The 288358-nt window shown below is 43.3% G+C and overlaps 1 protein-coding gene across 1 annotated transcript; it reads right to left on the reverse strand.

The window, feature by feature from the left end:
• Nucleotides 1-25491: 25491 nt before the first annotated feature.
• On the reverse strand, nt 25492-216064 carry cubn (cubilin (intrinsic factor-cobalamin receptor); the record flags this gene model as incomplete). The annotated part of the gene is made up of 65 exons (XM_084033641.1): nt 25492-25863; nt 27675-27910; nt 28341-28506; nt 41159-41340; nt 41891-42035; nt 43326-43534; nt 45075-45237; nt 52344-52543; nt 62990-63207; nt 63353-63482; nt 64354-64539; nt 64637-64786; nt 66276-66432; nt 70949-71136; nt 79823-80048; nt 82370-82491; nt 82578-82727; nt 84363-84566; nt 86019-86190; nt 93266-93450; nt 97250-97390; nt 101777-101986; nt 103157-103335; nt 107968-108142; nt 108973-109141; nt 113571-113761; nt 115682-115828; nt 115932-116129; nt 119197-119389; nt 120198-120379; nt 127090-127295; nt 128123-128255; nt 128633-128761; nt 128969-129082; nt 129181-129297; nt 130191-130347; nt 130982-131163; nt 134675-134843; nt 136201-136382; nt 136577-136736; nt 146616-146806; nt 149135-149291; nt 162142-162323; nt 162595-162755; nt 163800-163989; nt 172373-172503; nt 174217-174442; nt 174748-174913; nt 176272-176447; nt 178514-178670; nt 180511-180701; nt 182639-182801; nt 185856-186037; nt 186733-186967; nt 188363-188481; nt 189581-189773; nt 197750-197874; nt 198342-198437; nt 199822-199953; nt 202912-203080; nt 204744-204870; nt 214362-214465; nt 215688-215789; nt 215882-215920; nt 216059-216064. 65 exons carry the CDS (start codon nt 216062-216064, stop codon nt 25756-25758), a joined length of 10551 nt encoding a protein of 3516 aa, XP_083889767.1. The 3' UTR covers nt 25492-25755.
• Between the last annotated feature and the right edge of the window lie 72294 nt (nt 216065-288358).

Below are 288358 nucleotides of genomic sequence, written 5' to 3' on the forward strand. Positions count from 1 at the left end.
CATGAAAACACCATCACATACACGAGCTACTACACAAAAACCAAAAAGGGAATCCCTGGGCATGACATCACCATCCCGGGGAAACCACTCCAACTACGCCACCGTCCCGTGTTAATGTCTAGGAAAGGCATGCACTTATAACAAATCGCTTTAGTTTTACATTTAACACTGTTTTTAAAGCAAACAAAAATGTCAGTTAACACTACTCACAACTTACTTTACAGTTTTGGCGAGCCCCCACTTGTTATGGCTGGCTTGCGGAACATAACAAAGGTAGAAGCACAAACGTAGGTTCAAAAGAAGAAAAACTATTTACAATAATAAACTAAAATAGTAACACACGTAGTAAAATGCAAATAACAATCCAAATAATCTACTGTAACTAAACAAAAGACATGATGCCAGGAGGAGAGGGAGCCACCCAACTGGCAGGGTGGAGTGGGTTAAACAGGAAGTCGATGACAAGGACTGACTCTTGCAGGAAGTCTGAAACCAAAAGCACGACCAGGAAAGTTTTAAAAGTAAAAGATTTTTTTTAATGTAATAACAAAAATCAATGACAGAGGAAGTCTTAGAAAAACACAGGCAAATGACTAGACTAGAAATAACGAGAATAGTCTGGCTAATAAGCAATACAAGAAGAAATCTATGAAGCAGCATTAACTATCTACAAAACAAAGAACAGAAAAACTCTGGCACTAGTGATTTACAAAATAACAAAGGAATCTAAATATAAGCAAAACTCTATCTACAAAACAGTGAACAGAAAATCTCAGGCCTAAGGCAGAACGCTAATAAGAAAGTACAAAGGAAAATAACTCTGATAAAAGACAGAGGAGAGCTAAGGTATACAAAGTATCAACAGAAATCAAACAATTACTAGAAGCAAAGTGAACAACCAAAAAACAAACCTTCAGCTCTTGATCAAGACAAGGGGTTTCAAGGACGCGAGTTAGCAAGACAAGATTCATGACAAACTGGCACAGGACTTCTTCTTCTTCTTCTTCTTCTTTTTGTTTATTGGCGGGTTGCAACCGTTTTCTTGGTGCATACCGCCACCAACTGTATCGGAGTATTGTAACATGACAGTATTTATGTCTTTCTATGATCTTTTAAAAAGGAAAAATAAATAAATAAATAAATAAACAGATAATATATGAGTGGATGACTAAAAGGGGGGGGGGGGGGGGGTTAAGCTATATAAATACTAAATTCTTTTAAATAATCCTGTCTTCTTTAAATATTCGGTCACTGCCTTTTGTGCGAGAGGTACCCCCTCTCCTGCGGTTCCCAGTATGCCACCCAGACTCCACACTCTTCCTGCTCTCTGCAGTTGATCAGCCAACCTCGTTCTCTCCTCCGTGTATCTCTCACACTCCATCAATACATGTTCCACACTTTCTGTTTTTCCACATTCACACCCATCCGTTCCACTTTTCCCTATTAAAAATAAGGTTTTATTTAGTCCCGTATGTCCTATTCTCATTCTTGTAAGCACTGTTTCCTCCCTTCTGTTTTTCCTTTTAACACCATGCGCACTTACATTTTTTTGAATATTATAATAATTTCTTCCAGTGATTTCTCTGTCCCATCTATCTTGCCACTTTTTCATTACTTCTTTCTTTAATATTGCTTTAACTTCTGCTTTCCCAAAAGGTATATCTATTATATTATCCATTTTTGTTGCTATTTTGGCATTTTTGTCTGCTCCCTCGTTCCCTTTGATTCCTACATGGGCAGGAACCCAGCAAAATCTAACATATATCCCTGTTCTGTTTAATCTGTATAAGCTGTATTGTGCTTCTAAAAGAAGATCCTGTCGGTTTGAGTTCCAACTCTGGATACTTTGAAGGGCTGCTAGTGAATCCACACACAGTACCACTCTATCTGGTCTAACTTCCTCCACCCACTGTAATCCAATAATGATTGCCATCATCTCTGCTGAATACACTGAAATTTGATCTGGCAACCTTTTCCCAATATTAATGTGCATTGATGGAATATATACACCTGTTCCTACCTTATCATTCTCGTCCTTAGAACCATCCGTGTATATATCTAAATAGCCATAGTGTTTATCTTTTATATATTTACTTGCCTTGTATGCTATCTCACCCTCTTCCCATTCTCTCCTCATCTCTATTAAATTAAAATCTACCTCTATTTCAGGATATAACCAGATTGGAATGTTACTTATGGGGTTAGAAATGACTGTTATATTACTGACCCTATACTCTTCTGCTTTAGCTTTTGCTATCCATCCAAATCCTCCACCCTGATAAGTTGCATATTCCCAACAGTCCTGGATCACAGCTTTGGCAGGGTTATCTTGTCCACCTCCCTGTAGTCGGCTCCAGTATTGAACCAATATCCCGTCTCTTCTTAGCTCTATTGGTACTTCTCCTATTTCTATGTGTATTGTATTAATGGGTGATGACCTCATTACACCTGCACAAATCCTCAATGCTTTATTAATTGCTCTGTCTATTTTATTGAGGTATGTTTTAGCTGCTGCTCCATACACCATACATCCATAATCTATTGCTGACCTCATTAAAGCCCTGTATATATATATTAATGACTGTTTGTCTGCTCCCCAGTCTTTCCCAGCTATTGCCCTCATTAGATTAATAACTTTCTTGCATTTGCTTTCTACATTTTCCACCTGTGTTCTCCATGTGCCCTTTTGATCTATCCAGATCCCAAGATATTTGAATTTTTCTACTTTTTCCATGCTTTCCCCATATAGTTGAATATTAGGTGCATCTATTTTTTTCTTATTAGTTAGTGTCATATAACATGATTTACTTACAGAGAGTTTAAAGCCCCAGTTGTATGACCACTCTTCTACATTTCTAACTGCTTCCTTGATTATATTCGTCACTGTTTTAGTATCTCTTCCTCTTGCCCATATTGCCCCATCATCTGCGTACAGTGCCGACCCAATTCTTCTATCCATATTAGTAAACATATCATTAATCATAATGTTAAATAAAACCGGACTAATAGCGCTCCCTTGTGGAATTCCATTTACAATTTCCAGTTCATCAGATACTTCTGATCCCACTTTAACTTTAAATCTTCGCTCAGATATGAAATCTAGGACCCAATTATAAAATCTTCCTCTAATCCCCATCTTGTTCATTTTTATTAATAACCCCTCCTTCCACATGGAATCGTAAGCCTTTTCAATATCAAAAAAGACTATATTCATCAGCTCCTTCATTTTAAAAGTTTTCTCCATCTCATTACTAACTTTAACTATTGCATCCATGGTTGACCGCCCCTTCCTAAAACCATTTTGATACGGAGCAACCAGTCCTCTATATTCAAGAAAATAATTAATTCTCCTAACTAGAACTTTCTCCATCCATTTACATAGATGGGATGTTAGGGCAATAGGTCTATAATTTCCTGCATTCTTTGTATCCTTCCCCGGTTTATTAAATGGTAATATTAGTGCGCTTTTCCAACTTTTTGGTATTTGCCCTTCTTCCCATATTTGATTATACAGATGTAAAATTAATTTGAGTACTCTTTTTGGCAGTTCTTTGAACATCACATAACTTAATTGGTCCTCTCCAGTAGCAGTATTCCCAGCTCCATCTAACACTAAAGTCAGTTCGCTCATGGTAATCTCAGCATCCATTGTACTTCCCTCACTATCTTTCTTTCTATACACATCCCTATTTTCTTTTAAGATTTCCTTTTTCCTTTGTTTATGTTTTCCGTCTAAGTGATCACCACTATGTACACTAGCAAATGCCTTTCCTAGCAAGTCTGCTTTTTCTTTGTCTGTTATTGCCAGTACTTCACCATCCTCTAATACAGATATTTTAGAAAATACTTTTTTACCACTCATTTTTTTCAGCATTTTCCAAACATCTCCTATTTTAATTTCTCTCCCTATAGTAGAGCAATAATCTCTCCATGCCTGGCACAGGACAAAGGGAGACGCTGACAATATGAGGTAAGGGGAAACAGGTGGAAACAATCAGGGCAGGGCTGGACAATCACAGACGTGGGAACATGAGGGCAGGAAGCAAAAACACCTGAAACGAGAGGGAGACAATGTTACTACAAAATAAAACAGGACATGATGAGACAACATGAAAGACGAGACAAAAAAGTAACTCGACGGGAATTGAAACATTACAGTCGAGGACACTTGCCAGCTGCTTCAAATCACCAATCAACACCTGAGGCCTGTACTAGGAAGCAGGTTTGTGGTTAGCGAGGTAAGGGTTAACTCTGGGTTTTCAGTTCTACAATGGTGGATCACTTCTTACCGGGGTACAATGCCATGGTAACTTACGCTGCAGACCTAACCTGCTCCAGAGCAGGTTAGCCATCGCACTAAAACGCACTAACACCACCATGTTTGGTCCAGGTCCTGAAGCAGCAAAGCAGCCCCAGACCATCACACTAAAACCACCATGTTTGGTCCAGGTCCTGGAAGCAGCAAAGCAGCCCAATACCATCACACTAAAACCATTGGTAGACTATTGGTATGATGTTCTTATTGTGGAATGCTGCGTTATATTAGTACCAGATGTAACAAGATTCAAATTGTTTTATGATCTGAACATTTAAGTGTGACAAATATGCAAAACATGAAGAAATCAGGAATGTTGGCAAATACCAGACAAACATCAACCTTATTGTATCTGGCTTAAAAGCTAGCTTCAAAGCTCAAGGTCAACGTTACAGCTACTGTAAGTTTTAAAGTAATCTTAGGAGCTAATTGTATTGGTAGTATATTAGCGACAGTAGCGATGCAGTCGTGACCAGTCAATCAAGGTAGCCCTGCCCCTAAAGCATACCCTGCTAGTCTGGGCCCGGTTTCCCGAAGCCTTCTTAAAGCCTTCTTAACACTACGTCATTCGTAACCCCTACTTAGAGTTCCTACTTAACATTTTGCATGTTTTGCGTGAAGAAAATAATTGCTGGAAACACACAAGCACAAAATAAAATGCGCATGCATTTCATCACAAGGCTAAGCTTTACCTCAACCTCAGAAGTAGCCTAGGTATATTACAGTGTCATTTAATTAACCCATTAGGCCTAGTCAATGTCAAGGCATGAACAATCCTGCAAGCAATTTGGGAAATTGGCACATCGTCAAACAATTAGGGTCTGAGTGGCTAAAATGTCATAATGGTGACGATTGTGAACGGTGACAAAACTATGGCAGCGATACAACGCATCCTCGTGCTGAACCAAAGACGTCGCCGTCCTCGGAGCCGTTTAGTTGGAATACATAATTTCTTAAGGATCAACTTCAATCCCATGGATATATTGACCGGCGTTATTGCATAAGTTTCGACTACAACGGCAACAGATACGCATGTAATTAAGGATGTAATTGGCTCAATCTCCTCTGCTGCTATATTTTCTATATCTTTTTTTTAAATCAGTATAGGCTATGGTAGTATGTTCGACCATGGTTAAATAAATGTTTAGGCCTAGAAGGATTTCTAGCAATGTTTTATTCGCAAACACTGCAATAGCCTACATTTTATAATATAGTGCTGTCATGCACCTGTGCAAGAAATGGAAAATCGAACTCTGAGCAATCAATTTCAGCACTTTCTTTCTAGACAGCACTGTGTACGAACGACGTAAGGAGTGTCTCTTAAGAAGACTTCTAAGAGACCGTTCGGGAACCGCGACTATAGGGGTAAACAACTTTGGTAAGTCATAACGTAGGAGACTGTAGCACGAACAGTGGATGTTATCGGGAAACCGGGTCCTGGGCTCTGTACCAATATGAACTACTATCGTAGAGCTCTGGGTGACCACAGACATGTCCCAGTATGAATACGAGGAAGATGTACTGGGAGAAGTTGACTATTTGAAGAAATTGATTTGGAAACAAACAATAAGGTACAAACAATAAGGTCACTACTGTATTTATGTCTCCATACACATATTTGCATCTTGATGCATTAGCTCAGGAGGTGGAGCGGGTTGGCTTGCAACCGCAAGATTGCTGGTTCAATCCCCGGCTCCTCCTAGCTGAGTGCCTGGTGTCCCTGAGCCCTGAGCAAGACACCTCACCCTAATTGCTCCCAACGAGCTGGCTGTCGCCCTGCGCGGTTGACTCCACCGCCGGTGTGTAAATGTGTGTATGAATGGGTGAATGTCAGTCATTACTGTAAATAACATATATTTATAATATAAATGAGGACCATTTACCATTTGTAGATTGAGCAGCTACAATGTTAGCATAGCCTAGCACCAATCAATCCAGACTCAGACCAGCTGACGTGTGTCTTGCTAGATCCAGTGAATCCAGCTTAGTGAAATCCACCGAGCACCTCTGGATGATGTCATGAACCCAGACAGGATGGGGTCTGGGTTCCTGGTGGATCTGGGACTTCAACATGTACAAAGCAGCAATAGTGGTGATTTCAACCATGATGGAGGAAACCTGGATGGTGACTACACAGAAGTTGTTGGAAGAGGTGATTTGGATGTTGTATGAATGTTGCAATTTATGATGGCCTATGGCGCATCTTTACATTTTAAAATGAACAATTCTGATAAAGAAAAAAAAATCTTAAAGCTATGGTCTACATTCTAAAAATCTAAAAAGTTAAAGATGGAGTCTACGATTTTTCACTTGAGCCAAACTTCAGTAGCCACCCTCTTATTTATGTAAGAAGCCGTGTAATGCCGGCACGCAACGGCGAGTTTCGAGACGCCGCCCGCAAGCTCTCGAAAATCTTTCAAACCGAGCGTTGTCAATCTAAAATAAAGACAGATTCAGCAACTGCATTGCTTATTTCTCGCCTAAAATGTTTTCAGAAACACATTTCGCTGAACTACTTTCGTAAAATATGAGGGAGGTGGGAGGCTGCGAGGGGAGAATGATAGACCTCGGAGGAGCACAGAGGGGAGGGGCGTGTGTGTGTGTTGGGGGGGGGGGGGTTCAAACCTTTCAAATCGTAGAATACAGCTTTAAGTCTATGAGACAGATTTGAAAAAAGCATCCTGCCCTCCCCAACCAAACCCCTCCTCTCAGTGTTCCATGATTTGACGAGGCGGGATGACGAGGAGCAGGGGAGACTAGGGGATTGGATGGAGGGTACGAGCCAATGGCAGCCTTCCGGAGCAATGGCTCCCATTGGTCAATTTCTATACAGGCCTACGGCTGATAGACTGAATGGATTTTTTTTTTATTTCATATCGTAGACCATAGCTTTAAAGGAGGATTTTACCCATAATCCTTTTTATGGTATTAACTCTTATGATAAGATAACAAGTTTTATCTTTAACCATATGTAATCACATATTTACTCATATATTAGTGTAAAAACGTTACACTGTTATGTTTTTACCTCTGCATTTATTCAAGGGGACATTTACTCATCTACGAGCCCTAAACATGTTTTGTGTTCTTCGAATGAACATGTTTACGTATGATGTAAAATGTAATACTGTCCTGTAGTACAATCATATGCTCATGAAATGTTCTGTTCTCTCTGTATAAGCATACAGCTCACACATACATCTTCATGTAGGTGTGTGTGTACCTGACAAGACGTGCACAGGGGACTCTCCACCACTTGTGTTTGGGGTTCAGCTTAAAGGCGCCCTATTATGCTATTTTTCAACAAGTTAATATAAGTTATTGATGTCTCCAAACCTGGTCGGAACATGTACTTCGGAGTGGATCATACTCTTATTTTCACCCACTTTTTCAAACGGGTAATTCTGATGGGGTGTAGCCGTATGCTAATGAGATGACCCTCGAGCCCACTCCTACTGAGGAAGTGGTTATGTCTCTCCACCCTGTGCTTGTTACCATGGTTATGGTTCTGTGCTACAACGAAAACAGCGGTGCAGCCGTCCCGCTTCGAACCGGACTCCGACCCAGAACCAGGAGCAGCTCCTGCAAAAGTTCCGACACCGTGGATGCCGCAGGACGTTTCTGAATGGTTAGTTTGTAACAATCAGCCCCTTAACTGTCTTTTAAAGTGGTTGTGCTACTAAAACGCACAAGGGGTTCTTTTGAATGAAACCAGTTAAGCTTTAAATAATATAATAAACGTCCAATGTCTTCTCCGCTAACCAGTCATAAATGCATATGTAAGGCAATTGATAATGCACACAGCAACCAAACAGGTCTTCAGACGGCACTGACCACATACAGGAAAAAGAAACACAGCATGCAGTTCAGTTAAATGGCGCGCTTTGCGCAGTATATTATAAACACACCAAAACCCGTGAATTCCCCCCCCCCCCCCCCCCCCTCTTTACTCAGTCCACAGAATTAAACTACAAGTCCGACCCTAAATGCACTTTGTAATTCCATCCCAGGATCGTGCGATAGTCTTCGGAAATCCGAAACCAGGAAACAGGTAGACCGCGCGAATATTCCGCCTGGCGACCCGCAAACAAAAAGGTATAATCCAACAACAACAAAAATGGAAAAAAGGCGATCGCCTGGTCAGTGGTATAGCACGCCAAAGCGCAACGAAAAAATAGATCTCACCCGATCTCGTGCGTCGGAAGGTTTATGTCCCAGTGCGTCTTCTTGTTGGAGACGCGCACGAAATAAACACAGTCGAGGCGGTTTTGCCCCGAAGCCGTGTTTCACTCTCCTCCGTAGCAGACGCTTAATTCATACAAGCATTATCGGACCTGCTAATTAAAGGAAAACACCACCGCATATCCATACTGAACTATGTTCTGCCCTGATCTTAGACGAGGTGATACATACCTCCCTCTCCTCTGTGCATGCACTCAATGGCTCTTGCGCGCACTCCAAACAGCGCTTATTTGCTAGCATGTAGCTTGGCCCAGTATATTCCTTAGGATCCAAAGGGGGGTGAAGTTAGAAGCGACCAAGCACTTCCACGTTGTCCCTATTTAAATACGGTTACGTGAGTAGTTACACGACCCAAGTTTGGTTACACAAAATGAAACATGCCAATTTTTCTAAGCGGATAACAAGGATAACTATATAGTATGGCGGAATAACAACTGGAAGCACTCCGACGTCGGCGCAGTAATATCATCACTCAAAACATGACGGGACTATATACCTTCTGCTTGTTTTCACAACCCTGTACGATGCACGTTATAACCATGATGTTTGATTGTTCACAAACTATCTTACTACAACCTGATGCTTCCTCAACTGTGCACAAACTACTACAGGTAGTGCAGGCGACGGCGTGCAGGTCACGTAGGTTCTATTGACGGAAGTAAGAGGGGGAGGGGAGTGATGATATTACTGCGCCGACGTCGAAGTGCTTCCAGTTGTTATTCCGCCATACACTATATAGTTATCCTTGTTATCCGCTTAGAAAAATTGGCATGTTTCATTTTGTGTAACCAAACTTGGGTCGTGTAACTACTCACGTAACCGTATTTAAAAAGGGACAACGTGGAAGTGCTTGGTCGCTTCTAACTTCACCCCCCTTTGGATCCTAAGGAATATACTGGGCCAAGCTACATGCTAGCAAATTAGCGCTGTGTGGAGTGCGCGCAAGAGCCATTGAGTGCACGCACAGAGGAGAGGGAGGTATGTATCACCTCGTCTAAGATCAGGGCAGAACATAGTTCAGTATGGAAATGCGGTGGTGTTTTCCTTTAAAGGATTTCCAACTTAACGTAGCAGCAGTACTCCACTTGCGCCACACCTTCCAACACGCCGCCACACTTCCTTCTCCCCACGGCCCTCCTGCCGACACCTAAGGCGTCCCCCTTAGTAAGTTTGGGTGCGCGGCCCAGGGCACTACGGGCGGCCCACGTCTTAAAGAGACACCCATTCATACCATATTACACAGCAAACAGAACATAGCACAGATAAATACACATGAACACCCTATGTCATACATAAACATTATATGTAATGAGTGAAATACATGTGTCTGTGTAGTACAAAGGTAACATATTAAAGGAACACTAAAATGAATGTGACAGTGTCACAAGTTAACATGTTTGTGTAACGTTTTGGACGGTAACTCCATGTGTGTGTAAGCGTAGCTAGCGCTAGCCACAATTACGCTAATGCTGCTTTCTTCGCTCTAAGTAACGTATCTGTGAGCTATTTTGGCAACAATTAATATCGTAAGTAGTACCGTGTTGTTGACAGTTCACAGTTGCATGTTTTCCAAATGGGGACGTAACAGAATATTTAAACGGATGAAAACCCGATGAAAACAGCGTCCTGTATGCGGGCTGTTTGTTTACATCACATTCACAGGATTAAAAACACGATCCTCTACAATACAAGGAACAGGATTTGGTCAGTATCATGTCGTCCTCCAGAATTATGTGCTGAATTTTGAATTATAGGCTGTGTGCTGTGTTTTATGAACGTGATTGTGCTCCATCTCAACATTACGTGCTAAACTTACTGTTACAAAATTCAAACGTGAGGTTTACTGCTCATCCACCTCAGCTTGTCAGCAGTGTCAGTCAGGTTACCATATTAACAATTCTGTTTTATAAAAATAAATTCCCCTATGCAAGATATTATGCAGTCTTCCTGACCGTTACTTCAGTAATATCAACCATGACACATTTTACAATTACTGTAAAGACTTTATTGTCAAATTAATCAGCAGTTGAAGTTCACAGTTATCTCAGGACACTTCACACATTGAGCAGGACTAGAAGACGCTCATGATTTTAAGAGGCAATACATTTTCAAAATCCCAACATCACCCAGGAGGTAGCATTGCAGTGTGATAGCGGGGAGAAAAAATGGCCTTTAAGGCAGAAATCTTAGTTAGTTCTGTCTTTGTTTGTAGGTTGAAAAAAACCAACCTCCAGGTTGATCATACACTACAAAACTTCATTAAAAACAGGTGGTATGGCAATAAATATATATTTTCGTAACTGAAGTCAAGGAAGAACTGCCCTCCAAAGGATCCTCCTCCTCTACCTGGTCCAGGCGAGTTCTCTTTGATGGTCTCCTTATTGGAGTGGACGTCAAACAGGTCTGCTGGAACCATGGCTGTGCCAACACCAAAGTCCTTGCAGGACACAGTAGCCTGGGTAGCTGTTACAGAGTTGTATGGAGGAATGAAACCCATGATATCACATAATAGAAATACACATCTGCACGACTACTAGTAGTTGCTGTTAAACCTGATCTAAAGTAGGCTACATATCAGGCTACACACCTTTACTTAAGTAAGGAGCCTGAAGAGTCCTCCTAGACAGGTGAGTGCCAACAGTAGCTGCTGTGGTGGCTCGCTGTGGGACGCTGATGTGAGCTGCTGCTCTGTACAGGTTTGAGGTGTTTCACATTGGAAAAGCCCCCCGCAGTACTACGTAATGTTAACGGTCCTCAATATCAATACAATGGAAGCTTTTAGCGCAACACGCGAATGCTTAGAAAGGTTAACTGTAACACGGCATATTACATAATATTTAGAAACGTACCGCTTCAGTGTCGGTGGTTGGCTCTCGGACTGTCGGTATTGATCCAACCTTTAGCCTCAGGTTAAAGGCATATCCTGAGCTGTAGCGACCCATGTTGTCAAAGCTCCTGTCGGTGAAGTGCGTAGCACAAACAAACATTTACGGACGTGTGTGCGCACATTTCCATCGTAGATGCTCCGACGATGCGAGTAAATATCAGCAATTGTGTGGCTTGCTGCAGCCAAGGACTGCCAACTTGCTTTCATTGATTTTGGCATTTTGGTTTACTGGTTAGTATGTACATCACTCTGACAGACAACAGGTATATGGGGATTATGTGGGCGGGGCCACACAGGTGGAGCGGTTCTAATGAGCCAAGATAACCCATATAAGGCACAGCAAAATTTGCTGCTGACGTCATTTAGTGGACATTCTGCAAACTGCACACTCAAGGGCCTAGTAGGCCTACCCTGTTGTCCCGGCCCTCCCCTGCATCTGGTTTTTGATTTTTGATTTATAGTCCTCTGGAACTTTTCTACTTAGAAAAATCGAGAATTTATTTTTGAAAAACTGCTGAAATGGTGAAAGTTCGTCACAACCCGGCACGCTGGTCACTGTTTTTTAGGGGGGCAGTGAAATGTGTCTAGTGATAGATGTCAACCAGTTATTTACAAACAAATCTTACTTGTTAAAAAACCTATGAGCTCCAAAGGCATAAGAGGCTTGAGATTGAAAAGCCATCCCTACATTAAATACAATAGCATAGCATACCTGGAAAAGAGGTTCAGTTCACCTAGGAAGCCAGAAAAGGTTGGCGTCCCGACCCTGGTAAAAGCCTTTGAGGGCTTCTGCCTTGGCGAGAGGAAAGAGGCTTGAGCTGACACCCGAAAGTAAAGGCATGAGAAATCTAGCAAAATCAACCCAAGTGTTAAGAAACCCTTTCATTTTATTTCTCTATTTTTAATATAATCACTTTAACTTTTTATTGTTTTTATTTTGACCACATCCCATAACACATAAGTCATGCAGTTTGAGACAGCTTTAAATCTTTGAAGAATAGTAACTTGATAAACGTTGAATTATTACCTTTGTTAGTGTTGTTGCATAAAATACAAAGTCTTGTGTTACAATGAATAGCTTTTAATTTAGCCAATCATTAAACGTAATAAATAAATAATTTGATTCATGTTAACATAAGTTAAAATAGACATAGACATGTTGGTGTTGGGACCTCACCATGAAGGAGAACAAAGTGCGGCCAACACGGAGGCCAGAAGCCTTCACATGCGGTCAGAACAAAGGAATCAAAGAAGACAAAGTAGCTACACCCCAAAACCTCCATCTTGCTTCACACCTCTCACCTAGGTGTGAAGTCTGATGTAATACAAACTATTGGCTGACAACCCCAAGGGCCCCTGGGATACGGCTGTGGTATAAAGGTCAGCGACCACCTGCCCTGTCTCCACTGTAGCATACCGCTACAACCATGGGCGTTGGTTTAGGGGGGGACACATTGGACTAGTCCCAATAAATATTTTAGGATGACAAAATTGTCCCCACCAATATTTCAGCGAACTCATTTTTGCGTTCCGACGGCCAGCACCATGGCCAGGACGACAGTAAAAGACACGCCATCATTTGATTGGCTGAAAAACCGAGGGGGAGGGGGAAGGGTTATGTGACACGCTACCTATGCACGCTACACGCAGGGGAAGCAAGAGTGTCAAATCACGCAGATTAGCAGAGGCTGGCAGACAAATGAGCGGGTGTCGACGATAACGGTAAGTTACCGGGGTTGTCTACCAATACATACCCCATAAAAGGCCAGAGTAAAACATTCCCTTTGCTCTTCAGCATGTACATGTTTGCCCCTTTTTGTACTTTGTAGATCAGCTATGCCACCCAAGAAGAAGAAGAAAGGGGACATACGAAGCTTTTTCACAAAGCAGAGTGTAAGTAGTGCTAGGCAAAATAACTAGCCACACAAACTAGCAGTGGTAACGCTAGTGACCAGGCTTTCAAATTTAGATTGTACCGTGGAAAATAGTATTAACTGGGTATATGTTACCCAGGATATTGTTACAGCTAAACCTAGCTTCTGTAATCTTTCAACCAAGGTTAGGAGCATTGATTAGGGGTGTGCTGCACGGATAGTGGCATAGAAGTTGCTCTGTAATGATAGAATGCTAACGTTACCTTACCAAGTCACTGAATGTTAATTAGCCTACCTTAAGTTAGAATCTTACAGTCACAATAAACAGTGGATCTGAGACATTTTCGTTTCTATATTCTGTAATGTATTTGAGTGTAGCCTATACAATGCAGAGAAATAAAAGGGAGACCACCGAATTCACAGTTTAATGAAGAACTGTCATTGCATAGCTAGACACAAAAAACATGTTTGGTAAATGTAAATAAGTTAACACTGTTGGTCATTCAAATATAATGATTTTTTGTTTTTTATCCAAAAAACTATCGTGTAAAATTTGCTAGCCATAGGATAGGCTACAAAATGAATGAACCATTTTGTATGCAGGAAACACAGCATCAAACCACTAGCGATGTAGAGCAGGCTGAGGAAACACCATCGGGGCTTCAGGTGAGGTTATAATAAGGCTATGTCAAATTGTCAATTCATTTGGAGTCATCAGCATTGCTGTTTTGTTTTAGGATGCTCAACCGATCATAATATTTATTCCAGCATTGGTTATTTTATTTACAATTAACTTATTTGGTCATTAATGGGCGGGGGTATGCATTCAACGCATCATGTAATATGCATTCAATGCATCATGTAATATAAACATGATGTGTTGAATGCATACTATGATACATGTGCATTTGATTCATTAGTCCATTATTCCATTACATATAGGAAACTCAGACATCTGGTGAAGATGTCATAGGGGAGGTTGAAGAAGACGTAGCTGGACCTTCAGGGCTTCAGGTGAGGTCTTGAAGTGATTCTGTGATGAGATGTACTACTATTGATTAGTAGCAAATTATTAAATATAAATATAGTCTACCGGTTTTATTATGTGAAAGTGAAGAAGTGAATTGGTACTTAGTATAAAATGATATCAGTGTGGATAAAGACCAGTGTAAGTTTTGTTTGCTCTTCAGGAGACAGTCAGTGAGAGCAACAGTGATCCTGAAGCAAGTCGGTGTAGCAGTGTGCTGGACATGGGAAGTAAGCCAAACCAGCCTGATCCAAATTTCATAAAAGTACAGAAACTTCGAAACAAGAAGTTACGGTTTCAGGCAAGGTGGTTTAGTAACTATCCCTGGCTGCATTATAGTCCTACATTGCAGAAAGTTCTTTGTTTTGAGTGTGTCAAAGCGTACACGATCAAAAAGACCACTCTAGAGAAAAGAAATGACCCTGCCTTTTGCTCTAATGGGTTTAACAATTAACGTTGCCAAGATTATATCAGTCCACAGTGACAAAATGAGTACTTAGCTTTATTTGCCAACACAATTGTGAGGGAAATTGCGTCAACAATCAGGTCATTGTCTGTGCTTCAGTTTTCAATCATAATGGATGGTACTCAGGATATCCAGAGGAAAGAGCAGGTTTCCATATGTCTCCGATATGTAGATCAAGACCTTGTGCTGCAGGAATTTTTTGTGGGATTGTATGAGGTGCTAGGGACAACTGGTGAGCAGATGGCTAAGCTAGCTACTGATGTGCGCCTGAGACTGAACATTCCAATCTCTGGCTTGCGAGGCCAGACATACGATGGAGCAGCCAATATGTCAGGGAAATTCTCAGGGGCACAGGCTGTGTTGAAGAAAGAACAGCCATTGGCTTTGTGGTGTGGTATGTGCATTGTGGTGCACATTGTGTGAACCTTATAACACAGGGTGCTTGCAGTGCTTCTACCTTACTACGTGACACATTGCAGTGGGTCCATGACCTTGGAACTCTGAGCAACCAATCAGGGAAATTCAAAGGGTTATTTGCTAGCCATCTAACATCTGAGGGACCTACCAAAACAGTTAAACCTCTGTGTCCAACTAGGTGGACAGTGCGGGGTCAAGCTGTTGATACAGTTCTTAGCCAGTATGAGGCTGTGTTGAGTAGTTTGGAGGAAATGGCCTCAGTTGGTTCTGAAACTGGCACTAGAGCCAATGGTCTCCTTGATCGCTTCTAGAAGGGTAAGACTGTTCTTTGACTGCTGGTAGCATCAGAGGTGTTGAGAGAGCTTGAGTGCTTAAACAAATCATTGCAAAAGCAGTCCCAAACAATTAAAGGCAATCAAGCTGCTGTTGACTATGTTAGTTCAACTATGCAAGAAAAAAGGAGTGAGGAAAAGTTTGCAGAAGTGTTTTAGAAGGCAGTGGTAATGGTAGACTCCCTGGGAATTTAACCTATTCAACTCCCTTATCAAAGAAATCCCCCAAAAGATTCACTGGCGGGGCTAGTCAGCATAAGCCAAAAACACCAGAGGAATTCTATAGGATAGAATTTTTCAAGGTGTTGGACAGTTTGGACATTCAATTCAAGGAACGGTTTAACCAACCAGACTTACAGAAACTGAAACAGTTTGAGAATGTTCTCCTCACTGGGCAGATGGAGGATGTGATTGTACAGTATCCAGAAATAAACAGGGATATTTTGAAGGTTCAGCTACCAATGTTTCTTTCAAAGCACACAATCACGTCAAATGATGAAGCTGCATGCGTTCTGAAAGCAATGCCAAGTGAGGTGAGAGGCTTATTTGATGAGGTTGAGAAGCTTGTTAGGTTGTTGTTGGTCATCCCCCTGTGGCTGAAGCTGAACGAAGCTTCAGTGCATTGAAGAGACTGAAAACTTGGTTACGATCTACTATGTCTCAGCGGCGCCTTAATAATGTAATTGTATGCCATGTGCATCAAGAGGCCCTTGACAAAGTGGACCTTAACGATGTAGGCCAACAGTTTGTATCTGTAAATGACAGGCGTAGGCATCTGTTTGGAAAGTTTAGATAAAAGGAAGGAATCAAGAAAATGCAGTAAAATGTAGAAAGTAGCCATAATGGAGTTATAATTTTTTTTTCGCTTTGTTTTTTGGTTTATTATTTTGCTCCACAAGTTCTCAAAGTCTACCTCCTTGCAACAGTGTTTTTGTAAGTAAATAGGCTACTAACGTACATAGTAAATGATGTTTGTTAATAAACCATATGGTTGCTCAGCATTTCACATTCCCTGGTATTAACATGAGTGTGAGTATATGTTCGAGGTACTGGAGGGCAAATCGTGTTTATAACAGAAAAGGTTTATTTTATTTATATATATTTTTTCATTATTTTGCTCCACAAGTTCTGAAAGTACTTCCCTGTGACATTACTTTTTGTTAGTGTAATGTCCATAATAATTTATGTTAATAAAATGTTGTTTGTTCAGCATTACACAGTCTCAGGTATTTATTTATTTGAGAGTGCATTTTTGAGATTATACAGTTGTACTAGCTCTTTAGGGACAGTATACAGAATGGTGTATCAGTCAGGATACAATATAACGAGATGAAATAGATTCACTTCTGTATTGTGATATTCTGTATTGCCAACACAGTCTGAAATAACAAAGGAAATCGCCATTGGTATCTACAACAAAAGAATTCCAATTACAGCTAAGCATTAATAAAGAAATACAAATATAATTTAGTGTCTCATAAATTCATAGACATATTAATTCCTAAACTATGGTGTATTTCCATTCTCAGTAACTAACAGTAAATAACAAGCTATATAATCTGGGCAAATTTAAGATATGTTTAGCTTCTGTTATCTGAGAAACAACATTGCCATCTAGTGGTCAAACAGTGGGTACTACAAAATGATTGTCTTCTGCACACATTTCTCTCCACGCGGGTAGAGTACTATAAACGCAAGCGGCTATTGTTTAAACTAAACGAAAACTAAAACGAATTACAGTCTTCTCAGTAAAAGTTCACTTCTGGGTGTCCCCCCCAAAGCTGAGACCAAACCTACCCCTTGGCTACAACAGGAGGTGAACTTTCAACGTCTGCAGCGTTTCCTTTGTCCTAGGCCACAGTCTTTCCCCATACTCCCTGGACGAGATACACACTGTTTTTCCCTCCATTTTCTCTCCTCACCTTTTCTTTTTTTTATTTTGGATCCTGAGAAGATCGCCGCACCGCGTAATCTTATTTGTTTGCCTGCAGAAGGAAGAAACGCAAACTGTTTCTTCATCCAAGTTGAACCAGTGAGAAGGATAACTTCTAAGCTAATAAAGGCATAGATGCCTTTATTAGCAGTGGATAGATAGGAAATAGGATAGAGAGGGGGGTGTTATAAGAATTTTGTATAACCTCATGTCTTAAAGTTTTCTTTGTTCAGGTTACAGCTTTATGTGTTGAACTGTTTATTACTTTAGTATCCCCATGGCTGACCTAAATGTTATCAGAGGCCTGGTAGTCATGATGTCTTGTTCTACATGAAGGTTAACTGTCAATGACGCATCATCTCCTGTGCCTTTAAAAGACTCAAGTCACAACAGTGATTTGAGCACTTCCTCTGTAGCATCCTCACACGTTGTTGCATTGTAACTGCTCCTCTTGTACAAGATTAAAGTCAGACGTCGACTTTACTTATGTCTCCGATCTCCTCCTTGGGTGAATTTATTAGTTTACGGGAAAATTCTTTTAACATTTGGCGCCCAACGTGGGGCCCAATATCTGTTTCTCTTCTCCAACTACCGGACCTGAACACCTTGCAAGGCGGGCCCGGCTGGAGAGGAGAGCAGTGACGGGGTCCGAACGAAGGAGGAATCTGAGGCATCAAAAAGAAATTAGGTAGAGTATTAACCAATCAGATAAAAAAAAAGGTTTACTCAATATATATAAAAAATTAAAAAATTAAAATAAAACTTGAGTGAGGGTGGTTTCCACCATTCGGTAAAATATGGTTTGAACCCAGTAGTGCAGCTAGGTTTAAAGTCCGTGGGTTTGACGCCCGAAAAGCAACGTGAAGCTGCCAAGGAATGCTAGGTTTAAAGTCTGTGGGTTTGAGGCCCAAAAAGCACCGTGTAGCTGAATCCAGGGTTCTAACCAGTAGTGCAGCTAGGTTTAAAGTCCGTGGGTTTGATGCCCGAAAAGCGCTGTGGAGCTGCCAAGGATTGCTAGGTTTAAAGTCCGTGGGTTTGAGGCCCAAAAAGCACCGTGTAGCTGAATCCAGGATTCTCAACTTGCCGAGAATGGTTTTACCAAATAGGAAGGAAACGTTTTCTACTCATTTAGCAAGACACAGAGAACTGTGTTGACGACAGTCGACCAGTTACAAAGAAAAAAAAGAAAGGAGGGATTCTCCTATCGGGGTAGTTTTGATTAGGAGGGAGTCTTGCTAAGTCAGTATAAAAGCCGAGGTCAAGCACCTCAGGATACTGGGTCTTGAGGACAGTATAAGGTACGTCTTTGGAACGACGATACCTACTTTGATCCCTTCCTCAAAGTACTGGGTCTTGAGGCCAGTATAAACGTCTTTGGAACGACGTGAAATACTTTGATCCCCCAGGCCGCCTGAGTTATCAAAAAAAAGGAAAAGCGCTATCACTCAGGTAAGACAAACTTAAGTTTTTTTTTGTGTGTAATTTTTTTTATTATTGTTAAAGTTGTTTGTGAGTATATATACAACCTATATAGAATAAAATAGAATAGAGTGAACTAGATATAAATCAAATATGATGGGTAACAGCCATTCGTGTTGTGGCCGGAACACGGAAGCTGAGCAGAAAGAAATAAGAAAGTCGAACAGGAAAAGAAAGAGGAGGTAGATAGAAAGAAAAAATTAGAACAGGAGAGGCAGGAGGAGGAAGATAGGATTAAGAAAGTCGAACAGGAAAAGCAAGAGGAAGAAGATAGAAAGAAAAAATTAGAACAGGAAAAGCAGGAAAAGGAAGACAGGAATAAAAAACTAGAGCAGGAGAGAAAAGAAAAAGAAGCACACAAACAGACAAATTCTAATCTTTATCCTGTTCTTTATTCTCGCCGAGAACAACGGAGAGATGATGACGAAGTCCCTCTGGGTCCGACGCCTGTCCCTCCCCCTACCCGGATCGGCCTCATCTGCGGCCACCTCCAATCCACCCCAGGCCGGCACATGTTCCGGCCTCCTCCGAACCGCCAGAAGCCTCCGCTCCGCAAATACCAGGGCACCCATGGGACGCAGAACAAGGGGGTAAAACCCGTAGTGGTAAGAAATTCAATCCTCTTATTTCATCACATACACGGAAACAAGGGGAAGGAGAAGATAAGTGACTACTTTGTTTTGATGATGATGATGATGATGATTGGAGGAGTGATTGCAATGTGTTTTACCGAGAGGGTGCACCGAGAAAGCGGGGTGGATGGCGGAGAGGAGGAGAAGGAGGGAGGGGGCGCGGAGAGGAGCAGGTCGAGAGACAGGAACGATGTTTGCTAAAACTGGACATTGGGTGAGAGGCTGCAGGTCTGGAGGAGGATGAGGAGGAGGGGCAAGAGGCAGAGGACTCAGACGGCATCGATACTCATCTCTCCGGTGCCGAGAATCACCACCTGCATGACTATCTCAGCAGACAGGTCGTACTGGCACGCACACACACACACACACACACACACACACACACACACACACAGGATCTCCGCACACACACACACACACACACACAGGGAGCAGACACAGAGGCAGATAAGTTCCTTTCAGTGGTAACAATAGACACCTTGTTAAGCCTAGAACAGAAACCGTTTGTTACATTAAAAGTAAACAATCGCAAAATAAAATTCCTGTGCGATATCGGAGCATGCAAATCAGTTGTGCGGGAGGAAGATGCTGGGGGTCTAATTAAATCAAGGTCAGACGGACTCAGAGTTAAATCAGCCACAGGGCATGTGATGATCGAACCAATGTGCGACCCAGTGTGGATCGAGGATCCTAACACCAAAAGAAAAGTACAAACATCGATGGCCATCTCAAAACTATGCCCAGTTAACTTATTGGGGAGTTAGCATTTTACCCAAATTGGAGATTTATATCATGCAGCTAAATTGGGTAACAAAACGGTACAAAGGCTGTTCATCTAAAAGGGGGGAACAAACCAAACGTGGCGGAATGATACCAGTTAACTGAATAAGAAGAACATCAGTTAACAGGTGTTCCACTAATATTATGGTCAACTGGGTCTGCAGATGTGGGTAAAATAAACGATATAGAACCGATAAAAATTACACCAAAAGGATCATTCAGACCATATCAACGTCAGTATCCACTAAAACAGGAGGCCGAAGCAGGCATAGAACCAATCATAAAAGATCTGGCTAAAGCAGGGATCATCATAGAATGTCCTGATTCACCCTGTAACACACCTCTGTTTCCAGTCAAAAAGGCAGCACCATCTACAGGATGGCGCATGGTTCAAGACTTGCAGGCTGTCAACAGAGCTGAGATACCAAGGGCGCCCCTAGTGCCAGATCCACATACGCTGCTGAGTTAAGTCCACAGGCCGGTCGGTAGCTTACTACTCTTCTAAACTTGACCCCATAGCAAGAGCTATGCCTCCATGCTTACAGGCAGTGCAGGCAGCAGCTATTGCTGTACAGAGTTCAGCTTCACTCGTGTTGTTTCATCCATTGACATTGAAGGTTTCACATGCGGTTTCTGTACTTCTGATGCAAAACAAAGTAGCTTTCATGTCGCCAGCACGGCATCTCAATTGCATGACAATACTAATGGCGCAGCCACATTTGACAATCGAACGCTGAACACATTGAATCCATCCACACTTTTGCCACACGAACAGGACGGTGATAAACATGACTGCTTAGCTAAAACTGAGGAGACTGTTTTGCTGATGGCAGACCTGACTGATACACCACTCACACATTCAGACATAACAATGTTTGTTGATGGTTCCTGCAGGAAAAATCCAGATGGCACGAATGCCAGTGGTATGCAGTGGTGACACAGGGGAGGGTGCTGAAATCCTCACCTTTGCCATCACATTTCTCAGCACAGGCAGCAGAGATAGTAGCTTTGACGGAGGCATGTAGATTGGGGGAGGGGAAAGCTATCACAGTCTACACAGATAGCAAGTATGCATTCGCCACACTGCATGTTTTCGCACAACAGTGGAAAAACAGAGGCATGGTAACATCTACAGGCAAAGCTATTCAACACAAAGATTTGATACTAAATTTATTGGATGCTATTCTCCTACCAAAAGCAGTTGCAGTCTGTAAATGCGCAGCACACATTACTGGGACTGATCCAGTTTCACGAGGAAATTGCAAAGCAGACGAAGAAGCTAAACGTGCAGCGACAGAGGGACAGGGTTCAGATTACATTTTAGTAGCTGATAGCCCATCCTTGCTAAAACCCTCTAAAGATTTGCAGCTATTTTGAGCCATGGAATTATACATGTCTCAACAGGAGGGATGGTGGCAATGATAAGTAAATGTTTTACAGCATATGGATTCCAAAATTACTCTAAAAATGTTTGTGCATCCTGTTTGATTTGCTCCAAGCACAACTCACAAGGAAGAATGAGACCTAAAAGAGGAGCGTTCCCGAAAGCTGAATATCCTTTCCAAACAATATGTATGGACTTCATCAAACTAAACAAATCAGAGGGGAAGAAATACTGCCTGGTAATAGTAGATATGTTTTCAAAATGGGTTGAAATCACACCAACAGCAACAAACGAAGCTATAGTGGTAGCAAAATCCTTGCTACTATTATTGCACTAAGATTCGGATTCCCAGAAACAATTTACTGTGATAACGGTCCACATTTCAGAAACCATGTCATGGCTAAATTATCAGAAATGTTTAACATCCAACTAAAAGTTTCATTGCAGTTATCATTGGTATCACTGGTCATCTCCTCGCTGGGAAGGTCCATATCAGGTTCTGCTATCTACACCGACAGCAGTCCGCATCGCTGAGAGAGGAACGTGGGTTCATCTGACACACTGTAAGAGAGCATACAGCACTCCAGAGGAGACAGATAAGTAAAAACACCACACCATGGCAGATAGACTGTGGAATCCATACCGAAGGACGGGATGCGGTATGAGAGGAACATTGTGTCTAATCAGTCTGGTAGCAGTGATAGTGGTAATTCCGATACTATAATAGATATAGATGTACTGTTCCCGTGGCCGTGCTGATACACTACATATTGTCGAATGCATGTTACTAAACGTTTATCATAAAACAAACACAAGCATATTTAACTACTTTTAATGAAATGAAGTGCCAAACAACAAGCACAAAAAACAATACAAATCCACCACAGAGAACATCTGTGGATTTACAAGAGTGTAACTGAGAATTGTAGCACAGTGTATAGTTGTATACAGTATACTCTTACAACTGTCTCTCAACTCACTAAATATGTTTTCTCTCTCCTTCTGTTCTCCTCTCCTTCACTCTCCACTCCTGTCTTCCTCCTCTTCCTCTCCTCTAAACTCCTCCTCCTCACTCTCCACTCCTGTCTTCCTCCTCTTCCTCTCCTCTAAACTCCTCCTCCTCACTCTCCACTCCTGTCTTCCTCTCCTCTAAACTCCTCCTCCTCACTCTCCACTCCTGTCTTTCTCTCCTCTAAACTCCTCCTCCTCACTCTCCACTCCTGTCTTCCTCCTCTTCCTCTCCTCTAAACTCTTCCTCCTCACTCTCCACTCCTGTCTTCCTCTCCTCTAAACTCCTCCTCCTCACTCTCCACTCCTGTCTTTCTCTCCTCTAAACTCCTCCTCCTCACTCTCCACTCCTGTCTTCCTCTCCTCTAAACTCCTCCTCATTCACTCTCCACTCCTGTCTTCCTCTCCTTTTCCTCCCTTCTTCTCCTCCTCACTCACTCTCCACTCCTGTCTTCCTCTCCTCTTCCTACCTTCTCCTCCTCCTCACTCACTCTCCACTCCTGTCTTCCTCTCCTCTTCCTCCCTTCTTGTCCTCTAAACTCTGCTTCACTCGCTCTCCAATGCTGTCTTTCTCTCTTCTCCTCTCCCCTCCTCCTCCTCTCTCTGTTCTCCTCACCTACTACCGCCCCTTCGTCATCCTCGCTTTCATCCTCATCCTCCAAGTCCGTCATCACTCTGTCCTGCGTCCGTAAATCACCACCACCATCGTCCACTCTTATTCGCTTTTTGGCTATCACAAATCGGTCCATTTCGCTCTCTTGACACAATCGCTAACTAGCCGCTATGCATCAACCACCGCTAATGTGAACGTCAAATTCAGCCTGCCGTCTGCGTGCAAACCAGCCAATCAAATCACACGACACAGGAAAAAAAACAAAACAATTACCATAGGAACGTTATAAACAATATTTCTTCAGATGATTGATTGTTAATGTCTCAGTGTCTTAATTTTTTCTATATTTGTTATAGTTTTTAATCCATAAATATTTCGAGGCGAGGGGGGCAAAAGGGGGGGCGCAGCTTTTGACAGGAGGGTCTGCTTGCCGAATCTGCTCCTGCAAGTACCCCAACATTGGTGAGGTGAAAAGTTCATAAGGAACAGTTAATTAAAAGTGTATTGGTCCTATAACATATTACACGTTTCTGTGGTGGAACCAATGTTTGGTATCTTGTTTACCTGCGGCACATTTTGCCATTAACAATGTAAAGCGAGATGATGTTTCACAAGGCTCAAGGATTTCAAGAAGTTTAATCTCTTTCATGACAAGCAGTATTTTACTTTCATTTGTAATAAGCAGAAAGGTAAATTTATGTCCATTTATATTTTATTTATATTATTTATATTTCGCACAGTTTCTAATGTATTTTGTGTATATGTGTTTAACATAGTTCTCACGGCATATGTGGAAGGTGTGTGGAAAGAATATGCAAAGTATGAAGCACAATTGTGGAAAAAGCCTAAGAATAAACGCCAGAGTCTTGACGTGTCGTTCTGTCATGCGAGAGCTATAACTGTTGAGTTATCATATGATTAATGTGGTGATTTAATAGTTGATGATTTCATTTTTTCAATCCTTAAACATAATGTTAATTAGATTATTTGATTTTTCTTAGAAACTGACTTGGGGATTTTTAGGTGTGATTCAGAGTTGTTGAACTGCGTTGTCCCCGTATGTGAATACGAGAGCCAGTGTAGGGACCCCGGACACATCACCCCGGCAGGAACCTCATAGCTGATCGCACATGAATAGGATTAATCAAGTGGGTGTAATCGGGTTGATTATTGTTTTTGTTGACTTTTGACTTTAAATTAATTACGTTTTATGATTGAATTTAGTGATCAATGGTGATTTATTAACAATTGAATTTGAACCGTATTAAATTAAATTATTGAAAAAATGTAATTAGAATTACAATTGAACTAGCTTTGAAATTAGTTTACCTTTAATTTTTTTTTCTCAGATTCAATTTAGTTCCAACCTCAATGCTCATTTGAATCATCTATTAACCTATCCCCATCCTGCATGTCTTTGGACTGTGAGAGGAAGCCAGAGAACCCACACTCACACAGGGAGAACACAAACTGGGAATGAAATCCGTGACACTCTCGCTGGGATGACAGTGCTACCCACTACACCACCATGCAGCCCTGTGCCTGACCACTACATTTTTATTTGGGAGTTGCAAAGGTGAGGTGAGGCCGTCTTCGTCCCGGGCAAAACTCTCAACCATTTATCATTTGATTAGTGTGACAATGTCCAATTTGTTTGGATTAAATTAAAATATTCTCCCTGTTTATGTTTGCCTGCTTTTCCTGAATGTACCGACGGGACAAAAATGAAAACCTCTCTTCAGAGTGATTCACAGCAATGAGCGCAGTGGGGAAGGGCATTGTCCTCTCAGCCCCACTAATTCCAATGCCCTGGAAGACTCGGAAAGACATGGCTGCCCTGAGAGGAGTGTGATGTGGTGGGACTTTTACTTAATAATGCCACTTTAATTCACGGCACCTTATTTCGTAATGCCACATTTATTACATAGCTCTTTTTATTTTCTTTATCTTTATACGTTCATATGAATATGGTTACCTCACAGATTCAGACAAAAATAATAGCAACAGAACAGCACTAAATCACAATGTGTATTTTTAATATTGCTTTAATGGTATTCCATAGTTACGACTTAAAATGTGCTATGTGTAATATTCTGTAGAATGCCTTGGTAATAAAAATGTTTTGTTCATGCCAATAAATCAAATTAAACAATTGTAATAGTGGTGATGAGGAATTTGGGACAGTTGACAGCTGAATGCTCCAGAGTTGTGAATATATAAATATAAAAAGTGTGGCTCTCAATCTTCACACTAGGGTTCACTTGGAATGTATTTCAAATGTTATTTGTAATTATATTCAAACATAATGTTATTCTTTTTTTAAAAGAATGTGCTGTGTTGTGTTGTGTGTCTTGAAGGGCATCCTTTCAGCTGCTCCAGGTGAGTCTGAACCCTGAAGGCAGGGTGGCGTACTGGGCCTGGAAAGCGATGTAGACTTCATTGGAGGTGGCTGTAAACGGAGCGATGTTGGTTTCCTGAAGAAACAACACAGAACAGACAAACAAATAATAAATAATCCTTGTATATTCAAACTATCGTGCATCACGTCTTTATTGACTGAGATATACACAGACTAGTCTATATGTGAATCAATGGTTTTCTAAAATCTGCAGTCTGCAGATGGTGGATCTCTTATTCTGAAAAGATGACTTGTCTGTGTTAATATATACACTGATCAGTCGTAAGATTATGATCACCTGCCTAATATTGTGTAGGTCCCACTTTTGCAGCTAAAACAGCCCTGACCTGTCGAGGCATGTCTCCACTAGACCTCTGGAGTTCTGCTGTGGTATCTGGCCCCAAGCTGTTAGCAGCAGATCCTTTAAGTCCTAAGTTGTGAGTTGGGGCCTCCATGGATCAGATTTGTTTGTCCACAGATGCTGGATTGGATTGAGATCTGGAGAATTTGGAGGCCAAGTCAACACCTTGAACTTGTTGTTGTGGTCCTCAAACCATTCCTGAACATTGTTGCCAGTGCCATCAGAGAACACCATCTCCATGAAAGGGTCTACATGGTCTGCAACAATGCTTATGTAGTCGATACGTGTCAAAGTAACATCCACATAAATGGCAGGACCCAAGTTTTCCCAGCAGAACATTGCCCAAAGCATCACACCTCCTCCGCCGGCTTGCCTTCTTCCCATAATGCATCCTGGTGCCACGTGTTCCTCAGGTAATCAATGTGCACGTCCCCGGCCATCCACATGATGTAGAATAAAACATTATTCATCAGACCAGGCCACCTTCTTCCATTGCCCCCTGGTCCAGTTCTGATGCTCATATGCCCATTGTTGCCGCTTTTGACTGTGGACAGGGGTCAGCATGGGCATCCTGACTAGTCTGTGGACAGGGGTCAGCATGGGCACCCTGACTGGTCTGTGGACGGGGGTCAGCATGGGCACCCTGGCTGGTCGGTGGACAGGGGTCAGCATGGGCACCCTGACTGGTCGGTGGACAGGGGTCAGCATGGGACCCTGACCAGTCTGCGGCTATACAGCCCCACACACTACAAACTGTTTTCTGACACCTTTCAATCAAAACCAGCATGAACTTTTTCAGCAGTTTGAGCTCCAGTAGCTCGTACGTTGGATCGGACAACAAGGGCCAGCCTTCGCTCCCCGTGTGCATCAATGAGCCTTTGCCGTTTCACTAGTTTTCCTTCCTTGGACCACTTTCTTTTGATAGGTACTGACCACTGCAGACTGCAGTTTTGGAGATGTTCTGACCCAGTCGTCTAGCATCGCAGTCTGGTCCTTGTCAAAGTCACTCAAATCCTCACCCATTTTTCATGCTTCTAACACTCTAACATTGAGGGCAAAATGTTCACTTGCTGCCTAATAAATGGCGCCCACTAACGCAATGTCAGTGGTCATAATGTTATGGCTGGTGTATATACTCCTGTCATTTATCTTTCTGTTCCCACAACAATATACAGAGAAAATTGTTCGGGCAGAAAAACAAAACCTTACAAAAAAGGAATCCATGAAATTTGCACAGGACTCATATGGCCTCTATGTTCAGCGAAATATGATCACTAATTTAAGACATAATTCTTTACTTGACACACTACGGCCATGGCCCTGCGATAGACTGGCGACCTGTCCAGGGTGTACCCTGCCTTTGCCCAATGTCAGCTGGGATCGGCTCCAGCCCCCCCCGCAACCCTGAATACAGGATAAAGCGGTAGACAATGGATGGATGGAAACTATGTACACACTATGTTGTGTGATTAGGGCTCAGATTTGCATTATAGTTGAAATAGTTATCGTGTTCTTGGGTTACATACCGCTCCACAGTAAGGTCCAACAGGCAGTGAGGAGGCATCTGGGCCATCAAACAACTTCAGGAAGTTGTTTAGACAATCTCCAGGGTCATCAATACTGATCTGGGCAAAGGTGACGGTCACCACACGACCTCTGGGTGCCATGATGCCCCACTCACAGTGGCTACCATTAGGATAGGTGCCAGGGTAGTTGGGACTTGAGAATGAGCCATGGTCTCCATACAGCGTACCACCACAACCTAGTACAGATAGTAAACAAAGAGATAGTTCAGCGAAAAAATATGGGAAATGGACCTGCATTTATACTATGCTTTTCTAGCCTTTTCGGCTACTCAAAGTGTTCAGTATCTTGTAATATCATCATATCATGTAATAATACACGTTATTCTGTTTAAAGCTAGAGTGCAGAACCTTTGTGTCCTCCTACTGGCAGTGAGAATAATTAAATCATGGCTTTACTACCGCTTCCTTCCTGTCCTAAAATAAGTCCTGCAAACGTATTTAAAAAAAGTTAATTTCTGTAATTTTTGTATGTATGAGAGCTTTAAAAATATACCATGCTTTCTTCGTTCTAAGATGTATTCATTGCCAACTGCTTTAGTCTTTAGTTGGAATGCAAACGTTTTAGCTCTTGATTTGAATCATTGGTAGAAACATTTTCACTCTGACCGTGAGGAGACGATGTCCATGTGGCTTCAAAGCCATTATGGGCCATGGAGGAGTCACTCTTGAAGCGCAAGTAGAGCAGGTTGGATTGTGGAAAGACGGGGCTGGGCAAGGTGCTGCCGCAGAACCGACCAATCAGCGGTGAGGCCACTGTGCTGCCATTCCGGATCTGAGAGACAACAGAGCATGTACTTGTATCAATCCTAAAACAACCAGTTGAAGTGCTGAGCAAGCATAATATGCAGATAAAAACAAAGCTTTCAACGCTGCAAAAAGTGAGGCACATAGTTGGAGCATATCAGGATTAAAATGTTTCTCAGTGACACATGCAATTAAATGGATTTCTGTTACTATAGCAACAACAGCTCTGCCTCTTGTTTCCTTGAAGGACTATCATGACAGAATGAAGAAAGAAAAAATCTGCAGAGAGATAGAGGCACATCAGTAACCCAATGAATAGCGATGACATAGCACACATGGTGAAAGCCATGATTGGTCAGGGACATGTCTCTCTCTTTATGACTCTATGATCACCTATCATAGTGACCATTGTGCCACTGACAGGCTGAGATTTGTACGATTAGTGTCTGTCAACAGATAAGGAGGAGAGGAGAAGTCTTGTTCTGAAATCTTGTCTTCTTCAAACAAAAGCCTATCAAAATGTATACAATAATAACCCAATCGGACAGATCAATATCTCTACCTTCAGCAAATTGGGAACAGGATTAATCCATCACTCCTAATGATGACTTCTATAAGCAAATTTACATGAACATTTTCTATGAGTTCTGAGCAAAGGATGTTCCAAGTGGATTGGTACACTCTGAAATGTGTTCACACTGTACACACAACACTCCTGACACTAACTACCCTCCTGTCCCATCAATCTCCCCACTCACAGATACATCAACAATCTATTTAAACAGGAAAACCAGTAGGTCACTCCTCATGGTACAAACCCCCCCCCCCCCCAAAAAAAAAACAAATTAGAGCTGGATATAAAGGAACAAATCATTATCTCAATGCTGAAAATCTCTTGCTCTTTGACATCAGTCACCTCCCTCCAGGCCTTTGATTGACCTGTCCCTGTCACACCACTACTAACGGAAGAAAAGAGAATCTTTGTCCTCAGCTCCACTTTGTAATGTATTGCTATAACACTGAGCTATTGTAAAGTGAGTTCATCTTGTGAGTTCCTCCTCAGTCAACGTACCTGTCACATTTGCTGTTGTTGATCTAAGAACAAACTAAACAGGATAGTGTCAATGGCTAGTAAAATAGTAGAAAAACCCCAAAGACATCTGACCCAAATACCCACTGACAAATGAGGAAGAAAGCTAGGAACATCACTGCAGATAGTACACACCCTCTTTCTAGCCAGTTTGAGCTCCTGAAGTCTGGGAGGTGCTACAGAGTGCCTCTGGCAAAAAGTGTATTTAAAAAATCCATTATTCCAAATGCCATCAGTATCCTAAACCAAACCAAGTGACAATATCAAACCGAGATGCCATTTTTACTCTTATTCTTATGTATTTAAGCATATTTATTATCTTTTTCTTTTTTTATCATGATATTTTCATTCATATGTCTGAGATGATATTGTGGCTGTATGTGTATCTGTCTTTTATGTTTGGTGAGCCAAAGAAAATGTCCACTTTGGTGGACATTCACTTCCGGCTTTCTTACAGTGCAGACGCTTTTCCTCTTTGCTCTCACCTCTGCTTGCGATTTTCTGCTGATATTTTTGCTTTTCTTTTGTGATAAATTACGAGCAGCGGCTCCTGGACACCTAAACATCACTGGAACTACACATTTTTTGTAGATAGCAGGCTATAGCCAAAATTTAACACTGAGACGTGGGGAGACGTGACACGGAGCTGAAGCTAATTAGTAGCAAGATGAGCTGAAAGAAACTCAGAGAGTAAAAGGCTACAGGGAAAGCTAACGACTGGGCCTGAGACTCTGATTGTGGGTGACTCTGCTGTTAAAGATGTGAGATGCTGTTAAATCATGGATATCGTGACTGAGCACCCAACGGTGAAAAACATCATGTTGCACATTGGGTCGAATGATATTGTGAAACAGCAGTCTGAAGTACTGAAGCAAGACTTTATTGATCTGCTAAACACAGTCAGCTGTCTGAATATGGAAGTGTCCATCAGTGGGCCTCTGCCACTATTCGGAAAAGGAGTCGAGAAATTCTCGAGACTTTTGAGTCTCAACACATGGCTTTCAACTGCATGTGCCATCAGTTCAGTTCATTTTATGGACAACTTCAACTTTTTCTGGGATCGCCGACATCTTTTTAAAGCAGATAGACTGTGTCTAAATAGGCTGGGAATAAAACTTTTCATCTCCAACCTATTTTATCACCTGCGTCACCCATCTGTTCCCTCTGCCAAGGACACAAGACAGGAAGAAGCCAAAACAAAACATGACACAAGCCCTGAAAGAGAGCCTGTTCGGCCTGTTCATCAGTGCCGAGAGGAAGTGTCCACACCTCTCACCTCACCAAAAAAAATCCACCTTCCTCCCCTCCCCAAACCCCATCCAGGTCACCTTTCTCTACAGCCACCATTTCCCCCGCCTCCCGTCTCATGGAGTTCACTGACCAAATGAAAGAGCTGGTCACTGCTGGGACCAGATTCACACCCCGCACTACTCCCAGGTTCTATCCCTCAAATGCCCTACTGCATCCTCTCCCACCTCCTCTTCCACCACTGGCTCTAAGTCCTCATCCAGTTCTGGCAAAATCACACCTCTACAAGGACAGCAGAATTATCTTCTGACTCCACAGCCTGACAACAGTTCAGCATGTTCAGTTACTTGTGTGCAAAATACAGCAAGCTCTAACTGATATGTGCTGGGCTCAGGCTACAGGACGGATCACACTCATGACTTTTTCCAGGATAAGTCGGGGCCCTATACACAGGTAGCTTCCTCAGTTCCGGTCTTGATAAGAAATCGAAAAAGGCTAAGCAAGAAGCACCCAACCTATTCTGCAAATGTATCAAATCTAGCATCCATTCCTCATCAACCACAGCCAGTCCCAAAACATTGGGAAGATAATGGTTTTAACACACTAAAGCTAGCTTTATTAAATGGCAGGTCTCTGTCAGGAAAAACATTTTTAATCAATGATTTTATTACCAGGCACAATCTTGATTGTTTGTTCTTAACTGAAACCTGGTTAGATCAAAATAACAGTGCTGCTGTTCTTATTGAATCAGCTCCTCCCAACTTCAGTTTTATGAGTGAAGCGAGAGTGCATAAGAAAGGAGGGGGAGTGGCTGTTTTGTTTAACGATTCCCTCCAATGCAAGCAGATCCATCCATCCATCCATTTTCTTCCGCTTATCCGGGACCGGGTCGCGGGGGTAGCTGCCTGAGCAGGGACGCCCAGACTTCCATGCAAGCAGATATCTTATGGAAACTATCCTTTGGATACGTGGCTCTTCAGTTGAATTCTTCTTCCCGAGTTATGTTCCTAAATATCTACAGGCCACCTAAATACTGTGCAACCTTTTTTGATGATTTTTCTGAACTACTGTCTATAATCTGTATTGACTTTGACTGTGTGGTTATTGTTGGTGATTTTAACATTCATGTTGACAAACTCCATGACAGGGGACTAAAGAACTGTGATGTGTCATTGATAACTATGGACTGATTCAGCATGTGACAGAGCCCACTCATAACAAAGGTGTTAAATCATCGAAAAAACAGTTTTTAAGCAGCTGAACGACTTCATGGTAATGGACAACTGTTTTGATGTCTTCCAGTCAGGATTTAGACCACAGAACAGCAGTCGAGACAGCTCTTGTTAAGGTCTTCCACTTAAACACGGACAATGGTAGAATTTCAGTCTTGTAGTACACTCAGTGCTGCATTAGACACACTCGATCACAACATACTCCTAGACCGTCTGGAAAACTGAGTGGGACTCTTTGGCACAGTATTAAAATGGTTTGAATCCTACTTGAAGGACAGGGACTACTTTGTGTCTATAGATAATTACACATCTGAGCGGGCAAAAATTACATGTGGAGTTCCCCAAGGCTCCATTCTGGGCCCTCTTCTGTTCAATATCTACATGCTTCCACTGGCTCAGATCATGAAAAACAACAAAATATGTTACCATAACTACGCAGACGATACACAAGTTTACATAACAATATCACCAGGGGACTATAGTCCAATTCCAGTACTGATTAGATGCATTGAGCAAATCAATAATTGGATGGAGCAGAATTTTCTCAAATTAAACAAAGACAAAACTGAAATCATTGTTATTGGAGCCAAGGAAGAACGATCAAAAGTTAGCACCCAGCTTCAAGCACTAATGCTAAAAACCACAAACAAAGCCAGAAACTTAGGTGTAGTCATGGACTCGGAACTGAACTTCAACAGCCACATTAAATCAGTTACAAAGTCAGCCTACTATCACCTTAAGAATATATCAAGGATTAAAGGACTTATGACTCGGCAGGATTTGGAAAAACTTGTCCATGCATTTATCTTAAGCAGGCTCGACTACTATAACAGTGTCTTTACAGGTCTCCCTAAAAAGTCCATCAGACAGCTGCAGTTAATTCAGAACACTGCTGCTCGAGTTCTCACTAAGAACAAAAAAGTGGATCATTTTACAACACGCCCCCTCCATGTTAGACAACAAACAAGTCCCACCCCCTTCATGTTGAACAACATGTCCCACCCCCTTCATGTTGGACAACACGTCCCACCCACTTCATGTTAGACAACACGTCCCCCCCTTCATGTTGGATAACACGTCCCACCCCCTTCATGTTAGACAACAAGTCCCACCCCCTTCATGTTGGACAACACGTCCCCCCCCTTCATGTTGGACAACACGTCCTACCCCCTTCATGTTAGACAACACATCCCACCCCCTTCATGTTGTCCAACAAACAGTTGTCCGTTCGTCTCATTTCGATATGATAACCTACAACATCACACTGGCGACGAGGATAAATATGGAACAATAAAGTCCGGAAAAGAAGAGGAATATAAAGCGTTTCCTAACTGCGGGAGTTTAGCTAGCTTCACAGTTAGCATAGCCAGCATTCCGAGGACTGAGTGGCCAACGCTGCACTCGTCATGTCGCTCGCGCACACTCCTGCACTCCATGCATTTGACTCAGAAAAGGATCCAAGCTCGGTGGGACCGCGTTGGACCAAATGGGTGCAGAGGTTTGAAAACTACACTACTGCGGTCAACATCACCGGCGATGCTAGGCTAAAGGCACTGCTGCTGCACCTAGCAGGAGAGCGCGTGCATGATATCTACGACACGCTCGCAGATGAGGGAGACAAATATGCTGACGTAAAAGCAAGGCTCGAAACGTACTTCACCCCCAAGAAGAACACTCAGTATCAAGTTTATATGTTCAGAAAGGCAGTGCAACTGCCAGGCGAAAATCTAGACACATAATGCACTAGACTACGCATGCTTGCAAAGAACTGTGAGTTTGCAGACACTGACAAAGAGATCAAAGCACAGCTGATTCAAAGCTGCACTTCAACCAGGCTGCGTCGACGCGCGCTGAGAGAGCCTGACAAGGGCTTAGATGACCTTCTCGACCATGGCAGGTCACTAGAACTGTCCGAGCAGCAAGCAGCGGGCATGGAACAGACAGATACTGCATCAGTGAATGTGATCCAGCAGAATTGGCGGCCCAGCCAATACACTGGGAGAGGCAAGCCCAGCAATAACTGCAGGAACTGTGGAGGACAATATCCACATGAAGGAGACTGCCCAGCACGGGGCAAGGACTGCAAAGCATGCGGTAGGATGAATCACTTTGCTCGACAATGCAGATCTAGGCAACAACAACCAACCAGAGGGCGTGAGCCAAAAGACGAAGAGAGAGAGAAAGGTAAACAACACAGACGCAAAGTGTACAATGTGACCAGCACCGAGCAAAATGGTGGCTACAACTCGTCTAGCAGCGATGAGAAATATGTGTTTATAATAAACAGCAACAGTGGCAATATGCAGCCACAGACATGCAACAAGCTCAACGGTACCAAGATATCAGCACTCATAGACTCTGGAGCTGCAGTGAATATTATCAGTGAGTCCGTCTTCAACACAAGACTCCACGCCCGCAGCTCACCACAGTCAGATATATCCTTATGGCTGCACCAACCCACTGCCCATAGCTGGAGCATTCAACTGTGATATAGAGGCAGGGAACAAAAAGACTAAGGGTGTGTTCTACGTGCTGGAGGGTGATGGCTGCTCCCTGTTAAGCTACAAAACGGCCGATGAGCTTGGCCTGATCAAAATAGTCAAGAGCGTCTCATCCACAAGCGGCCGAACAGTGGCAGACGAGCTGGTGGACAGTTATCCAGAGCTCTTCCAGGGAATAGGCAAACTAAAAGATTTTCAAGTCAAGCTACACATCAACAAAGACGTGCAGCCTACCTGTCAGCCACACAGGCGGGTGCCGTTTCACATCCGAAAAAAAGTCGAAGACGAACTGCTGAAACTCGAGAATGATGACATCATAGAGACAGTCACAGGCCCTACGCCATGGGTCTCCCCAATTGTGACGCCTCCCAAACCAAAAGACCCGGATAAAGTGAGGATCTGCGTCGACATGAGACAAGCCAACACCGCCATACAGCGCGAACGCCACATCACACCCACCATGGACGATGTCATCCATGAGCTCAACGGAGCAACGGTCTTCTCCAAGCTGGACCTGACTGCCGGGTATCATCAGTTAGAGCTCCATCCGGCCAGCAGATACATCACGACCTTCACCACACACCAAGGTCTGAGGCGATACAAACGCCTAAACTTTGGAATATCGTCTGCCGCGGAGGTGTTCCAGAATGCAATATGCCAGACATTGCAAGGGATCAGCGGTGTCAAGAACCTGAGTGACGACATCATCATCCACGGCATGACACAGGCTGAGCAAGACAACACCCTCAGAGCGGTGTTCCAGAGACTGAAAGAGAGAGGTCTCACACTCAATCGCAAAAAGTGTGAGTTTGATAAATCCAGCCTCGAATTCTTCGGGTTCATCTTTTCAGCAGACGGAATCTCAGCTGACCCCAAAAAGGTCGCCGCCATCAAGCAAGCCAGCGACCCACAGGACCCGACAGAGGTCAGAAGCCTACTCGGCATGGCAAACTACTGTGCACGGTTCATACCAGACTTTGCCACCATCTCCGCTCCATTACGCAAGCTCACCAAAAAAGACACACAATGGAGCTGGGGCCCGGAGCACGCTGCTGCGCTACAGACAATCAAAGACAGCCTCACCATTGACACAGTCATGGCGTACTTCGATCCAGCTAAGGACACAGAGCTGATCGTGGACGCCAGCCCAGTCGGCCTAGGCGCCATTCTTTATCAATCTGACAGAAAAGGGGAGAGGCACACCATAGTATGCCAGCCGTGCTCTGAGTGACGTGGAAAGACGCTACTCACAGACCGAACGGGAAGCACTGGCCATCGTGTGGAGTTGTGAACATTTCCACTTATATATCTACGGAAACCCCTTCACCTTGGTCACAGACCACAAAGCCCTTGAAGTGATCTGGAATAACCCCAAATCAAAACCACCGGCGAGAATCGAGAGATGGGGACTGTGACTCCAGCCCTACAACTTTCGCGTGGAGTACCGGAAAGGCGCAGAGAACCCCGCCGACTACATGTCACGTCACTCCATCAAGACACCAACAGGAGAATCTACAAGAGCAGGGAAGGTAGCAGAAGAATATGTCAACTTCATCGCCCACCATGCTACACCCAAAGCAATGACCCTCGCCGAGATCAGAGAAGAAACACCCAAAGACCCGATATTACAGGAGGTCACTTCCTACATCAGACACAACACGTGGCACAGGATCACCGACAACACACAGCATGCTGCTACTCTGAAGAAATTCATCCGAGTCAGCGAAGAGCTGAGCATGCTGCCCAGCAACGACATCGTCCTCAGAGGCACGAGGATCATCATCCCAGCATCCCTTGAACACAGAGTGCTACAGTTAGCCCATGAAGGACATCAGGGCATTGTTAAAACAAAGACACTTCTCAGGTCAAAGGTATGGTTCCCCGACATCGATCAGAAAGCAGAACAAACTGTAAAGAACTGTTTAGCATGTCAAGCAAACACACCCATAGCCCAGTCAGAGCCCCTGAGAATGTCAGATCTACCAGAAGCCCCTTGGCTTAATATCAGTGCGGATTTCTATGGCCCCCTCCCTACGGGAGAGTATCTCTTAGTTATTATAGACGAGTACTCACGCTACCCTATAGTTGAGATAATAAGGTCTACTTCAGCTAACACAGTTATCCCAGTGTTTGACAAAGTGTTTTCCATGTTTGGTATACCCCGAGTGGTCAAAACAGATAATGGTCCACCATTTAACAGTGAACAGTTTTCCAAGTTTGCTGACTGCCTAGGTTTCCATCATCGGAAGATAACACCCCTCTGGCCTCAGGCCAACGCGACAGCAGAGCGTTTCATGCGCACACTCGGGAAAGCCATCCGAGTGTCAGAGACTGTGAACATTCCGTGGAAGCAGACACTCAACACATTCCTCCGTGAGTATCGCTCTACACCTCACAGCACCACTGGAGCATCCCCAGCCGACCTAATGCTGCGGTACAAGATGCACACAAAAGTCCCCACACTCACCTCAACCATCGAAAAGAACGTTGACCACACAATCAGAGACAAAGACAACACAGCTAAGGCCAAGATGAAGCGCAACTCAGACGCACGCCGTCACGCCAAACCACGCCCCCTCATTCCTGGTGACGCAGTGCTTCACAAACAACCAAAACACAACAAGCTTACAACACCATACAACAGTAAGCCACATACTGTTTCAAAAGTGAAAGGCTCAATGGTCACTGCGACCAGAGATGGACATTCCTCGCAATTCATCCTTTTTCAAGAGAGTGAATCCAGAGATACAGGACATTACATCAGATCCCGACGAAGATGATGACGGTGACGCTGTCACTGGTGCCTCACCAAGGCCACAAAGGTACCTACAGGACATTCCATCAGATCCCGACGAAGATGATGACGGTGACGCTGTCACTGGTGCCTCACCAAGGCCACAAAGGTACCCCTCCAGAACCAGACGACAGCGCCCTCCGTACCTAAGGGACTATGTGTGAGATGTTGGTCAAAGGCAATATGACAACATAGCTCATATTACTGTCAGTGAACATGACAGCTCGTTCTAATGACTGTTCGTACCGAGTACACTTGCACTTGTAATGCAGAGAATGTTATGCAAATTACTGTGAATGTTATAGCACAGGGTTGATATATTTATTTGATATTTGAAACATGTTGAATACCAGGGTATATGAGACATTTGAAACCAGAAGAATGTTTACTGTTTGGTACTGTGTGAAATGTTATTTTGTTTACTAGAAGCCACAAGTAAATGGTATCTGGCCTCGTCTGTTTACAATGCATAAGTTCATGTATGCCTATTCAGAAATGTTGTGATGTTAGGCGTCTAAAAAAAGAAGAGAGTGATGTAGTGTTTGCGACACTGCCGTATATTGGTTGGTCATGACGTAGTACGGAAACGAGTCAGACGTGCATCGGAGATCCCGTGGATAAACCTGAGTTCATGCAAACAGTTGTCCGTTCGTCTCATTTCAATATGATAACCTACAACATCACACTCGCCTAATAACGAAGCTGTGACCTCTTACTTGCTCGGAGCTTTGTCCGCAAGTCCGGATTTCTATGACGCTGATAGTGACGCCATTGTGTGTAAGTAACTTTTACTGTTTTCTTCTTCCTTGTTTTAATTTTACTGTGACTTAAGTTTTCTTATTCATACCACTCATTTAATTGTTTTCCAGCTGCCTGTAAGACGTACTATGAAACGGTACGTAGGAGCTTCAGACACACACAGCCTGATCTCACATCGCAGGCGGAAGCTGTGAAGAGGTCAGCTCGGAGTCGTTCCAGGAGAAAGAGGGTAAGACTTATTAGATTTATTAGATCCGTTTTTGGTCAATGTGACCAAACCTACCTAAACCTATTTTTCAGGTGCATTAATAGATGTGTTGTGTCCATGCGCAGTGCATCGTGCAGTACTGGTTGTCTTTATTGATTGTTTTACAGCTGCTGGAAGCGAGACGGAGTGTGCTTGCTGGCGATGAGGTGGACCGTTGGAAGTGCGCCACCACAGACATGATGTCTGATGAGGAGGACGGCGTCGTTGGCGGGGTGTCTGGATGGATTGTGTGACCTCCATCCTCTCGTAGCCAGGAGCTCACCAAGCTCTGTGCGACTCTACAGTCGCGATTAGAGAAGACTCCCAAGTACAGGGCCACGCACCGCAGGCGGCTGTAAAATTGACCAAATTCGGACAGAATGTCGCCAGTTCATTTGTTTGTTGTGTGGGCAAATTTGTACAGTTGTGTGTTGTGTTGTCAATAAAGCTCTTTCTTTGAATACTTCCTCCTGGCAATTTTTCCTTTCCTCAATAAATTAATTCATATTTATATTTATAAATATATAAATAAATAAAAATAAATATATGTGTGTATATATATATGTATAAATATACATATATATATATATATGTGTATATATATATATATATATATATATGTATATATATATAGTGATAGATCTGCTAACCAATCACTAGTGATTATTCTTGTTTAAAAGACCCAGTGTGACCAATAGTAACACATCTGCCAACGGGGGTGGGGTTTACATTTATAATGACTCATCAGGTTGACCAATAGTGACAGATCTGCCAACGTGGGTTGGCTTTACATTTATAATAACCAGATCTGCCAACCAATCACGAGCGATTATACTTGTTTAAAACTAGTGGTTTCATCCATCATGAGTGAGGATATTCAAGCCATCTCTGGCCAGGCGCGGTTTCGCTGCTATTCATATGCTAATTAGAGCCTTCGCTGTGGTTCGTTTTCGACAATTTTCGGCACAGACGAACGCGGCGTTCGCAGCCTGTAAATTGTCGTTAACTCCCGAAAATTAGGGAGATTTCCGGGCGTTTACAGGGACGAAAATCCGACTTTTCATGCAGTGTAGGTGCGAAGTGCAACATCACACAACTGGTGCCCTATTGGCTGACAACCACAGGTTCCCCGTGAGGTATAAAATCCGGCGCCGCCTTAAGAACTTGCTCTTCCATCGCAACACGACGTTGCAACAGGAGGTAGACTCCTCCACCGCAGCACACCGCTGCAACAGGAGATTAACTTTTAACGTCTGCAGCGTTTTCCTTTGTCTTAGGCCGCAGTCTTTTCCCAAACTCGCTGGACGAGCGACAGACTGTTTTCCCCCGTTTTCCGCGACTCGCCTTTTTCTTTTTTTTTATGATTACGGATCCTGAGAAGATCGCTGCACGCGCGATTCTTTGTTTACCTGCAGAAGAGAAACACAAGCGGTTTCTTTATTTCAGCGACCAGCCGGAAGCATAACTTCTACGCCCCGCTCCTGTCTGAAGTCAGCTGACTAAATCGCCAAGCTGTGCGATACTATTTGCCCGCGGAAGGAAGAAACACAAACTGTTTACCTTATTCGAGTTTGATCAACGAGAGGGATAACGCCCCACTCTCGTCTGGACTCAGCCGACTCACGTCCCCCGCTGCCGCCGGGGACTCACAAACTACCGTTGCCGCCGCCGCCATCGCCAGGAATGGACTCACAGGCTACATCAACACCATAAGAGGCTATCTATCTGGGCAGATATATAAGTTTGATAGTGTAGGATATGTTTGTAATTCTTGTTAACGTGTTTTAAGTTTTGATCATGGACCACCGAGTCCGTTGCTTTCTGTGTTGTTGTATTTGAATGCTGATTGTGCACCCACGCCGCTGGGTTTCATTTCGGTAACAGTGTGTGTCTAACCTTGGACACACTCACGAGCTCAGTAAGTGATCTTCCATCAGTTAAAGGACCGGGGTCCCGCCGAACAAACGCCAGTTCATTCACGAGCTCCCGTGTGATGGTAATAGCTTACTGATTCTTTGTGCATTACGCTCGCATTCTCTCTCTCTTTGTTCTGGCTAAGACACATGTGCACACACATGCACCGCCCCTGAACGCTGTGGGAAATAGCTCCATCTGGTGGCTGTACCCGGCCATCTCTCTCTCTCTCGCTATTCTATCGGACGTCAGCGGCTCCCCCCCTGAACGCTGTGAGGAATAGCTCCATCTGGTGGTCGCGCCCGGCCATCTCTCTCTCTCTCTCTCTCTCTCTCTCTCTCTCTCTCTCTCTCTCTCTCTCTCTCTCTCTCTCTCTCCACACACGCACGCACACACACACGCAAACACACACTCCACGTGTGTCTCTTCCTTTGTTTAGCTTAGCTTTGTGTGTTAGGTAATTAGGTAATAAGGCTTTGTTAATTGCAGTGTTATTGATTGTGATCATTATTACTGATCTTATTATATTATAACTAGCGGTCTCTTGTGCTTGTTGTGTATATGTCACTGGATAACAGCAGGTTGTGAAGGCTAGTGCTTGAATTTCACGCCTTTTTAATTGTTCGATTGTTTTTATACTTCTATGCCAATGATCACGATGATTGGCATGTGAGTGTAAAACCTTTATATTGAGACTGAATACAGTTTTAGGTTATCTTTTCAGGTTATATTCATGATTATATCATAATAATATATTAAATATAATTATTAACATCGATAATCATATTGACATTAATAATAAGCTGTTGATAACCAAATCTGCTCCTGCTACTACCCCAACATATATATATATATTTATATAAATATGCATTTGCATGTGTTTTGGTTGGTTTACCTCCAGATAGTCAAATTCACATTGGCTGTGAGTCTCCACGTCAAAGCTGTTAAAGAAGAAGGAGATGTAGCTGTTCTGTGGTGACTTCAGGATGATGGTACAGTCCACACTGTGGGGGTAGACATTAGGCCAGCCCGGACTCTTCAGGTAGCCAAATTCCTGTTCATAGTTCCGGTTGCAGCCTGAAAGTAAGCAACAGTCAGAGCAAGTTCACTACCCATCCTACACTTTTCATCAAGACATTTCCTCTATGAAAACTGTCACACTGTGTTGTGTGGATTATCCAGAGACACTGACAACTGAAATGTTGACCTTTGTCAAATTAACTTTCATTCACCTCCACTGTATTGAAATGGAGGCAAAAAGGGAGATTTCTCATAATCTGTAAAAATGTCGGAAAAAGGTTTTTGTCTTTCTACAAAATAGATAGCAATGATATAACAATATTTAGCTGCATAGTAATGCAATTCGTACATTAACATTTATTATTGTGTTATCATTTTCATAAATTAATAAAGTCTCAGTTAGTGAAGCAGCTGACTGGCGGGTGTCAGCCTTTTACTGTTACATATGGGCAACGTTTTCCATAGATTAAAGTAAAGTTATGTCTTTTTTAAGTGATGTACACACATTTGAAGCCATACATTGCTTAAAGAAGTAGTAATGCTTCTACTTGTGCAGGATATTTGGTTTTGTTTCTTGTCTCACCACAGGTTTACTACAGGTACATACTGGCTATCTGATAGGTGAACCTCAGGCCATTTCCTGTCATCAAGGCGTCAGATTTGAAGTGCAAGAAGACTGTTCTGCCGTAGCTGTAGAAGTCTGGTGGATGGTCATCTGATGCACAGAATTTATGTGACTGTCCATAGTCTCCCTGGAAATACAAGAATCACCTCATTCAGAGTAAATACTACAATAATATACCTGTGCAGGAGGTTTTTATTGATAAAGATTGAGAGTGCTTCCAAACCAAACTTGTTCAAAAGAACTCTGGCCTGTTTTTTTTGTCAGATCCTGTAGATCAGGCTAACCAGATGGTGCTATTTATTTGTGGTGTGAAAGCTAAGCAGTCCAACTACAGGGTTTTGTGATAGTATTTTGTGATTTATTTCAACACATTTCAAAAGCTGATTTACTATTAAATCTACTGTATGTGCTCATGGGGAACTGTAAAGGAATACACAATCGTTTTGCACATAAATATTTATATGCACAAAGATCATCCGGTAACCGTGGCATGTCAGCAAATGAGTGTTGGGACTTCCATCAGAGAGCGAAGAGGACTTTAAACTGAGATGTGTTTACTGCATCTATCCAGTGACTAAAATGTAGCAACACATATCTATAGCTATAATATTATAGTACAAGGGACTTATTTTTCTTGCCCCATTCTGACCGTTCATCATTATGTATAACATAAACTACGTTTATGGGCACACTTATATTGCACTATTATTCCAAATGGTATGCACCAGATTTACAGCTGAGGCCTGTAGAGCAGGTTTCCACCTGACCCTGAACAGCGGCTGCAGTACATCCGCCGATCCCAAACTGCTTGGCGATCGCTGCCTCAATCTGTCTCTGCATCTTTATAGTCTTCAGACTGTTTGTCATACAGCGTCTTGCTTTGAGCGACAAGGTGGATAAGCTTCTCTGTAGATATTTTGGATGTTTGGAGCTCTACGGTGGCTCCAAGTGGTTAAACAACTCTCAAAACGTTTTGACAGATGCGAAAAACTTGTAGTCGGTGTGCAAACGTGATTGACATAACCTGAGGTTGTAATTATTTTTGCGACAATTTCTGATGAAAAAAAAAAAACGACTCAGTGTGCGGTTTCAATAAGTTTATATGCGACAGTGGGGCATTGATGTGTGTGCAGCGTTGTGCTAGACAGAGAATGAATGGAGAGGCGGTTTTAACTTTACAGCAGTCAAAACATGGGAGCATTTGGTATCTGAATGTGCCTAAGCAACCATACTGTATCAAATGTTTCTCTGCAGATATTTGTATTAAACTATATTCTCACGTAAGGACAACTGAGGCTCTACATGTTTTTCTTACACTCATCATCACTGTCAAGGAAATACGGTAGCTACTTTTTTACATGAGGTATTTAGGGATGGTCCTCAGTCATCCATATTTTAAAGACATTTTATCACTCACCATAGGCCAGTCCTTTATCTCGAGATAGTTTGTGGAGCAGCTCTGGCTGGGCTGGAGGACAAAGGTCTGGACTGACACCTGGATGGATTCCTGGGCCGGAGCATCCAACACCCAGCGGCAGGAGATGTAATGAGGATAGGCATTGGGGAAGGAAGGTGAGGCCTGGGTCTGGATGGTAGTGGTTGCATTCAGAATCCCACCGCAGACCACTGAGGGAAGGCAGACACATTGAAAGGTTTGGAAAATGCACGAATGCACACTTTTCCAGTTTGAAAACTCATGAAACTTTGTACAACATGGTACATTCAGATGTCTGATATGGGAATTGAGCTTGTGTGACAAATTGGCTCTATAGTGCCCTCTAATAGTTTCCTGTCACAAATTCCACCTAGACCTAGGTTGTTTGTTATCTGGGTTTGTTTACAGTATCGATGTCACTAACTCTCCTGTAATTTCAGATCCAGCCACTCCCTCTTGCCATGCAATCAGCTCGTTCCCCTGACCTGGTTTCCCCGCCAGACATTTCTGTGTTTGTGCTTTGTCTTTACTGTGTACTGTCAGAGTAACCTACATGTGAAGCATGACTGGATTACCGGCCAATGAGCCAGGTGCAAATGAATGTTTGAACACAGTCATTTCTGGGGTTAAGTAAGCAAGATGGTGTTTATAGCTATGGTCTACGATATGAAAGGTTTGAAAAAAGCATTCCCCACACACACCCCTCCTCTCTGTGCTCCTTAATCCCTCCCCTCCAAGCTCGTATCGTCCTCCCCTCGGAGCCTCCCACGAAGCACACACCCCCTCCAGGCTAACGTCTCCGTTGAACAAATAAACAATACTGCAGAGACAGAAATAGTCTCGACACCAGGGCTCTCAAACACACGCATTTCAACCTGTTCACACGCTCACACACCACATCTAGTATTTCTCATGCAGACAAATTACCGGGATAATTTAAAAAAATGTTTAACTTATTTTATGAAAATAGTTCACCAAAATGTGTTGCTGAAGACATTTTATGCAAAAAATAAGCTATGCAGTTGCTGAATCTGTCTTTATTTTAGATCGACAACGGTCAGTTTAAAAGATTTTCGAGAGCTTGCGTGAGGGGGCGCCCCATCTCTCGAAACTCACCACGACGCGAAGGCATTGGACGGCTTCTTACATAGACAATGAATGGGAACATCCCCCTCCGGGTAAAAACTCAGACAGGACGCCGTTTAGTTTCCCAGTGTGTTTGGGACTTCCACAACATGTACAAAGCAGTAATAGTGTTTATTACGGCCATGAATGATGACACATTATCAGTGTAAATGCAGTAGGTGGCGGTCGGATTTCTCTCTCACCCCGACTGCAGTAGGTCCCCAATCCCAAACTGGGATCCCACCCCCCAGCCCTGCCCCGCTGATGCCGCAGCCTCAGCCAAAATCTCACTCTGAACTCAGTTAAAAACTAGAGAGCCCTGCTCCATACCTGAACCGCTCAGGGCAACAAGCGTCTTGTCCGCTCGTAGTTTCAAATGCGGAAGTGGGTCAGGACGAGGCGTGAGCAGGAGCAGGAGAGTGAGCGAGGATTGGATCGGAAAATTGATCCAATAGTAGCCATGCGGACCGGATGGATCAATCAATCTATTGGATCAATTATGGCTTAATTGACAAATCTTTCAAATCGTAGACCAGAGCTTTAAACCTTTAAACCTTGTTTTTGTCGCAAGTCTAGTATAGTGGAGTAAAGTAGAAAGTGTCTTACATGGCACCACTCTGTAGGTAGCATTGAAGCCTCTTTTCTGTACTGAGCCATCAGTGACAAAGTGAACAGTCAGGAAGTTTCCACTTGATACAAAAGAAGCAGGGATGAAGTTTCCACAAAACGTCCCAACCAGAGGGTAGTTAATGTTGTCACCATCATACACCTGATAGAGATACACATACATTAAAGACATTAACACAAAATGATGATCAGTTAGTTATTATTAGGTCACCTAGCAACACATGTGAAAGCATAAAGCCCCGATCACACTGAGACATGTTGCAACAGATGCAGCCGCTTAACTTGGGTGCGTCGGTCAATCCTGATGATCCTGTGTGGCGAGGGTGTGTGATCAACTAGGCATTCAAATGTGGATTCAAGCAAATGGGGAGCTCTTCATGTTGCTCTGCTGTTGGATGAGGAGAGTTAAGCCCGCCCCTTGTTTCATTTTATTGGTTGCCTAGGCCAAGTATGACATTGGCGCGACTCCAAACCTGGTGCTGAAAAAATTGGAATTTTTTTTTTTCCACAATATGTTTATTGTCATTTTTCTTAGAACAACCCAACAGTAAACATAACATACAATTTAGGACTACACATAATCACATTACCCAGACACACATACTCTCGCACATACACACACACCCTCATCCCCTTGCACCTATTTAAAGTAAAATATAAATAAAATAAATTAAGTATTTCCATCATCATTTACAATTTTCTTTCAGGTAGAGCAAACAAACATTTTAAAACATCCTTCCAAAAACCCTGGATCTTTAGACATTCCCATTGACAGTGAAAAAGAGTACCTTTCTCAGTAAAGCATTTAGTACACACATCAGGAATATTAGCAGACAAATGATGAAGCCTGAGGGGGGTTATATACTGTACATCCTCATAAGCCACTTATATTGGAGTAATTTAAACCTTGTATTTATTGTCTGTGTTTGTGCTTTTAATCAAGCGTCATTCCAATTCGTCTCATCCATATCCTCCTTAATATCCAGCTTCCAAGCGTTTAGTTTATCGTGTGCTGATTCAGGATTATTTGCAACCAATATGTTGTAATATCTAGATACATGTCCTTTCCCTCCTAAATTTAAAGTGTAACTTCCTCAAGTTTTGATAAAGGTGGTATACACATTATCTGTTTGGATTTTTTTGACATATAACTTGTTATAAAGTGTTTTTTTTTTATTTGATATCTCAAACACAGCTGATCAAAGGAAAGCAAAACATCACTTTGTAAAGATCCATCATTTTCTGAATGCCTTTCATATACCATGACCTAAATTCCCCATCTCTCTTACCGGGTGTGAACTGTGCATTACCCCAAATAGGTGTGAATTGAGACAGTGCTGGCATGTCACCCACATGCTTATGTGCAGCATACCATATTGGAATTGTATTTCTGAGAAAATGATTTTTTGTGTGCTTTTTGAATGTTTTTATGTCAGAGGAATATAGATACAACTTAATGGTAGATCCTGAACAGACTATGACAAGGACAATGGCAATGGAAGTGTTTGAAAATAGTATAAACATTTAGGTAAAATTTACATTGTTATAAGATTTATTCAATCCATCATGGAGAGAGGCAAATTAGACCATCGATTCAGTACTTCAGTTAAACCATCCACCAGACAGTCATAGTTTGTTGGGATTATTTCACTGAGTTCCAGAGTGATTTTAACACCCGAGTACCTGAAACCTTCAGTAGTTGTCATAAATAGGGTATCTATTATGGGACTATGTCTTTCTTCCTTATTGAGAAACATTAACACTGATTTAGAATTATTAATTTTGTATCTGGATATCCCTCCAAAAGTTTCAATAAATCTCATTAGACTAGGAATACTATTTTTTAAATTTGTCAGGAAAAATATATCATCCGCATATAAAGAGATGCGATCCATGATCTATGGCCGCCATGATCCACCTCCCCAATTGTTATGCCTGATAAACTCTTATGTACTCTTACAGCCATAGCTTGAGGTTCTATTGCTAAGGTAAATAATAGTGGAGATGATGGACAACCCTGGCGAGTGGATCTCTGTAGACTAATGGGTTTTGAGATGGTATTATTGGTTAGAATCTCAACGGTTGGGTTTGTATATAGCAGTTGGAGCCATTTTAGAAACGTTTTCCCTAACCCAAATCTTGCTAACCTTAAAGAATCTGGGAATGTTCCTTTCATAAACGACTCTTCATACATGTCCAGAAGCAGCCTTAATAGCTGTCTTTTAAATTTTTTGTAAAACTCTATTGCTAACCCATCTGGTCCGGGTGCCTTACCGCTACTTATGTCTCCTATAGCTTCATCAAGTTATTTTTTTGTTAATGGACCATCTAGTGTTATTTTCTCGTCCTCTGATATAGTCGGAAATTGCAACTGGTCAAGAAATGTCTTCTGAGCTTCTCTATTTTCTGTACATTCAGATTTGTATAACAATTTATAAAATTCTCTAATTGTTATTTATCTCTATGGGATTCATAGTTAAGTTGCCAGAGTTTGATTTTATACTATTTATGGTTCTTTCAGCTTGCATTTTCTTTATCCTCCATGCCAATAATTTACCTGCCTTTTCCCCTTGGTCGTAATATGTTTGTTTAATCCACATTAGACTTTCAGCAACTTTATCAGTCGTTAACTTATCATAACTAGCTCTCATAACAGATATGTTATGTAATTTTACAGGGTCATTATCATTATAAAATTCAGTTTCAGCTTTTTTGATTTGGTTTTCAAGTGAAATGTAATTCTTGGTTGTAGCGCTTGGTCTTAGACCTCTTGTAGCTGATCATTTCTCCCCTAATGTAGGCTTTAAATGCTTCCCACCTAATGCTGGTCGTAGTTTCATTTGTATTTGTTTCAAAACATTTATCAATGCAACTTTCCACAAATTTAACGAAGGATGGGTCCTGTAGCAGATAAACCTGTAGCCTCCATCTTGAGCAGTGCTAGAACTTACCTAAATTAAATCTCCATAGACACAGATACGTGATCACTAATTACTATACTATTGTATCAGCTATTCTTGACATTGGACATCAATTCCTTAGAGATTAGGAAGTAATCAATGCGCGAGTGTGTTTTATATAAGCTTGAATAGGAAGAATATTCCCTCTTATTTAAGTTCTGTGATCTCCAAATTTCAACTAATCTTAGATCTTCCATATAGTTAATTAGTGTTTTTCTAGTCTGTGTATGAGTCATATCAATTTGTGTGGATCTTTCTAACACTGGGTCGAGGGCACAGTTGAAATCTCACCCAAAAATATAAAGTCCCTGTAAGGCAGACACAGTGAGAAATAGCTTTTCAAAAAATGATGGATTGTCTTCATTAGGACCGTATACATTTATAAGATTTATTTTTTGTGACATAATATTACCTTGTACTATAATATACCTTCCAGATGGATCTTGGGTAGTGTTTATGATTTGAAATGGAATTGATTTGTGTATAAGAATAACTACGCCTCTTGCATACCGTAAATCCTCTAATATAGGCCCGGGCCTTTATTTACTCAAGCACATCGCGGCCTAGGCCTTTATTGGAAGGAGGCCAGAATTAGAGACAGGCCCCTATTTCTATTTGAGCAAAACAGACTACCAGTAGAATGAATAAAACGAGATTTTGTGTCTTTTTGAACCTATAAAATACTAGGTTCATTTATAAAAAAAAAATTATTATTATTTATTAAAGTCTCCTCTTTGGCTCCGCAGCTGCCATATAACGGTAAACAACGTTTACCGCTTGCCAATATTGCACGCTTGGTGGGCTGCCACTAGGAGGATGATTGACAGGCGCTCTCCTTCATACAATCACGCGCATACTGTCTGTTATTTTACGACAATAGTGCACCGAAATGTGTTTCTGAAAACATTTTATGCGAGAAATAAGCTATGCAGTTCCTGAATCTGTCTTTATTTTAGATCGACAACGGTCAGTTTAAAGTCCCCCTACACTCAAAAATGTGTTTTTCTTATTTTTCTGTCCTCTAAAATGTCTGACGCTGACTATAGTGACTTGTATCTGAGCAGATTTTGTCACTAGAGAGGTGTTTCCACATTCCTCTCCTGAAGGAGGAGATTTCTGTGCACCTCTGTGAAATTTGAAATTCAAATGAATCCTGGCAAGCGAGATTATGTACGTCTCTAGTACACCCAACCAATCATTGTCGTTCCCCGAGGCATGCTCGTGTGCGCCCGCTGTGGCCAGGGGTGCTCCGTTCCCCGCCAGCCGCACCGCGGGCGTAACGCGTTTTGCACCTTCTAGTCCGGGCCTCGTCGGTTCATAGTACCCCGGCTGAATCTCGCTGATGTTTCCGCTAGCCATCTTGTTGTCGTTCGTCCACCGGTCAAATAGAAGCGCGAGCATGAGCGCAAGCAGCTGTGGTGGTCAGGGTGCGCGGCCTGTGGTATTTGCATATCATGAATATTCAGTGTCTCAGAATTCCTCCATGAGGAGAGAGCAGTGGATGTCCTTAGAGCCCAATTTCAGAGGTTTTTTTTACTTTTTATTTGGGGAAACAATGTGAAACAAAATATTAGGCATTGCAGATTTTTTTATACTTAAAAACATGCCTGGAGGGGGTCTTTAAAAGATTTTCGAGAGCTTGCAGGAGGCGGTGACGCCCTGTCTCTCGACACTCGCCGTGAGTCAAATGCATTGCAGGGCTTCTTCCTCTAATATAGCTTCAGCCAAAATCTCCGAGACGCGAAGGCATTGCACGGCTGACAATGTACGGGAAGCGTGGAAATAACGCTGCCTGTGGACACTTTCCCCGGCCTCCATTAGAGACCGGACGTTATTTACCTGCGCCGACAGCGAGACCGGCCATTGTTAGAGACCGGTCAGTAATAGGATACAGGCCAGTATTAGAGGATTTACAGTAAGTACTGTGGAAAGCCTGAAATACCTGACCTGGCCATCTTTTACTCAAGGAGTGTATGTCTGAAGTAATCATATGTGTCTCTTGTAGAAAGACTATTTTTGAGTTGAGATTTTTTATCCTGTTTAGTACTTTTTTCAGTTTGGCCAATTTTCTCATTCCCCTTACATTCCAGCTTGTAATTTGAATGTCTAAAATATTCTTCTGTTTTGATTTATCCAAAAATACTATCTCAGCCTAATATAAATTTTAGAAGCTGTAAAAACAAATAAATAGAAGTGGTGTAAGTACAACCTCTCCCTTCCACATATATCCATCCATCCACCCACCCACACACACACACACACATACACACACAGAGACAAACTCCTACACATACGACTACAACATTTCGAACAGACCCACCCTCGAACCAAGTATTTCTACTACTGAATAGCATACCCTCACTTTTAGTTCGGTAATTGGAAACGTTGATCCACAGTATTTGGGGAGCAACTAGTCAGCGTGACCAAAAACTAACCCTAACAAAACAATCAGTGCCATCTACCACGCACTTTACATTGCAATGTATGTACATCCCTTTCAGAGTATAAAACTATACAACTTGGCCATATTAAAGTAATGTCCTCACATTTGATAATCATCAGTTGCAAGATATGTAAATAAAATCTACCCAATCCTAATAGATTTGGTTCTGAAGAAACAGTATTAAGTAATAATGCAAAAATAAAAAATAAAATAAAAGACCTATATCTTCATAACTTGAGTCACAGTGACAAAAGCTTACTTCAAAATGGCTGGACCTTTACAGCTATTGCCCACGACTAATCAGCTGTTTCTTCTGTTGGAGTTCAGTTCACTGTGGTGGCTTGGCTGTGGGATACTTTTGTAGAATTTTCAGCTTCCTGTGGCGTTGAGAAAAGATTAATCTTGCCGTTGTACAGCACTTGGAGTTTGCAGGGGTTGTGTTGAAATCCCAGGAAGGCGTTGATATCAACAAACAGCTTTGTTATCGGGTTGAACCCCCGTCGGATCTGCACTGTTTCTGCAGAGAGATCCTGCACGAACGTTATCTTCACCCCATCGTGTGTGATGTCTCCCTGCCTATATTTGCAGTAAACAAACTCCTTCTCCTGAAACTTCAAAAAACGGATGAGGATGGCTCTGTTCTGGTTGGGCTTCCCCGACGCTAACGTACGATGAACACGCTCCAATGTGAATGATCTGTCAAGGTCCGTCACCAGCCATTGTGTCAACTTGATGTTAATGAAGTTCAAGAGTGTCTGATGACCCTCGGCCCCTTCTCGTATACCAAACAGACGTAAATTCTTCCTCCTGCCACGGTTCTCTAAATCGTCTGTCTTAGACTCAAGATAGGCGATTCGCTTGGTGGCTGACTCAAGTGCCGTTTCGGCTTTTCCAAGTGCACTTTCTGCATCATGTACCGGTATGCGGCGTTCAGCTTATTTGATGTGTGTTGTATTAGAGGAAACATCTTGCTTTACCTCAGACACATTGCACTCCAACACCGCCATTGATTTTGCCATGCCAGTCAAGCGGGTGTCAATATTGTCCAACTTTGTTCCGATGTCTGCCCGGAGCGACTTCAGCTCACTTAACACTTCAGCTATGTTAGCCATATTAGCATTAGCTTCCAGGTTGCTCTGGGCTTGGCGGAGTTGCTTTGCCAGTTGCCGTACTAGTCTTGCGTGTTCGGGTAAAAATATCACACTGTTTGGCTGCAGTTGCTTTGGATATATCAGCGCTGAGTTTTTAGCGAAAATAGTAGCCAGTTAATTAAGGGTTTTTAGGGAAATGGTGCATGGTTGCACGGAGCCTCCTCACTATGCTGCCATCTTGGTCTTCACGTGTCCTCGCCAGTTCAGAATATTTTAACTTTTATGAGCGTCTACAAAACCGTGAAAAAAACACATTTTTGACACATTTTTAGTGACATCTCTCAGTGTGATCGTCCCCTCGGGCAGTATCTGCAATCAGTCACGCCAATGACTCATCTCTTATTCAGAATTGTTCAGTTGGTGTAATGGCTTGTGAACTGCTGCAACAACATGACACATCACACAGTGATTATGTTCTAATGCAGGGGTGTCCAACCCTGGTCCTGGAGAGCCCCTGTCCTGCATGTTTTAGGTTTCTCCCTGCTCTTACACACCTGATTCTAATGATGCGCTCGTTATCAAGCAACTGAAGCTTGTCACAGGTTTTAACATCATTCGAATCAGGTGTGTTAGAGTAGGGAGAAACCTAAAACATGCAGGACAGGGGATCTCCAGGACCAGGGTTGGATACCCCTGTTCTAATGAAAGAAAAGTAATATCTGCTGTAAATATTTAATGGCTGAGGGTTGTTTACTTTGACAAAGTCATAGCGGCAAGTCGAGGAGGTCTCAAGGTCAAAGGTGTTGAAGGTCAGGTTGATAGCCCTGTTGACTGGCATCTCAATGGTCCACAGACAGTCCATTCTTGGTTCATAGCGCCCATCCAGGTTTGGATCTGGAGAACCAAACATGCCCATGGGCATAGACAGGAAGCCACCACATCCCTGTGCAGGACCTGCAGGCATGTCACAAACAAACACTCCTTCAAATCTAGAATGTGTTATAACATAGAAATTGCAGACTATGTGAACAAAAAAAAAGAAGCATTAATGCGCAATATATCTGTGGAATAATAGTCAACATGTACATGTACTCAACATCCTCCAGAGAGTGGATATCTGGAGCACAATAATCAACAGTTGAGAACTAACCTTAAGCATTTTATTTTGAAAATATTTACTCCAATATTTGCAGTGATGAGACTTCCCATTATGTATGATAATTTTGACTGGGTTTCTGGGGTATCCACACATAATGACAAAATTATGCAATTTTGGAAAAACAACATATATTTTCATATCAACATTCGCTGCAGAACCTCAAGTATACTCCAAGAACTTCGGGGCTCCTCTCAACTCAGAAGATCCTCAATGTTCTTAGAGGTGCCTGCAAAAACTTGAACTGCCAGAGAAAGTTTGCAAATCCATAACTATATTTTCATTATTAATAATTGGATAACTAGACTACACTAGATGTCTGGCTGGCAGTGCTGTAGCTAATTTCATCTGCATTTAATTCAATGCCAATATAAGGCAGAGGTCTCCTTCACTAGAATGAATTGGTCGAATTGGTCAGCTTGGATATAGTGCTACAGGCTCTCTGCAAATGACACTTGACAAAGAAAACAGCTCCGTGGTACAACCCTCAAACCTGCAAATTAAAGCCAACAAAAAATATTAAGGTAATTTTTAAAAAAATTTCTGAATGCCTAAACTTGCAGTGATTCATGAAACACTATCTCTGAAACCATCAACACTTGTAGCGGATGCATTTACCAAGTGTGTCAAACTGAATGCAAATTCTCTGCTTTACACCTGTACCTGTTTGTAATTTTATAACACACTTGTTGCAAAACTGTCAACACAACTCACTGCTTTACACTCAGTTTGCAATTGAATAACACGTCTAGCAAAACTGTAAACATTGGTCTCTACATTGGTACACTATTTTGTCAATTGCCTTTCCACATTGACACATGTGAAAACAATTTGAGATAATGAGTTCACTTACAAATCAGAACTTGAGCACTATAAATAGGCCACAGTTAAACATTTGGTTTGGACAACAATGGAGGACAATATTGGACAGAGTAAGAGGGGTGAGAATTAGAGGAGGACGAGGAGGTGAAGAAGTAAGTGGAGGGGGAGGCGGACGAGAAGGTGAAGAAGTAAGAGGAGCACGAGGAGGAAGAGGAGGACAAGGACAAGGAGGTGAAGAAGTAAGAGCAGGAGGAGAAGGAAGAGGTGAAGTAGGACGGGGGAAGGAGAGGACAGGGAAGAGGAAGGGGAGTCAGGAACACAATAACTGATGAAATCAGAGCAACTGTGGTTAACCATGTTGTCAACCATGGGATGAGCATGAGGGAGGCTGGGCAATGGGTTCAATCAAATCTGAGCTGCTATACTGTTGCAGGTATCATCCGGATATTTCGAAATGAGAACTGGTAAGTAACTGTAAGTGGTGTAGTCTTACTGGCACAGCAATATGTACTGTACTTTCATAATTAGAAGGATCTATCACTAAAACCATACAAATGTTTTTTACAGAACTGCAAGAAAACCAGTATCTGGTGGAAGGGGTTGACTGTTCACCCCAGAGCAGGAGACCCACATTGTAAATATGGCCATTGCAAATAATTGCATCAGACTCAGAGAACAGCAGGACTACATAATGGCAGATAACACCATGTTCCAAAACGTCAATAGAGTAAGTGTCTCTGCACTATCTCATCTACTGAAACACAATGGAATTAGGATGAAGCAGCTGTACAGCTGTGAAGTCCCTTTTAAAAGAATGTCTGACAGTATAAAACAACTGAGATATGAATATGTTCAGGTGAGCTATACAATCCTATCATTTGTAATGGACCTGGAAGTGTGTGGTGCTACATCATATTGGCTGATCCCTGTCTTTTCGTACTGTGCTAAATTGTTTTGTCTTGTCTCTTTCAGAGAGTCGTGGAGCTAGAAGTAGAAGCAGATGCAGTGCGTCATAAGCCAATGAGTTAACCTTGCATAAACAAGGGGCCGTGGCAGAAATATCATCGGACACCGTGCCATCATCAAGTCACAACGGTGTCCTTCACCATTATGCAATCCCAGGCCTATACAACACTGCACACATAATCACATTTCTGGCGACCCTCCACAACAGAATAATTCCTCATGAGCCAGAGCAGCCCAGGTACTTTATCATCTGGGACAATGTTAGTTTCAACCAGGCTGCTTTGGTCCAATTGTTTCACAGGTCACCCTCTTTTCATCGCACTCAATCTCCCCCCATACTCTCTGTTCTTGAATCCTATTGAAGAATTCTTCTCTGCATGGCGTTGGAAGGTGTATGATCGCCAGCCACACCAACACATAGCCCTTCGACAGGCAATGGAGGAGGCTTGTGGAGACATCGATCAGGGGTCTTAATAAATAATCTTCATAATAATTTCTGACCATGCTTGTGTAGGTTTAGATCTGGTGTCACGCCGGTGAGGTATTGTCTCGTCTTGGTTTTTGTCTTGTCATTTCCTGTTTTATTTTTGAAAATAACTCCCCTCTCGTTTCAGGTCACTTGCCCTTCCTCATGTGTTTCCTGGTCTGATGTCATCCCTGATCCCTGATTGTTTTCACCTGTTGCTCGTAATCTCTCTGTGTATTTAAGTCTGCGTCTCCCCTTGTCTTGTGCCAGTTCGTCTTACGTCACGTCAAGATCCTTCGTCCATTCACAGCCATCAAAAAGATTCACAGTTAAGTTGGTATTTTTGTAGTGTTATGTTAGTAGTCTCGTTTTTTCCTCATTTGGAGTGATCTTTTGTTTGAAGTTTAAGTTTTGCGTTAGCCTGGTTTTTCCTTGATCTTTTGTTTTGTACTTTTTACATCTTATGTTTTTTTGAATAAAGACCCGTTCATTCTGCCTCTGCATTTGAGTCCTCCCTCCTTGCCCGAATCCTGACAGTACGAACTGGCCAGTAAGGACCCAGCAGAGGCAGAGCAGCAGCCAAACATGGACCCAGACATTTTTCTGAAAGAACTCGATGAGGTTATGGACAACCTCCAGTACCTCCAAGCCTGCTTTGAGTACGCAGACACCAAGGAGGAGAGGAAGTCTTCCCGGAAGGAGGCTGGGGAGCTGGTTTCCTCCAGGCCGTGGCTCAGGGGTTCTCTGCCTGCCTGGGTGAAGGACTTTATCTCAACCCCTGAGCCCCGGCCATCCTCCACAACCAAGCTACCAGCCCATGCCGCAGTCACAGCTAAGCTATCAGACCATGCCTCAGCCACAGCCCTGCTATCGGCCCATGCCTCAGCCACAGCCAAGCTACCAGCCCATGCTGCAGTCCCAGCTAAACTATCAGCCCATGCCCATGCAGGGTTTAAGATATTTAGGCATCCTCTTCCCACCTCCTCAGTTAAAAGACCTGATTAAAGTCAATTTTGACCCACTACTTCATAAAATTGCCTGTGATTTTAATAGGTGGTCAACACTGAATTTGTCAATGATTGGAAAGGTGAACGTTGTGAAAATGAACTGTGTCCCCATAGTCAATTATTTGAATTCTATAGGTACCTACAACTACGTCACATGCATATGGGAAATTTTAGACCCAACACTTCAGCTCCTAAACTGGCTGAGTTCCTAGAAAATATATTAAAGGTCTATAGGCTAGGATTCAAGGATTATATTATTATTTTATGATCATTCAGACAGTAGGGGATGGGGCCATAATGGCTCCCAAGAGCATATGGGAGAGGGATTTAAGTCTGACACTGGGGAAGCTGAAGATATGTGCAAACATGAGAACAATGTCAAGAGATGCAAGAGTACATTTAATACACTTTAAAATCCTGCAGCGCTTTTAATGGACTGCATCTAGACTGTTTAGATTATGTTTGATTGCAAATCCAAACTGCAGGTGAAATTGATTCCCAAATCAGTGCTGCTTCCTAATTGGACAGGCTGATATGTCAGAAATATGATTGACTTGCAGTTACATTGTTGTTTTAGTGTTCCCTTTACTTTTTTGAGCAGTGTATCCTCATATGTAACGTGTTTATGTTTTTTATAAAGAAGTGTATAGATTTTAGGAGAGTGTTGCCAATAAAAGAATTGGACCTGAAAGAGTTTTTCTTCCACAATGGCCAGTCAATGGCATCAATGCCTTTGTCATCCAGAAATGGTCTTCAAACTCTGGCCAGATGAGGCCGGGAATTGTCCTGCACCAGGAGGAACCAGGGCCCACTGCACCAGCACACCAGGAAGGGGAAGGGGAATTAACTCAGGCTGTGTGGGGCCTGGGGGGAGACCTGCTGACCTGTACTGAGAACATCGGCAGGCGGCAAAAGGAACACTTTGAGGATATCTTGAACCCAATAAACACGTCTTCTGTGGAGGAGGCAAAGCCTGAAGACTTGGGGGGGTCTCCCATTTCCCTGGCAGAGTAAACAAGTGGCCTCCATGATAAGAGCCGTTCAAATTCTCTAAATGCAAAGGAAAGGAGCTCCAATGCTTCCTTACAGAGCTCCTTTAGCATAGGATGCAACGGACCTTCCTATATGAAAGGAAAGGAGATTACGCCGACCCACAATTCCTTGCGAGGGCAACATTTAAAGTGCTGCACACCTCGGCCATTCATGAAAACAAACGATATGCGTATTTGCAATTTAACAATTACTTTCATGAAGACATATAGTAATTGGAATTGTTTTCATGAATGTGTGTGGACAGTGATAATAATTGAATGGTATTTTTTGATTGATTTAAATCATCTTACAAATGTTTGACGGAAACAAAACTAAAACTACAAATGAAATGTAAATACAGCGGTCAAACAGGAAGGAGGAGCTGCTGGACCTGAAGCTGGTCAGTGAACGAGCTGCTTATACAACCAACAACATGGGGAGAAGTGGACGATGTGTTTTTTGTAGTACATTATTGTAGTTTCTCCAGCGCAGATGCACGTCAATCACCGGTGCCAATCATCAGCTGTCAATCATCAGCACGTGCATTATAATGACGTAGCTTAGTGAAAGTCCGATCGGATTCTCATGCATTCCCTAAATCCTTTTGAGTTCTCCTATCGCCTTTCCTTAACCCTGTGACGTTTTCCCCAGAGGTCAAGGAATAGGAATTTTTTGACTATTCGACTACAACCCTGGTTTACTGATTGTAGAAAAGAGGAAACCAACGTGTTGCCTGTGAGCATTTGATTGCCCGCAGGCAGTCAATGAGTCCAAAAATAACACATGATACTGATATAGTTTTCCGGTCAAAGCATATTATTGACATTTTCTACAATGGGAGTACCAGCAGTGTGAGGAGGTGCTGAGCATCTATTCTGCAATAATCGTGCATGTTATCAGCTCTTGAACCAAATGAGCGTACTTGCCAACTCCATAACCCACATAGACCGACAGGTCTGTCCTCTCTCTCTACATCCTCCAGCCTCCCCTTTGTCCAGAGCAAGTAAGTTGGTTCCACAGATATTTGATATTATAGCAACCAGATGTCAAACAATGCTCTTAACTGAAAAAAAGCGGCTGGATGTTTTCAGAAGAGCACCTGCTGCTTTCTTTTGGGGGGAAAAGCACTTCGGACAACTTTGCACACAAATGCGACAAATGTGAAATTGTATTGACTTTCAAATGTTGACACAGATAAGATGTTGTACATTAACAGAGAAATCATGAAACTAAATAATTTACAATATCCTAATAAATGTAGCCTATTCATATTTAAATGTAGAATAGCAAAATGTTATTATTTGGTAAGATTATGGAAAAAAGTAGCCCTACATGTTAGTCTCTACCTTTCAAGTAGCTCTCAGTCTCATAAAGGTTGGTTACCACTAGGGCTGGGCGATTTTTTTCAATTTAATTTTAACTCCTTAAACCGACACCTTATCGTGGTGGAGGGATTTGAGCACCTGAATGATCCTAGGAGCTATGTTGTCCGGGGCTTAATGCCCCTGGTAGGGTCTCCCAAGGCAAACAGGTACTAGGTGACAGGTCAGACTAAGAGCGGTTCCAAAGCCCCCTATGACTGGAAAAAAATCAAGGATGTTTACGTCGTCCAGAATGGCGTCACCAGGGCCCCACCCTGGAGCCTGGGGTTGGGGTTCGCAGGCGAACGCCTGGTGGCCGGGTCTCTGCCCATGGGACTTGGCCGGGCACAACCCGAAGGAGCGACATGGGCCCTCCAGTAGGCTTACCACCCACAGGAGGATTCAGAAGGGGCGGGTGCGGTGTGATTTGGATGGCTGTTCTGGGCGGATGCCCCGGCGACCCAGTCCCGGGGCGGTGACACTAGCCTTGGGGACATGGAATGTCACCTCGCTGGGGGGGAAAGAGCCTGAGCTAGTGTGGGAGGTTGAGCGCTACTGGCTAGAGATAGTCGGGCTCACCTCCACGCACAGTCTGGGCTCTGGAACCCAACTCTTTGAGAGAGGCTGGACTCTCTTGTACTCTGGAGTTGCCCGCGGTGAGAGGCGTCGAGCTGGTGTGGGCTTACTCATAGCTCCCCAGCTCGGCCGCCATGTGGTGGAGTTTTCCCCAGTGAACAAGAGGGTCGTTTCCCAGCGCCTTCGGTTCGGGGATAGGTCTCTCACTGTTGTTTCGGTCTACGGGCCAAACAGCAGGGCAGAGTACCCGGCCTTCTTGGAATCCTTGGGAGGGGTACTGGAGAGTGCTCCAACCAGGGACTCCATTGTTCTACTGGGGGACTTCAACACTCACGTCCGAGATGACAGTGTTACCTGGAGGGGCGTGATTGGGAGGAACAGCCTCCTCAATCTGAACCCGAGTGGTGTTGTTATTGGACTTCTGTGCTATTCATGGTTTGTCCATAACGAACACCATGTTCAAGCATAAGGGTGTCCATCAGTGCACGTGGCACCAGGACACCCTAGGCCGGAGGTCAATGATCGACTTCGTGGTCATGTCATCTGACCTCCGGCCGTATGTCTTGAATACTCGGGTGAAGAGAAGGGCTGAGCTGTCAACTGATCATCACCTGGTGGTGAGTTGGATCCGCTGCCAGGGGAGGAAGCTGGACAGACTTGGCAGAACCAAACGTGTAGTGAGGGTCTGCTGAGAACGTCTGGTGGAACCCTCTGTCAGGGAGGTCTTTAACTCCCACCTCCAGGAGAGCTTTGACCAGATCCCGAGGGAGGCTGGGGACATTGAGTCCGAATGGACTTTGTTCTTCCGCTTGAAGCTGTGGCCATAAGGTCTCCAGTGCCTGTCGTGGCAGCAATCCCCAAACCCAGTGGTGGATACTGGAAGTAAGGGATGCTGTCAAGTGCAAAAACGACTTCTACCGAACCTGGTTGGCCCGGGGGACTCCATAGGCAGCTGACGGGTACCAGCAGGCCAAGCGTGCTGCAGCATGCTGCAGCGCAGGCAGTCGCTGAAGCAAAGACTCTGGTCTGGGAAAAGTTTGGGGAGGCCATGGAGGAGGACTACCGGTCGGCCTCGAGGAAATTCTGGCAAACCATCCGGCGCCTCAGGAAAAGCAAGCAGCCCTCGACCAACACTGTTTACGGTGGAGGTGGGGAGCTGTTGACTTTGACTGGGGATATCGTTGGGCGGTGGAAGGAATACTTTGAGGATCTCCTCAATCCCACTGACACGCCATCCATAGAGGAAGCAGAGGCTGGGGACTCGGAGGTTGATCCATCCATCACCCGAGCCTAAGTCACTGAGGTAGTTCCTCGGTGGCAAGGCACCGGGGGTGGATAATATCCGCCCTGAGTACCTCAAGTCTCTAGATGTCGTGGGGCTGTCTTGGCTGACACATCTCTGCAACATTGCGTGGCAGTTGGGGACAGTGCCTCTAGACTGGCAGTCTGGGGTGGTGGTCCCTCTATTCAAAAAGGGGGACCGGAGGGTGTGTTCCAACTATCGGGGATCACACCCCTCAGCCTACCTGGTAAAGTCTATTCCAGGGTACTGGAGAGGAGAATTCAGCCGATAGTTGAACTTCGGATTCGGGAGGAACAATGCGGTTTTCGTCCTGGCCGTGGAACACTGGACCAGCTCTATACCCATGTGTTTTGTGGACCTGGAGAAGGCATTCAACCGTATCCCTCGTGGCATTCTGTGGGAGGTACTTTGGGAGTATGGGGTCGGGGGCCCTCTGCTAAGGGCTGTACGGTCCCTGTACGACCGGAGCAGTAGCTTGGTTCGTATTGCCGGCAGTAAGTCAGACCTGTTCCCGGTGCATGTTGGACTCCGGCAGGTCTGCCCTTTGTCACCGGTTCTGTTCATTATTTTTATGGACATAATTTCTAGGCGCAGCCATGGGCCGGGGGGGATCTGGTTCGGGAGCCACTGGATTTCATCCCTGCTTTTTTCGCGGACAATGTGATGCTCCTTCGAGCCAGGACCTCCGGTTTTCAGCTGAGTGTGAAGCAGCTGGGATGAGGTTCAGCACCTCCAAGTCTGAGGCCATGGTGTGACGACCCTCCCTGTTCTCTCTCTCTCTCTCTCTCTCTTTTGACATCAGCAGGGTCGTCAGTAGCATTGGCACCACCTGGGCTCTGAGAGTCTGGGTGCTTGTAACACTCTCCTAGTGCTCAGTATCGGGGCGCTCTCCTCCCAGAGACACCTTGCTTGGCTTTTGTTTGGCATTTGGGTTTCTTTACTCCTTCTTACAACATTACACTCACACTTCTCCATTCATGCATTCATCTACACAACTGATTCCACTGACTACACATGCCATGATTAGTTTAGGTTACTTTTTCAGGTTAATTTTCATCAATAAATACTTAAGTTAATTATCTCCTGTGTGCATCTCCTTCCTTTGTCATGGCCGTGCGGCCCGGTTTGTGACAAGTGGGGGCTTATCCTGCTCATTTTGCTTTGTTGGAGGCTGGTGTGTGGTGGCCCTCTGAGGTAGGGTTTTGTTTGTTTTTTGCGTTTGGAAGATGCATTTTTGAGATAGCTGATTTGGTTGTTTGGTTTGGTTTGATTGTTATTTCAGTTTAGGGGGAGTCTTTTTGTCCTGTAGCCTCATGGTTGGCTTGAGTGGGCAGGTGAGAACTGTCAGGTGTGATTGCATGGTCTTCCAGTCTGGTAATTCTTGGCTTTTGTGGAGTTTCTCTTGGTAAGTCTAGCAATGTGGTCCATTTGGGCTCATTGGTTTTCTTGTTTTAGTTTGTTATTTTTTAGTAGTGTGCGGTTGGAGTAGTGGTCTCGGGGACACGTCCACAGCTGGTAGGTGAGTAACTCGCTTGCTGGGGGCTTAGCTGGGCTGCTGGTTTGAGTGTTTAAATAACCCACCACTAATCTGCATGAATATTAGGTATAGTGAGTTAGATTAGTTTTTGGATAGGCAGGTTAGTTAGAAGGGGATGTCACATTAGTTTGGGGGGACATTTGTAATGTTGTCTTGTTACATTGGATGACCTTGGGTCACTGGCGGCCCGGTTTGTGACAATGGTTCTCGACCATAAAAAGGTGGCTTTCTCCCTCCGGGTTGAGGGAGAGTTCCTGCCTCAAGTGGAGGAGTTCAAGTGTCTTGGGGTCTTGTTCACGAGTGAGGGAAGGATGGAATGTGAGATTGGCAGGTGGATCGGTGCGGCGGCCGCAGTCGTTGTATCAGTCGTTGTATCGGTCTGTTGTGGTGAAAAGAGAGCTGAGCCGAAAGGTGAAGCTCTTGATTTACCAGTCAATCTACATTCCTACCCTCACCTATGGTCATGAACTCTGGGTTGTGAACAAAAGAATAAGATCCCGGATACAAGCGGCTGAAATGAGCTTCCTCCGGGGGCGGGGCCCTCCCATAGAGATAGGGTGAGGAGCTCCGTCACGCGGGAGGAGCTCGGAGTAGAGCCGCTGCTCCTCCACATCGAGAGGAGCCAGCTGAGGTGGCTCGGGCATCTGTATCGGATGTCCCCTGGATGCCTCCCTCGGGAGGTTTTCCAGGCATGCCCCAATGGGAGGAGACCCAGGACATGCTGGAGTGACTACGTCGCCCGGCTGGCTCGGGAACGCTTTGGGATCCTCCCGGAGGAGCTGGAGGAAGGGAGAGAGAAGTCTGGGTGTCCCTGCTCAGGCAGCTGCCCCTGTGACCCGGCCCCGGATAAGCGTAGGACAATGGATGGTTGGATGGATGGATGGACTTTCCTTTGTAAAATGGCTGAACTGCAAAATCACGATTTAAAAACAGTTCTAGACTCCGCAGATTGTTTTGCTTTAAGGGACTCAGTAGTAGCTGACTCTCACTTTCCAGAATGCGCGCAAAAGTCAGCCACATACAATCACATTCACTGTGCCCCGACAGACACTGTGCCCCGACAGAGTGTCTAAGATGGGATTTTGATCCATCTTAGACACTTCTTGGATGCTTTTACACTCAGCTTCTTCTTTTTTTTTTAGATAAAATCACAAACTGAGAAACATTGACCTACCGAGTGTCTCACTGTAAACAGCCCTCCAGCCAATCCCATTCACTGAGGCGTCTGTCCTGAAGACGATGAACAGCTGGTTGGTGGAGGAGCGCAGATCGGGTGGGAGCACTGCACCACAGAATTTCCCTAACAAGGGTGCCAAGGTGTCCTGTCCATCATACAATGCCACGTAGTCATAGCGACAGGAAGAAGATGCCTCCAGGTGGAAGGTGTTAAATCTATCGAGAGAGAAAAGTAGAACTTCCTGTTAGAGCTAGTTTTCTTAAAGCACCAACATCCTGATTCCAGTCAGAATACTTGAAGTACTGTGTTGTACTGTGGCCATGCTCTCTCAAATACTATCAGTTTTTGTTCAGTCCTTACTTGAGATCCACCACTTTGCCAGCTCGGACCATGATGTGGTAGGTACAATTGATGTTGTGGTGGTAGTTGGTCATGGAGAGTGCTGGACTGCTCACTGATCCCATAGTACTGTTGAAGAAACCACCACATGCTGTAGACACACAAATACACACACACACACACACACACACACACACACACACACACACACACACACACACACACTGGTGCTATGACTCGTGTTGTATATGGTTTTCCCTTGACTTCATGTATTGCAACACAGTAGAATGGCAGTTTGGGAATAATCATGCAATTGAAATCTAATGATTATTGTACATAGGCCAATAATGCAGTTAAACCTTCAAACTAAGATATTTCAAATTGAAATATAGTTTGTACTTGCAAAACTTTCTTTTTTTTATGAGTCGGGACGACATTACGCTACAAAACCAACGTTTGATTTAGGCAACCGATCCAGCACAGGTTTGACAGATGCATTTGTCCAAAATCCTTAGATTCCCACCTTGTTTTCGTTTGCTTTATCATTCAATCTGATAATTATAATACAATACCATCCATCCATCCATCCATCCATTGTCTACCGCTTATCCTGTATACAGGGTCGCGGGGGGGCTGGAGCCGATCCCAGCTATCATTGGGCGAAGGCAGGGTACACCCTGGACAGGTCGCCAGTCTATTGCAGGGCCAACAGGTAGAGACAAACAACCATTCACACACACATTCACACCTATGGGCAATTTAGAGTCATCAATTAACCTATCCCCATCCTGCATGTCTTTGGACTGTGGGAGGAAGCCGGAGAACCCGGAGAGAACCCACGCTTACACGGGGAGAACATGCAAACTCCACACAGAAGGAACCCGGGGCCGACCCGGGAATCCAACCCAGGATCCTCTCGCTGTGAGGCGAGAGTGCTACCTACTACACCACTGTGCAGCCCTTATAATACAATACAATTAATATAATTAATATAATATAATTATTGCCTCTTCATTACTTACGAATGGCTCTGTATTGTGCCATGAATCCATTGTCTGAGGTCACAGAGTCAGAGTAGAAATGGAGTAACATTGGGCCGAAGCTGGAGAAGGATCCTGGGATGCTGCTTCCACACAGAGTGGCTATAGCAGGGCCACCAGTAGCCAGGCCGTAGATCTTCAGGCCATCATACAGACAGGTCGAGTGTGCTAGACAACAGACAAACAGGCCACATACATTAACAAGAATACAAAATATTTATTTCCATCTGCAGGTTGTTCTTTGTCTGTGTGTTGTTAAAATTACCTTCCACTTGGAAGACTTGGAAGGTGAGGACGACCACGGTCTGGTCTCCAGCGTCTATGGTGTAGTTGCAGTCGGAGTTGTCAGGGTAGTTGGCTGGGTAATTTGGGGAAACCACACGACCATCCAGAGCTGTGAAGTTTGCGCCACATCCTGATAAACAGAAGACACCAGAAAGTCTGCAATACTTTCTTTAAATCTTATATGAACTGGCCACCTCATACCTCACTCCAATAATGAAGTGCCTGCCATCTTAGTTAAAACTTAAGTTAAAGCTATTTCTTAATGCAATTTCATAATGAAATAGCAAATAATCACACATGGAAAATCCAGTTTTTAACATGTCTTTCACAATTTAACTTAAAGCAAATGTTCGTCTTGCGTTACTAACGTGAGTTTGACCGCAGGGCTATTTGTGATGCACAAGAGAGGAGGTAGGGCTTATCTCCATGTCGACAACAAGGTTTCATTCAATTATGGCTGAAAGAAGCATATTGTGAAGTCCTCGATACACTGTGAAAGCAACCAAACCATCATTCAGAGGTGCTCAGTGAATTTCAATAAGCTGTATTCACTGGCTCTAGCAAGACACATCAGCTGGTTTACCAGAGCTGGATGAACCCAAATTAAACTATTTAGCTGTGATTTAATCGCAACAAACAGATAAAAAAGGATGCTGAACTAACTCCATAATGATAATGATCAGTTAAAAAATCTGAAGTCATCTTTGTTCTGTCCATCTGCATGACGACAAGTGAACTACTTTAAAGTGCTTTTTTTCTGAATGGAGTCTGGATCATAGTCGGTTTGTGTATTGGGGAGACACACTACCAAAGGGGAAAAGACAGGAATTTCAGAGGCAGGGGCCTTTGTCTCTGATTGGCTCTGACCCCGGTCTCTTATTCGCTGAATTGTGGGAATTTTTGTGGGAAAAATAAATCAGGCAGAGTGCATAAGGCTTAATATACTACATGTGAAACTGTAGTTATCCTGCTCCTCCTTGAGCAGCTAAAATGAAGAGAACTGTAGACGTGTTTCCCCGTCAACACCTGTCTCAGCAAAGACATGACATCATCGGTGGCTACTGACCCAGTGAAACACTGCTTATAATATACTGTATATCATATCATATATAAGATAAGATATTACCTAACAAGAGCATTTTAAGTTTATTTTTAAATAAATGAGGTTATTGTGATGTATTGTTTGTGTTGAGATTTAAATTAAGAAAACACCCTGAGATATTTTCAGGAGCCGCCACTTGTCTTGATTGAAGGATGCTAGACTATGCTAACATTGTAGCTGCTCCATCAACACTCACAATAACATTATCTAGACATAAATACAGCAGTGACCTTGTTGTTTGTACCAAAGACATTTCTACACATAGTTTGGCTTGGTCTCTGGACTATCGTGGAGCTCTGGGTGATCACAGAAACAGGATTCAGCAACACAAGGGACACCAGGAGGAGAATCTCAATGCTGTTAGGCTTTTAGACACAGTGTCATGTATTATTCACGTCTTCGCATCGACTTGTGTGCAATCGTGATGCGCAAAAAATAAATTAAAACAGCATTACAGCCACAGTCAGTCAGTATTGCCATATTATCCATGAAGCTGTCTTGGTTGCCTTGTTCTTACTGGTGCTGAAGGAAGCTGAGAAACCTCTGCCAGGACCATCAGTGCCTTGGAATCTGCTTGTGATGATGTTATATGGAGCAATGACGGGGCCCGGGGCGACCGATCCACAGCCTGTTGACAGCAGAGCCTCAGTGATTTGGGTCTGACCTGACCACACCTGCAGGAAAATGCAAACTGATTAAGAAACATACTGAACATATCTGAGATGTATATTTGGCAACTTTGCACATTGTCATTTCAAACTACAATTACAGGCAACTGTCTTTTTACAATTTACACATCACATTTAAATGCTTGAGGAAACTAGTTGGACTGTGAAAGCTTTATACCATATGATTACATACGTTACATATGAAGGACTAACTTACTCATAACTAACAAACCAACAATCAATAGCTTATTGATTCACACACTAAGGCTGCTACCAGACCTCTGCATTGTTGCCCACAACTCTGAACAAAATGTTTTTTACAACCTTCATATCTGTCATCTTTTGGACATTCAATAAAATATACTAGAAGCTGTCATGACTGGGATTTGTTTTGATTTCCAAGTTTATTTTAAAGGCATCCCTGTCTTGTCTACCGTCATGTCTGTGGGTTTTTGTAGTGTTGGTTTCCTGTTTTATTTTGTAGTCCTTCTGTCTTGTGTTGTCATGTGCTTTACTTCCTGCCTTGGTTTCCCTCCTTTTTCTGTCTCCCAGCTGTGTCTCATTGTCTCGTCAGCCTTGCCTCTTGTTCTCCCCAATCACCATAGCCTGCCCTTGTGTCTCCACATCTGTCTGTCATTTAACCTAATCAGCCCTTTGTATTTAGTCTGTGTGTTTCTGTTCTGTCTTTGCTTGGTTCTCCTGTGTTATGTATTTTTCTACGCTTTGGATTCTTGTTCTGTTTCAATAGTTTTCTGCTTGTTTGGCCTCCCTAAGTGTTTGGATGTTTTTGTATAGTTTTTTCCCCCTGTGGTCTCCCTGAGTTTTTGGACTTTATTTTTTGTTAATTTATTATTTAAATCTTTTTTTTTTTGCTGCATTTGGGTCCTTACCTCCTTCATTTCGAGTACGACCATGACCGAAGCATAGATAGATGTGTCTTCTTTGAATGTATTTGCTATTGTGGATACCTGCAAACTAATCAACTTAATGCAAAGTTTGCCATTTTGAACCAAAAATAGGTCAGATGTACCACTAGCCCCTTTTACGCAGACAATTCTGCCGTAATAGCGAAAAGGTCAAAATATGCCGCGAAGCAGACCGTTCAGATAAAACTTTGTTTGCAGCGCAATGGTGTCTGCGTTTGGATAGCACCTCGGCTTTTGGCTTTTCCAGGCCAAAATGTTGAAAAAATATATTTTGCTCAACAGCCACAGCTCCCCACTAGAGCAGTTTGAAGTTAATTTTAAGTTTGATACACTCCAGGCACACTAAAACCATTTGAAATCTGGTGATAATAAATGTGTCCTTTTTTTTACCTGAAGAAAATGTTGTCTTTTTACCTTTCTTTCTTTCTTTCTTGGAGTACAACAGAATGCTTAATTTACATGTTAAAATCACAAATTTGGCTGGGGGGGAATAGTCCCTCCCAGATCGATTCTCTTACCGATAAATCTGGAAGCTTACTGAGAACTACTCTCAACTCTGTTACTTCTCTATAAAAAATTTAAAAAAAACTTGAAAACAAAGGAAGTTAGCTCCACGGTAAAACTCTCAAAGTCATGAATTAAAACAAAAATCAACCCTCCATAAAGCATCTGGATTCCCTCCTACTTGTTGCCAGATCGTTTCGTCAGTTCAACATAATAGAGCGTATATTGTTTATATTGCTCCTTAGTGTTTGCTCTTTTCTCTCCTTGTTTAGCTTGTGTAGCTAATGCTTCTCCTGTTTTCCTTCAACCTCGTCTCAGATCGTCGTGTTTGCCCTGTGATCTTGTGCTGCTTCATTCCTGCCTGCCTGCCTGTCTGTGGAGCTACCAGCCTGTTTCCTGCTCTCCTGTGTCTCCACGCTGTGTGAGTACGCCCAAGATGGACATTACGGTGCCGTGCTGCAACGCCGCCATTACCACGTCACAGACACCACACAAGAGACACTCGCACTGATGACTTCACTAGTTCCCGGGACATCGACCACCCCTCCCCATTGCAGTTGTGTTGCACATTTCAACATTAAACTTGTTATTTAATTGTTTCCCTGTCTTCTGATTCATGCATTCGGGTCCAGTCTACATTCAAACCTTAATGAAGACAGTCTTACAACATATAAGAAGGCTCTCTGTACTGCCAGAGCAGCCTACTACTCATCTTTTAATAGAGTAAAAATAAAAACAACCCTAGATTTCTTTTCAGTACTGTAGCCAGGCTGACAAAGAGTCACAGCTCTACTGAGCCATGTATTCATATAGACCTTAGTAGTAATGACTTTTTGTAATAACATTTTTAGCTATCTGAGACAAAATTACTCACTTCTTGCCTTCAATCGGAAGCACGTTGACCTCAAATTCAGGAATCTTAGAAATAGCATTGAGACCTGATATACTGTATATATAGACTGCTTTTCTCCAACCAACCTTAACGAACTAACAAAGTTCTCTTCATCTAAACCTTCAACTTGTCTCCTAGACCTGATACCAACTAGACTACTCAAAGAAGTCTTACCCTTAATTCTCATCCTTATTAGATATGTTCAATGTGTCTTTATGAACAGGCTATGCGCCGCAGCCCTTTTGAAGTAGCTGTAATTAATCGATTATCCAGTGATTTTTAGATTTAAGATCCTTGAGAAAATTGTCGCCAATCAGCTGTGTGACTTTCTAAATAACAATAGTCTACTTGAGGACTTCCAGTCAGGATTTAGAGTATATCATAGTACAGAGACAGCTCTGGTGAAAATAACAAATTACCTCTAATTGCTTCTGACAAAGGACCGGTTTCTGTACTTGTCCTGCTAGATCGTAGTGCTGCGTTCAACACCATTAACCATGAGATTCTTAAATGACTGGAAAAATGAATTGGCATCAAAGGAACCAGATTAAGCTGGTTTAAGTCCTATTCTTCCAATAGCTCTGTTTGTGCATGCACTGAAGTTAGATATGGTGTTCCCCAAGTTTCTGTGCTAGGACCAATTCTTTTCAACTTATATGCTTCCTTTAGGTGATATTAAATCACTCTATAAACTTCCGTCCTATCTTCAATTTACCCTTCATCTCCAAAATCCTCGAAAAAACAGTGGCCTCCAACTCCATTCTCACCTATCCCACAATAACCTGTATGAACAGTTCCAGTCCGGTTTCTGTCCACTCCATAGCACTGAAACAGCACTCATCAAAATCACCAATGACCTCCTTATGGCATCTGACTCTGGACTCCTCACCATCCTCATCCTCCTCGGTCTGAGTGCAGCATTCGATACCATCTGTCACACCACCCTCCTTAACAGGCTATCTTCCATTGGCATCACCCACACTCCTTTAGACTGGTTCACATCTTACTTCTCTGGCCGCACCCAATTCATTCAACTTAAGTCCCTTAAATCCATCCCCTCCCCCGTCACTTCAGGTGTGCCCCAGGGCTATGTCCTGGGGCCCCTCCTTTTTATCATCTACCTCCTTCCCCTCTGCAATATCCTCCGTAAATTTAACATTCACTTCCACTGCTATGCTAATGACACCCAGCTCTACCTCACATTACATTTACATTTAGGTCATTTAGCAGACGCTTTTGTCCAAAGCGACTTACAATAAGTACATTTGTCAAAAGAAGGAAACAAAGAAACCACAACATATCATTGCCGATAAAGTAAGATCTAAAAATAGAAGTGTTAGATCCTCGTCTGAGTAAAGTAGTAGCTGTTCAGCAAAACATACCTTAAGAGCAACAGGGCTATGATAAGAGTGCTATGGGTAAGGTTTTTTTTGGGGGGGGGGGGGGGGTTTGTTAGTGGGTCATGCTATGTAGAGTCGAGGTGAAGTCTGAACAGGTGAGTCTTGAGCCTTTTTCGGAAGATGGCAAATGACTCTGCTGTCTTGACATTGGTCGGGAGTTTGTTCCACCACTGAGGCGCCAGAACAGAGAAGAGGCTGGATTTTGCTGAGCGACATTTGTTTGATTTCAGCGATGGTGGTGCTAACCGGCCAGCTGAAGGAGAGGTGCTCGCTTCGGGGCGTGTGGTTTGACCAGTGTTTGAAGGTCCTCCTTCCCGCCCACCTCCCTCACCGATTGCATCTCTGAAATTAAAACCTGGTTCACTCTTAACTTCCTTAAACTAAATAGTAACAAAACTGAGGTTCTCCTCATTGGCACCAAATCCACCTTATCCAAAACCAACAGCTTTTCCCTCACCATTGACAACTCCTCCGTTTCGCCCTCCCCCCAGATTAAGAGTCTGGGTGTCATCCTTGACTTGACTTCATTTTCTGCTCAAGATGACATCCCTCTACTATTCCTTTACATAGCTAAAAGTTGTTATAAAAAGCTCATATGTTGTTGATATATTATTCTCTGATTATCATGTCGAGAAACTTTCAGCTAATGTTGGCCTAAATGCAGCCACGGTTTAAGCAATAATAATAATAATAACAATAATTTCTCCATAAAGCAGCTGATGTTAACCATCAGTCCATGTTTCTTTTCATTTGTATTTCTTATCATTTGAAGATGTTCTGCTGTAGTTCAGTGATGGTACCTTGATGTAGCTGCTCTGGCAGGTCCCAGAGCTGTCTGCAATCTGGAAGTCATTGTTGAATCTCATCTCCAGGTGGTTCCCTTCATGAGCAATGATCTTCCACGAACACTCCACATTGGCTGGGTAGTTCTGGGGATAGTTTGGAGACTTGATTGTTCCTGTATCAGCATGGATTACCCCTCCACAGCCTGGCCAGAAAAACATATTAGGTAAGGACCCATATAGACTTTATATTAACACGTATAAGTGATCATACAAATTATTTGAACAAAAGACACAAGCGGAGTGAATGAGCTTTTTTTCATGTGGTTGCTGGTCTCATCCTTCACCATCAGAACAAGGGAATGAACTATCTCCTCCAGCACCAGCTCTATATTTCCTGTTGACTCTGTGTCCTTCCTTGGCTTCAGGGTCACCCAAGGGAGAGTGGCGATGGATCAGGAGAAGGTGAGGGCGGTGGCTGAATGGCCGATTCCCACTTCAAGGAAGGAGGTGCAGCTATTTTTGGGCTTCGCTAATTTCTATAGGAAGTTCATCAGAAATGTTCACACTGTTGCTGCACCTTTTACATGCTCTAACCTCTCCGCAGCCTCTATGAAAAGAGCCTGCGGAGAGGTTTGGCCGTGCCAATGCCACCTTCACTTCTCTCAAGAAGAGTTTCTCATCTGCCCCCATACTCACCTTGCCAAATCCTGAACAGCAGTTTATTGTGGAGGTGGATGCCTTGGATGTGGGTTTCTTCGACCCTGCCTCTGCCTCAGCCCTTTTGGATTTGTTTGCCTGTCTTGGACTGTTTACCTGTGTACCGAACCCATTTTTGGATTAAAAACCTTGTCTTCTCTGAGAAGCCGTGTCCTGGGTGCACCCTCTGCTTGTTCCCTGACAGTTGTGTCATTAGCATGGGTGTGATAAGAGATGTTGAAATACTCCAAAACTCTACGCTAATATTCTGAGCGAGGGGCGGCATGTAGATATTGGGGTCATTCCGTGTCATTTCATCAAATGCCTCCCACCTGACCATCTCAGAATGTCTTGAAAAAATTCAAGAACAAAGACACACTTGTTAATAGGACAAATCCAAAATATTAGGTCTCTACTGTCAACAGTTTTCTCATGAAACATCATTGAATGAAGGGTAGTTTCGACGGTTTTTGGCATCATGCTCTGAAAAGCCATTTTTAAACAGCAATATCTGGAAAACTATCTCACCTGTGGCCTTCAAAATGTCTACAGTGTATGTCTACGGTTACTAATAGCCTCCAGACATGAAATATCAGGGGTGTAGCTCAATGATAACCTAGTATGGTAGGTACTTAAAATGTGGCTTGTTGAAATAAAGTAGTACATTTGAAGAGTGGCTGAGCTCCCATTTTTGCAGATAAAAGACTTCTATCACTTCTGCCTCTATCTCTGGTGTTAGCTTAAACATTCTACAAAATATGGTCTCTCTCAGATGATTAGTTTCACAGATATTAAGGCTCAAAAATGGAAGTAAACACATCTTTGCCTAACTTCAGAGTCATATTCCAAAAAACTGACAACAAGTATCAGGTTCAAACTTACTTTTTTTGAAAGATCATATTCTTGTTAAAATCATATTAAAAAATCAGGAGGGTCTTTTGCCTCATTTTGTCGCAGTGATTTTTTAAAATCCTGATATTGGTGGGGTTTTTGTGGCCGGTTTTGGTACTACATGTCATAACAGCCTACCAGTAAACATCACAGGAGGGCAATTCAATTGTGTTTTTTATCATTTAACAAAGACTTATATGTGACTTAATGCTACTGATAAATTTAGCCTTACGAAAACATTAAAATGTAGCACAGTTGTAGTTTCAGAGGCAATAAGTCCTTGAATGTGAGTCAAACATGCTGAAAGCAGCTTTTAATGTTTTAAAGTCTAAAACACAACTCCGCCCGCACCGGTTCATCTTCCCCAGAATGAGGGAATAAATTACTTCCATAAAATGCTTCTTTATAAAAGAAAAATAGATATTTTTATAACTGTACACCTAATCTATACAGCATAAAGACAGTAAGAAAATAATAACATCAAAAGTAATTTTCAAGACACTTAAGGAGAAAACTGAGCTTTGATTCCATGTCTGGAGGGTATTAGTAACAGACACTGTAGAAATTTTGAAGGCCACAGGTGAGATAGTTTTCCAGATATTGCCGTTTAAAAATGGCTTTTCAGAGTATGATGCCAAAACCCGTCTAAACTACCCTTCATTCAATGATGTTTCATAAGAAAACTGTTGACAGTAGAGACCTAATATTTTGGATTTGTCCTATTAACAAGTGTGTCTTTGTACTTGAATTTTTTCAGGACATTCTGAGATGGTCAGGTGGGAAGATTTTCCGAAATTTGATGAAATGACACGGAATGACCCATTGAACCAAAGTGGCCCAAGAATGGAGGCTTGAGGAACCCCACATTTTCAATTATCTTACAAAAACATGTTTGGTATGGGCCTGTACTTAGTTAGTTCAAGATAAGACTATTTAAAAATAGGTTGCATTACTGAAGTTTTCAAGGCCTCAGGAAAATTTGTCCTTTGTCCTTCTGTCTTGTGTTGTCACATGCTTTACTTCCTGTCTTGTTTCCCTCCTTTTTTCTGTCTCCCAGCTGTGTCTAATTGTCTCATCCGCCTTGCCACTCGTTCTCCCCAATCACCTTAGCCTGCCCTTGTGTTTCCACACCTGTCTGTCGTTGACCTAAGCAGCCCTGTGTATTTAGTCTGTGTGTTTCCTTTCTGTCTTTGCTCGGTCGCCTGTTGTATCCCAGATGAATGTCCACCACCGGATCTGTCCTGCCTGTGTCTCCTGGTGTTTTTTCTGGATTAATGTTTGTGAGTTTTGTGCACCTTGTGGATTATCTTATTCTTTTTTTGAATAGTGTTTTTACCCTCGTGGCCTCCCTGAGTTTGGATTTTGTTTTATTGTTAGCTTATTATTGAAATAAACCTATCCTATATTCTTAGTATACACCTGACAGCAGGTAGTGGACTGGTGAGTTGATCAAGTGCTGAACATTTTCTGTCAAACCTGCACAATCTGGGAGTTGAAAATGTTCTAGAAACATGAAAGAAACTGGAGATACAGGTGACATAACTAGTTGCCTGAGGTGGAGCTATATACCGTGTGTCTTATCCCCAGAATTTTACCAGTGAAAAAACTACAAAGTCATTGCATGACTTGTTGGTCAGCAATTCAGAAAGGACTGATATTAAGGGGTTTGTCAGTCTGTCGACAATGGTGAATATAGCCAGGTGTTGTTGTTTTTGATAATCTCAGAGACATAAGATATAATATATATTAAAGACTAAATGACCCTTATTAGGTGAGAATAGGGTTTTTTTTTTTATCGACAATGAGTAGTTGAATGTTGATGGCCAGTATAGAGAATGCAATTTGAAGGCATTGTTTTCACGTTTTAGAACCGTAGGTTGCATGGGACCACATTTCAGAAGACATATGTGACCAGCCACGGCAAAACCAGGGACAAGTCGACCAAAGGGCATTTTGAGTTATTCACAGATTCTGAAAGTGTAGTTTCTGAGCTTTCCAATGATGTCTAACACATGGAAACCATTCACTGAGAAAACTGGCATGAAAGATTTGCAAATCTCACCTCCCCTCACCTCACCTGGTGAGAAAGGAAACACAATGGTGCTCATTTGCATCTCATTCAGATAAGCCCTCCCCCCTACAGATGTCATTCAGTGATATCTGGTATCTGTTAGCCTGCAGGGCAGAAAGTATTGTAGTGGTTTTAACAATGGTTATCAAAAGCAGTTATCATGTAGTTAATGTTGATGTGTGTTGATGTGTTGGTGTTATTTTCGTTAAGCACATTACTGGACTGATCAGAATTAGAAGGTACTTTATTGAAATGTAAACATTGGAGGAAAAAAATCCTACAGTACAGTCAGTACTAGAATTAAGTGAATTTAGTCCAGGCCCAATCTCCTCAAAGTGTTTGATTATATCAGTCAGGGTGTCTGCCAATTCTGAAAAAGAAAAAAAAGAAGTTTCACATCATGTGTCATGCTAACAGGCACCGTCTAAGTAGCTAATGCTAATGATTTAGCAACTAGCCTATTGTCCTCAGGTAGGCTAGTTGCTAAACCATTAGCATCACAGTCTATTCAAGCAATGCCAACAGGCCCCTTGGCACCTTACTGTTAAATCAGATGTGCATATAATTTTAAAATGACAGTACTGAGCTAGCTGAGCTAGCTAAGCAAAGTAGATAACTTGGATGTTAACGGAAACTCACCCCATAAGAAACTGAAAAGTATTCCTGCAGACTTCGTTGCCTCTGATGAAATAAGAGATCCGGGCGCACTTTTCGTCTGCGGCTTTTTGGTTGATGCAGTCATCTCCGAAGTAACTACTGCACATCCGTTTGCTCGGCAACTATAGAATCCATCCGTATGCTGTACATAAGCTTGTGAGCAAGTTTGTCGCTACATGAATGTCTTCCAAGGAGAGAGTTCTCCTTTCTTCTTCCGTAGCATATGGATTTTCTCCATTTCGCTGTCTTTATCCCGTTGAAATGTTACCGTAGATATAGCGCCTAATATCTTCCGCTCCAGCTCCTCTGCTGCGGAGGGACAGGGGCGCTGAATAAGTAGCCATGTGTTTCACTTCTAACGTGCAGCTGATTGAAAAATAACAACAGCGGGTGAATGGCCAATGGTAGGGTTGTACAGTATACCGGTACTAATTTGGTACCGGGGTACTGAGGCATTTAAAACTGTACTATATTGCATTTGGACGGGACCGGTACTTGCAGCGCCGCCGGCAGCGCCCGCAACAGCGCGGCGAACTCGCCACATGACGTCACCACATTGTAACTACAGCTGAGAGGACGAGGAGCGAGCCAGAGCTTGGGGAGATAAAAAGAAAAAGCAAGCAAGGCGGAGAAAACAGCTAGTAAGTGAGCGAGGAGCGTGGACTGGAGCAACAAACGGAGCAGGAGGAAAGCTTGGAGAGAGCAGAGACGTTGGAGGGGGAGGGAGAGAGGTAGAGAGAGAGGGGGGGGAGAGGGAGAGAGGAGCATGGAGAGGAGAATGGCTGCTGCAACCGTCACCACGCTGCAACAAACCAGGGGCCCGAAGTGCGATATGGCAGTACTTTAGCTTAAAAACAAATGAGCAAGGCGAGGCAATTAACGCAGTGCACCACTGTGTAAACGGTGTTTTAAAACATGTATGGCTAAGGGCGGAAACGTCTCCGACTTAGCCAAACACCTAAAGGACAAGAACCCAGACCGGCACACTGAGCTCAGGGAACGACAGAAAGTTTGAATGAACGAATAAAGTTGAAAATATCGAACTTTTCAGGCGGCATCGCGCCACGACATCCAATCAGCGACGAATTCAAGCCGACAAACAGATGAGCTGAGATGGACGGGCTGCATTCCCAAACAACTCCGAGAAGACCGGACCTCGGCGCGACGGGGGCCGTTACCGGCCTCACACCGTCCACGGGCTGAGCCTCAATCAGAAGGACTCAGGCCCCCGAGCGACACCGGGCAAGCGGTCTTCCGTACGCCACATTTCCCACGTCCGCCCGTCAGACGGGGATTTGGCGCTGGGCTCTTCCCTCTTCACTCGCCGCTACTGAGGGAATCCTGGATAGTTTATTTTCCTCTGCTTAGTAATATGCTTAAATTCAGCGGGTTGTCTTTTCTGATCTGAGGTCGTAGTCGAATGTGGCCCCGACTCTCCCTGGGGAGAGGTGCGAGGGACGTGGCCCCCGGAGGAGGCTCACGGACTCTGGCATCGGGTACCCCGATGCGGAGGAGGAGGGTCCGCCGACGTGACCCGCCGGCCCCCCGCCAGCGCTGTCCTCGTTTCCCCCGCTAGAGCGGCACCGGTTCAAAAATGAGCGTCATGCGCAAATTAAGCGAATGACACAAATAGCCCAAAATGATCAAGCGGCGCGATACAAGCATCTCACGCGATTGTATTCGCGTCTATCGCGTCCGGTGTGAACGCCGCATTAAAGGCGCTATATGTAAGAATGTGGCCAAAAACATACTACACTCAAATTCAAAACACTGCGGCGAGTTGTATCTGTCTCCCCCTCCACCCCAGACTCGAGGTTGCCAGAGCTGTTGGCGTATCCAAACACGCTGAAGGCGGCCGGACAGCGGAGTAACAACGTTACTCATTTCGATCGTAGAAACAAACATTAGCAGCACAGCTCGTAACAGAACAGTGCTAATGCTGCTAGCATCCAGCCGATGTCCGGCCGGCCGCCGTCCAGCGGCTGGACAGCCGGATGCCCGTGACAGGACAGTGCTAATGCTAAGCTGTGCTGCTAACGTTTGTTTCTATGATCGAAATGAATAACGTTGTTACTCGACAGTTCAAAGTATTCTAAATGTCCATCCCCGTCAAGCTATGATGCTAACTTAGTTAGCCAAGCTCAACTTACCTGTCTAGGAGAAGAGTAGCCAATCCTGCATCCGATTTCAAATTCCTCTCAGCTTTCACTTGTCTCCACCGTTCAAATAAATCCCCTATATAGACCCTCGCTTTGCCTCGGTTTTTATCTTGGAGTTTTTGTGAATTATAACGAGCTCTTTTGGGTTTTGTTGCCTCCGCCATTGTAGCTCAGTCGAAACTGGCAACCCGTGGTTGCTCAGCAGCTGAGACTCTACTGACTGCAATGATTTGTAGACGCCGGTGGGTGGCGCCACGTGCCAAAACATGTTTTCAAAACATAAATGATTTGCGGTCCGCAAAAGATTTTTTTAAATGCCAATATTTTGGCTGTACTGTTGTTGTTGGTGAGTTCAGTATGTTATATGATCATTATTCCTGAGTGGCTATGACATATGAGGATGATTTTACAGCCAGTTGCTTTAGATTTCTTACATATTGTACCTTTAACAAAAGTAGCTCTGGAAGAAAAATATTATTACATATATATAATAATATAATTAAATATAATAATATTATAATATTTTATATTATATTATTGTATTTATATTTTCACAGTTATTTTTAAACTTTTTGCCAAAAAATAAGGGACCATTTATTGTAAATCAGCATGGGCTGATTTACAATAAATGGTCCCTTATTTTTTTCCAGAGCTGTAAAATGCATGCATTATTTTAAAATTGTGTGCATTAGAAAAGCTTGTCAGGAGGTAGAGCGTTTGGCTGGCAACCGCAAGATTGCGATCCCCGGCTCCTCCTAGCTGAGTGCCTGGTGTCCCTGAGCAAGACACCTCACCCCAATTGCTCCTGACGAGCTGGCTGTCGCCCTGCGTGGTTGACTCTGCCGTCGGTGTGTGAATGTGTGAGTGAATGTCAGTCATTCCTGTAAAGCGCTTTGGAGAAAAGCGCTATATAAATGAGGCCATTTACCATTTATTTTTATCATTGTCTTTGTGGTATTTTATTTTATTTACTGATTAATATGTTATTGTTCTAAGATTTTCTATTAAAATAAAGTCAGTAATTTTTTGCGTTCTCTTTTTATTTGAAAAAGTATCGAAAAGTATCAAAAATGATCGAAATACATTGGTCTTTGTACCAAAATGTTGGTATCGTGACAACACTAGCCAACGGTAATCAGTATGGAAATTTACTGCATCGCCATACACGCCCCAGCAAAGACACAGACAACGGCAGATTTTTTCCGAAACTACAAATACAAAATGTATACTTTTAAGGCAACCAATACTGTTATCTGAAACATGGAGTGGCTTCTTCATGATCTCAACTTGCATATTCTGCAAAAAAACAAAAATCACTCATTTTGGAAAAAAAAAAACCTGCTTACTTCGTTGTTTACGCAAATTCGTCCCAGTCGACTTATTGCTGGTTTGCCGTGGTGGGTCACATATGTATGGTCGTCAATGGTGAGAAACAAATATTGTTTTGATGCTTGTTAAATTGTGTAATGGACTACACATGTTATTCAATTTCAAATATATATTTTTTAGTCCAGAAAGTCTAATTTTGAGGTAGTATAATGTAGTTTTATGTTACATTGTTTACTTGTTCTTTATGTATACTGGCATTTTCATCATTAGAGTAAAGTTCTTGTGACTATTTGTCACAATTTTCCAGGTATGTTGTCCATGTTATACATAGTTAACATGGCTGTACTAATCTTTTAACATCGTCAATAGTTTTGTGACATAATGACGGTGAATTCGAGTTTAAGGTTTTGTTGAATCTAGTAAAGTGTGTATGAGTGAGGTCCCCGCTTGGTAACAAAGAGCAAACATGGTCGAGCTAAGGGCTGCCGCTATATTGTGTCAGCTCTGAATTCACGTGTGTGTGTCTGTGTGTGTGTAGTTAGGTATAGTCCTCAGGTAAATACTGTGGTACCCAAAAATCTATGTTCTTTCTGCAAAAGAAGTGCTTCCTTTTGTAATTTTGTAGAACGTTTTATTAGGATGAAGTTCCCGCAGAGGAAAAATCACTATCACACTTGTGATTATTTATTTTTAGGGTCATAACACTCACAACGACCTTATGTTCTGGGACTGTTTCAAATATCACATGTACTGGGACATAATACATGAAGGAGAAGAGCTGCTCTATGTTCACTCCTTGACCTCGTCACAAGAGACACTCTTGTGATGCAGTTACTAAAAGCTGATGAAATAAGGTATGATTAAATGACTCCTGAAATGACTTAAACATGGTAAGCCAATGATTTGATGCATATGTGGACCCCTCATGATATATAGTTAAATTCCAAATAAGCAGTTCAGTCGCCAGTCCCTCCAGGGTATGGAGAGGTTCCGGGGTAAAAAGCCACCTCAGACTGGAGACATCACCTAACAGATGACTGGAGGGTCTGAGTAGAGCATGTGTTGCATGTAAATTTGTAAACCAACCTGAGGAATCAGCAGACCAGGATGCCATAAAGCCTCCTCTGGACACACTGTGGTCAGCCAGAAAGACTATGGCGAGCTTGTTGGATCCTGACTGGATGGTTCCTGGGGAAGTGGTCCCACAATATTGGCCAATCACAGGGGAGCCAGGGGAACCTCCATTGAAGATGGTGACAGAGTCCCAGCCACATTGAGAGTGAGGCTCCAGGTTAAAATAACTGAAGGTTAGCTAGAAGACACAGAAGTGGAAACATATCAGTAGATCCTGGATTTCAACAACCTCAGCTGTTCAATGTGTCCAGTTGAAGGTAAGACCAAGATGTCAACAGTGACAGCAAATGGAAGCTCCCACTACTCACTGTACAAGACAACTCACAATGGAACTACCTCTGCAGTGTAAATCTCCCACACCTTGAAAGCATCTTAGACTACAATAACAGTGGCTGGCTCACAATGGCAAGGAGTGTCCATTATCAACTCAATACATAATGATATTAAAAACAGCAGTCTTCAATTGGTATATCTGTGCTATATATCCAAATTGTCTTGTTTGGTATATCATACATTATTCAACATACACTGCTCAAAAGAATTAATGGAACAAATAAATCACAAATCAGATCTTGTTGAATAAATTATTCAAGTTGAAAATCTTTACTGATGTACATTGTAGACAAGAAGTTACACTGCTGAAAAAGAGGGAACACATCTCCATCTCACACATCAAATCCTGATGAGCTTGTGTGGATATCATTACAGTAACTCATAATGTGACTCAGTAGTTTGGCCACCGCACTCCTGACAATGTCTGGGCTGCTCCTGATGAGTCAGCGGATAATGTACTGGTGGGTCTCCTCCAAGACCTGGATTAGGGCATCATTGAGCTCCTGGACAGTCTGTGGTGGTACTTGGCAGTGTTGGATGCACCAATACATAGAGTCCCTTAGGTGCCGGATTGGATTTAGGTCAAAGGAACGTGAGAACTAGTCAATGGCATCAATGCCTTTGTCATCCAGGAACTACCTACACACCCTGGCAATGTCCTGCACCAGGAGGAACCCAGGACCCACTGCACTAGCATAAGGTCTGACAATGTCTCTGAGGATTTAATCCTGGTACCTATCAGCAGTCACTGTACTGTTGGATATGACATGGAGGTCTGTGCGGCCCTACAAGGATGTGCCTCTCAAGACCATCACTGACCCACCACCAAACTGGTCATGCTGGGTGACATTACAGCAGCATAACGTTCACCACACAGTCTCCAGACCCTTTCATGCCTGTCAGTGTGAACCTGCTCTTGTCTGTGAAGAGAATGGGGCACCAATGACGAAGCTGCCAATTCTGGTAACTCGCCAATGGTGCTGAACGGTGCTGGGCTGTGAGACCAGGTCCCACTAGAGGACGTCCAGCCCTCATGCCACCCTAATGGAGTTTGTTTCTGACAGTCTGGTCAGAAACATGAACACCACTAGCCTGCTGGCGGTAATTTTGTAGGGCTCTAGCAGTGCTCCTCCTGGTTCTCCTCGCACAAAGGAGCAGATACCGGTCCTGCTGCTAGGTTAATGCCCTCCTCCATGCTCTTGAGACTGTGTTGGGAGACAGCGAAACAGAGTAATTCTTCTCCCGACCACACATATTGATGTGCATACCTGAAGGAGCTGAACTACTTGTGCAACCTGATTGGGATGCAGGTACCGCCTTACGTCCGAGTAGTGACAAGGACACTAGCAGAACACAAGCTAGAGAAGAATCAATCAGGAAGGAGAAGGAGAGATCAGCTGTCTGTGGCCACCACATGCTAAACACTTCCTTCGTTGGGGCTTGTCTTGCTTTTGCCTATTTTGCTCATGTTGTATGTCATTGAAAACACGTCAAACATGCTCATGCATATTATACAGTATCACACAGATATGCTCATCACCGGCGCGAGGCAAAATAAATCAGGTGTCCAACAACTTATCCCCACCATTTTTAAGAAGCCTCTAGATGTGAAGCAGACAGAGCCAAGGCATTACTGAATCTAGTGGAATATAAAATATGTGCCCTTATGCTGCTGTCGAGGACCACGGCTTCAAGTAATTATTAAAAGTCCTTGATGTATGTTTAACTGCATCATACAGTACAATATTGAAATTCCACTTGCTATCAGGCTGTACCTGCCATCTCAGTTCATTCCTAGTACTGTAGCAAGGGTGTTTTCTTTTCCTCCTCTCCAAAGTATCGTTGGTAATTTTAAATGACAATACAAAATGAAAACAAACCTAGAATCATGACTTCAGACATTTTACTGATCACCATCATTATGGAGTTATTTCACTGAAATGTTGCTGTTTTCGTGACAAAAGTTGAGGAATTATTTTTTTCTGACTTGAAATGTAAAGCAATTAATTGAGCGAGAAAGTGAACTCAGACAACCATGTATTTTTTAATAATAAAATCAATGTGGTGCAGAATCCCTAGGTGAGCAATATTTGGCATAACAGCAAACAGACAAGATATCACTGCAAAGCGCTACCATTCTTTGAGTTCATGCAATGCTGGACTCACTGTAATAGTGTGGCCCACTGGGGCCTCAAGCAGCCAAGCACAGCGACTGGGGCTGGGGTATATGTTGGGGAAGTTAGGACTGGATAACACCCCTCCTTCACCTGTCTGCCAGCCGCCACACTCTGCCAAGACAGCATGATCCATATGAGGACTTTGATTATAACAGTATGACAAACAGTAATGCTATATTTAAGAATGTCTCTCTTACCAGAGAACAAATACGTGGCCTTGAAGCCCAGGTCTCCCTGGGAGGAGTCAGTCTTCAATTGGACCCAAAGCTCTGGGGTGAAGACCACAATGGGAATGTTGGGGGTGGTCTGCCCACAGAACTTGGCTAACAGCTCCCCATCTGAGTCACCTGAGGGAGGGGGCAGAAAGTTTAGCAAGAGGATTTAATCCATACAATATATGTTTTATCCATTTCTGATTCAGCAATTTCAGGACATCAGGAGGAGAATTTCAACTTTTACAGGCTTGAGAGTAAGTGTCAAGTGAATTACTTGCTCGAGTTGAAATATTTTAACAAACGTGAATAGATGAATAATGCAAATGTTGTGCCTAATGGCATAGAGGGGGGAAACTGAGAGTTTTATTTATTATATTTATTTTTAAGTAATTTATGTTGTAGGTAACGTGAAATTGGCTCAGTACAATATATAAGTGAATTAAAGTGGCGGCTCGCCTCACTGTCACCCCTTACAGAATACGCGAAATGGTTTAGTCCACTGCACGAGGATTTCCAGAAACAGTGACACAGCTTATTGTGAGTTGAGTGAGTGCTAATGCACTAATTTGCACTGCTAATCGAGAGCCACTTCTTTCCCCAGGAAAGTGAAATCGGCATCAAAAGGCTTTGTGACACAGTCCTTTAAAGTAGCTGGAATTAAACCTCTTCTTAAAAAGCCTACGATAAATCCAGGGGTTTTAGCTAACTACAGACCTATATCAGATCTTCCTTTTCTCTTTAAGATCTTTAGTAGTCACCAATCAGCTGTGTGACTTTCTAAATAACAACAGTCTACTTGAGGACTTCCAGTAAGGATTTAGATTACATCATAGTACAGAGACATCTCTGGTGAAAATAACAAATGACCTTCTAATCGCTTCTGACAAAGGACTGGTTCCTGTACTGTTCCTGCTAGATCTTAGTGCTGCGTTCGACACCATTAATTGAAGTTAGATACAGTGTTCCATAAGCTTCTGTGTTTGGGCCAATACTTTACAAGTTACATATGCTTAATTTAGGCAATATCAAACCATCAAGCCCCTCTTCTGTGGAACCATCTTCCAGTTCTGGTTCAGGAGGCAGACACCATTCCCACATTTAGTAGGCTTAGAAGTTTCCTCTTTGATGCTCAGTTTTGCCTTTATCAGCTCTTACTTAGTTATGCTGATATAGACCTAGATCGTCTGGGGATTTATAATGAGACACTTAGCCTCTCTCTCTCTCTCTGTATGTTCCCCAGAGTCCCTGTGTTTTGTCGTCTTGGTCTCCCTGGATCATAGGGGAACCTGATCCTGACTGCACCAACACCGTGGTCTCGTTTGATGTAGTGCTAGTATTATTAAGACTGACTAAGGTTGACTAATGACTACTGTTACTAACTCGACTCCTCCCAGGATTACTCCCAGGTGTCTGGCTGTGCTTTCTTGTGCTCTGAGGTCCTGACCGACACCAACTGCCAACTTGCCTGATGATGAAGCACCATATTATGGCTCCACCTGCTGCTGTGATGCTGGTCATCATTGGCTGCTTTCTGGTCTACGTGGACATGATGGAGATGGATCCATCTCAGGGTGGCTGTGTCTGTTACCATGGACTACTACTGTTAATATTACTGCTTCTGTTAATATTACATATGTGACATGCAACCAGATCACAGCTAATTTCAGCCAGGATGACTGGAAAATCCTGGCTTAATCCCTATCTAGGATTGTGCAGTAGCCCCCAGATCTATAATGTATGTGTCGGAGCTTCCTGTGCGGCACTCACCTAAGCGTAACTGGAGGTAGTCAGACTCACAGGTCTGGTGGTTCTCCAGGTGCAGGTCTTCTATCAGCACCACAATAGAGGAGTTAATGTGCTGTGGGTTCTGAATCAGCCATTCACAGTTAAGGTTGTTGCTGTAGTTGGACACAAGGTACCCAGGGGAAGTGAAGTTCCCGCCCACTGGGTTGTTCAGGACTCCACCACATTCTAACAAAAGGCCACATGAAAATGCACAATGAGAGACACACTCATAAAATATAACCACAAACACCACAATAACACCCTGCTTATGACAACAAGGGTAGAATACATATTAGAAACACCTGCAAGTATAACACAATACAAACTAACCAACAACAGAAAAATATTACCAATAGCATTCGCAATTAGAATAAGTGATCACAGACTAACTGAAAGGGTCAGGGCTACTCTTCACTAATACTCCACTTTCATTATTGGAGTAGATACCTAATTTAAAGTCGCTGAAACAGCAATTCAAGAGTATCTTGCACTCTTATGGTGATGCATTTCCCAGTGAAAAAGGGTAGACAGGTGGAACATAACGTAAAAAAAAAAAATGATTTGATGGTTGAAAAGATTAGCTCAGCACTTTTTCTAGCTCTGATTTATTGGTGGATGGATGTCACATTATTAGTTGAAATTAGTTGTTATGTAATTAGTTGATGCCTTCTCAAGAGTTAATACGTCGGATTCCTTGCCTTCTTAATGTGTTTGAGACCATCAGTTGTGTTGGGCAGAGGTAGGATTTATAGCCCTATTAGACAGCTGTTCTAATCCATATTATGGCAAGAACCACTCAACTAAGTAAAGAGAAATGACAGTCCATCATTACTTTTTTAAGACATGAAGGTCAATGAGGGAAAGTTCAAGATCTTTAAGTGTGTCCTCAAGTGAAGTCTCCAAAACCATCAAACGCTATGATGAAAGTGGCTCTCATGAGGACCGCCCCAGGAAAGGAAGACCACGAGTTACCTCTGCTGCAGACGATAACATACCAGCCTCAGAAACCACAAATTAACAGCACCTCAAATTAGATCCCACAAAATGCTTCACAGAGTTCAAGTAGCAGACACATCAACATCAACTGTTCAGAGGAGACTGAATCAGGCCTTCATGGTTGCTGCAAAGAAGCCACTACTGAGGGTGAACAAGAAGAAGAAGAGACTTGCTTGGGCCAAGAAACACAAGTAATGGACATTAGAGCAGTGGAATGGGATAAAGTCCTCTGTACAGGTGACCTAGGGAGTTACACTAACCAATTAATGTCAAAAATTAAGGAAACTTTGAGGCCCTTTCTTAAAGGACAAAGCCAACCGAAATTAAGAAAGTACACACTGCCCTGGCTAAATGAAGCATGTAGGAAACTCATGAAGGATAGAGACCAGTTACTGAAATGTTCATTAAAATCAGGCCTCATGACAGACCGACAAAAGTTTACTTCAATGAGAAACAAAGTGATAAAGACCATAAAGCAATCCAACGCTAACTTCTTCATCAAGATTTTTGAGGAGGCTACGGGAAACAACAATAATTTTTTTTTAAGAATGGTTGCCACCAACTGATGTTTGTCAATGATATCTAAAAATAGCAAGTTCAAAAGTAAGTACAATTTTAGTTTTGTCCATGGGAGTATCTAACCTGCAGGCTCCTCAGAGGAGTAAGAAGCCATGAAGCCACCATTGGACACAGAAGAGTCAGTACGGAACACAATGGCCATGGTGTTGCCGGAGGAGTACACCTGTGTTCCTGCTGGTACTGTACCACAGAATCTCTGCAGGCGCGGGGCATCAGCCACCAACCCGTTCAGTACCTAAAAGACATAGAAGCTTATAGGTAAATAGGCAGACAGATTGACAGGCCTATACCAATAGGGTTGTACAGAACCTTTAAGCTTGTAGAAGTAACACTGGAGAAATCAAAAAAAGTTACACTGCTGAAAAAAATTAACTAGCATCACTATCTCACACACCAGATTGGTGAAAGAATTAATAAAGTTGAAAATCTTTACTGATGTGCATTGTATAATTCGTTGAGAAAAAAATTACACAACAACCGTCAATGGAAACCAAAATTATCAACCCATTGAGGGCTGGATTCTAAGTCACACCTAATATCAAACAAGAAAATTAAAATCACAAGCTGACTTGAGTGAATTTCATCACAGCAGCACATAATGTGTCTCAGTAGTGTGTATGGCCCCTGCATGCCTGTATGCTCTCCCAACAATGCCTGGGCTGCTCCTGAAGAGTCGACGGATGGTGTCCTGGGTGATTTCCTCCCAGATTTGGATCAGGGCATCAGTGAGCTCCTGGACAGTTTGTGGTGGTACTTGGCGGCGTCTGATACACCGATACATAACATCTTATAGGTGGACTATTGGATTTAGCTCAGGGGAACAATAGGTCCAGTCAATGGCATCAATTAATGAATCATCCAGGAACTGCCTACACACTTTGGACCCAAGAGGCATTGTCCAGCACCGGGAAGAGCCCAGGACCCACTGCACCAGCATAAGGTCTGACAATCGCTCTGAGGATTTCATCCTGCCACCTGACAGTCAGGGTACCGTTGGCTATGACATGGATTCTGTGCGACCCTCTGAGGGTATGGCTCTATCACTGATCCACTTCCAAAGGGGTCATGGTGGCTGGTGAACAGGCAGCATAATGTCTGTTACATGTGTGACGACCCCTCTTCCGATCCCCTGCTCTTCAATCTAGTGCTGATCCATCTGACTGTGCTATTCTGGCCTTTTATCCTTCTCAATTGACTCTCTTAAATGCTTCTCCATGTGTTGGAGTTTCTGGGTTGCAGCAGGGATTTGTTGGTGGGCTGGGGGATTCATTACAACTAGTCTGTATATTGATATCATTTTAGATGCCAAAAAAATGTATGTTGGAGCTGTGGTCTGTCTGTATTCCTATTGAGTTTTTATGGGGGGAGGTGTGATGACCCCTCCTATCCAGTAGGGGTCTGTGTTCCTTTTCCTTGTCTTGTAAGGCATGAACACATAGATAAAAGGGGCGCCAATGGCGGACCTGCCAATTCTAGCGTTCTCTGGTAAATGCCAATAGAGCTGCACGGTGCTGGGCTGTGAGACCCGGTCCCACTAGGACAGCGGTTCCCAACTTTCTTTGCAGCACACCCCCTTCTACGTCCCAACCGGTTTGGCGCACCCCCAATCCCCCCTTCAAAAAGAAGGAAAAAGAATGCAACAAAGCTTTCTTTTATCGACATACAGAACAGAGAAGAGTCTGGACTTTGCTGAGCGACATTTGTTGTCAAACCCGGGACCACCGCGTCGAGGACATTGAGCCTCTGTACATGGGGCGGCTGCCCTAACCACTGCACCACCGGCCGCCCCGCCGATGTTTGGTTTTAACTGCTGCTTGAGCAGAGAAACCAGCCTCGCAGAGATAAGTGGGGGGGCATCAAAACTCTCAAGGCTTGCTTTGCCAGGACTGTGTATGCTGTCAGTGACTCGGTCCAAAAATCCACAGGAGGCTTTCGTTTGAACTGCAACTGCAGTGCTCCATCAGATGACAGCTCGATCAGCTGCTCCTGCTCATGAAATGACAGCTGTGGGATGGGCAGGGAAACTTTAAATGGATTGCGAATCCAAGCGTGAGATGTGTCCATAGGTGGGAAGTGTTTCCGTAGCTGCTCGGCGAGTTGGTTGATGTGTCCAGGTCATTTTTCCCCAGTAACACAGTGTTATGAGACACAGGAATCATGTCCAACTTTTTTGCCTCTTTCTCTCCAATCATACACTCCACCATCTCTTTAGCCGCTGGCAAACACGTCTTCGGCAGTTGTGTGCGGCAGCCCCTTCTCCCTACTCTATAACTGAGCAGATATGAAGCCGTAATGCGTCTTTCGTAGACCCAACGCATGAATGAAACTGCATTTGTTTTTGGCTTTTCACTTATATTGCCATGTTTCGTGTGCAGTCGACAACGGAGATAAGAAGGCTTCAGATAGCTGTTTTCTAGAACCTCACTGCACACTACGCACTGAGGCTTTGGGTGATCTGTATCGCCGATCCAAGTGAAGCCCAGACCCAGATAATTTTCATCATATTTCTTTATTTTTCCCCCCGTCTGGTGTTCACCCTCATCACCTCTTTTTTGCCATCTCCTTCCCTCCACTTCAGTTTCCTCTGGCGCATTTTCTTCTCTCGGATCCGGTCCTATTCTCTCCGTCTGTTGTCTCCAAATCCTCACTCTCTCTTGGTCCCTCTCCTCCTTCATGACTAAAAACTTTGTCATGAGATGTCCCACTTGACAGTTTCCCTGATTTCAGCCAATTAAGCATGTTTGAAAGAATGAATGAAACAAGTTGGCGTGCATATACCCCAGCCTACAGTGCGTAGAAGAAGACAGTGGCTGTCTTTTTCTACGTTTCTATCAAAAATGTAGTAACAATAAAAAAAATTATAGTTTTTTTATTTAAAATAAAAGGGATTACAAAGGAAATGTTTATTGTTCATGTTTTTTTATTGTAGGCTATGGAAAAATCCCACTTAAAAAACATTGTAGCCTAATTGTGTAATATTTTTTACACCAGACAGCCATTACATTTTTCATCTCACGCACCCCGTGGTGGCAGCTCGCATACCCCTTTGGGAATCCCTGCACTAGGAATTCAGCCCTCACTACACCCTCATGGAGTCTGTTTCTGACAGTTTCGTCAGAAATATGAACACCAGTAGCCTGCTGGAGGTAATTTTGTAGAGCTCTGGCAGTGCTCTTCCTGGTCCTCCTCACACAAAGGAGCAGATACTGGTCATGCTGCTCGGTTTATATCTGATGTAACAATCGGCCTCCTGGTATATCTTCCAGGCTCTCACATATGGATGTGGATCCTGGAGGAGCTGGACTACCTTTGAACCTGATTGGGCTGCAGGTACCGCCTCATGCTCCAAATAGTGACTAGAGCACTAGCAGAACGCAAAAGAAGAACCAGTCAGGAAGGAGAAGGAGAGAGCAACTGTCTGTGGCCTCCACATCAGAACCTCCCTTGTTGCTTCTTGTCCTGCTGTCGCCTCCATTCATGTTGTCACTCATTTGCACAAAAGCATCTAAAACTGATTCACAATCACTTGTGCTTCCTAAATGAACAGATTGATGTCCATGAAGTTTAACTGAGTTGGTGTTATACTGTGTTGATTAAGTGTTCCCTTTATTTTTTGGAGCAGTGTATGAAAAAATATTCATCCTGCCCAGAGCAGCCCAGAGCAGCAGAGCATCACACAAATTGTTCACTCCTGTCTGTCAAATGGCATTGTTCCCTCCCTACTCAAAACTGCTTCAGTAATACCGATACTAAAGAAGCCTGGCCTAGACCCGAATGAATTCAATAACTATCGTCCTATCTCAAACCTCCCATTCATCTCAAAAGTTCTCGAACGTACAGTTGCCTGCCAACTTCACGACCATCTATCAAGAAACGACCTCTTTGAGCCTTTCCAGTCTGGTTTCCGTCCCCATCATAACACAGAAACAGCTCTCACTCAAATAACAAATTACCTTCTCTTAACAGCGGATTCTGGCCTACTCACCATCCTCATACTCCTAGACCTCAGTGCCGCCTTCGACACAATATCCCACACCATCCTCTTAGATCGTTTGGCCGGCGCTGGGATCTCTGGCACTGCCCTTCAGTGGTTTCATTCTTACCTGTCTGACCGTTTGCAGTTTATCCAAGGAGAAAACGCCAGATCATCACCCTCACCACTCCTCCCGGGTGTTCCACAAGGTTCTGTCCTCGGTCCCTTACTCTTCATCATCTACATCCTCCCCCTCGGTAATTCCGTCATTTTGGTATCCACTTCCACTGTTATGCTGACGACACCCAAATCTACATCACCACCAAACCAGACACTACATCACCACCAACTGCCCTCATCGACTGCCTGCAAACCATCACAAACTGGATGTCAAACAACAAGCTCAAACTCAATGGCAATAAAAGTAAAAATTCTTCTCATCGGATCCAAATCATCACTCTCCAAATCCCACCCCCTCAGTATTCTAATTGGCTTCTATTCTGGCTTTTGCTTCCTGGTCCAGCAGAGTCCACTGAGGTCCTGACCGACTGCTAACTGGCCTGACGCTGGAAACACCACATTGTAGCTCCACCTGCCCGCTGTGTGACTGCTCAACTACTCCTGCTTTTGGTCTTCAGCAACATTGTTGGATGGATCCATCTCGGCGTGGCTGTGCCTGCTGCCACGGACTACTACTTGATACATGCTTCTGTTAATGCCACCACTACTGTTAATGCTACTACTACTATACTACCAACACCAAATGCAGTTGGAACCCAAGGGCCTGGGCTGCACGAGATTTCTGCCTAAAAGCCTATTAAGGCAGTTTGTTCTCGCCACTGTCGCTGTAAAGCTTTCCCCTGGGTGATGTTGTGACTTTGAAATTGTGTTGCTCTTGAAATTTTGAGCGTATTCTAGTCCTGCTCAATGTTAAGTGTCCTGAGATGACTTCTGTTGTTTGACACTATGAAATTTAATTGAATTGAATTTATCATGTAAGGTGACCTTGGATGGTTGAAAGGCGCCAACAAATGAAATGTATTATTATTATTATTATTGTTTCGGTTTCTGGGGTTTTTGTAGTCATTCTGTCTTGTGCGGTCATTGTTTCTGTCTGCCTCTGTTCGCGTCTGTCCATGCCTCTTGTCCACGTCTTCTCCTGCTCATGTTCCTGCCGGTTTCAAGTCCCTTTAAGGTATGTTTTTGGTTTTCCATGTCTCAGCCACAGCCAAGCTACCGGCCTCAGCCCATGCCTCAGCTCCGGCCTTAGACCATGCCTCAGCCACGGCACAGCTACCAGCCCGTGCCTCAGCTCGATGTTTTTTGTCGGCTGCCCAGCCGATGCCTGCTAGGTCATCCCCTTTAACGGCATGGCTGACAACGGTTCCTGCTGCTTTGTCAGCGGCCCGGTCGACACCTGCCAATGGTTCTCAGTTGGCGGCTTGGTCGATACCTGCCAGTGGTCCTGAGTCGGCGGGGGTCCGCTCGTCGCCTCTTTCTGCATCAGCAGAGCCTCTGCCCTCTCAAGTTCCGGCCTGGGCGGCGCCTCAGCCATTCCCAGTCACTGCACCGGCGGAGCCTCAGCAGCCTGCAGTACCTGCCCAACCTCCTGCCCCGGCCTCCCGGGCAGTCTTTTGGGGTTTTTGTAGTCATTCTGTCTTGTGTTGTCACTTGTTTTTCTTGTCTTGTCCATGTCATGACTGTGGGTTTTTGTAGTGTTGTTTTCCTGTTTTATTTTGTAGTCCTTATCTTGTACTTCCTGGTCCTTGTTGTTTCTGCTGTCTTGACTTCCCCACCCTCTCGTGTTGATTACCCTAGCTGCCCTAGTGTGTTTCACCTGTCCCTCGTCAGCTCCCTGCCTCCCTGTGTATTTAGTCAGTGGGTGCAGTCGAATAGTCAAAAAATATGGTCCTAACTCCTATTCCTAACTCCTATTCCTTGACCTCTGGGGAAAACGTCACAGGGTTAAGGAAAGGCGATAGGAGAACTCAAAAGGAGTTAGGAAAAGTCGACCGCAGTGCTCAGAGAATCCGACCGGACTTTCACTAAGCTACGTCATTATAACGCGGCCGCTGATGATTGACAGCTGATGATCGGCACCGGCGATTGACGTGCGTCTGCGCTGGAGAAACTACAATACTGGACTACAAAAAACGCGTCGTCCACTTCTCCACATGTTGGTTTGATAAACAGCTGGTTCACTGACTGGCTTCAGGTCCAGCAGCTCCTCCTTCCTGTTTGACCGTTTGCTTTATTTACATTTCATTTGTGGTTTTAGTTTAGTTTTTGTCAAGTTTGTAACATGATTGAAATACATAAAAAAAATACCATTCAATTATTATCACTGTCCACACACATTTATGATCACTATTCCAATTACAGTCTGCATGAAAGTAATTGTTAAATATGCAAATGTACATATCGTTTGTGATCATGAACGGCCGAGGTGTGCGGCACTTTAAATGTTGCTCTCGCAAAGAATTGTGGGTCGGCGTGATCTCCTTTCCTTTCGCATAGGAAGGTCCGTTGCATCCTATGCTAAAGGAGCTCTGAAAGGAAGCATTGGAGCTCCTTTCCTTTGCAGTTAGAGAATTCGAACAGCTCTTATCATGGCGGCCACTTGTTTACTTCCGGGTCACTTCTTCAGTTAGGAACCTTCCTAAGCAAAATAGACTATTCGACTGCACCCAGTGTCTTCCCTTCACTCCTTGTCCAGCCTTTTTCTTCATACTTTGTCCTGCCTTTTTTGTTGCTACTTGACCTTGCTGTTTTTTTGCTACTTTCCCCAGTTTTTTTTGTTCCTGAATCCCTGGTTTTTGTATTAACTTAAATAAAGCTCGCTTTTTGTTTCTCCCTATCTCGCCCCCATGTCTAAGTTACTGCATTTGGGTTCCTCCTCCCATTCCCATAGTTTTCCCTTTTTACCCGTCGTGACAGTCAGCCTTGTATTTTCAGTTATCTCAAACAAAGGCTAGAAATATTGACACTCGTCTGAGGCCTTAAAACAGCCAGCCTTTTAGTTTTTGTTTTTTTTTGGTTTAATAATCCCCAAAAAGCACTGTAATTAATCCCTAGTGATTCCTTTATATTTCATAGGATCTGCTCACCAAATGACAAACATTTTGTGTCTATGTTCATTTTCTGGTTTTTAAAATAATTTGTCCACTTCTTTGAGATATTAACTGCTGATTCCTCTGCTAACACATTTAAGGTGTGACAAGCAAAACAATTAATAAACGACCAACCACAATGTGGTTAAACATGAAAATATAAATGAGGAAAAAGCTAAACTGGAAAAAGTAAAGTGAAGAAAAACAAAAGGAAATAATGGACTCACATCAACATAGTCATATATACAGGAAGTACCAGAGTCCTCCAGCCGCAGGTCATTGATGGTGAGAGTCACTCGGCGGCCCATTGGCACTAACAGCTCCCAGCGACACACTCGGCTATGTGGGTACAAGTTGGGGTAGTTGGGCGAGGAGATCGTTCCTGAGGGAGCATTCAGCTCTCCTCCACATACTGTTATTGGAGGAGAGGAAACATAAAACAAAGAGAAACTTTCAACATGAAACATAACATTTATTTATTTAAGAATAAAACAAAACGGGGGGGCTGCACGGTGGTGTAGTGGGTAGCACTCTCGCCTCACAGCAAGAGGGTCCTGGGTTCGATTCCCGGGTCGGCCCGGGTTCCTTCTGTGTGGAGTTTGCATGTTCTCCCCGTGTAAGCGTGGGTTCTCTCCGGGTTCTCCGGCTTCCTCCCACAGTCCAAAGACATGCAAGATGGGGATAGGTTAATTGGTGACTCTAAATTGCCTGTAGGTGTGAATGTGAGAGTGAATGGTTGTCTGTCTCTACATGTCGGCCCTGCGATAGACTGGCGGCCTGTCCAGGGTGTACAGTGCCTTCGCCCAATGACAGCTGGGATTGGCTCCAGCCCCCCCGCGACCCTAAATACAGGATAAGCGGTAGAAAATGGATGGATGGAAACAAAACGGGCTACTGTTTTATTAACTATTTCTAAATGAGAGCAAATATGGGGCTATTAAATGTAAAGGTTTGTCCACACCAAACTCCATGCGATTTTAGTTTGACTACAGGATCAGTTGTGTTTATTCATGGGATCAATTGTGTTTATTCACATCACAGAGATGGGGCTGCTTACTTTGATGTTGAGAGCGACCAGATTTCATCCATCATGGCTGAAAAAACACTATTGCTGCTTTGTACATGTCCTCCTAGCTGAGTGCCTGGTTTCCCTGAGCAAGACACCTCACCCCAATTGCTCCTGACGAGCTGGCTGTCGCCCTGGTTGGTGTGTGAATGTGTGTATGAATGAGTGAATGTCAGTCATTCCTGTAAAGCGCTTTGGAATACAGCGCTATATAAATGAGGCCATTTACCATTTACCATTTTTAGATTTGCTCCAGCATTTACTAGTTTTGGAATTGATTCAAACAACAATACGCTGGCTCATGTTGACAAAGGTTTGGAACCAAGTGGACACAAATGATTCTTACCACGGTGAGCAATAAACAAGCCTAAAACGAGAGGCAACAGTTTGGGCTGTGTTCTTTCTAAACACTACGGAGCGATGTAACGTTGCGATGAGCGCCTCAACTAATTCTTAGCCATAGTACTATTTGTTAGCTAGCCCGTCAAGCAGGTGGTGGCTTTAAGTTTTAGGCTTAGCCATTATAAGGCCATTTAAAAGATTGGGAGAACTTGACCCCCACAACCCTGAATACAGGATAAGCGGTAGACATTGGATGGCTGGATGGAAAGACGACACTAACCATGACAGTTTAATGAGTTTTACTTTGTTTCTGTTCAGTTTGAAAAAAGTTACAATTTGCTGTGGCCAAAAACTTGGTTCCAATATGATCGATCGCTCAAAATTGATGCCTTGGTGATGCGCTCTTTTGTGTTTTTCATGTGGTCTTCAGTTCCCTCTTACTCATCCCATTCATCAGGGAAGAACTGCTGAATGTTCAACAGTTCACCCTCCGACTTTTTTCTCCGGTCTTTGCTAACTTTTTCGGAGATATTGGTTGGAGGCTCAGCAGCTCTATGGACCTTAGAGGAGACGCACGTGAGGGAAGAACGCTGGAGTGTTGGAGAAGCTGCAACAGTGCGGACACCGAACACCCCTATATTAAAGGTCTCTCTGTTTCATCTTCTCCCAACCTACAGGCACAATCTAAAACCTGCAAAGACTGTAGTCCAAACTGTGAGATTGACCAATGAGTCAGTGTTGGAGCTCCAGGCTGCTTTGACAGCACCGATGGATGTTTTTGAGGCTGCATCTACAGACCTGGTTCACAGAAAAACTCAGGCCAAGGAGGAGGCCTACAAAAGTGGGGACAGGATCAACCAGAAACACACTGATGAAAGAGATCAGAGTAGCAAAGAGGGGCTACACTGAAAAGCTGAAAAAAGTATTTTCAGCTAATGATCCACTGTCTGTGGGGGGGGGGCAAAAAAGGGACAGGAGGCAGAAGGTAAGGCTGGTAAAAACCTCATCTAACACCTGGACCGTCAGCACTGGTGTCCCTCAGGGATGTGTGCTCTCCCCACTGCTCTTCTCACTCTACACAAATGACTGCACCTCAGGAGACCAGTCTGTTCAACTCCTGAAATTTGTCTGCATACGGAGGTGGAACAGCTGGCTCTGTGGTGTCATCATAACAACCTGGAGCTGAACACGCTCAAGGAGGAACATGCTCAGGAAGAGACCCCCTGTAAATAATGTTATGTTTACATTTTATAGTTTGTTATCTTTGTTTTAGTTGTATGTCTATTTATGTGTGTGAAATTCCTAGGTGTTTACACTTACTTGGCCAATAAAACTGATTCTGATACCTATTATACAGGGTCAGAATTGCTGATAACGATAACTCTACTTTTTATTGTTAAAAGTGACCTAAGTATTTTCATTTAGGGGAGAGCAGTGCTTTGTGATTTATCAATTATGCCTCATCAATGAGGTCAATCTGAATACATTTACATGACCACTAAATTATTATTATAATTATTGCATTCTATGTTCTAATCTTTAATTAATCAGCATCTTTTTTTAATCCCTCAGGAAATTACAGCTGCAGCTCCATAAGTGTAAGGAAGAAAGAGAGAGTCCTGTGCTCATAAATAAAGAGCCTCTCAAGTCAAATAAGTATAAAAGTAATGCACTTATTTTTGCACATAAATAAAGTTTGAAATAGGTCCAACTAGAAGCAAGAAACTGGAATCAATCCTATTGGACCTAAAATGAATCTTAAAAAATGAGACAGTCTGCTAGGTGTGATGAGAAAACTTTTTCTTTTGAAGTCTAAATGGATCAATTAACAGTTTATTTAGACCAGGCTTGGTGATTATTGGAAGAATGTAAAGAGTTAAACATTCAGATTTGATGAGCTTTTTTTTGTTTCTGTCAAGTTTGATTTGGTGTGAGATAAGTGTTTCTACAAACATTTGTGAAAGAATGGGTTGCTCTCAGGAGCTCAGTGAATTCCAGCGTGGTACGGTGATAGGATGCCACCTGTGCAATAAGGCCAGTCGTGAAATTTCCTCACTCCTAAATATTTTACAGTCAACTGTGAGTGGGATTAAAACAAAGTGGAAGTGATTGGGAATGACAGCAACTCAGCCAAGAAGCGGTAGGCCACGAAAAATGAAGAAGCGGGGTCAGCGAATGCTGAGGCGCATAGTGAGCAGAGGTCACCAACTTTCTGCAATCAATCGCTACAGACCTCCAAACTTCATGTGGCCTTCAGATTAGTTTAAGAACTGTGTGTAGAGTGCTTCATGGAATGGGTTTCCATGGCGAGCAGCTGCATCCAAGCCATACATCAGCAAGTGAAATGCAAAGCGTCGGATGCAGTGGTGTAAAGCACATCTCTGGAGTGACGAATCAGGCTTCTTCATCTGGCAATCTGATGGACAGGTCTGGGTTTGGCGGTTGCCAGGAGAACGGTACTTGTCTGACTGCATTGTGCCACGTGTAAAGTTTGGTGGAGGGGGGATTATGGTGTGGGGTTGTTTGTCCGGAGCTGGGCTTGGCCCCTTAGTTCCAGTGAAAGGAACCAGGCCTTCCCGTCCAACATCAGTTTGTGACCTCACAAATGTGCTTCTGGAAGAATGGTCAAAAATTCACATAGACACACTCCTAAACCTTGTGGAAAGCCTTCCTAGAAGAGTTGAAGCTGTTATAGCTGCAAAGGGTGGACCAACGTCATATTAAACCCTATGGATTAAGAATGGCTGAATATATTTTTTGATCGGTTCATAACTCTTCAATAACCCTTTGAAAATGATCATACCTTCCACGCTTGCCTCAAAGGTCAGGCTGAAGCCAGCTGCATTTCCATTGGTGTCACTGACAAATCTGACATAAGCAAAACTGTCAGATGTGTCCATGGAAGCTGGAAGGTTCCCGCCGCAGTGTCTGCCCAGTAGGCGTCCTACACAGACGGACAACACAAAACACACAGTATATGTGACAGTGGATACAAGACATCTTCAACTTCAACTTTTTATTTGTCAATTTCTTCCATTTACCACACAAAATAAACCGAAACAATTTTTCTCCCCATCCCACGGTGAGATAAAGTGCACAGGCCCAACAGAAAAAAAACAACACACTGGGGTAAACAATAAACAATAAAGTGCACAACATATTACTAATACTAGAAAAAAAACAAGAGAGGAGGGGGTGGGAGAGAGTTCAGCTTCCTTGCAGCCTAGTGGATGAAGCTGAGGGGAGAGAGGAGAGAGAGTTCAGCATCCTGACAGCCTGGTGGATGAAGCTGTTTGTTAGTCTGGTGGAGCGGGCATGGAGGCTTTGGTACCTTCTCCCGGAGGGCAGGAGGCTGAAAAGACTGTGTGCGGGGTGGCTGGCGTCACTAACAATCATAGTGGCTTTTCAGGTGAAGCGGCTGGTGTATATGTCTTTCAAGGAAGGCAGGTGGGCACCAATGATCCTTCCGGCTGTGTTCACTACACGCTGCAGGGCTTTCCTGTTGAGGTCAGTGCAGCTCCCGCCCCACACAGTGGGGCATCTAAGCATCTTGTCGTGTCTCACACAATGTGGTTTTTGCAGTCTTTCTTCCCTCCATTTATTTCCTTATAATTGAATTCTCATTTAGACATATGTGACCCGCCACGGCAAAACCAGCAACAAGTCGGGTGGGACGAATTCGCCTAAATGACGAAATAAGCTTTTTTTTTTTTTTTAATTAGTGATTTTCGTTTTTTTGCAATATATGCAAGTTGAGATCATGAAGAAGCCACTCCATGTTTCAGATAACAGTATTGGTTGCCTTAAAAGTATACATTTTGTATTTGTAGTTTCAGAAAAAATCAGTTCATGCAGTTCATTTCCATACTGATTACCGTTGGCCATTCATGCGCTGTTGTTATTTTTTTTGGCCAATCAGCTGCACGTTAGAAGCGAAACACATGGCTACTTATTCAGCGCCCATGTCAGCCGTAGCGGAGGAGCTGGAGCGGAAGATATCAGACGCTATCCGATATCAGACATCTACGGTTACATTTCAACGGGATAAAGACAGCGAAATGGAGGAAATCCGAAACTTTGACTGCAAATGCTACGGAAGAAGAAAGGAGAACTCTCTCCTTGGAAGACATTCATGTAGCGACAAACTTTCTCAAGAGCTTATGCACAGCATACGGATGGATTCTTTAGCTGCTGAAAGAGAGCAAACGGACATACAGTAGTTACGTCGGAGATGAGTGCATCCACCAAAAAGCCGCAAAAGAAAGTCCACCCGAAAAGAAAGTCCGCCCTGACCTCTTATTTCATCGGAGCCAACGAAGTCTGCAGGAATACTTTTCAGTTTCTTACGGGGTGAGTTTCCGTTAACATCCAAGTTATCTACTTTGCTTAGCTAGCTAAGCTAGCTCAGTACTGTCGTTTTACAAGTATATGCACGTCGAAACTAAGCTGTAATGGGAGGTTTTTGCCTCGTAATGTGGGCATCTGATAGTAAGGTGCCAAGAGGCCTGTTGGCATTGCTTGAATTGACTGTGATGCTAATAGTTTAGCAACTAGCCTACCTGAGGACAATAGGCTAGTTGCTAAATCATTAGCACTAGCTACTTAGATGGTGCCTGTTAGCATGACACATGATGTGAAGCTTCTTTGTTTTCTTTTTCAGAATTGGCAAAGACACCCTGACGGATATAATCAAACACTTTGAGGAGAATGGACCTGGACTAAATTCACTTTATTCTAGTACTGACTGTACTCTATGATTTTTTCCCCTCCAATGCTTACATTGTACACTTTAAGCATTTCCATTTCAATAAAGTACCTTCTAATGTGATCAGTCCAGTAAAGTGCTTAACGAAAATAACACTACATCAACATTACCTACATGATAACTGCATTTGATAACCATTGTTCAAACCACTACAATAATTTCTGCCCTGCAGGCTAACAGATACCAGATATCACTAAGTGACATCTGTAGGGGGAGGGCTTATCTGAATACGATGCAAATGAGCACCATTGTGTTTCCTTCCTCACCAGGTGAGGGGAGGTGAGCTGAGATTTGCAAATCTTTCAGGCCAGTTTTCTCAGTGAATGGTTTTCAGAGAAGCATACATTCAAATGGCCACAACTTCGTCAAATATTCGGATTTCAATGTGTTAGACATCATTGGAAAGCTTAGAAACTACACTTTCAGAATCTGTGAATAACTCAAAATGCCCCGAGGTCGACTTGTTCCTGGTTTTGCCGTGGCTGGTCACATATACACTTCTGCTGGGAAACCAAATGTATATTATGATTGGTGCCAATGAATAGGCTTAATCACGCCCCTTCCTGTTTCCCCCATAGGATATTATTTAAGAATAAATATGTCAGATTACAAGTCAATGGAGGGAGACAAATATAATCATTTTTAGTTAGCAAACTTAGCTACGTTTCATCACAAATGTAACATTATCTTAATGTGTTTTATCCTGCAACTCTTTTATCATCTGGGAAAATAAAGAACGCCAAGATCTGTTTAACAGTCTTATCACAAACTAAGACTTTGTTGTGTAAAATGATCCTTTAAATTGAGAAACAGCCCCTGTATCTGCATTTTGTAAGTGCTTAAGGACAGGAAGGAAGGTCAGATATACAATACTAGATATACTGTTTGCTGATTGTCCTGTGTCATCATGTGATAAAAATAGATGACTCACCCTTTTGCTTTCCTTGCAGTTATCAATGTGTATAAAACACTGACACACCAAATGTTCCACATTCACCTGCCCAGTTGGATCCTATATTAAGGTGTCTGGTATAATCAAGTGTTCTATCACCTTAGCAAGGAAAAGACAGGGCGTAGTTAAAAATAGAATAGAATAGCCTCAGATGAGACCACCCTGTGTGTTTGTATGTTTTTGCATAAATAACTAAGAACCCTGTAGAAAGGGGAGACTTGTCCACTTGTGGAGACATTGATTGTTTGTAAAGCTTTTTTTTCCTTTTCCTTGCTTGCTATAATAAAAATACAAAGACACCTGTTGACCCAAGGAATCCTCATTTCATTCTTACTTTGGGGTACATTTCCACAACAAAGGATCCGATATGTGTCTCTCTCCATTGACTACTGAAGTATCTAGTCAGTTCAACGGTCAGTTGAACAACAACAACACATTCTAGTTGGGACTTAACTATACCCAGATGTTGCATGAGCGAAGGTGTAAGGAATGTTTAGGTTAGGAGGAAGATGAGAAGAGGCCTAGCTGTAAATTAAGCTTAGCTGTCAGATGAGGCCCTGTGACAGAAATTAGTGATGTCTCTCTTTGTGTGTGCGTTACACACCAGCCATAGGAAGTAAAGCCCATATAAGGGAGTAACTAAGTATCATTTTGCTGCCGAAATGGCTGAGCAAAATATGACCTTATAAGTACAAAATATAGCTTTAGGATGGAGCGCCTGGCAATCTCGCTCTTCCATTGGAGAGGACAGGGATACATTTACTTAGCTGTCAGGATGAGCGAGAAGAAGGCAGATCAGGAAGTAGAGGGCTTTAAAAGACAGACATGTGGTAGGGAGAGATGGATTTCCTTAGATTCAAGAACAAGAAAGGAGTTCCCAGGTGGAACAGGTGCAGAGACTCTAGGAAGGACTCTGCAAGGGATTCGGAACAACCGGGTGCGGCTGCACAGGTTTCGGACGCAGGCTTGATCTGTTTAAATAAAGATCATTCTCATTCCACCTGCCTGACTCCGAAGATTAATTTATCACCAATCTACACATCGACATCTTTGGGGAGCCTGCCTAAGAAACTACACTACAAATCTTACCACTGGCCTCACCTGGCTTCACCTGGCCTCACCTGGCCTCTGGTGTGAAGATGTTTACAAGTTAGCTTCATAATTCAAGGTAAGGTTCTTATCTTTAGTCTCTTCTTATCTTATTAGCTAATTGTGTTGGTAGTATTGTTGTGGTAGCAACCGCAAGCAACCAGACTTAGTTTTAATGGTGCTAGATGTGGTAGGAACGGACAATGAAAGGTTGATATTTGCATTTTTTTAATTAGGATGAACTACTGTATATATTTTTTCAGTATGTAACTTTTTATGGTCTTTTTACCTCGTCCTCATCCAACAGCAGAGCAAAATCAAGATCTCCACATCTGCTTGAATCTACATTTGATCGCCTGGTTGATCACACCCTGCCGCTACACAGATCATCAGCTGTTTGACCAATGCAGGCATTTTTTAATGGCTGATCCTGTTGTGACATTTCTCAGGGTAATTGGAGCATTTTTTATTATTAATTGTATACTCCAGTGATGGCTCTGAAGACATAAAATGTGCTGTCTCACCTGAGGCATTGTACTCCCTGATCTCCACATAGTCAGCAGAGCATCCTTCAGTGTCCTGTAGGCTGAAGCTCCCATAGCTGAGGGTAAGGTAGTGCCCTGTGGGCCCCTCCATGTACCAATCACAGCTTGAGCTATCAGGATAGTTGGATGCTGGGAAGCCAGGGCTGCGGATTGTACCCCTTTGACCGATATAGGTACCTCCACATGTTGCTGAGGGATTGGACATGAAATAAAAGGAAATTCTGTTGGATAATGGATACTAACAGTCATATTCACTGAATCTCAATAACTACCAATTTTCCATATTTGTAAGACAAAAAAAAAAGACGCTGTAGTCAAACTTCCTGTGTATGAGTTCTAAAGTTCCCTCTCTATTTGACAGCTTAGTATCACAAACAGAAATTGTACCAGTGCTGAAATAAGAATTTAATAACGCATACAACAAAGTCTGAAGTTGAAACAGAGTGGCCAGTGTCCTTATATAGGATATAGTATCCAATCCAAATGTATTTATAGAGCACATTTAAAGACACATTGAAAGACAACAACAGCTTTGATTGCTATACAATCAAATATATGGGAGGTAAAAATTGACAACAAAGTTAAATAACAACATAAAATGATGAAATCTATAGCGACAATAAAACAATGAAACATAAAACCATAAAAAGCAGTAAGAGTAGAGCAACTCTCAAAGAGAGTTAATAGCTCAAGAATACTAGTGTTTTTCAAGATGGGATTTATTCCAGATGGCGTGTCTGGATGTATGCTTTGTGTAGGTGTGTTCACATCATGCTAATTATTCATGCTGTGTGAATGATGTGACACGTATGAAGCGAATATGCAAAATGTACACCATTTGAGTTTAAGTTTATTACTTTGAGTATTGAGCAAATGTTTAAATATTTCAACCTAAGTGAGAAATTCATGTGATGCTGTGATGTAAAAGCCTCAATCAAAAATGAGGGGGAAAAAAACTTGTATTCTGTGTCTGTGGTAGCTCATATTAGTCCAGAGACCAGACCAGACTATTTGGAGAAACCACAGACTATGGTGTCTATGGTCCAAACAACAAGGTCTCTGCCCCATTTATATTTAGATTACCTTATTTGGAGTGTTGATGGAGCAGCTACAATGTTAGCATAGCCTAGCACCCATCAATCCAGACTCCATTCAGAAAACAAGCATTTTAAAAGTTATTAGCTCGTCATCTTGCAGACAGACCTAACAAACCATGACTTCAGACTTTTTTAATATGGAGTTATTTCAGCATCCTTTTCATCAATCATCAAATCGCTTTGCATTCGTTGTGAACACAGCATTAGGTGGAATCCAACTACGTCATAATTAGAACTGGCTCCAGTTCCAGGATTTGCCTACCAATCGAGTACTTTGCCTTGAAGCCTTTGTGCGTGACGCTGGTGTCAGTACGAAACCTGAGCAGCATGGAGGAACCTGTTGAATGCTGGGTAGATGGTCGGTTGTTTCCACAGAGGCGGGAAATTAATGCTGCATTGGAAGTCGAGCCATCACGCAGCTCCAAGTAGTCATACACACAGCTGAGAAAAGAAATGAATGGAAGTTCATGGTCAAGGCATTGCATGAAGATGACGAAATGTGACAATAAAATCTGATATTAAATGATTATTGTTTGATAAACTTCTCAATAAAAGATTTCTAGTGAATGTTCAGGTTTAAGGAGGTTGGGCATAACAACTGAAACTAACTAAACTGTAATCGCCACTGGTGTTGCTGGCTTTCGTACAAAACCTGAAGTTTATGAAACAACCTGTGGAAAAGTAATAGTGGAAGATGAGTTTCTTCACTTTGTCTCGGCTAAAATGAGAACTCTGCTGCAGGATTAAAGTGTTCTGTTGGCCGCAATTTACTTCTCATCTGAGTGGTTTGAAGCGTCTAAACGAGTTCAGTTTGAACTGTGCCCAACAAAGCAAAGCATCATCAAACATAAGGGCGTACAGAAAGATGCCAATAACATCAAGGACTGTCTGAAACTGCTCAACGAGCGTGGTGAGAGCATACCCAGGTTTTTTTACATTGTAAATGTAAAAGCCTGTTGGCTTCGGCAACATGGATGCCTCACCTGAGCTGGGAGGTCTCTATGTTAAGAGGAGTTATGGAGACTCAGGCTAATGTGAGTGAAAATCTGGGACTGGCGACTACTGATCTGGAGCGCCGGCTGACGGATATTGAAACATCCCGTGGATTTCAACAAACTGATAATGGCCTGATTCTATCTAGTAAAGTGCTTCTGCCTGATGACAGTTACATCTGACGCCCATGACTAAATAGAGGCTGTTAGGGTCAATTATGAATTTGCCACTACAGACCATGTACCTTTCTCCTTGTTTGTTAATATGGAATGCGTACCTGCCCAGATACCAGTAGATAATTACATGAGTATGGGGAAAATAGCATGGGATAACCTGTCTGAAAAAGATCTATTTGAGTACAGTAATCAGTCAGACACCATGCTCAGTAACATACACTATATTGCCAGAAGTATTTGCTCACCCATCCAAATATTTATAACTGTTTCTACAAACATTTGTGAAAGAATAGGTTGCTCTCAGGAGCTCAGTCGGAGGATGCCACCTGTGCAACAAGTCCAGTCGTGAAATTTCTTCACTCCTAAATATTCCTCAGTCAACTATCAGTGGAATTATAACAAAGAGGAAGCAATTGGGAATGACAGCAACTCAGCCAAGAAGTGGTGGGCCACGTAAAATGACGGAGCAGGGTCAGCAGATGCTGAGGCTTATAGTGCGCAGAGGTTGGCAACTTTTTGCAGAGTCAATCGCTACAGACCTCCAAACTTCATGTGCCCTTTAGATTAACTCAAGTACAGTGTGTAGAGAGCATCATGGAATGGGTTTCCATGGCCAAGCAGCTGCATCCAAGCCATACATCAGCAAGTGTGCAAAAGCGTTGGATGCAGTGGTGTAAAGCACGCCGCCACTGGACTCTAGAGCAGTGGAGACGCGTTCTCTGGAGTGTTCTCTGGCAAGCTGATGGACGAGCCTGGGTTTGGCAGTTGCCAGGAGAACAGTACTTGTCTGACTGCAATGTGCCACGTGTAAAGTTTGGTGGAGGGGGATTATGGTGTGGGGTTGTTTTTCAGGAGCTGGGCTTGGCCCCTTAGTTCCACTCACAATTCCATGCTTCCAACTTTATGGGAACAGTTTGGGGATGGCCCCTTCCTGTTCCACCATGACTCTGCAAAGCATGGGCTTATGCAGGTAAAACCGGCAAGGTCCCTTATTTGAAAATAAGAAACAGACAAATGCAAATTTAAATATGACTTACGTTTTATAAAGACAAATGAAAATACTTTGAGGTCTGACTCTCTTGCAAGAAAGCTGCAAAATAATAATCGCAAGGAATTTTGGAATGAAATCAAGACAATGAATAACTGTTAAACATCATTACCAACTAATATTGATGGTGTTTGTGGTGTCAAAGATTACCAAGCTATGGCAGGAGCACTACAGTGAGTTGTTTAGCGTCAAAAGTAACACATTGTAGTGGGTGAAATACATGATAATGAGAATGTGATTGTCTCCCCACAAGTCATATAATGCAATCATATCACTGAAAGACAATACGGCATGTGGTACAGATAAGATCACTGCTGAGCATTTGAAATACGCAATAAGGAAACTGTCCATTACTTATGTGTTTCACTGGCTTTTTAGTTCATGGATTTTTACCCAATTCAATGCTATCCAATATATTACTGCCCATTATTAAAGATACGGCGGGTAAGATAAACTCTCTGGATAATTATCGACCCATAGCTTTGGCTAACATATTGTTAAAGGTCTTAGAGAGGATCCTGCTGAATAGGTTGGAGGAGTTTGCTCTGACCTCTGACAACCAATTTGGCTTCAAACCTAAACATGGTACACACGTGCATTTTTGCATTAAAAGAGATCCTTGACTTGTATAATAGGCACAAAACCACAATATTTATGTGTTTTATTGATGCCTCTAAGGCCTTAAACTATCTTAACAGAGGAGTTCCCAACTCATTAATTAGAATTCTAGTTTACTGGTATGGGCATCAGTCTATGTTTGGGAAATGGGGTAACAACATGTCTGACCAATTTAAAGTTAGGAATGGAGTCAGGCAGGGTAGTTTGTTATCCCCTTGCCTTTTTAACATCTATATGGATGGATTGTCAAAGCTGTTAAACAGCTGTAAAACAGGCTGCATGATTGGTGACTGCTTCATCAATCACCTGATGTATGCAGATGATTTGGTGGTCTTTTGCCCATGTAGTGCTGGTCTTCAACAGCTATTGAGGATGTGCTCTCAGTATGGTTATGACTTTGGCATCAAATATAATGCAAAGAAGAGTAACAATAATAAATAAATAATCCATCCATCCATTGTCTACCGCTTATCCTGTATTCAGGGTTGCGGGGGGGCTGGAGCCGATCAAAGCTGTCATTGGGGCGAAGGCAGGGTACACCCTGGACAGGTCGCCAGTCTATCGCAGGGCCATAAATAAATAATAATACATTTTATTTATAGTGCACTTTACATCAACTCAATGACCTCAAAGTGCTACAATGCACAAGAAAAGAAGGATAAAAACATCATAAAAGAGTTTAATACTAGTATAAAAATAATTAAAACCAACATATTAAAACAGATAAAAAAAAAATAGTTTAGCTAAAGGCCTTTCTAAAAAGATGTGTTTTCAGGCCCTTTTTAAAAGAATCCACAGTCTGTGGTGCCCTTAGATGTTTAGGGAGAGCATTCCACAGACTGGGTATAGACAGACCCCATAGTCCTGAGCCTTGTCCTCTTGCGCTGGAGGAGGTTGGCTTGTTCAGACCAGAGTGATGTGAGGAGGAATGGGGGGTGATGAGATCTTTGATGTACGGGGGGACAGTGCCATGGAGGCACTGGTGGGACAGAAGGGAACATTTTAATTTAACCCTGAACTGAACCGGAAGCCAATGGAGGGATTTGAGGATGGGTGTGATATGATGGTATTTTCGCAGTAACATGATTGATGATTATGATTGAGAAGGAAGGCAGATAAGAAACTGACTACTCCTAATTTCTCCCTGTCTAGCAAAGTCCTTAACATATGCAATGAGGCAAAATATACTTAGGACATTACATAACTGACGACCTGTCTGATGACTGTGACATTTATAGACAGTATCGTTTGATGTATGCACAAGCTAAAATGCGTATTAGACCATTTGGTATGTGTTCATCCTCTGTGAAAGTAGCACTTTGTAAAACGTTTTGTACCCCAATGTAGCAGCAAGTAGTAGCATTCACAAACTCCATGTGGCATACAATGATGGCATGAGGCTACTACTTAAAGTGCCAAGATGGAGTAGTCATGTCTTTGTGCATGTTGATGTTCCATCCTGTCCTGCTGTACAGACGTATGTGTAGATTAACTGTGTTTAGCAAAAGCATAATTTAAGTTTTAGTGAATCCGGCAATGAGTGCAGTCGGATTTACCTCAACACTGTGGAACCATTGGCGTCAAAATCTTTATGTAAATATTTGAACATTTTTATGGACTGTGCATGGTCTTTTAGATTTGCCTCTTAAAGTGATGGTTCGGAGTGAAATGCAACCTAGGCCATTTTTACCATGACATCCAGCCAAACACCCCCTGGGGCCAAACACCCCCTGGGGTGAAAGAGGGGAAATTTACAAGATATACACTTTGTACCATTGCGCTATTTCTAAGCCATTTGGCTGATCGCCCTATCTTGACAAATGCTGACCATCGCTAAAAATGCTTCCGAGGGGGTGTTTGGCTGGATGTCATGGTGGAAATTACCTAGGGTGCATTTCACTCCGAACCATCACTTTAACTTAACATATTTATAATTTTATGTATGTATGTCTTTATATGTATTTTTCTTCTATGGACTATTGTTGTGTCCGGAATAAAGATTGATTGATTGATTGATTGATTAAGGGGCAAGTGCCTCCAACAATGACCCCATCAGCCAGCGAGTTGTCAAGTTGTCATATAGTTTATTTATAAGAATAATATATTTTTTATTATATACTAAAGCACAGCTAAGTGAATGTGTAAAAAGCAGTTCAGTTATGCAGAAAACTCGCTAAGCTAGACAAACATAACAGAAATGTAAAGATAACCAACATGAAGAGAAAGGCACCGCTGTACCTGTCTGTAGGCTCAATATAGAATTCATCCTCAAAGTCAAGTTGGATGGCTTCTCCATTAGACACAGTGATGACCCAGACACAGTCTATGTCCTGGGGGTAGTTCTGAGGATAGTTTGGTGAAGTAATGTACCCTGGAGGATCATCATCATTCAGCTCAATAAAGCCTCCACAAGCTGCAAGAAAACAGAAACACAATAAAAATAGACCAGCATTACTCAGTGCATGTCCATATCCTCGTTGTCTTTGTCTGTGGGCGTGACTACTCCTTCTCCTGCTCGGCACTTAAGTGGACATTCTACCTTCGCTGGGTTGTTCTGTCCACTCATGGGACAGTGCAGGCCTCTGTTTCTACTTTAATTATTTTTTTAAACCTGGAAGTTCTTGCTCATTGTATTTTTTGCCTTTATATAATCTATCACCTGTGCTACTTTATCTTCAGATCCTGTCCACCTGCTGCAGATCCACTCACCAGCCTGCCTACTCATCTGTCTACTCCAATTTAGCCACAAACTCATTCTTCCCCTGAAGACTTAGACAACCTCCAGCAAATTACTTTTGACTACTATATGAAACTGCTGTTTGGGGCTGCACAGTGGTGTAATGGGTAGCACTGTCCCCTCACAGTTCGATTCCCGGGTCGGGTTCGGGTTCCTACTGTGTGGAGTTTGCATATTCTCCCCGTGTAAGCTGCGTGGGTTCTCTCCGGGTTCTCCGGCTTCCTCCCATAGTCCAAAGACATGCAGGATGGGGATAGGTTAATTGATGACTCTAGATGCCCGTAGGTGTGAATGTAAGTCTGAATGGTTGTCTGTCTCTACATGTCAGCCCTGCGATAGACTGGCGACCTGTCCAGGGTGTACCCTGCCAGCTGGGATCGGCTCCATCCCCCTGAATACAGGATAAGCGGTAGACAATGGAAGGATGGAAACTGCTGTTTGAACACCAGCCATGTTGATATAGTGATGATTTCTATTAAAAAGCGAGAGAAAAGTGGTGATTGTACCTTGACTGTGGGCTTCAAAGGTCAGCCTAAAGCCACTGTCCTCATTGCTGGCATCAGATGCAAAGTGAATAAAGAGGTGGTTGTCAGTAGTCTGAAGGAGGGGTGGTGGACTTGAACCACAGAGACGACCCTCCAGTAGTGGAGCTGAACCATCTGGACCATTCCTGAGCTGTGGAGATTAATAACTGTGAGTAATAAAATAAACAATTAATGAACTGATATTATTAATAGTGGATCCAAAACCTCAGACTGAGAGAAGTAAATCTGAAAAGAAAACAAGGTTGTTGTACCCGAGTAGTTTTACTCAGTTTTTAACACTTAAGCTTATGTTTTTAGTCTGGAACATATTTCCTGACCCATCTTTCATGATTTCAACTACATTTTGTCTGAAGAAAGGAAGGAAGCTGCTTTGTATCTTGTTGGTAAGTCAGAAACTAATTGTAGATTCTGGGTTTAGGAATTCTATGAGTAGAGCTACTTGTAATATTTAGTCTTGTCTAGATAGCGTGTTGTTTACATTCTTGTGAAGCTGTTCATACTGAGTGGGCAATTACCTAGTTTCAGGCATCTCAGCTGTAGTCAATAGACTTGACTGGAGGGAGAGGCTAACCCTGCATGAGGTAAACCAAGCACTTAAGAGCTTGTCACTACAGCGTCAGACCAAACAAAGACAGTTGAACAAAGACAAGGGAGTCAATCTGCGGGAGTCTAGAGAGTTGAACAAAGACAAGGGAGTCAATCTGGGGTCTTCTCCGTGACTTTTTAGATGAGATGGATGCCTTCCTAAGCTGCTCCCCTGATGATGGCACATCACTCGTCGTCCTCTGTGACTTCAACTTCCACCCAGGAAAGCTGCACTCATCTGAATTCATTGACTTCTTCTCCACATTTGACCTCACACTCTCCCCCTCTCCACCCACCCACCGGGCCGGGAACCAACTTGACCTTGTCTTCACAAGATCCTGTGGCATCTTGGCACTCTCTGTTAACATGCATTAAACTCCTCTTCACAGTGTTTCCCACAGGATTTTCGGAGACTATGGTGGGGCGGCTCACGATCCTCTAGGGGGGTCTGGGGGCATGCCCCCCTGGGCTAAAATTTTTAATAGATTTCATTTTAATGCATCAATTTGGTGAATTCTGAGAACCAAAATATGGCATATCAATTACTGACCAATTTCTTAAAAACTGCTGGTACTGATTCAAATGTTGATACTAGATGGGGTTGAGGAGTTTAAGCATTCAAGAAAAGATGAAAACAAAAATGACTAAAACACAGTGCTGAGCCTTTATACTATTAGTTTATTATGACTATTATTATTATTATTATTATTATTATTAATAATATAAGTCGGTGACTATCCTCAGCCTTCCTTGGTGTTTTTCATCTATAAGCGACAACTGTCAATGGAATGTGAATGTGTTCTAGCGGAATGTGGCCAGGACAGGCAATGCGATGTGGGCGGGTACGGAGATAAAATAATTTTAACTTTCTGTGATGCGAGTGAAGCGAGTACCAATCGGAATATAGAATAGAGATGATTGACAGTTGATGTCCACAGAGATTTCCACAGAGAGTTGCCGCTTGAACTAGCCATGATGGGGGCAGATTTGCCCTCTACAATATCCACAGGATTCAGACTTTCCTCACAAAGGACGCAACGCAACTCCTGGTCCAAGCACTGGTCATCTCCCGCCTTGACTACTGCAACTCTCTCCTGGCTGGACTCCCAGTCTCGGCGACTAAACCATTGCAGCGTATCCAGAATGCAGCAGCACGCCTTGTCTTCAATCTACTCAAATTCTCCCATTTGACCCCCCTCCTCCGTGACCTCCACTGGCTCCCTGTTGCAGCCCGCATCCAATTCAAGACAATGGCACTGGCCTTCAAGGCCATCAATGGAACGGCACCCATCTACCCTCAAACACTGGTCAAACCACATGCCCCAATGCGAGCACTTCACTCCTCTACTTCAGCTGGCCGGCTGGTACCACTATCGCTGAAATCAAACAAATGTCGCTCAGCAAAGTCTAGACTCTTCTCTGTTCTGGCACCTCAGTGGTGGAACGAACTCCCGACCAATGTCAGGACAGCAGAGTCACTTGCCATCTTCCGAAAAAGGCTCAAGACTCACCTGTTCAGACTTCACCTCCACTCTGCATAGCATGACCCACTAACAACCCGCCTCCCCCCCCAAAAAAGGTGCTATGCTACCTATAGCACTTCGCTCATAGCACTGTTGTTCTGAAGGTATACTTGCTGAACAGCTACTACTTTACTCAAACGAGGACCTAACACTTGTTTCTATTTTTTTGCTCTTACTTTATCGGCAATGATAGGTTGTGGTTTCTTTCTTTTTACAAATGTACTTATTGGGTCATTCCGTGTGAAAACAGCAAATATCGGGGCACCATGTACATGGTACCTCTCAGATTTTGCTGAAAAGCAGTGAAAATATGCCTTATGTTACCAAACGAGGGAATCTGAAGTTTCAGGTCAATATCTCAAACGGTTTGCCCGTTTTTGACACATTGGAATTTCGCATTTCATTTGTTGGCATCTTTTGGAGAAACTACATTGCCTGTATCTATGATGATGACTGGTTCATTGGAAACATTGTTGAACGTCGGGATGAACATGGTGACGTTTTTGTGAAATTCATGAAGCATGTCAACAACATCCTCACATGGCCATCGGACCAAAGACAGATCCCCTGTTGGGTGCCATTCCAACATATGATTTGTTGTGTCAGTGTGCCAGACATCTATGGACGCATTGCTCGCGATACAAACTTGACCAAAATGATGTCACTGCTTCCACAATTTCTTGGATAATAGTTAAAGACACTATTATCTATTGTCTTATTTTTCCTGGCTGGAAAATGCAGTTTTGTGGCTGATCTGACTGCGAGTGTTCTTCCTCCAGGTGTTCTGTATCCAAGTGTTCTGAATCTGATTGTTGTCCTGCAATGACATCTGTGAATAATGTATCCCGTGATATTCTTTTCATCTGTATCTTATTTTTGGAAATTGGTATAAAGTAATGATGCGAGCGTGTTCCACTGATCGTTTTGGCCGAGGCGTAACATCTCTCTCTATCTTCTGTACTAACAAAGAAGAATGTAATGTTCTTAATGGTTTCTTTTGCCCATTGAAACATCTCCATTGGTGTCAGAATATGGTTTGCATCAGTGGCCTGCAGACTTTCATCGGGGATAAGGGGTTAATTTGTGATTTTCAGGAAATTAATGGCCAGCAGTCTAAATATTTAATTGCTTGCCATCACTGAGCATAATACTAAGTTATTTCCACTATTTTCATGCTTTATTATCAATACATTCTCCATGATCTACATTCCAGACTTTTGGAAAAAATGGTGCATTATGAAGACTAAAATTCATATTATGGAGCTTCTTAGTCAAAGGTTTTATTTCATTAAAAGAAAGAACAAATATGTATCTTTATCGGGTATATATCCCATTAGGTGCCCACATGGTCACTTGGGGGTCCAAATACAGGTTCCAAAAGAGTCACCTCTGCCCAAAAGGGTTTTTGGACCCCCATAAAACCCCCACCAGTGGTACCATACCCTTCAAATTAATTTTGGCAAGAGCAAAGTTCCCAAATATAACAAATAACCCTGTTAATAAATATGATCATTAATCGTGGTGCTCGGGGCACCCAAAAAGTGAAAACCACTCACCCAAACAGTAAGGAATGTTGATTCCGCCTTCAGAATTGTGTAGTACAAACTACAATGAACAGACCAATCAATCAGCCTTCTATCACTATTAGAACAGAAGTTATGGGCCTCCAAAAATGCCAACAAATGAATCCGAAATTCCAATGTGTCAAAAAGGGGTGTGGCACTTGAAATTCAAATGGAAGCCATGGGCAAACCGTTTGAGATATTGACCTGAAACTTCAGATTCCCTCGTTTGGTAACATAAGGCATATTTTCACCGCTTTTCAGCAAAATCTTAGAGGTACCATGTAAATGGTTGGCTGAGTTGGCATGGAATGACCCTATTGTAACTCGCTTTGGACAAAAGCGTCTGCTAAATGCCCTAAATGTAAATGTAAATGATGTTTCATACACCAATACAGGAGGAGGGCACACAGGATAGCACTATTACCTGTAAAAGATATCTACAGGTAATAGGGATTAGTAAAATCAATAGTATGGTAATATTTTCCTGTTTCGTCACGTGACAGTTTTAAAAAATGTTTACTTTTTTGGTGCTGAAATGCTCATCTGTACAGAGATTATCGGTGTAGATGTAGTTCATGGAAACTGAACTAAACATGTGTGACTAATTCTTTAAAACTTATGTCAAAACAATATTTTACCTCAGTGACCTTCATGTGGCATCTAGGTGTAGCCCAACGAGGTGGACAAACTGGTAAACCCACCAGCCTGTATTTAGTAATAGTGGACACTCTTTTAGCTGGGAGATTTATAAGGATGCTCAAAAGATGCGGGCAGCAGTTTCTTAAGTGCATTAAAGAAAACGTGGTGCTTTCATGTCCAGTGTGAACACAGTATGAGACACCAATCTTCTATAATGTACAGCTTTTTCCGTCTTCATGTTCTTTACCTCTAGGTAGTCTCCTGAGCTGCATCCAGTTCCATAGCCTTGAATCTGGAAGGGGCTCTGAAAGTTGACAGAAACCCTGAAGCCAGGTGTCACCATCACATGCCAGCTACAGCGCAGATCAGGCAGGTAGTTCTGCGGATAGTGGGGACTGCTCAGCACACCCCTATCTACATGCAAGAGGCCACCACAACCTGGAAAAAACAAGTCATATGATAATTATTATTAAAGAGTAAGTAAACCCCTGAGTTTCGGCTGAAGAGCCTAAAAAATTACTCTAGAACGTAAAAAAAGTATCAATGTGGGCTGGACTGGCAGGGCTGGCTAAGACATACCCAGTCACATATCTGACCCGCCACGGCAAAACCAGCAACAAGTCGGCTGGGACGAATTCGCGTAAACGACGAAATAAGCTTTTTTTTTTTTCAAAATTAGTAATTTTCGTTATTTTTGCAGAATATGCAAGTTGAGATCATGAAGAAGCCACTCCATGTTTCAGATAACAGTATTAGTTGCCTTAAAAGTATACATTTTGTATTTGTAATTTCGGAAAAAATCTGCCGTTGTCTGTGTCTTTGCTGGGGCGGGTACAGCGATGCATTTAATTTCCATACTGATTACAGTTGGCCGTTCACGCGCTGTTGTTATTTTTTCGGCCAATAAGCTGCACGTTAGAGCGAAACACATGGCTACTTATTCAGCACAGCGGAGGAGCTGGAGCATAACATAACAGACGCTATATCTACGGTAACATTTCAAGGGGATAGACAGACAGCGAAATGGAGAAAAAGAAGAAAGGAGAACTCTCTCCTTGGAAGACATTCATGTAGTGACAAACTTTCTCAAGAGCTTATTTACAGCATACGGATGGATTCTTTAGCTGCCGAAAGAGAGCAAACGGACAACCAGTAGTTACCTCGGAGATGACTGCATCCACCAAAAAGCCGCAGACGAAAAGAAAGTGCGCCCGGACCTCTTATTTCATCGGAGCCATTTATTTGATCATAGCACTGTTGTTCTTAAGGTATACTTGCTGAACAGCTACTACTTTACTCAGATGAGGACCTAACACTTCTTTCTATTTTTTCGCTCTTACTTTATCCGCAATGATATGTTGTGGTTTCTTTCTATTCACACATGCACTTATTGTAAGTCACTTAGGACAAAAGCATCTGCTAAATGCCCTAAATGTAAATGTAACTCAGGAGAGTGCTGGGGATAGCACTGGCTAAATTACAGTTGCTACAGCCGCTATATTTTTAAAAATGTTAAGCCCGATAGGCCCGTTGCAGGGCCTATCAAACTGCAGCAATATTAATCTACAAAACAAAAACAAACAAAAAAAAACAGACATTGGTCTTTCTTTTCAACTGTTGCTCAAATTTAGACCCTATTGTTCATAAAACAAGACCGAACATGTATTTTCGTGCAAATATAAATGTTTAGAAATGGGTTTGAACTTTTTGTGGCTCATTTAACGTGTGGGACAAGAAGAACCAAATAATTTCACCGTAAATAACATAGTGTGCCAAATTGAGTTTCCGCCTGGTGGTATCCTTACTAAAACCTTTCAGCATTTCAGCATTTTGGCCATCAACATCTTGGATTCTGGCCATTCCCAACTTTGAATTTCTAACCAGTGAAGGAAGTGACCATATTTGTACCGCAGTTGGAGTGTCGGGTCATTCTGACGAACACAAGCGGCAACGTTACTGGAACTGGATCCATCAGGATTTTGGTAGGAACTGCTAACAAAATTAGCTTCATAATTCAAGGGCAACTTTACAGCTAACTGTTAAAGTCATCTGGTTGACTCTAAATGGACCATAATTGACTAAATGAACATCATGGTGGATTGAAGAAGACTTGGAACTAGAGATTGTAAACTCATGTTTACAATGTTTACTGAGGTAATAAATCAAGAGACGTAGGCTCATTTTCTCATAGATTTCCATGCAATCAGACCTCTTTTTGCAACACTGATGGCAAGTAGAAAAAATGCAAGTTTAAGGTATTTCAGTGGGGGCTTCACTTCTCACACCCGGAGGTTGCCACTTTGGTTGAACAAAAACGAATGGTTGAAATTGCATGCTATTCATTCATTTGCTTCTGACCTCTGGAGTAGGAGGCATTAAAGCCCTGGCCACTGACACTGCTGTCTGAGGAGAAGTGGATGAACATGGAGTCCCCTGTTGAGTGAAGAGAAGCTGGGACCTCCCGACCACAAACAGTGGCCAGCAGGGGGGACAGACTGCTGGCACCTGAGACCACACAGATGAAAAATATGTCCAGTTCATGGTATTTCATGGTAATGGGAGTTATCATCAAAGGCTTGGGGATATGAAATGTTTATTTATGGCTTACCGTTTCTGATGACGAGGCTGTCAAAGTAGCAGCCAGGGTAATCCTCTATGTCCACAGACAAGAGATTCAACTCAACAGTGGAGCCTGGAGAACGGATCATCCAGGTGCACTCCTGGTTAGGTGCATAGTTTTCCGGCCAGCCAGGAGAATAGAGGAACCCAGGAGTCTCATCTGTCATGAGCACTCCACCACATGAACCTGACACACAAATACAGAAAACAACAGAGGTTCAATGACATGACGAAAGATCATAAATCATACAGACACATGTGAGTAATTGACTTAATTAACTTAACCTTTGGTTCACAGTGAATTTAGTTAGTGATATCCAGATGCCCCACGATATGATATTGGGCCCTAGTTTCGTAGACCAGGCGCAGTCAGCTTTCAGCGCACCTGCGCCGCGCCGACGGGGTGTGTCCGCCTGGATTTTGCAAGTTTCGTGCACCGCGCAGGCTCGCGCAGGCACACCTCCCGTCTCGCCCACCGGCGCAAGTGGGAAAGAGGGAGGAGAAGAAGGCGTGAGTGGGAGACGAGGAGGAGACGAGGCGTGGACTGGGATTAATACAGCCGATTCAGATCTTCACCAATCAAATGAGCTCCTCTCCTCACCTTTAATGCGTTAGGGGAGGTTCAGTGCAAGTTCCGTCACTTGACAACCCGATGACAGAAGCAGCGCCGCTGCTCCCACAACGCGCATCACGCGCTGTGCGCGCGTATCATAATAATAACAATGCCGATATTATAAAAAACAGGAGAGAGAGAGGGAGATGTTTTGGTCCGAGAGGCTGAGTTTCCGTTACGCGTGCCATCCGCCTTTGATCTGACGTCAGATGTGACGGGACAATCTATATAGATATAAATTCACGTGTTGATTCAATTAGTTGCATTAAATAGTGTTTGTTGTGATTGTTTATTGCATTTAAATGTGCCTGGAACTGTGGAAACCTGCCTGTGAGGTCTTGGTGACGTGTGCGGACTGCGCGCCGTCAGCCAAACTTCCGATCCGCCAGCTGTGATTCGCATTGAATGAATGGACTTAATTTACGCCTTGCGCCTTGCGCCGAAAGTAGACCAGGTTGGAGCTGGCGAGCTTTCAGCGCAGTCTCGGCGAGGCTTTTTGCCACGAAACTTCCGCTACACCAAGCTGAATGTGTGACGCCTCCCCCTGCTGCGCCGCCACACCCATCTTGGCGCAGGCGATCCACCAAACTGCCAAACTGACCGTGCGCAAGGCTGCGCGGGTCGAAACTTGCATTGCTCCGGCTCCGCCACCCTGCGCCGCCCTGCGCTGCGCCACGAAACTAGGGCCCATTATCATGATACTTAAGTCGCAATATGATTGTTATTGTGAATAAACGTTTTATTCTCATAAGTTTTAACTGCAAATGATGCAGTTAACTTCTGTTTGATCTAATAAGATTCAGTGTTGACTCAGTTTGTCTCACATTAATCAGTCTAATTGCAGAAAAATGTGTTTGTCAGTCAAGCAGACAGACTGACCAAAACTCCATCAATGTTTTGACCAATCCCGCTGACTTTGTGCATTACTGCACCAGAAAAAAAAATAATTAGCATTTGTTTCAGGAAATTAAGCACTGCAAATTAAATTTCCAAAACATACATTTTCCATCAGAAAACATGGATTAATAATACTGAATATATGGTTTTATCATTGGCCTTCACATGGTAGCATATAATAGTTAAAGATAGTAATTTGCCTTTTGCATATAGCCATATATAGCTCTGGAAATAAATTAGACCACTGCAAAATTATCACTTTCTCTGGTGTTACTATTTATAGGTATAACATTGTTGCTTTATTCTATAAACTATTGACAACAATTCTTCCACAATCCATATAAAAATATTGACATTTACAGGATTTATTTTCAGAAAATTACAAATAACGAAAAGGATCCAGTGTTTTCAGACCTTGAATGATGCAAAGAAAACAAGTTCAGAATTACTTTTAAACATCACAATATTAATGTGAAGGGTTCAGAATACTCTATACTGCATATTTGGTTTAATAACGCTGCTTTTTAATCACAGCTTTCATGTATCTTGGCATCTCTCCACCAGTCTCTCCCATTGCTCTTGGGTGACTTTATGCCACTCCTGATGCAGAAATTAAATCAGCCTGGCTTTGTTTGATGGCAGTTGCTGACAACAACTGGAAAAGGATCAAGCCATTGACAAGCTGCTGTACTACCGCCTATACCCGCGGAAGCCATCATTGATGGCCTTCCCAAAATACACAAGGAGGGAGCCCCACTCAGACCCATCAGCAGCAGTATTAATTTGGTGACATATAACATTGCCAAGCACCTGGCTACCATTCTGGCTCCTCTGGTTGGTAACTCTCCACACCACGTCAGGGTTAGAAAAATAAAACTGGACCCACATTAAACCATGATCTCTTATAATATATCACTACAATTCTCTCATGTATTCCCACCTAGGAAGCAGTGGCAATGGTAAGAAACCTACTGAGCCAACCTCACTACTAGCCACATATGTGCCCTGCTTGGCCTCTGCCAAACAACAACCTACTTTTAATATAATGAAGGTTTCTACATGCAGAAGCACTGCGGTGCCCTGGGCTAAGCAGTGTCTCCTAAAGTGGGAAACCTCTATATTGAGGAGTTAGAGAGCAGAGCCCTGTACTCCTTCAGTGGAACTGCTCCCAGTCATGGTTCAAATAAAACACAGGAGGGTGAAGCATTCACGGACCACGTCAATGCAGTGGGCACCATCACAGACAAAGAACAAAAAAGGAAACAACATTGTCATTCCACACATTAGGGGTGTCTGAGAAACTCAGGAGGATCTTCAACAAACACCACATCCCTGTACACTTCAAGATCAGCTACCACCTGACTCAAAAGCTTGTCCACCCCATGTTTTAATGTTCTCCTCGATCACCAGATGTGCTTAAAGCATAATATATGCCATTGCTGCAGGCTTTCTAAGCAGGTGTATTCACTCATAGCATTATTATGAATTCTCTCGGCCACAATATCAGGCTAGAAACAACTCAGTCCAATTGTAACATGGTCAGTTAGAGTATGCACATGCCGAGTAACGCTTTAAAATTTTTACTTTAGTACTATGTCTATATATTGTAGAAGTTAAGCATGCGCTAACCTGCTCCTCTGAATTTTCCTCTTCTTCTTTTAAATGTGCAGTACCATAAAGCATGCATGTCTTATTTGTTGTTCATCGTTTATGTAAAAGGTCTCAAAGGGACAAACGTCCTGACCTGGTGTGACAGTGGGCGGTGGTCCAGAGTCCTGGACAGCGGTCCACTCCACGAGGAAACCCTGTCCTCCCACCACTGAATCGGTTGTGAACTGCAAGGTGACAGTGCTTCCCGAACTCCTCAGTGTGGCGGGTAGGGCCAGACCACAGAATGTTCCAATGGGGTAGTAATGAATGCTGGGGCCATCAAATATCTGGAGCAAAAAATGGATGAGGTATATCAATGGGTTTTCATCACTATCACCTGGGCAGGTTGTCAAATAGTCACAAAATGTAAATCTAGTGATTCGTATAAACACATTTTTTCAGCTGTAAATTTAAAATTAATAAGGACCCTTTTCATTGTGGACACAAATCAAACGCTTTCACATGACTATGCAATGACTCATAGTATTAAATATTGAGAAAGACTACTTATGGTGGTGTGTCTCCGCTGAAGGGAACAAAAAATGTGGCGCAGGCATGAATGATACTTCCAACTAAAATTGTTTTGTTTGAGGTCAACATTTTGTCCATGTAAACAAATCAATAGTACATTTTGTGGCTATTTAACTGCTGTGAAAATGTGTTGGTCTTCCAGAGGATGCAAATACAGATTTACTAGATGGATCGGAAGCATACCAGTCTGGGGTAGTTGTTGTCGATGTGTTTGAGTAATATGTCACTATTATTATTAGTAGTAGTAATATTATGTCAAAAGCAACTTCACACAACTAATTGATGAAAAAGTTGTGGAAACATGTCAAAAGCCTAACTGTGTCTACAATAACAGAGTAAATGCATGACAAATATAAACTCTTGAGTCTGAATGGTTGGAGTTGACTACAGACGGTTTCATTATGTCTAATAATGCAACAGGTGGACTCAACTATCACTGTGAATGAATGGCACAACACATTGCATTTCAACACACTTTTACACAATAATGTGCACATTTTGACTGGAGTTGCAATAGATTGAATCAAGGACATGAATCTGACAACACAGCACACACAATCTTACTTTGAGATGGTCATAACCGCAATATTGCAGGTCTTCTATGTCCATGTCTAGGAAGCGGATCTGGATGTAGCTTTCTCCCTCCACTGTTATGGTCCAGCGGTAGTGGGCATTGTTGGGGTATGTTCTGGGATACAGTGGGGATGCTATCTGACCAGACTCCCCCACCACATCATTACCATACACTGAGAAACAGCCAGGAAGTCAGAGTTAGATTTTAAATTAAATACATTTTTAAATTGGTTAGACTAAACATAACTCAACTCACATGCATTGAGACAATTCCATGAGTAAGATATTTCTTGGACTATGAAAAGGAGCTTATATGTGAGTTAAGAGGATGCAATAGAACCTCTTATAGTTGTAAACCATGATGATCTACATTAGGGAGTTCACGCAGTTTGGTAAAGGCAGCTGTTGAAAACGCCAACAGAACATGTAGGCATCCTCGTAAAAGCCTTCAATCAATTTGGAATCCATGTGTTTATTATCTACGCCAACCATTTACTGAAGTTACTACGAGCGGAAAGTCACCAGTTAACATGGTCATTGTTTAAACTGAAACACCTGTTTCTCTAAAACGGTGACAGCATGAGCACGATTGTTTATTCTAACGCCGGCTCTTCAAGGGTCTTTTGAGCATGTGTTAGTGACATGGTGTGGCAGTAAGTTCTATTTAACTCTTTCTGACCACCGTCGATGAGTAGCAAATACCACAGTGTAAAGTAAAGAATCTCTCTGTCTTTCTTTGCATATCTTGATAACTTCCTTCTTTTCTTATTCCCCGTTGTCACGATAGTATTAATACAATTTGATTGAACAAGTGAACGAGCTCTATCCAGCAGCAGTGCAGATGCTTCAGGAATTCAAAGGCTTACTGACTGCTGGATACTCTTCTTCACTTCCTGGAGGCAACAATCTCAAGCAGATAGCCTACAGGAACACCACCACTCTTGCAACTCAAGTTGTGTACTTTTTTGCCAAACTCATTTATAACATTACCTCTGCTAATTGAAGCCATGCTCTACTTTAAAACCACAATGATTATGACAAGGCCAGCAACTGATGTGCCTTAGGAAATCACTACATGCGCTTAGAGTTTCATTGGTGTTTCTGACCATGAGTAGCCAGACCTGGGTGTGTGACACAACTTTGTCATGACAGGTGTTTTGCTGAGGTAATGTGCTGCACCAAGAAAACTCATGCCAGACACAGAAACTGACTGTTATGCTAATCATCTCCATGAATAACTGCTGGATAGTCTTGTGAAAGCAGAAAGTGGTGTCCAATTATCAGGAGAGTGTTCCCAAGAATATCTGTATCAACCATCAGGGCCGGCCCGTGGCATAGGCCATATAGGCAAATGCTAAGGGCGCCGTCCATCGGGGGGCGCCACGCCAGTGCCACAAATGGTAAAAAAAAAAAAAAAAGTTGGTACAAGAAATAATCCCACGTTAATTAAAATGCAAAGCTACGGAGCCCTGGAGGTGACATGAAGGGGGGAAAAAAACGAAGGTAAAAAAAAAAAAAAAAAAAATCTTTATTGAGTGTCTTTTGGGGTCTGCAGCCTTCGGAGGACCCAGCCTACGCGGTCTACGGAGGCAATGGGTCTCCTCCCGTTGCCTCCGTACAAAAGACACTCAATAAAGATTTATTGAAAAAATAAATAAATAATAATAATAAAAAAAAAAAAAGAACTCGAGATCTCAAGTTTCTTTCTCGAGATCTCGAGTTTCTATCGCGAGATCTCGAGTTTCTTTCGCGAGATCTCGAGTTTCTTTCGCGAGATCTCGAGTTTCTTTCTCGAGATCTCGCGTTTGTCCCCAGTACATACCTCTTCTCAGGTTTTTTTTTTTTTTTTACCTTCGTTTTTTTTTTTTTTTTTTTACCTTCGTTTTTTTTCCCCCTTCATGTCACCTCCAGGGCTCCGTACAAAGCAAAGCCTATTTAATAGAATAATATTTGTTACAACATTACAACCCCCCCCCCCCCCCCCCCCCTACCCCGCAGGGTGCGCCCCCTCTCTTCCCGTATCATGATTCTTTTTGGACGTCATCACCACATCAAAAAATCAACACAAGATGTCAAAACGGCCAAAACTGTCCGGTGCCCAGGGAAGAAAAACAAGAAAAGAAGAGGAGGAGAAACGAGAAAAAGACAGAGGTAACGTTACATGAAATAATTTATCTGTTACAGATAGACACCTGGCTTTTTAGCATTAGGATAACGTTACATGATTCGCTAATTGCTAATCAATAAATAGCTAACGTTAGTTGACTGTTTTAACGTCAGTTAATATTGTGGAGGGGGCTAAGTTGTTATGGAAAGTAATAATGTAACGTTAGGTAATTACAGTACTCCCACCTTACATTCCTCAGGGACATTTGTATTAGATCTTTTAAGCAGGTGTTTACATTTGTTTAAATTTTTATTGCCTTCTGGTTAGCTAACGTTTGCCTTGCTGGTAATAGTCACTTTTCCACCCCTTTATATATTATAGTTGTAAGCCTAGTTGTTAAAGTGCACATCATTAATGTTAATTAAGCAATATCACATGAGAGAGAATGCTGTTTTGAATATGAGCACTGCTGTGATTCGGTCAAAGATAATCATAAATAACATAAAATTCTCATATATATTACTGCTACTTTGCATTCTGCTATTCAGCATTTCACTGTAATGATGACAATGTATTTAATCTAATCTAATTTGCATATCAGTTAACATCATACATATATCTCTTTGGTTTTTCATTTACATTATATCATTTCATTTTATTCCTGGAATCATATGTTTTTATTATCAGACTGTGATATTCAATGGAGTCACATACTCTCTCTAAATCCCACCCCTGGGCCATCTACCACATCTACCACTGCTGCCTCCAACTCAGCAGCACAACCCACCAGTGATGCAGCATCAGCAGCACAACCCAGCCATGATGCAGCAGCATCAAGCGGTCTTCCTGTTGCCCCCACCCTGTAATATCTTGTTTTGTGCAGTGCCTTATTTATATTGTATTTTTAATTTATTTTATGCAACTTGTTGACACGTTTTATTTTGTGTTTAGTTAGATCTTATACTTAAGACTATTTATGAATGTATGTAAAAATGATTGTATTTCATATATTAATTTTATTTTTTGTATTCATTTATTTATTCATAATATATGACTATATAATAACTATTCTGATTGTGAATTTGCTTTCTTTAAGTAAAAAAAAAGGTCAAAGACAAAGCTATTCTGTTTCTTGTGAGTATATACACTACACTGCCGATGCAAGGGGGGCGCCACCTAAAATCTTGCCTAGGGCTCCAGATTGGTTAGGACCGGGCCTGTCAACCATAAAGAAAGGAATCTTGGGTTAGAAACAATCCCAGAGCCTTTGACTATGAGACTGCAGGGCTAAGCCAACACTTCTCCAAGGAAATCATCAGTTTAAATTCCTCAAAGTTAAAGTCACAAGATTTTTACAATATTAATGAAAGCAAAAGGAACTGAGCATGAGAAAGCACTGGTTGGGTACATAATGTCCTAATTGGCTGGTGAACGCAGGCGGACAGCACGTAGTCATCCAAGATAAGCACTTCTTCTCACTTGCCCAAGCAAGAAGGGTTGTCTGTAGGGGTGCAGAAAATAATCGATTCAAAGATGCATCGAGATGCTTAATGGGACGATTCTGAATCGATGCAGTAACGTCACATAATCGATTTTTATTGCGTTTCCCGTTTCTGCTGGACAATAAAGTTGTAAAGTTCAAGTTGCATTGTGGGTGAAGGACAGACAAGCGAGCGAACACCGTAAAGCCACCATCATAACATGAAGGAATGCAGTAGCGGTAGCCGATGCGCGATAAAAAAAATTCCACACAATTTAAAAGCGGATATCTGGGAACATTTCGGACGCGATGACAACTGGACAAGACCCATGCCATTTGTAAAACTTGCCACGCTAAAATCAAATACTTCGGTAACACCACTAATATGAGGAACCACATTAGCCGATGGCACGCTAAGCTAATGTTAGCCTCTGGTCACAACGGAAAGAAAACTACTGACCCAGCACAGCCAAAGATCGACGAGTCCGTGAGAAAGTTGCCATCCAAGTCCGAGCGAGCCCAGAGGATAACTCGGTGTGTAGGAGCTTATAGTGAAGGACTTACGGCTTTATAGCGTCGTCATTAACGTGAATGAGGAATTAAAATTAAAACACGTTGGTAGGCTTGGCCTATAATTATATTTTTCTTTACAACTTAATGTAACAAAACATGAAATGTGTTAACATCTGAATTTAAAAGCAGCTTTCTAAATAAAGAGTTCATATTTATCTGACTGTTTGTTTTAATTGATGAAAAAACCATGTGTGGTAATATAGAAAATTGAGGATGAAATGCATCATGATGCATCAAGAAGATGCATCGAGATGCATCGTAGAATCGAATTGAATCGCATCGTAGACTGGTGAATCCTAATCGAATCGAATCGTGGGGGCAGTGAAGATGCACACCTCTAGTTGTCTGGTGATACATCTCACTCATATTACTCAGAGAACCGGGGTTATGTAAACAACCTAAAGTTCTCTTTCATAATATGAGTGAGATGTCTCACTCATATGTGAGATGTTGCTCCCGTATTGCCAGACAAGCTTATCAAGCATCCACCAACCCACAGGGGAAAAATGCTCTGTTCCAATCAGGACAGCAAAACCGTGCGTGCCACGCACAAAGCAGAGACGTCATAGACATAACATAACATATAGAAACGGACAAAAGTGAGAGACAAGGACCAACTTGCAGCAGCACAGATGTCCTGAACAGAAACTACCCTGAATAAGGCCAAGGATGCGGCCAAGCCCCGAGTGCGCTCGCAGGCCCACAGGTGGCTGCAAACCCTGACTCGTATAGGCCAAAGCAATCGCCTCCATCACCCAGAGGGATAGGCGCTGCTTTGTGATAGGTTTCCCCTTATGAGGATTAGCCCAGGAGACGAACAGCTGATCACTCCTCCTGAAGCCCTCCGTTTTATCCATAAAAGTGCGCACCGCACGAACTGGACACAACGCACGTGACCGCTGATCTCCTGGTGAGGCAGCAAAGGCCACAAGGTCAATAGGAGAACATGAGCCCACCACCTTCGGTACAAAAGCTGGGTCGGGCTTCAAAATCATCCTTGCATCCCCCTGGAATAGCTGAGCGCATGACGGATGCACTGAAAGCGCATGGATGTCACTAACCCATTTAGCTGAAGCCAGGGCCAGCAACAACACTGTCTTGAAAGACACCTGTTTCAAGTCTGCTCCCTCCAGTGGCTCAAAAGGAGGACCTTTAAGCCCCTCTAGAACCACAGGCAGATCCCATGGTGGTACCAGTGGTCTGGACATGGGGAGAAGCCTGCACGCTCCCTTCATGAAACGGCAAACCAGCAGGTGCTGGCTCGCTGTTTGCTTCCCAAAACCCACGTGACAGGCGGCGATAGCTGCCAAGTACACTTTAACCGTGGAAAAAAGCTTTTCGTTTGTCCTTTAGGTCCTGCAAGAATGACAATATCACTCCTACTGGACACTGAAAGGGAATGTGGCCGTTTCTGTGACACCAACCCTCAAACACTCTCCACTTACAGTCATACCTAGTGGAGGAGGCTCGAGCACTTTGTATAGTGGAAATTACACGCTGTGAGAGTCCCACAACTGACAGCGTCCTGGCGCACCCCAGTGTGACCAGCACTCTCCGTGCGCCATGACGCACGGGATCCAGCCCGCATGAGGCCACCCAAAGCTGGAATTCCCTGATGTGGAGGAGACCAAGATGGACTACGAGGATGGCAGACGCCATGAACCCAAGTAATCGAAGACATAATCTGAATTGAACAGATTTGCCTGGATGAAAAAGCGCGAGACATGCCCTGAAAGTTTTCACTCGTTCCACGAAGAGGCGCACTGTGAAAGTCACCGAGTCCAGGGACAGTCCCAGAAAGGTTATGTCCTGTGCTGGGGACAGCATGCTCTTTTCCGCGTTTATCATGAAACCCAGGTTGAAAAGGTGTCGTATGAGAATATGCGTGTGCGCCCTGGCCTCCTGCTCCGACTGTGCCAACAGCAGCCAGTCGTCCAATTATGTGGCCAAGCGGATGCCCTGCCGTCTCAGCAGGGCTATTGCCGCTTCTGTGCACCGCACAAACACCCTCGGGCTTAAAGACAGGCCGAAAGGGAGCGTGGTACTCATAACAGAATCTCAGTGAAGCGAATCTCAGATACTTTCTGCGGGAAGGATAGATCGGGATGTGGAAATATTCCTGTAGAACCATAGCTCCCATCGCTCTTCCCGTGGCCTGGACCGTGCAGCGTTGGACACGGAGACACAGGTCGGTGATACCGTATACTATGGTTCAATCAATACAGAATAATTTTGTGGTATAACTGTTGAAGTGAAAATGTAAAAATACATAAACATGAAGAGGACACACATCAGCTACAACAACTTTGAGCAATGAGCACAAAAAACGAAATGATACTGTGACAAATCTTCAACAAACTGAGACTTTCTGGACTGAGAACATATTTTAAATTGACAAATATCAGATGTGGAATTCATGGTACAATTCAAACGGGATCAAGAAAAATGTTTTCTCTTAGCATTGACTATATATTTATTATGAAATGAGGTGTTTTGCTTAAAAGGGCGTCTTCGAAGACCGTATTCTATAAAAATAAAAATAATCTTTTTCTTAACATTCTGACATCCTAGAGCAAGACATTTTGATTCATGGAGATATCGTCTTTTTATGTGACATCCACTCCAAATTGGTCTATAGCAGCTGATAAAATAGTCCTTGAGCATACAGTCATAAATGGGCGATGGGTGGAGTATTAGATTAGTGGACAGACATATACACTCACAGTGTGAGAAGGTAGCTCTGAATCCTGCACCACTATTCGTTGCATCTGAGATGAACTTAACCCACAGGATGTGACCAATTAAAGAGGTGTAGTTGGAGGGGAGCGAGTTTCCACAGAAGCGACCAACCAGAGACCCAGTGGAGTTGCCCTCTCTGATCTCCAGGTAGTCATTTTGACAGCTCGGGCCTCCCTGCAGGTGAAACATACTGAAAAAAGGACAAGAAGAAAAGTGACACTGAATGATACCAAATATCAGACGTAGAATAAAGGTACAGAAACATTTTCATTTAACTTCACGGAATGTGCAGCTTGCTTTTGAGGGAGAACTCACACTAGGCCAACAGTACCGCACCCAGGTACGATGTAGCCTAAAGTCCAGATTGTTTGACCAGTGTGAGCGCTCCATTCCGTACTTAAGAACGGTACCTTTCCTCGGCCCCGGCACCATTGGAAGAGATGGATTTGAGTACAGTACAGTTCATACGCGGGCACACATGCATGTGAACACAACGGACACGCCGTAGGCTTTAATCGATAGGCTGTCCCACTCATTATCACTCAGTGTTCAACTCAGATTGGCCCCCACTATCGAGCTCCGCTCCGTTGCTCTGATGCAGGCTGAGTGTTAACTAGAAATATGTGCAGACGCGACTTGTTAGTAAAGTTTCAGTCATGTTCTCTGTGTTGTTCTCTCTTGAGGTGACTTTGAGAGGTTGCTTCTTGAAAACAACGTAAAGCCATGCGTGTGTCTTATTACAACGTGAAGACATATGTACAAGAGGCAATCGTGCTCAGACCTGTTTGGTCTTGGAGCATTGTGAGTGCAAACAATTGGGGACAATCGTGCTGAGGCCTGGTATGGATCAACTGGACCTTGTGTGAGTGCACCCTTAACCTTCACTATCCAGGTTAATTCACTATCCAGGTTTTTTCAGGTTTATAAAATCATATCATCAACTAAAGTTCCATTTCCTGTGTGATACGCTCAAAATGAACCATAAGTTTAAAATATTACATCACAAACAAGACTAACATGAATGAGAGCTGGAGACGGTTCCCTGGGGAGCTTCTGATGGTCCACACACACTCAACATTAGGCGGATAAGCATCTGGATAGTTTGGACTGTTGAACGCACCACTCTCCATCACCAGATCTCCTCCACAACCTAAAAAAGAGGTGACAACAATGATTGGTCCTGCTGTGAGCATGACAACAAAAGGGTTTTGAGTTCGACATGGTTTTATGGTTCCCAATGAGCAGAGAGTGGATGCAGCCACTGCTCTACCCCATCTGTCAGAGAGAAAGGATCATAACAAAGCAAAAAGCTTATTAGGGTGCAGATCAGCCGAATTGACACTGAATGTTACTGCTGAGTCTGAAGCAATCATCCTCCAGTCTCATGGTGAAGAAATCTCAGAGCGCTCAGACCATTAAGGTTTCTTTTTAACGCTGAGATGAAGTGCTTCCCCAACACCCTGTTGTCATGTGGACACAGAACATAAGTGTGTCCAGCTAGAACTGTGAGCAGAACTGATGTCTTACTGGAGGTGGATGCTGAGTAGGTGGCTCTGAAGCCTTTTCTGGAGACGCTGCCATCGGAGATGAAGTTGACTACCAAGGAGTTACTGAAGGAGGTCACTGGGTGAGGTAGTTCTGAGCCGCAGTAGCGTCCTGACAACATTTGACATTACATTTGAATTTGAACATGAGGCTACACATAGTTGTGTTACATCCAACTAAATTCAGCTCAGTAATGTCATCACATACTGTCTCACTGTATCACAGCTTAGTTTTGACCTGATTATTGTTGACATAATGTGCCTGGTGACAATAATGTAAGACAGCACACAGTACAGGCATGCAAACCCCGTAGAGTACCTATAGAAGGTGCCTGGTAGTTGTCTCCGTCCAGGATCTCCACAGCATCATTAGAGCAGTTTGAGTTAATCCTCTCTAACTCAAAGTCAGTGAATGACAATGTCACATGGTTGACTGGTCACAAAAAGACAAGTCACAGGTTAAATGAACAAACATTTTGTGTATAACCATGTATACAATGTTCTAGTCTGAGAGCCATGAACGCAACTCACATGGTTCCTGTGCTCTGATGATCCAACTACAGTTCTGATTGGGTGGGTATAGTGCTGGGTACAGTGGCGATGTAATAGCTCCACCACTATCATCGGTTGTGATGGTTGCACCACAAGCTGTTGGGAAAAAAAATGGGAAATTGGGAAACAGCTAGAGTCAATGGAAAGATTGAAATGTACGTGAATTCTCGCTGGGTGATATATTTCAATATTACAACTCAAGCGATATTTGTGTGACACTTTGTCACTTAAGCCTATCACTGTTGAGATTCTCCTCCTGTCATTCTGGCGTTGTTGAATCTGAAATAGATAGTCGATAGGACCACATATAAGACCAGAGACCAGATGAGACTATGAGGAGAAACCAGAGACTTTTGGTGGTCCCTAGTGGTCTACGATAGTAGCTCACATTAGTCCAGAGACCAGACCAGACTATGTGGAGAAACCAGAGACTGTCTATGGTCCAAACAACAAGGTCTCTGCTGTATTCATGTCTAGATTACTTTATTAGGAGTGTTGATAGAGCAGCTACAATGTTAGCATAGCCTAGCACCCATCAATCCAGACATTCATAAAACAAGCATTTTAAAAGTAGTTAGCTTGTGGTCTTGCAAACAGACCTAACAAACCATGACTTCACACTTTTTACTGATCACTATCATTATGGAGTTCTTTCAGCATCCTTTTCATCTGGTTATTGCTATTAAATTACAGCTAAATAGTTTGTTTTGGGTTCCTTCAGCTGTGGTAAACCAGCCCACGTGTGTCTTACAGTGAAAAGAGCTTGGTGAAATAATAAACACACACCTGACGTAACTTGTCTGATATCAGTTGTGCACATTGTGTGCCTTACATGAACATGACAATCGTCTGAGATTTTTGAAAAATTAGATCTTCTAAAAAATGTTAAATGTTTACCCGCATTTCAGTCAGTCGTGAAATGGGATAGTTGAATCTGATATTTCATCCATGTTCTACTGATAGAAGCAGAGAGTTTAAAGGAGGATTACCCTGAGAGAAACGAGCACTGAAGCCACGGTGGCTGCGACTGGAGTCGGACCGAAAGCGGACATAAATGGTGTTCTGGGTGGAGGTGAAGGAGGGAGGCAGACTGGTACCACACACTCGGGCAAGCAGAGCAGAGGACGAAGAAGGACCATCATGGATCTATGGACAGAAGTATGATTTCAGTAAAACAATGCCTTAAAGAAAAACTAAACCCCAGAATTTGGCTGAAGTGCCGCATGTCTGGAAATAAATAAAATGCTCTAGAATGTGAAAAAAAAACATTTCCATAACCAGTGTATCATTACAATCACAGGTCTTTTCTCTCTTTACTGTCGTCATCAGATCCTCAGAACATTACAAAATCTGGCAAAACAGAGTTATTGACTGCTGATATATCCGCTAATGATACAATCACTACTCACAATCTCACAATCATATAGTGAGTTGTCCATGTTATAGTGCTGTCTGATTATACCCTAGATAGTGCACTCAAAGTGTTTTATATTTCAAAACATCATTTTCTTCTAATTTCCAACAAAGAATAAACTGTAAGACTTTTTCACAGGAATCAAGGATCCTCGTAATATTCACCAGGTTATGCAGACAGGAGTGACAGTACAGTACAATTCACTTGCAATCAATAGGTATTTCAGGCTGCATGAAGTCTACTATATGCTGAGCTCCCTACCTTTTGCCACAATCATTTGGATTTATAAACCACTGAAAAGAAATATATTAAAAAAGAGAGCTGTTTGAACTCTACAAAGTAAACTTTCTTAAATCTATCACTCACAGCCACATAGTCCCAGGTGCAGTTGCTATGATGTTCAATGTCCAGGTCAGTGATGCTGAAGAGTACACGGTGGTTGGAATCCACAGTGATGAGCCAGGAACAATCCACATTGTTGGGATAGCTGCTGGGATAGAGAGGAGAATGGATGTCCCCTGATGGAGCAGTGACCAGACCTCCACAGCCTGCAGGATGGAGGACAGATTAGTAAAGCTGTTGGAAAACTGCCATCTGGTCTCTGATAAAGGTCATTAATCAATCCATTAGGTGGGACGCAACCTTCGGAGCAACATAAGGGCCAAACAGTCCATGTGTTCCTTGAAACATGTGGGAGTCCAAACAGTCTGTATATTCCGTGGAGAAAGAGGTTAAACAGTTCATTCATTGGTGACGGTTGGGACGCGTCAAGCCGCAGCTGTATCGAAGTTAACAGCTTCTCGACCAGGTTGTTCAGATCCCTTTCTTCTTTAGTTTGGGAGTTTGTCTGATTCCGGGGGCGTGCTGGCCGCTCACCCCCTTTTGCATTGTTATGAGGGCTATCCTTTAAGGCAGCGGATGTTTTGGGCGCAGATGTATCAAAGTTAGCGGGCTTTCTTATAATTTTGCGTGCTGAGTAGGTTTCCCAAGCCATCTGTGCGTAATTACGAACATCGGTGAGTCGGTGTGTCCTGCAGTGCATGGCGACATCGCCCCGCACGCTTTCGTGCAGGTTATGCAAAAAGAGAGACAGGAAGGCAGGCTCTTCCTCCAGTCCTGGGGAGGTACGGCCCTGAGCATAGGCGGCCCTGAAGCACCTATAGTACTCCTTGGGTGATTCCTGCTCCTTGTGTAGAATGGCGAGGGGGTTGAGCGTGGCGGAGGCGGGGTCCCAGTACCGGCTATACTCCTTCCGGAGTGCTGCACAAAGTCTGGGGTATCGGTCCCGGGTTCCGGGTGCAAGTGTTCCTATGAAACTGTGGACATGTCTGGTTGTGGTCTTCCAGACTAGCCTGAGCTTCTCACATGAGGAGGCATGGGGTAGGTCAATCAGGTGGTTGTCTAACTTTCTCAAATAGTTGTCAATATTATGGTTCGAGTTGTCAGGATCAAAATCTTTAGCTATGCTCTCAAGCTCTTTAAAGCGGAGGCACTGTGGTGTCCTCCCTGGTGAAGGCGAGACTAAGCTAGGTTGAGGAGGTGCGTCGCAAATTGCAGGTTTGTTCCAAAGATAGGGAGATTTTGGAGGAGAACTTCTGTAAGTTCCGCTGCTGGTTTCTTCGCTATCTGTGTCAGAGCGATGGGAAGCTGCATAGCCATTACCGCTGTCTCTCAGTGGAGCTTGTCTTAAGGACTTTGGGCCCTAGTTTCGTGGCGCAGCGCAGGGCTGCGCAGGGTGGCGGAGCCAGCGTAATGCAAGTTTCGACCCGCGCAGCCTTGCGCACGGTCAGTTTGGCAGTTTGGTGGATCGCCTGCGCCAAGATGGGTGTGGCGGCGCAGCAGGGGGAGGTGTCACAGATTCAGCTTGGCGTAGAGGAAGTTTCGTGGCAAAAAGCCTCGAGACTGCGCTGAAAGCTCGCCAGCTCCAACCTGGTCTACTCTCCGCGCAAGGTGCAAGGCGTAAATAAAGTCCATTGATTCAAGGCGAATCACAGCTGGCGGAGTGGAAGTTTGGCTGACGGCGCGCAGTGTGTACACGTCACCGAGACCTCACAGGCAGGTTTCCACAGTTCCAGGCACATTTAAATGCAATACATAATCACAACAAACACTATTTAATGCAACTAATTGAATCAACACGTGAATTTATATCTATATAGATTGTCCCGTCACATCTGACGTCAGATCAAAGGCGGATGGCACGCGTAACGGAAACTCAGCCTCTCGGACCAAAACATCTCCCTCTCTCTCTCCTGTTTTTTATAATATCGGCATTGTTATTATTATGATACGCGCGCACAGCGCGTGATGCGCGTGGTGGGAGCGCCGGCGCTGCTTCTGTCATCAGGTTGTCAAGTGACGGAACTTGCACTGAACCTCCCCTAACGCATTAAAGGTGAGGAGAGGAGCTCATTTGATTGGTGAAGATCTGAATCGGCTGTATTAATCCCAGTCCACGCCTCGTCTCCTCCTCGTCTCCCACTCACGCCTTCTTCTCCTCCCTCTTTCCCACTTGCGCCGGTGGGCGAGACGGGAGGTGTGCCTGCGCGGTGCACGAAACTTGCAAAGTCCAGGCGGACACACCCCGTCGGCGTGGCGCAGGTGCGCTGAGAGCTGACTGCGCCTAGTCTACGAAACTAGGGCCCTTTATGTCCGCTGGTAACTGTTCCCATCTTCTGGATGGCGGGGGAGTCGTATTTTCACTACAAAAAGAGTGGGAGTCGGAGAAGCCTGAATCACACTGACTGGAAGAGTCTGCTGAGGGAGGACATTCTGGTTTAAACTTCAATCACTCGTTATTGTACGATTTGAATTGAAAGGTTTGAAAAAAGCATTCCCCCCCCACACACACACCCCTCCCCTTTGTGCTCCTCCGAGCTCGTATCGTTCTCCCTCGCAGCCTCCCACCTCCCTCTTATTTTACGTAACATAGTTCACCGAAATGTGTTTCTAAAAACATTTTAGGCGAGAAATAAGCTATGCAGTTGCTGAATCTGTTTTTTTTTTTTAGATCAACAACGTTCAGTTTGAAAGATTATCGAGAGCTTTCCAGCCTGTAGAGAAGGAGGGGAAGGAGGAGAGATGTCAGGAAGTTATGGACATGTGTGTGAGTTCTGTGACTGAAATGTAGTTTTACTTTGGATCACACCAGATCAACAGTCATGAAACTTTCCACACCTGCTAATGATTTTATTCATTGTCTGACCTGCTCCAAACTTCACATGCACCTCAGACAGCTGTCAGTGGAACCTTCACCATAATCATCAGAGCTATCATAACTTCAGTGTTTCTTCTCTGATCTGCTCCAAACTTTCCATACTTGATTAGAGTTCCTTCCTGAACACGTCTGCACTGTAATATTGACTCACAGTCAGAGCGCCACCTACTGGCGACAAGAAATGTAATTGATTTTGTGACTTCTCCAAGTAACAGCCACACCTGGTTATTTTTTGACTAATTCCTCTCATTACAGCCTGCAAGGAGGACACAGGGGGAGGAGGAGGGGTCACAGTAGGGGAAGGAGGAGAGATGTCAAGAAGTCATGGACATTTGTGTGAGCTCTGTGACTGAAATGTAGTTTCACTTTGGATCACACCAGATCAACAGTCATGAAACTTTCCACGACCGCTAATGATTTTATTCATTGTTTTATCTGCTCCACACTTAGCACGCACCTCAGACAGCTGTGAGGGAGAATGATGGCTTTGAATGTCAATCGCTTGTGTCTAAACTTGCGCCACAAGGTGGCGGCCGCAGCACAGGTAGGCGGCTGCGACGCTGCCGTGGGATCGCAGGCACTCCACGATTGCACGTGAGAGATGGATGTCTTTGGATGTCGATTGCTTGTGTCTTAACTTGCGCCACGAGGAGGCGGCCGCAGCACAGGTAGGTGTTCACGACACTGCCATGTGACCGCAGGCACTCCACGACCGCATATAAGCGAGGGCCCGTCACGATACTGCTTGCAGTTTATATTTACACTGCAATGGCAATCACATTCGTTAATTCATTAATCACACGTTATGGCGTCTGAACATGCATTCAATGGTGTCCACCCACCTCCTTGAACTTCAGCCCAGCTCGCATTGAAACCTCGACCACTGACGTAGGCATCAGACTTGAAGCGCACTGTAAGCAGGTTGCCGGTGCTGGAGACACGCATTGGACTGGATGTGGTGCTGCAGAGCTTGACCAGCTGAGGGGCCAACAGGTCTGGGCCCCCATACACCTGTGGAGAGGGCAGAAAAAAAGTAATGTATAAGGAAATATATCAAGTTTATGTTATATTGTAATTCATTTATACAGCCCAAAATTAAAAATTTGCAGGGATGCCAGGGTGAAATTGGACAGGGGGCCAGATTTTTTTCAAGTGAGACCTCAGGGGGCCGGATTACACTTTCGGACTGAAAAGGCCAATACGCATGGATAGGTAGGCTATTTGAAATTATTCATGAAGGTCTACACATCAAAAAGAAATTGCATTGTCACCAAAATAGCCTCACAATGACGCCTAAATCACATACATTACAAAGGAGGATGATTGACAGGCGCTCTCCTTCATACAATCACATGCACACTTCATGGCTGCACCTGATAGGTCGATCACTTTGACAGCTGTCCTGGCTGTTCTCGGATTTCAAACCGATTAACATGGCGGCTCGTTTGGAAACTTTCTCTTATTCTACGACAATAGTTCACCGAAACGTGTTTCTGAAAACATTTTATGCGAGAAATAAGCTATGCAGTTGCTGAATCTGTCTTTATTTTAGATTGACAACATTCTGTTTAAAAGATTTTCGAGAGCTTGCGGGAGGCAGCGGCGCACCGTCTCTCCACACTCGCCGTGAGTCGAATGCATTGCAGGGCATACCGTAAATCCTTTAATATAGCCTCAGCCAAAATCTTTGGGACGCAAACCTGACAATGAATGGGAAGGGTGGAAATAACTCTGCCTGTCGACACTTGCCCCGGCCAATGTGACTGGCCGATAATAGAATACAGGCCAGTATTAGAGGATTTACGGTATATATTTAAAAATAAAAAATAGATAAAATAATAATTAAAAAAAATATTCTCTCCTCATCACCGCGGGTTGGATGTGACGTAAAGTCGGGCCGGGTCCGGCCCGCGGGCCATAACCCTGGCATCCCTGAATTTGTCTCAAAGGACTCCTGTACAACATCCAGCATCCTCTGTCACAGGACCCACCATCAGATAAGGAAAAACATTTTTACAGGAAAAAAAAAGGACAACGCGTTCCACAATTGAATATTTGTAGCTGGCCAACAAGCATCGCTGGTAGTTCTCAGTGTGGGGAGGTTTTTTTCCTCCTGACACCCTGCAGGAACAGTTCCACCAGAGGATTTACCATAAATGTCCAGTATAGGAGACTGTGTCAGTTATAACTGGTTGTTTGGTAAACACGTCTGGATAACATCCCACTTCTGTTAAACAGCATCACACAACATCTTCTACATGTGTCTCCCACACTGTGGATCAGACATGCCTCCAAGCTGCACCTACAGAGTATTGCAATTAGTTTTTATGTACATTAGTAGACGGATGAGGCGAGGTCTATATCTTACTTCTAGTACATCATAGTTGCAGTCTTGGTGGAACTCCACATCAAACTCATGGATAGTGAGGGTGATGCTGCTGCCTGCTGACGTGTTGAGGTACCAGATACACTCCCTGTTTTCTGGATACCTGTTGGGGTAGTCGGGGCTGTTGAAGGAGCCACTGGGACCAGAGAGTTCCCCACCACAGCCTGCAAAAATGTAAAAATATCACCTAAACCTGCTTCCCCTAACTGAATAATGGAGATCCATGTGCTCCACATGCTACTGCTCAGGTACCCTGACCACAACGGAGCCTTTATCTTTCAAATTCTGCAGTTAAACATTAGACTTTCACAACAAAACAAGAGTATATTTTGTGCTGATTGAATATTTGTACTCTTACCATTCTGGTACCACATCATCTGGAAGCCAGACATGGACACAGATGAGTCTGTCCTGAAAACCAGGGTGAGAGCAGAGCTGGTGGTGCTGTTGGCTGGGGGCGGCATGTATCCACAGAATGTACCAATCAGAGGAGCCTGCTGGTTCGGCCCATTAAACATCTACAAGAGTAATATTTGGAGAAAGTGAAAAGTCTATAATATATATAGTCTCAGAATATGTCAAAAACAACAGGAATATCAAACAGTAGAAAACTACCACAGCATGAACTTAGGACATTTACCCCTCTGTTTTAAAAATGAAAGATTGTTTAATTTGCAATGAAAATATCTATTTAATTGGATTATTGTATATGGTGAAGGCAAATAAATAGAATAGGAGAAGAATGGACTCTTCTCAGTGGTCATGTGAATACAAAAATAAAATGGTGATTGTTGTTAGTTGTTGGAGCAATTTAAAAACTCTGTACCAGAGTGCATTGGTACTTATATTAGTAGCAAGCAGAGTCCATGTGCTGTCTCATCTTTGCCTATGATGGATAACAGTTTATTCAGCGTTCTCCTCTCCACCACGGACTCTTGAGACTCCAGCCTGAGACCAAGTACAGAGCCAGCCTTATTGATGATTTGATCAAGTCTGTTGGTGTCGCTGGCTCTGATGCTGCTGCCCCAACACACAGCAGCAAAGAAAATGGCGCTGGAAACAACAGACTGGTGGAAGATCTCCAACATCTTGCTGCACACGTTAAAGGATCTCAGCTTCCTCAGGAAATAAAGTCATCAGTGCTCATCCTCTTCTTGTACACAGCCTCTGTGTTAGATTTCCAGTCCAGTCTGTTGTCAATCACCACTCCCAAGTATTTGGATTTATAAAACTCTGGAAAGGGTCACGTGATGGCGCCGAGCAAGATGGCTGCTTAGGTTGGTGGCTGCGGCACCACTAGTTTGCATTTTGTGTGAATATATATCGGCATTCGCTATTTTTTTCTTTTGCAAGCTGCCGAAAATACGCTTCTCCTGCCGACGACATGCCGAGCTCTCGGGAAAATTATGCAAATGCTCTCAACAACAGCAAGACGTCAGGGGCTTCTATCTCGACTGCCCAGATACACAAACTTCTTCAGGAAACTAGCAATTGACCAAACGTGCTAGTGAGAATGACTAGTGCAAAGGCTCATCTGGACATGCTGGAGGAAGCGGAGAGGCAGCGCTGCGACTCCCCCCTGGCTTCGGCCTCCGATGTGGAAAAATTGAATGCCAAACTAACCGAATACAAGGACCAGGAGAGGCGAGTAAATCTACACATATATGGTTTCCCAGAACACGTTGAAGATAAAGACGCCATATCTTTCTTGAGGGCTACTCTCCCCGAGATCCTCCGGGCTGACGGGGGCCTGGATCTGGAGCGCGCTCACCGATCGCTGTTACCAGCTAAGCCCGGAGCCCCACCAAGGCCTTTCATTGTGCGAACAGGCAACGTTGAGAGTAGGGACCAACGTCTTGCGTCTGAGGCACTCCGCCTGTGGGCAACCGATACAGGCATGGTTGATATTTGGCGTACGCTTAACCCCTCTCTAAAGGACTTTTCATTCTACTCAGGGAGACACAAGTCCTTCTTGAGGCTGAATTTTATCTTCATCTCGAGGGATCTGTGTCAAAATATTCATAATGCGCATTATATCCCGGTTACCTGGTCTGATCATAAGCCAATATATTGTTCGGTTACCGTTCGTCCGTCTTCCACTAAAGCCTCTAGGTGGCGATTGAATTCCTCTCTATTGCGTGACGAAAACTGGATACTTTGGGAGGCAGTGAAGGGCTTTATAAAGAGTAATACCACCTTATACGCTTCAACACGAAATAAGGAACGTGCAGCCAAATTAGAAGCTTTGGAATCAAAATATGCGGCCCTCGATGCGAGCTTGCAACTTAACTTGAACGATCATATAGCCCTGCAGAAGGAACTGACCAGGAAAGAGATTAACTCTCTTCTGAGACGCCCTTCAGCGTTTCTAATGCATAAAACTAGGCAAACTTACTATTTCAACTCCTCAAAACCTAGTCATCTACTAGCAATGAAGCTTCGGACTGACAAGCATTTTGCTGATATTTTTTGCATTAAAGATAAAGATGACATTCTTCAATCGGACCCAAAAAAAGTAAACACTTCCTTTGCCTCCTTTTATCAGGAGTTATATAATTCCGAAAGTAATTTCAAGAAACATGTCTGTAATAATTTCTTGGATAGCTCTAAACTATCTCGCCTTAATAATGATGACTCCGCTAAACTAGATGGTCCTGTCACATTGCAGGAGTGTGAGGCAGCTGTTAAGGACATGCGTAAAGGTAGATCACCAGGGCCAGATGGTATCCCACCCGAATTCTATCTAATGTTTTGGCCCTTGATTGGCCCACTGCTTGTGGACATGATTCAATACTCAATCAAAGAGGGTTCATTTTCTAGGGAGGTCAATTCTGCATTAATTTCACTACTTCTTAAAAAAGGAAAGGACCCGGTAGAGTGCTCCAGCTACAGGCCACTTTCACTATTAAACGCAGACCTAAAGATCTACGCGAAAGTATTGGCCCACGGCTTCAAGGCCATATGACAGAGTTGGTTCACAGTGACCAGACAGGGTTTATAAAATCTAGACTGGCCACAGATAATGTTAGAAGATTATTACACGTTATAGATGGCGCTCAAGGCTTAAGTACCCCTGCTGCTGTCCTTTCACTAAACGCGATGAAGGCTTTAGACCGCCTGGAGTTGCCCTTTTTATGGTCAGTGCTTGAGTTTATGGGGTTTGGCATGCCATTCATTAACATGATTACAGTACTGTATGAAAATCCTACAGCCATAGTGCTCAGGCAAAACTAGCTCTCCTCCCTTTGCTGTCTCAAGAGGATTGAGACAGGGCTGTCCTCTCAGCCCTCTGTTATTTGCCCTTTCTCTCGAACCGCTAGCACAAGCCACCCGCAACTCACCTACAATTTATCCAATTTCTATTAACGGAACTTACCATCATATTTCACTATATGCTGATGCCGTCTTATTATTAGGGCTGTCAGTTTAACGCGTTAATTAGATTAATTAATTACACTGCAAATGAACGCGTTATAAAATTTAACGCAATTAATTCTGAGGTTCTGAGTGACAATTCAATGTGCAAGCATTTTAAATTTGGCCCATTGAATGACCCGTAGGCTACTTGGCAGTGGCACGTCAAGGTAGCACTAGCACCGAGGAACTTGTCCGGACGTGTTCGTCACTTCCCACCTGCGTCAGGAGTGAGGCGAGCACATTGTTGCGAGGGCCTTTGAATGACAAGTTTATTTATAAAAAGAACGAAGACGGGACTATCAACAAGAATGCGGTGATTTGTAGGTTTTGTAAAAAAGAATTCTCCTATCACCGAAGCTGCTCCAGCTTGATTTATCATTTAAACGCTAAACAAGTTAGTTAAAGTTGTCTGTTGTCAGATCCTCTAACGTAAGCTTGGGTTGAGTTTTTGATTTGAGGAGTTGATACTGTAACCCCAGATCCTCTTTTGGGTTTGATAATTGGTTTGCTGGGATGTGCTTGGCCATTTTCTTTTAAATTTCATTTATGAAACACACTTCAATAATAAAAATGTGGATTTCAAATCTTCTCTTCTTAGTGTATTCAATTGATTAGTCATGCAATACAATTTTGTAATGTCTTAGAATTTGAATTCTTTATTTGGGTACCTTTAGCAGATATGAGATTAAAATGCGATTAATTAGATTAATTAATTACAAATCATGTACACATTTGTACACAAACATTTGTACATTTGTACCCTTTACGGGGAGGGGGGATTGCTTACTTTTCAGAACATATGTATTAAGTACGGTGTACCACGTACATCCTTTTTCTTTTATCTGCTGCTGAGAATGGCCCTAAAAGGCAATGGTGTTCCTTTAACCCTGTAAGACCTCCTTTAACCCTGTAAGACCGAAACATAGAAAAACCTAAAAAAAAAAAAAAAATTCAGAACAACAAAGGGTTCATTTGCAGGGTTGATTGCTTACCATGAAGGTATATAACATTTGTAATAATCACACATCAGTCATATTTTTTATGAAGTCATTTTTTACAAAAAAACAACAACATAAAACTCTAGCTTTTTCGAACAACTTCTTCATTCCTTTTTTTGTTTTCAAAATCAGTGTTGGGACTGATGTCCACTCGATGTCCACATAATTATCAGCTGGACAGTCCATGGGTGGTTGGTTTTCTTTGTCCACTTGTTGACAGACGTCTTCATCTGAGTCTTCATAACTCTCATCAGCGAGTTCCATTTCAACTTCACTCTCACCAGTTTGGATGATATCAATCACATCCTGCACAATGTATCACCGCTCACTCCTTGCTGGTTGCATTCTGAAAATAAAAGATCAATTAATTAAATATGCTTTTTATATTTTAGTACATAACCTGAAGTAAAAGATAGATTGGTGGACCAAGTGCTCAGGGAAGACATTTTTTCCAGGCAGACAATACTGTCTGCTTATTGTAAGGTGCTTTGGACAAAAGCATCTGCTAAATTCCCTAAATGTAAAAGGCTTAGCCTATGCTCTCTACTTATCATGCTAAATGAAACCTGCATCCCAATCACCAGCCATATAGTCACACAATACTGCATTGACATAACTGCTCGTTATGCTCTCTAATTATCATACTAAACGGAAAACATGCATACCCCCACTTACATCTACACCCCACATTCAGGAACATTTTCACCTTTCCTAGAACTGAATTGTCTGTTGATATCCTCATTGTGGACAAAGTCATAGCATTTTAGGTCAGTCTGATCAAATTAACTGCATTTTTTTAATGATAAAACTTTAACATTAGTCAAATCTGACCAGAACACCACACATGGGTAGAATGTATACTGTCCATGTATAAAGAAAATACTCTGTTTCAGGCAGTGGTGTAGTGGAGGGAATACAACCTGTTTGAGCCCATTGCAACAAGCCTGCTACTTTGACTAAATAAATGGTAAATGGCCTCATTTATATAGCGCTTTTCTCCAAAGCGCTTTACAGGAATGACTGTCACTCACCCATTCGCTCACACATTCACACACTGACGGCGGAGTCAACCACGCAGGGCGACAGCCAGCTCATCAGGAGCAATTGGGGTGAGGTGTCTTGCTCAGGGACACCAGGCACTCAGCTAGGAGGAGCCGAGGATTGAACCAGCAATCTTGCGGTTGCCAGCCGAACGCTCTACCTCCTGAGCTAAACCCCCCAACACTCCCCGACTACCACACTCACCCAGTGTTGTATAATTGCAACAAATATATAACAAGCTCTAAATGAGATTTGATGCATCTATTCCACAATAACTACATGTGTACATGACCTAGACATTATAATAACCACCAAAAAAATATAAAAGACATTTTACTTACTTGAATCTGATGAATCCAGTCCAATGAAACAAAGAGATGTTGTTTGAAGGAAACCTTGAGAGGTTGTGTGAGTTCATGGCCATAAGACGGGATTGGCCAAATGTACGATCCAATAGCATTGTGAGACTGAACAATATGACTGTGTAAATGTGGTAAAAAATAAAATATACCAGATTGTTTTTTAGGATGGCTAAAGGTAACGTCATTTTACAACAAGGGGTGTTACAGGGTTGAAGGGCCCTCTTAGGTCACACTCACTTCACAAATTGTTCCACTCATCTAGAAGCACAAGTGGTTTTGTTTCGAGACTCTATGGGTTCTTGTTGTAGCATTCTTACAGACCCCTGGCATTAGACACAGTGTGGAGGAGAGATGTTCCAGATCTGAAACCCACATTTGACTGGGATAAAGTTTGGGCTAATGTGAGCTTAGCATCCAGAAATCCTGATCATCGGCAAATACATTACAATTTTGTACATAGTATTGTTTATATTTAACTCCTAGGAAGCTTCATTTGATGAAGGTTATTAATGATCCTATTATGATTTTTATATATTTCGTTTTCCTTTTCGTTTCTTTTTCCTCTATTGTCTTTTATTATCTTAGTTGTTTATTCTTGTACATGTGTATTTGAGCGTGTATGTAGGTATGCAAATATATTTTTTCTATTTTCGCAACATGCAAGTACCTACCTATGTTTTTCTTTCTTTGAAATAAAAAAAATTGATCACAAAAAAACACTCCCAAGTATTTGTTGTCCTCCACCTCCTCCACCACCTCCCCCCTGATCCGTAGTGGCTGTGAAGGCATCCTCTGGTCTTGTTGACATTCAGCCGCAGGTGATTCTGTTCGGACCACTCCACAAAGTTGTCTATCAGTGTCCTGTACTCACCCCCCCCCCCCCCCCCCCCCCCCCCCCTATACACCCAACAACAGCTGAGTCGTCAGAGAACTTCTGCAGGTGACATGACTCAGAGTTGTACTGAAAGTCAGTAGTGTACAAGGTGAAGAGGAAGGGCGAGAGCACAGTTCCCTGTGGAGCTCCTGTATCACTGACCAACACATCAGACAGGACACTGCCCAGACGGACAAACCGTGGCCTGCCTGTCAAGTAGTCAGTAATCCAGGAGATCACAGAGTCGTCAACACCCACCACCCACAGCTTCTCACCCATTAGCAGAGGCTGAATGGTGTTGAAAGCACTGGAGAAATCAAAGAGTGTGATCCTCATAGTGCCTCCCCCACCATCCAGATGCATATGGACTCGTTGAGGCAGGTAGATGACAGCATTATCGACTCCTAAATGGGGCTGATAGGCAAATTGCAAAGGGTCCAGAAATGTCCTCACCTGTGGCCTCAGCTGGGCTAAGACCAGTCTCTCCAGGACCTTCATCACATGCGATGTTAGTGCAACTGGTCTGTAGTCTGCCGGGTCGGATGACTTCGGTTTCTTGGGGACTGGGACCAAGCAGGAGATCTTCCACAGCAACGGGACTTTCTCCAGACTCAGGCTCAGGTTGTACAGATATCCCAGTACAGGGGACAGCTGGCTGGCATAGGTCTTCAGGATCCTTGGTGAGATACCATCAGGGCCTGCAGCCTTTCGCTGATGCAGTCTTTCCAGCTGCCTCTTTACCTGGCCTGTAGTCACCGTTATACAGGGGTTGGAGCAGATGTCATCATTGGAGGAGGAGGAGGGGGGGTCATCTCCGACGTAACTACTGTACGTAACTACTGTACGTAACTACTGTACGTCCATTTGCTCTCTTTCTGCAGCTAAAGAATCCATCCGTATGCTGTACATAAGCTCTTGAGAAAGTTTGTCGCTACAGGAATGTCTTCCAAGGAGAGAGTTCTCCTTTCTTCTTCCGTAGCATTTGCAGTCAAAGTTACAGATTTTCTCCATTTCGCTGTCTTTATCCCCTTGAAATGTTACTGTAGATATAGCATCTGATATCTTACGCTCCAGCTCCTCCGCTGTGAGGCTGACACTGGCGCTGAATAAGTAGCCATGTGTTTTGCTTCTAACGTGCAGCTGATTGGCCTAAAAAATAACAACAGCGCGTGAATGGCCAACGGTAATCAGTATTTAACTGCATCGCCGTACACACCCCAGCAAAGACACAAACAACGGCAGATTTTTTCAGAAACTACAAATACAAAATGTATACTTTTAAGGCAACCACTACTCTTATCTGAAACATGGAGTGGCTTCTTCATGATCTCAACTTGCATATTCTGCAAAAAAAACGAAAATCACTAATTTTGAAAAAAAAAAGGCTTATTTCGTTGTTTATGCAAATTATGCGGGTCACATTTTCGTTTGAGATTTCATTTTTGTATCTTTTGGGGATTTACGCTTTTTGAGATTGTGCCTACCTTTTGAAATACTACTGACTTTTGTTTCACATGGGTGTTCTGAATTTTGCCCTATTTCTAGGATCAGTCTTGTTTTTGCATTTTTTAATTATTTAACGCTGTGAACAGTCATACTTTGTCAGTCTCTGCTTTTGGGTTCTTGGTCTGCCTGTTTAGCTCAGTACAGCTTTGACCTGGGATACCATGGTTTGCATCCTGCTTGTACCAATCAGTGAGGGTTTGTTAATGAGAAGATGGTTGCCTCATGGGTTGCATTTTGCTGGTGAAACTGTTTTGTTGTGCCTTCCAGATTTCATAGTGTGGTGTTGCAGGTCTCTCAAGATGAGTCTGGCCATCATACTTAAAGCCTTCTCCACTGCTCCCAATACCAGCTATAAGTCAGTCTTTTTAACAGCTTGTGATTGTTATTGTGGGCCTGTTACCTCCGTCTAGATCGGGTTCTACTTAACTGTTATCTGTGATGTGCCAGAGTACAAGGAAACCAGCTGCATACCCTTTATGCAGACAGGTCTGTGGTGCGGGCTTTGTCCCAGTTTTTTTCAATCTTCGGTGTGCCCAGGATTATCCAGTCTAATCAGGGATCCAAATTTTCATCCCATTTGTTTGCACAGGTCCTGAAGCAACTGCACATTAAACACGATCAGGCATCAGCACGATCAGGCATGAGCGAATAATGCCCAGAACCAAGGCGTTTTCATCAAAAGGTCAAGTCCATGTTGCATTCTTGCTCTGTGTAAATGAGTGGAGATGGGAAGAGGGGTCCCCGTGGTTGTTGCTATCTGCTAGGGAGGTTGTCCACTGGATTTAGGACTGAAAACCTTGTGTGTGGCCATACTGTGTGGGGCCCCTTTTGCAGGACAACTGGAAATACAGCCAGATCATAAATATTGAGTAAGTTAACAGCTTCAGGAACAGGTTTTGATAAAAGTGGCCAAAAGTAAATTGGAGTAGGCACAAAGCCAGATGAAAAAAAAAAAAACATTATGGTCGTCATGATCAGGTTGAGCATCATGTTTTTCTCCCTGGCGACCAGGTGCTCGCTTTGCTGGCCATTGCTACTTCTTCATTTCAGGCTAAATTCTCTGGTCCATATTCAGTGGTGAAGAAGCTGTCAGATCTAAACTATGTGATCGTGGCTCCTTATCGTAGATCACCTCATGCAGGTCAGTCAGTCGACCAGGAGATATCCTTACTGGGTGCCCATCCAGGCTTGGTTGTCAGTGTCTATGCCCCCTCATGCTGTGGCAGGGCAAGGGGTGGACAATTTGTCAGGCCCAAACGAAGCAGTACTTTATGGTTGTCTTAAAAATACTCTGCAGGATCTGGAGGACTTGATTGCCTTGAAATTGCTGCCTTTATTATGCCCACTGGATTGTACTCATACAAAGTCATGCCCTTTTGTTTGCAGAATGCACCAGTGACTTTCCAATGTCTGATGAACAAGGTGGTGGGACATCTGGAAGGTTGCTCGGTATGATGGATGATGTGGTCATTTACTTGGATGACTGGAAAGTTCATGTTGCCCGCATTGAGAAGTTGCTTGACCGATTGGCTGACGCATATTTTACTGTTAATCTGGCATTTTAAAAGTCAAAATTTGTGAAGGCTATAGTGACTTCTTTGGGTCATGTTGTGGGACAAGGTAGAGTGTGTCCCATGCGTGCAAAGGTGCAGGCTGTTGATGGCTATACTCCATCTACTACTAAAAAAGAGCTCATGTAGCTTTTGGGGCTGGTCGGTTATTACTAGTGTTTCTGACAGACTTATTGAAGGCTAAAACCAAATATATTTGGTCTCCAGAGTGCCAAGAGTCTTTTGACAGTGTTATTACTTATGTATAATGTTCCTGTTTTGGCTGCTCCCAAGTGGCATGAAAGTGGTTATGAAAGATACAAAAAAGTACTCGGTTCAAACAGCGTGTGCTTTTTGACCTCATGCGTCTCCAGTCAGGACTGCTGTCTGTTAATTTTGAAAAAACACTATGCATGTAACGAGGGTATATTGACACACTAGCACTTACATGTGTAAAGGGAATGCTAGAGGGGAACATAGAGCATCATATTTTGAAGGTTTGGAGCACTGACCAAGCTGAAGTATTTTACCTTTTGGTTGTCACCAGAACAAATACCAGCAATCACCAGAATTGGCCACTGAAAACAGGGAAAAGTCCATTCTACTCCTATTCTATATCTAGTTGAGTTTATGTGGTTAAACTGTGTACCTTGATGTAGTCATATTCACAACTGCTGGAGATGGCCTCTAGCTGGAAAGCAGTAAAGGTGTAGTTGATGGTGTTTCCACTGCTGGCCTGGATGGTCCAGTTGCACTCTGAATTGAATGGGTAGTCATTGGGGAAGTTCAGAGACTCCACCAGTCCTCTGTGTTGGCCTGAGATCAGCACGTTGCTGCATTCTGAAACAAACAAAACCAAACACTGATACACAAAAAAAAAAACCACACACATTTCATTTGAATGGATCAGTCAGTATTTGCTACATATATTGTTACCACAAGAAAAGAGAATCTTCATTGTGTTTGGTTTATTAAAAACTTTCAAATACCCTGAAATGATTAAATATGACATATCAGAAATAGCGTGGAATGATCTCTTTATTAACAATGATGTCCACCAACTTATGTAAGGAGACCGCTGTCAGGGAGTCCTTTTATTGTAAACTAATTTTATGATTTTTCAATAAAAGGTAATGGTAAAAAAAAGGTTGTCATGATGTCATCATGGCAGCCCTCCTCTTCCCTCTTGTGTCATTGTGTTGTTTCCCCATGTTGGTCATCCTGATTGTTTCTCCCCCTCTCTGTGTGTGTGTGTGAGCCGGTGGGCGTGGCGTTCTGCGGCTGCAGCTCCAGGTGGGATTCATCAGTCACTAATCACCTCCCAGCAGTATAAGAAGCCTGGTCTAATTGTCACTCCTCGCCAGATCGTTTCGTCAGCATGAGCGGTAGTTCATTGTGGTCTCAGGCCACCTCTAGTCAACTGTTATTCTCTATGTTTTTCGACCGTGCTTTGTTTGACCAAACCTGTGCCTTTTGTCGCTGCAGTTCTTGCTCCCTGTTTCGCCTGCCTGCCAGTTTGCCGTTCAGTCTGCCTGCCTGCCTGCTCCTTCGTCTACCAGCTTTCCCTGTGCCGCTGTATCTCGCTCTGGGAAATTGTTTGTTCAGCACACGGACGCCATTACCACGTGGAGGGACGCCTCACCTGGTTTTTGGTCTTCACTGGGCACGCTCTGGAGAGCTCACCACTCGCACCACTCGCACCATTGATGTCACCAGCCCTGTCCCCTTTATTTTCCCCGTGCACATTGCACTCGTTGTTTATTCTGTCACACATTAAATCACGTTTAATTGACTTTTGTTGTTGTGTCTTGCGTTTGGGTCCATCCTCCAGTGTTTGTTCATAACAAAGGTGTCTTATCTTTCATGCAATAAATTTTTTTCATAATAAAATGTAAGGAGATTCCAGTATGTTCAAGGCCCATTTGTGAGTTTAAAGCATATGTCAATGATTATCAGGATAATATTGTAAATCACAATTATTTTTGGCCAGAATAATTGTCACATACTTGTTGGAAGTGAGAATGTGTTGAGAAAAAACACTCCCACTTATTCAAAACATCCTAAAGCAATAAACTTGACCAACACAAAACCAATATTCAAAGCTTCCAAAATATACAGCTTTGGAGGTGGGCGTGGTGCAGCATCTGGCTGCAGGAAAGAGAGTGGTGTGTGGGGGGAGCTCACAGGAGAAGTGTCACCTGATTGACGCAGCTGCAGGTGATCTGGGTGATTGGTTAATGCTTCTATATATTCCCCACAGTAGGCGGCTGGGAGGGGGAGGAGAGAGTGCATCACACTGGACGCCTGAACTGTGTATGTCTGTGTGTTCTTAAAAAAAACAGTTTAATCCCACAGATGCTCAATTGAATTGAGATCTGGGGAATTTGGAGGACAAGTCAACACCTTGAACCCGTTCCTCAAACTGTTCCTGAACCATTGTTGCTTTGTGGTGCGTTATCCTGCTGAAAGTGGCACCCAGACTGGTCTGTGGACAGGGGTCAGCATGGCACCCTGACTGGTCTGTGGACAGGGGTCAGCATGGCACCCTGACTGGTCTGTGGACAGGGGTCAGCATGGGCACCCTGACTGGTCTGTGGACAGGGATCAGCATGGGCACCCTGACTGGTCTGCAGCTATGCAGTGCCATATGCAACAGACTGCGATGCACTGTGTTCTGACACCACTCTATCGGAACCAGCATGAATTTATTTAGCAGTTTGAGCTCAAGTAGCTCATCTGTTGGATCAGGCAACACGGGCCAGCCTTCGCTCTCCATGTGCATCAATGAGCCTTGGCCAGCTATGGCCCTGTCGCCAGTTCACCGGTTTTCCTTCCTTGGACGGCTTTTGATAGGGACTGACCACTGCAGACCGGGAACACCCCACAAGAGCTGCAGTTTTGGAGATGCTCTGATCCAGTCGTCTAGCATCACAGTCTGGCCCTTGTCAAAGTCACTCGAATCCTTATTTCTCCCATTTTTCTAACCCTGAACTTTTAGGACAAAATATTCACTTGCTGCCTAATATATCCCACCCACTGACAGGTACCATGATAATGGATAGATAATCAGGGTTATTCACTTCACCAGTCAGTTGTCGTCATGTTATGGCTATGTACGGTGTATGTATACATCTTCTGCAGCCTGTGTGTGTGAGTTTGATGCCGTACTGGAGGTATACGATGCCAGGAAGCCTCCTGTGCTGACACTAGCATCGGTGCGTAGCTTGACGTAGAGCTGGTTGCTGGAGGAGCTGATGGTGGTTGGTGGCTGACTGCCACACAACCTGGCCAGCTCCGGAGAACTGCTGCTGTCACCATCAAACACCTGTACACATAGTGATTAGGGGGTTAAACAAGGGGAAAAATAATAACAATTATTGGTCTATTGCAGGGGTATTCAATTAAAAGTCACTGAGGTCCAGTTACTAAAATTTCCTCCAAGTGAAGGTCCAAACCTCACAAGTCCAACTTATGTCTTATAGCCTACCCCACATTTTCGTATATTGTTTCAACAATATTTATTGTCAATTTTCAACACTTGTATAGTAATCAACTAGCTATTTTACCACAAATAAAAGTAGTCCCAAGCGAATGAACTTAAGGCCTTTAAAAACAGAACACAACTCGTCTCTTTCTTTCCCTTCAAATAATGTTTCAGCAACGGCGTTCAAGCACTCACTAAATGTTTTTTTTATGTTGCCCCAAAATCCACGATACCTTTAGCGAACATTTGTTTGCACGTTGCTGGGCTGTAAATGAATGCGTGATGAGTTGGGTAGATCTGTCATACTGGCCTTGCAGTTCAGTTATTTTGCGTGCCCTCAGCTCGGACTTCAGTGGATAACTTTGCTCAAAATATCTGTGCTTTGTTTCGTAGTGGCGCTTCACATTGCTGCTTTTGATTAATGCCACGTTTTCGGAGCATATGAGGCACACAGGTTTGGAACTGCCTCCCGGAAGAATTAACATATATTTCTCCATCCATTCATCTTGAAAACAACGGTTTTCCATATCAAACTTCCTTCTCTTGGAGCAAGCCATGCTGCCATCACTGTCTTTCTCTTTTCTCTTGCTCTCTCGGGTGTGCTGAGGGTAAACAAATGATTTGATTGGCTCAATTCAGTGAAGTCATTGTCGTATTAACTGGAGTAGCTGTGCCCACTGTAGCTGCAACCGTTGGAAAAAAAAGATAATGCTCTATGAAAATGATCTATTCTCGTGAATCCATCAGAAATTGGTCATGGGTCCGGACAGAACCATCAATCGGTCCGGACCCGGACCTCAGTCTGCCATTTGGGGATGCCTGGTCTATTGCATATAGTAAAGTCATATAGTCATACAGTAAGTTGGTTGAAATTGGTTAGTATTAGCTGATGTCAGCACAAGTCATATTTTTGCATGTGAAGATCCAGAATCCGGTGTTTTCCAAAAAACGTAAATGGAACATTTTTAAGACTGTCAATCACTCAAGAATTATCTGGGACCCCACATCAAAGCCCAAGGGGATTTTAGGTGGTGAACTGAATGTCTAAAATCAAAAGCTGATCAAATCAATCATCTTTTATTGGATTCGAACCTAGACTTCTTGGGCCCTAGTTTCGTGGCACAGCGCAGGGTGGCGGAGCCGGCGTAATGCAAGTTTCGACCAGCGCAGCCTTGCGCACGGTCAGTTTGGCAGTTTGGTGGATCGCCTGCGCCAAGATGGGTGTGGCGGCGCAGCAGGGGGAGGCGTCACAGATTCAGCTTGGTGCAGCGGAAGTTTCGTGGCAAAAAGCCTCGCCGAGACTGTGCAGAAAGCTCGCCAGCTCCAACCTGGTCTACTCTTGGCGTAAGGCGAATTACAGCTGGCGGAGTGGCAGTTTGGCTGACCGGCGCACAGTGCGCACATGTCACCAAGACCTCACAGGCAGGTTTCCACAGTTCCAGGCACATTTAAATGCAATAAATAATCACAACAAACACTATTTAATGCAACTAATTGAATCAACACGTGAATTTATATCTATATAGATTGTCCCGTCACATCTGACGTCAGATCAAAGGCAGATGGCACGCATAACGGAAACTCAGCCTAACTGAATTAACACAGCTGAAACTTGGACCTCTCGGACCAGAACATCTCCCTCTCTCTCTCCTATTTTTCATAGCTGTGGAGTGCAGATGAAGAAGACGGTGATGATGATGATGAATGGGGCCGGCTCGTCTATTATGTCTACTGTTGTGCGCCCTGACCCTGCTTTGTGATAGACATGCCTAAAATGTGCCTACAATTTCTATAGTGATATAATATCGGTGTTACGCGGTCCCCCACTTCTTGTTCTTTCCTCCCTGTTCTCTTCCTTAAAGACTCTCAGGTGTTCTTGATGAGGGGGTGGAGTCTGCCTGTTAAAAGCAGCAGACCCGTGGTTCCTGTTTTTTTTTTTTTTGTTAGTTAAAGTGAAGGAGGCTTGCAACCTGGGGTTCTGTGTTTCTTTTCAGCTTAGCTGTGTTGGGGATCTTTAGTTTAGGAGGGGAGGAAGTTCTGGATCCGACGGTCCACTGCGCGGCTGGTTCTGTCTTCCTCCATTCTTTTTTTTGTTTTGTTTGCCAGTCCTCCTCTTTACCTTAGTTTTGAGTACAGTGTTTACTTTCTTATATGTTTCTGGTCACTGGTTATGCGAGTCGATCTTTGACTAGGTGGCCGTAACATATTTGGGGGCTCGTCTAACTGCTTTCAGATAATTTTGTGGTAAATTATGTGTGGTTCGGTGATATTGTGGTAAGTCGGGTTGTTGGACCCGCATGTGTGGGTTTTTTTTAGGGGGGATGTACTCTAACACTGTTATCAGCATTGGATTGTGCCATAGGCTGCCGGTTTGTAGTTTTTTGTTGTTCTTTTGTTTGTGTTAGTTGTAGTTTATTAGTCATGGAGTTTGATCTTGAAGGGTTTGTTGATGATCCAACCTGTGACAAACTGGATGGGTGTACTAAGGAACATCTTAAACAAATTGCGGACAGGTTTGAGGTAACTATTAGTAAACATGACAAGAAACAGGAAATTAAAGATCAACTGTTGCTGATTGAGCAGGGGGTGCTGTCTGAACGAGCCGGGGGTAGCGTACCAAAGTCTGAACCGGCAGGGTGTAGTGAGGAGGTAAGGTTAAAAGAGCTTGAGTTGGAATTTCGTAGATTATCAGTGAAAGAGAAGGAAATTTCTTGTAATTTTGAAGTGAGAAAACTTGAGGAGGAAACAAAGCGTGTAGTGAGGTTAAAGGAGTTGGAGTTTAACGCAGCTGTGTCTGCTCAGTCTGTCTCACAATCACATGACTTTGATGTTAATAAATATATTCGACTGATGCCGGTATTTTGTGAGAAGGATGTGGACAAGTTTTTTATTCTCTTTGAACGTATTGCTTCCACTCTGAAATGGCCAAGACATGTCTGGACGGTTTTGCTTCAGTGTGTACTCACTGGTAAAGTGCAGGAGGTTTATGCTGCATTGTCCCTGGAGAAAAGCTTAGATTATGTTGAAGTTAAAACTTGCATTTTGAAGGCATATGAGTTAGTGCCGGAGGCTTATCGTCAGAAATTTCGTAAGTCCAGGAAGCAGGAGTCTCAGGCTTATGTCAAGTTTGCTCGTGAGAAGGAGGCTCTGTTTGATCGCTGGTGTTCAGTGCAAGGTGTAAAAACATTGGACGATCTTAAGGCCTTGGTGCTTATTAAAGAGTTCAGAAACTGTGTACCAGATAAAGTTGCCACATATCTCAACGAGCAGAAGCCTGTGAATCTGTCCGATGCTGCTATTCTTGCTGATGAATATGTTCTTACGCATAAACCTGTATTTGATAAATCTGTGGTGCATGATCGTCCAGTTAGAAATTACGGTGCTGTCTCTTTCCAGCCTTATAAGAGCGATGGTTCTGATGGGACAGAGAAGTCCATTCTGGAGGATTAGAGCACTAAAGGGCGAGTGGTTTGTTTCTACTGTAAAAAAACGGGGGCACATTGTTGCAAATTGTTATGCTCTGCATGGAGATAAGGCGCCAGTGAAGTCTGTACGTTTTGTAAATACTTCCAGTTCTGTGGCTGAGGTCAGAGCTTGACATTTATGCACCGTTTCTTATGAAGGGGGTTGTGGGGTTTGACTCCAGAAGGTAACAAGGTGCCTGTTACTATTTTGAGGGATACAGCGGCTTCTCAGTCTTTTATTTTAAATGATGTGTTGCCCCTCTCTAGTGTGTCTGCTGTTGACTCCAGTGTTGTGGTTCTGGGATTTGGGATGCAGTGCTTGGGTGCGCCCTTGCACACCGTTTACCTTGACTCAGACTTGGTGACTGGTCCGGTGGTGGTGGGGGTTCGCCCCTGTTTTCCGATTGATGGGGTGTCTTTTCTTTTGGGAAATGATCTGCCTGGAGGCAAGGTATTGGTTAAACCTGAGGTAATGGCCATCCCTATGGTTACAGAGACTAACGATGAATTGGCTCGGAAATTTCCTGAAATATTTTCTGCGTGTGCTGTAACCCGGGCGATGTCAAAACGCCAACTCTGTGAGAATGTTGATCCGTCTGATAGCTTTCTAAATACTGATCACATCAGTTCAGATGTTGCACCTACTGCTAACTTGTTTACTGTGGAGGCTGGTGGTGTGTTTGGGGCGCGTGGGTCACTCGTATCTGAACAAAAGTGTCTGCAGAGAACATTGTGTCTGTTCCTCGGGGGTTCTTTGTTAAAAACGAGGTGCTTCTGCGTAAATGGACTCCACATCATGCATGGCCTGGGGAAGACTGGGGGGTAGTGACGCAGGTTGTGGTTCCTCTAAAATATCGCCCTGACATTTTGAGTTTCCATGATCATCAGCTTGCTGGGCATCTGGGGGTGAATAAAACGTACGATCGGGTGCTGCGTCATTTTTTCTGTCCTGGGTTAAAGAAAGATGTAGTGCAGTATTGCAGGTCGTGCCATGTGTGCCAGGTTGCTGGTAAACCTAATCAAACAGTCCCGCCGGCACCATTGTACCCGATTCCAGCTGTAGGTGAGCCATTTGAACCGGTTATTGTTGATTGTGTTGGTCCATTTCCACGTAGCAAGTCAGGCAACCAGTTTCTACTTACGATCATGTGTGCAGCAACGCGTTTCCCGGAGGCAATACCATTGCGCAAGATAACTGCTCCTGTTGTGGTGAAAGCGTTGATAACGTTTTTTTCTTTGTTTGGATTGCCAAAAGTTATTCAAACAGACCAGGGGTCGAATTTCATGTCGCGGGTCTTTTCTCAAGTCATGAAGCAGCTTGCAGTAACTCATGTTCACTCCAGTGCCTATCATCCCGAGTCGCAGGCCGCGTTGGAGCGCTTCCATCAAACACTGTGAGAGAAGTGGCCCAGGAATCTATAGGATTTAGTCCTTCAGAGTTGGTCTTTGCTCATACTGTGCGTGGCCTTTTGAAGCTGCTGAAAGAGAAGTGGGTGTGTGGTGATGAACCTAAAAACTTGCTGGATTTTGTGTGGGTTTCGTTACAGACTGCGACGGGCTTGTGAGTTGGCTAGAGAGAATCTTAGTGATGCTCAGAAGAGGATGAAGGGGTGGTATGATAGGAAAGCTGAAAGCAGAGTTTTCGCTCCAGGTGATAAAGTGTTAATGTTGTTACCGATCCCTGGCTCCAGTCTGCAAGCTCGCTTCAGTGGCCCTTATAAGGTGCTAAAGAAAGTAAGTGACCATGACTATCTTATTGCCACCCCTGATCGTAGCCGCAAGAATCGGCTTTGTCATGTGAATATGTTGAAGCCGTATCAAGATCGTAAGGCTGCTCCTGACAGAGTGGTAGTAAATGATGTCGCTGGTCACTCTGATGTCACTGGCAGTGTCTCTGTTGTGTCGCTGTCCAGTGCCGACGTTGACTTAACTGCAGAGGGGGTGGAGGACAATGTTGTGGTTCCGTGTAAAGCTGTGGTGCAGGGGAGGCTGCAAAACTCGCAATTGTTGTCTGAACTGAATTCTCACTTGGCTCACTTAACTGATATTCAGCGCACTGATATTGCAGAATTGTCACACAAGACATTGTTTTCTGACGTGCCTTCTTGCACATCGGTCCTGTATCACGATATTGATGTAGGTGACTCTTTATCAATTAAACAGCATGCGTATCGTGTAAATCCAGATACGCGGCGTCGTCTTAAGAGAGAGGTTGAGTACATGTTGGAGCATGGCATAGCTGAGCCCAGTTCAAGCTCGTTCTTGAACTGGGCTCTCCCTGTATCTTAGTCGACAAAGCGGATAAATCTGACCGGTTTTGTACGGATTTCAGGAAGGTGAATAATGTGACTAAGCCGGATAGTTTCCCTCTGCCTAGAATGGAGGACTGTGTTGATCGTGTGGGTACTGCTTTGTTTGTGATGAAGCTTGATCTGTTAAAGGGGTATTGGCAGGTCCCGCTGACTGATCATGCGAAGGAGATCTCCGCTTTTGTGACACCAGATGATTTCCTGCAATATAAAGTCATGGCCTTTGGGATGCGTAAGGCCCATGCAACCTTCCAAAGGCTGGTGAACGTAGTGTTGTCTGGCCTCTCTGGTTGCGAAGCTTATCTGGATGATTTGGTGGTGCATTCTGATACATGCAGTTGTACGAGGTGTTTGGGCGGTTGAGTAAAGCAAACTTGACGTTAAATCTGGCTAAGTGTGATTTTGGTCAAGCGACTGTAGTATATTTGGGGAAGGTGGTGGGCCGAGGGGAAGTCCGCACTGTCCAGTCTAAAGTGGAGGCCATTCGAGGATTTCCAGTTCCTAGTTCCAGGTGGGACTTGCGCTGCTTTTTGGGAATGGCTGGGTATTACAGGGGCTTCTGTAAAAACTTCTCTGCTGTGGCTGTGCCGTTGACTGATCTACTGAGCCCGAAATTTCGTTTTGTGTGGTCTGTTAATTGTCAGTCCGCATTTGAACAGATTAAGGCTCTGAAGCTCCGGTTCTTGCTGCGCCAAATTTTGATCAGCCATTCAAGTTGGCTATTGATGCGAGGGAGTTAGGTGCTGGTGCTGTTCTCCTCCAAGATGGGGATGATGGAGTAGAGCATCCGGTGTCTTATTTCTCAAGAAAATGTAACCGTCATCAACGTGTGTATTCCACCATTGAGAAAGAGGCCCTTGGTATGGTGCTGGCTTTGGATCATTTTGAAGTGTATGTCGGTGCGGCCAGCGTTCCTGTTACCATCTTTACAGATCACAATCCTCTGGTGTACCTTCAGAGAATGCGTAATAGCAACCATAGGTTGATGCGTTGGAGCATTTTCATTCAGGCCTTTAATGTGGTTGTGAAGCATATTCGTGGCAGGGATAATGTGATAGCAGACGCATTGTCACGCTTGTAGGAGTGTTTGTGGTTGTGTTTTGTTTTTTGTTGTGTGCAAATGAAGAAAAAAATAAATAAAACATATTTGGGGGCTCGTCAAACTGCTTTCAGATCATTTTGTGGTAAATTATGTGTGGTTCGGTGATATCGTGGTAAGTCGGGTTGTTGGACCCGCATGTGTTTTTTTTGGAGGGGGGATGTACTCTTACACTGTTATCAGCATTGGATTGTGCCATAGGCTGCCGGGTTGTAGTTTTTTGTTGTTCTTTTGTTTGTGTTAGTTGTAGTTTATTAGTCATGGAGTTTGATCTTGAAGGGTTCCTCCATTCTTTTTTTTTGTTTTGTTTGCCAGTCCTCCTCTTTACCTTAGTTTTAGGTGGCTTTGTAAATAAAATTAATTATTGTTTTAACTTTCAACCTTGGTACAGTGTTTACTTTCTTATGTTTCTGGTCACTGGTTATGCGAGTCGATCTTTGACTAGGTGGCCGTAACAATCGGCATTATAATTATTATGACTATATGCACACAGCGCGTGATGAGCGTGGTGGGAGCGGCGGCGCTGCTTCTGTCATTGGGCTGTCAAGTGACGAAACTTACACTGCACCTCACCTGGCGCATTAAAGGTGAGGAGAGGAGCTCATTTGATTGGTGAAGATCTGAATTGGCTGTGTTAATCCCAGTCTATGCCTTGTCTCCTCCTCGTCTCCCACTCACGCCTTCTTCCCCTCCCTCTTTCCCACTTGCGCGGGTGGGAGTGACGGGAGGCGTGCCTGCACGGTGCACGAAACTTGCAAAGTCCAGGCGGACACACCCCGTCGGCGTGGCGCAGGTGCGCTGCGCGCTGACTACGCCAGGTCTACGAAACTAGGGCCCCTTATGTTTAACAGAAACATGGCTTAATAAAAACTCTATTCATCCTTATTAGATGTACCAGGTTACAAGGTGTTAAGTGGACTTGGATAAGGCGTATGACCGGGTCACCAGGGATATTTTGTGGGAGGTGCTGCGGGAGTATGGGGTGAGGGGATCACTTCATAGGGCCATCCAATCTCTGGATGTACTATCTGTACTCCCAAAGCGAGAGCTGTGTTCGGGTACTCAGCAGTAGGTCAAACTTGTTCCCAGTGGGGGTTGGCCTCCACCAATCCTGTTCGTGATATTCACGGACAGGATATTGAGGCGTAGTCGGGGGGAGGAGGGTTTGCAGTTCGGTGTGCTGTGAATCGCATCGCTGCTTTTTGCAGATGATGTTGTCCTGCTGGCTTCATTGGTCTGTGACCTCCAGCACTCATTGGATCGATTTGCAGCCAAATGTGAAGCAGTCGGAATGATTATCAGCACCACTAAATCTGAGGCCATGGTGCTCAGCAGGAAGCCGGTGGATTGCCTGCTCCGGGTAGGGAATGAGTCCTTACCCCAAATGAAGGAGTTCAAGTACCTCAGGGTCTTGTTCGCGAGTGAGGGGCCAATGGAACGTGAGATTGGCCGGAGTCATTCACTGTACAGCTCCGTTGTGACGAAAAGAGAGCAGAGACGGAAGGCAAAGCTCTCGATCTACCGGTCAATCTTCGTTCCTACCCTCATGTATGGTCATGAGGGATGGGTCATGACTGAAAGAACTAGATCGTGGGTACAAGCGGCCAGAATGGGTTTCCTCAGGAGGGTGGCTGGCGATCGGGTGAGAAGCTCAGTCATCAGTGAGGGACTCGGAGGAGAGCCGCTGCTCCTTTGCATTGAAAGGAGACAGCTGAGGTGGTTCGGGCATCTGGTAAGGATGACCCCCGGGCGCCTCCCTCGGGAGGTGTTTCAGGCGCGACCAGCTGGGAGGAGGCCACGGGGAAGACCCAGGACTAGGTGGAGAGATTATATCTCCACACTGGCCAGGGAACGCCTTGGGACCCCCCCAGTCAGAATTGGCTGATGTGGCCCGGGAAAGGGAAGTTTGGGGTCCCCTGCTAAAGCTGCTGCCCCCGTGACCCGACACCGGATAAGCGCTAGACGATGAGATGAGGTCTTGTTATGAACTGGAATGCATTGGACTTAACATAATTCTATCCACGCAAATGTCTTTTGCTCTTATTGTAGTATAGCCCCCCCTCTTGCAAAAAATCTTTCTATGATAACTTTTCTAAAGGAATCAACTTCAACAAAGAGGTAATGATCATGGGAGATTTTAATATAAACTGGGAAGAGAAATCATCAAGGAAAACATTTAAACAAATCACTCACATTTATGAGCTCATTCAGTTAACCAATGGACCCACTAGAGTAATAAACTTATCTCAAACTCAAATTGATCTGATATAGAGTAATAAGGCAGAGCAGATTATTAAAGCGATCAACATGCTAACTGGACTATCAGACCACAATATGACTTTCATTGCCAGGAAACTAACTAAAAACGTTAACTCCACTAGTTCAAGAGCAGGTATCACTCAGTATCCCTAAAAACAGATACAAACACTTTAAAACCGCTGTTCAGTGCATTAGCTACGAGGATGTCCTGACAGGAGAAACCTTGGAAGAGGACAGTGAACGGTTTTCAAATACATTACGGAACACCATTGAATAATTCACATGTACATATAGGAAGACATAGGAAGAAAAATAATATAGTTCCATGGATAAATCCAAACCTAATCTAATGAAAACACGAGACCTGGCCTTAAAAACTGCTCTCAAAACCAAATTAAAACATGACATTGCTTCACTACACTACAAAACAAAGTCATTCAAGAACTCAGAATAGCCAAGGCAAACTTCTTTTTAACTATAATTAAGTAAAAGGAAATGCAAAAAATGATTTGGAACATTTGAAAAAATGATTAGGACAAAATCACAAGGAAGTAGAAACTCTTGAACTCATTGTTGGCTGCGAAGCCCTATTGTATTTCGAATGTTTCTTATTATTCTTTTGAGTTCGACGTGCCTTTTGGAGGCCTCAGCATAAAAAAAAACTCACCAAATTTGGCTGTTCCCATGCAGCCTGGTGAAAAATTTAAGAATTTGGTGGTTTTGTATTCGGCCACTAAAAAGTTGCTCGCTAGCGCCACCTAGCGTGGCCATTTGCCAGCCTTGCCACATCGTAACTCCGATTGACATGAACTTTTGCACACATGTGCGGACGAGTGTCCTCGACAAAAAATCCCCTTGGAGTACAAAAGTCCGTAAAATTTTCTGCCATCTTGGATTTTATGAAAAACCAGATTTTGCGCATTTCTCCGACAACGTTGATCCGATATGGATGGAATTTGGTGTGTGTATGTGTTAGACCTAGCTGGGGTCATGGTCCAAAAAGTTTATTCAGAAGATATCCACTAATGAACACAAGAGTGTTGTGCCACCAAAACGCAATTAGCATAATTCCATAACCTTTGGGCCAATCATCACGAAACTCAAAAACTATGTTGACATAGCTTGAAAGAACACCTGCTAATGATTTTATTCATTGTCTCATCTGCTCCACACTTCGCATGCACCTCAGACAGCTGTCAGGGAGACGGATGGCTTTGAATGACAATCGCTTGTGTCTAAACTTGCCCACAAGAGCCGGCCCAGCAGGGGTAGGCGGCCACGACACTGCCATGTGACCACAGGCACTCCACGACCGCATATGAGCGAGGGCCCGTCACGACACTGCTTGCAGTTTTAATATTAAACATGTTACTTAGGGGCTGCACGGTGGTGTAGTGGGTAGTACTGTCGCCTCACAGTGAGAGGGTCCGGGGTTCGATTACTGGGTCGGGTTCAGGTTCCTTCTCTGTGGAGTTTGCATGTTCTCCCCATGTAAGCGTGGGTTCTCTCCGGGTTCCTCCCACAGTCCAAAGACATGCAGGATGGGGATAAGTTAATTGATGACCCTAAATTGTCAGTAGTTGTGAATGTGAGCATGAATGGTCTGTCTCTACATGTCGGTACTGCGATGGACTGGCGACCTGTCCAGGGTGTACCCTGCCTTCCCCCAATGTCAGCTGGGATCGGCTCCTGACTAAGACAAACGTCATGAGAGTGGTAGGCTCTCTCAAGTCTTCAAAAGCGAAGGATGTAATGGGCATGAACACAGTAATGCTTAAAGAGCTTTCTACATCTTTGGTCTACCCCATCACAAAATTTGTAAACCACTCATTTACAGAAGGGATCTTTCCAAATGTTCGGAAACTGGCAGCTGTTTCTCCATTTTTTAAAGGTGGCGACAGCCTATCTGCCTGTAACTATAGGCCGATCAGGATCCTTCCTGTGGTATCCAAAGTTGCTGAAAAACTCATAGCTAAACAAATTGTTGCATTTTTAAACACATGTTCCACCCCTCTGCACCCAATGCAATTTGGCTTACACGCTAAGCACTCAACTGAGACAGCTAATTGCTTCTTTTTAGAAAAGGTTAAGTCTTTATTAGACCGAGGAGGAGTTACAGAAGCTTTCTTTTTAGACTTAAAGAAGGCATTTGATACAATCAATCATGGGGTACTTTTGACCAAATTATCTACTTTTAATTTTTACTCTTGTGCCATTAATTGGATTGAGTCATATCTATCAAATAGGTCACAGTTTGTTAGAGTGAAAAACCATCATTCACAATCTCTTGGCCTTGGCTCCATATTGGGTCCACTTTTATTGTCACTCTATGTAAACGGTCTGCCAAGTGTCTGATGTCAAAACTCAAATGTATGCAGATGGCCCAGTGATCTTTGTGCATGACAACAGTGCAGCTCAGGCTGCAGATCAGCTAACAAATGTAATGCAACATATTACCACATGGTCAGATCAAAATTGTTTGCAGCTTAATGTGTCCAAAACTGTGTGTATGTTTTTTAGCAAGTCAAAATGTTTTTTTACAGAACCGGATGTATTTGTAGCAGGGGAGAAACTGCAAGTAGTCTCAGAATTGAAGTATCTTGGAGTGCTTATATATAATCAACTATCATTTAAAGCTCACATTAAAATGGTTTGTCAATGAGTCAACTTCAATCTGGCAAATTTCAGACACATGCGCAACTATATGTCAACTGAGGCCGCAATCATCTACATGCATGCATCTTCTCCTACATCACATATTGTTTAACATCCTGGTCTCAGACAGGTACCACTTATTTTATCTCAATCCTGTCTCATTTTAATGTAATATAAATAACTAAATTGGGAAAATCTGGTGAAATATACAAACTCCTGCTTAGTGTTTAAGATTATCAACGGTCTGGCTCCTCCAGTTTTAAATCAATTTGTAAAAACAAATCCATCCACTTACAGATCTACATGTAGCACAGTGAGAGGAGAGGTAATTCAGCTGAGAAAAAGCAGTTTTGACCAATCAGCATTTTCTATTAAAGCCGCACGAGTGACACACAATACCATTCTATATTAGAGACATGAAAACACACTACACATTCAAATCCAACCTAAAGAAATGGCTAATCAGCGACCAGACCTGTCAACATTGAACATAAGAAACACAATACCACACCGCTAACTACTCTTGTCAGCTTTATCTGGTGACTGTCATATGTATAACATCCCTGCCCCATACTGCTTTTCTTTCTTCTTTCATTTTATTATGGCAGGTTAATTCTGTTTTCGAGTTGTTTGTCATATTTTCCATATGTTTTATGTGTAATGTGTCATTTTATCTTTTACTTGTACAATGATGTGTGTATAGTTTATTTTTAGGTCCATCTGGCCTGTTTACATCGGCCAATAACATCTTGATGATGAATCAAACCTTTAAATCGGTTCCAGGAGTCTTTCTACACCTTCAACTCTTCAGCAAAGTGTCAGGTGGGTCAAGCATTGAACCTTTCTATGAATCATGTTAAAATGAGCACATAGTGCAGCCACACACTGTGAAGTCGAGTACTCACAGCCAGGTAATCATAAGAGCAGGTAGAACTGGACTCCAGGTGGAAGTCAGAGAAGTTCAGCAGGAGCTGGCTGCCCTGGTTGGTCCTGATGGTCCAGTAGCACTCAGCATTAGGGTGGTATGGCAGCGGGTAGTTAGGGGATGAAAAACCTCCAGATGCAGTCATCATCGTCCCTCCACAGCCTGTGAAGGAGATCACATGGGCAGGAACGATGTAAATCAATGAGGCCTTTTTGTTGTTACCCTTCTGTATTAGTTGGTACTGTACTGCATCACGGTGCTGGTCATTTCAGTTTGCTTTGACTCAAACTTTGTTGTAATTTCAATTCCAACTGAATTCCCAGTCTACAGGCTGACTACTGTATCTTTGACCTAACATACACATTTCCATTAACTTCTTTTCCCCTGGTTTGTTTAGCAACGTGCATCACGGCCATGCTTACAAACCACTTACCAGTCTGTGTGCCGTCCCAGTGAGCGGAGAATCCACGATGCGTGATGGTGCTGTCCGAGTGGAATCTAACCCAAAGGCGGTTGCTATGGGATACCAGGACTTGAGGCCCCTGATAGCCACAGAATTTACCGATCAATGGAGATGTCTCATAGCCGCCATCCCTGCAAAAGACGTTGGAGGTTTAACATGTTTCTAATGCTTCAGAAACAAATATGTCTTACAATTACAACAGAATATGCCCTACAAGTACAAAAATAATTTTAAAAGTAAGATGGACTCTGCTTAGCCCCCTCCCTCTACTACCCTGCCCCCTCCTCCTCCTATAAAAAAAACAAACAAAAAACAAAACGTAGTACTCATTGCTTGTTTTTATGTACTGGCACCATTTTCTCTTTGTATCTTAGCACATATCTCTGTTGTATATCAGCTACAGGTTAACTTAGCAAGTGGGCGTGCTTGAATCTTGTTCTTGTGAAATCCTTACTGTACTGATAGAGATATACTGTTGCTACTTTCTTCCAACAAATGTACTTAATAAGCGTCTGCTAAATGCCCTAAATGTAAAAAGTATACATCCTACAATTACTTGTAAGTGACATGCAGCTGATGCTCTGGCTCTGCTCAACCTCCTGGTGATCTAATTGCCTCCAACTGCTGTTGTTTCTCAGGATATTTGTGACAGAATATTCACCTGAATCACGGTGATATGATTAATGTATTTGAAAGACATTTTTTAATAAAAAATTGCAAAAAATGTTGCAAACAGGATTTTGCTGAAATGTTTATGGTAGTGAAATGAAATAGTGTCAAACGATTACACATTTCAGAATAACCACAGGGTTGCTGGGTTGATGGCTGATTAATCATGATGAGTTAAATATACCAGAATAATTCACAGATTACAACTTCCTCCTTGATTCTGTCACTATAGTCTTTGATAGCGGGACAAAAAACAAGCCTTCCTTCTACATAAGGACTGTCTAATTCAAATGGGTGGGAAGTAATGCTCTGCTGTGTCTTTGTGTTAATCTGATGACTCTGGAGAGGAGACAACACATCTCTTGTTTTGTATTCTATCTGCAGACATCTCCAGTCTGCAGAGTTTGGTTTTGATTCATAATCACATACGAACAAAGGCATTCAGATTTTCTGATCGGCAGGTTATATCAGTTCTCCAAAGACTGCCAACCTAAATCCATCCTTACCTGATCTCAACAAAGTCAAAGCTGCATGAAGGAGGGGAGCCCTCCAACTCAAAGCTGCCTAAACTCAGCATTATCTGCCTGTTGACTTGTACAATAATCCTGAAGATGCAGTCTCTGTTGTTGGGGTAGTAGTCAGGGTAGTTAGGTGAACTGAAGGAACCTGTAGAGGAGGTGAAAGTCTCACCACAGTCTGAGAGAGAGAGAGAGAGAGAGAGAGAGAGAGAGAGATTTAATTGGACATTAACAAACATACAGTATATTTGAGTTAAGTTCACCTGCCCTGAAAGCCCCACCACAACAGCAGGCCCTGTGTTTCACCATAGCCTGTATATAGTGTTTATAATATATATATATATATATATATTATATATATATTAATTAATTAATATATATATATATATATATATATATATATATATATATAATTAACACTATATACACTATATATATATATATTTGAAGCTGGTTATGGTTTTAAGTTCGGCATGTTTGGCCATTGCCATCTTGGAATTTTTGCAACTAGTGAAGGAAGTGATCATATTTGGGCTGAGGTGGATCTGAGGAAGACTGGCAGAGCAGCAACCTTACTGGATCTGTCTTCTGGTGTGAAGCTGTTAATAAAGTTAGCTTCTATCACTATCTGGTATGGGAACTATACAGCTGCCAAGAGGTCCATACAGAGAATAGTTAGAGCAGCAGAAAAGATAATTGGTGTCTGTCTCCTTGCCATATCTGACATCTACACAGACCGGGGCGTCAGAAAGGCCACAACAATAATAGACCCCTTCCACCACCTCGATGTACTATTGCATCAGTGAGTGTCTGATCAAGGTCTGAAAGACACAAATAGACGCAAATTCATGCAGGGTGTCGTGGGGCAGCGCGATTGACACAGATAGAATTTTTTTATTTGCAAGGGATTGAAATATTTAATCTCGAGCGTAATTTAATCAGAAATGGAGACAAAAAATATAGTAGTGGTCTGTGTTCATCCCTAGCTCTACGATATTACCTCACGTTTGTACAAAGACCGAAGGGCTGTTAATGGCAGCTTCTGGTTTATGCCATATTTATGTCTAAATTACATAATTTTAGTGGTGTTTAAGTGGTGTTTGAAGAGGCTGTCATTCTCCTCCAATCGGAAGATTGGTGGTTCGATTCTCGGCTCCTCCAGTCTGAATGCCGATGAGTCCTATGGCAAGATGCTGAACTCAAAAGGACCCCTGAGGCTGTGCTGTCGACGTGTGAATGTGTGTGAATAAGATTAGATTAGATTCTGATGGGCAGACTGCTCCTCTCCCATCAGTGTATAAATGTGTGTGAATGGTTCATGTAGACTGTAAAGCACCTTAAGTAGTTGAAAAAGAGTAGAAAAGTGCTCTAGAAATGCAGGTCCATTTACCATTTATGGAGCCTCTACAGTGTTAGCATAGCCTTCCTCTTCCAAACTTCAATAAGAAAAAAGCATTTTAAAAGTTTGCTCATCTTCTTGCAGTCACACCTAACAAAGCAGACACAGTTCCCACATCTAAGAGTAGGCATGAATCGTTCCTCTTTGACAACGCTTATAGTTAGGGCTGGCTCAGGTTTGCCTTTGGTCTTAGTGATGCTGCTATAGACTGCCTAGACTGCCTTGTGCTTTCTCGTCGCGCAGATTTCCCTGGATTGTGGTGGAACATGATCCCTGCTGCTCCACCGACGTGGTTCTGTTTGACGCTTACTGCTAGTATTATTAAGGCGGCCGAACAATTGATCAAAGAAATGTATGAACATTTGTATTTCTACTGTAACTGCCTCGACTCATTGCTGGACTATTCCTAGGATTCTGGCTGCGGTTTCTTGTCCAGCAGTGTCTGCTGTGTTCCTGCCTGACGCCGACTAATAAATACCTGGTCTTATTTGGCACATTGAGGCACCATATTGTGTCTCCACCTGCTACTGTGATGCTGCTCATCATTGACTGCTTTTTGGACTGCTGCAACATGTTGAAGACGGATCCATGAATGTGGCTGCATCTGCCACCATGGACTACTACTGTTAATACTACTACAACTGTGAATACTACTGCTGTTATTACTACTACTACAACTGTTAATACTAGTACTAATGTTAATACCACTACTGTTAATACTAGTACTACTGTTAATTTAACTACAATTTTTAATATTACTACTACTGTTTATACGACTACAGCTGTTAATACTACTACAACTGTTAATATGACTGCTGTTAATACTAGTACCGTTATTATTACTACTACTGAAATGTTGATAATTAATTATTCATTTATTTTGACATATAATTCTGTTGTTATTTGCAATGTCACTCAAGGAAAGAGCTTTGACCATAATGGCGAGATTGTCTGTGTTCGAGTGAATTATTGTTATAGGATTGCATTTATAATAGTTTAATCATATAGTTTCAGACCGTAACCCAAGATAGTCCGCCCTGGACACGCCCCTTTCTGCCAGCATAAAGCTGTGTGTCTAAAGTCGTTCTCCGTCTCTTCTCTTCTGTTTCTTTTCTTCCTGTTGCTCTTCCATCCATCCATCCATCCATCCATCCATTGTCTTCTGCTTATCCGGGACCGGGTCGCGGGGGCAGCTGCCTGAGCAGGGACGCCCAGACTTCCCTCTCCCCGGACACTTCCCCTAGCTCCTCCGGGAGGACCCCAAGGCGTTCCCAGGCCAGCCGGGTGACATAGTCACTCCAGCGTGTCCTGGGTCTTCCTCGGGGTCTCCTCCCGGTGGGGCATGCCTGGAACACCTCCCGAGGGAGGCGTCCAGGGGGCATCCGATACAGATGCCCGAGCCACCTCAACTGGCTCCTCTCGATGTGGAGGAGCAGCGCCTCTACTCCAAGCTCCTCCCGTGTGACGGAGCTCCTCACCCTATCTCTAAGGGAGCGCCCCGCCACCCTGCGGAGGAAGCTAATTTTGTCCGCTTGTATCCGGGATCTTATTCTTTCGGTCACGACCCAAAGTTCATGACCATAGGTGAGGGTAGGAACGTAGATTGACCGGTGAATCGAGAGCTTCGCCTTTCGGCTCAGCTCTCTCTTCACCACGACGGACCGATACAACGACCGCATTACTGCAGCCGCTGCACCGATCTGGCTGTCAATCTCACATTCCATCCTTCCCTCACTCGTGAACAAGACCCCAAGATACTTAAACTCCTCCTCTTTCATTTTATTTTTATTTATTTTCTTTTATTTTGAAGTTAATTTTTTTCTTTAATCCTTAGTTTATTAGCTAGTTTCATTCACCATTGGATTCTTCTTTTTTTGTCTTTTACTCTTTTCACGAGGAAATTTTGTTAAACTCTAGACCAACCGACGGCCGCAAGATTTAGCATATTGACAGATGCTATTAGAGTAGTCAAGCCCGGTCGAGCTCACAAAGAAGACAGGTCACCAATTGAGAAGGCTTTCGGCGAGACGACACCAGCCAGGAAGCACAGATCAGTGCTAACGGTTCCAAACCAGCCCATGCCCCACAGCACGGAGAATCCCTTCGTGTCAACGTTACCGACAGGAGAGCGATCGCTTAGAGTTTCGATTAAGCTGAGAAGAATTGTCATAAAATAAGACCGCAACACTACTCAACAGTAATGACTGAGTTGCTTCTGTTAAAATCTGATATCTGTGAGGGTATTTCATTTAGTTTCATTTCATTATTCTATCTTACTAATAGTGGCGCAGATAACCAGAAGGATTGTGCATTTTATGATAAAAGTGTCAAACTTGGTATGCTTGTAGCCAAAGGCATATAGAACAAAATTAGATGTGGAGGCATGACAAATTTTCAATATTGCAGCCTTTTTTCAAGATGGCCGCCAGTGACGACTGTTTTTAGATTAAATTTCACATTAACAATGGATAATAGGTAATAGGAGCATCAAATTTGGTACAGTTATAGCCAAAGACATGGGGAACATGTGGAGGGATCAAGACTTTTCAATATGACAAAAATTAGATGTGGAGGCACAACAATATTTCAATATGGCAGCCATTTTTCAAGATGGCCACCAGTGACAACTGTTTATAGATAGATAATATATGATAGATTTCACATTAACAATGGATAATATGTAATATAAGCATCAAATTTGGTACCGTTATGGACAAATACACACAAAAAATACAGATATGGACCCTCATAAATTATCAATATGGTGGTCATTTTCCAAATTGGCTGCCAGTGACAACTGCTTTAAGATCAATTTTCATATTAATGATGGATATAATGTTATTTTGATTATATATCAAGGATATGGATATATCTGCATTGGACTTGGGAACTATCATTTAGATTATAATTTTTTTTCAAGATGGTGACCAAGATGGCAGCCAATGAGCAAAAAATGGTAGTTGCAATAAAGTTGCATAGATTTCTCTGATTTTGATGATCTTTGTGTCATTATATTTTTCTGGATCTGAAGTAAAATAAATGAAAATCAGAATTGCTCAGAAGCTGCAATTCAAGACTCAAAATATGTTATAGTCTAAGTAACACAGCACAGTAACAGAGAGCTGTGCATTCTAAGGCAGCTTTTTTGCACCTGCACTGCCTAACACAACCCTTCTTACATTGACAGGAGACAAGTTCATAGCTGGACTGGCTTGCATTCCGCAGGCATGTCCAGAAGGGTGCATAATAACCCTCAGATGTCTTTGACCAGCCCCATTTACATGGTGAAGGTAGTTCTGGTGTAGGTACCAGCATCTGACCCCACACATGTCCTCCTTGGTAAACTGCTCTCTTGACATGTTCTTCGAGGGCAGCCTTTGTCGGTGGGATACACAGCACATTCTGTTTATTCACAAATAACTTCCTCCTTGCCGTGTCTATTTCTGTACATTGGCTGGTTTGGTCATATAGCAGTATAACAAACCTCTCAATTGTAGCTATAACATCTTGGGGTATGTTATCTGGGGCAGAAGATACTTTTAACAGGGTATTTGTAAGTTCTGGAAAGACAGTCCATACAGCCCATGCAGTCTTCTTCCCTTGGCCAGCAAAGCTGGATAAAGTGTCACAGCGGTGAGTGCATGGAACACTGGAAGTGCTTGTGACTTCTCAGGCCCCAGTCCTGCTGCAATTTCATGGGCTGCAAGGCATCGAAAACCCTTTCCAGTTCCAAATGCCAACCATACCTCATCTTCTGGCTGGAGACATTTACATTTACATTTAGGTCATTTAGCAGACGCTTATGTCCAAAGCGACTTACAGTAAGTACATTTGTCAAAAGAAGGAAACATCCATCCATCCATTTTCTTCCGCTTATCCGGGACCGGGTCGCGGGGGCAGCTGCCTGAGCAGGGACGCCCAGACTTCCCTCTCCCCGGACACTTCCCCCAGCTCCTCCGGGAGGACCCCAAGGCGTTCCTAGGCCAGCCACGTGCACTGATGGACACCCTTATGCTTGAACATGGTGTTCGTTATGGACAAACCGTGACTAGCACAGAAGTCCAATAACAGAACCCCACTCGGGTTCTGATCGGGGAGGCCGTTCCTCCCAATCACGCCCCTCCAGGTAACACTGTCATTGCCCACGTGAGCGTTGAAGTCCCCCAGTAAAACAATGGAGTCCCCGGTTGGAGCACTCTCAAGTACCCCTCCCAAGGACTCCAAGAAGGAAACAATTTTGAAAAATGGCCACCATATTGAAAAGTCTTGATCCCTCTACATGTTCCCCATTTCTCTGGTTATAATTTTACCAAATTTCATGTTTCTATCACCTATTATCCACTGTTAATGTGAAATTTAATCTCAAAACCGGCGGTCACTGGCGACCATCTTGAAAAATGGCCACCATATTGACAATTCGTCGTGCTTTCACATCTAATTTTGTTCTATATGTCTTTGGCTACAAGTGTACCAAATTTGACACTTTTATCATAAAATGCGGAATCCTTATATAATTTCTAGCTAAGCTGCCCCACTATAAGCCGACTCACTTCTGCGTTTGAAACTACGAGCGGACAAGACGCTTGTTGCCCTGAGCAGTTCAGGTATGGAGCAGGGCTCTCACGTGAGTTCAGAGTGAGATTTTGGCTGAGGCTGCAGCGTCAGCGAGGAGGGGGGGATTGTGGCGAGCGATCGCCGAACAGCTTGGGATCGGGGACGTACTGCAGTAGGGGTGAGAGAGAAATCCGACCGGCACCCGCTGCATTTACACCGATAATGTTTCATCATTCGGTGCCGTAATAAACACTATTACTGCTTTGTACATGTTGTGGAAGTCCCGGACACACCAGGAAACGGTGTCCTGCCTGAGTTCATACCCGGAGGGAATGTTTCCATTCATTGTCTATGTAAGAAGCCGGGCAATGCCGTTGCAGCGTGGTGTGTTCCGAGAGATGGCGCCGTCGCCCGCAAACTATCGAAAATCTTTTAAACTGACCGTTGTCGATCTAAAATAAAGACAGATTCAGCAACTGCATAGCTTATTTCTCGCATAAAATGTTTTCAGAAACACATTTGGGTGAACTATTTGCGTAAAATAAGAGGGAGGTGGGAGGCTGCGAGGGAAGAATGATACGAGCTCGGAGGAGCACAGAGGTGAGGGGTGTGTGTGTGGCGGGGGCAGTTTTGTCTCACCACTGTCGCGCTGTAATGCTTTACTCCTGGTGATCTTGGGATTTGAAATGTAATTATTCAAAAAATCATGTGTCTTGAGATGTGTTCTTGTGATATGACACCATAAATAAAATGAATACAATTTTTACAAATTGTTGTCATAATATACACTATATTGCCAAAAGTAATCACCCACCTGCCTTGACTCGCATATGAACTTAAGGGACATCCCATTCTTAATCCATAGGGTTTAATATGACGTTGGTCCACCTTTTTGCAGCTATAACAGCTTCAACTCTTCTGGGAAGGCTTTCCACAAGGTTTAGGAGTGTGTTTAAGGGAATTTTGACCATTCCAGAAGCATATTTGTGCGGTCACACACTGATGTTGGACGGGACGGCCTGGCTCTCAGTCTCCACTCTAATTCATCCCAAAGGTCTTCTGTCGGGTTGAGGTCAAGACTATGCAGACCAATCAAGTTCATCCATATCAAACTCTCTCATCCATGTCTTTATTGACCTTGCTTTGTGCAATGGTGCACAGTCATGTTGGAACAGGAAGGGGCCATCCCCAAACTGTTCCAAACTGTTCCAATCCACCAAACCCAGACTCATCCATCAGATTGCCAGATGGAGAAGCGTGATTCTTCACTCCAGAGAACATCTCCACTGCTCTAGAGTCCAGTGGCAGCGTGCTTTACACCACTGCATCCAAAGCTTTGCATTGCACTTGCTGATATATGGCTTGGATGCAGCTGCTTGGCCATGGAAACCCATTCCATGTAGCCCTTTTCTTGAGCAAATCTAAAGGCCACATGAAGTTTGGAGTTCTGTAGTGATTGACTCTGCAGATATTTGGCAACCTCTGCTCGCTATACGCCTCAGCATCCGCTGACCCCGCTCCGTCATTTTACATGGCCTGCCACTTCGTGGCTGAGTTGCTGTTGCTCCCAATCACTTCCACCTTGTTCTAATCCCACTGACAGTTGACTGGAATATTTAGGAGCAAGGAAATTTCACGACTGGACTTGTTGCACAGGTGGCATCCTATCACAGTACCAAGCTGGAATTCACTGAACTCTTGAGAGTGACCCATTCTTTCACAAATGTTTGTAGAAACAGTCTAGGTGCATGCCTAGGTGCTTGCTTTTATACACCTGTGGCCATGGAAGTGATTGGAACACCTGATTTCAATTATGTGGATGGGTGAGTGAATACCTTTGGCAATATAGTGTAGTTACATTGTCATCCTTTTTATCCAGTTATTTCAATTAAATAACAATGAAATTGTTTGTTTTGGGCTCATACCGCTGTAGGTAAAAGGCAGATGTGTGTCTTGCTATTAACAGTGAGTGAAATTCATGGAGAACCTCTGGATGAGATTATGAACTCAGACAGCATGGCGTTTGATTACCAGATGTATCTGGGACTTCACAACAATGTTGTTGAACAATGTAGAAAGCAGCAATAGGGGTTATTTCAGCCATGATTGATGAAACCTTGTCAGTGTCTACATTGACGTAAGCCCCCCTCCTCCCCGGCGCCTCTAGCAAATAAACATAAATGATCTCGGGAGTAGACACAACTGATCTTGTGGTCAAAGCAGAGCAGCACCCCAAGCGGCAACCTTACAGCACCTGGCTCAATCTGGCTTCTGACTCGAACCTGTTAACAAAGTTTGCATCCATAAATTAAGGTACATTTTGAAAGCTAAGTGATACAAGTCCTCTTAGTAGCTAATTGCATTTGTAACATAAGCCAGTTCACTTCAGAGGTTGCTGTGTGGTCTGAACACAGACTTACTGAAAAATGATTTAAAGTTTTACAGTTGATATCTGCATAACTGTCCTATTTTAAAACACACAAGGCTTGTGAAGTTACATCACCATCTAAACACTCCTATACAGTTCAATGTCTCACTATTTAAATCTTGTGGGCTGTGTTTTGTTTTCAGAAATATACTCAGTAAAAACTGAAGAAAAGTTTAATACCTGTGGTGGCATTGAAGGAGACATAGCTGGCAGAGAATCCCTCGGTGACTAAACTTGTGTCGGACACAAACAGCAGCGTCAGCAAGCTGTCAGTACTGGTGATGGATGGAGGCACTGAACGCCCACAGTACCTGCACATACAAAATATCCACAAGTTGTTACTTACCAAGTAACTCACCAAGAACACTTTCAAAGCAAAGGCACGTTGCTTAGTCCTGACCCTCAAAATCAGACAGGCCAATTTATAGATATAGACCAGGAATCTGCTTGTCACTGACTGCTTTCTGGTCCGTGGTTGGAGATGGATCCATCTTGGTAATATTACTACTGTTAATATTTACTGCTACTACTAATAGTGCTAGCAACACCAAATGCAGATGGAAATGAAGAGCCTGGTCTGTTTGAGATTTCTGCCTATAAGTCTGTTAAGACAGTTTTTTTTCTCTCCATCTATTGCTTGCGGTGATGTTGGGACTTTGGAAATGTGTCGACTCTGAAAATCATGAGCGTGTTCTAGTTCTGCTCTATGTATAAAGTGTCCTGAAAGGCACCACAAAATGAATTATTATTATTGCCCAAAGCATCACACTGCCTCCTGCCTTTTTCCCATAGTGCATCCTGGTGCCATGTGTTCCCCAGGTAAGCGATGTGCACGCACCTGGCCATCCACGTGATGTAGAAGAAAATGTGATTCATCAGACCAGGCCACCTTCTTCCATTGCTCTGTGGTCCAGTTCTGATGCTCACATGCCCATTTGGCGCTAGCTACAGTGGACAGGGGTCAGCATGGGCACCCTGACCGGTGTGTGGACAGGGGTCAGCATTGGCAGCCCCATATGCAACAGACTGTGATGCACTGTGTGTTCTGACACCTTTCTTTCATAACCAGCATGAACTTCTTTAGCAGTTTGAGCTCCAGTAGCTTGTCTGTTGGATCGGGTAACGCGGGCCAACCTTTGCTCCTGACGTGCATCAATGAGCATGGCCACCTATGGCCCTGTCGCCAGTTCACCGGTTTTCCTTCCTCGGACGGCTTTTGATAGGTACTGACCACTGCAGACCGGGAACACCCCACTCAACTTTGAGGACAAAATGTTCACTTGCTGCCTAATATATCCCACCCACTGACAGGTGCCATGATAATGGATAGATAATCAGGGTCATTCACTTCACCAATCAGTGGTCATCATGTTATGGCTGATCGGTGTATATTAGGGCTGTCGAATTTAACCCATTCAATAAATGCTACAACTAGACACAAGCTAAGTTTCTGTCTTGTTGTCAGCCAGCTGATAATAAAAGTGAAGGGAGTTACATCAAATCTGGCTGCCCCGGCTCATGAAAAAGGAGGGCTGACCTTTAAGGTGGACCAGCACTATTTTTCACTATTCTCCTTTAAGTGACAAGCTGCTCCTCTGAATCCCTGAACTTTTTCTTTTTCTCTTCTATCTTTAATATTTATTATAACTGTCTAACAGTTAATTATTATTATCACTAATGCAAACTCTGCTCTGTTTGTATCAGGAAAACACAAAGTTGAATGTTTTCAAAGTTATTGTCAGAACTGTAATGGTATTATTAAGCACTCATATTGCATTACTGAAATTTAAGTACTTTAACTTGGTTTTTAAAAAGTGGTATCGCTTCAAAGCTTCACATTCTGGTGCATATACACCTTCTGTCATTTATCTTTCTGTTCCCATAACTATTAACAGAGAAAATGGTAATTCTTCAGGTATATTTCCAAATTGTGATTAATCCACAGCTACACTTTAAAGACTCTGATTAAAATGTTCATAATTAATATAATAGTATTATAATTATAATATAATTTTTATTATTACCTGCCAATCTTGGTTCCCGTTTGCACAGTGCCATTGTCGTACACCTCAACGTAATCAAAGATACAGTTGATGTTGTACTCCAGGTTGAAAAAGTCAAACGTAAGCCGCACCAGGTTGCCGGGGGTAACACTGATGTACCAAGTGCAGTTGGCACCATGAGGGTAGTTGTTGGGGTGGCCCGGGCTTGTGATGGTGCCTGAAGGACTGGTCAGGGTATCACCACAGCCTGGTACAGGAAAAAAAGACAACTGGTTGACGGGATCAGTGAGAGTGAATATTTGCAAAGCCAAGCTCTGGAGTCAATAAAGCAACACTGCAGATTAATATCTGAACTGGATGCATTGTGAAGTAGTAAAATATCAATCAAGCATCAATCTGTCCTTATAGACACACCAAGGAATACCCAACACGTTCTCATTCAGAACTCGTCATATTACGCTCCACCATGGTGACAGTAAACCATAAAGGTTATGATTTGTTTTTAACCTGAGGGCAGTCAGAGTCTTTGCTAAACAGTTATACATTTCTCACCTTCCAGGGCAGAGCCGTAGGCTGCTTCAAAGCCATGGTTGCTGACGGAGGAGTCTGTCTTGAAGCGGATGTACATAGATCTCTGAGTAGATTGAAGCCTGGGGGGAATCTCAACACCACAATATGTCCCCAGCAGAGGAGAGCTGGACGTGGAGCCGTCCCTGACCTGTAGGACACCGGAAACATTAGCAATAGAACGGATGCATAACTAGCCATAAGATAAGAAAATAAGTAATATATATTATATGATGTTTAAGTGGCATATCAAATAACAGCGGTTAGGAGTTGGTGTATAGTGTTTATGTTTTAATTGAAATCATATTAACATGTTGTGACGTGTGAGCAGCTTGGCCTCCCAAAAATGACATTCCCACACAAATAAACTACATTGTGAACTATGTTTTAGGTAAACCTATTTTTGGTGGATTAAATTTGCTCTTGCTGTATCACAAATTAGTTTCCAGCAAGTCCGTGGAAGTCCATGTAGGGAGGAGGTCTGGGTCTAAAAACACAGGTCTTTCACCAGTAGACTGATTTTTCTCTTTCCCATTAGAACCAAATCGTTTTGTTGTGTTTTATTTCAATTGCATTGTCATTTTAATCCAAACCATGACATTTTTTATGAAACATGACCAAGTCGTTCGGGGCGTTTTGTTTTGTTTTGTTTTGTTAATTGTAAGTTTCCCTGGAAATGTAATTGATAGTGAACACTAGTTGTATGGGAATGTTATTGTGTTGGAAACAGAGATGTGAAACAGCTCTGATAAATCTGCTTTACACAGGAGACAAAATTTACCACTAGTGGAAAACTTATCACCTTAAGAGACAGATTTGGTAGAGAGCAAAAATAGAGAGAATTGAGTAAATATTGAAGATTTATGAGAAACACTTTTTAAAATGTATGTTGCTTATATCTGCTGGACATATTTCAGAACAAGTTATCTCTGTCAATTTAAAAGATGATAATCATTAAGTTTTGACTTCCCGCTGCCCCATGGACAAAACATCTGTTCATGTAGGAGTGCTAATTACGAAACACCTTTCTCATTCAAATGAGTTCATTTCAGTCTAAAGACTGTTCATTTAGGTTAGACAGACACAGGAGTGTCATTCCTTGTCCATCATGTCATTCATCATTCATTGTCTATCACGCTCTCAGCTTAAAGAGGTGACCCACCCTCATTCCTCCACTCCCGCCCTATTGAGAGTGACAATCAATCAAACTGACAAATGACAAATATTTCCCTCTAAGGTGTATGGGAGTAGAAGGATTCGGTACCAGAAAAAAGAAACACTCAAGTAAAGAAAAATTGCCTGAAATTTGTTCTCAGATCTAAATGTACATTACTTTCCACCACTGGTTGCTATATATATGATAACAATTATAATAATAGAGAAGATGATGATGATGAAGAAGAAGAATTGGACATTTGAAAGTTAAAATTTGCATAAAAGTATTTGGGGTCAAATTTATATTTAGGTCCAACAGTTAATTTTTCTTTATTTGGTTGAACATTTGTTTACCTCAACAAAGTCATAACGACAGGAATTTCCCTCAACGTCAAATGACAGGAAGTTGAGGGTGACAACGTAGCCCTCTGGCTGGTTGATGACCCATTCACAGACTTTGTTGTGGGGATAGGCGTTGGGGTGGTAGGGAGAGCTTAACTGCCCGCTCCCAGACAAAGTACCTCCACAACCTGGGGAGACAAAGGGTTAATAGTTGGCCTTCTGCATGGATTAAAATCTTTGCCTGGATCTGTGATAGTTCCTTCATCATGATTTACTGGTGCCCCTCCCTTTTGAATTCAAACATTGTCTGAAACAAATATTGCCAATTGAATGTTAGTTTGACTGAGTATTTACAGAATACATTTCTGAATACCCAGACTCGGTTGTGAGAAAATATCATTTGACTTGAATTTGTGAAATGTCACTATCCTTAAGATAAGTATAGTACACAAGCTATAACCTAACGCTATCAATATCAGGTAAATATTCAAGGATATTCTAACACCTCCACACTAAGGAGGTTTTCACACATTACCTCCACTTTACCTCAGAGCATTCCCAACCTTTCCTGAACACACCAACAGTATCTTGGGCCTTGTGCAAGAACATTTCATTTGAATTTGGCCAAAACATGGCACCACTGGTAACATGAGCAGACAGGTATGGTCTTCCCTTTGCAGTCGGGACTGAGGCACCTCATCATCCTGCTCTTTCATCAGCTTAGCTAGGAGCAAGACAACCTGCTGCAGGTCGTAGGAGTCTTCCTTTCTCAACTGTTTTGGCGCTGATACAAGGCTAGAGTAGCCCCCATGTTCACGAGATGTCCCCTGGGTTCCCACTAGTATGTGCATTCTGGCAAGCATGGCATACATCATTTTCCTGGCAGCTTAGATTCACCAAGATAGACTTGGCAGGACACCTAACGCCTGGTGCATGATAGGCAGTGGTCCCCCACTATCCTCTCTTGACTAAGTAATTGTACAACATGTTTGCAAAACATGTTTAGTTTGTAGTCCCATTATTGCTACATAAGAAAAATACACACAAAAAAATACTGTATATCTTCCAGATGGCAGCGCAACATCAGATTCATCCGACAAGGGACATACCAGATCCAGCTCTTGCACCCCAACTAGGATTGAGGTGGAGTCTTGGGTAGTTGATGGGGTTGTCCCTAGACACATCAGAGGCCATTGCCAGCCATTTCCTGACACAACCAGGGTAAAAAGGGAGTGGCACACAATTTGCTCATTCCAAACAACTGCCCTCGCTGGACACCAACGAGAGAATGCCTATGTATGCCTATGCCTGCATGTCCTGGCCTCCCTTGCTGTAGCTTATGTAGAACTAAGCAATGCACACAGTGACTATGTTTACATGAACACTCATATTCGACTATTATTATGTATATGACAATATTGTGTCATGTGAACATCATCTTCCTTTTTGATATTCTGAATGAGATCCTATTCTAAATAGAGTCGTTTGAGATGAAGACGTGAGATATGTTCACACAATACAGGTGTTAGGGGAATTGTTTGGGCATGTATACAGCACATTCACAATTATGCATCTCAATGGTTGTTTTTACGGCCTCTTTCCTTTTTACTTCCAGTTCTGTGCTTTAGACAGAAACCAACTAACAAACGGTTTGCAATGATGGAGTAGAGTAGTCCATGACCAAAAAAATACCTGGATATCATCAGTATTGTGGATATGCACACACCACCGCTGGACAACATTGACAATACGTATATTGACTGTGACAAACAGTTAATGCCTTTCCATTTTCCATGTTTTTACAATTGTAAAAACATGGAACATGGATTAACCATGATTAATAACATGTTAAGGCATCAACCCATCAAACACAGCAAAGAATGGTGTTGATGTTGGATTAATTGGCCCTGGTAATGAGGATGTGGCAGCTAGCTCCTCAAATGGACCAGATTATGCTGGTAACAATAGGGACAGAGCCAACTAACCTTACAATAATGGGAATATCAACCGCTGCATGTAAACACGCAATATTGGTGGATTATTAATTTCTATCAGGCATGAAAAGAGTTTAGTAGGAATAATGTCTTTTTGGGAATAAGGTCAAAAACAGGAATGTTTGGTGCATGTAACCACAGTAAATGATTGTAACCATCATCCACTTGGATCTTTACCCCACATCCCAAAATCGGCTTGCTATTTTTTTACAGAACAAATAACAAATAAACATAATAAGTTCAAATGTGTGGAATCCTACCAACGGTGTAAACTGCCCTGAAACCAGCCCGGCTTACTGAGCTGTCAGACCTGAAGCGAATCCATAGGAAGTTGAAGGAGGAGAGGATAGGTGCTGGCAGGGAGCTCCCACAGTACCTCCCTATGAGAGGATCAGTCTCCAATCTGCCGTCACGAACCTGAAAAAGGGGACAGAGGGAAGAAGAAGGAGAACTAGTTTGGAGGCGAGTAAAACTATGACAAACAATATTTGTTGACAGCCTCTTTTTGATGATGAAAACAGGACTAACATTTTATTTTTAAATGTACAAATCCAGCATGATTGTGTTCTTTCTTCTATTTTTTAATGTTATGCTGAAAGATGTAAATCCATGGATTGGGTGGTGCACATTTCGTGAATGATGTATGATAATTCAATTTCAACTTTAGCAAGAAATTTGCCTTATGCTGTGTCATGAAAGCCTATCAGCATTTAGATTCTCCTCCTGTCGTCACTGACATGCATACATCTCTGCCCATCCAAAGCTCTACAATAGTAACTCATATTAGTCCAGAGACCAGACCAGACTATGTGGGGAAATGTATGCCGGTGTCGTATTTATGTCTAGATGATGTTATTTTGGGAGTTGATGAAGCAGCTACAATGTTAGCATAGCCTAGCACCCATCAATCCAGACTCCATTTAGAAAACAAGCAGCAATAGTGGTGATTTTGGCCATGACTGAGGAAACCTTGTTGGTGTCCACGTAGAGTTAGCCCCGCCTCCTCTGGTGCATCTAGCATAAGTGATGCAAATAATCACACATGGGGTGCAGTCGAATAGTCAATAAACAAGGTCCTAATTCCTATTCCTATCTCCTATTCCTTGACCTCTGGGGAAAACGTCACGGGGTTAAGGAAAGGCGATAGGAGAACTCAAAAGGATTTAGGAAAGTCGACCGCAGTGCTCAGAGAATCCGACCGGACTTTCACTAAGTCATTATAACGCAGCAGCTGAGGATTGACAGCTGATGATCTGCAGCATTGATTGACGTGCGTCTGTGCTGGAGAAACTACAATAATGGACTACAAAAAATGCGTTGTCCACTTCTCACCATGTTGCTGGTTCACTGACCGGCTTCAGGTCCAGCAGCTCCTCCTTCCTGTTTGACCGTTTGCTGCATTTACATTTCATTTGTGGTTTTAGTTTCGTTTCTGTTAAACATTTGTAACATGATTAAAATTAATAAAAGTATCATTAAATTATTATCACTGTCCACACATTTAGCAACACAATTCCAATTACTGGAAGGGTGGGGGGGGATTGTGGCAAGCGATCGCCGAGCAGTTTGGGATCGGGGACGTACTGCAGTAGGGGTGAGAGAGAAATCCGACCGGCACCCGCTGCATTGACACCGATAATGATTCATCATTCATGGCCGTAATAAACACCATCACTGCTTTGTGTATGTTGTAGAAGTCCCAGACACACTGGGAAACTAAACGCCGTCCTGTCTGAGTTCATACCCGGAGGGGATGTTCCCATTCATTGTCTATGTAGGAAGCCGTGCAATGCCGTCGCCGGTTGTCGATCTAAAATAAGGACAGATTCAGCAACTGCATAGCTTATTTCTCACCTAAAATGTTTTCAGAGACACATTTCGGTGAACTATTTTCATAAAATAAGAGGGAGGTGGAAGGCTGCGAGGGAAGAATGATACGAGCTCGGAGGGGGGGGGGGGGGGGGATTAAGCAGCACAGAGGGGAGGGGTGTGTGTGTGTGTGTGTGTGGTGGGGGGATGCTTTTTTTAAACCTTTCAAATCGTAGACTACAGCTTTAATTAAAGTCAATTTCTTCCCTAACCGTAATCATAGTGTTAGTGGCATGAACCTGACAAGGTGGGAAGAAACATTTACAGTGAATGAAATCAAGTTTATAAGCAACTGTGTCTTTTGTAAGATATAGGGTTGCAGTATTCATTAGTTAAAAAAGCAGACATTTTTCAGGATATTTGTTTGTGAGTCATAAACCAGTCTTACCTCCACATAATCAAAGGTGCAGCTGCCGTGACTCTCCAGATTCATGTGGGTGAAGTTGAGGACCAACTTCTCCCCTGCTGGCAACCTGATCAGATAGACACACTGGCGATTGTGGGCATAGTCATTGGGCCAGTTGGGGGAGATGATGACACCCTCACTGTCAGTAAATGTACCACCACAGCCAGGGTCACCTACAATACAGCGCATCATGGGTTTCATTAGCAACGGACGAGAACTGAAACTATCATTGGGCACAGGCAGGGTACACCCTGGACAGTAATATGTATATAGAGTATATGTTTCCTGTAAATATGTATATATATTAGAATCAGAATCAAAATACTTTATGAATCCCCCTTAGGAAATTGAAGGAAGAAAGAGAGTCATGTGCTCATAGATAAAGAGCCAATAACATAGTAATGTCATACTATACAGTTGTATGACTAGTCAAATAAGTATAACAGTAATAAAATATAAATAATGACACTAAATATATAAGTTATGTATTTACAATGTATGCATATAAAAACAACACTACTTTCCATTTGTGTATTTGCTGTTGAGGTAGAAGTAGCAGTCTGTAGTATTGAGGTAGTCGTATCATAAGAAGACAATGCACATACACTCACCGGCCACTTTATTAGGTACACCTGTCCAACTGCTCGTTAACGCATATTTCTAATCGGCCAATCACATGGCAGCAACTCAATACATTTAGGCATGTAGACATGGTCAAGGCAGGTTACAGAGAATGGTCCGAAAAAGAGAAAATATCCAGTGAGCAGCAGTTCTGTGGGCGCAAATGCCTTGTTGATGCCAGAGGTCAGAGGAGAATGGCCAGACTGATTCGAGCTGATAGAAAGGCAACAGTAACTCAAATAACCACTCGTTACTACCGAGGTATGCAGAAGAGCATCTCTGAACGTACAACACGTCGAACCTTGAGGCGGATGGGCTACAGCAGCAGAAGACCACACCGGGTGCCACTCCTGTCAGCTAAGAACAGGAAACCGAGGCTACAATTTGCACAGGCTCACCAAAATTGGACAATAGAAGATTGGAGAAACGTTGCTTGGTCTGATGAGTCTCGATTTCTGCTGCGACATTCGGATGGTAGGGTCAGAATTTGGCGTCAACAACATGAAAGCATGGATCCATCCTGCCTTGTATCAACGGTTCAGGCTGGTGGTGGTGGTGTAATGGTGTGGGGGATATTTTCCTGGCACACTTTGGGCCCATTAGTACCAATTGGGCATCGTGTCAACGCCACAGCCTACCTGAGTATTGTTGCTGACCATGTCCATCCCTTTATGACCACAGTGTACCCATCTTCTGATGGCTACTTAAACGCGCCATGTCATAAAGCGCGAATCATCTCAGACTGGTTTCTTGAACATATCAATGAGTTCACTGTACTCAAATGGCCTCCAGTCACCAGATCTCAATCCAATAGATCATATCATGGATGTGCAGCCGACAAATCTGCAGCAACTGCGTGATGCTATCATATCAATATGGACCAAATTCTCTGAGGAATGTTTCCAGTACCTTGTTGAATCTATGCCACGAAGGATTAAGGCAGTTCTAAAGGCAAAAGGGGGTCCAACCCAGTACTAGCAAGGTGTACCTAATAAAGTGGCCGGTGAGTGTAGGTATTATTGCACATTCCTAAAGTTACATTTATACTGCTAGATAATTTATGCACATACACACAATTAACTGGGTGGGATAGTTTAGCATGAGGATTTATATAGTTTTACAGCCACAGGCAGTAATGACCTCCTGTAGTGCATCTGGGAGGAACGAGTCTGTTACTGAAAGTACTTCTCAGACTGCCCAGCATGTTATAGAGTGGGTGGAAGGAGTTGTCTAGGATAGACCTGATATTCAACAGCAACTGTTGGCTCTCTGGATGGGACATTCGAGTATAAAAAAACAAGATGGAACCATCAATAAACATGCAGCCTCATAATGGGGTGAGGGAGAGAGAGAGAGAGAGTGTGACGGTGAGTATGAAGTCATCAGTACCATTACAGCGTAAACATAACAGTGTAGTGTGTTCCAGTGTGTTTCAAGAATAATCTTCCTTTCAGTGTATAATGTGATAAATTATGGGATGGTGTCTTACTTGGTGATGTTGTGTATGTAATGTGGAAGCCTCTGTCAGAGACACTGAAGTCAGAGTGGAAGTGGATCCATGCAGCTGGACCGGTGGTCTGCAGGGGGGGAGGTGCTGCAGTACTGCAATACTTCCCCAGAACTGTGTCTTCAGGTAGAAGACCATCCCGGATCTCAAATATTTGGACACACAAGACAATTAATACAGAATGACAGCAAGAAGTTGTAAGTAACATTGTAGGCTTGATGCATGAAATGGAACATAGCTGGTGACTACTTTTAGTTCAGCACTAAGAGGCCGAGCACCGCGAGACACATCGTTTCTGTGTTTTGCTTTCTCCTACATGATCTGGAAGCCACTGGTGGGCCTGGTCGCTGGAGCTCCTGCCTTCACACCTGTGGTTCATCACACCACTCAGCACATCTGTCCCTCATCAACCATTAACTCACCCTTTATAAGCCACGCCAACCTTCCAGTCCCCGCTGGATCGTTGAATCATCCTATATGAGATCATGCCAGCAAACCTGAACTTTCACTATTGTGAAGTACCTGTTTCAAATCAGTTTTTTCCCTGTCTCACCTCAGACCACCTCGCCCTGAGCCTGCACTGGAACCCGGATCTCATTCCCACTCTGACTCATCTGAATCTCCATCCACTCAAAATCACATTGTTTGTGCACTTCGATAAAATCACTTTATTGAAACTTAAACTCTGGTCTGCGCCTGAGTTTTGGTCACCGGTCCTGACAATTATTGTTGTGTGTCCCTAATAATGCAGAGTCACAACTCTCTTTTTCTTTGAGGATCTGTGTGTCTGATCGGTGCCCATTGCACTGGCTGACCTCCAGTGATAGGGCCACTACAGACTGGCTGAGGACCTGGGCTGGTCTATATAACTTCCAGGATGCCACAGCTGACGGATGATCAATGCTTGATCTCGGTCTTCGTCTCACACACTTTAGGTTCACTATGTGAAGTCCAATGATTGTGGTAGTTTGGAGTTTTTGCCAGGCAGCATCATCCTGTTATGAAAAGTGAAGCCAACGCTGAAATGCCTTAAACTTGCATACTCTCTACTGGCCCTCTGGCGACTCCTCTTTGATTGTATAGAAGTAGTTGAGAAAAAGACTCTCTCGATTCATTATCTCAGTAAACATTGGAAACATGAGTTTATGGTCTAAATGGCTTGTCTTCAAGTCTTCTTCAATCCAGCATGTTTTTCATTTATTAATTGATGGTCGATTTAAAGTCAAACGGACCAGAAAGCAGGGGGTGATTTAGGGGTGGGGCTTACCTGCTTATTGGCAGGTCGTTACCATGCTGCCAATGCAGTAAGCTACTAAGATGACTAACACTTAGCTGTAAAGTTGACCTTGAATTACAAAGCTAACATTTTTTAGCAGCTTCACACCAGAATCCAGATGGATCCAGATCCAGTAAGGTTGTTCAGGGTGCTGCTCTGCCGCTTGTGTTCATCAGATCCACCCGTCGCTCCTCCACAGTCAAAATATGGTCACTTCCTTCACTGGTTGCAAAAACTCCAAAATGGGACAGGCAAAATCCAAGATGGCGACTGTGCTGGAAAATGTATACATGCAGCACATTCCTTTGGTCTTGACAGTTGTCCCCTTCAATGCCAGTCAATTTAAGAGTCTGTGTAAGAACTTCAGAAAAGCTGCTTGGAAACTTTAAAAGGTCTATGGTTGAAGCATGTTGACAAATATATATATGAAGGAAAACAGGGAGACTCAGGGCGCCCAACCTTTTAATGGTATATGATTGATTGTGTGCCCATCTCCAGATGTGAAATAAGGCTCAGAAAGACTTGTTTCTCGATTATTTTTCATAGAAATTGCCTCCACTGCAACGGCCATAATTCAGAACTCAAGGTAAACCAATAGGTGACGTCCCAATGACTATGTTCACTTCTTAAATATGGTCGCGTTTTATCGCCATCCTGATTTGTAACCTTACATTGACATCATCCAACTTTATGCACAATTGAATGTTGTTGTGTCCTAGTCTGCATCAATAAACTAGCCTATTTGTTCCACTCATCCACTCTCAGTTTCCTTGTCCTTGTGTTGTGCTCCAACATCCCAAGACCAGGGAGGTAGCATGCAACATCCCTGCCTCGCACTCCTCTCTTGCACAGCACGTTTTCTCATATTTTAGATGTGCATAAAAGCTAAAATGTCACATTTTCAGCACCAGGCATTTTTGAATGTCACACTTGGCCCAGGTAGCCAATTTAGAGGTGGGCTTTACTACTTAACCACTTCCTTCCTGTTTTGATTTCCTGTTCTCTCCTCCTCATCCAACAGTAGAGCAACATCTCCACATCTGCTTGAATCCACATTTGATCACCTGTTTGATTGCAATATTAACCAACACATTTTGACAAGGCTGAACCTGTTGAGAGGCCTTACAGCGGGTTCACACCGGCCGCGGAGCGCCGCGAATAGGCGCGTAGTGGAGCCCGCTTCCATTCGGCGCCCCTGTTAAGCGATAGTGTCGTTCACACCAGACGCGGAGCGCCGCGAATAGGCGCGGCCCTCCCGCGCCGTGAAGCGATCGTTTCGGCGTCTGCTCTATTTTTTGCGCGTGCCGCGAGCGAATGCATCGATTCTGGCAGGAAATCACACAGAGAAACACGAGACAATCCGGTCAATTTTCAAAATAAAAGCAATTTTCAAAATAAAATACCGCGATTGACAAACGCGATCATATTTGTGTATCTAAACTCGCACTGGGAAACAGGAAGAGACAATACATTTAATAAATGTGAAGAGTAGATAAAAAAAATATGTGTATTTCAACGGTAAATCTGCACTACTACTGTCTACTACCATACACACTCTCTCTGTCTGTGTGTGTGTGTGTCCCTCTCTCTCTCTCTCGCTCTCTTTCTCTCTCTCAGAGAGAGAGAGAGAACGGATAAATACAAGAAGTGTACAAACTTCTTGGTTACAGAAACATGGCGTATTAATTTTATGGGGTTTAATGGAAAAAAATAGCTCTGAATGAACAACAGCTGAGCAGAAGCGCTTGTCGACCTTCGCGGAGAAATACCCGTCTGGTGTGAACAGGGGGGCAGCGGACCGCGCGTGATTTTCATCGGCGCGCCGCACCGCCAGCTTCTCTTGCAAGTTGCTGGGTTTGAGTAAGTGAATACTGTTAAAAGAGCATTGACACAAAAACATTTCTCACCTCTAGGATTTCTCACCTCTAGGAAATCAAAGTTGCAGTCAGGGTGCTGCTCCAGACTGAGAGTCCCGAATGCAAAGGTGATGAGCAAGCTGGGCTCCACTGTCACTGTCCAGTAGCAGTCTCGGCTAGGTGGGTAGTTTCCAGGGTAACCAGGTGTGTTGATGTTGCCATAGGGGGTACTTAGTTCACCTCCGCACACTGAGATGACAAGGAGAGTTCAAACTTTAAGGGTTCAGAGGTTAAAGCCAAATAACAAGCAGCATTCACAATCTTTCCTCCACTGTGTATGTATAGGGGCCCAAAACCTAGTTCTTTCATTCTGAATTGTCATTTGATGTTCAAGTGGTTCAGTCCTGCTGCTTATTTCTTTCCACTTTTTTTGTAGTATCTTTTAGATTTGCGTGAAATGGCTTGTTCAATTCTCTTCGGTCGTCATTAATGTAGCTGATGTGTTTTATCCAGCGACTCTTTTTATCAGCAGGAAGAGAACGAAGCAGCGAGACCTGTTAGCGTGAGTAACGTTACATCCTGGTACCTTACCTCACTGTTGTTGGAAACTCTTTACTAGTCTGATACTTCAACAGTTAGAGCAATTAATTAGACTTTATTGATGTGTAGAATAACTTTTAAATCAATAAACATCATAGGTGTAAATTATGGCATAAAAAAGGATTAGTCTCTCTCTGTTGACTATGGTCCATTTTTATTTAAAAATAATGCCCCATAGTGGACATTGGAAGGGGTAGGGCTTAGCCCCTTTATATTGTTGCTCTTTTAGTAGGTCACTGTTTTTGTTTGTCGTTTTTCTAATGGAATTATATGTCATGTGGGAGTTCACTAAATGAAAACTGATGTACTCATAAACCGAACCAAACCTGTTCAAACAGCCCTACCTGGGTCCTGAGATTGCCAAGCAATTGTGAAACCACCAGCACTGACAGAGTGGTCAGAGCGAAACCAGAAGTACAGGGAATTGTGGGAGCTGAAAAGCTCCTGTGGGTTATTTTGGCCACAGTATTTTCCGATCATGTAAGCAGAGGCGCTATCCCCATCATGAATCTGAAGGAAGTCATAATTGCAGTTGGTGCTGCTCTCCAGATCAAAGAAAGGAAAGGTGATATGCAGAATCTAAAGGAGAGAAAACAGGGTTAGAAGGAGCTTTGTCAGCAGGCTGTTGAAGTCTAACACTCCCTCCAACTCACTCCTCACCACTCTGGAGAACGACAAGTTATCCAGCTAAATAGCTACCAAGCTAAGGTGGCTGGTCAATAGAGGGCACTAGGGCGCTGCCCCCTCTGTCCCACATGAAGACGAATCAATAGCCCTTCATTGAATAAAACGTTTTTAAAATTACTTAGACAATGACTCAAATGTATAATATGCAATCTACAGTAGTGGCTGTTTCCAGCCTGGGGGTCTTTTCTTTGCCTATTATATCTTGTTATAAGTTTGACATGCGCAATTTACTCCTCTTCAATACAAGAGATGGGAGACTGCAGGGTGCTGGTTATCTGCGCCTGCCTGCCATAAAAACTGTCAAGCAACTGACGTTGAATGCAGCGAGTCGGAGTCACAGAGAAAGTTGAGAAAAGAAAATGGCAAGGAAAAGGTCACTCATCTACAGCAATAATGAGATCAGGAGCTGTTGCGGTGCTGTGGCTTAATTTGTACGAGTTTTTCACAGGGAACATCTTCAGTCGACTGGAGGCGTATTTATACAGAGATTCCACCGTAATCACGGAGAGAAGAGCCCTAGATACGCCACGACCACACTGTTGTCTCCTTTTACAAAAGCATTCCAGCTTTGCTGAACCAGAGAGGCCGTGACGTGTAACAGGTCATCGTCAATGGTAGTGTGATGCATTAAATAAGTGGGTGGTTCTGCTTCAGATGCTCATCACAACTCTGATGACGACAGGTGAATCTGAACTATGCGTCTCAATATTAAAAAGAATCAAGACCTTGCTCAGGAAGATGTCACAAGATGTGCTTAACCGTACCATACTGGTGGTAATATTTAATAGCACATTTAGCACATTCTCTTGTGTTCCTGGATAACTATCACTAAAGGAAAGATTCACCAACCACCACTGACTTGATACCTAACTAACTAGCATTTGTTGTCACCATAATAACTAACAACAATCGCCATTTTCTTCAAGTCACATGATCAGTGATAACAGTTCAAAAGCTGTCCTCCTCATATTCTATGTCTGCCCAGCAACATCCAGCAGACTAAACCAGATCTCCAAGGCCAAAATCACGAGCTGACCAGAAACAAGACCCCAATTAGTTGATAAAGTTTTTCCCTGATTGCATTAACATGTTTATCGTGAGGCCATCATATTATTATTGCACAAAATCAAATGTAATGCTTCCAGTGCTGTTGATGAGCTCTGCAATGCTACCAACATTGTGGTCCATGCAGAGGATCTCTTCCGGACCGTATGTGGATACTTCCAGTCTAGAATGACATTACAGATACAAAGTGAACTAATGAGACTGAGAGAGACTGTGACTGACCTTGTTAGGGTCAATGCGGATCACCCAGGCACAGCTGACCCGGTGATCGTATTCATCATGACCTGGAGTGTTGGGATAACTGAAGGAACCAGCAGGGCCGTTCAGGTAACCTCCACACACTGTGAACACATATACATAGATTTATTAAAATATACTACACTTTATTGAATGATGATCAAATATTTAACGATGAACCTCCAACCCACTTTGTCCAGCTGAAAACCAAATCTACCTGTATATTAATTAGTGTTGTTTATTGATTGAGGTACATATTTAAGTCTTTGAATTCTACATTTTTATGAATATACATAGTGAACGTTCTCTACTGGTTAAAACCTATCAATTGACATTGAATTTTGCTATTAGCTAATTGGGAGTCTGGCAGCTTTAGATTGAACCTACATTGCCGTCTCTGCAGACTGTGGAGAAAGGAGTATTAGTTAAAAGTAGCAATGACCCTTTCAGGTCACCTGTTAAACTCTTATGCAAATTGCTATTGCTAATCACTAGCATACTGACATCCCAGCCTTAAATGTTAACTCAAATTCACAAATGTTTATAAGAGTTTAAACTGGATTTGTCAGTCTGAAGAGCAGACCTTTACAGCATTTACTTAACCATAATCATAAGAATAGCCAGCATGCTAGCGATTAGCATTAGTACAATTGATTTAGTCCAGCTACATGTGAACGTAATGTCAAACAAGCAACGAATGAAGTGTATGTGCTTCATTTGAATCATGTTGTTTTGTGAAAATCTTTCAGCGTTGAGATTCTCCCCCTGTCATCACTGCTGAATCAGAAATGGAGAAATGGTCACCCAGAGCTCTACAATAGTATTTGTCACAGCATTAGCATAGCCTTGCACCAACAAATCCAGACCCCATTCAGAAAACAAGCATTTTAAAAGTAGTTAGCGTGTGGTCATGCAGACAGACCTAACAAAGCATGACTTTTTACTGATCACCATCATTAAAGAGTTATTTCAGTATCTTTTTCATCTGGTTATTGATATTAAATCAGAGATAAATAGTTTATTCTGGGTTCCTTGCTCTGGTGCAACTAGTGTGAGTAAACACAAATGATCTTGTGGTCAAACTTTGCATTTGGTGTGAACACACCTTAAATGTAGCATGGAAGTAGCAAGCTAGCTAGCTAACTTGCATCCTCCAAGCTTCTTCCATTCATCGCTCTCCAGAGCTTCTGTTCCTGACCATACCTTGCTGTGGTGTCTGGCAGAGTGGACCGGTCCACTGGGTGGTGCAGGTACATGTGAATCCATCAATGTTGTCATTGCAGGTTCCTCCATTCAGACAGGGGTTGCTCAAGCATTCATTGATATTCTGGTCACAGTTTACTCCTTGCCAGCCGGAGTTGCAATTGCAGATGTAGCCAGCAGCTGAGGTGGTGGCCTGTCATAGCAGATGTTCACTGGTCAGATATTGTCAATTTCTTTTGACAAAGAGAACACTAAATCAAGTGAGGATTTCTCATGCATCAAATCAGAAAAGTCATTTAACATCATTCAGTCCTTGTTTTCAGTTAAAGGCCCGCAAAATAGGAATACTGCCATCTGAAATTATTTCAAAGCTTTCAGTATGAAGGCTGACACTAAAATTAATGGGATAATATGCTTAATTATCATTTTCAGTATTTGTTTTAATTACTACTTGTGTCTGTTTATTGTTGTTCATTTGGTTGCATTGTATATTTTGGTTTGCATTCTATTTCTTCCCTGTCAAATAAATGAATACAATCAAATCAAAAAATGATGTGCACCCCTTTCAGTCAGCAAGCTAGATCGCATTTCATGACAAACGCCATTAATCCTCAGTTCAGTCAACTCCTGCTCTCTGTGTTCATTCTCTCTATTTAAACCCAGCAACAACCCGGGGTGCTGAAAAAAGAAGAGTCATAGTTCAAGAGTCAAGACAGCCTGGTCCAAAAAAATGGTTTTGGTCCTTATAACTAATATTCCTTTTCATGACAACAGAATTTTTAGATTACTCAAAACTGTGGCTTCGATACATTACTCTGTGTACAGGTATATACCCTGGCCTCTGAACCTAACTCTGAACTCTGACCCTAACCCTGAACTCTGAACCTAACTCTGAACCTAACCTTATATTAAAATTAGTGGTGGGCCGTTATCGGCATTAACGTGCTGCGTTAACGCGAGACTCTTATCGGGCGACAAAAAAAATATCGCCATTAATCTATTCTCAAAGTTGGGTTGGGAGCTGGGTCTATATTAAGCAATAGTAATGCTCCGAATATTCCGCCACTGAAAATTTTCGTCCGAAATGGCCCAAAAGAGCATTTTCATTTTCCGGCCAAAACACTTTCATCACCGAAACAACACGGCCGAAACAGACAGTTGTGATGCCGCAAACAAAAACCACGGCCAGCGCCCGCTTGTCTGGAAAAGCGCCAACATGTCTGCGGTGTGGACGTTTCGCTGAGATCTATTCGGATCCTCTGCACTTCCTCGGGACTGTGCTTGATCTGCGTTATAAAGATCATTACTTGGATGTGGGATTAAAGCAGTGTTGGGGTTGTAGCAGGAGCAGATTTGGTTATCAACAGTTAATTATTAATGTCAATATGATTATCGATATTAATAATTATATTTAATATATTATCATAATATAATCATGAATAAACGGGGCACCACCCTGGGATCAGGGAAAAGATAACCTAAAACTGTATTCAGTCTCAATATAAAAGGTTTTATACTCACATGCCAAGGATCGTGATCATTGGCATAGAAGCATAAAAACAATCTAACAATTAAAAAGGCGTGAAATTCAAGTACTAGCCTTCACAACCTGCTGTTATCCAGTGACATATACACAACAAGCACAAGAGACCGCTAGTTATAATATAATAAGATTTATTAAAATCAGTAATAGTGATCACAATCAATAACACTGCAATTAACAAAGCCTTATTACCTAACTACCTAACACACAAAACTAAGCTAAACAGAAGGAGAGACACACGTGGAGTGTGTGTGTGTGTGCGTGTGTGTCGAGAGAGAGAGCGAGAGAGAGAGAGAGGGAGAGATGACCGGGTGCGGCCACCAGATGGAGCTATTCCTCACAGCGTTCAGGGGCGGAGCCACTGACGTCCGATGGAGTAGCGAGAGGGAGAGAGAGAGAGAAAGATGGCCGGATGCAGCCACCAGTTGTAGCTATGTCCTTAGCGTCCGCCGGGAACAGCTGGCGTACGACAGGTGTGCGGCGTATGTGTGTGTGTGTGTGTGTGTTAGCGGGACACAAACAAAGAGAGAGAGAATGCGCAAGCGATATTCTGAGGCTCAGAGCTATCACACGGGCGCGCGTGAATGAACTGGCGTTTATTCCGCGAGACCGGTCTTTTAACTGATAGTAGAGGCTTTCTGAGCTTGCGAATATGGCTGAGGTTAGTCGAAAACACTGTTACAGAAATCAACCCAGCGGCGTGGGTACACGATCAGCATTCAAATACAGCAGCACATGAACAAACGGACTCGGCGGTCCGCGATCAGAACTTAAAACACATTAACAAGAATTACAAGCATGTCCTACACTATCAAATCTCTGCTTCTGCCCAGACAAATATCCTCTTACTTTTGTCGATGTGAGATGCGTCGATGTGAGGTTTCCGTCCCGTGCGGTGATGGCGTTCCTTGACGGCGGCAACGGACGGCAGTTTGCGGGCGCTCATTCGGCGCCGGATCCAATTAGTTGAAGAAACCGTATTTTTTCCTTCTGCAGGCAACGATGAACAATCGCGGGGCTCGGCGATTTAGTCAGCTGATTTCAGACAAAGACGGGTCGAGTTATCCGTTCTGCTGGAAGCTGGGACGAAGAAAGTGTTTTCTTCGTTCCGCGGGAACAGGAGAGTCGCGCTGTCGCGGCGGTCTCCTCGGGATCCAAAATGATAAACAAAAGAAAAATAAAACGAATAGAGAAAAAGAGGGGTAAAACAGTCTGTTGCTCGTCCAGCGAGTTTGGGGGAAAGACTGCGGCCTAGGACAAAGAAAAACGCTGCAGACATAATGTTCACCTCCTGTTGTAACGTGGGTCACGGTGGAGAGAGGAAGTTCTTCCGGCGGCGCCGGGATTTATAGCTCACGGCTGCTTCAGGGGACCCCCTGTGGTCCCCTGCAGTTGTCAGCCAATAGGGCACCAGTTGTGTGATGTCTCACCTCGCACCCGGGTGGTGGTTGTAGTTTTTTATTTCCTTTGTTCCTTTGTCCTGGCCGCATGTGTAGTCCTACCAGTGAGGTCCCAACAGCAGCGTGCACGAGAAATGATCCAGGCACGATTGATGCGGAGTCCCCGCTTGGAGACAGAGAAGCGCACAGCGCAGGAGAGCAGAGTGCAGAAAAAACGTGTCTCTCTGCGCCTAGATTAATCTAGATTAAAAAAGATAATCTATGCCCACCACTAATTAAAATCCAGTCTCCAGGCACACCTCATTCTAGTTAATGAGGTACTGATTAGGTGATCACCTGAACCAGATCGTATTTAACAAGGAAAAGTATAACATCAAGGACATGAAGTGACCTACAAAAAGGATAGAAAATGGCAGCTTGGGTGGAGTGCACAAGGAGGATGGTTGAAGCCAGAAAAAAGCCTCTCATAAATGAGAAGCAAAGATGAGCCAGGCTGAGGTTTGCAAAAGACCATAAGGACTGGACCGTAGAGGACTGGACCGTAGAGCACTGGATCGTAGAGGACTGGAGTAAGGTCATCGTCTCTGATGAGTCCAAATTTCCGCTTTGTCCAACACCTGGTGGTCTAATGGTTAGACGGAGACCTGGAGAGGTCTACAAGCCACAGTGTCTCACACCCACTGTGAAATCTGGTGAAGGATGGAGATGATCTGGGGGTCCTCAGGAAGACTGGCATCAGGCAGGTTTGTCTCTGTGAAGGATGCTTGAATCAAGACCAGTACAAGGTCCTCCTGGAAGAAAAGCTGCCTCCCTCTGTTCTGAAAATGTTCCACAACACTCAGGGTTGGTTCTTCCAGCAGGGGCCCATTCCAGAAAGTAGGTTTTCCTGAAACTCTAACTTTGTTAACCCTGAAAGGAGGGATACTCTGAGTTTTCTGTTCCAGAAAGAGAGTGAACTCAACCTTTAGGTCAGTTACCATAGTAACTGACTCTGTGAACCTAACCTGCTCGCTGGCAGGTTTGCTTCAACATACCCTGAGTTTCTCCCTACATGTCTCCGCCTTTTTCTGAAAAAAAATTGCCGTCCTTTCCTCGTCACCCTAATCGATATGGAAATAAAAGTGATTCTAGCAGCTTTACGTCGGGAGAGCATTTTGATTACTTAGAAGGAAATTACCGCTTTTCCTACCAATCACATATCTAAACAATATTCTCCAACATTTTCACATTTTCAACATTTCATATCACAGACATAATGCAGATTCTTTGCAGAGCTCTTTAGATTTTTTGCGAACGGAAGTTCTCTGAAAAAGGTAATTTCTTTCTTGAAATAGCCACTTATATTTACTGTTTAATATGTGAAATATGATTAAAATCATATGCCTTAGTCTACGTATTTGTGCAATATTCTTAGGCTTAATTTTCAGCTGAAGCCAGTTTCTATTTGTGCCTGGGGGGATTACACCTACATGAAAATGAGTATTTGTTCATTGCGCTACTTCGTGAACCACAGGAGTTGAACCCTGCATCATAGGCAGTGTCACTCTGTTTAGCTGAAAATAAAGACATATCAGCTTTAGACCAATCAACTGTTTCTTTCAGTTATACACATTAAAGGGATAGTTCAGCATTTTGGACATAAGACCTATTTTCCAAGTGAGCCGGTGTGTTCGAGACGTCTGGAGACTTTTTCAAGAAATTTCATTCAGTTCTTCTAGTTGCCGAGCTCGCTTGTGCTATAGCTAGCGCGAGTCAATGGTTCTTAGCTAGACAAGCATTAAAAACAGTCTTGCCCACTCCACAGTGCACCCGAGGCAAATCCATTAAAACACTAGACTGTCGATGTACATATGTGTGTTGATAGAATAATATTTGAAACAAAACTAACCTTGCATCACATGAATCATCCATTTTTTGAGGAACTAGTTTCTCAGCAGCAGCGGAACTTTACTTTGCTCCGTCGGACTCAAAACTCTAAGACGCGCAGCCCGAAATACTGCCCGTTAATAGGCAATCGAACCGGGCCAAACTGTCGGCACTTATACCCCCAAGGCTGTCTGAAAAGCCCTCGGAGCTCACTCAAACACCAGGCAGCCCACGGCCACGCGAAGCCACAATTACGCACCGCGAACCTGGTCCGTCCGGAGAACCGTAAACCCTCGGACGCGTTGCAGGGATTCCCTCCGGTAAATAGACACATGAACACCGCCGAATATTCAGGCCTCGTGCCCTCAGAGCTGGGTGAAAAGCCCTTGGTCCTTACTCAAACACTGGGCAGCCCACGCGAATCCACACATGCGGACTCTCCGTCAGACTTAAAACTCTAAGGCGCGCTGCTCGCAATCCAGCCGGTAAACACGCGGCTCAACACCGCCGAACTCTCGGCACTTGTGCCCCCAAGGCTGTCTGAAAAGCCCTTGGAGCTCACTCAAACACCAGGCAGCTCACGGCCGCGCGAAGCCACAATTACGCACCGCGAAGCCGGACCTCTGCTTCGTCCATAGACCCGTAAACCCTCGGACGCGCTGCGGGGAATCCCTCCGGTAAATAGACACAAAAACACCGCCGAACTCTCGGCCCTTATGCCCCCAGACCTGGGTGAAAAGCCCTTGGACCTCACGCAAACACCGGGCAGCCCACGGCCACGCGAACCCACAATTACGCACCGCGAACCTGGACCTCTGCTCCGTCCGTAGACCCGTAAACCCTCGGACGCGTTGCGGGGGATTCCCTCCTGGCACCACCAGTCTCCGTTTGTTCGGTCCTGGTTCTCAGCTCCAGCGGGGGCTATCTCGGTCTCCACAGACGCTCATTCACGTTCTGCCCTTTGAGCATCCCTCTCGCGCAATTCTTCCTCTGTATATTCAGGCTCGTACAGGTACGGTTGGGTTTGGGTGGAAAAAAACTCCTCATCAGAGTCTTCAAAAGTTTCAGTACCGGTATATTCTACAAAAGTGTCCATTTCTGTGAGATTGAAGAAACTAGAACTGCAGGCTACTCTGCGTCTGTAGCAATGACAGCAGGTAAACAAACTATTATAGAACCAGTAACTTATAAGTGCTAGGTGATATCACTCCGCCGCTGCCATAGCCTACTAGGAAGTATGACACGCTGCTGCTGCTGCTGAGACATAAATCCTTAAAAATGCAAGGTTGGTTTTATTTCAAACATTCTATCAACACATGTACATCGATAGTCTGCCGTTACAATGGATTTGCCTCGGGTGCACTGTGGAGTGGGCAAGACTGTTTTTAATGCCATGCTAGCTAAGAACGATTGACTTGCGCTAGCCATAGCATAAGCGAACTCGGCAACTAGAAGAACTGAATGAAATTTCTTGAAAACGTCTCCTTACATTTCGAACACACCGGCTCACTTGGAAAATAGGTCTTATGTCTAAAATTCTGAACTATCCCTTTAAGTTGGGCCGTTAGTGTCCACCACGCCAACTATCTCTACTTTGATGCAGTTACGCTGGTCCGCTTTCTAAGGATGAGCTTGTTTTCTTCATAAACACTCAGTAATATCTAATAACACTCTCCCGGTTGCCATGGTGAATCGTAGTATCGGAGCTCTATTGATGATGGCTTTGTAGAGTCGGCAAGCACGCGCGTAACTCAGAGTTCTGGAACCGAAAACTCAGAGTTGCCCATCTCAGAGTTGGTTGACTCAGAGTTCAGGGTTAGGTTCAGAGTTGGGTGAACCTGCTTTCTGGAACGGGCCCCAGGACAATGCTCCATGCCACACTGCCAGGTCCATCAAGGTGTGGATGGAGGACCACCAGATCAAGACCCTGCCATGGCCAGCCCTATCTCCAGACCTGAATCCCACATCAAGAGGAAGATGGAGGTCATCAGTCATCAAACAAAGCCAGGCTGATTTAATGTTGCACCAGGAGTGATATAAAGTCACCCAAGAGCAATGTGAGAGGGTGGTGAAGAGATGCCAAGATGCATGAAAGCTGGGATTAAAAATCAGGGTTATTCCACCAAAATTGATTTCTGAACTCTTCACATTAGTATTGTGTTGTTTAAAATGATTATGAACTTGTTTTCTTTGCATTATTTGAGGTCAGAAAACACTGGATCCAGTCCAGTTATCATTTTTTAAATAAATGCTGTAAATATTTTTATTTGGATTTTGGAAGAATTGTTTTCAGTAGTTTATAGAATAAAGTAACAATGTTATACCTATAAATAGAAACATCTTTCTCATAACAGCCACACAGCATCCCACCATGCCTGACCCAGTGTTTCTCACACATTGACCAGACTATGGCGCACCGCTAATTTAGGCCGCCATAGTCTCAATAATCGCCCAAAATTATTTTAAAATTATTTTATCAAGGCAAATGGACATAAATAGCGGCTCTAATGATCGGCCTAAACAGGAGGGCAGCAGCGCTTATTATTAGGGCAAATCCTCGCGGCTGGTTTGGCTCATCAACGTTCTGTTTCCCCCATGTCGCTAATTGCCCGTCAATCGCTTTCTCGCTGAATTCTACTCGCTGGCAAAAATAATTCACTGCCGCAACTCTCTGTGGAACTCTCTGTTAACGTAAACTGTCAATCATCTCTATTCTACATTCTGATTGGTACTCGCATGGTACTCGCTTCACTCGCATCGCAGAAAGATACAATTATTTTATCTCCGTACCCGCCCACATCGCATCGCCTGTCCTGGCCACATTCCGCTAGAACACATTCACATTCCATTGAGAGTTGTCACTCAGAGATGGGCGAGTGGCGACGTATGTGAACGGGGCTTGAGTCAAAACCAAAACACCAAGGAAGGCTGAGGAATAGTCATTCACTTATATTATTATTAATAATAATAACAATAATAATAATAATAATAATAATAATAATAATAATAATAATAATAATAATAATAGTCATGATAAACTAATAGTATAAAGGCTCAGCACTGTGTTTTAGTCATTTTTGTTTTCATCTTTTTCTCTCTTTTGAATGCTTAAACTTCTCAACCCCATTTAGTATGTCAACATTTGTGTAAGAACCAGCAGTTTGTAAGAAATGGTCAGTAATTGATATGTCACATTTAGGTTCTCAAAATTCACCAAATTGATGCATTAAAATGAAATCTATTCAAAATTTTCTCCCGGGTGGGAATGCCCCCGGACCCCCCTAAAGGATCGCGAGCCCCCCCACCATAGTCTCCAAAAATCCTGTGGGAAACACTGCCTGACCAGCCACAAAAACTCACCACACACTGCCCATTGACACAGGGGTTGTTGGTCTGACAGATGCTGCTCGTCTGGGTGCAACCAGTCGGTCCATAACCACTGCCTATGTAGCCTGGAGGGCAGGTACATATAGGGAGGCTTGAGCCTGGTTGATATGGTTGGAGAAGTAGAATATATCGTCATGTTCCACATTATCTGAACACAAATTGTTGTGCAAATGTCCTTGAAACAAGTAGAGTTAATAAGGTTTATCAGTAGTAAGATAAGGTATGACACAAAAATACAGCATATAATCATATAAAGTATATAGGAGAATATGAACTGTTCAGCTCAGAACTGAAGAGGCCTCTTCGATCACAGGCAAAATGTAAATGATAAAGCTTTCAAAGATGACACTCCTGTGTCTGAGTCTTACATCAGGGTCCAGGTTCAGTGTTTAATTAGAACATCCTCTCCCCCAAAAAAGTCAACTTACCCTCCCTACAGCAAATCATGCTAACCTCTTTAATCAATTCAACCATAAAAAATAGTCCCTTTACAGAGGGTCAAAACAAAATGCAAAAGTTTTCAGAAGACACAAGCAATAAAAATCATGCAAATATTTGTTTTAACCTGGGCTGAAAGAGCAAGTGGCTAATGGGTGACAGCCTCCGTTGTTGGTAGCACAGAGATTGGCCTGCGTGCATGTTCTTCCATCCCCCTCATAACCTGCACAAATACAAGACTGGTCTTTAAAAGAGGCATATTTAAGTTGGGAGTTTCCCTGTAGGGCTGCATGATATTGGAACAAAACTGATATTGCAATATTTCTTCGCAATCTACTGTATATTGCAATATGAAAAACTTCCAATGTAGCCTCCTGTGACCATGGACTGTGTATGAGAAGTGGACATAGTCATCGTGATGTTTGTGGAGTAAGGCTATGAATCCTTGAGTGTGTCATCAGAGGCTGCTTAGGTTAGGAACTGGACAGGTCTTTTTATAATAAAAATGCCACTGTCCAGAATCCGCTGACTGCCGCGTCCGCTGGTATTCAGTAGTTTTGTCATCAGTGCTTTTGCGGTCATGCTGTCATCATCGCGCAGCAACAAGTGCCGTCTCTTGATATTAATTAGCATCAGCAGCGTGACAGACAGAAATGCATTTACATCCTGCGAAAGCAGCTTGGTGAGACTGATCATAGGCTTCATCACCGAGACATGTCCTCAGCTGGAGGAATTTTTTATTTATTTTTCTAAGCTTTCTACTTTGAAAAAACGGAAAGTTGACACAGAAAACACTGTGTTTTGACTTGTGGTGTGAGCGGTACTGGAGCGGAACCAGACCTTTTATAATAAAAATGCCGCTGTGTGTCTCCGTCCAAAATCCGCTCCGCATGTTCTCTGTGTTCTTCTCTATTGTGATGACTTGAGACGGCACTCCTTGAAAACAACATTAAGCCATGCGTGTGTCGTGATATGACGTGATGATGTATGTACAACGGCAATCGGCCCTAGGCCCATTTGGGCTCGAGCAGTGTCAGTGCAAATCGGCAGGGACCTCCTGTCGGGAGGCAATCGTGCCGAGGCACGGTACGGACCGAATGGCCCTGGTGCCAGTACGCCCTTAGTAAACACTTTGAGGCAGCCTATGGAATTAAATAAGGATTGTTTTTTGATAAAGCTGTGGAACTCTGAGTTAACCTATTTCTACCTGTATTTTTATGAACTGTTAAGCTGTTGAAATTTGAGTAAACCTATAACTTATATTTTACTTGATAAAATAAAGACAATATATGCACTCATATGTCGCTTGTTTTACAGTATCTGTCGCTATTAATGTGATGCTCATCATTTTCAAGACATATTTTTCTGGCCCCTCATTTTGGATAATTTCCATCAACCGGCCCTCATTCAAAAGTAATTGATTAGCCCTGTTCTAACTCATCTGGATGGCTGCGACAAAGCCACATGAACATTGACAACATTAGAATGAATGTTTTTGATAACGTTGGCTGTAAAAGGGTCTATAATTTGTGACCTTCGATGCGTGTCTGACAGTCATGCAGATTCATAGAACTGTATTTTCATATGTAACATTTATCTGCTCATACCTGGAGGGCAGGGACCACAGTGGAAGGAGCCCATGGTATTCAGGCATTGCACCATGGGAGTAGAAGAGCAGCCACCATTATTGATCAAACATTCGTCCACATCCCGACAGCTGTAGCCGTTGCCTTGCCAACCTTAAACATATTTGAGGAAATTAGAGACCATTTTCATTTATTCAGGCTACAAACCACATTCACAACACCCACTGTGGCAATTCACAAACACGAGTACACATGTATTTATCCATGTCCAATATGTTTTTGTAATTTTTTCTTTTTTCTTTCTTGGAATTTGATGTCCAGCTATACAGTAGCCAGTGCTACCATCAAGAAAAGGGTTGGAGCAGGATCAATACTATTTTAATAGGATCACAGAAGAATCACCACCTCACAGTTGTATGCCTCCGCCAAACAATCCAGTTGCAGTTTCCGTAATTGTATCCTGTTTGTGTGAAATTCTCATAATTAGTATAGCAGGTCTTGAATTATGAGAAAAAACTGTTTTGTTAGGTCTCAGGGACCTTTGACCACAAAAATCAAATCAGTTCATCCTTGATCCGGGTGGACATTTATGCCAAATTTAAGAAACTGGCTTAAGGGTTCCTGAGATATCGCAGAATGGACCGAGACAAGATGGTCTAACTACAGTACATTTGAGCCAGCAATGGGGATTCTCATCATTCTAATTTGCAGTCTAAAAAGAAAGGGCCATCCTGTTAGACCCTTTCTTCAACTTTCTAATTAAAATCCAGGACAGGGCTCTTTTTTAACCATTCAAGGCCGATCACACAGTATTGTTCTCCTATGGTATGGTGCGCCTGGCATGTATTCCTCTCTTGCGTCACGTGTTTTTTTTAAATGCCCATAAAAGTTTCTCAACTTGGAGTCGCACCACCTCTCAATGTCACCCTTGGCCTGGGGGGCTATATAAATAAAGCTAACTTTGATTTTAAAGTCCCTTTGGTAAACTCCTGTTGTTTTCAAATGTGCTTTACATATAAAGTAGAATTCTGTATTACAAAGTCATATTCAGTGCTTCATTGACTGCATTAAAACCTTGCAATGGCGGATGAGACCGGTTTATTTAGTCATAGCAGCCTCAGTCAGCATGAGAATACTGAGTAATGCTTCATGAGACCAGTTGTTATTTTGGTGTGAGTCAATGTAACACTCGGATAGAGAGTCTACCTGCTCTGGGAACGGTTCAAAACCAATTGGTTCCAGCCTTTCTTTTGGCAAGTGAGAGGGACCACTGGCAAGCTGCTGCCGCACCTCCACTGTGGTTTGTTTGATTTGCCATCTGTTACTAACTGCTCAACCTGCCTAGTCTCACAGTCTGATGCCGTGTTAGCAGTTCAAGAGGCTGGCCATCTCTGCTGTGCTCTGCTCCAGGATACTGTGCTATCCTGATCTGGTGTGCCTTACTACGCAAGCTGGATCGGCGCTGTATCAAGCCAGATACCAAGGCGTCCCCATGTATTACCGCCAACACGGAGGCTACCCCATCACGGTGCCTGCCTGCCGGCTAACCTGTTGCCTCACCTGAGTGTAGCCCTCTGGTCACAGCTACAACCACCACACTCTACTCCTCCACGCCCGCTTAACTGGATGTGAGGTTTCCTCATCAACATCCTGATCATCAAACCGCTGGAGTACACTGTTTCTCATCTCTTCTCACCATCATGTGGCTAATGAAACTCTTCATCTGGCTCGCTCTGTGTTTCACCATCACAAGCACCTCCCTGCCGCTGAAATACTGTGTGGAACTGCTGTGTCTCCTGTCCCACTTCAGGGCGCCATCTCTGCTCACTCACAGTGACATTCTCAAACGGCCAAGATATATACATCGTGGATCTGGTTGGAATTTTCAAGACAGACAACTCAACAGCAAGAGAAACATTCACTCTTACTGGTCCGCTGAGCCCCCCCTCATGCGGCCACTTGTGCAGCCACCTATACGCCACTTTGCTGTTTAAAACTTGCACTATTACTATCATAACTGTTATGATACTGGGAGACGTTAACATCCACATTGATGACCCTTCAAATGTTTTTGCCAACAATTTCATCTCATTTCTGGACTGCCTTGGTATCACACATCATGTTCACCTCCCAACACATAACAACACATCACATAAAAAAAACGTCACCCGGACTGCTTTCATCTACCGCCGCAACTTTTCCAGACTCCGCCCATCCCCGTCTCAATTGAGCACTGAAGTCTTGGTGCACGCATCCGTCTCATCTCGTCTGGACTAGTGTAATGCTGTTCTGTCTGGCCTTCCCACCAAACAGGCTTCAAATGGTTCAGAACTCAGCTGCCCGGATCATCACCCATACCAAAACATCTGACTACATCACACCAATTCTCATCCAATTACACTGGCTCCTTGTTTAATACAGAATTAACTTTTAAAACCTTCTACTCACATTCAAAGCCCTCCACAACCTAGCCCCCAGTTACCTCTCCGATCTCCTACAGAAGTACATGATCGCGGTTCTGATCGGGGCCTTAGATAGCCAAGTCCACCGTAAGACTAATTAATATAAAAGTAGTCACAAGCTAAAGTCATAGTACCATGTTACCTTTGTGGTAACACATTTTTGACATTTTTCATATTTTTCTGAAACAAATGTTGGGTTTTCTCATTTCTACTTTGTCCCACTTTCACGTTTTCCGTCTTCATTTGGGATTTAAAAAGTTTATGGTGCAAACAAATACTAGATCTACTTGTAGTAGAAATAACATTTTTATGGGCTGTGGAATCTTTCAGAATGGACATTATTTTGGGATAAGTGTGATGTTGGCAGCACATGCAGATGAGGTAGTCAGTAACTGCCATACATCTCAAATGGGAGGAAGAGTATTATTTCAAAAGGACGGCCCAATTTGATTTGAAACTCTGAACTGGGACTACTCCTTTCAAACAATGGTTCATGATTGTAATTGTTCCTGCGCCAGCCCTATTTTCTGGATTTCACTTTAGAGATGCAACCTGTGCTTCTGGATTCAAAGTCACAAAATCTGTTAACAAACCCCAGCACTTGTAGCCTATTTAATTTAAGAGCCCAGTATGAGGTGTTGAGTGTTACCAGCAGGACAGGCTCCACAGTAGAAGGAACCCTGAGTGTTGTAGCAGGGAACAGCAGGGTTGGTGGAGCAAGGTTTGTTGGGTAGGTTACACTCATTAACATCAGACACACAGGACGGGTTCCCAGCTGGAGCTTCCCAGCCACTCTCACATATGCACTGATATTTAGGCTGTTTATTGGGGGGAAATAACACTTAATTGTTGTATAATGCAGTTGGTCACATATGTATGCCATGGAATAAGTACAATCACACAGCTGTCAATATCAATACAAACTGTATTCACACTAACATGTTTTACTATTGAAAAGGTGTGGAAAGACATGATTGTTGTTGTTATCATTCAGTCTGCTGCTTTTTTATCTTATCATTAAAGCCACCTTTTGTATAAATGATTGAAATCAGATACTTTGGATTGAAAATATTAAGAATAATGGCAGTGTTGGCAAACTACAAATGTAGTTACTAAATGTAGCGAGCTAAGTTAAGTTAAATTCAGTGTTGTGCATGAACACATTTTTCTGTGAACTTTGAACTGAACACAACGCTTTTGTAAATAAAGAACTTGAACGTGAATTAGTTCAGATTGTGTCAAATGAACGACGAACGTCAATGTTGCGGTCCAATTAAACGTTACAGAATTTTTTTTCTCCTGATGAGTCGAGTGACACGACCTGCTCCCACTTTCGAAACAGCATAGTATCTATTCAATAAGTTCAGCAAATCACTCGGATTTCTTCACGCTCTTCTCCACATCTCAGGTTCACACTGGCCGCCGAAGCACCGCGAAGCGACGCGCCCACGAATATCGTGCAAATATGATCGCATTTGTCAATCGCGAAAATTGCTTTTATTTTGAAAATGGACTGGATTTTCTCGTGTCTTTGTGTGACTTCCTGCCAGAATTGACCCGATCACTCGCGTCTCGTGCACAAAATAGACGCCGAAAAAAAAATGAACTGAACTTTGAACTAGTTCAGAGTTGAAATGGTGAACTATGAACGTGAACAGTTCACTTTGAACATGTGTGAACTGAACTTTGAACTAGTTCATGAAAAGTGTGAACTTGCACAACACTGCTTAAATTACTCTTTATTAAATGAAGCTTCACTACACTGATCCTAAGCTCCAGCAACAAGGCAAAAGTAGTTAAACTAAATGAAAGCAATTCAAAGTTTTAACCAGATTAATCACAGGATAGCTGTGGATTAATCAAGATTAAGCATGATTAATAACCATTTGTTAATATATCAGACAATAATTCCCATTTTCTCTGTATATTGTTGTGGGAACAGAAACTTAAACTTAAGAGAGAAGGAGAGGAATTATCAGCACAATGTACATAATGTCTTTTCAAGGTGGAGTTTTGAGTTTGTATATGATTCTGGATAGTTTAATGAATACTAATATTCACTTCAGTAATGCAGAGACACTTTAATTTCTTTAGGTAAACTTAAAACTTTCCAGTTACCCTTTTACAGTTTCTCCCTCCTTAGATTTATTCATGCAGCATACACTAAATACCTCTCGTTGAACTAATAGAATAATTTAGATGTTTAAAAATAATAATAAATACAAATAAATTAATTTATTTAATAATTGATTCATGGTGGATATAATTAAACTGGATACCATTGATATTCACACCAAAACACCAAAAAGGAAATATTATTTAAAGTAAATGCTACTTGTATTCTGTGTGTGTTAATTTATTTATAGCTCTCTGCAGTCTTACTGAATGAATTCTCTCTCCTCAGTTGTGGTAAAAGACAAGCAATATACACTGCTATATATTTGTGAATGTGTTTAGTAGACTTGTTAAGTGACTGGTTACCTGTCCAATTATAACTCGGTCTGCATCAATGCATGTGCCATGAACACAGAGGTCCTGTCCTGCATTCCTGCAGTCATCATAACGCACTGTACACAGAGTCCCGGACCATTCTGGAGAACAGTTACACCTATACAGAAACAGAAATATATATTTAAAACCACCAAGTCAGCTGGAGCAAGTTATTTTAGACTATGAGAGGATATGATTCATAAATAACTTGACCGTTAATGAGAATGATTGTCCAGTCCTCATATATACATACATATATACTTGCCAAAAGTGTTCACTCACCTGCCTTGACTTGCATATAAGTCATAAGTAACATCCCATTCTTAAGCCATAGGGTTTAATATGACGTTGGTTCACCCCTTTGCAGCTATAACAGCTTCAACTCTTCTGGGAAGGCTTTCCATAAGGTTTAGGAGTGTGTTTTGACCGTTCTTCCAGAAGCGCATTTCTGAGGTCACACACTGATGTTGTAGGCCTTGCTCTCTCCACTCTAATTCATCCCGAAGGTGTTCTATCGGGTTGAGGTCAGGACTCTGTGCAGGCCAGTCAAGTTCATCCACACCAAACTCTCTCATCCATGTCTTTATGGAGCTTGCTTTGTGCACTGGTGCACAGTCATGTTGGAACAGGAAGGGGCCATCCCCAAACTGTTCCCACAAAGTTGGGAGCATGGAATTGTCCAACATCTCTTGGTATGCTGAAGCATTCAGAGTTCCTTTCACTGGAACTAAGGGGCCAAGCCCAGCTCCTGAAAAACAACCCCACACCATAATCCCCCTCCACCAAACTTTACACGTGGCACAGTGCAGTCAGACAAGTACCGTTGTCCTGGCAAGCGCCAAACCCAGACTCGTCCATCAGATTGCCAGATGGAGAAGCTTGATTCTTCATTCCAGAGAAGGCGTCTCCACTGCTCTAGAGTCCAGTGGCGGCGTGCTTTACACCACTGCATCCGACGCTTTGCATTGCACTCGCTGATGTATGGCTTGATGCAGCTGCTCAGCCATGAAACCCATTCCATGAAGCTCTCTACGCACTGTTCTTGAGCTAATCTGAAGGCCACATGAACCACTTCTTGGTTGAGTTGCTGTCGTTCCCAATCGCTTCACTTTGTTATAATCCCACTCACAGTTGACTGTGGAATATTAGGAGTGATGACTGGACTTGTTGCACAGGTGGCATCTTATCACAGTACCATGCTGGAATTCACTGAGCTCCTGAGAGCGACTCATTCTTTCATGTTTGTAGAAACAGTCTGCATGCCTAGATGCTTGCTTTTATACACCTGTGGCCATGGAAGTGATTGGTACACCTGATTTTAATTATTTGGATGGGTGAGTGAATACTTTTGGCAATATAGTCTACCTCTACTGGTATTCAATGACATTATATTTATAGTGTCATATCACAAGAGAAGTTATCGCACAACACTTTACACATCAACCTCCTGCGAACACACATTTTCAAAATCAATGAATTTCAAAGTCCCAACATCACCAGGAGCAAGAGTTACAGTTAATACTACTACTGTTAATATTACTACTACTGTTAAAACTACTACTACTGTTAACATAACTACTACTCTTAATACTACCACTACTGTTAATACTACTGTTAATATTACTACTGCTGTTTTAATACTACTACTGAGCCAATTCCTTAGTTTATATTTATTTGTATTGTTACATTTTTTTATATATATATATGTGTGTGAGACTTTGGCTGAGTGAGATTTTGGCTGAAAGTATGTGTACGTGTCCGCAGGCAGCGTTATTTCCACGCTTCCCATTCATTGTTGTAGGGAGCCACGGCTCCCCGATTCTCGGATGTGACTTCTCATTGAACAAAAGATGAACTATTCACCCTTAAAAGATATGCAAATTAAGGTCCCATCCAGCAGATGAGTAAACATTCTCCTTCAGGTCACTGGACCGACTTGGAGGGAATGTGTGGCCACTTTTATGGCTCGGTTAGAGGATTTACGAACCCTGAAGTCAGAGCATCAACAAGTTCCCCACGCACCCCGGATAAGAAGAGGGGACAAAACCTTCAGAAACACCAGACTTTGTGGCACCATTAACACATTAGCGGTTGATTTAACACCTTGATTCCACAGAGAAACCTGGTCGGGTTAACAGATTATGACCTCCTTTCCCCCTCTCCGGATCTTCTCAGTGATATAAGGTCTGGTTAGATACCAGTGGGAGTCTGCTGTGTGGGTCAGATAAATCCCTTTGACACTTGAAGCCACATATGTAGATAAGGAACACCAGATGTTGTTCCTTTGAAGTTAATGGTAGACATTTCCTCAGTCGAGACCACTTTTAGAGCAAGGCTACAAAATGCTCATTGAATTACAGTCTAGATTCATTATGGTTACGTATCATCTGATAATTATGACTGTCTTTATCTGATAATTGACTGTCTGTTCAAACCCTAAGTTTCTGCAACCCAGAAGTATGCAGTTTAGAAACTGTGATTCATCCACAAAAATGTATGCAGACCTCTACTGCCCTCAAGTGGCGGAGGTAAAATGGATCATCTCCCAGTCATCGTTAAGCAGATCAGAAAGAAAATCAATAGGTGTTGAATTCCGATGTATACCTATCAATATATGAGAATATGTAAACCAGCTTCCTTGGAACTATAGTGACTCCAGCATATTATGTTAATCCATATCAATGCTATTTTCTTTTAGGAAAACGTGAGGACATTCATTTAATAATATGCTGAAGGATCTTGGACATACTTTCAGTTTCATTACAAATGTGCCATGTTACGTGATGATGAAGTGAAATGTAGCCTACTATTGGAGATCAGTTTGACCATAACGGCGAGATGGTGTTCACACGTATAGTTATAGGATTGCATGTATTTTTATAGTTTAATCGTATAAATCTCCGACCGCCACCCGAGAGGGTTTGCCCCGAACACGCCCCTTTCAGGCAGCATAAAACGGCGCGTTACAGACCCTCTCGCTCTCTTACCCTTTTCGAATTTAGTCCTTTTCTTAGCTCCTAACTTTTACTACTTTTATTAGAATAGTTCGTTTGTCGTTTTGAATTTTTGATCAATGCTAACTCAACCGGCGGCCTCAAGATTTGGCATATTGACTGGCGCTTATACCTAAGTCACCCAAGGCCGAACTCAAGGAGAAGGCAGCTGTTTAACTAAGACGGATTACGACGCCCACTACGAAACTACCGCAGATCGGCGCTAACAGTTCCCTCGGGCCACGGCAAGGAAGATCCCCTCGGGTCTACATCACAGACGGAAGAGACCGCTTGGAGTTTCAGTAAGCCGAGAAGAAGCGTCTCAAAGTAAGACCGAATCCGCATTCAACAGTAATGACCGAGTTGCAGGGTGAAACTAAGTATAGAGTCTGTTAATATCTAATATCTGTGAGGACATTTATCCCATTATTCACCTTTTCCTCTTACTAAGGAGTCCAAATTCTTAGGAAGAACACACTCGCCTTTATTGCCAAACGTGCTAGATGAGCTGTTAATCATATTTCCAGTTATATTTCTGGCTTTGTGTTGGCGTTTTGTTTATTACATCTGTTATGATTTTATTCACTTTTGTTTAATCCCTAGTTAATCAATAAATAACCTTAAAGCATAAAGTCGTTGTCCGTGGATATTTCTTCTGTGCAAAATACAAAGATCCCTATTTCAAGACTGATTTATTAAATGCTATAATCATTAAAGTGAACTCTATAAAGTTCTGTCTGACCAACAGATGGTGCCCCTTTTTAGGAGAGCAGGTATTAAAATTGTAGATTAATACACATTGATATACATATTTTAATATCGTCCTTAGTTTCCTTATACACAGTTTACGTAGGTATCATTAGGTATTATCCTTACTCTCCTACATTGTCTATGTAAGAAGACGTGTAATGCCTTCACGTCGTGGCGAGTTTCGAGAGACAGGGGGGCCACCTCCCGCAAGCTCTCGAAAATCTTTTAAATTGACCGTTGTCGATCTAAAATAAAGACAGATTCAGCAACTGCATAGCTTATTTCTAATATAAAATGTTTTCAGAAACACATTTCGGTGAACTATTTTCGTAAAATAAGAGAAAGATTTTTTTAATTATCCCGGTAACTTGTCTGCGTGAGAAATACTAGCGTGTGAACATGTGAACAGGTTGAAATGTGTGTGTCTCACGCCCAATGCGTGAGACTTGAGAGCCCTCATCCTCTTAAAAGTGGAATCGTGTGTGTAACTTTGTTGCATTATATTGAAACTTTCGTGATGTTGTTATTGTCATGCGTGTTCTGGTTATTTGCGCATGATTAAACATGAGTCTTTATAGCCTATGGCGATAAAACAAAGCTTTGTTGCTTTTTTTTTTTTAAGGGGGGATTGGGTGCATCAACCCGGTTGGGACGTAGAAGGGGGTGTCCTGCAAAAAAAGTTTGGGAACCGCTGCTTTAAAGGAAAGGTGCTGTCGCCTGGTGAGTGGCTGACTGGAAAGCATAGTCTTTAGACCTTGCGCAGCTTACATCATTTTGCTAGCTTGCTTATTTCGCGTTTTTTGTTTATCAGAATAAGTTAAGTATTTTCACCTTTTTTATGAAACCTGTTGTAAAGACAAAAAAAACAACTTTATTTCACATTGAAGCGCATCTGGACATACCAAGGCATCAAATGCCTCCCCCTGCTTTTTCCTTAGATCGCTAGCATTAATGCATAGAAATTAAATTGTTTTATTTTTTTATACTTGTTTCATATCAATTTAAACTAATTTAAACCAACTTGGGTAATAAAAACCCAATTTAAAGTTAAATAAAAAGTATTTTGTTTGCACAATACAATGACAAAGGTCAGAGGTTGTGGTGCTGCGCATGTCCAGCCTTGACTGCGCCATTTTTCCAAAGAAGTGCGCGGGGCTGTCGCTTACTTTGTTTTGCCACAAACAGCAAAGATGTGGCTTTCCAAGCAGAAAAGAAAGGTGGACTGGGAACACAGACTGTTTCAAGAAAGATGGACTTTGCAGTCATTTTTGTGGAGTTCAGTGGAAATGCTACATGTCTGATATGTAAGGAAATAGTTGCGATACAACAAATGTACAACAAACGTCATGACATAAGAGTTTCTCTTCCAGAGAGTCACAGAAGTCTCTCTCATCCTTCTGTTCTGCAACACTATTCAATCTTCATCTATGAGTTGTAAGGCCTTAAACCCTGACGCTTAAGTACTTAACTGACATCAGCTGGAAATGGTTGAGTGTGGGACAGCACTTGACATGTTATGTTACTTTGATGACACAACACTCTAAAAATGCAGGTTTTTGTTGTGAAGTTTTTACTGCCTTGATTTGGATTCTCCCAGGCAAGATAATTGTCATATAATCTATTTACTTGTTTCTCATGGACATTGTGTCAAAGTGCTCCAGTCCTTGAGTGGAGACTGGGATTGGACCTCGGTCTCACACTAAAGGCTCGGTTATGCTTCCGCGTAGTGATCACGCAATGGCCACGCAATGGCCACGCAGTTGCTGGGAGACCGTGATGGTTCTGCGTTGGGTTTATGTGTCGAAATGCAATTCAATGCCACACCGGTAAAGGGCGCTATGTTTTTTGTAAAGAATGACCGAACGACCGAGACTCTTGACGTATATCGTTGTTAGCCTCGGTATAGCCTATTTGTTTACTTTCCGGCTTTAAACATCCACAATTTTTCAGAACTTGGTGTTTTATTTCTTTGTGCAAAAGCGACAAGGTTTAAACAATAAAACAAGGTACAAACAATAAAAGTAGCCTATTAAAAGTTTAAATGGCGGTGTTTATGAGTGGAAACCGGAAAAGCGGTCTCCAGCGGATGTAGTTAGCGGACCAATCACAGCCAATGCCGCTGCGTTGGTGTTGCGTCGCCTGGACGCAAGGACGTAAGGGGTCCGCAAGCCCCCTTGCGTTGTGTCAACGCGGAAGCATAACTTGGGCTTAAGGCACATCAATAAAAAAGCATCACCTTCAAAACCATTGTTGTCCTATGGTACAGCAATTTTTCTAGCGTTTTTTAGATGCATAAAAGTTAAATATTTTCAGCACTAGGCAGAGTCACACCACTTGTCAATGTCACAGCCAATCAAATGGAGCAAGAGGTGGGCTCTACTACTTGACCACTTCCTTCCTATTTTGATGGCGGTAGATGTTGGTAGGAACGGACAATGAAGGGTTGATATTTTGAATTAGGAAATACCATGTATTTTTTCAGTATGTATCTTTTTAAGTTTTTTTCCCTCCTCCTCATTGAACATCAGAGCAACAGCAAGAGCTCCACATGTGCTTTAATCCCCATTTGATCACCTGGGCCCAGTATTTCAAAACTTGTAATCCGGATCAGAATAATCCGGATAATGAAATCCTCCTTTTCTCCGTCATGGATCAAGGTGATCCTGCTGACTTTATCTGAGCATTTCAAAACACTGGCCGGGTGGATAACCGTGATCCCGACCTGGCTGGATATGGATTACCAAATCTCAAGTCTCCGCCTCCGGATCTGAAACATGGCGGACTACTTCACGGAAGGAGCAGCTGGGAGCACGACTTTCACGTCAAAAATGTAAGTTTACCGTCGTCTTGTGTTAAGCGGTTTAAGGACCATATGAACGCCAACCAACATATCGTGCTAGCTAACTTAATGAATTGTCACATACTTAAAACCAGGCTGTAGCGATCTATAATTGAGCCGCGGCCGTGCTAACGGTAGCTAACTCGGCTCCATTGACTTGCGTGTTAAGCAGCTAGCGGGCTAGCGGTAGCTTGCTTTATTTACAAATTTTGCGGACCATGGTTTGATTTACAAGGTAATTAATCTGACGTACATTATAGCATAACTGTTTAAACTAACATCAACCTGTTCGGAGTTTATTAGCGTTACAATAAGATAAAGATAAGATAAAATATAATATTCGGTCGGCCTCGAGGAAATTCTGGCAAACCATCCGGCGCCTTAGGAAGGGGAAGCAGCCCTCCACCAACACTGTTTACGGTGGAGGTGGGGAGCTGCTGACTTCGACTGGGGATATCGTCGGGCGGTGGAAGGAATACTTCGAGGATCTCCTCAACCCCACTGACACGTCTCCCATTGGGGAAGCAGAGGCTGGAGACTCAGAGGTTCATCCACCCATTACACGGGCTGAAGTCACCGAGGTAGTTAAGAAGCTCCCCGGTGGCAAGGCACCGGGGGTGGATGAGATCCACCCTGAGTACCTCAAGTCTCTGGATGTTGTGGGGCTGTCTTGGTTGACACGTCTCTGCAACATCGCGTGGCAGTCGGGGACAGTGCCTCTGGACTGGCAGACCGGGGTGGTGGTCCCTCTATTCAAAAAGGGGGACCGGAGGGTGTGTTCCAACTATCGGGGGATCACACTTCTCAGCCTCCCCGGGAAAGTCTATTCCAGGGTGCTGGAGAGGAGAATTAGGCCGATAGTCGAACCTCGGATTCAGGAGGAACAATGCGGTTTTCGTCCTGGCCGTGGAACACTGGACCAGCTCTATACCCTCCGCAGGGTGCTCGAGGGTTCATGGGAGTTTTCCCAACCAGTCCACATGTGTTTTGTGGACTTGGAGAAGGCATTCGACCGTGTCCCTCGTGGCATTCTGTGGGAGGTACTTCGGGAGTACGGGGTCGGGGGCCCTCTGCTAAGGGCTGTTCGGTCGCTGTATGACCGGAGCAGGAGCTTGGTTCGCATTGCCGGCAGTAAGTCAGACCTGTTCCAGGTGCATGTTGGACTCCGGCAGGGCTGCCCTTTGTCACCGGTCCTGTTCATTATTTTTATGGACAGGATTTCTAGGCGCAGCCGTGGGCCGCAGGGGATCTGGTTCGGGAGCCACTGGATTTCATCCCTGCTTTTTGCGGACGATGTGGTCTTGTTGGCTCCTTCGAGCCAGGACCTCCAGCATGTCCTGGGGCGGTTTGCAGCCGAGTGTGAAGCAGCCGGGATGAGGATTAGCACCTCCAAATCTGAGGCCATGGTTCTCGACCGGAAAAAGGTGGCTTGCTCCCTCCAGGTCGGGGGGGAGTTCCTGCCTCAAGTGGAGGAGTTTAAGTATCTTGGGGTCTTGTTCACGAGTGAGGGAAGGATGGAACGTGAGATTGACAGGCGGATCGGTGCAGCGGCTGCAGTAATGCGGTCGCTGTATCGGTCCGTCGTGGTAAAGAGAGAGCTGAGCCGAAAGGCGAAGCTCTCGGTTTACCGGTCAATCTACGTTCCTACCCTCACCTATGGTCATGAACTTTGGGTCATGACCGAAAGAATAAGATCGCGGATACAAGCGGCCGAAATGAGCTTCCTCCGCAGGGTGGCGGGGCGCTCCCTTAGAGATAGGGTGAGGAGCTCCGTCACACGGGGGGAGCTAGGAGTAGAGCCGCTACTCCTCCACATCGAGAGGAGCCAGTTGAGGTGGCTCGGGCATCTGCATCGGATGCCCCCTGGACGCCTCCCTTGGGAGGTGTTCTAGGCATGCTCCACCGGGAGGAGACCCCGAGGAAGACCCAGGACACGCTGGAGTGACTATGTCACCCGGCTGGCCTGGGAACGCCTTGGGGTCCTGCCGGAGGAGCTGAGGGAAGTGTCTGGGGAGAGGGAAGTCTGGGCGTCCCTGCTCAGGCAGCTGCCCCCGCGACCCGGTCCCGGATAAGCGGAAGAAAATGGATGGATGGATGGATAAAGATATATATAAAGATAAATATACATGTGTACAGACCAGACTGTAAAACCTAACATTACACTGTGTATGTGTGTTGTGTATGAACTATGCAGTTAATTCAGAAGTGTCAGAATGCTACAGTATTGCTGGGGAAATCATGCTGTATGCATTTGGGGATTCCCAATGAAGACAAAGATATTACTCATACTCCTTCCCTTTTTTCTACTTTCAGAGCCCACTCAGCTATTAAGGACAGGGTCTGGATGAGTGCTGGAAATCCTTGGAAATGCTTCAATTGCAGCGATAAGTTGTTGGATTTTGAATAAAGTGCTAGAAAGTGTTTGAATTGTCTGTATTTGTCACTCTTATTTATAGCAGTTTCAGGAAATATAGCCAAACACTTTTGCTACACCTTAAATTTTCTTAAATTACTCCAATTTGTAAGTAAGTAATGCACTGACAATTTAGATTAAGAGTAATGAACATCTTGAGTAACAATATCTAGGAGAAGTGGAGCTGAGACATTGTCAATCCAAGTCAAATCCACCTCTGAGGTGGGATCCAAATTATCCTGAAATTTTGGTATCAAGTTGATCCAGATCTCTGCCTTAAGTTTTGAAATACCCAAATCCAGCCTTTTATCTGGATTCAAGGGAGGATTGGATTACTAAAGCTGGATCTGTGTTGAAATACTCAGTTTTCAGATCAGATCAAGATTTAATCCAATCCGACAAGGATAATCCAGTCAGATCATTTTTGAAATACTGGGCCCTGGTTCATCACACACCCCACTACACAGGATCATCCACTGATGACACACTTTGACAAGAGGCTGTTGTCTTGGTGTGATCAGGCCTCAGACATCTGCCTCAGACAGCTTTATAATTTATTTGTTGATGAGTGTACATGTGTCTCTGCATGTTGAGATGGGAGGCTTAAGACTTACGTAAAAGATCCAGGAGTGTTGACACATGTTGCTCCATTCTGGCAACTCTGCAATGTTCCTGAATACACCTGACATTCATTCACATCTGTAGCACAGTTAGGACCCTGACTCTCACACACACACACACCCACACACACATACACACACACACACACACACACACGCACAGCAAGAGTGGAAGAGTGGCAGAAATCAGAAATCAAAAATATTAGATGAGACAATCCTTGATTGTGTCAGTATTGATTGATTGAATGCAAACCTATCTAGAAATGTGACACTAAATATGCACATAAGAAAAGTATTTTCGAGATACAGTTATGATCACCTAGATGCAATTGAACATGGGGTTCAACCCAGAAGTCTCTCCTGTGATATGTGGGATGTGTATATACTTTTGTTGAAGCTTATGGGGAAAACCCATAGACAAGCCACATTACAGTATTACAGGAGTAATGTTGTGTGAACACCAAACACAAAGCAAACTTTTTGCATGGCGCAAATTGCATTGCAAAGATGTGAATACATGCAAATTTATGCGATTCACACCACAGGAAAGAGACAGACATTGCTGAATCAGAAATGTTGTCTCCTGTGTCTATGGACACCCAGAGCTCTACAATACTAGTTCATATTATTCCTGAGACCAGACCAGACTATGTGGAGGCTTGTATGTGTAAAACCATAGCCAGTCTATGTCACTGCCATATTTATGTGCCTTTTTTATACAATGTTAGTGTAGCCTAGCATCCATCAATCCGGTCTCTATTCAGAAAACAAGCATTTTAAAAGTAGTTAGCTTGTGGTCTGGCAGACAGACCTAACAAAGCATGACTTCAGACTTTTTACTGATCACCATCATTATGGAGTTTTTTCATTGTCCATTTCATCTGGTTATTGATATTAAATCACAGCAAAATAGTTTATTCTGGGTTCCAGCATCTGTGGTAGACGAGCTGATGTGGGTCTTGTTAGATCCAGTGAATCCGGCTTGGATGATGTCATGAACCCAGACAGGACGGGATCTGGGTTCCTGGTGGATCTGGGACTTCAACATGTACAAAGCAGCAATAGTGGTGATTTCAGCCATGATGGAGGAGACCTGGTTGGGATCCCTGCCTCCTCTCTGTTGCATCTAGTGCAAGTGACCCGAATAAACACAAATGATCCCGTAGTAAAATTGCTTTGTGTTTGGTCTGACATAACACTATGTAACTGGGGCTCTGGACAAAAGTGATTGTAGACTTATGTATTAGGTATTTGGGATTTAATCACATATACCAGCTGTAATAATCAGCCCCATAGTGTAACAAGCAGTGTTGAACTCACAGCCCAGTTGCTGGGACATAGACAGTGGTATGAGTTGAGCAAGCTCAAACATGTTCCTCCATTCTGACAGGGATTGCTGCTGCAATGCACTATGTGAACGGCCTGAGGGAGAGAAGAGGAGAGACAAAGAGAGAGACATGTATGGTACAGTCTGGAGTTTGAGCCATTAAAACAACCATTCTTAAATGTCTTACTGATTCAAGTGCAGTCACTTTAGTCTCCAGAGTTGACACCTGGAAAGAAGGAAAGTAGCGTTGTAATTATGTTATACAACGTTGGCTATGTACAGTGTATTCAGAACAAGAAAATGTCATTATTTTAAGAGCTTTTAATACAAAACCACAATAGTCTGTTTGATTGAATTAACATACGTCCATGAAGAAATTGTAGATAAATGCAAATGAGCAGAATAAGTACAACTGTGTTTGTGCTGTAACTCGTTTTGTTAAAATGTGATTTTCTGGATCCATTTTTTTTTTTTAAATGAATCAAGTAGATACTGCATAATCCATCAATCGTCTACCACTTATCCTGTATTCAGGGTCGTGGGGGAGCTGGAGCCGATCCCAGTTGACATTGGACGAAGGCAGGGACAGGTCGCCATTCTATCACAGGGCTACATGTAGAGACAGACAACCGTTCACATTCACACCTACGGGCAATTTAGAGTCATCAAATAACCTATCCCCATCCTGCATGTCTTTGGACTGTGGGAGGAAGCTGGAAAACCCGGAGAGAACCCACGCTCACATGGGGAGAGCATGCTAACTCCAGGAAGAAGGAGCCCGACAGTGACAGTGCTACCCACTACACCACCGTGCAGCCCAATATATTGCATAATAATAGGTTGAAATATCCTACCTTGGTATTGAGCTGGTTTAGTTTGTTGTTGATGTCAGGAGGAACTCCACCCCCATTAACCTTAATGTCATTAATGTCTTCTTTGTTGGTTTTGATCTGTAATTAGACAATTGCATACACTTCAGTACATGGAAGCCAAAGACAGAATTGCTCTTGAAGAAAGTGTTTTAAATTACATTGGGGAACTTGGCATCAGACACTTGACATGTGGGGCTACCTCCACACAGTAGCCTCTCCAGCAAAGTGTAATCAAAATGCCATTTTAAAACTATCCAGCCACTGGCCTTAACTTGTATATAAAAGCAAATCAGGATTTTTTTATGTCATGCATTAAAGGGATAGTTCAGAATTTTGGACATAAGACCTATTTTCCAAGTGAGCCGGTGGGTTCGAGACGTCTGGAGACGTTTTCAAGAAATTTCATTCAGTTCTTCTAGTTGCCGAGTTTGCTTGTGCTATAGCTAGCGCGAGTCAATGGTTCTTAGCTAGACAAGCATTAAAAACAGTCTTGCCCACTCCACAGTGCACCCGAGGCAAATCCATTAAAACACTAGACTGTCGATGTGTGTTGATAGAATAATATTTGAAACAAAACTAAAACTCGCATCACATGAATCATCCATTTTTTGAGGAACTAGTTTCTCAGCAGCAGCGGAACTTTACTTTGCTCCGTCGGACTCAAAACTCTAAGACGCGCCACTGGTGGACAGGCTGTGAGGATAATTTCATTAAACACTGGCGGGCTAAACGCTGCAATTAAACGTACAAAAGTTTTGACACACATTAAAAATCTGAATGCTGACATAATGTTTCTCCAGGAAACGCATTTATGCAACTCTGACCATAGGAAACTAAATAGGCCTTGGATTGACCAAACTTTTCACTCTCATTTCAATGTAAAAACAAGGGGCACAGCCATATTAATCCGGAAAAATGTTCACTTCACCTCAGATAAAATAATTACAGATACAAACGGTCGCTATGTTATTGTCACAGGTACGCTATATGAAAAACAGGTAATCCTAGTATCAGTCTATGCTCCTAACTGGGACGACCATAAATGTGTGAGCTCACTGTTTACTCTCATCCCAAATTTAGATTCCCACCTTTTAATAATGGGAGGAGACATGAACTGCGTAATCGATCCGACATTGGACAGGTCCACCTCGCGATCAACTACACCTGTGAAAATGTCCCAGGCTTTTTCCACCTTTATGAATCAATACGGACTCGTTGATCCTTGGCGTTTTTCACATCCCTCCGTGGAACAGTACTCCTTTTTCTCTCATGCACATCGTTCATTCTCGCGCATAGACTACTTTTTGGTAGATAAAAATCTCATCCCGGAGATTGTCTCCACCCAGTATTTACCCATAACAGTATCTGACCATGCTACAGTAATCTTAGACCTTCATTTTAGCATGAAGCCAAAGGGAGTCAGATATTGGAGACTAAATCCTCTCTTATTGGCAGAGGCCAACTTTTGTGAGCTTATTTCTGAATCGATTACTTTTTTCTGTGAAACCAATAAAAATAATGAAACTTCTCCGTCCATCTTATGGGACACTCTAAAAGCCTACATAAGGGGTAAAATTATCTCGTTCACGTCTCATGCAAATAAATCACGCAGATCACGGCAAAAAGAGCTAGAAGAAGCCATCGCTGATGTGGATAATTCCCTCTCAGCCACAAATACACCTGATTTGTATAAAGAAAGAATAAGACTCCAAACAGAGCTCGATCTCCTTCTCACTTCTGAAGCTGAACAACTTCTCCTTCCCTCCCGGGGGCTAATACACGAGCATGGTGACAAAGCTGGTCGTCTCCTGGCACAGCAACTAAAGGCAAAAACAGCATCAAATCAAATTACTCAGATAACCGATGATTCGGGCTCAATAACTTCGGACCCAGACAAAATAAATAGCACTTTTAGATCTTTTTTCTCCCAGCTTTATACCTCCGAATCCCTCTCAGATGAAAGCCACCTGAATAACTTTTTTGAAAAGATGGACTTACCTAAAGTTTCACCCGAGAATAATTTTAAATTAGATGCCGCTCTTACGCTCTCAGAAATTAAAGAAGCAATACAGTCAATGAACAGTGGTAAATCACCAGGCCCAGACAACTATTACTAGAAATGTTTAATCACTCATTCGAACAAGGTACCCTGCCACCCACACTTATGCAAGCTTCCATCTCCCTAATTTTTAAAAAGGGTAAGGACCCACTGAGCTGCGCATCTTATCGACCAATATCACTCCTTCCGGTAGATGTTAAAATACTCGCAAAAATCCTAGCTCGGCGACTAGAATCCGTTATGCCTTTGATCATCTCAGAAGACCAGACGGGATTTATAAGGGGAAGACACTCATACTCCAACATAAGAAGGCTTCTAGGTGTCATCCTCTCTCCATCTTCCTCTAACGTCCCAGAGGCCATAATATCTCTCGACGCCGAGAAGGCCTTCGACAGGGTGGAGTGGGCCTATCTCCTTTTCTCCCTGAGACAGTTCGGTTTTGACAATAATTTTATTTCGTAGGTCGGATTACTCTACTCCTCTCCCGGGGCCTCAGTCTGCACAAACAACCAACGCTCTGCTCCGTTCCCACTTTTCCGGGGAACAAGACAGGGGTGCCCGCTATCCCCATTATTATTTGCGCTAGCGATTGAACCACTCTCAGTAGCTCTAAAAATGGTGGAGGGATTCGGAGGGATTGACAGATGGGGTATAAAACATCAAGTGTCGTTATATGCAGATGATCTGCTCCTCTATGTTAGCGATCCCTTATTAAATATCCCACGCATTCTGACAGTATTAAACTCCTTTGGTCAAATCTCTGGATATAAGCTTAACATATCCAAAAGCGAATACTTCCCAATCAACCAACTGGCCATAGACATACCACCAACGACTATACCCTTTAAAATAGCCAATACAGGATTTAAATATCTTGGCATTGCAATTACACGATCCTTGCGAACAATACGAGAACAAAATTTTACTGTATTAACAACGACGGTCAAGTCCGATCTACAAAGATGGAACTACTTGCCGCTGTCCCTAGCTGGTAGGATTCAAATTATAAAAATGAATGTATTACCGAGATATCTGTATGTTTTTCAATGTTTGCCCATTTTTCTTCCCAAGTCATTTTTCACGGCTATTAACGACATTATCTCAACTTTCATCTGGGCTGGCAAACGACCAAGAGCTAGTCGCTCACTTCTCTATAGGGATAGATCAGCTGGGGGCTTGGGTCTGCCCAATCTAATGTGCTACTATTGGGCATCCAACATGCATAAAATTTGATCCTGGTGTACGTCCCCTCAAACCAGTTGGTGCCAAAGTGAAGCGGCTTCTTGCTCCTCGTCGCTACGAGCTTTAACATGCAGTACCTTGCACTTATCCCCGTCAAGTCTCTCCTCCAATCCAGTTGTTGTTGGAACACTAAAAATTTGGACACAAATAAGACGCCACTTCGGTTGGCTCACCCCCCCGCTAGCAACTCCGATCTGCAATAACCATTTGTTCGCTCCAGCAAAGACCGACCCACGTTTTTCTGGCCTTCGTAGTCTGGGTGACTTATACATTAATGATATTTTTGCGAGTTTTGACCAATTCATTTCTAACTTTTATCTTAATAAATCTGATTTTTTCCGGTACTTTCAGCTGCGACACTTTGCGAAAACGCACACGACTTCATTTCCACAGATACCGACTCCCAACGGAATGGACTTGGCTCTTAAAGCCAAGACCCTGTCAAAGGGCCACGTCTCCTATTTTTATAACTTACTATCCCCAACCAGTGAATCCATTCTACATAAGATCAAGATGAATTGGGAGTCAGAACTCCAACTGAGCTTCTCTGAGACTTTCTGGGAGGGAGCAATATGGGCCGTTAACTCGTCATCCAGTTGTGCCAGACTCTCATTAATACAGTTTAAAGTTTTTCACAGACTACACTACAGTAAAGAAAAACTATCAAAGCTTTACCCGGACAAAGTTGATGATAAATGCAGTAGATGTTCACAGACCCCATGCAATCTTACCCATATGTTTTGGACATGCCCTAAGTTGTCTGAATTCTGGGAACGATTCTTCAAAACAATCTCCGACATATTAAGCATAAATTTAACTCCAACCCCAAATATCGCTATTTTTGGTAAACCTCCAGACAACCTTCGCACCACAAGCATCCAAAACAACGTTATTGCTTTTGCCTCTCTTATTGCCCGTAAAAGAATTCTGTTGCTATGGAAATCATCTCAACCACCATCAACCAAGGTCTGGTTACATGACATCTTAGGTCTTCTGAGATTGGAGAAAACCAAGTTCTCACTTAGAGGTTCTTCCGACAGGTTTTATACTCATTGGAGACCATTACTTAAATATTTAGATGAGCTACCAGCTCGGGAAGTTTCTCTGTAAAAACTCATTGCATGGCCATGCACAAACTTACCCACCGGTGCCAGCGGCCCCCCAAAAGACTATTCCCTCTAAGACGCTCCAGAACAACAAATTTGTTTTGATGATTGAGGAGCAAGCATCCACTAAAATCAATACTAAGATCTACTGTATAATGATCAGCACTAGCACTTTATTTTTGTATTGTAATTTGGTATTTTCTGGGTAGTTATTTGTGTTTTTATTTTATTTATTTATTTTTTTCTATGTGTGCATTTTCTTTCTTTCCTTGTGGTTTGTGAAATATTTTCTCTGATATACTTTAAACTATAAGTTAATTTGTTATAAAAAAAGAAAGAATACTTTTTTGTATGTATTTCACGACTGTGACTGTCTGGCATTCGATAAATAAAAGTAAAAAAAAAAAAAAACTCTAAGACGCGCAGCCCGAAATACTGCCCGTAAATAGGCAATCGAACCGGGCCAAACTGTCGGCACTTATACCCCCCTAAACCCTCGGACGCGTTGCGGGGATTCCCTCCGGTAAATAGACACATGAACACCGCCAAATATTCGGGCCTCGTGCCCTCAGAGCTGGGTGAAAAGCCCTTGGTCCTCACTCAAACACCGGGCAGCCCACGGCCACGCGAATCCACAATTACGCACCGCGAACCTGGACCTCTGCTCCGTCCGTAGACTCGTAAACCCTCGGACGTGTTGCGAGGGATTCCCTCCTGGCACCACCAGTCTCCGTTTGTTCGGTCCTGGTTCTCAGCTCGAGCGGGGGCTATCTCGGTCTCCACAGACGCTCGTTCACGTTCTGCCCTTTGAGCATCCCTCTCGCGCAATTCTTCCTCTGTATATTCAGGCTCGTACAGGTACGGTTGGGTTTGGGTGGAAAAAAACTCCTCATCAGAGTCTTCAAAAGTTTCAGTATATTCTCCAAAAGTGTCCATTTCTGTGAGATTGAAGAAACTAGCACTGCAGGCTACTCTGCGTCTGTAGCAATGACAGCAGGTAAACAAACTATTATAGAACCAGTAACTTATAAGTGCTAGGTGATATCACTCCGCCGCTGCCATAGCCTACTAGGAAGTATGACACGCTGCTGCTGCTGCTGAGACATAAATCCTTAAAAATGCAAGGTTGGTTTTATTTCAAACATTCTATCAACACATATGTACATCGATAGTCTGCCGTTACAATGGATTTGCCTAGCATAAGCGAACTCGGCAACTAGAAGAACTGAATGAAATTTCTTGAAAACGTCTCCTTACGTCTCGAACACACCGGCTCACTTGGAAAATAGGTCTTGTGTCCAAAATTCTGAACTATCCCTTTAAGTGATTTGGGGGATTACTTACATAATGCAGACCATACCATTCTCAATTCTTTAATCAAATGTACTAGGCCTTGTTTATGCCTTGTTCAATTATTATGGTATCTGAATAATTGAACATTTTCACAGATCTGTGGGTATCAAACCTAAAATGAACTAGAAATGAATGAACATTTGAAATGATTGATATTCACTGTTTAAGCCTCTCTAACATCACCGAATGTTTAAAAAAAGGCACTGGGCCTCGTTCACCAAGCATTCTTAGGGAGAAATTTGTTCTTAAACCCCGCTAACGCAGTTTTCACAAAGATTCTAGCATTGACCGATGTTTTTTCATGCGAGATTTGTTCTTGGTTATGAAGAAATTCTACAAACATTTAAAAGCATATGTATGCATATTTTAATGCCGACATGTATGTTTAAAATAATTGGTTATTGTGCATTTTTTCTATTCTACAGTTGTATAATACTGTAGGACTGAAATAACAATAATATTTATATTTTGTATAATCTTGTTCAATTATTATTTTCATTATTTTACAAAGCATTATGGGCTTTTAAAATACAATAAAACACTCCACTAGTGTTGTCACGATACCAACATTTTGGTACCAGTACCGGTACCAACATGTATTTCGATACTTTTCGATACTTTTTCAAATAAAAAGAGAACGCAAAAAATGTCATTACTGACTTTATTTTAATAGAAAATCTTACAACAATAACATATTAATCAGTAAATAAAATAAAATACCACAAAGACAAGCTTTTCTAATGCACACAATTTTAAAATAATGCATGTATGCATTTTACAGCTCTGGAAAAAATAAGAGACCACTTCAGATTTATTGTAAATCAGAATGGCTACATGTATGGCAAAAAGTTTAAAAATCACTGTGAAAATATTAATACAATAATATAATATATAATATGATAATATAAATAAATCCTCCTCATCGTGATGTGGATCTATTCAGAGTATTAGAAGGAAGAAGTTTAAGAAGGGTTAAGGGTTGCCCATGTGTTCAAGTTGGGCTTGTGTGTGTTTGGGGTGTTTGGGATGGGAAAACTCGCTCTCTTCATGTGCAGCATGGTACCAATTTTAGTTATTAAATTCAATGTCTTTTCATTATGTTCTTTTAAATATATGGAAACCTTAAACCTTGGATACTTTAATTGAATGTATTTCATGGAACTGTAGAGGCCTGAACAAACCCATCAAAGTGAAACAGGTTATGAACAGGATCAAACAGTTAGGAGCTAAGATAGTATTCCTACAGGAAACGCATCTGGTAACTAATGAGACATCTAAGATAAAACATAGGTGGCCAGGGCATGTCATAGCATCCTCATATTCTACTAACGCCAGAGGTGTAATGACATTAATACATACAAGTCTATTCCAATACAAATAGAAAGAGTAACCGAAGATCCCAATGGTAGATTCTTAATTATACAAGGTAGTCTCCTGTCAACACAGATTCATTTAATTAACGTATATGGACCAAACATTGACGATGTTAACTTTTATAATAACCTATTCCTGAGAATCTCAACACTGTCTGGTAAAAACATTATTGCTGGGGATTTTAATTGTGTCCTGGATCCAAGTAAAGATAGATTGACTGGAGTGGACAACACTCATATGAAGTCCAGAAAAGTAATACACCATTTTATAAAAGAACTTAATCTAGTGGATATATGGAGGCAGTTGAACCCAACAGCGAAGGAGTTCTCCTGTTACTCTAGTACGTATACATGTTACTCTAGAATAGATTACTTTCTGGTGTCAGCAGAACTCCTTTCCAATATAAGAGGCTGCCACTACAACAGCATAATCATCTCAGACCATGCAGTTATCTCTATGGTCTATGTGGAGCCAAAACTGGTTCGCCAACCCCCTAAGTGGAGATTTCAAACAAAATTGGATGCAGGATTCAAGTTTCTTACAATTTTTAGGTGAACAAATTGACATGTATTTTGAGATTAATACATCCCAAACTTCTGCTACAATCAGGTGGGAAGCCTTTAAATCATTTATTAGGGGTCAGATTATAAGCTATACAAGCAGGCGTTCAAGAGAGTCACAGGCAAAATATAGGGAGTTGGAACTCCAAATTAAAATTCTTGAGAACAGGAGTTTTCAGGAGGGGCAAAATGACAATGATGTGCACAAGCAGCTATTACTACTGAGAACTCAATACAATGAGATAACATCCAATAAGGCCGCTGCAAATTTAATGAGACTTCGACAAAATGATTGCGATCAAGGGGAAAAACCTGAGGGGTATTCCATCAAACTAGCTAAGCGCAAAGCCGGGCTAATTTCGATAAGCCTCGCTACCTATAGCGAGGGTTGCGTTCCATCAACGTGACTTGAGGCATGGGAATTTATCTGACCAAACTAGCCTGCCCCGGGGCAGGCTAACCATCAGGCTTACTTTAGCGGGGGTTTCAGAGAAGTCCGTCTGTCGGAAACAACTGTACCAGCAGAAGGTTCCGCCAAGCCTAGTCCTCGTGATTTCGTCACGTGAAAGACCAAAAATTACCAAAATTACATATATGAAGTACAAACAGACTATATTTTCATCAAGCGTCTAAAAATACATGCTTGCAATTAAAAAATATGAATAAATCGTTTATTTTGTTTAACACCGACTGGCCATATCATAACTTAAAACCCCCAGTTGGGTGAGTGGTGATGCACCTGCCCTCGCATGTGGGCATCGTAGGTTCACATCCCGGCGAGAATATCTCATGTGTGTTTTTTTTGCCTGTATAATTGTCTTTAGATCAGAGAATTAGACCAACATTTTATAAACCTTACCTATAAATATGTCATACAATTTCCCCAGAATCCAAATATAACTTGCAAAAACATGATAGACATAAAGATGTTATTATTAATAGCATGTTATAGATCCCAATGACAAAGGCATTGCTGCATGCAATTTTCAGCCACATAAATTCCTTTCAGGTGAGTTCATTAATAGGTTCATTGAATGTATTCATTAAATTGTTGAGATAAATGAGTTGGTCAATGTAGATGCATTTACTAGGCTTATCTAAAAAAAAAAAGAGAGAGAGAGAGAGAGAGAGAGAGAGAGAGAGAGAGAGTTCCGGCCAAAGAAAGATGTTTCACAAAGTTCCATAGTCGGGAATTGAACCGTGGCCGGCCGCATGTAAAGCCGGTCCATTACCTCTACACTATCCTGACGTTAGAGAAATCGTAGTCAGTGTTATATTAGAACATGTTACTCTTAACGGTACTTCTGTATTAAATCGCTCGGCAATTCTTGCCCAAGCAGCCTCGCGATTTTTATTTATCACTACAGTATTCCCTTTTTTGGTTATGATGGGTTTGTACTCCTCATACAGTTCCATCAATAATTTTTGCTCTGGTCTTTTCTGACATTTTCTCGATGATTCGACATTCACGGTTCTGGTCTGGCTTCATATCCCGTGGACGGCGTAACACAAGACAACTTTAACCTGGCTTGAATTAGCCTCAACAAGGCGCGGCTGAAATGCGTTAATGGAATGGGTTTAGCCGCAAGTGGAAGTTGGCGTTAGTTCTAACCAGGCTTAACCAGGTAAGCGCCGCTTTAATTAGCGAGTTTGGTGGAATACCCCTCTGGTAGGCTTCTTGCATGGCGCATTAAACAACAACAAACAGAGAGAACAATTATAAGGATAGAGGACGTGAAAGGGAACGTCACTATCGAACCATTGGAAATTAACACAGCATTTAGAAACTTCTACGAAAATCTCTATAAATCAGAGTACAATATCAATATCGATACCCAGACCAAATTCTTAGACCAACTTAATATTCCAAAGATCTCTGAGGAAAGTAAGAATATATAAGACAAACAATTAAGTACAGCAGAAATTTCTGAAGCTATAGGTGCATTGAAGACAGGAAAAACAGCAGGACCGGACGGCCTTCCAATTGACTTATATAAACATTTCAAAGACAAATTGATAACCCCCTTATATGAGATGTATTTAGAATCCTACTGTAATGGCTACTTTGTTGTGGTCCTGAATTTTGTTGTGTTATGTTTTGGCTTGTGACTGACATCTCTCTCCCTGTCATGCGTGTGCACCAAGGGGCGGGGCGATCTCCTGGAGCACGGGGCACCTGGCACACCTGCAGCTCGTTCTGCCCAAATTGGCTGGCTTCTTAAGCCACTCTCCCTTTGCCTCCTGTGCCGGATGATTCCTTTGCTTTTCAGCAGCAAGCCTGTGCACCGTGTGTCTCCAGCCGCTCGCCTCGCGGTAACCCTCCAGTGATTGTTTCCTGTATCAGCGAGTTTTGGTGCCTTGTCACTATTTTCTAGTGATGGGCAAAGGGAAGCTTCGAAACAGTGGCTGCGTTTCGGATCGCATGCATTTGCGCCTATGCATGAACGAGACTTGAGAGGATCCGCCGGAACTCGTCATAAACACGCCAAGTTCCCACTACGTCAAGTCGGACACAGGTGCACTTCACGGACTTTTTAAAAAAAAAAATTTAATTTAAACTTTATTAATAATTGTATACATAACAAAAACTATCACGCCAGGGGAAACTTCACGGACTTTGCACAAAGAATATGGCCTGCCCAGTGGCGCTGGCTTTCTTCGTCGCTGACGAACTCGAGCCGAGGCATTTGAAGTCCCCTTGTTGACGGAGGCTGAGGAATTTTCTCACGTGGGAAATACCACGTGATAATTCTAACCAACTAGGGCAACGTTGAGGGGAGTGTCTTATGTCCGCACTTATTTCAGACCATCTGCAGAGAAAAGCATGCGAAGGGAGGTACCTGGAGATACCGCGAGTTTTTAAAGTCATGTGACATGTCGCAAAGGGAAGTTATCACCAGCATTTGTGACGTTTTTTTCCCAGAATGCCTTGTTTTGCGAGGCAAATGCATGCGCATGCTTGATTCGAAACAAGCCTAGTTCGAAGCGATGTTTCAGTATGTGTTGAAGCCTTGAAACGAATATGAAACCTGACTCTACAGTGGCATCTAGTGGCCACTTCTGTGAACTACATGCTCTGGCCAAAGAAAACTCCTAATTATGTGCCACTATGAAATGAGCCGGTCTTAGGTTTCCTTAAGTTAAGTAGAATACAGGTTGAATTAAAGAAACATTATTAAAAAATAAATAAATGACACATTGTTATATGCAATACAATAATCAAAGATTTTTATTCAAAAATAATATTTGTTCAGCTCTTTTTGAGCTGAGTCTGTTTCTTTTTTTTTTGGATGACACTTCCCCTGCTTTTGAAAAAATCCTTTGTCCACTTGTTGCAGGGACACTTAACCATTTCTTAGTCAGTTGGTACAAATTAGGGAAGACAGCACGTCGCTCTTGCCAGTATTTCAAAGGATCTGCCCGTCTTGGAATAACCGTTTAGAAACAGAGGTGTTCCTTCAATCACTGAACTACAGTCACGTGACATGGGCGTTTCAGAACCGCTTTTCGGCACAACGTTTCGAAACGTTTCGATCCGGGACTTCAGAGAGGCGCCGACACGCCCGTTTCGGAAGTCACATCACTACTATTTTCAGTTGTACTTTCGTTCTTGAGCCTTTTCCCATATCTATGGTGATTTTTAGTTTGCCTTTTTTCGCCGCTACTTTTCCTTGAGAGATTTGTGTTGTTACTTTGTTTGAGAATTTTCTGTGAAACTGTTCACACACCTTTTGTTAAATAAACGTATTTTTATTGAACTCTGCAACTGGGTCCTGACTTCCTGGACTGGCCGTAACAGAATCATCCGGCCAAAAATGGACCCAGCAGAGATGGATAACTACAAACGTGCACTCTCGTCGCAAGCTGCCAAAATAAACCAGAACGAGTCCTCCCTGGGGCAGGTGATGGAACACCTGCAGCAGCTCGGCGCCAGCGTCTCACAACTGGGCGGACAGTTGGCAGCCCTGAAGGACCAGCTCGTCCCCTCTCCCAGAGCCGCCGCGCACCCCCCAGTCAACGATCCTCCTCCCAGCCCTGCAAGCACGCGAGCCATACATCCCCATACCAGCCAGGTATTCAGGAGATTTAGGTACATGTACGCAATTTCTACACCAGTGTCAGTTAGTATTTAGCCAACAACCCCACACTTATGCTACGCCTCAAGCTAAAATAGCCTTTGTAATGAGTTTGCTCACTGGACAGGCAGCAGTCTGGTCCCTAGCTATCTCCTCACAACAACACGAGTTGATTAATGATTTTCACCAGTTCACTGACGAAATGAGACTAGTTTTTGACCACCCGGTAAAGGGCAGACAGGCCACAAGCCAGCTACTCGATCTCCAACAGGGTAACTTTTCGGTGTCAGAGTACGCCGTGAATTTCCGCATCTTAGCGGCAGAGAGTGGGTGGAATGAGTCGGCTCTTCAAGCCATTTTTTTTAAGGGGCTGGCAGAAGAGTTAAAGGATGAGTTGGTGGTTCGGGAGGAATGTAACTCGTTCAACTCCCTCGTTGATTTAGCTATCCCCCTCGACAACAGGATAAGGGAAAGAGTTAGGGAACGTCAGGGGACGAGGAGGAGGCGGCTTATCTCTGGCACTCAACCCAGCTCCCCGGACTCCATCCCGGAATCGCCTGACACCACCCACTACGCTCACGAGCCACGACCGCCACCTGCTCACGAGCCTATGCAATTGGGTCGGGCCCGTCTCACCCCAGCCGAGAGACAACGCAGGATGCAGGACAAGCTGTGCCTCTACTGTGGACAGGGTGGCCACTTCGTTTCCTGCTGCCCAGAGTTGCCAAAAGACCGGGCTCACCAGTACAAGAGAGGACTCTGGTGAGCCACATCTCTTCCTCTCCCACTTCGAGAATTCAAGTTTCAAGTATGATTCACGGACCTGAACACTCGGTTCCGGTCCAGGTGCTGGTGGACTCCGGTGCTGATGACAATTTCATTGACAGTAACTTTGTGAAGACTAATAACATTCCTGTTTATGAGCTGTCCTCTCCCAAGAAGGTACACGCTATATACGGCAAGCTCATAGAACTGGTGACTCATAAAACTGAACCATTGAAATTAGTACTCTCCAGTAACCATCAAGAGCATCTAGAGCTGTATGTAATCTCCTCACCTCTGAACTCTGTCATTCTGGGAATCCCTTGGTTAAAGCTTCACAATCCCCACGTCGATTGGACCACCGCCACCATTCGCAACTGGAGTCTCCACTGCCACGCCCACTGCCACCGTTCCGCTCTGCCCGCCAGGCCTGCAGATCCAGCTCCAGCAGTTGAAGTAATCGAGTTATCTAATGTACCCCCTGACTACCATGACCTCAGCCACGTTTTTAGCAAAACTTCTGCCACCTCACTGCCCCCCCATAGATCCTACGACTGTGCTATCGACCTGTTGCCAGGGGCCCCTCTCCCCACCAAGAGGCTATTCAATTTGTCCAAACCCGAGCGAGAGGCCATGGAGAAATACATCACAGAGTCCGTGGCAGCCGGCCTCATTCGCCCCTCCTCCTCTCCGGTGGGGTCCGGTTTTTTCTTTGTTGAGAAAAAAGATAAAACCCTGCGGCCATGTATTGACTACACCGGGTTGAATGACATAACTGTTAAAAACAAGTACCCACTCCCCCTGATTGACTCTGCCTTCAGCCCCTTACACTCTGCCCGCATCTTCTCCAAACTAGACCTTTAGTCAAGTAGCAAGATGTCAAAAAAGGCCTTAGTTTTTGAGATACCCCCACCCGACTTAGAACTAAACGCAACCATGTTTTTTCTTATCTTTAAGGTCTCCCATTAATGAAATGGAGTGTTGCGAAACTTTCTTTTGGGGGGAAAATGTGTTTTTGGGCTATTCTTTAGACCTGCCCCAATCCCTGAAGAAAAGCAAATCTGAATAGGGCAAAGGTGACCAAAAAGCCTATAACATGAGAATGCTCACTCTTATCTCCATCAGAATTGCTGAGGTATGAACCAGGTGTCTACCCTACATCATCAAAAAGTCAGAATGTAATTTACCAAAAGGAATACTGAATAACAGTCCTTTAACATAACTTTAGTTTAGGCGGAAATTGTACTTTCTTAGTGAGGACTTCTTTACTTTCTCTCATTTACCAAAAAAAAACATACATTTATGTCAAATAGCTGCTACTCCATCACCTAGGATGCTATTAAACAATAACAAGTAGCATCACAAAAGGTGGCAAAAGATCTCTCAAGCTTTCTGGAAGATGGAGAAACACGAAATGCAGCTTTCATCGATGAGCGACTGAAGAGTGAAACAACCAAAAGTTTCTGGGACTCAGAAAAAAGACAGAAACTGGCAACATTTGGAGATATGAAAGCAAGCCTTGCAAGTAGTAAAACAAATAAAGTTCACCTGAATTCAGATGTGCTCTTCAGGAGACTCCTGGCAGTTTCAAAACAAAGAGACGTGTCATTGGAGATGGTTATGTGTCACGAACTGGCTGCTGTCCCACCCTCTCTCTTCTATGATGATGGCGGAATGAGAAAGACCACTAAAGCAGACCTTTCAAAGAAACTGGAGTCTGTTGTAGAAGTGGTGCAGGAGCTGCCTGACAGCACATATAAATCTGCATATGTAATTGATGGCATGGCTATGCTTCAAAGTCTCCATGATTCTGCATTTCAGACATTCAGTGACCTAGCGGAATGTATCCTGAAGAAGATCTTGTACCTTTTGAAAAGAGGACAGGAAATGAAATGTGTGGTCATGGTATTTGACAGGTATGACAACCCACTGTCAATCAAAGGCCTGGAGAGGAAAAGGAGAGGTGCAACTGATGGAAGACCAACACATGCCATCACTGGCAACACAAATGTTCCAAACTACAGGAAGTACCTGCAGAGTAGTGGAAACAAGACTGCTCTGTGCATGTTCGTGAGCAACTACATCATCACTGCAGGCCCACAGAGACTACACTCTGACGACTCCATCATCTTGGCAGGTGGATTTGATAAAGGTGAGGAGGTGAAGAGCATATGCAATGCAGGAGTGAGCAGTCTGACATCTTTGTACAGTGATCAAGAGGAGGCGGACACAAGAATGGTGCTACATGCTATAGATCTTGCACAGTCTTATCCTCGCATCATTGTGCGATGTGATGACACAGATGTGGAAGTACTGCTCATTTATTATGCAAGCAAAGGCATGTTTGGCTCATCTACAGTGTTCATGCATTCAGGGCATGGAATGAAGGAGAGATATGTTCCCATCAATACCATATCTGAGAAAATTGGAAAAGACCTGTCCAGTTGTCTACCAGCCTGTCATGCACTCACTGGCTGTGACACCACCAGTAGTTTGTACAGGATTGGAAAAAGTACAGCCTTCAACAAACTGAAGTCTCATCTCAGTGAACTCAAAGATCTGGCCCATGTTGGAGTGTCTGCAAGCTTGGAAAAGTCCCTTCCAGTAGCAAGAGAGTATGCACTTCGACTTTACGGCAAAAAGAAAAAAGAAAATGGACGAATGTGCACCAACTTGGATGAACTGAGGTTCATAATTGCATCAACAACAGATGCAGCCTCTGCAAATCTTCCACCAACAGAGGATGCATTTGAACAACATGTACGAAGAGCAATGTACCAGACAGCGATATGGTGCCACAGTCACATCCCTAAACCCACGTTGTGGATTCCTATTGACAACGGATGGATTGTCAGAGATGGAGCCATTGAAGCAGTCCTATTTAAGAAACCCCCCGCACCTACAGAGGTGAGAGACATAACTCATTTGTACTGCAAAGATGAAAATTGTAGAGAGAGTGGAAAGTGCCAGTGCCTCTCTGTTGGCCTTCCCTGTACGGAGTTCTGCAACTGCTGTGCAGAATGTCAAAATGTGTCACCAAATGTGTATGAAGAAGACAGTGAAGAGCCTAATATTGACTGAAACACACACACACACAAAGAAAAATATGTTTTGTTTGTTTTACATTTGATTTTCCTATTTGTGTTTTCTGAAATGGCATAAGGCACGTTGAGATTTATTATTATTATTATTATTATTATTATTATTATTATTTTTACCCTTAGTATTATTATTACCCACTATAATTTTTGTTTGTATTTTATCAACATGACATTGAGATAGGAGATGCTGATTTAAATGGTTCAATAAAACTCATAACTCTATGTATGCCTTGTATTTCTGTCTTTGTTTCATAGACCTTAAATGTAGTTACCCTATTAGGTTACTCACATTCTGAGTGTACAAGCACCTGGACTTTCTTTAGCAAAATATAATGACCATCATCAACTTAGTTTACAGTACCGTATGTCAACTATCTTCCATTAAGTTACTTAATTTGACTATCTCAGAGAATGGTATATCTAAAGAAGTCTGATTTGCAATAAAACTGTACAAGATCTCTCCACACAATCACTGGCTGTTGTTTAACAGCATCTTTGGCAAAGCAGTAACAGCTTACTTGACATAAATCTAAATGTTTTCATGACAAATGCAATAAGGTAAAGGAGTCCACCACAAAAGTACAGTTCCGCCTGAACAATGGTATGTTTAAAGGACTATGTATCAGTGTTTCTTCAGGTAAATTACATTCTGACTATTTGGTGATGTAGGGTAGACACCTGGTTCATACCTCAGCAGTTCTGATGGAGATAAGAGTGGGCATTCTCATGTTATAGGCTTTTTTGTCAACTTTGTCCTATTCGGATTAGCCTTTTTCAGAGATTGGGGTAGGTCTAAAGAATAGCTCAAAACCACATTTTTCCCCCAAAAGAAAACTTCGCAACACTCCATTTCATTAATGGGGGACCCTAAAGATAAGAAAAAAGATGGTTGCGTTTAGTTCTAAGTCGGGTGGGGGTATCTCAAAACCTGAGGGCTTCTGCTGCTAGACTACTTAGGAACGCCTACCACCTCGTCAGGATTAAGGAGGGGGACGAGTGGAAGACAGCATTCAACACCCACTTAGGGCACTTCGAGTACCTGGTTATGCCTTTCGGACTCACTAATGCGCCTGCTGTTTTCCAAAGCCTGGTAAATTATGTGTTAAGAGATCTGCTTAACAAAACTGTGTTTGTCTACATTGACGATATTTTGATTTTCTCTAGCTCCATGGAAGAACACGTGACTCACGTTAGAGATGTGTTAAAGAGGCTGATGGAAAACAAGTTGTATGTTAAAGCTGAAAAAAGTGAATTTCATGTATCCACTGTGAGCTTCCTGGGTTTTGTGGTTGAAAAGGGGCAGTTGCGGGCGGATCCCTCCAAGGTGGAAGCGGTAAAGGAATGGCCCACTCCCACCACCCGCAAGCAGCTGCAGCGTTTCCTGGGGTTTGCAAACTTTTATCGTAGGTTCATAAAGAACTACAGCCGCCTGGCGGCCCCTCTTACTCGCCTCACCTCTTCGAAACTCAGTTTTACCTGGTCCCCTGTAGAACAATCTGCCTTTGTGAAACTAAAGAACATGTTTGTTAACGCCCCTTTTCTTGTGCACCCAGATCCTGAGCGGCAGTTCGTGGTCGAGGTTGACGCCTCGGATTCCGGGGTCGGGGCTGTCCTCTCCCAGCGCCAACTCACAGACAATAAGCTCCATCCCTGCGCCTTCTTCTCACGTCGCCTCACCCCCGCTGAAAGCAACTACGATGTGGGGAACCGGGAGCTCCTGGCGGTGGTCCTGGCTTTGCAGGAGTGGAGACACTAGCTGGAGGGGGCAGCTCAGCCATTTATCTCGTATGGACGGATAACAAGAACCTCGCCTACCTCCGCACTGCCCGTCGCCTGAACACCCGGCAGGCCCGCTGGGCCCTGTTCCTGGGCCGTTTCCAGTTCACCCTCACCTACCGCCCCGGGTCTCGGAACATCAAGCCGGACGCACTCTCCCGTCAGTTCACCCTGGAGGGGGGGGAGCCCGTTAAGGAGACCATCCTGGATCCCGAGTGTGTGCTGGGGGCGGTTCACTGGCAGGTCGAAGCTCAGGAAGCTCTGCAGGGCCAGACGGTTGCCGCCCGGGTCGGTTGATCGTGCCACAGTCTGCCAGGTCATCAGTGCTCACCTGGGGGCATACGTCGAGGATAGCCTGCCACCCAGGGGTCCACCGCATGCTGGCTCTCGTCCAGCAGCGTTTCTGGTGGCCGTCCATGGCTGCCGACATTCGGGTCTTCATCGCTGCATGCACAGAGTGCGCCCGCAACAAACCTTTGCACTGACCCCCGGCAGGGCTCCTACAACCTTTACCCATTCCTCCACGTCCCTGGTCACACATAGCAGTGGATTTCGTTACCGGACTGCCCCCCTCCGAAGGCAACGACACCATACTCACGGTGGTTGACCGTTTCTCCAAGGCTGTTCATTTTGTCCCCCTCCCTAAACTCCCCACCGCCTTGGAGACCGCTAACTTATTAGTGACGCATGTTTTCAGGTTGCATGGTATTCCACAGGACATTGTGTCGGACCACGGACCCCAGTTCACCTCGCAAGTTTGGAAGGCTTTCTGCCGGGCCCTGGGAACCACCTCCAGCCTCACCTCTGGCTATCATCCCCAGTCTAATGGGCAAACTGAACGGGCCAACCAGAGCCTGGAGTCCTCTCTGCGCTGCGTCGCCTCCTGCCTCCCATCCTCCTGGGCTACACAACTGCCCTGGGTGAAATACGCCCACAACTCCCTCATCAGCTCAGCCACCGGTTTCTCCCCCTTTATGATCAACACCGGTTACCAGCCACCCTTATTTCCTAGCCAGGAGTCCGACGCAGCAGTCCCCTCTGTCCACGCTCAGTTCCGCCGTGTCAGACGTGTGTGGCGGGAGACCCGTGCTGCTTTGGGGAGAACAGCTGAGCGCAACCGACGTCTGGCAGACCGACATCGGGTTCCCTCACCCGACTACCAGGTGGGCCAGCAAGTGTGGCTCTCCTCCCGAGACCTCCCCCTCCAGACCGATTCCCGAAAACTCTCCCCCAGGTACATTGGGCCTTATCCTGTGGAGAAGATAATAAACCCCAGCGCTGTCCGCCTCCCAGCCTCCTTGAACATCCACCCAGTGTTCCACGTCTCCCTCCTCAAGCCGGTCACCGACAGCCCTCTCCAGCCTCCTGCACCTCCACCGCCCCCCCCACTTCTCGTCAACGGCCACCCGGCCTACACTGTCAACCGGATTCTGGACGTGCGCAGACGGGGTAGGGGCTACCAGTATCTGGTCGACTGGGAGGGATACGGCCCCGAGGAGAGCTCCTGGGTCAAGCGCTCCCTCATCCTGGACCCGCAACTGCTGCGGGATTTCTACATCAGGTTTCCGGGTAAGCCAGGTAGGACGCCAGGTGGCATCCCTTGAGGGGAGGGTACTGTTGTGGTCCTGAATTTTGTTGTGTTATGTTTTGGCTTGTGACTGACATCTCTCTCCCATCTCTGTCATGCAGAGTGTGCACCAAGGGGCGGGGCGATCTCCTGGAGCACGGGGCACCTGGTACACCTGCAGCTCGTTCTGCCCAAATTGGCTGGCTTCTTAAGCCACTCTCCCTTTGCCTCCTGTGCCGGATGATTCCTTTGCTTTTCAGCAGCAAGCCTGTGCACCGTGTGTCTCCAGCCGCTCACCTCGCGGTAACCCTCCAGTGATTGTTTCCTGTATCAGCGAGTTTTGGTGCCTTGTCACTATTTTCAGTTGTACTTTCGTTCTTGAGCCTTTTCCCATATCTATGGTGATTTTTAGTTTGCCTTTTTTCGCCGCTATTTTTCCTTGAGAGATTTGTGTTGTTACTTTGTTTGAGAATTTTCTGTGAAACTGTTCACACACCTATTGTTAAATAAACTTATTTTTGTTGAACTCTGCAACTGGGTCCTGACTTCCTGGACTGGCCGTAACATACTTGCCTGATTCTATGAGAGAGGCTTTGATTATCCTGCTTCCAAAACCAGGGAAAACTAACACTTAATGTGAGAATATGCGTCCTATAAGTTTAATAAACACAGACACAAAAATCCTCAGCAAAGTTTTGGCAAAGAGGTTGGAGGGAGTACTTTCAAGCATTGTGGGGGACGATCAAAATGGTTTTATAAAGGGAAGACAAGGATTTCATAATGTAAGGCGTGCTCTTAACATTCTCTACAACCAGAAGGGAGAAAGGGATACGGCTTTTCTGTCACTTGATGCTGAAAAAACCTTTGACAGAGTTGAATGGCGTTATCTCTTCGATGTCATCACCCGATTTGGATTTGGAAACTCATTCTGTAGTTGGATTAAACTATTACATCTTAACCCTGTAGCTGAGGTACTAACAAACGATGTGACATCTAAACCTTTCAATATTACAAGAGGTTGTCCACAGGGGTCGCCTCTTTCCCCACTTTTATTCATACTAGCTATAGAACCATTAGCAATAGCAATTAGAACTAACAGGCAAATACAAGGAATTACAATTGGCAACAAAGAAAACAAAATAGCACTGTTCGCTGACGATGTAATTTTATTTTAAAAAGCAATTAGACACCTCCATACCTGCACTGTTAGATCTATTAAGCCTGTTCGGTGATATCTCTGGTGCAAGCTGAACGCTTCAAAATCTTCACTTATGTTGCTTAATGAAAATGAGGGACAAAATCCTGATCAGCATATATCTTCTTTTAAACTTTCAACTGGTTTTACCTATTTGGGCATTCAATTAGTACCTCAGTTACAAAATATATCACCAATAAACTATGAACCTGTATTAGACTCAGTATATAAATCTTTAGAAAGATGGATGTCATTGCCTATCTCTCTGATAGGCAAAATAAATATTTTAAAGATGAACATATTACCAAAATGTTTATATTTATTCCAAAATATTCCTTTGGCGCCACCTGACGGAATGTTTGAGAAAATAACACCACTCATCAGAAAATGTATATGGAATAAGAAATGTCCCAGAGTTCGCCTATCTCTGTTGTATCTTCCATTTGATGCAGGGGGGTTGAAATGTCCAAACCTCTATTGGTACTACCTCCCAGCACAGCTGACCACTGAGATTCTATTTTTCTGATGAAAACAAGACCCCATGGATGGACATAGAAGCACAATATGTTCAGTTACCACTTAATTTATATTTGTACTCGGCTGAATTAAAATACCTAAGAGAGAATACAGTTCATCCTATAATATTGAATATGGTTAATGTGTGGTGCGAGGTAAAGAAACACGTGAAAATATTAAACTCCCTGTCACAATTTAGCCCAATCTGGGGTAATGTCTCATTTAAACCAGGTAAGCTGGACGCTGGGTTCAAATTATGGGCAAAGAAAGGGTTAAGTAAAATTTCTGATCTGTATAAGGAAGATGTTTTATTGTCTTTTGAGGAAATTTCTTATATATATATAATATCCCAAAAAAACATTTCTTCAAATATTTGTAGTTGCGAAGCTTTATTTCGGCTATGCAAAACAAGTCATTAGCAATTCCTGCACTTTCATCTTTAGAGGAAATTATTACTAACAATTGTATTAACAGAGGTTGGATTTCATTAATATACAACTGGCTAACATCTGGTTCTAATGAATCATCAGCACCCAAACTGGATACATGGAGGGCAGATCTAAAAGTGGACATTTCGAACAACGATTGGATCAAAGCCTGTAAGGACGCACAAACAGCCAACACTAATTTAAAACTACTCCAATACAATTGGTAAATGCGGACCTACATAACCCCTGTCAAGCTTCATAGATACAACAATGATATACCTGATACATGTTTTAAATGCAATGAGGTTAAAGGAACATTTATACACTGTATCTGGGAATGTGACAAGATTAAGACATTTTGGAGGGAGGTGATGGATAAAATTATGGCTATTCTGTCGGTTAATGTTTCACTTGATCCTATTATGATTCTGTTACATTTGTACCCAGAAAACCTCAACCTGAGAGCTAGAGAATACACATTTATTAATTTTGCTGTTCTACAGGCAAAGCGTCTGATAGCTCTGAATTGGAAGAAAACTGTGGTGCCTACAGTAGGATCTTGGATCAAATGTATGGCACAGTGTATGTCAATGGAAAGAATAACATATTTTAAAAAATAGATTGGGTGTGTGTATGAAGGAATTTGGAAACCATTCAGCGACTTTATAAAAAAGGAAGATATAGCAGAGCTTCTACAGTTGGAGAATTCAGGTTAATTTTGTTATTTTGTTGTTATCTGTATTTATTCTTATTTTTATCTTTCTATTCTATTTTATTTTTGCTAAGGTACCATCGATTTGTATTTTGTATCTACTTTGTAATATAATTTTTTATAAATCTTAAGCTATGAGTATAACAGAGAGAATGAGTGTGTATGTGTGTGTGTGTGTGGGGGGGGGGGGGGGGGAATATTACAGTGTCATTCATTGGATAACTATGCGCACTTGTACCTTACCTGCACTGTAATGAATGATGCAAAAATAATCATCCATTTTAGACCATTTTAGACCATTTTTTCAATTGTAGGGTTTGTATTTTAACGAACTCCTCCTACACCGTTGATCCGATTCATGCCAAACTCGCTGAGGCTGTTCTAGAGGCCTCAACGATGCAAAATCATCGAAAGGTCTTACATAAGTCAAAGGGCATGGCCAGGGCGTTGCGTTTTGCTTGTTTACAGGAAGTCATTGTAACTTCAGCATACAATGTCCAATCTGCTCGAAACTTGCAGGATGTGTTGACATCTCTCCCTGGAACATATTCTGAAAGTTTCATAAAAATTGACCACTCTGGGGCGCTACAGTTAATCAGCCATTTTAGGCCATTTTTCCCATTTTACCAATTGTTGGGATTGTATTTTAACGAACTCCTCTTACAGTGTTCATCCGATTGCAACGATGCAAGTTGTAAGGTCGCTCAAGTCTACTTTCCATGCATGGTAATTATGGTGATTAATACGATTTCTTGTTTAGTCTTTTGCCGTAATTTTAATTGCCATAATATGTTTGAACTATCAGGAGGCTATGGTCAGGGATCATAAATGGACACGGATCATTGTTATGGACTATTGTTATTATTATGATTATTATTATTTTCTTGTAATGTGATAAATGGGGGAGAGGGGAAAGGTTGCGAGAGTTGACGCGTGCGGCAGGTGGCGACGACGGCGTTTTGGAGGACGTGGACGGCAGCATTGTCCAGTGGATCGCCTCAGGATATTAAACCGAAGCTGTAATATAATAGACCACTGGAGTACTGCATGCCCGGGATCCGGTTGCCAAACGGACTGGGTGAGCTTGACGTATCGCTTCTTTTTTGGGGTTTGAGACTTACGGCGGCTCGTAGTAGCGACTTAGTAGCGCTGGCCCATAAGACAGCATGTTGATTTAGGTGGCGCAAAACTAACAAAGCAACAAACCATCATAACATATAACAGCGACAACAAAACTGAGGTCATCTCAACACATTAAGTGGGACTATGAAAGATTATAACACCTTAATAAAATGGGGTTAACCAAACTGAGTTAATTTCTAACTATATTAAGTGGAACTCGGGTCAGAAAACAGCTCAGACAGGCTGGAACACCTTAGTAAACAGGGTAAACAAACTGAGGTAGTCTCTAACAGGTGCTCATTTAACCGTTTTTTTCTAAGGGATAGGTCAATATGGATATGTTGTGTGTCCAGATTACACCAACTTCTAATCTGTGTGTCCTTGGTGTGAAGAGATCAGATGCATGAAGATAAGGCCTCACACACACACACACGCACACACAAGACAGAGATTCCTTCTTTATAGTATTTATAGATTTTGGGAACCACACACTTTTTTGAGGCAATACAAGGTTTATACTCTGAACATCAAGGTTCAAGGTTCAATGGATCTGTATTATCCCTCAGGGGCAATTTGTAGTGCAGCCAACAGAACAAATACAAAATTGGAGGACAATATAACATCCCATGACAGTTTGTAATGTTTCCTGTTAGGATGCTTTTTTATTGCTCCTCTGTAAAAGTTAAAAGAACTCATTAAGTTTCCTGAAGAAATACAGCCATTTATGAATGGACCATGTGTGATGACCTGACATGGATGGTCACAGATGTTGAGATATTTCACTGGATAAGTTAAATATTCATTCCACTGATGGCATAGCCCCACCTGCTGGCCACAGAAGAATACTAGTTATAATTATTCAGGATTAAAGGGATAGTTCAGAATTTTGGACATAAGACCTATTTTCCAAGTGAGCCGGTGTGTTCGAGACGTAAGGAGACGTTTTCAAGAAATTTCATTCAGTTCTTCTAGTTGCCGAGTTCGCTTATGCTATGGCTAGCACAAGTCAATCGTTCTTAGCTAGCATGGCATTAAAAACAGTCTTGCCCACTCCACAGTGCACCCGAGGCAAATCCATTGTAACGGCAGACTATCGATGTACATATGTGTTGATAGAATGTTTGAAATAAAAACAACCTTGCATTTTTAAAGATTTATGTCTCAGCAGCAGCAGCAGCGTGTCATACTTCCTAGTAGGCTATGGCAGCAGCGGAGTGATATCACCTAGCACTTATAAGTTACTGGTTCTATAATAGTTTGTTTACCTGCTGTCATTGCTATGGACGCAGAGTAGCCCGCAGTGCTAGTTTCTTCAATCTCACAGAAATGGACACTTTTGGAGAATATACTGAAACTTTTGAAGACTCTGATGACCCAAACCCAACCGTACCTGTACGAGCCTGAATATACAGAGGAAGAATTGCGCGAGAGGGATGCTCAAAGGGCAGAACGTGAACGAGCGTCTGTGGAGACCGAGATAGCCCCCGCTGGAGCTGAGAACCAGGACCGAACAAACGGAGACTGGTGGTGCCAGGAGGGAATCCCCCGCAACGCGTCCGAGGGTTTACGGGTCTACGGACGGAGCAGAGGTCCAGGTTCGCGGTGCGTAATTGTGGGTTTGCATGGCCGTGGGCTGCCCGGTGTTTGTGTGAGGTCCGAGGGCTTTTCACCCAGGTCTGGGGGCATAAGGGCCGAGAGTTCGGCGGTGTTTTTGTGTCTATTTACCGAAAGGAATTCCCCGCAACGCGTCCGAGGGTTTATGGGTCTATGGACGGAGCAGAGGTCCGGCTTCGCGGTGCGTAATTGTGGCTTTGCGCGGCCGTGAGCTGCCCGGTGTTTGAGTGAGCTCCTAGGGCTTTTCAGACAGCCTTGGGGGCACAAGTGCCGAGAGTTCGGCGGTGTTGAGCCGCGTGTTTACCGGCTGGATTGCGAGCGGCGCGTCTTAGAGTTTTAAGTCCGACGGAGAGTCCGCATGTGTGGATTCGTGTGGCCATGGGCTGCCCGGTGTTTGAGTGACGACCAAGGGCTTTTCACCCAGCTCTGAGGGCACGAGGCCCGAATATTCGGCGGTGTTCATGTGTCTATTTACCAGAGGGAATCCCCGCAACGCGTCCGAGGGTTTACGGTTCTCTGGACGGACCAGGTTCGCGGTGCGTAATTGTGGCTTCGCGTGGCCGTGGGCTGCACGGTGTTTGAGTGAGCTCCGAGGGCTTTTCAGACAGCCTTGGGGGTATAAGTGCCGACAGTTTGGCCCGGTTTGATTGCCTATTTCGGGCTGCGCGTCTTAGAGTTTTGAGTCCGACGGAGCAAAGTAAAGTTCCGCTGCTGCTGAGAAACTAGTTCCTCAAAAAATGGATGATTCATGTGATGCAAGGTTAGTTTTGTTTCAAATATTATTCTATCAACACACATATGTACATCGACAGTCTAGTGTTTTAATGGATTTGCCTTGGGTGCACTGTGGAGTGGGCAAGACTGTTTTTAATGCTTGTCTAGCTAAGAACCATTGACTCGCGCTAGCTATAGCACAAGCGAACTCGGCAACTAGAAGAACTGAATGAAATTTCTTGAAAACGTCTCCAGAGGTCTCGAACACACCGGCTCACTTGGAAAATAGGTCTTATGTCCAAAATTCTGAACTATCCCTTTAATTCAGCTGAGAAACCTATATATGTATATATTTATATATGTATGAGTGTGTGTGTGTGTGTGTGTGTGTGTGTGTGTATGTGTGTGTGCATTTACTGCTGCTGTTGATTGATTCAGTTAGTGAAGAGTAGCCCTCACCATTTCAGCTAGCCTGTTAAAGTCCCAGTCGGCAACATTTTTTTTTTTATCATATTCACCGAAGCCGACACTATACTCCGATAGAACAACATAAATCATCTGGTTTTAGAAAAAAAAAATGTGCACGTAGAGCCTGTTTGTTTTGCAAGAATTGACAGAGCCCAGATCATCCTGTCCAATCAGCACGCAGGGCTGTGTTCGTGCACACACAGAGCCCCTGGGGTCGTTCCACTATCACAGGGGGGAGGCGGAGGGAAGTAGCAACAAGCTTCAAATTCCTCGGTTAAAAACCGAAACAAGGAGGTCCAAAACAACCAAGGAAAAGAAAACACTGGTGGAAAATAAGGAAAAAAAGAAAGATTGCGACCGTGCCTGTGAAGTCAACATCGGACCTGCGTTTCAAAGGTGGCGTGATCTAAGGGATTTCAAAGGGCACAAAGTCGAGGGGAAGGAGCTCGGTGGTCGTGGGGGAAGAGCGTGAAAGTTGTAAACATTCAAAATCTGACAGAGTGCCCTCGATCCGCCGGACTTGCCGACTGGGACTTTAATAAATTGTGCTAATTGCTAATGCTTATTGCTAGCATACACATGTCCCAGCCTTAAATATAAACTAAATTTCACCAATGCTTATAAGAGTTTGAACTGTATTGTCCCTATAACCGACCTTTACAGCACTTACCTTCCACAATCATAACAATAGCCCGCATGCTAATGATTAGCAATAGCACTTGTGATTGGCATTGAAAGGGCCATCGTGAGCAGTATGTTAACTAGGCTAGGCGGACCTGGATCCATACCAGTGGGGATATGTGTTGATGAATTACGAATAATGTACACAAATGTGTGTGTATCGTATGTGTAACACAGCAGGACTATTTGCACGTTATGACTTGTCAAGACACCTTTGACATTTAGGGCCCTAGTTTCGTAGACCAGGCGCAGTCAGCGCGCAGCGCACCTGCGCCATGCCAACAGGATGTGTCCGCCTGGACTTTGCAAGTTTCGTGCACCGCGCAGGCTAGCGCAGGCACTCCTCCCGTCACTCCCACCCGCGCAAGTGAGAAGAAGGCATGAGTGGGAGACTAGGAGGAGACAAGGCGTGGACTGGGATTAACACAGATCTTCACCAATCAAATGAGCTCCTCTCCTCACCTTTAATGCGTTAGGGGAGGTTCAGTGCAAGTTTCGTCACTTGACAACCCAATGACAGAAGCAGCGCCGCCGCTCCCACCACGCGCATCACGCGCTGTGCATGCGTATAGTCATAATAATTATAATGCCGATATGATATCACTATAGAAATTGTAGGCACATTTTAGGCATGTCTATCACAAAACAGGGTCAGGGCGCACAGCAGTAGACATAATAGTGGAGAACCCGGTGCCTGCACGAGCTGGCCGGGCCATTCATCATCATCATCACCGTCTTCATCATCTGCGCTCCACAGCTGCAACGGATTCCCCGTCCAACACTAGAACGGTGGGACACCGGGACCTCGCGTGCCACTCAGACCAGCTGCAGCCCCAACTCCGGTTCCAGCTCGTGGCAAAGTTGCGCGTTTCCATGGACACAACAGGCTGCCAAGGCGCGAGACCAGCACGAGCTGCTGTATTTTTTTTAAAGATGTTTTCAGGCATAGACGCATTTTATTAGCAGTGGATAGATATGAAAAACAGGAGAGAGAGAGGGAGATGTTTTGGTCCGAGAAAACCTAATCGATATGGAAGTTTCAGCTGTGTTAATTCAGTCAGGCTGAGTTTCCGTTACGTGTGCCATCCGCCTTTGATCTGACGTCAGATGTGACGGGACAATCTATATAGATATAAATTCACGTGTTGATTCAATTAGTTGCATTAAAAAGTGTTTGTTGTGATTATTTATTGCATTTAAATGTGCCTGGAACTGTGGAAACCTGCCTGTGAAGTCTTGGTGACGTGTGCGCACTGCGCACCAGTCAGCTAAACTGCCACTCCGCCAGCTGTAATTCGCCTTACGCCAAGAGTAGACCAGGTAAGAGCTGGCAAGGTTTCGGTGCAGTCTCGGCAAGGCTTTTTGTCACGAAACTTCCGCTGCGCCGAGCTGAATCTGTGACGCCTCCCCCTGTTGCTCCGCCACATCCATCTTGGCGCAGGCGATCCCCCAAACTGCCAAACTGACCGTGCACAAGGCCGCAATGGTCGAAACTTGCATTACGCCGGCTGCGCCACCCTGCGCCACCCTGCGCTGTGCCACGAAACTAGGGCCCCTAGACTCTGCAAATATATAGGAAGGAAACCTGTCCAAGACTTCTAATGGGTTGATTCAGGTTTTTCCTCTGTGCCTCCCTCTATTGGATGGACCTACATAGTCCAGCTGTAATAAACAGTTTCATATTTTAGATATGACCAAACCGCAGTGCAGGATAAAGTTATCAGTAACTATCAACTTGAATATTTAACTTATTCATAACAACTACATTGTTCATCCTGTTCCAAACCAAAAGCACCACTGTTGTTTGTAATTATCCTGGTCATGTTATTCGTTAGTAAGTGATTTATTTTGAAAACAACCAGAATTGTGTTCATTTCACACCATGTCTCGTGTAAAATATCTCCCAAAACGTGTGAGAACATTTTGGAAAAGACGTTGAGTTGATAAACTTGGGAATCTTCATGGTTACCTTTTCATCTGCAATGTTTTTAAAAATCAATAAAGTGATATATTCACGGTCCTTGAGGGATAAGTTCAACAGCTCTACCCTTGTTCATGTGGTGATTCTTATGTTCTGTAACTGTAGCATGGAATTAGCAACACAGCTAGGTAACTAGTCATTCCCTAAATGAGTCAAAGTAAACAAATTAATACTTCATCCACACAATCTTCTCACAATGTAAGAAAGCACATTCCTATCAGCAGATAAATTACTCACTAACACCGATTGACCAGATTTTCCAAGTTATGATGGTTTAACTCGGAGTCCACAAAAAAAGCATGTGTTGTGATTGTAATGCTACACAGGTTATGAAAAATGCTTGTTGAGGTTTTTTATTATTATTATTTCCAGGACAGAGAGACTTCAGCAAAATATATGGGTTTAGTTATTCTTCAGTGCTGTACAGTAATCATGAATGAACAGACTCTAAAGCACCTGATTCCTGATCTTTGGTCCTGCCCAAACTGCTGTGTTTGCTTCCTCGCTTGTAAATCATTCACAGCCTAATATGATGAGCAGCTGTGTAAAAGCAGATAAGATGTTGTCATGAGACAGTTACAGTAGTGAATATTTTCTAGCTTGTGTGGATAATTAGTTTGATGTTATCATGCAGGTCCGAGCAGAACATCAACCACAGAGAAAAGCCAAACCTCACAGATTAGAAGAGGAGCACCACAATAACTAAACATGTCAAGATGACAAGAACATCATAGAACTAGGAGTTAGAAGCTATAATGGTTGGGTAACACAATGGTTTTACTGGAGAAACCTTTTTGGGAACATGTCTGTTACATGGGATGGGAAGCATTGCATACTTGTGGGGTGTAATGGGATGTTATTGAATGCAAATGGGATAGAAACGTGATTACTCCTAATTATTGTGTATTGTATTTACTATGAAGTCACTTTATTACATAAAAAGGAACTATTTTATTTGCTTTTTCTAGTTTGTGGGATCTAAAAATGTTACTATGAAGTCAGTTATGAAATAGAAGTCATCTTAAAAGATGTGTGTTTGTCTAAATTAGTGCAAAATGTCAGTTTTCCTGCTTTGGATTCACTCATTGTCAGTGAATATATGAAGCCCTGAACTGTGTTTGATCTCAGTCACATATAGTGTGCACATCAGCTAGTCATGGAAAAAGTCCAATCTTACCTGACTCAAAAGTTGGGTGAGGTCCTCATTATCCACTGTGACCCGGCCTGACACTGATGTCTGGAAGCGGATCTCTTTATTGTTACCAGTTGTGAAGACAAGATGTCCATCATCTGACAGCATACGAGGCCTACGAGTTCAAAGATTATTATGTATTTAGGTCAACCAAGGTCAATCCACATGACTATTCAATGTCCACAGCTGTTGACGTAGTATTAAATATTGAGAAAGATTACTTATGGTACTGCATGTCCCAAAGGGTTGCTGTTGAGTGATACATTTGTGATGGTTTTGTTGTCCTAACCTAAGGTTTGATTTGTTATTTAAACCTTACTTTGGTTTTGTTTTATGAAACTTAACTGTCTAAACCTAATGTAGTTGTTTTTTTAACATAACCTGATGGTTTAGTAGTCTAAATCTTACAATGATTTTATTGTATATTGCTTTCGTTGGTTTTGTTGTCTAAACCTACTGCTGTGATGTGACATATTTGTGATGGTTTTCCTAATGCTAATAGGTTTTTGTTGTCTAAAGCTAACGTTAGTTTTGTCGTCGAAATTTAACTTTGGTTTCATATTCTATTACGTTATTTATAACATAATTATTATTTTTTACCTAACGCTGACATTGGTTTTGTAGCTTAATGTTGTCCGGACTGACTACATGAACGATACTTCCAACTGAAAGACATTTTGTGAAAATGAAAGGGAAATTAGTGTCCATGTACACAAATTAGTAAATTACAATTTACATTTACATTTAGGGCATTTAGCAGACGCTTTTGTCCAAAGCGACTTACAATAAGTACATTTGTTAAAAGAAAGAAACCACAACATATAATTTCCGATAAAGTAAGAGCTAAAAAATAGAAACAAGTCTGAGGTCCTCGTCTGAGTAAAGTAGTAGCTGTTCAGCAAACAAATCTTAAGAACAACAGTGCTATGATCAAAGTGCTATAGGTAAGAACATATAAAATACAATTGACTATTTCACAAACTTTCATGAAACTGTGCTGTAGAATAGGTTTAGGGTATAGCTTTACAAGAATAAATTATCAGGAGTCCCACTATGAACCTCATGTCATAATCAGATAATTTATCATTTTCTACTAAATCTAAAATCAGTTGGAGCATTTCAGAAGAGGGACAAAAATCCAATCATGATAATATTACAGCAACTTTAGTGGAACTTATTTCGAACAAAGCAGAAATAATTGTTAAATACGGTTTGGGAGTGAGTTTTGATAAAGAAAAAAAAAATCCCTGTATGATCCATCATATTTTTTTTCATCTTCCTTTTTTTCCACCAATCTTCTATGCCGGGATATATATTGATGTTGTCAAATGTTGGATGGTATGTATGTGTATGGTGACTCTGCTCCTGACAGAATGTGTCACTGAAACTAATGAACAGCTACAGCAACATAATAGAGATCAGCAAAGCAACTTAATAATGGTGTCAATGTTTTATTTTGATCCAGTTTATATATTTCACGCACATATACTCTAGACTTCTTTCTCAATTTCCCATTCAAATAAAAGAATGTCCTTATTCATTTATGTGTATAACATTTTTCATGAAAATGTTGGGATTCTAATGGATAGTAAAGACAGATTTTTCCAAAGACTTTATTTTGCATTATTGCAAACCTCTAACATGGAAAAAAATATTGACTGAAATGTCAGTATGAGTAATTTTATACAATGAACAGTATTAAGAAGAGTACTGCTAGTGGAGGCCATCACTTTGGGATTCAAACATTCCTGTTTTATAACTCACTGGTCATTGCTGACGTCCCTCTTCTTCTGTCTTTGTGTTGCATCCCTCAGCTCTCCTTGATGTCCCACCAGAAGGCAAATGAGCATAAAGAACAGCCATGAGAGTCGAAGTGTCCCAGCCATAGAAAAGAGATGCATCGCTTGAACACTCCAAACAACTCTACTGAGGTTTTTACGTATCGCCACACTCTAATGCTCTTCACTAAGACTTTGACCTCCTAGTACAACCATAAAGAACATCTCAATTTACCAGAGCTGCTTAACTTTGTCATTGAGTGAGAATGTGCTCACATGATTGTAGGAGATGAGTAACCTGCTGGTGGGTTTTTTTCTACCATTTTTATGACTGAAGCAATTATCCTGGGGCACATGATTTTTAACAATGGCAATTAAAAATGATTGTATTGAGTTTGGTATTTAACCTTTTTTTTTTAAGGTTATTTTTTTGGCTAGAGCGCCATTGAAGCCTTTTTATCCATTTTTCAGACAGTGTGGAAACGGGGAGAGTGAGGGCGATGACATGCGTGAAATGAATCCCGGGCAGGAGTCGAAACCCGGGACCACAGCGTTGAGGACATTGAGCCTCTGTACATGGGGCGGCTGCCCTAACCACTGCGCCACCGGCCGCCATATTTAACCTTTTTATTTGTCAACTGAGAAATTCTCATTTTCCTGGACAATATACCTTTTTCATATTTCTTTGAATATAGAAAAAGTGCAAACGTTTTTTAAACACAATAATCCAATGTCATACATATCTCAACTCCCCAATCCAGTCTTCAATTGAACTCATGGAGAGATCCTCACAATAAAGGAGTATATCATATATATGTCAGTCTGTCAGTCAGAATCTGTCAGTGGACATGTTGGTGTGGTTTGATCAAGTTTTAAATGTTTAAAAACCTTTAAACCCCACAAAGGACTAGTGTTGTCACGATACCAACATTTTGGTACCAGTACCGGTACCAACATGTGTTTCGGTACTTTTCGATACTTTTCGATACTTTTTCAAATAAAAAGTGAACGCAAAAAATGTCATTACTGACTTTATTTTAATAGAAAATCTTAGAACAATAACATATTAATCAGCAAATAAAATAAAATACCACAAATACAAGCTTTTCTAATGCACACAATTTTAAAAATGTTAAAATATAAATACAATAATATAATATAAAATATAATAATATAAATAAACCAGCTCTATTTTTTTTCTTCCAGAGCTACTTTTGTTAAGAGTGAAGGGCGGTGGCGCTTGCTTTTAGCACTGAATGTGTCTTTTTTTCCTGAGTAAATTACCTGTCGTTCCCTGAGCTCAGTGTGCAGGTCTGGGTGCTTGTCCTTTAAGTGTTTGGCTAAGTCGGAGGTGTTTCCGCCGTTAGCCATGCATGTTTTTAAACACCGTTTACATAGTGGCGCATCAGCGTTAACTGCCTCGCCTTGCGCATTTGTTTTAAGCTAAAGTACGGCCATATCGCACTTCGCGGCGCTGGTTTGTCCACAAGTTGCGGCGTGGTGACGGTTGCAGCAGCCAGTCTCCTCTCCGTGCTTCGCTCTCTCGCGCTCTCTCCAAGCTTTCCTCCTGCTCCGTTTGTTGCTCCAGTCCACGCTGCTCACTAACTTGCTAGCGGTTTCCTCCGGCTTGCTTGCTTTTTCCTTTTATCTCCCCAAGCTGCGGCTCGCTCCTTGTCCTCTCAGCTGTAGTTACAACGCGGTGACGTCACGTGGCGAGTTCGCCGCGCTGTTGCGGGCGCTGCCGGCGGCGCTGCAAGTACCGGTCCCATCCAAATGCTATATAGTACCGTTTTAAATGCCTCAGTACCCCGGTACCAAATTAGTACCGGTATACCGTGCAACCCTACAAAGGACATATGTAGGCCCTGTCAGAACACACCTTTATAACTTTTCTCAACACAAAACACTGGACCTCATTCACCAAGCATTAGGAAGAAATATGTCTTAAACCCCATTCATGCACTTTTCTGGCATCCACCAATGCTTTCTTATGTGAAAGAACAAATCCTACGAACATTTAAAAGCATACTTAAGCACATTTGAGTGCGGACATGTTTGTGCAAAATAATTGGTTATTGCATTTTCTTTCAATTCTACAGTTGCATGATACTGTAGGATTGAAATTACAATAATATATTTATTCAATTTTAATCTTATTCAATTATTATTTTCATTATATTACAAAGTGTAACCCCCCTCCCAACTATCTATTTAAGGTAGTGTTGTATAAAACCACGAGGCAAGGGTTATCTACTTTGGTAATATTTAACCCTGTCATACTGTTAGTATAGACCTGTAATATCCACCCCAAATAACTCACACGGCAACAGACTGGTGATTGGTTTTAAAGAAAATATATATTGCAACCAAAAATGTATGGTGTCAGTATAGGCCAGTCAATCTAGCCCAAAAAGACAAAAAAATTGCAACAGAAACGGTTCATAGTTTTTATTGGTCCTAACACCCCCCTGAATCATATACTAAAAGTCTTAAGCCGTAGATGGAGTGGAACATATATATTTTCTAGGTTAAAGGGCAAAGTTGTACCCAACACAAATTAACAGCTATCACTATGAAACTTCTCCAGTTGATTAGTGACATCATACCAAAGAAAAAATGTATTACAAGATTTTGAGATTTTATGTTTATATATGAAAATTAGGCATTTATTTATTTTATATTTATAAAATATACCATAATCTGCATATAACAAAACACAATCTGAAAATTGGATGAAGCCTGATTAAAAATGTATTGTTTCATTCTGGACACATAAGACAACATTAGAGAAGGGACTGTGGCTATGTATACGTGGATATTTCACCTCCACAGTGTACAGAAACCTCATTTTGAGACAGATGTAGAAGAGAAAGCCCAGTAGGCACTTTAATGTACAAAATAGGAGTGGCATCATGTTTTGTGTTTTGAGTTAAACTGTGTGGCACTAGGGAGCCCCCAGAAGTGGAGGAGTTGCTGACAGATGACAGACTCCTCAAGATGTCCCAAGTCTTGGAACGCATATTGACATCTGATAGCTTAAATAGCTTAAAGTTAACCTTTATGTTTCCATTTAAAAATGTGAAATATAGGCAACTGACTAAAGTAGTGGCCATGCTTTTTTATGAATATGCAGTAACAAAGCTATTTAGGAAATTACTTTTCGTTTTTAAATACATTAGTGTAACTGTCCTTTACATACATTTTGGTATTTCATTATTTTAGATCAACATCTTCAGAGATTAAAAACCCTGCTGAGTTCTGTCACAGTCCTTGAATCAGCAGAAGTGGAGGAGACACCCACCATGTCAGCATGGACAAGAAGACAGTTAATGTCTGAAAAAAATTCAGAGCTGCAATGCCAGAGCTCTTGAATTTGAAATAAGCCGCAGAGACTGTAACTCCACATTGCTGTCAGCAATGTAAAACAGCTGATGCTGTGGTCCGGTGCCTAGACTGTGTTTTCTCAGGAACTCAGTTTCTCTGTTCTGCGTGTGACCCAATCATTAATGCTAAAAAATATCTTCCATGATAGAAAAGCCTTGATTGGTGTTTTTTCAGACCTATTCCTATTACATCCATAGTGGTAGTGAATGAAAGTGGCCACTATCAACTCGGTAAACAAGGTGTTTTCAAATAATTTAGTAATGTCCTCTTCCCATGTTTTCATAATGTGCACTGCATGTACAGTGGCACAATATAAGCTATGTGTGAAGTTTGCTTTAGGTGTTGTTTTATTTAACTATATGACCTTTATTTACTGCAGTGTGTCTACTTCCATTTCCTCCACCAACACCAACCTGCTCCTGTGGTTCAAACCAAGACTTCACCATTGTCCCAGGAAAGCAGACTATCAATGGTAAGATGTCACTTCCTTCTACTTTTTATGTCCCACCAGAAGGCGATGTGATGTCAAGCATAATAATGGCTTACTATTATCGTTTTGTCCTGTGTTGGACATATGTGACCAGCCACGGCAAAACCAGGAACATGTCGACCTCGGTGCATTTTGAGTTATTCACAGATTCTGAAAGTGTAGTTTCTAAGCTTTCCAATGATGTCTAACACATGGAAATACTATTTGAAGGAGTTGTGGCCATTTGAATGTATGCTTCTCTGAAAACTGTTCACTGAGAAAACTGTCCTGAAAGATTTGCAAATCTCACCTCACCTCACCTGGCCAGAAAGGAAACACAATGATGCTGATTTTCATCTCATTCAGATAAGCCCTCCCCCATACAGATGTCACTCAGTGATATCTGGTATCTGTTAGCCTGCAGGGCAGAAAGAATTGTAGTGGTTTGAACAATGGTTATCAAAAGCAGTTATCATGTAGGTAAAGTTGATGTAGTGTTATTTTTGTTATGCACTTTACTGGACTGATCAGAATTAGAAGGTACTTTATTGAAATGGAAATGCTTAAAGTGTACAATGTAAACATTGGAGGGAAAAAAACAACGGTACAGTCAGTACTAGAATTAAGTGAATTTAGTCCAGGCTCATTCTCCTCAAAGTATTTGATTATATCCATCAGGGTGTCTTTGCCAATTCTGAAAAGGAAAACAAATAAGTATCACACAATGTGTCATGCTAACAGGCACCGTCTAAGTAGCTAGTGCTAATGATTTAGCAACTAGCCTATTGTCCTCAGGTAGGCTAGTTGCTAAACTATTAGCATCACAGTCAATTCAAGCAATGAAAACAGGCTCCTTGGCACCTTACTGTTAAATCAGATGCCCACATTACGAGCCAAAAACCTCCCATTACAGCTTAGTTTCGATGTGCATATAATTTTAAAACGACAGTACTGAGCTAGCTTAGCTAGCTAAGCAAAGTAGATAAATTGGATGTTAACGGAAACTTACCCCATAAGAAACTGAAAAGTATTCCTGCAGACTTCGTTGGCTCCAATGAAATAAGAGGTCCGGGCGCACTTTTTTGTCTGTGGCTCTATGGTGGATGCAGTAATCTCCGACGTAACTACTGTATGTCCGTTTGCTCTCTTTCGTCAGCTAAAGAATCCATCTGTATGCTGTACATAAACTTTTGAGAAAGTTTGTCACTAAATGAACGCTTCCGAGGAGAGAGTTCTCCTTTCGTCTTCCGTAGCATTTGCAGTCAAAGTTACGGATTTCCTCCATTTCACTGTCTTTATCCCGTTGAAATGTAACCTTAGATATAGCGTCTGATATCTTCCGCTCAAGCTCCTCCGCTGCAGGGACACGGGCGCTGTATAATTAGCCATGTGTTTTGCTTCTAATGTGCAGCTGATTGGCCGTAAAAATAACAACAGCGCGTGAATGGCCAATGGAAATGAACTGCATCGCCGTACAAGGCCCTGCAGAGACACAGACAACTGCAGATTTTTTCCGAAAAAAATCGGGGGGGGGGGGGTTTAGTTCAGGAGGTAGAGCGGGTTGGCTGGTAACCGCAAGATAACCGGTTCAATCCCCGACTCCTCCTAGCTGAGTGCCTGGTGCCCCTGAGCAAGACACCTCACCCTAATTGCTCCTGACGAGCTGGTTGTCGCCGCCGTCGATGTGTGAATGTGTGAATGAATGGGTGAATGTCAGTCATTGCTGTAAATATATAAATGAGGCCATTTACCATTTACAAATAAGTTTTAATGAATGTTTCTGCTGTAATGATCATTATTTGTAGGCCGCGTAGGGGCAACAACACCACAAGTTTGAGATCATATGACCCGAGAAAATGGATATGCCTATTGTGTTATCTTTTTTTATCTGTAGCATTTGCATGCCCAGCAGATCCAAGACGGCATTAGCATTAATTTGGCTACATGTTGTTATTTGATTGGTTACAGGGATTGTACTGGTGATTTCCTAGGTCATGCACGCTAGGGATGGGCCTGAATGATCGATTCCTCGAGTAGTCCTCGTTTCCATCTGAGTAGCAGGTATCAGCTGCTGATACCACCTCTGTTTTGTAAGGAAATGTTTAAATGTTTTAAAGTTGTGGTTGTGAAAAAATAAATCCTTAAAGGGTAACTGTGACTGTTTTGATTGAGAATAAGCATTAGGTGTTGGGTCGGCTGTATTGCTGTGCATCATTATTCCTGCAGGAAGATGCGTTGCATTCTAAAAATAGATTTGGAAAAAACAAGTACACAATTGGCCCTCGAGGAATTGATGCAATCCCTCGATCTTGGAATTAACTACTAGTGCCCATCCCTAATGCATGCAAATTTACAGAGTGGTTTTCCCATTACAGGTATTGGCCATATTTGGAGATCATGCATGCTGTAGAAGAAAAAATGTGTTACCTTACATTTCTTATTTGTATCTCATATAATATTCCTTTCTCTCGGAAGATCAAATGTCCTGCTGAGCTGTTTTTTATTTTGTTTAACTCTTGCCGTCTTGATGAAAAGACTCTTTGATCTTTCCCTCTGCCTGAACTGTCTCCGTAACATTTGTCTCACATACATTGATCAAGGCCCGAAGGGTGACCCCTGTAGTGACATCGTCTAGCTGTCCCGAGAACAGTCACACCTTGTAGACATCCACAGATGTCTCTTCCTCTGCAGAGAAACATGTGTTGATTCAATGCAAATCCACTCATGACGCCTTCCCTTTTGTTCTCCCGAATGTTCTGTATAAATCCACCTCGGCCAGGCCATTCGGGAGACTGGATCTTCATGGATACACTGTGAATTTCTTTTCTCCACTGTCAGTGATTAAACCTCATTTGAACCAGCCACAGAATTGGCCCTGGAGAGTTTTCTTCCACAATGCCAAGGCTCACACTGGCAAATGTGAGGTGTAGTGTACAAGTTAAATGTTTGTGTCACAATACCTTACTGAAGAACAAACCCCTATAGTCTCTTGCACAGGAAACATTGTTCTTGCTTGATATCCCTTCAAGTATTGGTGTTTCCTAAATGGTACAGTAGTCCACATTAGTGAAATCATTTAGTATATTATATACAACCCTGTTTTGTACATGTGTTTTCATGTGAAGTGGGGTGGCAGAAGCCAGGATGGTGCAGGAAATACAGTTGGTGAGGAGGTGGAACAGGTCAACAGCTTTCTCTCAAGGGCTGGGATGGAACAACAGGAAGACAAGAGTCTACACAAGACACTGGCAAAAGATTTGTCAAAGTAAGTCTTTACTGCAAGTTAACATTTGTCATTTCATGGTTACTTTTTGTGGGCTTGAATACCGGCATCACAGGTTAAAGGAGTGACAACTTTGTTCAGCCCATGTCCTGTGACTGGTGTGGTGTGGAGGCATGGCAGAGTTAGCAAGCCATCTAACTATCCAGCCGTATGCTGGTTGGCTGCTGGCTTGCTGGTTCACCGTGTTTTCGTGCTGAATTGGCCACAGAAAATGAGCAGAACAGTGGGCTGGGTCTTATGGTCCACTGACTCACTGCTACTGGGTTTAACAGTCCCTCCTCCTCGCACCTTCCCGCTCTGGAGAACGTCTCCCAAGCATCCTCCCAACGAGCTGCGGCACACTTTATGGCCCCACTGACGTGTGTTGTCAGCTAACAACAATCACCATTTCGTTTTTTTGTTGTCAAATGACTGCGGCAAACAACTCAATGTCCTTTCTATCCAATTAGCATTCTTATATACGTATTGCATTCTTTCACCATAAAATAGCTTTTGTTATAACAAGGAAATAATTGTTTTATTAACCCCCAGTTCTTTGTTGGAAGCCCAAGGATAAACCGGAGAACTCTTCATTTCACAAATATAGTATTTATTCTGGTCACAGGTAAAGTGTGGCAGGCCTGGGCTCGGAATGGTTAACGCTCCCGCAGGATCTCAGTCAGAACAAGCCCCGTTTCTGGGTGCTGGACACAATTTATCTTCTTGGGCTGGGACTGCCCCGTACAGAGGTCAAAGTTGCATGCAACCTAGCCTTACTGGTCAGTTATCTCTGACGTGAACTTCTAGGATGTAATATGAAACATGTGAGTGTTGTCCATCAGGCGTGTATCTATTCTAGCAAACCTAGCTGTTAGAACAAAGATGGACTTGAAGATTCTATGAGTTCCTGCTATAAGATTAACTGTCACACTGATTTAATGAGCATCACCAGTGATATATATGAGTTCAGTGAAAAAGTATAAATCTAAAGTGAACAAAGAGCCAATTCTAACAGTTTCATGAGGCACATACTTTTTAGAATATCCTCACGAATTTGTGCTTGAATGTTTTGTGTTGTCATTTAGTTTTTACAATCATGATTTAAGATACACTCACTGATATTGTCCCCTTTTTTTTAAATAACATATTTTGTCTGATACTATGAAGTACTTATGGTATATTAAATTCCACTAGATAGTCCTACATCTTAAGCCCCTCTCACACATGCAAACCGGAAATGATCTGGACATTTCCTGGCAGAGCTGTGTGTGTACACAAATATCGGATTCAGTCAGACCGGGCATCAAATGGAGTTTACCCTCCCAGCTCCATAGTGCTGTCAGAACTGGCTCAGATCTCTGACATAAAAAAAAGCACAAGAGGGAAGTTGCCAGCAATATTTATTCACAAACCCCATAGTAATACAAAAAAATACGTTATTCTATATGTGTAATGAGAGGAAGATCAGCAGTGTGTGCAGGTGCATGGCTATATGAGTGTTGGTTGCGAACTAAAACAATGAGAAGAGCAGCAGGTAAACGGCCGGGTGCCAGGCCGGGAATGGACAGAGACAGCTGGCGTTCTCCACGTGGTTTTTAACGGTGTGGCCCCGCCCCCTCCGAGACGCGCACCGGAGACTCATGAAACAATTAATCAACCTGTGAAAAGAGATTGGAGACAGTGAGAGAAGCACCACATGCAAACACAAACAACTACACCCACCTTGAGCAGGTCAAACTTAGACACAAACTTAGCGGATCCTACCCTGTCTATACAATGGAAATGAGTCGGATTTGGTGTCAGAATTAACCTTCCTCATATCCGTGCAAAATCGCAGTGTTATCCGATTTAGGCACCAACACACAAAGAGATGCCCAACTGGACGCAGATGGAACCGCAATATAATTTTTCAGCATATACTCAATCTCATTGTTCAAATATGACAGCTTTTCCAGACCCATGCGGTAAAACCGCTGTCTAATCGGCTGAGCCTCGCCCACATCAATATCGTGTACAATCTTGGAGGTGCGGGATGGAACATCACCAAAAGGCCGATCAGCTCCTCCAACTCTACACGCTGCTCTCCAGGCAAGTGCGCCAACAGGGCATGGAGATTACACAGAGACTCAGAGTTCTTCAACCTACCACTCAACAAACTGTCATCGGGCTCCAGAACGCTGTCTGCCTTCTGCGCCATACTGCAGGTATCCACTGCGAGCGCTGGACTCAACGTCAGGGTTTTAACAGGTTCACATGATACAGCTGAGACGACTTCCTTCGACCTGGTGTAGCGACAAGATAGTTAACATCAGAAACTTTTCCGGACACAGTATACGGGCCCATAAATTTAGCCTGAAATGGCGACGTGACCAGCGGTGTCAGCACAAGGACCTTGTGACCTATCACCTCATCTGAGCCTGCCCCAGTTTCTCTTTTGCCAACAGACCCGCACGAAACAACCTGTGCCGAAAACCATTAACAAAATCAGGTTCCGGGGGGTCTCCAATCCACCTTTCAGCGCTGCCAACGGCTGAGTGCCCAAAAACCAACTTGTTCGGACTGAAGCCCGTGCTCTCCTGCACAGCTTCCCGCACTGCCAACATCAACCAGGGGACCCCTCTTCCCAGTCCCGAACCAACTCTGTATAATAAGCGTGCAGTAAGGACTTGAGCGTCTAATGGAAACGTTCTAATGCGCCCTGACTTTGCGCATGATATGCAGTGGACTGGTTGTGGCTCAGCCCCAGCGTTTTCAACACTTCAGCAAACATGTGAGGAGAAATTAGAACCCAGATCACTCTGTATGACCTTGGGTATTCCAAACACTGAAATAAACTGTATAAGCACTTTAACCACCGCTTTGGTGGTGATGGAAGGAAGTGGATAAGCCGCCGGGTAATGAGTACACTGACACATTACAGTCAATAAATACTTACACCCATACTTGGCACGAGGCAACGGCCCCACACAGTCTATAATCTCTCTCACCACAGAAATTGGCTGCAACGGCACCGGCTTTACGCGCTGGTTGGGTTTCCCCGTCAGCTGGCAGACATGACATGATTTAATATACGCAGCCACCTCTTTCTTGGCCCGCGGCCAGAATAAGTGTTTCAGCACATGCCGATAGACGAAAATCCCGAAGCACCACAACTTGAAATACAGGACAAAAACACAACATCCTCATCACAAGGCACCCATTTACGGACCAAGATACCATCCTGAACAAAATAGCCGTGAGCTACCTCCCCAACCTGGTGATGCGGAACAACCTGATCCCACAGCGAGGACAACGAATCATCAGTTTTCTGAGCCTTAACCCACTCATCCTTCGACACAAGTGGAGGCAAATCAGGCAGCGTAACCAGCTCCACTGACGCCGTGGCCTCTGATGGCATAGACGCATCTTTACTCTAAGCGCGTCATGGCACAAACAGGAAAAACTTCCAGCGCTGAACTGCCACCTCTAACGGCTCGGACACCACCACAGGTGACGGGGGACTACTGGGCCAAACCCGATCACCACAGATATTGCCCAGAATCATTGACACGCCCTGCAAAGGCAACTCAGGCCACACGCCCACAGCAAAAACACCTTTAGCCAGATCACAATTCAACACCACATTATGGCATGGCACGGGGACAAAACCAAGCTCCATCCCCCTCATCACAATGATCAATCACAATCACCCGACTGAGTATCAGAGGAAAAAGGGAGCACAGACTGTACAATGAAAGAATGCCGGGCCCCCGTATCACGCAACACTTTCACACTAACACGTTCAGCACTGCCCACCAAGGATACCTGTGCCTCTATGATGAAAGGCTCAAACCCAGACCTGTCAGTAGCAGTCACCTCCACCACCTTTTCCTTTCGCGCACTTGCGCACAACATAGCGGGAGCTGGGGAAAGCACAACATTTTTACGCCTTAAATGTAAATGTACTTTATTTATACAGCCCTTTACAACAAGTGCTTTACAGCCAAAAATAAAAAGAAGAATAAATAGCAGAATAAAAGCAGTTAAAAACTCACGTAACTACTGTATGTCCGTTTGCTCTCAGCAGCTAAAGAATCCATTCGTATGCTGTACATAAGCTCTTGAGAAAGTTTGTCGCTACATGAATGTCTTCCAAGGAGAGAGTTCTCCTTTCTTCTTCCGTAGCATTTGCAGTCAAAGTTACGGATTTCCTCCATTTCGCTGTCTTTATCCCCTTGAAATGTTACCATAGATATAGCGTCTGATAACTTCCGCTCCAACTCCTCCGCTGTGGCCAACATGGACGCTCAATAAGTAGCCATGTGTTTCGCTTCTAAGTGCCAATCAGCTGGCCGAAAAAATAACAACAGCCCGTGAATGGCCTACGGTGATCAGTATGGAAATGAACTGCATCGCCGTACTCGCCCCAGCAAACACACAGACAAGGGCAGATTTTTTCCGAAACTACAAATACAAAATGTATACTTTTAAGGCAACCAATACTGTTTTCTGAAACATGGAGTGGCTTCTTCATGATCTCAACTTGCATATTCTGCAAAAAAACGAAAATCACTAATTTTGAAAAAAAAATCCTCCTTTTCGTGAATTCGTCCCACCTGACTTGTTGCTGGTTTTGCCGTGGCGGGTCGCATATACCCTGCAAACATGAAATTATCTAGACATTAATCAGTATGTGGGAACACAAATATCTGATCCAGACTTCCGGTTTGACAAGCCAGGCCATGTCAGCTTAGAGAACGTGCTCCCGACAATTTGAGTCAAAAGTTACCCACCGCAACCCGGATATCTAAAAAAAAATAGTTTACAGTTTGATTAAAGTTAGTGGGCCTTGAGAATGCCTATAAGGAAAAAAAAAAAAAGTCAATGCAGTCGGAGTTATTCGACGACGACGGAGCTAGCCAAAATTCCTCGCCTAGCAACGTAATGGAGGATGACGAGGACACGCAGACGCACCTCGAAGTGAGTCAAAGAGAGAGCGGGGAAAAACTAGGGGGTCTCTGGTGGTACTGAGACGTAACCTCTCAATAACTGTACTTGGACAATTTGGTAGTGAGGATGGTAGGATCTCTTACATTAAGTCTATTATATCTGGACGCAAATTTGCTTTTATATCAGTTTATGCTCCATCCCAATATGAACCAGATTTCTTTCCCAGGTTAACAGAAGTCTTAGTGCAACTACAAGACTTCTCGCTTATTCTCGGTGCTGACATGAACTGCTATGCAAATGTGATATTGGACAAATCTACTCAGCGCTCCACAGCCACTCAGTTGCAAGCATCAAAAGACTTTCAGAACTTTCTGTCAGCACTTAGCCTAACAGACTTGTACCGCTCTATCAACCCCACATCCAAACAGTACACTTTTTATTCAGCTAGACATCAGAGCTTCTCCAGAATAGATTATATATTAACTTCAGCTACTTCCCTTTCTGAAATACATGATGTTGTTATTAAGCCTTGTTCTTTATCAGATCATAGCATTGTTGCAGCGCGCTTCACACTCCTAGGTACACCACCTAGAGCTCCACGTTGGCGGTTCAACATCTCACTTCTCAAAAATGATGATTTTTGCACTTTTCTGAAGGAGAAGCTAAACATTTTTATAGATGTTAATGCAGGCTCAGTAGATGATCCTAGATTTTTATGGGATGCTATAAAGGGCTGTATTAGGGACTCCTCAATCTCATTTTCATCCCACCTTAATAAGAGCAGACTGAACAAGATAACTGAACTGGAGAATGCGCTCGCTGAGCTAGAGGTGCAACAACAAGCCACATATTCTGATGCAGTACAAGGCAGAATAGCTGTGACAAGAACTGAATTGAATTCTTTGTTAAGACGTAGGGCAGAGTTCTTGATGCACAGAACCAGAAGAACATATTATTTCAATGATGCCAGACCAAGCCACCTTTTGGCTCAGAAAATAAGACAGCATCCATCAGTACATTCCATCACTTTCTGTAACACAGAGCATCGTATTTCCTTATACGCTGATGACATTCTTCTTTATGTTGGCAGTGCAGGTTCCTCAATTCCACATTTGCTTTCCTCCTTTGATATGTTCAGCTCACTCTCTGGATACAAAATTAACTGGAATAAGTCAGCTCTGATGCATTTAAATTCAGCTGCACATCAGGTTCCCCTGCCCTCCCATATACCAGTAGTCAAAAGCTTTAAATATCTTGGAATTCAAATTTTTCCCTCCACATCGTCCATAGCAATAAAACATTTTCAAGGTATATATAGCCAGATCGAGAGGGACTTTGAGCGCTGGTCGAATCTTCCAAATTCTCTTCAAGCCCGAATAGCAATAGTTAAAATGGACATACTTCCTCGTGTTAATTTTTACTCCTCCATGATCCCTCTCGCTCCCCCTTTGGGTTACTGGGATAAACTCCAGTCATTAGTCTCTAAGTTTATATGGAAAGGGAAAAGGCCTCGCATAAAACTCACGACTCTTCAGCGAGACAAGAATCAAGGGGGGCTAGCTCTGCCAGATTTTAAAATCTATTTCTGGTCCTATGTGCTACGCCCTCTATCTACATGGTTTAACCCGAGTTCCGCTGTTTCTTGGAGACCAATTGAGGAGAATATTGCTCTACCCCACAGGTTGCAAGACTTGGTGTATGCTAACATACCATTGAAAAAAGCCAAATTACGTTTAGGCCCTGTTATTTCATTTTTACTTGCATCTTACCGTACTGCAATGAGGCATGTTGGTGCTGATCATAAATGGCATAGTCACACACCGATTTTCAATAATTTCTCACTTCTTACTGGTAATATGCCCTTTTCATTTCCGCATTGGAAGAATAGAGGAGTGAACATACTAAAGGATCTATATAACGCCCATGGTTTACGAGCTTTTAACGATCTGCAAGCAGAATTTAATCTTCCAGGTTCATCCTTTTTCTTCTATATGCAATTAAGATCAGCTATGCGGGCATATGGTGTCCCGTGGGGAGTAGCTCTCCCCACACACCCTCTACGTAAGTTGCTTGCCTCTGTAGGACCTACACGGGGAATGGTTTCTAAACTTTACAAATTCCTCTCTGGACCCTATAAATCCTTACCAGTAGAGGGTATTTGGAATAGAGATTTAAATGAAGTTAATGACAGAGAGATTTGCTGGGATACAGTGTGGAAAAACCTTAGTGGCACTTCTAAAAACCCCAACCACCAGTTAATACATTATAAATATGTTCACAGGATGTATCTCACCCCCAGAAGACGTTATGCTATGAAGATTGCCACATCCCCGAATTGTGATCTGTGTTCACTTAATGTCCAGGGGTCGTTTTTGCATGTTTATTGGGAGTGCCCCGGTGTGGTTGGATTCTGGAAAGAAATATCTCTCACTTTAAGTGATATTATCAAGACTAAGATCCCAGTCTCCCCAGCCTTACTTTTGCTTAATGATGACTCTTCTTTAAATTTGTCCCTGCAACATAGACGCATGCTATGGGCCGGTCTCACAGCTGCCAAGAAAATGCTGGCCCTTAGGTGGCAACCGCCACATTCCTTGGCCTGGCAGCAATGGGCCAACTCATTTCTCGAAATTGTCCTGATGGAATGGTCTGTTGCCCGTATGCACGGTGCCAGCCATAAGACTTTGCAGGGCTGGGAGGCAGCACACAAGTTAGTTAAAGAAAGGGTGCAGCACGGCCGATCTTGAATTTTATTTTGAATCCATAATTTATTTTGTATATTTTATTTTATTTCATTTATTTATTCATTTCGGGAGAGATCCTGGGTGGGAGGTTCACACGGAGTCGCCTGGGGGAGGGAGGGTTGTGTGTGTATGGGGGGGAGGGGGGGTTAAATGTTGTATAAATGTACACAATTTTCAACATTATTACTGCCCTGAATATATGTGTCTCTGTTCTTTTTGCACCTACTGAGGGGGGGGGGGGGGGGGGGGATGTATGTATACTATGTAAACATGTATACTATGTAAACATATATATATTGTGCATCTTCAATAAAAAAAAAAAAGTTGATCACAAAAAAAAGAGAGAGCGGGGACCTGGGCCTAATACTGAAAGAACTAAGAGAGTTCAGAGAAGATAACAGTCATCAACTGAAAGTGATTCGGGAAGAAATGAACAAAACCAGTGCTAGGATTGAAGAGACCGAGAGAAGGATCGATGCAACTGAAACACGGCTACAAGTGGCGGAACTGCAGGAGCTGCTACATCAGATACATCTGGACGCTAAACTGACAGATTGAGAGGGCCGCTCCAGACGAGAAAATATCAGAATCCACGGCGGTAAAGAGGGAGCGGAGGAGAATTCCCCGTCGATGGTGGTGTATGTGGAGCGCTTGCTGCGGGAGGGCTTGGAGCTCCCGGGTACAGTTGAACTACGCTTGGAAAGAGCTCACCAATGCCGCCGAGGTCCATCAAGATGTCAAGCTACAGGATGAAAGAAGAGCTGCTAGAGAAGAGAATATGCCGAAGCCAAAGCGGTCCTAAAGGAGAAGAAAATCAGGTTTCCCGCCAGGTTCAGAGTGTTCTACCAGGAGGGTGCTGTGGTGTACGACTCGGCGGCAGAGGCGACGCAGGATGTGGCGAAGAGGGGTCTCTCGGTGTCGGTAATTAAACACCCGGACTCGCTTTTGGAGCGGATCCAGCGGTTCACGTGGCGCACCGTTAAGAGACCGGGGAACCGGGATAGAGCTGGCAGAGCTCTGGGCCCGGTTTCCCGATAACGTCCACTCTTAGCGCGCTACGAAGACTCCTACGTTATGACTTACCAAAGTTGTTTACCTCTGTAGTCGTGGTTCCCGAACGGTCTCTTAGGAGTCTTCTTAAGAAACACTCCTTACGTCGTACGTACACGGCGCTGTCCAGAAAGAAAGTGCTGAAATCGATTGCTCAGAGTTCGATTTTCCTTTTCATGCGCAGGTGCATGACAGCACTATATTATAAAATGTAGGCTATTGCAGTGTTAATAATAATAAAACATTGCTAGAAATCCTTCTAGGCCTAAACATTTATTTAACCATGGTCGAACATACTACCATATACTAATTTAAAAAAAGATATAGAAAATATAGAAACGGCGGGGGAGATTGAGCCAATTACATCCTTAATTACATGCGTATTTGTTGCCGTTGTAGTTGAAACTTATGCAATATAGCCGCGACGTCGGTCAATATATCCATGGGATTGAAGTTGATCCTTATGAAATTAGGTATTCCAACTAAACGGCTCCGAGGTCAGCAACATCTTTGGTTCAGGCTGCGTTGTATCGCTGCCATAGTTTTGCCATCGTTCACAACCATCACCGGCGTCCATTTATGACATGCCTTGACATTGACTAGGGATAATGGGCTAATTAAATGACACTGTAATATATCTAGGCTACTTCTGAGGTTGAGGTAAAGCTTAGCCTTGTGATGAAATGCATGCGCATTTTATTTTTATTTTCTTCATGAATGACTTAAAACCATTGGTGGAACACGACACTGGCAATGTGCAGTTCCATGCGCAACGGGGATTTCTGGATTACCGTACAGTGGTGGCGACTAGGGTCAGGAGCTGAAACATCACTACGGTAGAGCTAAGAAGGCTCTAAGAGTGCTCCAGATCACTCTTACCAACGTATGATGTTCGAAAGAGATTTGTAGCAAAGAACGTTTCGGGAAACACGCGAAATGTTAAGTAGGAACTCTAAGTAGGGGTTGCGAATGACGTAGCGTTAAGAAGGCTTTAAGAAGGCTTCGGGAAACCGGGTCCTGGTCTTTAATAATAATAATAATAATAACTTGGACTTATATAGCGCCTTTCATAATACTCAAGGTCCCTTCACAAAAAGTGTGTGTGTGTGGGGGAGGGGGCAGGGGGGTTAGGGATCAAAGGACTTAGCGCAAATAAATGTTTTGACCGCAGGGAGTGTGACCGAGTGTAGGGGTGGAGGAGATCTTTGAGGTATTGTGGTGAGAGTCCATGGAGAGCTTTGTAGGTGAGCAGGAGGATCTTGTAGGTGAGGCGTGACTTGACTGGCAACCAGTGGAGCTGTTGGAGGATGGGAGTGATATTCTGCCAGGGCTTGGTGTTGGTTAGAACCCTTGCAGCTGAGTTCTGGACACGCTGGAGCCTACTAAGGTCCTTGGTGGGCAGTCCAGGCAGGACACCGTTGCAGTAATCCAGGCAGGAGGTGATGAAGGCGTGGATGAGTGTTACTGTGACTGAGTGCGTGAGTGAGGGCCAGAGTCGTGAGATGTTTCTGAGGTGGTAGAAGGCAGACTTGGTGGTGGTGTTGATGTGAGACCGGAAGGAGAGAGTGGTGTCCAGGACGACGCCCAGGTTGCGCACCTCAGGAGAGGGGGAAATGCAGCAGCCATCCACAACCAGGGCCAGGTCTCCAACCTTTTTGAGCAGTGGTGCAGGGGCCACCACCATGAGTTCTGTCTTATTACTGTTAAGTTTGAGTAGGTTTGTGGTCATCCATGATTTGAGTTCCTGCAGGCAGTTGACAAGTTGTGTGGGTGGGAGCTGGGAGGAGGGTTAGGGTTTGTGCTGAAGTAGAGTTGAGTGTTGAGGGTTAGGGTTAGGGTTGAGTATCATCGGCATAGCAGTGGAAGTTGAGGCCATGTTTACGGATGATATGGCCTAGAGGTAGCATGTAGATGGTGAATAACAGTGGACCAAGTACTGAGCCCTGGGGCACACCATAGTTGACAGATGCTGTATGGGAGTTGGAGCGATTTAGGGTGATGAATTGTTTCCGGTCTGTGAGGTAGGACCGGAACCAGGACAGTGCTGACCCACTGAGGCCGATGAGCTCAGAGAGGCGGTGGAGGAGGATGATATGAGAGACTGTATCAAAAGCTGCAGAGAGGTCAATGGGGGATGAGGATGGAAATGAGGCCATTGTCGGCAGCAAGCAGGAGGTCATTTGTGATTTTTTTCCTTTAAGGAAAAACTACAGGCGTTTAGGCGCCAGGACTCAGGGTGACTGTAAGTGATCTGAAAACTGTTGTGTGCACTCAGAATGTAGAGGGCGAGTATGGTGAGTCTTTATTTTGTTCTCATTTTTTTCTCCGGGGACTCCCAGCAGAGGGAGGAATTAGTCTGTTAACACATCCTGCTAATCATTGTAAGGGCTATATAACTAAGGTTATAATGTAAACGTTGGGGGGATTTTTTCTCTATATGCTGCCGGGACAGAGACGATATCATGCTTGAAGGCCCTCTGCCACCTGACAGGGGGAGAGGCTTTACCTCAGAGCCCTCTAACCATCAGGGCTTCATCAGGGTCAATATTAAGACCCCGCAGTTGGAAGTCTTATTTTCTGTCTTTCTTGTTCTTATTGTGTTATGTCGATGTGTCAGTATCTGTTGCTGTTTTTTGCTGCAGTTCTTGGCAGCTTTATTTATCTTATTACTTATGGACACTTATGATCTTTTCTCCCCTCATTAGACACTGAATGCAAGCAGTTAAAATAGCAACTTATAATGTGAATGGCCCTGTCAATCCCATTAAGAGAAGTAAGATATTAACTAAATTAAAAAGACATAGAGTTCAGGTGGCGTTTTTACAGGAAACACATCTTTCGGATAAAGAACATGCTAAATTAAAACATTTGGGTTTCAAACAACAGTATTCATCTTCTTATTCGGCTGGGCATAGGAGGGGGTGGCTATATTGATCTCCAACAAGACCAGCTTCGAACCCATCTTTGAAAAAAAAGACACAGAGGGAAGATTTATTTTAGTGAGGGGAAATTTAGGGGGCTCATTGGTTACTCTAATAAATATTTAAGCTCCCCCTCATTCTGACTGGAATTTTTTTAAACAGATATTTGATTTGATAACGGCGGAGACCCGTGGTGTTCTGATCTGCAGGGGGGATCTCAACATTAGATTGAATCCCAAACTGCACTCATATACAAATATAGCCCAGCCCAAAGTGATAAACAAAAAAATAAATCTGGCTATGAAAGAAACCGGGTTAATTGATATCTGGAGAGAATTAAATCCTTCAAAGAGAAACTACACATTCTTTTCTAAACCACATTTGGCATATTCAAGGATTGATTATTTTCTTACTTTTGCTAAATATCTTTACAGGATTGGTGGCTGCGATATGGGGAGCATGGACCTTTCAGACCTTGGCCCTATTTATTAAAACTACATCTTGAACAGTATCGGAGAGATACCTTATGGAGGTTAAATACTTTTGTGCTGAATCAGATGAAGGAACAAGTCAAGAAGGATATTGCTGAATACTTGGAACAGAACGACAATGGTAAAGTTTCCCCTCCAATGTTATAGGATGCATGTAAAGCTGTGCTTCGAGGTAAAATAATTGGATACAGTGCCCACCTAAAGAGGGAAAGGCAAAAAGAGTTAGCTCAGTTGGAAGGGGAATTAAAACAATTGGAACAAAATCATGAAGACACAAATGATCAGAAAATTAGGGAGCTACTTAGGGAAAAAAAGAATGAAATAAATTAGATTTATACAAAAGACATACAAAACAGAAATATTATGAAGGAGGAGGAAAAGCCAGTAAACTCTTAGCTTATAGGCTGAAAAAACAACAAGCAGAGAACTCAATTCATAAAATAAAAAACCCTATTACTAATACTATACACTACAAATTAAAAGAAATACAAGATTGTTTTGAAAAATATTATAAAAAACTATACTCCCAACCTCAAGTTGATGGAGAGAAAATGGAAGATTTCTTTCAGAAGATTAAGCTGCCCACACTGAATAGTGAACAAAGTAGGAATCTCGTAGCTAAGATAACAGAGAAGGAAATTCGATCAGCCATCTCGCATCTTAAATCAAATAAGGCTCCAGGTCCGGGTGGGTTCCCTTCTGAATGGTACAGGGTCATGGAAGGTTCTTTGGTCCGTGTGTTAAGCCCTGATTATGCTTCCGCTTAGTGATCACGCAACGGCCACGCAACGGCCACGCAGTTGCTGGGAGACCGTGATGGTTCTGCGTTGGGTTTACGTGTCGAAATGCAATTCAAAGCCACACCGGTAACGGGCGCTATGTTTTTTGTAAAGACTGACCGACCGACCGAGATTCTTGACGTATATCGTTGTAGCCTCGTTATAGCCTATTTGTTTACTTTCCGGCTTTAAACGTCCACAATTTTTCAGAACTTGGTGTTTTATTTCTTTGTGCTAAAGCGACAAGGTGCAAACAATAAAACAAGGTGCAAACAATAAAAGTAGCCTTTTAAAAGTTTAAATGGCGGTGTTTATGAGTGGAAACCGGATAGTGGTCTCCAGGGGATGTAGTTAGCGGACCAATCACAGCCAATGCCGCTGTGTTGATGTTGCGTTGGTATTGCGTCGCCTCGACGCGCGTCTAGGATTTTTGGGAGGCACACGTCAGGCCCTTGCGTTGGACGTAAGGGGGGTCCGCAAGGACGTAAGGGGTCCGCAAGCCCCCTTGCGTTGTGTCGACGCGGAAGCATAACTCAGCCTTTACAGTCCACCTTTAACTGGGTTCTTAACCCTCGAGGCACCTTGGGGCCCAAACGTGTACATTGTGCCTTTTTGACTTCTTTGATTCTCGATATATCGGTCAGTTTAAAGGCTAATTATATGAAACTTGGCCAGGATTTGTTTTTTATTATTATTTTAAAAATTCCATGATCCCCTCTATTGTAAGGTGTATAGAATAGGAGATTCACATCTATACCTACACCCTTTCACCTTGGGCCCAATTTGGACACATTGACTTCCATTATAACCACATATTTTTGATATACTGTTATCCTGACATATTATAATGCTTTTCCCATGAATACCTAATAAATCTAAGCCATTGCCTTCAAAATACAGGGAAAACAGGTTTTAGGTCTGATGACCCCCCCAAAGCCCCCAGGGGCAGCAGAGCTTTATCACATAGAGTTTCAATGGAGGCCTGGTTCTCTTTATCTTGGCAATAAAAAAACGGAACACCATAAAAATGGTCTTGGTTCATGGGAGTGATATAAAAGAGTGTGTGTGTGTGTGTGTGTGTGTGTGTGTGTGTGTGTGTGTGTGTGTGTGTGTGTGTATGCGCATCAAAGGCCAAATGAGCTGTTTGTTTTTTGTTGATCATGACTTTTCGTAAATATACATGCCACTTCCTAAAAGCCAAGTGGCGTGTTATCTGTACGCAATTCGAGCTATCCGCGTGTATGTTCTGAGCGAAACGACCCATCACATCCGCGTGTTTATCAGCGCCCTCTAGCAAAACAACCCATCACATCCATGTGTATGTAAACGCCCTTTAGGGTTAGGGTTAGGGTTAAACGGCGTTGATAAACACGCGAAAAGGCGATTGTGCGTAGTGATAACACGCCATAATGGCATACGAGTTGGCGTGTCATACATACGCCACTTCATGAGATCAGTCTGTCAGGAGAGAGCCACCTCTCCTATTGGATGCATGCTACAGCATGTTTATGCAGGTGCATGTTTGAAGTCTGTGAGAATAGTTTGCAGCCTTGTCTGGCTGGTCATTTCTCCAGCAGGCAGCCATGAAGAGAAGCTTGAAACTAGAGGAGGCTCTTTTTGCAGTCTTGCAGTCCTCTGAGAGTGAGCAGTATGCTACTGAGGTAGATGTTACCACCTTTGTGGACCACCTAGACCAGGTAAGCTCTCATTGCCCCTGCCATGGCAAAGAGGAGCCATTTGGAGGAGGGGAAGTATAAGTCTGAATGCGATAATTTTAGGCTGGTAAGCGTGTTGAACCAGGATTATAAAATATTTACCCATATACTAACCAAATGCATAGAGGGAATGTTACCACAAATTATTAGCCTTGACCAGATGGGTTTTATTTGAGAAAGACAAACTCAAGATAGTATCAGAAGGACATTACACGTAATTAACTATATAACAAAACATAATTTAGAATCAGTTTTAGTGGGGCTAGATGCAGAAAAAGCTTTTGATTGTGTAAATTGGTCTTTTTTGTATAGAGTTTTGGACAAATTTGGATTTCATAGTGACTTTATTAAAATAATACAAGCTCTCTATGATAGCCGAAGGGCGAGAATTAAAATTAATGGGGCTGTATCCAATCCTTTTTCATTAGAAAGAGGAACAAGACAGGGCTGCCCAATTAGCCCTTTCTTGTTTGCAATCTTTATTGAGCCCCTGAGCCAATGGATCATTCAGGAAGACAATATTAAAGGAATAGCAATGAAAGGGGGAGAACAAATTATTTCATTATTTGCTGATGATTAGAGTTGAGCCGGATACTCGGCTGAAACGAGTATCCGGTACGGATAAAGCACTTTTGCAGAGTACGAGTATTATACGAGTAATACGAGTCAATATCTGTGCTCGGATTAAATAAAAATCCTCATTGGGTAGCTGACTGTGTCTGCGTCCTGTGATATGCTAAAGCCCCTCCCCTACACACTCGCAGACGTGTTGTTGTGTCCGCTCTGATCACTCACACACAGAACAGCTCTCTGTCTCTCCCTCAGTCACTCAGGTTCGCGGGTCGTTTTCCATTAATGTTTAGGGTTTCTTTCTTCAGCTTCAGGTTTGTTATTACTTAGGTTGGTACTTACTTATGAACTAGTAGAGTTCTGGTACTTCGTTCAGATGTGGTGCCGACTCGCGTTGCGTCTCTGCCTGTCGGAGATTTTTCTTTTTCTTTTTTTAACCGTCATCTGGCTGCCTGGCTCTAACACTTTCTTGCTGTATTTCGTGAAAAAATAAAGCTGGTAGTGGTATAAATATTGGAAATCAAGCTACACACACACACACACACTCTCTCTCTCTCTCTCTGCCGTCGGGAGTTTTTTTTTTTTTTTAACCGTCAACTGGCTCTAACGGTTTTTTTTTTTTTTTTTTTTTTTACTTCTTGCACTGAGTGTCTGACACTTTCTTGCTGTATTGGATAAAAAATAAAATAAAGCTAGTAGTGGTATAAATAATATTAAGCTACACACACGCCCCCCCCCCCCTCGTTTTCTTAACTTAAATCCCGCCCACTTTCGGGTTAGGCCCCGCCCACTCCGAGTACAGATACAGATACAGATAATTCATATGGTTAACAGATACAGATACAGATACAGATAATGCTGTACTCGCTCATCCCTACTGATGATGTATTGGTGTATTTATCCAACCCCGAACATTCTTTGGCACGGTTATTTGTACTTTTGGAACAATATGGATCCTTCTCGGGATATAAGCTGAATGTTCCAAAAACACAAATCCTCTGTTTTAATTACAGCCCCTCGGTAAATGTGAAAAATAAGTACAACTTGAAATGGCATTCGGAATCAATTATATATGGGGGTAAATATTCCAATAGATTTCAGAAAGTTGTTTTCACTTAACTACTTCCCCTGAACAAAAAGATTAAGGAAGACATAAGGAGAGGGGATCTTATACCTTTTCTTAACTTTGGGTCATCTGGGTGGAATCTGTCAAAATGGTTATTTTGCTGTATCTCTTTCTATCCCTTCCACTAGATATACCTGACCAACAATTTCAGGAATGGGACAAGCACATTTCGAGGTTCATTTGGCAGGGACCGCCGCCAAGAATCAGATACCAGAGTTTACAATTGGCAAAAAACAAGGGTGGGATCGTTCTCCCAATACTGCTGCTCAATGAGGCCATTAATATGCTGGTGCAACCCAGGATACTGCGCTAGATGGAAGCAGATTGAAAGTGCTGTATCAGAAGAATTTCCAATCCAGGCTGCAATTGGGAACAGGGGCTTGATGAATAATTTAAAGGAATTGGGTAACCCATGGATATGCTTATCACTCAAGATGTGGAACAAGGTAGTAGCTCAAAATCACCTGAAAGAAGAGGAAAAGGTCTTGAGATGGTGTGCATTTGATACAGATTTTTTGCCTAAAAAATGGGTCGCAAGATTTAAGAGATGGGGTTCGCAAGCATACTGCACATTTCTACATAAGGGGATTATGAATAGCTTCCAAAATCTGAAGAGGCAGTTTGGCTTGGATAAAGATGATTTTTACAGATACCTGCAGGTCCAGCATTATATTAACCAAATACAGAAGGGGGGTACACAAGTAGGCTGGGACAATATACTGCTGAAAGTGTTTATAGAGGCTTACCGTGCTGGCTCTAACCAGAAACTCATCTCAAGAATCTACAAGGGGTTACAACAAACAAAATGTGGTTCATTGTATGTAAAACAAAAATGGGAACAGGAAGTAAACCTTGTTTTGAAGGAAGAAGATTGGGATAACTTCTGTGAGATACAATGGAAAACTTCAAGCTCAGCTGTATGGCGAGAGTTTTGCTGGAAAAACCTGATACGGTTTTTCATCACTCCAGTTCAAAAGAGGCAATACACAAATTCTTCCACATGCTGGCGACAGTGTTGGTGCCTTAGAGCTAACCATTTTCACATATTCTGGTCCTGTGCATCCTTGATTCCATTTTGGCAGGAGGTATATAAAGTTTTGCAAAGCATTTTTCAGATGGACATTCAATTTAAATTTGAGTCTTTATATTTGGGAGCCATAACATCAGAAGATGTTTCTTCTAGGGCTGCAACAACAAATTGATAAAAATCGATTACTAAAAGCGTTGGCAACGGATTTAGTCATCGATTCGTTGAGTCGCGCGATTATTAATACGTCACTCGTAGACGCGGAGTGTTTACAGAAGACGGCGCCGACAGGTCCATGCTTCATGCGTGCCCACACTGACGCCTGGTTCACACCGGCTGCAGAAGCGCCGCGAATAGGCGCGTAGCGGAGCCCGCTTCCTTTCGGCGCCCTTGTTAAGCGATAGTGTAGTTCACACCAGACGCGGAGCGCCGCGAATAGGCGCCGTCCCACGCTGTGAAGCTATCGTTTCGGCGTCTGCTCTATTTGCGCGTGCCGGGAGCAATCGCGTCAATTCTGGCAGGAAATCACACAAAGAAACACGAGACAATCCGGTCAATTTTCAAAATAAAAGCAATTTTCTAAATAAAATACCGCGATTGACAAATGCCAAATACATTTTGTATTTGTAGTTTCGGAAAAAATTTGCCCTTGTCTGTGTCTTTGCTGGGGTGAGTACGGCGATGCAGTTCATTTCCATACTGATCACCGTTGGCCATTCACCGCTGTTGTTATTTTTTCGGCCAGCTGATTGGCACGTTAGAAGCGAAACACATGGCTACTTATTCAGCGTGTTGGCGGCAGCGGAGGAGTTGTAGCAGAAGTTACCAGAAGCTATATCTACGGTAACATTTCAAGGGGATAAAGACAGCGAAATGTACAGCTCAAGAGCTTATGTACAGCATATGGATGGATTCTTTAGCTTTAGCTGCCGAGAGCAAACGGACAGTTACGTCGGAGATGACTGCATCCATAAAAAAGCCACAGACGAAAAGAAAGTCCGCCCGGACCTCTTATTTCATTGGAGCCAACGAAGTCTGCAGGAATACTTTTCAGTTTCTTATGGGGTGAGTTTCCGTTAACATCCAAGTTATCTACTTTGCTTAGCTAGCTAAGCTAGCTCAGTACTAAAATTATATGCACATCGAAACTAAGCTGTAATAGAAGGTTTTTGGCTCGTAATGTGGGCATCTGATTTAACAGTAAGGTGTCAAGGGGCCTGTTGGCATTGCTTGAATTGACTGTGATGCTCATAGTTTAGCAACTAGCCTACCTGAGGACAATAGGCTAGTTGCTAAATCATTAGCACTAGCTACTTAGACGGTGCCTGTTAGCATGACACATGATTTGAAACTTCTTTGTTTTCCTTTTCAGAATTGGCAAAGACACCCTGACGGATATAATCAAATACTTTGAGGAGAATGGGCCTGGACTAAATTCACTTAATTCTAGTACTGACAGTACATTGTTCACTAAGCATTTCCATTTCGGTCATTCATGCTATGAATGACCGACCATTCTAGTCGGTCATTCATAGCATCAAGTGAGAGTACAGACATGGGTGTTTTATTATCTGTTGCAGCGTTAACGATGTGAAGTAGGCGTCTAACATTATCTGCTGCAAGCCGCGACTTTATGAAGCCTGTCTGATCAGGATTGACTAATGATGGCATGTGGTGCTCAAGGCGGCGAGCAAGAAGCTTTGCAAAAAAAATGTAAGTCAGAATTTAGGAGGCTGAGAGGACGGTAGCTAGAGCAGTCAGTAGGATCCTTATCTTTTTTCAACTGCAAAGAGATGAGGGCCGTGTTAACGTCACTTGAGAATCTGCCTTTTTCAATTGAAAAAACAATCATATCCAGAAGAAATGGGCCCAACTGCTCCCAGAAAATAACGTACAATTCAGGAGGGATCCCATCAATGCCTGGTGATTTACCTCTCTGCATAGCCTTTGCAGCTTCCCACACCTCTTCTAATAAAATCGGCTTATCTAAGTCAGTAGAACCTGTACTTGATAGCTGGGGCAAATGTAATCGACTTAAAAAATTATCACATTGATTTTTGTCTAAGGACACCTCTGATTTATATAATTCGGAGTAAAATGTTTGAAATATACCATTTATCTGTTTAGGGTCGTGCTAATATTGCCATCTGCCGACTTAATAGCTGGGATGTCTGCAAAGTGGTCGCTGGTCCTAATTCTCATGGCCAGGAGGTGGCTAGGTCTGGCACCATGAAAGTAGTGCTTTTGTCTGGTCCTGTGAATTTGAAATTCTGACTGTTGCTTCAGAATGTTGTTGATTTCCTTCTTAACTAGTGTACGCTGTAGAGCAACTTGCTCTGTAAAATTAGTTTGCAAGATAGAATCCAACCTGGAAAACTCTGCCTCAAGATTTTCAAATCAAATCTTTATTTATATGGCACTTTTCATACTTTTTACAGTAGCACAAAGTGCCTCACAGAAAATAAAGGCGAACAAAACAAAAACGAAACAAAATAACAAATAACACCATGAAACCCAAACCTCCCACACCCACAAATATACACACAGAGATACACAGAGACATACACACTCACGCACACACATAGCCATATGCACAGACATACACACCCACACACACAAACATACACACACCCACACACATACACTAGCTGTTGCTGAGGAGACATGGCTGGGCACCGAGATCTGAGGTGAGGAAGAAGCTACCTTTGGGGGCCGCGCACACCGAGAGGAATCATGGTCCATGACTGCAGGGGGCGCCGCCACAGGGACCACCCCAGCCCAGGCAGACAGGAGGCTTCACACCACGGTGTAGAGCTCTCCAGCCACCCGAGCCAGGGCTGTCCACGGGACAGCACCCCCAACGGTGGACCAGAAACAACTCCCAGTGTGGTAGGCCCCAAGGAGGAAACACTGGAAAACCGAGGGGCTAAAACAGTAAAATAAGATAAAAGGTAGAAGCTAAAAACTGAGGGAATAAAAACAGTAAAATGTATAAAAATGTATAAAATGGATTTATTTAGTTATTTAAGATATTGGGGTCTAAATCACTCTTCTTCAGAAGGGGCTTCACCACCGCCGTTTTAAAGGAGGTGGGGAAGACACCCGTCTGAAGAGAGCAATTCACCAAATACAACAGCTGTTCCTCAAAGAATCCATAGTGTTTTAAAAAACGGTGTGGGAATTGGATCTAAAAGGCAGGTTGTGGGCTTTACCTGGGAGAAAACTCGACCAAGTGTCCTCGCATCAACCAGGGCAAAACTCTCCAGTGTCTCCTCAGGTAAAAGCAATGATCCAGGTGTTAAAAGCTGTTGGGATAAAAGACTGGATCTGATGTCATTGATTTTTCTTCTGAAGTGGTCTGCAAAGTCCTCGCAAAGGGCGTTATCTGGTGTCTTGGAGGATTTTTAAAAATGTTTGTTTGTTAAAAGATCGATTGTGGAGAATAAGAATTTGGGGTTATTTTTATGGTCATTGATTAATTTTTGGAAGTGGGAGATGCTTGCTTGTTTGACTGTGTTATTGTAAATTTTGAGGTGTTGACGTAAAATTTCATAATGGACTGTTAACCTTGATCTCCTCCATCTCCTTTCAGCACTCCTGCATTCCCTTTTGAGTTGTTTAATTTCTTCAGTTCTCCACGGGGGTGTAGGTCTTGTTTTGATTGTTTTTATGAAAAGTGGAGCCACTGAGTCCAGTGTTGACTTTATCTTATTGTTAAAATTGTCAGTGATAAAATCGCAGGGTGCTGGTAAAATTTCGGCAGGAGTGCTCTGTAAGATCTGGATAAAATTTAGAGCCACTTCAGAAGTTAGGTAGCGTTTCCTCACTGTTCTCACAGGGGCCTCCTGCTGATTAAAACTGGTGATTGTAAAAAACACACAAAAGTGGTCAGATACAGCCAGGTCCACAACAGAGGGCGCACCAATGGACAGGCCATAAGATATAACCAGGTCCAATGTGCGCCCTCTGCTGTGGGTTGGCTGCGTCACATGTTGCTTAAAATCAAGGCAGTGTAAAAGATTTAAAAATTCTCTGGACATTGAGTCTGAGGAGATGTCCACGTGTAGATTAAAATCACTGGTTATTAAAATTCTGTTAAAAGTGGTATGAATAATTGATAAAAGTTCTGAAAATTCCCTAATGAAAGAAGTGGAATACTGGGGTGGTCAGTAGACTGTTATACAGAGAATAGGTGGGCTGCAAAAAACGAAGGCATGGAAGGCATGGCAAGGCAATTTGGTGGGGAAGCCTCAGTGAGAACAACAGGTGCATCAGTGCCAAGCCATGTCTCTGTAAGGAGAATGCTGTCCAGGTTATCTAAAATGATATCATTTATGATAAAATATTTGTTTAAAAGAGAGCGCACATTCAGCACAGCCAATTTAACGTCTGTGCTGAACGTGCGCTCATCACGTTTTTCAAGTGGAATGTTAAAAACACAGTTTGATCTAAAAACAGTCCTGGGTTTCAATTGTCTGTGTGAGATTATGGTTGTGATTGTGTGAATACTGTCCTGTGCCACTGGGGTCACTGAGGGAGGGGCGTGTATGAGCGACGAAAAAGACTTGTCGGGGACCGGGGGGGCGTGGAAGGTCAACAGTTACGCACGTGTGTCAGATTGGACAGCATGGAGGATATTGTCTGTTAAAATGCTGCTACCTAGCCAGCTCGGATGAACCCCGTCAGCTCTAAAAAGGGAGGAACGATTCCAGAACAGATTCAAATTGTCGATAAAACCTAAATTGTGGGCAGTGCAGAAGGACTGAAGCCAGGTACTGAGGCTGAGGATTCTGCTAAAACGTTCTGCTCCACGGGCCAGAGTTGGAATAGGACCGGAAATGAAGACGAACTTTCCACAGTTTGTTAAAAACTTGGTCAGTTCGGACTGCTTTCTACTTGCATCATTTGATCCAACATGCACTATGACACGTTGGATGGAGGGCCCGAGAGAGTTCAGCAGTGCTGGGAGTTTGTCCAGTATGCCGGGGACAGTGGCTCCGGGAAAACAATGCGTTGCGGCATTGAAGAAGCCAATTATTAATGTGGTTGGGGAAAAAAAGGGGGGGGGGGGGGGGGTGACGGTTTCTGGCTCACCTGGCAGCCAGTGGCATCAGTGGTTGGAGTATGATTACCCGCCGGGTCCGGGCGAGGAAACCGACCGGAGCGGCGGAGCACAACCTCTTTCAGAATCTTGCGCCGGGCGGAGGAGGTCCATTTCGAAGGCCGCTGAGGTGGCTCCCCTGTGTGTTCCCGAGCCACCCGGGCCTCACTATCGCAGCTCCCTCCTGGTAGTTTTTTGGAATGGTCGGCCGCTAAAAAACTGGTCAGTACAGGAAGACGGGAGGAGAAACTAGTCAGCAGTGAGTCCTTTTTCTGCAGTTCGTCAGAGAGCCAACGGATGTCCTCCTTAAGGTCTGATATCTTTTTATATGCCTTTTGTAAAAGCTCACTGTCTTCACAGGGCATGGCAGGAATAGTTGCCAGGGCCTCGGCTTTTGCAGCAGCAGACGGAGAGAGCGGTTCTTGGTAGAGATCCTGCCGTCCGATTATTAAAATATGCAAGCCTGATAAAAAAAAAGTGTGGTATAAAATAAGAGCTAAAAAAATTGAATAAAAAAGTAACAAGGATAAAAGTAACTATAAGGGGAGCAGTTTCCCCTGGCGTCCAAACAATACAAAACGGCGCACAGGTGCAGGAAATGTGCGTCACCTGTCACCCTGAGGTAGGAACTTAACTTAAAATAGAAAAAAACGTTTGTAGCCGAAGAGATCTAGATTTGCGAACATTAGAGCTAAATAATATTGTATTACTCCTAATGAAACATTTATAGCGTCCCAAAGGATTCTGGGGTCCTCTACAGAATCAACATTAAAATCAACAAATTCTCTGAATCCTGTAATAAACTGATTAATATATGCTTCGTTTTTAAATAACGAGGTATTAAAGCGCCATCTGGCTGCACGTTTAGATAGCCGGCCCAGAGTTGCTGTACAGAAGACCCCTTTATGGTCTGACAGAGCTATCGGGAGTAAAACAGCGGTATTAATACGGTGAAAAAGCTGGGGGGAAGCAAAAAGGAAGTCTATTCTAGAAAAAGATTTGTCGGCCAGAGAAAAACGTGTAGTCTTTGATGGAGGGGTTTATTAATCGCTACATATCCACAAGCCCCAAATTACTGGCCCAAGATTTTAGAGCGTTCGTGGCCATAACCTGCCCCCCTGAGGAGGTTGCGCTCGACTTATCAAGAACTGGATCCCACACTGCATTGAAGTCTGCACCTACAATGAAGGAATATTCTGTTAATTCTAACATTTTTTTTGTAATTAAATTGTAGAAATTGCTGTCAAAATCATTAGGAGCATATGCTGATATAAGAGCTATTTTCCTTGAATTAAATTCTGTTCTAGCAATCACAAGTCTACACACGTCATTTGCCCAGGATGTTATAATTCTCATTGGAAGACCACGTCTAGCAACAATGGCCACACCTTTAGTTTTTGTGTCAGCAGAGGAGAATGCTACAGTATGAAAAAATCTATTAGCAAGACGACCAGCATCAGCTTTCAACAAATGCGTCTCTTGCAACAATGCTATGTCAATATTCTTTCTTTTCAACAAACCAAGAGTGCTAGCACGTTTGTGAGGAGCATTCAATCCGCCACAGTTCCACACTAAAATATTAAGTTCACCCATAATCTAAAGGAAATGTTCTGAATGTGGTCAAATAATTTTTTTTGCTATAGTCCTCTTTCTGGAATAACTCTGGTACAAGTGCACCCAGAGTAAAGTCCCTCATTACACAACACAAACTTGACGTGGACACAACATATAAAACATGTAAAAAAGGAGAGAAAGAGAACACGAACATGTAAACATAAAGTAAACTGTAAAGTAGGTCTGTGATCATATTGGATATGGGGCAGCCAGGGGGAGCAGCAGCCCAGCACTATAACAATAACATTGATCGTAGCTTGGGTAAAATAACTTGGTGAAGCTGAGGCATCATACATAACATGTTAAAGTATGAAGGTCTTGCATTTTCATTTTCAAACCTTCCATATAGCCTACAGAATAACATTAGGTACCACTGTGCCCACAAAATACAAATTTGACTGAGCATAGTGCAAAACGTATTGGGTTATTTGTGAACTCAGATAGGCCTACTGCCATAATAAAACAAAATAATAACCCATAAACATAGTTATATCAGGCTCATTGGCAGCTTACCAACTGAAGAGCATCAGGTGGCTAGTAAAGCAGTGACTTAATGTCATTCCTCAGTGTCCGGTGACAGCAGGATGTCTGTCCTGTGAAGTAGTGTTAGGAAAACAAAGCAACAGCCCACACGTACCAAGTCTTAAATTCGACAGGGATTTGATCCGCTTAGGCGTCAAACAAGGACAGAGTTCCGCCGCAGGAATGGCCGATCAAGTCAGGGTGAGGAAGCATCGTCATCCCGCGCCGAAGTCTTCGGGCATGGAGCCGTTACTGCCGCCAGAAAATCCTCCGCTTCTTTGGGTGAGGTGAAGGCTTTGTACTGAGCACCGTCTTTAATTTTCAGAGTGGCTGGATAAAGTAAAAAGAAGTCCAGACCTTTAGCTCGAGCTGCATCCATAGCCTGGTAAAAACCTTGGCGTCGTTTGACGGTGAAGTTGCTGAAATCTGGAGAAAAGCGAATCCTCCGGCCTTCGATGGAGAGAGGGTCTTTTCACTTTAGTTTACTGTATTTCTGTTATCTAACTGAGAAACGAACGCCGTTTATTTGGCGTCAGGTAAATCATTAAGTCCAGGCGCAGAGCTAAATGCTAGCTTATGCGTAGCTTATTTTACGTTGTCTCTGATGCTAGCCCTCCGTTCTCATTTATTGTGTGTTGTGTAGGGCTGCTTGTGTCTCTGTCCGTGATGCTGACGTGCTGTCTTTGACACACTGGTTTCCCCATGTGCAGGTAAATGGTTGCATTTGTTCAGTTCCTTTATGGTGCCCAAGATTTTTATTATTTTCATATATTGTATTTAATACAGGAAAAATGTTACCTCTCACAAGCTGATGGCTTGAATTTTATTTTACATTTTACTGTGGAAGATGTAACAAAACTGTATTGTAATATACTGTACCTTTGTTAAACATAAGTTCCACTATACAATCATATGAAGAGAGATGGCCAAGATGGCCTACTACCTTGACGACGGTCTACTCATGCGGTGTTGGATGAGCGGCACCTCCATGGACGCAGCCTGGTACCGCCTTCTGGTACTGGCCTTAGCACATGACCATCTGTGGTCGAGACACATGGGGGTTACAAAAACATATGGCAGAGTCCTCTGGCATTTTTTTTGGCCTGGTCTCAAGACTGATGTTGTTCAGTATTGTCGTTCATGTCATGTGTGTCAAGTCACTGGCAAACCGGACCAGGTGATTCCCCCAGCGCCTCTCTGTCCCCTCCCAGTGATGGGGGAGCCATTTGAGAGAGTGACTGTTGATTGTGTGCCCACTGCCCAAGACGAAAGCTGGAAACCAGTTTCTGTTAACTATGATGTGTGCTTCCACTAGGTACCCTGAAGCCATCCCACTACGGAATCACAGCTGCAGTGGTTAGTAAGGCTCTGGTGAAATTTTTACAGTGTTCGGCCTCCCTAAAGTAGTTCAAACTGGTCAGGGCACCAATTTCAAGTCCCGAGTGTTCACCCAGGTACTAACAGCCTTTGGCATTAGGCACATAACCTAGAGCCCCTATTATCCTGAGAGCCAGGGGGCGCTAGAGAGGTTTCATCAAACCCTGAAGTCCATGCTGAGGAAACATTGTTTCGACTCCCAAAGGGACTGGGATGATGGGGTGCCCTTTGTCCTGTTTGCCTCTCGAGAAGTGGTGCAGGAATCCTTAGGTTTCAGTCCAGCTGAGTTAGTGTTTGGACATGAGGTCCGAGGCCCCCTGAAACTTCTTAAAGAACACTTTATCTCACCAGGAAAGACAGCTCAAGGTATGTTGTTAAGCTCCGAGATTGTCTCCAGCGTGCATGCTCTATAGCCAAGGATGCATTGACCTCGTCTCAGGTGAAGATGAAGCGGCGCCACGACCGGAAAGCTGTCACTCATATGTTTCAGCCAGGTGACAAAGTTTTGATTCTTATCCCTATGCCTGGATCTTCTCTGTCTGCTAAGTTTTCTGGTCCCTACGCCGTAGAAAATAAAATCTGCTTTGTTGTAACCCTGTCTTGTCTGCTCCAAATTTCTCTGTGCCCTTTAAGCTGGAGGTTGATGCAAGTGCCATTGGGACTGGAGAGGTACACCTGCAGGAGGATGTCCACGGCATCCTGTAAGTTACTTTTCACGAAAGTTTAACAAACATCAGCTCAACTATTCCACCATTGAGAAGGAAGCTCTGGCCTTGCTATATGCCCTTCAGCATTTTGAAGTTTATCTTACTTCAGGTGGTCAGCCTATCCAGGTTTTCACTGACCACAATTCTCTCGTGTTCCTTCACCGGATGTATAACCACAACCAGCGCTTAATGCGTTGGTCTCTAATCCATAAGAAGGGATCTGAAAATGTTCTTTCTTATACCCTGTCCCGTGCACTGTCATTTTGAGTTAGCCGTATGGTCTAAACATTCATCATGTTTGGCCTTGTGTGGGTGGGGGTGTTACATCCCACTCTTTCAGCGGGAGTAGGGTCTGGTTGTGTTCTCTCTCTTTTTTTTCTCTTTCCCTAGGTCCAGGTGTGTGACTCCCTGCCTTGCAGCTCCACCCTGCCTCAGAATCGCCCACTCTAAGTGGGGAACCAATCCCGGGTTGGAGCCAGGTTTAAAAGGCTTGCTGTGGGGAGAGCAGCGTCTCTCACTCTTGCTCCATGCTTTACACCTGAGCCGCTAGCTTGTTAAAATCGCTTGTTTTGTTAAAGAGGGTTTTGTGGTAAAGGGAGGTTGGCCGAGGTAAGACCAGGGTACCCTATACAATACCTCACTCACATAGTTTGTTTATGTGAGAGTCATTAGGTTATGGGTTGGTGCCACTGGTGTATGGTTTTTCGGAAGCCATTTTGTTGCCACATGTTTTGTTGCCACATGTTAGAGCAGTTAGTTAGGCCTTGTGTTCTTTTCTTTCCCTCCCACAGGTAGAGGTAGTCAGGCCCAGTTTTGTTCTATTCATTTTATTTCTTTGGCACAACCCAACGGCCCTCCTTCCCTCATCCACCTGTTCATTTGTTTGCTCCTCCTTTTTTTGTGAATAAACCCACATCATTTTGTTCACTTGTACTGTGTCGTTCTCATCATTGGTTGTCGAGTTACGGTTTCTACCAGGAGACGTAACAAACCTATTCAGACCTGTTGTGATTTTTTAAAGTTGTGTGTTGCTGGTTGGCCAATGTGGGTCAATGTTAGGACTTGAAAATGAATAAAGAGCATTGTTCAGATTGCCTGCATTCTATAGTGCTTTGACCGAACCTGACCAGGTTAATTAAAGGTGGTGGCAGCAATATTTGCTGGTCACTGTGGGTAGAGTAACTGCGTCACTAGGCGCCAAACTTTATGACAATATATTTCTAGTAAACACTCGGCCTGAATCAGCGCATGTGAGCACGAGCGATCGTGAGAAGACAAAGCGAGCAGGCAGCTGATTTGGACGGAGACACAACAGCATTTTTATTATAAAAGTACGCTCCAATACTGCTCACACCACAAACCTGAAGCCCCAAGCCCGACCCAGAATCATGCTGTGTCCGACAGTCAGCCGAATGTCAACAGTATTTTCAGTTATAAATCGGATCGATAGCGGGGGGAGATCCGAGTAGAACACTGAGCAATAATGAGAGGGATGGCCTATCGATTACAGCCTACGTGATGTCCACATTGCGTACCCATGCATGTGCATATGCATGAACTCAAATACTCAAATCCACCACTTCCAAGCGTGCCGGGGCCGAGGAAGCGTACCGTTCTTAAGTACGGAAGCTCACACTGGCCAAACAATCTGGACTTTAGGCTCAATCGTGACTGGGGTATAGTTGGTGTAGTGTGGAGTGTGCCTTAAGGGACCTGGGAGTTGAGTGGTGATGAATGAGCTCTGCGATACAGGATGGTGCCAGGCCATTTAGGGCTTTAAAAACCATTAGCAGAATCTGGAAATGTATTCTGTAGTGAATGAGCAACCAGTGGTGTATGTCAAAATGCCAAATATATATTTTTCTAAAAATCACACCAGACACGTGTGTTTGTGTGTGTCATGTAATACCGCGCCTGCGTCCACACATACTTCACTTGTCTCCCTCCCTCCATCCATCCTCTCCTCCATGTACCGCTGGGAGTACCACGGCTTCACCCTGCCTTCCTCCAGACTCCACATTGACTGTTGTTGGGACCTCACTAAGAAGAACAGAGAGCGGCCTGCATGATGGCCAAAAGCCTTCACATGCGGTCAGAACAAAGGAGAAGAAAGAACTACAACCCCCAAAAAACCTCCATCTTGTTCTACCTCTCACCGAGGTGTGAAATGTGACGTCACACAACTGGTGCCCTATTGGCTAACAACGAGAGACAGTCGTGAGGTGTAAAACCCGGCGCCACCTTAAAACTTTCTCTTAGGCTCTTCTCTCTTACCTCTTCACCGTAGCACACCGCTACAACAGGAGATCGCCTCCCCGCGCGGTCTCCTGTTTGCCTGCAGAAGGGAGAACACAACTGTTTCTTCATCCAAGCTACCAGCAAGAAGGATAACCTCTGAGACCCGCTCTTGTCTGAAGTCAGCAAATCGCCACACTGCGCGATTTTATTGTTTGCCTGCAGAAGTAAGGAACACAAACCATTTTCTTCAGCCGAGATGATCAGTGAGAAGGATAAGCCCCACTCTCATCTGGATTCAACCGACTCGTCGCACCCTCCTGCCGCACGAGGACTCGCAAACCACAGCCGTCGCCACGGCCGCGTCAAGAAGCGCCGCCACCGCATAGGACGGACTCAAGCACATCGACAAAAGTAAGAGGCTATTGTCTGGGCAGAGGCAGAGATTCGATAGTGTAGGATATGCTTGTAATTCTTGTTAACGTGTTTTAAGTTTTGATCACGGACTGCCGAGTCCGTTGCTTTCTGTATTGTTGTATACGAATGCTGATTATGTACCCACGCCACTGGGTTTTTTTTCGGTAACAGTGTGTGGCCTAACCTCGGCCACATTCACCAGCTCAGTAAGCGGTAGGGCTGGGTATCGTTTACAGTTTTTCGATACCGGTACCAAAACGATACCTATGTAAATAAATGCACATTTCGTAATGCAATAGCCTGCAAATGTTTTTACTATTATGCAAATCTTTTTACATTAGTTTTTCCAAATAGAAAGAGTCCAAATGTTATTCATTTAAGTGTGAAATGTTTATTGTTTCTTTTTCACTTGAACAACTATTAATGTAGAAAAGGCCCCAAAGTTATTACGTATTGTTGCTGTTATGCGTCAGGTATGTTGTATGTTGATTGCTGTGTGGGTGGAGCCTCTGCGGAGCTTGTGCGTAATCAACCGCACGCAGCGGAGCGGCAGTGTGTGTGGTCGCAGTGAATGAGCGAGCAGTTAAGACGGGTCATCGGTTCGTGTTATGGCGACTGTCTGTGCGTGAATGACGCATGTAAGTATGCATATGAGTGTGTTGGATGTGCGTTGCTGTATTATCAGATGTTTGGGCCGTATGACGCGGAGCTTTAACGCTCGTCGCGCCATAGCCGTACTATATGCTAGTTACGACCGCTAGCTTACTCTCCGCCCGAGTGTATTGAGTGTCACGTGATACGCCCGTGTTTAACGATCGTTATTATGTCGGTTATTTCAGCGTAACGTTGCATAGAGTGTTGTGTTGATCTGCTGCTGGTTAGTTAATGTATTTTCAGAGCTGTAATGTGTTTATGTTCCTGTTATTCTATGTTTATTTGGATCTGAGCTAAGTGGTTTGATTTATTACTGCTGATTTATTCATTCATTTGTATTTGTCATTTATGTTTAGAACCACAGAACAAATCTGTAAGAGGAGAATAAACCAAGATCCAAACGTCACCAGCCTCCTCTTTATTGAGTCTCTGGAGATTTGGCTTAAAGTGGTGTCCTGGCCGACACACCGATGCGGACTAGTGATACACCAGAACCAGTATAGGGTCTCCACTACATTTATGGTCCTTCGAGCCGGATCACTGGGTTCGCATCAGAGATGGATCAATCTTCAGAGTACGAGTACCATGGTGCACGCCCCAAACGACATCGTCGTCCTCCAGCCCGCTACGCAGACTATGATATGGATCATCTGGGCTACATCAGTCAGAGATACAGAGAGGATGTAGAGACTTATCACCAGGAGGGAAGGGCCAGGATGACCCCCCTCGCCACCGATCGTGATTCTTCCCCATCAAGCCGCCAGCAGAGGCGGGATGCTTTTCTTCAAGAGGTGGACTTGTGCTATGGTGCTGAGGGCCCGCAGCACATCCAAGAGTATCAGCTAGCCCCCCTGCAGTCACCGGAGAGGGGGTTAGGGGAACGGTTTCATGATGGCTCTACACCCCTACATCCAGTGCTGCGCCCCAGACATCCACAAGAGGATATAAAGATAGAGTTAGAGGACATCCGTCAAGAGAGACACCTCATCCAGCAGACCCAGCGCCGCATGTCAGCAGATCTGGTGGAGCTCAGAGCACTGCGAGCAGACTTGAGACAGTTAGTGGATGCCGTTCAGAACTTACAAAGCCCCTCATCTCTCCATACAGAACAGCCTGAATCCAAGCAGCCACCGGCTGCACCTGCTGAGGAGAATGACTGGCCTGCACCACCACAGTGGCCAGATCCAGTGTGGACAGGGCTGCTTCCTGCTGATCTACCACCCCCGCCTCCACCACATAACAGTGATCAGGCGACGGTAGGGCTTCCATTGGTTATAGAAGAGGCTATCTCGTCCCCTGTTACTAAGCAGCCTGAGAGCCTATTACAAGCCCATCAGCCAGTATACGGCACTGTTCCTGTTACCAAACCACAGAGGAACACTGCTCCGTCCCAACGCCCCTGGCTCAAGCCGCTCCATCCCCCATTGCAGTCATTCAGTCAACCTCCAGCTGAGCCTAAGTATTCCGCGGCATACAGTGGTGTCAAGAGTGAGCCAGGAGGCGATCCCCAGCAGCCTCCTGGTGGGTCATGGACGCAGCCACAACCATTGCCTCCAGTTAGGACCTCCCACATTCCTGAGTCCAGCTACTACGGGCCACGTCCGACCATCCGGAGCTTCTCTCGTCGTGACCCAGGCGAGTTTGCCCGGCTTAAGCTTTCATTGGAGAACCTGTTACCCCCGAACGCCCCAGAACTTTTTAAGTATCAAGTGTTGGTCGATCACCTGCAACTAGAGGAGGCCCGGTTGATAGCAGACGCTTACCTCAACTCTCCGACGCCCTTCTCTGACACCATGGCTGCATTAAATGATAAGTTTGGTCAGCCACACCAGATAGCATTGAGGCGTATTGCTGCTGTGTTGGACTCACCAGATATCAGGCGGGGAGATGTTGCTGCATTCGAGAAGTTCGCCCTCCAAGTACAGTCGCTGGTGGGAATGTTGAAGACATTAGGCTCCGAGGGAGAAGCAGAGCTACAGTGTGGCTCGCATGTTGCTCGCCTGCTGAGCAAATTACCACCTGAGCAGAGAGCTGAGTTTCGCCGCTGCATGTTTCATCGAGGCTCACGGACTCACACCTTACCTGATCTGTCTGAGTGGTTGAAGTATGAGTCCTGGTGTCAGGACTCTGAAGGACATCTGGCAGTGAGAGGGGCCAGGGAGGGGCCAGTGCCCCGCCCTGATGGTCGTCAGAGTCATCGCCCCACTACCGTTCTCCATGGTGGAAAAGCCACAGATAAGAGGCCAGATATTCTAACTATGGGCGGCTCCTTTAAGGGGAACAAGAGTAAGCCTTACTGTCCATTTTGCGATAATGAGGAGCATTATCTCAGTCAGTGTGCAGCAGTCTCCAGGCTGACTAAGGATCGGCTGACAGAGTGGATAAAGAGCAACAAGAGGTGTTGGCGCTGTGCACGCTCTCATCAAGCTGCACAGTGCAATCTGAAGAAGCCGTGTATGCTCTGTCAGGGAAAACACCTTCAGGTGTTGCATGAGGTCAACGTGAGGTCACCTAAGGAGTCAACAGCAGCCTCACAAGCAACGAGCCATGCTACGAGGGCCACAACGGAGGTGCTATATTTAGACCGACCTACAGAGGGAAGCCGGGTCCTGCTGAAGGTCGTTAAAGTCTGCATTCACTATGGTGGCCGAACATTGCACACCTACGCCATATTGGATGACGGTTCTGAGAGAACTATGCTGCTGCCGGATGCAGCAGAGCAGTTGGGAGTGCAAGGGCCCTCAGAGGACTTACCACTACGCACCATCAGACAGGAGGTGCAGACACTCCGTGGTGCATCAGTGTCATTCTCCATTTCTTCCCCTGCAAAGCCAAAGACCAGGTTTAAGATTACAGGTGCATTCACCACCGCTCGCATCGGACTGGCTGGTCATACCTACCCCATGAAGCAGCTCAGGAGGAATTACAAGCACCTCATCGGCCTTCCTATACCGACCCTCACGGACGTGAAACCGATGCTGCTCATTGGGAGTGATCATCCCCATGTCATCACCCCCATTGAACACGTCAGGTTGGGACCTCCAGGGGGGCCTGCTGCCATCCACACGAAGCTGGGTTAGACACTACAGGGCCCAGCTAGTGTCGTCTGCCACCTTGCCCGACCGCAGCAGTGCCTCTTCACAGTGGTAGCACCCCAGGTGAGCGAGCTGATGAAACATGTTGAGAGACTATGGCAAGTTGACACTGTCCCATTCAGGAGCGAGAAGCTCGTCACTCGTTCAAAGCAAGATCAGGAGGCCATCAGTATCCTCGAGACCAAGACCACCAGGGTGGAGGTCGACGGCATACTCCGTTATGCCA

The sequence above is a fragment of the Eutrigla gurnardus genome (assembly GCF_963514095.1).
Source record: "Eutrigla gurnardus genome assembly, chromosome: 18".
Classification (NCBI taxonomy): domain Eukaryota; kingdom Metazoa; phylum Chordata; class Actinopteri; order Perciformes; family Triglidae; genus Eutrigla; species Eutrigla gurnardus.